Raw genomic sequence first — 281,964 nt, 5'->3', positions numbered from 1 at the left:
ACTATATAGCAAGACCCTATCTCAAAACACCAAAACAAAGTCAGGCTTGGTGGCATATTCCTGTAATCCCAGCACTCAGGAGGCTGAGGCAGGAGGATCACATGAATTCAAGGCCAGGATGGACCACATAGTGAGTTCAGGACTAGCCTGAAACAATTGTAGTCAAACGCTGGAAGGTTTCAGGATTTGTTTCTATCTGTTTGTATTATTTCTCTTAATAATAAAGTTCCCCTTGGTAAAAAATAGAAATAGTGTTTTATATTTTATCTTATTTGATAATTTTTACTTTGTAAAGTAAAACATTTGGATAGGAGATGCCTATCTATTGTTTGATTTCATAGTTCTCATCCCCTAAACAAACTTCTAGCAAAGCTAATGCTGTGTGTGTGTGTGTGTGTGTGTGTGTGTGTGTGTGTGTGTGTGTAAGTTTTCAACTAAGGTAGACTTGTATTTTGAGCAACCTGTGACATCACTTGAAATTACCCTGGGACATCATGAGCACAGGGTGGGCATCTCTACAACCTCTGGCTTCAGTTACGACCAAGCAAGAGCATCTTAGGGGCAGGGGATGTAGCTCAATGGCATAAGGTCCTGAGTTTGAGCCTGGTACCAGGTTTAAAAAAGAAAAAGCCTCTTAGCTGCTGACTTGAACCCTGGCCGATGGCCTGGTGTTTTCCCTGCCCTTTAGCTGAAACATTAAACAACTGAATATGTAATTTTTGTAGACTCCACCCCAAAAGAGCCATCCGTGAGAAGGCACATGCTGTCCACAGCCTGTGAGCTTTCTTGACTATGTATGGATGTGGGATTTTTCACTCCTGAATTAGACCAAAGCAGATCTGGTTGGAAATTGTGATTGAAGGGAACTGGTCCTTGCGTCTCTGAAAACTGATGCTAACAGCCCAGGGGCTCCCGAGCCCTCCTGGTGGGGATCCCTGCTCCCCAAGTCTTTCCCACTAACTTGATTTTAGTTTGGCTTAGAGCCTACTTCAGTCTTTCAGCATTCTCGAGATTAAATGAAGGTCAAATAGCAAACACTTTGTACTCGGCTAATAGGCACAAAAAGAAAACCCACAAGCCACTTTTCTCTTCGTGGCACTGGGGACTGAATGCAGGGCCTTCACACTGAGCTACATCCCCAGCCCTTTTTATATTTTACTCTGAGACAAGCTCTTGCTAAGTGGCTAAACTGCCCCCAGGTTGGGCTCAAACTTGAGACCCTCCTGCCTCAGCCCCCTGAGTAGCTGGGATCACAGGCATACACCCCTGAGTGCAGCCACACAGCTCCCAGGCTGCCTAGAGTTTTGTACCTGAGCACCTATTGCTTGGTGCTGTGCCACAAAAACAAACAGAGGGGACCCTGGGCTCCCAGCCCTGGGAATGCGGGTGTAAGTAAAGAATGAGAAGAAAAGCCGGGGTCTCCAAAGGTGAAGACAGAGAACAAATGCTTCCTTTTTAAGAGGCTGGGCATCCGGGAGGCTGGTAGGTAAGGGAGAATAGGGGAAATAGAGGATAGGTTGGGAGAGGCTCTGGGGCAGGGCAGCCACCAAGGCAGAGCCCGGCCAGGTCTAACTGGTTTCTGAGCTGGAGTCAGGCCTGACAGTCTTTATCCAGGAAAAGCTGCCTCTCTAAGTCCCCCCGGGGGCCGGGCAGGGCCAGAAGAACCTGACTTGGAGACAAATAGGCCCTGCCCTGGCCCAAATCCCTGTGGCCTTGGTGCTGTCAGCCTCCGGAGCTGGGTTTATAGGTCCCCCCCTCCATGAGACTGAGTCCGAAGTGGCCCCAAGAGCCCCATCCAAGACATTTTCTGTCCCAAGACCCAGAACCCCTTTAAATCTCACATATCCATGCTGATACCCAGCCTCTGCCCAATCTCAATTTCCACCTCCTTTTCTCTCTCCGGTTCATATTTTACTCATTTATTCATTCAACAAACATGTACAGCCCTTCTCCCTCCCCCATTCAGTACCAAGAGTCGAACTCAGGACCTTGCACTTGCCAGGCAGGTGCAGCACCACTGAGCTACATCCCCGGCCCTCAGCACTTCTTATATATACTGGTCACCAGGACCCATCCCCGAAGCTGGGTGTGGTGGCACATGCCTGTAATCCCAGCACTTGGGAGGCTGAGACAGAGGATCTCCAGCCTGGGCTATGCAATGAGTCCAAAGCCAGCCTGAACTACACAGTGGGACCTTGTTCCCCCATAAAAAAAAAAAATCCCTGACCCGCCCCTCTCAGGGCCAAGTTTCCAAGTGGAACAGGAAAGAGAAGACAGGAATGTCCAGAGCCTGGGCCACGCAGCATGTCAGGAGGCCCAGGATCTGAGGTTCAGCTCCCAAAGCTTTAGCACACCCGCAGGGGTGGGGGGACCCGGACTCTGCATTCTCTCCAGACTTCCCAGTGTGAAGATTTAGCAGCCACAGTCGGAGCAGCCGCCACACCCGTGACTCAGCATTTCTAAAGGAAACTGTGGCCCTCTCACTACCCCTGGGGGACCAGAGTCCCTTCCGGTGCACGGTGCACGCTCCCTGGGGTAGGGGAGGGAGAGGCCCCGGGCGGGTTGGACAGAGGCCCCTGGCGACCTGACAGCAGTTGAGTCATCTGGGCTTCTGGGCTCAGGTTCCCCTCAGGCAGCTGGCATTTCTCAGCACCTCAGTGACCTTCTGTCCCCTCACTGCTACCAAGTGTTTGCTCTGAAGGGAGTGGGCTGCGAGGAGCGGAGGAAGCCCATGGCGGGGACCCAGTGCCAGCTCGCCCTGGCCAGCAGGCTGTCACCCTTCCCTGCCTCCCTGGGCTTGGCCAGGCCACTTCTCACCTGCTTTCTCCCCGGATCCAGGAGTGTCCCTGTGTGTCTTGGGGGGTGGGGGGTGACGGCTGGGAGAGGGAACAACAACAGGAGCTGCCCTAAGGTGCTGCAACCTCTGGGGGAAAGAAGAGGAAAACATACATCCTGGGCTGGTGCTGGAGAACAGCTAAAAGGCAGAAATGAGTCGGCCAGAGAGGCGGGCAGTGGCTGGAGAGGAGGACATGGATTTACAGTATTGGGGGACAGAAACTCCTCCTACTCTTCCTCCTCTGCAGAGCTGGGTTGGGGGTCTTGCCTGAGGACCTCGCTCTCTCTCTCCACACCTCCCACCCATGCACCCCAACCACCCCACTTCTTTCTCCCTTCCCCCTCTCTCTTCTGCCTCAGTGGCTGCATTGCCCAGCTTCCAGGATCTGATTGTGATTTGGTCCACCTGTGAGTCTTCCTCCTGTTGGGAAGGCAGACATTAGAGGGCCTGAGGGGCAAACAGGGAGAGGGCATCCAAGCAAGCCCAGCATAGTGGTGCATGCCTGTAGTCCCAACACTCAGGAGGCTGAGGCAGGAGGATCGCTATGAGCTCAAGGCCAACCAGAACTACATAGCAAGACCCTGCCTCAAAAAGCAACAACAAAAAAGTAACAGCCATTGCTAATTAATTAAAGACTTCAATGTATCATATGATTAAAGTCTCTGAGGACTCACTGACCACATTTTGCAATTCCTAAGTAACTTCTAAGTAAAATGTTAATGAGCATCATAATGATCTGAGTTCTCTGAACCCCAGGAATAGTTCTTAGGTGCACAAAATGCTTCCAAACTCACCCTCAAGGAGATGCCACTGTGGCCCTGCCCTCTTTCTTACTGTCTCCCTCTTGTCTCTACTTTTCAGTGAATTCTCCCTAGGTTTCTGCTTGGCTGCCTGTGCATTTGGATGGAATTCTTTCATCCAGTGCACAAAGAGCCGAGGACCAAGAAAGTGAAGGGCCAGTTCCTCCCTGTGACAGGACCCAGCTTTGCAGTGACTCCCCTGTCCCCTGCCCCCAGAATTTCACAAATAAATCATCAGGACCAGAGCGGTCCTCACAACCAACAGCATGGGCTTCGGCCCAGCTCTGCAGCCCCTGACAGCTTCTGGGCAGAGCCCTGCCTGTCCCACACTGGCCATGAGAGGCCCTCCCCATGTCCTCCTTCCCAGGGCTTAGCAGGTCCTCGTGCAGGGCTCCCCCCAGGGACCAGCTCCTCAGCTCAGCCTCCCGGATTTCCCTGTCTGACTGAGATCAGAGGTTCACGCTGCTTAATTCACAGGGAAACTGCATGGCAGAGAGACTGGTTTGGCCGGGGATTTAGCTCAGTGGTTTCACGGCCTGCTGCGTAAGCACAGGGACCTGAGTTCGATCCCCAGTACCAAAAATAAAGAAAGAGAGACTGGTTGGATTTGAAGCCACCCCCATACCCCTTTTTGGCTTCCTGAGAGAAACACAGGCTGGAGGACAGGAACCTGAGCAGGTACCTGTGTGCACACATGTGTGAGGGCCTGGTGCATGCTCACAGGCACCACACCCCCGGTACGGGATGCTGTGTGCACCACCATGTCCCCTGCAATATCACGCTCGGGGAAGAGTTAGTGCCCTGTGAATGTCATGGCGGCAGCACACCCGGCAGCGCTTGCCTGTGTCCTCGTCTGTGCCCAACAACAGCGCTGTCCCACAAGTGACTCATGCAACCCTCAAGGGCAACGTGCAAGTAAACACAGGCGGGAGAAGAAAGAATGGAGGGCAGAGGATCAGGAAGAGCCAGCGAGAACACCTAGTGCTGGGGTGAGGGACAAGTGTCTGCCAGCAGAGGGCACACACGAGGCCAGGGGCAGAGTCAGGGCTGCCATCCCTCCTCCTGGCTAGATGAGAGCCAAGGAGGCAGAAAGAAGGTTCAGAGAGGAGTTGGGGGGGAGGGCAAGACTGGATTAGCATAAGCGTCCTGTATGTCACATGTCCCCTCCTTCACATGATTCCTCTCCTTCACTTCCACATCATCTTAGAGCCTTAAAACAGTGGTTTACTTTCTCTTTGCTGATTAAGAGAAACAGCCAGGTGTGGTGGGACACGCCTGGAATCCCAGCACTCAGGAGGCTGAGGCAAGAGGGTCCCCACAGGTCCAAGGCCAGCCTGAACTATATAGCAAGACTCCGTCTCAAAATTTATAACAAAGAAACCGTATATGCTTGTCCCCATTTATGCTCGTGACTTTGAGACATCGTCCCCGCCCATGCTGTCTCCACACTGGCCCCTAGGCTGGAAAGCATTACTTAGGGTGACCGTATAATTTATCATCTAGCCTGGCTCGCTTTGGGGAGTGAAAGGGGTTATTATCAATAATTGTACCCCTTCGATCCCTGGTACCAAAAAAAAAAAATTGTACCTGGGCAATAAGCAAAAACCAGGACTATTCTGGGCAAACAGGTGCAAACCATGGCTTTAACTAAAGATCCTGGTTGCCAGGAAGGGTTTTATAGAGGCCCAGGGTGTAGCCAGATTCACAGTACTGCAATCAAGTTGCTGTCTCTCAATAATGAGGTCAGATTAAGGGCCCAGCTCTCTAAATCTGTTTTCTGCAGGCATTTGAGCAGCGACAAGGGCTGAATAAAGCGCACCTCAAGGAGGTGTCTGAGGTGGCCTGCAAGTCACCCTCAGCCACGAAAATCCATCCCAATATCCTGTGTTTTTGTTGAAACCCAATAAACGTGCTCAAGATAAACACTCCCAAGCAACCTCCGCTCATCCACCCATCCAGAAAGGGAAGCCGAGGCCCAAGAAAACATTCCACTGGAATCGGAGCCCTCCTGCCAATCAGCCTCCCGCAAGTCCTGGCCCTCCCTCCTTCCAGGGCTCCCATCGCTGTGAGAATGGGCGGGCGTGAGCACCAGGTGGCTGCCTTAGTGCCACTGGCTGAGCTCGTACCTGGCTGAGCTCATACCTTTCCGGAGCAGCCTGGAAATGCAAAGGAAATAGAGCAACCACACACTTTTGAGAAAGAACACCGTTACAGGACGTAATATAATCTAACTTCAAGATTTATGTTAAAGCTACAATAATCAAGACAGTGTGGTATTTCACAACAAAGACAATAGATCACTGGAACAATATAGAGTACAGAAATAGATCCCAAATATATAGTGGATCAATTTTCACTGACTGGGCACAAACAATTCAGTGGAGAAAGGACCATCTAGTCAACAGATTGTGCTAGAAAAAGGGATAAAGAATGAAGGAAAAGAGGACTTTATTTATGCTTCACATTACAGGCAAGAAATAAACTAAAATAGATCTTAGACCTCAATATAAAACCTAAATTTGTAAAATTTCTAAAAGAAACATAATAGAAAAACTTTATGTTCTAGGATTAGGCAAAAATTTCTTAGATACAACACCAAAAACACAGTACTGTACGTTAATAGCAATTAATAATTGTACTTCAAAATTGAGAACTTCTCTTTGAAAGACACTATTTTGTTTTTGTTTCATTTTGCTTTTATTTTTTTTTTTTTTTTTGAGACAGGTTCTCACTATGTAGCCCAGGGTGGCCTCAAATTTATGACAATCCTCCTACCTCAGACTCCTGAATGCTGGGATTATAGGTATGCAACACAATACTCTGCAAAAGGCACTGTTTTAACACTAAAAAGCTTTGGAGGAAAAATAATTTGGAAAAAATATTTCCAGTTCACAAATCTGACAAGGGAATCGTGTCCAGATTATATAAAAAACAAGCTAATTTCTTTTGTACGGTTATAACAAAATACCTGACTCTGGATAACGTAAAAAGAAAAGAGGTTTGTTTGGCTCATGATTCTAGTGGCTGGAAGGTCCAAAGACCGTGGTGCCTCACTCTGGCTACACTACCACAGTGGAGAAGTGGGACCCTCCCACACAACCCTGGCAGAAGGTGCAAGAGAACGGAGAGGGCCAGGGCCGGGGATTTAGCTCAGTGGTTCTGCCGCCTGCCTTGCAAGCACAAGGTCCCAAGTTTAATCCCAGGTACAAACAAACAAACAAACAAAAAAAAAAACACCACAGAAGGGCTGCTCTCCTGGCACAGCCCGTGCTTCGGGGAGCAAACTGGTCCTCTGAGGAGGATAGTAATCCCTTCTGCAGGTGCAGCCCCATGGACCAGTGGGCCCCCATCTCTGGCCCCAACACTGCTACCCTGGGGTCATGCTTCCAGCACATGAGCCTTTGGGAACAAATCACATTCAACCATAGCACAAACCAGTTACCAAACCGGCAAAAGATGCCCATGGAAATCTTATCTCACTCAAGAAGAATGCAAAGACAAATAAACAAAAAAAAGATGCTTCTTACCACTGATCACTGGGGAAATGCAAATGCAAATCACCACCCTAGGTTGACCTCCCATAGTCCCAGGAGAATGTCTAAAACTAAAACATGAGCCCAGCTGCATGCTGTGAAGATGGGATGGAACCAGAACCTCAAACACCACTGGTAGAATGTAAAAAGGTGCCAACTATTTTGAAAAACAGTTTCTTTAAAAGTTAAACACATGCCTGACCTAAGAGGTGTGATCGAAAAACACAGTGTGTGCTCAAATAAAAAACAACTTATGACGATAAATGACACATTGCCATGAATCCCTCTCAAAATACTACCTCTTGTTTTAAACACGCTTATCTCATCATTCTTGCCACTTGCTGAAGCAGCTCTGGAAGTCCTCTTTTGTGAGGCTGCCTTGATATCTTAAATTGATTCAAAACTTTGATCTTTCATGGTGATTTTGGCTTTGGGGAAGAGCCAGAAGTCACACAGTGCCAGATCTGGTGAATAAGGAGGAGGAGGACACGCTGTCATGTTTTACCAGCCTGCCTTTCTGTTAGATGGCACTCAGCAGCAGCATTCCCTGCAGTTTTGATTACACCTAGTAAAGACACTCAGAAAAGAGGACTTCCAGAACTGCTTCAGAAAGTAGCAAGAAAGATGGGATAAGTGTGTTTGAACTGAGGAGGGTATTTTGCAGGAGATTCATGGCAGTGTCCTTGGCTGTAATAATTTTAATTTAGACTCTCGCTGTTTCAGTTGCACAACGTAGCCTCCTGGAAATCTCCCATCATGCTCCCAGAGTAAAGAAGGCGGCTGAATCCCAAGGGTAGGAAACCAGATCAGGATAGGAAGAAGTGAGGCCGCTGTCCCAAAACTCCACAGGATCCCCTACCTTGCGGTGTGGGTCCTTAGGAATCTAAGGGAGGAAAGCAATGTCTCCCAGTAGACAAATATACTTCCTAAAACTTGTGATGGGAGGAGGCTGGGAAGAAGGGGGAAATGGGTGGATCTGATAGAGGAGATCTGAGCTTGCCAATACATTCTTTTTGAAAGCAAAATTGCATTTCTGACCTTGTTGGCTGTGGGGCTGGGCACTGGCTAGCTCTAACTTGGAGCGCATCTTTGAATGTTCCTTTCCCCTGCTTTCCCAATCTTACCCATCTTGGACCAAAAGCCTGGGCCCCTTTCTCTGAGCAAGCTGGCAAGGCTCCTAAGAACTTGGGAGAGAAAAAAGGTGCAACAGCAGACCAAGAAAGTATCCTTGACATTTTTTCATGCTTCGGGATCTCAACTTCTTCTCCAAAGAGAATAATCGTGTAACTCCTCCATCCAGTGTGTTCTGAGACATGAGTTAAAACTTGCCCCTATTCGAAGTTTATCAGACAGATCTACAGGCTTTTCCGGGAGGATGTTTACAAAGGACTTCTAGTCTTGCCAAGAAAAGAGGGAGTGAAGCAGATAGGGCTGCTGAGGGGCGGCTTCAGAGGCGGTGAGAGACTGAACATAAAAGGACCTTTCTTTACCTTCTCACAGGTTCCCTGCGGGCCAGTGATGGCAGAAGGAACAGCCACAGGGGCCGACAGCTTCCTGGGGGACAGGTTCCCCCCAATCTCCGGGCAGTCGCAGGCTACGGTAATCTCCCTCTTGTTCATTGCAGAGTTGGAATCAGTCCAGAAACGAAAGCCTGTAGTCCTATTTCTCCTGACCATTCTGCTTCCTTTAGTGTCACTTCATTTCTTTCAAAGGGTGGGGGACACCTCTTAGCGATAGTGTCCCAGCTACATGACAGCTTAGCAGTGACCATGTGAGAATTAATTATCTTTTGGAAAAAGACTTCGATCACCACCCTATCTACCCAATCATGTGGTGCAGGCCTAGGACGTTTTGAGCACAGGTTCGTTTCAGTGATAGGGTGATTTTTGCACTGTGTACCTGTTAAGGTATTGACGACTCTGAGAGTCCTGACTGTAAACATCTAAATGCATTTGGTTTATTAAGTTTGGATTCACCAGTGAGACATTGCCCCACATACTCAAACATATACCAATACACCATTAGCTCTGAAGAGCGACTTCAATTAGTGAATCACTTTAGGATTTAAAAATAATTTTTTTTGGTTTCGTTTTTCATTCTAGAGAAGCAGTACTTCTGCAGCCAGCCCTCAGAAGCAATTTTTCTCTCTGATAAGCGTGACATCATTTTATCCCAGTACCAGATAAGCTTTCATCATCATAATTAAGGGGGAGAGAAATGATTTCCCAGTAAGATACATGACAAGTTGTATAGTTGTAGTTAATTTTAATTAACAAGCTCCATTTTTGAATTGTTAATCTCTATTCCTTTCCTTTTTGTCAAGACTAACATGAAATGGATTTCAACGAGTTAGTTCCCCCCTCCTCCTTCCAAGAGCTATTATATTTCAGGTGTCTTAGAGGGAAGAAAATGAATTTATCCCTTTTTTATTTTTTTTTAAGCTGAAGTCTTGAACTATAGGAAGAAAAAGACCTTGTTATTCATGGGAGCCTCTTTAGGGGTTGAAAAAGAAACCCTAAAATTTCTGCCTTCTGGGGTGCATCCATGCCCAAAGAGGGGGGTGCTGCACATTTTGGGGGGTCAGTATTCAGCAGGGCATTGCTGCAGGGGCCCCCAGTATATAGGGAAACCACTTTAGGCTCTCAGTTCTAGTCCTCAAGTCATGGGACATATTATCATGAAAGAAATTGGGAACCAAATATTAAGTTTTGTGGCTCTGTTTTCAGCAAACACACACGGATCATTTTTAAAGACTATTTCAAGAGCAGTTTAAGATATTCAGTATATTTTTTAAAAAAAGAAAAGCCACATGTTTCAATATATTCCCCAGAAAGAGCTTCCAGAACAAAGAGTAGCAATAAGATGACTTAAACCAAATCCTAGCTGGGCTTCCTGGTCCCAAGTTACTTCCACCCACACCTGGGGGCTGGTGTGATGGAAAAGGCCCATTCCCAGGTGAACTGTCCCCAAACCTCCCCATTCTTGCCAGATCCCCAGTATCACCATCCGGGGAGTGTGCGTGTGCGTGCGCACACGCGCGCGCTCACGCGTGTGTGTGTGTGTGTGTGTGTGTGTGTGTGACTTCTGAATCAATACAGTGCTGTCCTGATTGAATGACAGAGGGTATTGTTCTGGTCTTTCAGTCAACGGGTTTCAATCTCGGGAACACAGAGGTGGCTTTGAAGGAGGTCATTACAGTGCATGTGGCCTGCACTATACCCTGGGCTTGAGTTGTATGACAGCAGTAGATATGCAGAATCTCCCCCAAAGAATGAAATCAACATTTCCCAATTAAATTTCAAGCCCCCCCAAAAAAAAGTATGGACTGGGGATTTAGTTCAGTGGTTCCACCGCCTGCCTCGAAAGCACAAGGTCCCAAGTTTGATCCCTGGTACCAAAAACAAAACAAAAAAAACAAACAATTTTAAGCCTCCACTGATGTCCACTCCACGGCCACTGAAAACCCAAACTGTCATGGTCACCTGGGATGAAGGGACCCAGTCCTTCATCATCACCAACCCTTCTAAGCTTTGAGTTTAAGACTTCTGTTCACCACAGGCTACTTTTCTTAAGTGATAATGCACATCCTCATTGTCCGTGAGTCCAGACCATTACAATAGTAGCTGCCTTTTCCCGAGAGCTTCCTATGGGCCAGCTTCAACGACACGCTGAGGTGGACGGCACTGTCGTTATTCTACAGATGGGAACACTGAGGCTCACAGGGCTCAGAGAGAGCCACCAAAGTCCCTTGAGTAGGAAGCAGACAAGCACAGGCTGTGGAAGGCAAGTGGGTGGAGGTTCCGGTCCCCGTGCAGCTGTTCCTGGTGGACCCACACGGTCCGTCATGGGCAGCTCAGGGGTCCTGGAGCCTCTGTGAAACATTGGCAATGTCATTAACACCTCCAGGTATCTCCAAAAGCTGTGACCAGCTCAGAGACAGGAAACTGCCTGCTAAGCCCCAAGCCAAGGATGGATAGAACAGCACACGCAGCCCCCTCCACTGGCAGGACACTGGGAAGGGAGAAACTGGAGCTGGCTCAGGCACCTCACTCACAGCTCCTTAGTTTCCTCACCTTCCCCAGAGCCTACTCCTACTGCTTCAGCCTTCACCAACAAATACCAGAGAAGTCTGTTTTTTTTTTTAATTCCCTCAGTTGTGTGATGTTGCTAGCACATGACCCGACTGCTTCTTGTCTCTTTGCAACAGCAGCTTGGGATCTGAAACCAAGGAATACAAAGAGAGAGGGGGGTCATCAATCTTCAGCAGCTGTCCTCAACTGCACAGTCTCACGCTTCCGGTGGGGGTGGGGCTGCGGAAGAACCTTGAAACAAATCTTACCCGAGCTACACAAAGGAGTTGCTGCCCAAAAATCTCAGAGGAAAGTAGATGTTGAAAAATAGGTGTTCTGTCTGATTTGGGGTTTGGGGGTGTTTTGTTTTGTTTTGTTTTTTGAGACCAAGTTATACTAAATCACTATGAAAATTACTATTTGAGGACCACCGTGAGCTGCTCCTCTCCCAGGTGAAAGGCCTAGGAGCGTCCATTTCTGCAGAGAGCCATCAGGGCTGGCCTGGGTCTATTTGTCCCTGTGTCCTCAGAGTGCCCGATATACCCTGAGACACGCTGGCACCAAGGACACTTCCAGGTGTGGTCTGGAGCCAGCCTAAAAGAGGCAAGAGCGTTAAAAAATAATAAAACAAAAGTAACGTCCACACAGGGATAGGTACCACCAGGGAGGAAGCTGAGGGTCTGGTGAAGTTTTAGAACCGCCGGCTGCATGTTAGGGCTCGGGGTCCCCTCTGGCCTGCCCCCCAGCCTCCATGTGGCCCCGAACATGTCCCCACGTACCCTACAGCACTGCCTGAGTCCTGTCCACAGCCTACGCGCTCCCCCAGGCGACTCACGTTACAGATAAGCCTGTGCTCTTGGCTTGAAATATTTCTCTTCTATTAAAACAAGGAATAACGTGCATGCCCCTTCAAAATACCTATGTTATGCACACATTGGGAACCAGCACCATGGAGTGCGTGCCTCGGTTTAGGGCAGGCCTAGAACAGAGTCCGCACCACCTGGGTTCTGAGCCTGACCCTCCGAGGACATTCGGGCCGCGTGGCAAAGCAAAGAGCAGAAGTTCATCCAGCGCCAGGGCTGAGGACCCAGCAACTGTCACCCACAGTCTACAGCTGCGAAGCTTCATCAGACAAAACAATCTCCTGGTGAGCTTACAATGCGTGTTAAAAACGTGCGCACACAAAATGAAAGTGTGCTGGCAGAATGCCACTTTTATCCATTGTATGTACTGGGTTTCATATGAAGACTATATATCATGCTGCTGCTGCTGCCACCTCTTCTTCTCCTTCTCCTCCTCCTTTTCCTTCTCCTTCTTCTTTTGTTTTGTGAGACTCAGTCTCACTATGTAGTCCAGGCTGGCCTCAAACTGCAGCAATCTGCCTGCTTCAGCCTCCCAAGCACTGGGATTACAGATGTGCACCACTACACCTGCTTAAGTTTTTAAAAAGACTTTTTGTCTCCAGAAGTTGCAAAGCCCCTTCCTAGCTCATTAGAGAGAGCCCAAGAGAGCCAGTCAGCGTGGTGGCTCATACCTTCAGTCCCAGCCACTTAGGAGGCTGAGGCAGGAGGAGAGTTGAGCCCAGGAGTTGGAGATGAGCAGGAGTAACATAGAGTGACCCTGTCTTAAAATAAATTTTAAAATAGAAAATAAGTCCTTTCACCTCTTCCCTGGGACCCAGCCACCCACCTACCCATAAGCAGGTGCTGACTCTCAAAAGATAGGTATGAAACCAGGTCGCTGTGCAGCATAGACAGGGGGCTCTTGTAGTAGGAGGACAGAGAGGCTCCTGGAGCTCACACCACACTCACTCCATCCTTTTCTTTGAGGCCAAAGGATGTGGAGTGGGGTCTCATCAACTGGGGTGAGCCAGCCATCACAACGCAGGTAGGAATGGCTTCCCTAGAATCATCCCTGTGTCTGCAGAGGGTGTAGAACGGCACCAGGCCTGCCTCAGTCCCTTCATGCCTCCACAGCAAGGTGCCACACCCTGGTGACTTCTTAACAGGAATTTCTTCCTCACTGTTCTGGGGCCTGGGAAGTCTAGGAGTAAGGAAGGTTCCGGCGGACCTGGTGACTGGTGAGGGCCCACTTTCTGGTTTATCTGGTTTCTTTTCCCTGTGTCCTCATATGGTGTGAGGAGAGAGCTCTGGCCCCTCAGCCCCTTCAAAGGTCACTAATCCTATTCATGAGGTCTCCACCATCGTGACCCGTGCTGTGGCTTGAATGTTTACATCCCCTCAAAATCCATGTTGAAACTTAATCCCCAACTCGATATGAAGAGGTGGGGCCTTTAGGCAGTGATTAGACCCGACGAGTTCTGTTTTCTAATCCCATGAGGGATTAATGCCTTCTAAGAAGGCTGGAGGGAACTAGTTAAGCCTTTTTGCTCTTCCAAGTTCTGCTATGTGAAGACACAGCAACGGCTGCCATCTTGGAAGAAGAATGCAGCCCTCACCAGACGCCAAAACATCCAGAATCTTCACTTTGAACTTCCAAGCCTCCAGAACTGAAGAAAAGGATGTAATTTTGTTGATTGCTGACTCTTGGGTATTTAGTTATAGCAGCAGGAATAGTCTAACACACCGCGTTACCCCACTACAGCCACTGCCCGGGACCATCAAATTTAGGGTTAAGCTCAACACGTGAGTTTTGTGGTGCATAAGCAAGCAGTCCAGAGCAAGGCCACAGGGCCCCTCTCAGCGACCCAGACCCTTTACAGATGAGGACCCCAAGGCCCAGAGAGGGAAGTGACCCACCCAAGGTCCACCTCTATGGCCCTTTGACTCTGTAGCCCCAGTTCTGCACAGTGATCCCATCTTGTCCCTTGGGATGGTGAAAAGCTCTGAGGTGAGGGCTGCCCTTCCTCCTGAAAGATGGTGCGACATACACGGACGATGATTTGTATTTCAAATGTGGCTAATGGCCCAGATGAAATGATAACGAGGAAGCCACACATGCTCTCAAAGTGACTGCTCACCAGAGTGAACATTAGGCTCGATTTGAGCACCCCTATTAGCTGTTTCAGGGGGACATTATGGGGATGTTTCCTGGGCTTGCTGTGATGGATGTGGCAGGGTCAGCTGCTGAGGATAAAGAAACATCCCGGAACGTCCAGCAAGATGAAATTTTATCAGTTACTCATATGTGAGACTTTGAAAGGTACCTGTAAATCAAATTACTTCTACAACGAAGCAGCTAATTATAAAAATTATTTTTTATAATGCAAGCAGTTTTACCTTTATCGCTCTGCCTTATAAATCAAAAGGCATTTGGAGAAGGTGGGTTTTATTTATTAATTGTTCGGGCGCTGGGTTTTACTAAGGTGAGTGATGCCTGTATGAAGAGCTGCAGGTCTGAAAGGTTCCTCAGAGACCCCCAGACCCAGCCCTTCACTTTCACGAGGCAGCTGTGACCCAGAGAGGGGAGGTGACCGTCCTGAGGTCACACAGCAAAAGCACTGGAGCCAAGACTCTGAAAACTCTCCTAGACCTGTGTCAAGGCTTTGTTAGACCAACAACCTGCAGAGGTCCCTGGCTAAGAGTTTCAGGAATGGTAGTGAAAATACAACTGTATGAATCCTTCCTGGGGTTTTTTGTATTTAAAAATAAAATATTTTTACTGAATTATTTTAGTTCAATTCCAAAACAAAAATTTTAATAGCTTTCAATAAGGCATTTGCAATCAAACCTGAGGGAAGGAAGAGTGCGTGTATCATGCATGCACATGTGCACGTGTGTGTGGTCTGTGTCCATGTGAGACAGGGTAGCACAAGAACACATGATTCGGGTGAAATCAAACCTCATACACCTATGATCACTGAAGAAGCCATGCATCATGGCTCACACCTGTAATCCCAGCTCGAGGGAGGCTGAGGTAGGAGGATCACTGGGAATTCAAGGCCAGCCTGGGCTACATAGTGAGCTCAAGGCCAGTTTGAAGGACATAGTGAGACCCTGTCTCAAAAGACCAAAACCAAAATCAAAAAAGGAAATGCTTCAAGGGCTTCATGTTTGAAGTTTGTGCATCACCAATGGGTGCCCTAAGAGGTGAATACAAACTCCGAAGCACCTAGGGCCTGTGGGCATTCCTGGGATTTAAGAGAAACCTCAAAGTGCACTCGAGGGCCCCCTCTGCAGTGCCCAGCCCTGGACCTGTGGCTCAGAGTCACAATAGTAAGAGGAAGAACTCGGCACCTTGACTGCATCTATGTCTGCAAAGCAGAGTACCCCACCTACATCATGGACTGGGTAACTGGGAACAGAGGGAGCCCAGCTGGGGTGTGGGCCCCACGTTTCAGTGTGTGATGCCTGTGGTTAGAAAAAGTGTCTCCAACTTGTAAACACAGCAAATCTGATCTGGAAGTCCTCGAGAAAACATAAACACGCAGCCTCACACAGCAGTGTTTATGCTGTGCTGCCTGGTAAGATGCGCTTAGAAGGAAAGGGCTTGCTCAGAGGTGCTTTTCTTTTTAAAATAAAACTCCAAGAAGGGCTTGGGACAATGAGGACCCAAATGCAACAGAGAAACTACAAGTGCTTGAGAAGCGGCTCGAAGCAGGTACTGGCCATAATGTCACATTTATCCGGCTGCCTTCTGCACCCCCAGAAATGCTGCTTTTTCCAAAAAGTCAGTTGCTTTGAAGTGGAAATGAACAGGGCTGGAACAGGCCCTAAAACAACATTCTTCCCCCAGAATATGGTCTCCGTACTCTTTGAGTTCCCAAACCCATTCTGAATTTGTAGGAATGTGGACCAGGAATTTGGAGCCTGTCACTTTGTTTAACCAATAAATAAATGAGAGGCACAGATGGGGGAAGAGACTTTCTTAAGGTCACAGGCTTGTTGGTGACAGAGGCAAAAATAGGACAGTGATTTCCTGATTTCTGCTGGGTGTTTCAGGGTTCATTCTTTCCAAGGGATGTTCTTTATCTACCACGGTGGCCCAAGGGTGATAGCTCAAAACTGTGATGTGTCAGCCAGTACCAGCTGCATGCCACAAGGCTAGCTTGAAAGAAATGCCACGTGATTTTTCCTCTTGTTTTTTCTTGTTTTTTGAGACAGGGTCTCACTATGTAGCCCAGGCTGGCCTCAAACTCCAGGTGATCCTCCTGCCTCAGCCTCCCGAGTTCTGGATTGACAAGTGTGCGCCACCACACATTTTCTAAAAACAAACTGATTCTGCTCTGGAGACCCAGCTCACTGGGTTGGTGGAGGAACTCACCATTCCCGTCCCCAGTGAAAGGCTTGTCCAGAGGCCCTGGAAAGGTCCACGTGCAGAGGTGACAGCCACTCCAATGGTTGGTTTCCAGACCTCACAGACCAGGTTCCTGAGGGCCTGCAGCCCTTCCACGTGGCCCATGCAAAGCTGGGACTCCCCGTTCCGTAGGCTCTGCTCCACCCTGGGGTTTCGCAAGGGCATGAAGCCCAAGGCCTCATTTTCCCTGGGACAGACTCAGTCCTGTGCTCTCCTCTCCTGCAGCCTTCGTTCAGGGCTGCTGTTGCTGCACCGGATTGCTTGACCTTCTCTCAGAGAGGCCAGAAACCAGGAATGAGGATCTTCAAGGCCCTGCATCCAGTCCTGAGGCACGGAGTCCCGAGACAAGCAAGCCCGGGGGCCTGGCCATCCTCCCGGAAGGACACGGGAAACACAGTCGGATCACATCTCCATATCCTGCCGCTCAGATAGGCGCTTTTGCCCCGCGGAGCTCACACCCTTCTGGAATGAAAGCCTAACCGGGCGCCAGCACGGCCTAGCTGGGGTTGCAGGCCCCGTGTCCAGCGCCCTCTGACCCTGGCCAGGCCACCATAGAGCAGCGCCCCTGAGTCCCCTGCAGGTCGTCCCTGCTCCCCGCTGGTCTCACATCCGGTGAGCCTGGGTGAACACGACCTGGGGAGCCTGCACCGCCCTCTAGGACTGAGCCTGTTGTTTTTGCTCACTCAGCTGCAGGGTCTGAAAAAAGAAGACCAAAGATCATAAACAATCACCCTACTTTTGTTCTGCCTCAACATTTGAAAGCGTTCTTTTGGGGTTTTTGGAGGGGGTCCAGTGAATGATGGAAAGAATTATTTGAATTCCTGAGGGCTGTGTCATTCGGGTCTTTGTTCTGGTGCCAAGACTACCCCCCCACACACACACACTGGGCCGCTAATCTCTGTTTGTCTCCTCACCTGGTGCCTGGCTCCATTCACACCTCTAACTGCACTGTGCATCCAACTTCCTCCTCTGTGTGTGTGGGGGGGGGGGGGGGGAACAGGCCACAAACCTACAAGCCCGTGACGGTCATTCAATCCCTCAGCAAACGTTGACTGAGCAGCTACAACGTGCCAGGCGCGGTCCTTGGTGTGTGGGGCTCCAGGTGTAAACAGAGTCCCTCCCCACGGAGCCCCTGCTGTGGAGACAGAGGGGTGAGCACGGTGATGCTGAACAGACACGATCTGCGTCTGAGAGGACGACCCTAGGTACGGACAAGACGCTCCAAGCAGGAGGACAGCCTAGACCCCTCAGGACCCCAGCGCCTCTCCTGCCAAGGGTCCGTCCACAAAGCGCCGTGACACTGAGGCGCGCACCCGGGTGGCTGCTCTGAGGCGATGGCGCATCTCCGCCCACGGCTTCATCTGCCCTCGTGCTCCGTGTGCCCTCTGCACATTGCGGTGTCTCGCTGGACGGAGGTCGCCCGGGAGCCGCTGCATGGGAAGAGAGGCTGTCTCTCACCCACCGCTTTCCCTCCCACTGTCTCCTCTCCCACTTTCATCCCAGAGCCTCCATTTTTCTCTTGTAAAACCCAAACATTAACCCAAAGAGCTGGGAGCCCGGGTTGGAGAGGGATGGTGCAGTCCTTCGTCAGCAGGAAGTGAAATTGGCCACTGAAGCCAGGCGCTCCAACTTCCTCTGGGGGAGGAACATAAAAACGTCGCCAGGGGCACTTAAAGAACAATAGAGACGCTTGCTGCACAGGACAGCTTACTGTGAGGCTAGACCGAGCAGCGCTGCACCCTAAGGGACACCCTCGTACCCCTGCAGGAGCATAGAATCGAAACCAGGTTTTCCAGGATGTCGGTGACACCCGGAAACAGCTACTGACCCGCCCCTCTCAGCAGACCCTGCCGACCTGGCCACCCGTCCCTGCCTCAGGCACCCTGTCCCTCACCTTGCAGCTACTAATGGGTGACGCCTGGAGCCACAGGGGACCCCAAACACACGCCAAGACTCTGTTTCCAGCCCACTGGCAAGTGCGACCTCTCGTCCCAGTTCTCCAACCCTACTTGTGATGGTCTCTCTCCCCCTAGGAATGCAATTTGGCAGTTTCTGTCAAAATAAAAGTGAGCCTGCCCTTCAGCCCAGTAGTCCCGATTCCAGTTATCTTTCTACAAGTTTATAGATACGAAACAAAACAAATATAAAGGTGTTCTATCACAGCATTATTGATAATAATGAACAAACAACAGAAATAATTTTTTTTCTCTTCCTGGAGACAGGCTTTTGCTATGTAGTCCGGGCTGGCCTTGAACTCACTATGCAGCCCAGGCTGGCCTTGAACTCATAGTGACCCTCCTGCCTCAGCCTCCCCAGTGCTGGCATTCCAGGCACGTGCCACCCCGAACCGTGTCTGGAACTCAGTTTTCACTTCTGTAAATGGGGGCCGTAGAGATTGGGGAGCTCAGACCATGTGTGCTTCCGGACAGCACCCCAACAATCTGCTCTGCCAGCTCCCCACAGGCAGGGGCCACCCCAGTCTGCCACATCACAACCCCAGACTGTCACCCACCTTGGAAAGCCACCCCTCTACTCCATGACCTGCAAAGTCCTCTCCAGCCCAGAGACAGCCAGGAACAATCACTTTAAAAGCTCGCCGTAAATGACATCCAAGTCATTTGAGGGCGCGGCTTCCTTTGAAACAACAACCAGAGGATCTGAGAACTCTTTCCAAAACTGACCCTCAGGATGGGAAATACAATCCACATTGATAAACCGAGCTGAAAAAAAAAGTTTTTTCCCTTTCATTTCCCTTCCACTGCAACTCCCTAAATATCTCCAGGAAGGGTTAGCGGGTGGGGCAGGGAGGGAAGTCTCTCTCCCCAGAGGCAGAGGAAGGTGATTTATCACGGAGGTCACTGCGTCCCTGTCAGGGCCTGTTACAGCTCGCTAAGCGCCAGCAAGCCTGGGGATTAAGGGATCTTTCCTTGGGAAGGCTGTGCTAAGGGAGGGGGAGGAGAGGGAAGGGGAGGGAAAGCGGGGGAAGGCAGTGCAACCTGGCTCTTTTCTTTTTATCCCTGGAGCTTCCTAGGGCCCAGTCTAAATCCTGGGACCTGATTCTGTTTGTCTTCCTTTTCTATTCTCATTGCGGATGTTCCATCCTCCTCTGCCCAAACTCAGTGTTTATTTATGGCAGCGAAGTAGAAAATTGTAACGTCTGTAATTGTCACTGGTTTGCTGGTTGTGTGACCACCTGGTTTGCAGGATCGGGACAAAGGCAGTAAATCCCCCTTCAAGGCTGCAGCTGTGTACTTTGGGAGGAGGAAGAGGAGCAGGGGAAGTCTAGGTGGCTTTTGTTTGTCTCTGTGTGTTGTTCCGTAAGAATCATTTCGAGTTGAAATTATTTTAATTGGAACAATGAAGCCCCATGCATTCTCTCTCTGTAGTACAAGTCCGCACTGGAAGAAGCCTTTTTTTTTTTTTTTTTGCAATGAAATGGCCTGAAACTGAGGAATTCCCCAATAAACAACTTCATACTTGATTGGCCGTGTATGTAGTTGGATGTGCTGCTTCCAGATGTTTTCCAAAAAGCCCAGGCTCTGTGGCACACGGACGGCTCAAGACTTCCCCTGGTTGGCTGAGACCCCACAGTTGCCTGAGCAGAAAATTATTTTCTTTTAATTTTACAAAATGCCACGCTCAACATGCACCTTTCATCCAGAGAGCCCTAAGATGTTCAAAGGATCCAGACTTGCTGACCCACCCCCTATCCTCCGAAGTCACACGCAGAAAATATTTAACATCTGTACCGCGATACCACCCAAAAGCGCTAAATTGAAGGAAGATGTGTTTCTTGCACTAAATTACCAAAGGAATTTTCAGAGGAGAGCTCAGTTACCTAGGTTGGACAGCAGCACTGGAAAACAGTTTTGAGAGCACCAGGGGACTGAGGGATCGTTCAGGCAGCCTGAGAGATGGGCTCATACACTGTGCCTGTCTCGAGCACCCCACTGGCTTCAGTGTAGTTAAAAATAATATCTGAGCCAGACATGGATATACACCCATAATCCCAGCACTCAAGAGGCTGAGGCAGGAGGATGGTGGTGAGTTCGAGGCCAGCCTGAGCTACGTTGTGAGTTCAAGGGTCATATGTGGCCCCTTGGAGCTGAGAGAGGTCCCTGGCTGGCCGCTGACAAGGGAGGGGGACTGCCCGGCATGGCCAGAAAGAGCACTGTCAGCAGCTGATAAACTTAGATCCGGGCTTCTCAGCCCTGTGAACACCTGGACTGCAGTCTCGGGGACCCCGAGCAGAGAGCCTGACCATGTGGCACCTGGACTGTGACCAACCTCTGGCATCTGTGCCTGTGCAGCTCAGGGTGATGTAAGCTGAGCTCTGTGGTGGCTGTGACACTGCATTAGAAATGAAGCCCAGCTGCAGACAAACTGGGACAGCTGGTTTGATGGCGGGGGGCGGGGGGGGGCCCTGCTGGACAGCAGATCCTGCTAGGAGGTCTGGCTGCCTTCCTGGAGGAAGTGTCCTGCCTTGAAGGAGAGAGGGTTTAGAAGGGGTGGAGGGCTGAAAGATACTTGAGAAGGAGGACACAAGCAAAAACAGAGATGGGAAAAAGTAAGCTTTGGCAAGGAGACACCATCAGGGACCCACTGAGACTTAAGTGCCTTGGCACCAGCGTTTTGTAACTTCTGCTTTCAGAAAGGGTCCGTTTGTTGATCATGAAAATGGAGAGGAGATCAGGGCCTGTGGCTGCATTTTTGTTGGTTTGGTTTGGCTTTTTTGAGACAGGGTCTCACTATGTACCCCAGGCTAGACTTGAACTCCCAGCAATCCTCCTGCCTCAGCTTCCTGAGTGCTGAGGTTACAGGTGGGCACCTCCACACCCAGCTCACATGGCTGCATGTCTTGTGTGGCACCTGGCACTGGTGGGGTTCACCCTTCTCCTGGACACTGAAGTTCCTAGGGGCAGAGGCAGGGCACACTCACATGTGCAGCCCACTGTGAGTACATGCTCAGGAAGGACCCTCCACCCACACGAGCCTCCCTTCAGACCTGGCCCTCCCACAGTATCCAGAGGTCCCTTAACCTCCTGCTTGGGACCTGGGGCTCCCATGAGTGTCAGCCAGTCTCAGAGCTGTTTCATGACAACTGGATGACCTGGGGCCCAGGGTTTACCTTTCTGTGCCTCAGTTTCCTCATGTTTAAGAAAGGTATAATAGAATCTAGGTATGGTGGTGCGCATCTGTAATCCCAGCTCTCTCGGAGGCTGAGGCAGGAGGATTGCAAATTTGAGCCCAGCCTGGACAATTTAGTGCCTTAGTGAGACCCTGTCTTAAAATAAAAAATAAGGAGCTTGGGATGTAATTCAGTGTGAAGGCCCTGGGTCCAATCCCAGTACAGAAAAAGAGAGGGGGTCCCAGTGGCGAGAGTGCCCCATGGAGGTGGGTGGGGGACAGGTGGGCAGGGCAGGGGCTTCCCAGGGAAAGCTGAGATCTAGATGCCCTCATAGGTTCCTGTGCCCTGCATCTGGGCCACACAGCGTCTCTCTGGCCCCCACTTGCTGTTAGTTGTAGAAGCTCTGTGACTGAGTGTGATGGGGAGCCAGACCACGACTCTGAGCTGGCGAGAGACAGCCTCCTGCCAGGCCAGGGGCAGCTGCAACCGCCATCATCCTAAAGTTCTCATGGGCAGAGGTCAGGCATCAAACTCAGCAAAAATAAACCTTCCAGGAAATTTCTGGCCCGCCCAGTTTCCAAACCCATCATCTCAGGAATGTTACCCAAGCAGCAGCCTCTTTCCCTATATCCAACTTCATTTCTCAGTCTGGGGCAGTTCTTATTCTGGCGTGAAGCTAAGGACACACACACACACACACACACACACACACACACACGATTGAGAGAGAGAGAGAGAGAGACAGAGACAGACAAAGAGAAAGTGAGGCTCCATTTACTGTGGGGATCTCAATAGGGAAAGTCCATAAACTCATTTTGATGCAATTAGTGTTCAGCGTCTTCATTTTCTTTTTTTTTTTTGGTACCAGGATCAAACTTGGGACCTTGCACTTGACAGGCTGGTGGCAGAACCACTGAGCTAAATCCCCACCCCTTCAGCTTCTTATTGAAATATTATTATAAAAGATTCTACATCAGAAGGGCTGATGACTGGGGCAGGAGAAGGTTCACTTCTGTTAACTGAAAGAAGTGCAAGAAGTAGGATCCTGTCGGCCCATCAGGTAGGCCATGATGCAGTGTTTGTTTTCCTAGTCATCAAATGAGCAGGACACCAAAAGCTCCCTAATGGCCAATGTAGCTCCTCATGAGGGAGCCCTTGTGTGACAATAGGGTTCCATCATTATAGGAGGCTGTACTGGAATGGACCTTGGTCTGCCTCTGCATCTGCACTGCTCCAGATGTTCCTATGACTTATCAGCAAACCACTCTGATCACAGCAGCATGCAATAGCCATTGTTTGAATACCTGATATGGAACCTGTGGGACCAGATTCAGGAAGGGCTCAGCTGGGCGATTCTGGCTCTGCCCTCTCATCACTGCATCTGTAGAGAGGCTTTGAAAGCCATGGCTACATAGTGAGTTCAAAGCCAGCCTACACTACATAGAGAAACCCTGTCTCAAAAATAAAATAAATAATAAATAAACAAACAGAGGAAAAGACTCCTTTATCTGGGTCCCTATATACTCATCTACATATCTTCAGTTTCAGACCAGTACAAAGATTAACCCTGTTTGCATGTACCTACCTCTAGGTAGGCCACTTACTCTGTGAATCTCATCATCATCTTCTCTTTTGTTTATTTTCCCTTCTCATTATATCTGCTTGGCCAAGCAAGGCACACACTTGTCCATCAGCTTTCCAGACCCTTGACTCGGGTGTCCAGAGCATGTTCTGCCCCTGGCTCCATGCAGGGCCAACCCCCCAGGGCCAGGACTCCAGCACCCAGCAGATCTTGGAGGCTGCACTGATGACACCCTTCCCAGGTGGAGGAGCCGAGGTCTGACTCCAAGGCGTGAGATGTCACACTGAGTGCCACCAAAACTCTAACTTCCTTCAACAACAGTCCCTGTCTCAATGATCCTATTCATGAAATTCATTTTTAAAATTCTTTGTTTGGCATTTTGAGACAGGGTCTCACTAAGTAGCCCAGGCTGGCCTCCAACTTGTTGCAATCCTCCTGCCTCAGCCTCCTGAGTGCTGGGGTTGCAGGCAGCCGAACATTATGTATCCATTTTGAGGACATTCTCAGATCAGTAGATTCCAGGATAAAGATTTTAATCTACAAGTGTTCCCAGAGAGCAGGATACTTAGTCCTCAAAGACAAAACATCTGGACGGACGACTGAGTTTGCCACTTAAGAAATGATACGGACATTACTGTAGTTCAAAGGGCCTGAGAAGCATCCAACCACCAAACCCCAGGTGGCCTGGACCTGGGGCCGGGTGGGTTCTGCTGCCTGTGAAGCTGCTTGTGATGTTAAAGATGTCCCCAGAGCTCTGAGTGGGGCAGGATGGCCCCATCCGGTCTGACGCCAGAAAGCCCACAGAAACTGAAAATAGGGAGTGGCATGGAGACATGCTGCCCTCTCAGACTCAACTTTGTCCACCAGCCTCAGAGGACACAAGGAAGGGCCAGGAAGAAAACTTTCAGACAGGTCACTTCTCCTTTCCTATCCTCTGTGTCTCCCTCCTCCTGGCCATCTTGGTGGGCAGCTGTTATGCATCGATCCTTGTGGGTTAGGACAGCACAGAGCCAGGGAGACTCGGTCCCTACCAGGGTGGCTCAGGGTCTGGTCAGGGAAAGGACGAGATACACAGGGCAGGCAAACTGGCTCCTGCAAGAAGCCAAGAGGGCAGGGCTGGGCTCCCCAGAGAGCGCAGAGTCAGCCCCAAGAGGGACCCTGCAACCTGCACCCTCAGGGGACACAGAGAGGAGGCCACGCCACCCAGAGCTGGCCCCATGATGCCAGGGTTCTCTCCCTTCCCTCGCTGCTGACTCCTACATCATTTTTGGAAGTAGAAGTAGAAGTCCACAGATAAACTTCTAAAAGAAATTCATTTTTTCCAACTAAAAACTGCAAAGTGTACTGCCCCAGTGCCTGTTAAGAAACATGGGTGTTCTGAGACCAGGCCACTCAAGTCCCTTCTGGCTCACTGTGTCTGAGTCTTCAAAGTTGCCCCTTATCCTTACCATTCTTAACATTATTTCCCTTATGGTCCTTTCTAAAAAATGTGTCCTAACTCTGTATTTCTTTTTCTACATTTTGTACATCACTCCGGGATTTTTGTTTCATGTTTTTAAATTTTTCAAGACAGGGTCTTGCTATGTAGCCTGGGCTGGCCTTGAACACTTGGCATCCTCCAGGAGGCAAACAGAGGCTGGTTGGGGACCAGTGAGGCGAAGGCTGAGAAGCAGCTACCACCACCTCCCAGGTAGAACAGGTAGCAACTCCCAGAAGCCTCTGCTCAAAATGGCGCAGAGCTGCTGGAGAAACTGACACCGACAGCAGAGAGGGTGACAACCTGGACCCAGCTGGGCAGGGGCTTACCTCAGACACTGCTGCAGCTGCCAGTGTCTGGAGGGCAGGTGCTCTCTGTCCAGCTTCCCAGGTCGGTTCCTGCTCTGGGCAGGCAGCCCCGCCCTCACCTGTGGTGTCTGCTGCCCACTCAGCCCCTTTCTCCTGCCCCAGGCCCCACACACAGCTCTGCCCACGCGCCCCATGATCTGCTGTGCCTACCCCACCCTTCCGGCCTCCTGGAACCCATGCACGCAGGACACTTCAGGACACCTCTGGTTCCCCCTGTATCTCACTAACTCGCATTTCTGTCCCAACCCCACCCCTCTCTCTGTTTCCAGTGTGCCCTAGCAGCAATGCTCAGGGTGCTGAATTGCATCGAAGCAGAGTCTCCAGCACTCACCTCCATGCCTCAGTTTCTCCTTCTGTGAGATGCGTGTAACAGGACCCTCCTCACAGGGACTTGGCGACAGCTCCACCAAGCCCTAGCCTGTGGTCTGGATGCAGTGTTAGTGCTGAGCAGCACCTGGGACCATGGGCCACCATCTCCTCCTGCTTTCCCAGAGTGCTCTGAAGCCCCGTGCTGCCTTTTTGCCGGGTTCCTGGATCCTCCTGAAAGCAAGGATTTGCTGGTCGGGGTAGCACATGCCCTGGAGAGTTTGAGCCCAGCCTGGGCTACATAGCTGGACCCAGTCTCCAAAAGTAAAAGAAGGGCCAAGGATGTAGCTCAGTGCAAAGGCCCTGGATTCAATCCCCAGTGCTAAGAGAGAGAGAGAGAGAGAGGAGAGAGAGAGAGAGAGAGAGGGAGGGAGAAGCTGGTGCTACAGGGTGAAAGAGACTTTCCAGAGAGGCCACATTCAGTAAATGCAGAGGCCAGTGAGTGCACATGTGCTGTGAACCCGCTTGCATCTACCTTACTCTGAAATAAAGACAGTCCCACCGCATCGGCTGTGAATCCCAAAGAGATCATCTCACTGGCAAAACAAACATTCTTTCTTTTTTTCTTCCCCAATGATTCGATGGCTATTTTTCTGAACTTTATTTCTGTTGGAAGCCAGATGTGGTGGCACACACCTGTAATCCCACCACGTGGGAGGCTGAGGCAAGAAGATCGAAGGTTGGAAGCCAGCCTGGGATACAAAGAGTTCAAGGCCAGCTTGGACTAACTACATGTTGAAACCTTGTCTCGAAAAAATAAAACGCATTCCAGTGTTTTTCTCTTGGAAAGCAAACACCTTCAGAAAGCCCAGGGCTGGGGATTTAGCTCAGTGGTTTCACTGCCTGCTGTGGAAGTGCAAGGACCAGAGTTCGATCCCGGTAGCATAAAAAAAAAAGAAAAGAAAAGAAAGTCCATATGGGTCCCAGAGGTAAAACTCAAAAGCAGTCCAGCTCAGGAGACCTTGGCTGGCTGGACGAGAGCCCCTCCAGTGTCTGAGCGAGCCGGGATCTGGGTCTCTCCACTCCAGGGAGGGATAGGAGCACACTACACCCAGGACAAATGGCCCAGCCCTCGCTCCGAGGACAATGGGAGGAGAACACACCTGGAGTCTCCACCACAAGAGCGCAGGTGGAGGGGGAAATGGGGTGACTTCACCAGGAGATAATTTGGCCAAACACAGAAAGGCCAGAAAAATCCACATTTTATCTGCAGTGTAGACAGGTAAACAGGCAGAGCGGAAGGAGATAGATTGTGTGAGACAAACTTGGACCCAGAAACACACATACACACACTTCATGTTAAATTAGACTTCATTTCCACCCCTCGAGGCAGAAATTATAATCTTACTGAAATTACAGGGGTGAAGCCAAGGACAGTTACACAACACTGCACCCACCCTCGCCATGTGTTCGTGCTGGGCAATCAGCTATGGTAGCAGCTTTGGCGGGTCCAGAATTCAGGATCCTGGCACCTTTTCTCTTAAGAGGCCAGGGGGCCTGTTGAGATCAGGAATGTGGCTGTTTGTTTTCCTGGGGAATCAGAGCCTGGGTGGGGACAGAAGTGAGAGTCTTGAGACCCGTTGTCCAGCCAGTCTGCAGTCCTGGCCCCTCAAATCCATACATTCTCTGTAACTGCTTTAAATTTGGTGACTGGAAAGAGAATCAGGCTGGGTCATCATGAGCTTGACCCCTTTCTAGACCCCAGGGAAGGGGTTTGGGGAGGGTTGGGGACTAAGCAAACCCCCCAGTTCTTAAAATTTTTTATTTCTTTGATCCTGAAACTTCCTACCACTTTGGTTTGGAATATTTGTAAGGCCAGGGGACTGACCTGTGGCTCCTTGAGTTCTTTAGTGGGGAAACAGTGATTTTGGGAAGGGGTGGAGTCAATCAAGATAATCAAAGACTGCTTTTCAGGACCTGGGCCTTCACGCCATTTAAACTTGTGTTGTGGAGAATGCACTGTAGCTTGGATCATCAGTGATCCCAAAGGTCTGTGTGATAAAGGCTTGGTCTTCAGTGTGGAGCCACTGGAAGATGGTGGAGCCTTTAAGAGGCCAGGCCTGGGGGGAAGCTTTTAGGTCATTGGGGGGCGTGCCCTGTGCCCTAAGACCCAACCCTAGTCACTTCGTCTTCCTCATCCTCTCTTGTGCTTCCCAGCCATGAGGTGCACAGTGTCATGTTCCCTCTCTGTGCAGGCCAATCAATCATTACCTGGAACCTCTGAAACTGGGGGCCAAAATAAACTTCTTCTCTTTATAAATTGATGTCCTCAGGTATTTGTTATAGAGACAGAAAGTTGACTGACACAAGATGCTAGCTTTGGGTCCAGCTTTACTGAGATCATGACCAGGACATATCCCGGTAGGGCTTCAGGTGCTTGTGGGTGGAATGATGTGATGGGTAGACCCCAAGGGTTTCCCGTGGTCCATGCATCTTGGTATCCATGCCCCTCTGGAATGCTCTCCCCTCAGGTGTGGGCAGGACAGTGACTTGTTTCTAGGGACACACAGAGGATGTCACCCCCATAGTCACACTGCATAAGGTGTGATGCCCATCTCACTGGTCTGACACCCATCTCTCTGTTGACTGCCCCCATGCAGGCTTTGGTGGGGTCGGATGCCATACAGAGAGATCTCTATGGCAGAAGCTGACAGTAGCCTCTGGGTGACGGCCCACCAGGTGACAAAACCTCAGCCCAACCTACAAAGAATCCCCAGTGCTGTCCACAGCCACATAGGCCGAAAGTGGATCCTTCCTGGGCCAAGCTCCAGATAAGGCCCCAGCCTCGGCCCACACTGGGATCAAAGCCTTCTCAGAGACCCAAAAATGAGCATGGATGTAGACTAGTGAGACTGCGAGATGACAGATCTGGGTTGCTCCAAGCCACTAAGCGTGTGGTCACTCATTTTGTGACCAGAGATAATGAAGGCAGTGGTGGAAAGAACCTTCTAGACTCTACATCTGTGAGCATGAGCATGACATTCCTGCATCACACACGTTCACGTGACACAGACAAGCACTTGTCAGGAGCTGTCCCCATGCTGCATGGAGAATCATGTATCTTTCTGGAACTCCTAGGTGCTTGATGTGTGTTTAGAGTCTCACTTCATTTCCAGGCTTTTTGCTGCCAATGGCAATCACCAGATTCACACACAGAGATCTTTGCTCACACACACAGGTCCTGTGGTGAACTGAAGTTAAATAGGGAACAACCTGGAAGGAAATGCATCCAGCAGGGAAGAGAGCTCCCGAAGATCTCCTTGGTGAGAAGCAGGAGACTTCAGTGTGATTGTCAGGGTTGTTGGTTCTGAGAGAAATAGTCAAATAGAATGATCTGCAAGGACGTACACAGCCATAGGAGGAATTAGTCTGGCAAGAGACTTGGAATGTAAAGTAGTACAAACCCTGGGAATCACTATGGAGATTCCTCAAAAACTAAAACTAGAAATGCCATTGGACCCATCTAGTCCTCTTCTAGGTATCTTCACAAAAGAGTTAAAGATGACCTATCACAGTGATCCACACACACCCATGTTTATAACAGCACCACTCATGATAGCTAAATCTTGGAAGTAGCCTGTATGTCCATCAGCAGATGAATGGATACAGAATGTGTGGCATTTACACACAATGGAGCACTACTCTGCCATGAAGAAAGATGAATCTGAGTCACATATAGGAAGATGGATGCACTTTGAGACCATAATATTCAGTGAAATACATCAAATGCACAAGCTTAAATACCCCATGGTTTCTTTTATGTGAAAAAACCCAAAAGATAAAGAGCAAAATAAAAGATAGATAATAGGAAATAGGGCGGTAAGTGTTTTACGAAAGGGAAGAGGACCCAGAGGTAGAGGAAGGGAGGGGGATACAAAGAGAACAAGGTGTGCTCTGCGCAGGAGCCAACTCCGAAAAGGAACACGATCATCACAAGCCACAAACATGTACTGACAAAAAAATAGAAGTTGAAAAAAAAGAGGCTCCTAGTTCTGCACTAAAAAGTATGTCCCTTTATAAGCAGGAGTTTAATAGCTGGTAAATACTGCGCTTCGTTTTATTACAGATTTGCACCAACGGAGCATGAAGGGGCTTAGTAAGTGGATGTTAGTACATCTTGTTCCTTTCCAAGTTTGCTTTGCTGGAGCCCCAACATCCCCTAGGAATAAAATCCACACTGTAGACGGCCCCACTTTGGACAGGAAAGGAAGGGGATGGAAGTTCAGCCAGTGTCTGAGGTGGTGGCTGCCGGATGTCCCGGAGTGGTGTGAGAAATCCGATGCCAGCGTGTGCCTCCAGAGGTGAGGGCCAAGTGCCTGGCTGGGAGAAAGTCCTCACTGTCCTGGGAGACTCGGAGGGTGCTGAGGGGCGGTGGGAGCCAAGGAAGTCAGAGCATTCTGGAAAGATCAGTGCTGGGCAGGGCGAGGGGAGGCTTAGTGAATAAACGAATGAATGAGTGAATGAATGAAGCCCTAATTCCTGCCTGAGAGGCCTAGCAGCATCATTACCAGGGGTTCTTCTCTCTGACTCTGACCCTTCTGGTCATCCTTGAAGGAGGAGTAAGACCCAGTACTGCCCTGAAGAAAGTTTCAGGGACAGGCAGACAAGTCTCAGGAAGGACAGAATAGAATCCCAGGAATAAAGGCAACAGGGTGTCCTCCATTCAAAGTGGCTGGAGCACTTTTTCTTGAGCGGGTACTTGGCATTGAACCCAGGCCTTTTTCGAGAGAAGGTCTCACTAAGTTGTCCAGGCTGGGCTCCAACTTTCGATCCTCCTGTCTCAGCCTCCCAAAGTGCTGCATCACTCCTACCTGAGCAAGGGGGAGTTGAGGCCTTTCACAAATGGGGGATCCCCAGGGAACCCTGCAATACCCCAGCCAAAGCCTAAATGCAGCAAGGGGTGAACTGACATCTGGTGATGTGTTCACTTTAGCTTTCAGAGTCTCCTGTGCTGTGGCCCCTGCAGAAGGCCCTGGGCATCGCAGGCTGAAGAGGAGAACAGTGTCGGAATGCTTGGGGTCCGACCTCGACCTTGGTGACACGGGGCCCCATGTGCCTTCTGCAGAGCCCACTCCTGCTGCGGTGCCCTACCTGGCCCTTTGTCACCAGCTGCCAGAGAACTCAGAAAATCAAATTTATTTCCTGACCGCTGTCGCAGCACCCTTTGTGCCAAGGTCTCTCAGTGCTGAGATTCAGGCGGAAGGTGAAGGCCTCGGGGTATACAGCAACAGCCACCTCTTCCTGCCACGCCCTCCAGGCCAGTGGCCTCGGGGACCTTCCCAGTTCCCCTGAGTCCTTGCTCACCTGCGAGGGGCCGGCCTGAGGGGTTATTTCCTGTCTTTCATTTCTTCTTTCTCCCCTTCCTTCCTTCCCTCCCACCCTCCCTCATTTCTTCCCTTTCTTCTTCCTCCTCCTCTGCTCTCCCTCCCCTTTTTCTCCTTCTTCTTCCTCTTCTTTCTATGATTTTGTAGGGAAATAAATGTCTCTCTTTTTTTTTTTTTTTTGTACCGGGGATTGAACTCAGGTCCTTGTGCTTGCGCAGCAGTCGGCGAAACCACTGAGCTAAATCCCCGGCTAAATGTCTCTTATTTTTAAGGAAAACTGGTAAAAGAGTGATCCAGAGGGGCGCCCACTCACAGCAAACTTTATTCTTTATACCAGCTCTAAAGCTTTTGCAAACTCTTCTCAATATATCAACACTGGCACAGCACTCTGTTTTCCTCCACCTCTTTTTAAAATCATGAGGAGTTGGAGGTGTCACTCGGTCCTTCTGGGATCAGAGAAAGTAGGTATAAGGTAACGACCCCTTTGCTCAAAGCCATCCTCCCTTTGTGCACACCCGTGTGCCTCCACACATGCACACACACAAGTGCACGCTTACACACCTGTGCGTGACCAGGCCTCGAATGTTTACACCTAGTGGGAGTGGATCGAGCTGCTTTCCAGGCCTGGCGGGACAGAAATGCATCTGCCAGCGCTTTCCTCTTCTGACCTCTGAGAGCTGGGGTCCGAGAGACTCGGGGGGGGTGTGTGTGCGATCACTTGGGAAGTCTAGGGACAGGGGCGCCATGTGGGGCTCAGAGGAATCTGCACCGTGTTTTTTCACGCCGGTTCAGGAGCCTACAGATTATATCTATGACTGTACCAGCCCCGCACTGAGCAAAGACGTGTGGTTTAGATGAATGTCGGTCACATGCAGGGGCCTGACATGATCTCCATATCTCTCTCTCTCTCTCTCTCTGTACTGGGCATCGAGCCCAGAGCCTTCCCCAGCCCATTTTATTTTTTTAAGACAGGATTTCACTAAGTCACTAAGTTGCCCAGGCTGAGCTCAAACTTTCGATCTTCCTGCCTCAGCCCCCCAAGTAGCCGGATTACGGATGTGTGCCACTGTGCCTGGCTCTTCATTATAAAAACAAAGTTTAACATTTAACCTAATGGTCCTTCAGATGAAGGCTCAAAGCCGGCCTCCTCCTTCGGAATCCCTTTGTGCTAGAAGTCCTCCAGAAGAAGCAATTGGGTGAATCCTGCAGACCGGCCTTGGACAACTGGAGTGTGTCCAGGGGAGGGGAGTGACAGGGAAGCAGGGTTCGGAAATCACGGTGGGAACCCAGGGATCAGAGGAGCTGGGAAGAGGGGAGCTGTGAGCAGAGGAAACGCCAAGGAGACTGAGCTTTCCGAGTCCCTGGAGACTGCACTCATGGAGGGCCTGCAAAGTGCCCAGAGGACTGATGCGCAGCCCCAGCCCCTCCCAGAGTGGTTTTACCCCCAAAGCTCCCTGTGCCTCTTTCCAGCCTGCCCCCCAAAATCGCTGTGCGGATCTCTGTTACCGTGGAGTAATTTGTGGGTTTGGAACTGAAATGAAATCATGAAGGTGTATTCTTGTGTGTCTGGCTTCTGCCTCCTGAGGTTCATCCATGTAACTTGCCCAGTTCTCTTGTGGAGTAGTATAGCTAGGGTTCCCTGGTAAGGGTCTCAGACAATTTGTTTACCTTTGTTGATGGGTCATAGTGCAAGGTATATACCAAATACCATTTTATTTATCTATCTATTTATTTCTTCTTGGTTTTTTGAGACAGGCTGTCTCTGTAGTTCAGACTGGCCTTGAACTCACCAGCTGTGGCTAGCCCAGAATTCACAGTGATCCTCTTGCCTCAGCCTCTAGAGCACTGGGATCACAGGTGAGACCATTTTAAACATGACTGCAAAGCTGGGAAGGCCACAGGTTGTGGAAATCGTGGTCTTAGTCCACACAGGGAAGAGTTCCTGGGACCTGGCAGTTTCTAGGCATTGTCCCCACTGTTCTTAGCAAGCACAAGTTACCATGGATGGGCAGGAGGCAGATGCAGCTGACCCAGACTGCCTGGCGTCTCTCAGGGCATCACTGCAGCTTACTCAGAGCTCCTCTACTGAGGGCCTACCACGTACCAGGCCCTGCAGGAGATGCAGTCTTGCAAGGCTAGAAGGAGAAATAAAGTATAAAACCATCTTCAACAACCACTTCTAGAGGCTGGGGATTTACCTCAGTGGTTCTGCCACATGCACTGCAAGCGCAACAACCCTAGTTCGAACCCCGGAACCAAAAAAATAAAATAAAATAAAACCACTTCTGGGTCACCTGCTGGGCTGGGTGGGGCTGGTAGGCAGGGGACGCAGCCCAGAGAAGGAATAGCCAGGCCCTCTGAGCACTGGGAAGAGAGCCTCCCGTACTGTGCACTTGGACTGGGGACAGGGATTTGAGAGCCTGCATCAGCGGTGCCACCCTGTGACAAGAAACTCTCTATGCCAGGTGCATCTCTTGCCCTGCTTCTGGTGGCCTGTGGGTGACATGGGTATGAAGGCTTTGAACCCAACAAAATGCTGGGAGGGCTTTTAGGGTCCATGGTCCACACCATCCCAAGCACAGATGGGGAAACTCAGGCCAAGCCAAGAGAACTTCCTGTTCCGGGGTCACAGGGCAGTGACTCCATCAGCCTGCAGTTGGGCACAGAGTCTGCATCATGTGCTGCAGGCCGTGCCTGTGCTGGGCTTCCCTCGGCCTGCAGGCTAACCCGACACTGCTGGCGCAGCTGGTGCCTTCGGAGAGAGGCGGGTTGCAGCAAGAGGCTCCCCGAGCTGTGTGATAGCAGTCGACAGTGTCATGGTGAGCCCTGTGTAGTGATGGCTCATCTGTTTTTTCGCAAGTTGTTTATTTTTCTAATTGTTAGGTTTTTGTCATTTTCTATACACTGGTTTGACAGCCTCCTCCTTCTCCTCCTCTCCTCCCTCTCCTCCTCTCCGCCTTCTCCTCTCCTTTCTTGGTCCTCCTCCTTCTCTTCCCCCTCCTTTTTCTTCCTCCTCTTCTTTTCTCTCTCTATACAGTTAAACTAACTTAAGTCAGCCAAGCCACTCCAACTCTCAAAAACATCAAACTACACGATATTCTTACAAGGGGTTCAATGTATCAAACCATTTCCCTCCAAACAGTTATTAATGGATTTGTTTAGACGGGTGAGAAAGATTAACTTTGATTTATGCAAATTTGGCAGGAATTCATTCAAAATGAACTTGCAAGGCAGAGGAAACAAAAGCAACCACGCACCTGATTCCTGCTGTGTAATATATTATTGTAATAAAATAATAGCTACTTTAAACATCACAACACGTGGGACTCCCAGACCCCTGTGTGTTCTTCTAAGGAAGCCCCGATGGGCCGCAGTGTGGCGCAGAGGCCTGGGGGGAGGGTCCTGTCCCGGGTCCTGTCCCTGTTGGTCACCCAAGCCCCCACACGGCCCTCTGTCGCGGGGTGCCATGTGAGGCGCACCGACACTGACAGAGCCCTTTCTGTATTCATTGTGACATCTATGATCGCAGATTTTTTTAAGCATGTGATAGCCATCTCTAGAGTTCTGCCAAAGACGGGGCTGGCTGCAGAATTTTGCAAGATCTGGTGCAGATACAAGTGCTGGGCCCTTCCTCAGAGACAGGAAAGAGCACCATTAAAGCCCCCAGATATAAAGTTTTTCCTTTCCTCCATGGCCTCTTTCTCAACTTGTCACGGTAGATTGTTCTCTGCTATTTTAATGTCACTCCAAGTAAAGATAAATTGAAATTTTGAATTATTAGCATGAGTTTTACTGTTTATTTTTAAATTCTACAGCACTCCACCTTTAAATACAAATATAAGAACATTTAACTCCTAGATGGAATCATCAAAATTGCCAAACTTTTCTTTCTTTTCTTTCTTTCTTCCTTTTTTTTTTTGGTACTGGGGATCAAACTTGGGTCCTTGTGCTTGCAAGGCAGGTGGCGGAACCACTGAGCTACATCCCTGGCCCTCTTTTTTTTTTTTTTTTTTTAACAAGATCTCACTATGTAGTTCAGGCTGGCCTTGAACTCACTATGGAGCCCAGGCTGGCCCTCAAACAAGCAGCAATCCTCCTGCCTCAGCCTCCCAAGTGCTGGGATTACAGGTATGCACCATCATGCCGGGCTAGAATTTTTTATTTCAGAGCCTCTACATGCATAGGTTTTTTGTTCTTACAGAGACACAGGGAAGTGCCTCACAACGTTAAGCCAGCTGCATTTCCTTCTCCTGGTAAAGCACCCCTCCCTGGGGCCAGCCCTGCCCACTGACCAGGCTAATAGGAAGGACACGGAGCTGTGTGTGGCCCCAGCACGCTCCCCTCAGTCATGATGTACAGCGTGAATGGCTGATTCATCTAGGGAAGGAGATGAGTAGGAAAGGACTCAGTGGCTCTTGGGTTATCAATGTTTCTTGGAATCCATGGTTTTTTGATCTGGATTCTTCCATCTGGCTTGAATTTAGTTAAGCCTGGCCTCAGAAAGCCACCGACGCTCCTCTAACTCATCTGTGGCCAAGACACACTTCCTGCCTCAAGGCCAAGGGATGCCTGTGCACCTTGGGCCCTCGGATTCTGTCCTCCTGTCGGAGAACACGCTGTGCAAATGGGGTAGTGCAGAACTGCAACTGCATGTGCCTCTCTTGTCCACCATGGGTCGCACTGAAGTTCACTCACAACATGGGATGAAGGTGACAGCAGAGTGTGAACCCAGCCTTGGTCCCTTCTGATCAGGGACCATATGCAGGAAGATGCCGTGGTCAATGCTTTGGTCCGCTTGGTTACAGGGAGCAGACAGGTCCCCCGGGGAACAGCTGAGCTTCTCCCTGAGCTCAGTGGAGCCCTTTCTCTGCCCCGCTGTGAGTTGGCAAAGTGCAGCTATGCTTGCAGCCCTGGTGGCACCAGGTGAACCAGGTAGAGGTGGAAGCCAACAGTTGACATAGCCAGCTGCTGGTCACCACTGCTGCCCACTGTCACCATCTGATGCTGGCTTGTGCTGGACACCATCAGCTGACCCTGCTGAGCACTGATCTTCGATGGCTGCTGGCCTCTGGAGCTCTTTGGTGTTAATGGTTCTGAGTGGTTTTCTTTTCTTTTGTTTTTCTTTCTTTCTTTTTTTTTTTTGGCTTTCTTTGGAAATGACCATTCTGTCCACACACACTCTAGATTTACAGGACTGTTGAAGCCCACAGTACCTGAGAAATAAATCAGGAGCAGGTTTATGGAACCCCAGAGTAAGTCTTTGATTTAACAGGGCCTGTGCTACAGCTTGGGGTCAGTACACAGAAGGGAGCCCTCGTAGACTAAAACCTGCCAAGTGCCTGGGAGTGCTGCTTATATAGCAGCTGCAGGCCTGTGTCAGCGAGGGGCAGGGCTGAAAGCTTGCTGTGCATGTTGGGTATGCAAATAAGCGGCCCAGATCCCACCCTTCCTGATTTTAGCCACCCCTGGGCGCCCCTTCCCTTCTTCAAAAAGGCAGCACTGTCCTCTGAAGTGAGAGGAGGGGGCAGGGTGCCACCCTGCCCAGCTGGCTGCACTCACGTTGGAGTGGAGAGTGGCAGTTTGATGGCCACAGGGAACACAAGCAAACCATCCCAGTCTATTCCGGGTGAGGGAGAGGGGCATGCCGGCGTCTGCCAAGCCACATCCCCTCCTGCGGCCAGCGCGGAACAGAGTCAGACACTTCCGGCTCACACTGATGAGTCCACAGCTGAGTGAGATGTGAAGAAGAGGGCCTGCTTGGGGAAAGTGGGGTGTGAGCCGTGACCTTGGGGCTACAGTGGCCCCTGGCCCCTTCCTCTGCTCTCTTCTTCCTGCTTCCCTGAAGTGAGGGCCTTGTCCACCACACTCTTCCGCCATGATGTTCTGCCTCCCCTCAGACTCAAATCAATGGAGCCAGTTCACCATGGGATGAAACCTTGGAAACCATTGGCCAAATAAACCACTTAGGTTGGGACCTGAGGCATTTTGTCCCAGCAACTTGAGGGCAGACCAGCACACCCCAAACCCGATGAGGCCCAGCAGAAGATGGCGATCCAGGGCCTGCCCCACCCTGAGCCTCGGCCTGACTGGGGGTGTGGGGGTGGGACGAGCAGAATGGGTCCAGGCAGCTGCCCACAGCTGAGCCAGCAGAAGGAGAAGCCTTATCAAGGACACTCGAGATGACCAGATATTAGAGGGAAACTGCAGAGTGTCGTTAGCCCGTGAGGTCCCTCTTCCTCTGAGAAATAGAAGACACATCACTGAAGATATCTTTTCACACACACCCGCTTGATCTAGAACCCTGGGAACCACAGTTGTAATAGAAAGAGATGGTCACACCCTTGGTTCCTCCTGGCTGTGTGACTCTGGGCCCATCGCCATCTCTGAGCCTCCGTGACAGCCCTGCAAAGTGGGAGTCAGGGTCGCGCCCTGAGAAGCGGGGTGTCTGAGGCTGAGGGTGGGGCTGTAACTCTCACGCCTGCCTAGCCTGGCCCGGGAGCAGGAGCGGGACGCGCGTTCCCCATCACGCGCAGACGCCGTCAGGAAACTTCAATCTGGGCAGAGTGATTTACAAAGCCCACTCCAAAGTGGAGTCAATTAAGGTCAGCTTTCTGTGTTGCTAAACAACAGGGGATTCTGGGTTCAGGACGGTTGAAAGGCAGGCCCAACACACCCCTTGAAACCGGGCTTTTGAGAGGGTTCAAAGGACCGCGAAACAAAAGCCGCCCTTTGTGGTGTGTTCACTCCTGCCGCATTGTCGCCTTTGGCCCTCTGAGGGCCTTCCTGTAAAGAAAGGGGCTGCTAATGTGCTGAGTGGGAGCTGAAACTTTCTGGGGGCCTCATTACAGAGCGGCTGAAATGCAGCAGAAGTGTTTCCCACTCATCAGCATAAATAGCAGAAAAACTCTTTCCCAAACAAAGCAGGTTCCATCTGCCCCCCCCCCCCGTGTCCTCACCTTGACTTCAAATGGCCAGTCCCTCCCCCGGCACAATACCGGCTCGCCCGACACCCCACTCCAGAGGCTGGGGAATACCAACACCCAGCCCATGTTTATTTATCCCTGGCCCCTCCTTTTAATGGAGTTGCCTCCGCATTGTGGCCAAGTGATTCTTTCACAGGACCAAAAAGGACAGCAGGGGGACGCCTGCTCCGGACCAAGCCGTGGGACTCCTGGCTGCCCCACACCTCGTGAGTGGGTCGCCTCGGCTAATTAGGTTTGTTCTGCCTTTTTTGTCCCAGTGCATTTTGTCAGGTATTGGGCCGTGGGATTAAAGAGTCATTAATCACCCAGGCCCGAAGCTGACAGCTGACAAGGTGGCTTCCACAATGCAGTCCACGTCCCTGGGGCTGGCGGAGCCTGGGCCCGGTCTGTCTGCTTCTTCCTGGCCCACTGCCGAGGGCGGGAACAAGCACAGCGCCACAGGCCCACAAGGAGACCACACTGGCAGCAAGGCAGCGCCGGCAGCTCACAGGTGGCTGGGAGAGGTGCTGGGTTCCACCAGGGCACCTCGCAGAGCAAGGCTGTGCAGCACGACAGCTGCAGTGGCACGGGAGACCTTGGTCACCAGCCACCTGGCCCCAAGATTCCCTGAAGCAAGGGCTGAGGCTCCGAAAGGGGCTGAGCCCTGCCTAAGGACACAGAGGAAGTCACTGCGGGAGCCCTTGGCATGGAGCTGCATCCTGGGCCCTTTATTTCATGTTCCCTTTTGAGCCTGGGTCTGACTAAGTTGCTAAGTTAGTTGTTGAATGCAAGACTGGGCTTGACCTTGAGATTCTCCTGCCTCAGCCTCTCAGAGTGCTGGGATTACAGCCCTAGTGCCATCAAACCCCAAAACACTATCTGGGCACTGAGTCCAAAGGGAAGCTTTTTATTCAGTTTAGTTTTTCAGATGCCGGAAGGGAACCAGGGGCTTCACACCTGCATGTAGTCCAGCACAGAGCTGCCCACCAAAGCCCCAGCTCTAGGCATTTTGTACCTATTGACAAAGCAACCCACGGGGTTGCATTTGGGACACTGAGTGCTCTGAAATCCTAGAGGAGAAGGAAGGAGAGTCCTTCTCATTTACTGAGTGCTGCAAAGGCTCAGCACTCTGCTAGGTGGTTTGCATCCGTGATTTAACTGAACTTCAATCCCATTTTCCTCAACAGTGCAGGAAAGCACTCAACAACCAGCACAGCTCAGCCAACACACCATTCCTAAGTGGGTGTCGCCAACCCTAACTATGATAGAGAAAACCCAAGCACCACACTCCCAGTGTGGACTCCTCTCTGAGCCTGCTCACTTTTACACAGGATGAAGAACCTTCCCCAGCCTTGGCCAATCTCTCAACTTTCAAGACTGCTTATGTAAATCATAAATTAAAAGCTTACCTCAAGCCGGGCGCACACCTGTCATCCCAGCACTCGGGAGGCTGAGGCAGGAGGATTGCTGGAAGTTCACGGCCACCCTGGACTCCATAATGAGTTCAAGTGACCCTGTCTCTAAATAAATAAATGCTTAGGTCAAACACCAGATTATCTCAATTTATTACATTGTTTCCTCTTTATCTCTTAATTTTCTGATGTTTCTCTCCGCTGCTGTTTTCCCACCTTCTTGTCTTCGTTTATTCTTTCATTAACATAACAAGCATTTATTGAGCACCTGTCAGGCCAAGCACTGAGGATGCTGTAGGGAAAAAGATTTCTGGATGCCCTCTTTCTCGTGAAGTCCCAGGAAGCTAACTCGTCACTGATGAGCATGGACCCAGAAAGACAGGGAGGGACAGTGGCAGCGGCCCCAGGACTGCAGGGCCCTGGGCACACTTGGCACCCGGCACAGAGGGGCACCCTCCGCCCTGCAGCAGGGAAGAGCCCGGGCCAGGCTCCCACCCCAGACACCTCTGCCGCAGGAGTGGGTCAGCTAAACACCGCAGAAGGGTCTTGGGGCTGCCTCGGGGCCCATGCTTTATTGCTTCATCCAACCGAAACAAACAAACAGACGCAAAATCAGTCACTCGGTCCAGGAAGAGCAATCACCGTGTCCCGCAGGGCTCTGTTACCAATATCACTTGTGTTTTCATAATGTAAACGGGAAGTGCTGTGTAAACGACATCAGCATCACAGCTTTTGGGAGCAGATGTGGACCGGAAACGAGCGTGGATCAGAAGGGGAGGCTGAGGGGCAGGCGGAGGGAGCAGCACTCACCTGTCCTGGTGGAATTAAAGAGTCAATGCTTCATGTGAGAAATCCAAACAGAAACACAGAGTGAGGGACAACAATCCTTGCGGAGTGATTTGGCCGTCCAAGTTATGTGCCGGTGCAACTTCGATGTAAAGGCTAAAATTAAAAATTCATCCATTCATTCTCTTTCTTTGCTCATGGGTGTTTTGCAGTGCTTGGGACTGCACCCAGGGCTGTGGCATTGAGCCACCTTCCTGACCCTTCTCATTTTATTTCATTTTTTAAAATTAGTGAGACAAGGTCTCCCTAAGTTGTCCAGGCTGGACTCAAACCTGTGATCCTCCTGCCTCAGCCTCCCAGAGTGCTAGGAGCACAAGTGTGCGCTATTATGACCTGCTAATTTAATGTTTAAAGTACGACACTGCATTTGCAGTCAGGGGCTCACCATATTTATGGGAAGTGTCAGCAGAGAACTGTTTGGCATCTACAGGGACAGCTAGTCCTTTGGCAGCTTGTCACAGGTAGGAAAGAAGTCACAGGTCCGGCAGAGCCAGGGGAGGAAGGGCCAGGAGGAATCAGATCTGTGAACAGTGACACTTTGGAAGCAAGAGGCGGTGGCAGGGTGTTGGAGCGACCCCCTGGGTCCTATCTGCTGAGATGACCAGACTGGAAAGACAGCCTGAGCCGGACCCGGTTCACAACCAACTTCTGCCCTTACAGAGCACAGAGCAGCATATTCGACCTTCAGAGCCTCACTTGCACATTGATAAAAGAGAAAATAACGTCTCTCCCCCAGGATTGCTTTTAGGGTGGCTCAGCCACAGCCATGAAACACCCAACAAGCCCTGAATAAAAGCCAGTCCTCAAATATACATCAGTGGTGTTTCCTGTTTCTCCAAAGTGTAGAGACAATCTAGTCAAATGTGCAGAATAGCTCACTATTTTTATTGGGGTTTTTTTGGTACTGGGGATCAAACTCAGGACCTTGCACTTGTGAGGCAGGGGATGGAACCACTGAGCTAAATCCCCAGCCCTGTTGTTTTTGTTTTTAAAACAGGTTCTCACTATGTTGCCCAAGCTGGCCTTGAACTCCTGGACTCAAGTGATCTTCCTACCTCAGCCTCCTGAGTAACTGAGACTATGTGCAGCGTCACCACACCCAGTTAAGAAAATGAACAATTTGCATCATCGAAACCTAAAGCCAGGCTCAGGAAATTTTCCCGGGATTTAACACAAAGCAGGGTTGATAGAACCTTGGTGCACGCCTGTACTCCCAGCACTCTGGGAGGCTGAGGCAGGAGGATCACCAAGTTGGAGCCCAGGTATCTCTGCCTCTCTGTCTCTCTCCTTTTTTTTAAAGCCCTGACACGAGTCCCTTCCTCCCTTGCTCCTGACGCTGCACCACCCTGGCTCAGCACAGCAGAGCCCCTGCCATCCACCTCTCTGATCTCAGTGTGTGCAGTCACTTTCCTGTCTGTCAGAGACTTGAGACTTTAAAAAATTAATGTTTCCACAACAAGAAAGAATCTGACTTCGGGTTAGGAAAGATCTCATCAGAGGCTGGCAGCCTAGACTTTCAGGGTGTGGAAATGAGTTCCCCAGTGGAGAGTTTTAAAAAATCAATATAAATGCTGTTTACTTATAGTATTTTGGAGAGGAAGCCAGGGGGTGGGAAGGAGGAGAGGGAAGGGGAAATTTTGTCTGAACAAGAGAGGTATCATTCAGCAGCTGCCACATAGGAAGGAGACATGCCCAGGGAGGCCTGATCACTCTTTACCACTTTGAAAAGCAAGTGGAGGGCCAGGGATTTAGCTCAGTGGTTCCACTGCCTGCCTCACAAGCTAACGACCCGAGTTCGATCCCCGGTACCAAAAAAAAATAAAAAGAAAGAAAGAAAAGCAAGTGGATGCAGACAAGTCAGGCCCAGACCTGCACCTGTGCCCAGAGGAATCTGCAACCACGCCTGGGTCCCAGCACTCAGTGGCATCGAAGAGCTCCCTCTGCAAAACCTTTGGATGTAATCACCAAGGCAGGGGAGAACAGTTCACAGTGCACACATAAATACAGACGCAGATATATATATATATATATATATGTATAGTGCAGTGCTGGGGATTGAGCCCAGGGCCTCGTGCCTGCTGGGCAAGCACTCAACCGTTGAGCTACACCCCAGCCCAGTAATTAATTTTATAACCACAGCTAAAGTCATACATTAGTGAAATTGTAGCTAATATGTATTGAGTTCTTGGACATCGTGCTAAGTTACTTTGCATGCAATCCTTATTTAATTCTCCCAACCATTCCACAGAGGAACCTCAACTACGATGTTCTCTGATTCACAAATAAGAAAAACGAGGCTTCAAGAAGCAGCGAGTTGCTGGAGTCAAATCAGGACTCAGACGCAGGCACGCAGCAACCCTGATTGTGGAGCCCACTTTCACGGCAGCATTGCTTTTTAAAAAGTATTGATCGGTGTGCTTTTCCTCTTGAATTTTCATAAGCCCTCGGGGCAGGTAGACCGACCGCGCTGCCTCGGGCTTCCCATAGGGCAGTGAGCAGCACACAGCCTGCAAACCAGGTCTCTGCCTGTGCTTTGTAGACGCCTCAGTTGCAGGGTTGAGGCTGGAGTAGCTCAGGGGAGAGCGGTGAGAGCCTCTCTGTCCGAGAGGGGTCTGGAGCCTGAGGCACAGTCTCTGCCAGGTGCAGCAGCGGAAGTGGGGGCTCCCATGGAGATGAGCGTTGCATGTTCTTTCCCGGAAGATGGGCAAGGAACTAAAGAAAGTGGCGTTCGAGTCGCAAATGCATCTGCGTCCTGAGATTTGCACCTACTGCGAAATCTCCTCATCCAGCTCAGCACTGTTTGCCGGTTGATGGTGGAGTTTGGCCGGTGTGATGGTTGATTGATTGTGTCGACTTGAGTAAGAAATGCCCAGCTAAACTGGCTCAGCGTAACTCTGGGTGTGGAAGACCCACGCTAGGGAGGATCGGGGCCAGAATGCTATGGAGGGAGAGAAGAGGGAAGGCTGCTTCTATTTCTGCAGAGGAGCGCCAGTCTTCGCCCTCACCTTGGAAGTCCTCTCCTGGCTTCTGGCACAGACCCTTCGGTCTCCTGCTGGGGATGCACAGTGACACTACACGGGGCTCCAGGCCTTCGACTGGACCCTTCGGATCCCCACCGCACAGAGACATTTTGCACTCTTCCGCGCCTGACTGGGCAGCCACTGGAAGCTGGTCTGTATGTGTTTCTGTATTTGTGTATCTTGCATTAAATCCGTTTCTCTAGTGAGCACTGACTGATACAGCCAGGATCGCGGATGAGCGAAGCTGAGACACCCAGCCTCACGCTGGTCTCTGCAGGGAGGAAACTGGTTCCTCTCGCTGTGAGAACCTTCTCCCCACTCAGCCCCAGCTAGGAGTCACTGTGCGCCGGGAGCAGTGGGACCCGCCTCCACGCAGAGAACACAGCCCCCAAGGCCACCTCATCTCCCAAAGCTTAAATTCTTTCTATTTATTTATTTATTTATTTATTTATTTATTTATTTATTGAGACAGGGTCTCACTTTGCACTCCAGGTTGGCCTTAATCTCACTATGTAGCCCAGGCTGGCCTCGAACTCACAGCAATCCTCCTGCCTCAGCCTCCCTGATGCTGAGATTACAGGCCTGCACCACCCTGCCCGGCCGAATCCCCTTTCTCTTAGAAAGGGAATTAATGCCGGAAAACCGTGCTCAGGGCTCCCTCACACTTCGCTGTCCTCCCTGGTGGTGACCCAGGGACTGGAGAACCAGGCTTGAAAAAGGAGTATTGTATTAGTCAGCTTTCTCACGGCAGGGACTCAACACCGGACATAAAGAAGCTTAACTGGGCTCACGGTTTGGGGAGAGGCCAGCTCATGGCAGAAGGGCATGGCAGAGAGAGCTGCTCGTGTCATAGCACTGGGTAGCAGAGCAAGGGGAGAGGACCGGGAGGGGAACGAACCCCTCAGGTCCCCAGTGACCACCTCATCTAGCCGGTGCTGCCTCCTCACAAGGCATAGCTGGGACTCCTGGAGTGAGCCGGTCCCTGCAGACACCCAGCTCTGAATACACGAGACTCAAGGTCTAGCCCTAACCCTCGCATCCCCTCCAGGGACCCCCTGTCAGGCGGGCTTCTGAGATTTCTTCACAGTCAAGATATAGTGTTAGGGGGCTGGGGATTTAGCTCAGTGGTTCCACCACCTGCCTTGAAAGCACAAGGACCTGAGTTCGATCCCCGGTACCAAAAAAAAAAAAAATATATATATATATATAGTGTTAGGTATGTGCGCCAGTGGCCCTCCAGGAAGCCAGCCATCGTGTACAGTGAACATGGACCAAGAAAAAAAGGGGGAGGGAGAGAAGCACAGGGCTGGGTCTGGTTTAGATTCAGAATTCGAAAGCCAGGAATGGATTCTAATCCTTTGAATAAAATGGGAAATTGAGGGGGGAAAAAAAGAGGAAGAAGTAATCACAGAGCTGGGCATGGTTGTGCACATCTATAATCCCAGCACTCTGGGAGGCTGAGACAAGAGGATCGTAAATTCAAGCCCAGCTTGGGCGATTTAGCAATTTAGTGAGACCTTGTCTCAAAAACAAACAAACAAACAAATAATAAACAATGGGATGGGGATGTAGCTTAGTGCAAAGGCTTTCCATTCAATCCCCACCTCAACTTGTCCCAGTAAAATGTCAACATGCCATAGTGGAGACAAAAACCCCTAGGAGGACAGCTGGATTTGAATCCCAACCCTCCCACGGACCAATTCGGCGACTTCTGACATTTACTTAAGCTCCCTGAGCCTCAGTTTCCTCATTTGACAAATAGGGATCATGAGACTCGCCCTCGCCATGTTCAGCGTGATCGAGTGGGAAGACGCCTTCCAGACACACGCCGGGACTGGGGAGCCCTTGCATCTGCTCCTCTCCGGGACAGGCCCTTCACTGGGTAATCCCATCTTCCGGGCCTTCAGTGGCGCTTACGGCCGGTGGCCATCTGAAAGAGCTCAGTGCCAGTCCCTTTGGCTCACCTGGTCACCCTGAGTCAGCAGCCAGGGGAGCCTCACCCCTTCCACAGGCAAACAATATCCAGCAGGCCCCAGGGTGCTTGATTACTCATCTGCCTCACTGCAGATGAGGACAGTCAGGTCCAGAGGGGAAGCGATGTGCTAGAGGTCTCAGAGGGAAGTTTCGGAACCAATCCTTTATTTTCTTTTCCTTTTGCATTGCTGGTGATTAAATTCAGCGCCTCACATGTGCTACCTCCCTACCTTCCAGGACCGATATCAGTGCCAATCTCTAGCTAGATCTGCAGCATTCCTGCTACGCCGTGGCATCTCGACAGAAGCGATTTTATCTTAAGAACATTCACCACCAGCAACCAATCTACCGACTTCTTGTCCAAAAGGACAGCTTGCCTCTGATCTGGTCTTGGATGTGCTTGAGGGCAATGGGCCCTGGGTGAAGGGGCCCCAGTCACCCACGGCTGCCACAGGGCAAATAAGGACCGAGATCCTCGATCTTTGGAGGAGGGCCAGCTAGAAGGAATGGAAAGCAGAAATCCACTCCCTAAAAGCCAGTGCATTAACCACTCCAGACATGAGCAGATGCCAGAGATCTTATTCCTTTCACACAACCAGGACCAAGGAATTGAGAGGTCAGGTCTGCACCTCAGCTCCAAGGTGCCCAGCGAATTTTCCTTACTGAATCGCGAAGTTTGCTCTAGAGCCCCTGGCGTGTTCAGTGGGGACGATCCAGGTGATTCCCAGGCCACCCCTCCCCTCCTTCACACCTGGGGACCCTGCTGTAACCTATGTGTGGAAAGCTGTGTCTGTGAGACACGGAGCTGGGCAGAACTGTGCTTTCCAACAGTTGCTGTCTCCAGGCCTGGGCTGGGCCCTCCACACACCCAGGGTTCCTGTACCTCCACCCCACCTGCAGCACCCCAACTCCTCATGCTGGCTACACCCGCTCTTCTAACCGCAAGCTCCACCTTCTCCACCTCCATCACCTGCTCCCCGGCCAACACCACAGGCGGCTTCACCACCATCTCACAAGATGGGCCTGCCACCAAAATGCCTGTCTAGGACCTAGCGATTTCAGAGCGACTCGGGAGATCAGTATTTTGTGCTATGACCAGGGTCACAGATTCATCACATACCCGAAATAGGATTTATTAACTCCCTCTGTTCCTGCACTTTTTGTTCATTTGGGGTTTTTTGGTTTGTTTGTTTTTGAGACTTGGTCTCTATGCAGCCCAGGCTGGCCTTGAATTCATAGTGATCCTCCTGCCTCAGCCTCCTGAGTGTTGGGATTATAGTTCCACCACACCCAACATATTTCTGCTCTTCTCTCTCTCTTTCTCTCTCTCTCTCCCTCTCTCTCCCACAAGCCCACAGGTACTCTGAACCAAGCAAACAATGGTGGCCTTGTTACCGCAGCCTGATATTAATAGACGATTTCTTTTGATTTCAGCCTGGAAACTTTGGCAGCAAACCAACATCAGGGGGGAGGGATTGTGTAGTAAAAGTCCAAGAGACCAAGAAAAGCCTCCAGCACAGCAGCTTTGCTCGGAGGGGGTCTGAAGACGAAGTGTGGTCACTGCACAGGTCTCCAGGTGGATGTTAATGTCATTCTATAGCAAAGAAACTGGGTTAACAAAAAAAGAAAGAAAGAAGGAAGGAAACGAAGAAGGGCTGCACTGGGCCATGGCTCTGAGGGGATCAAAGCTGCTCGCCACACGGAGGAAAAAGAAGGATTATTCACTTTCTATTTTCTCTCGCCTGAAGCACACATGGGGATCTAATTGCTTGGGATGGGAAATCCAGACACCAGCCTGGGGCTCGAGGCAGAGCCGAGGGGCACCCTGCACCCCAGCTGCGAACCATTAGGGCAGGCTCACCCCTAGCCCCCTGCTTTAATTGCTCTTCTGTGTGCTTCTCAGCTCGGGGCTACTCCCTGCTCACAGGGCTCTGATCTCAGAGGTGAGGAGCTGGATGGCTTTCAGACAGCCTGGGCGGGAGCCTCAGGGAGGCCTGGGGCCGTGCAGAAAGCCTGGTCCAGCCCCCTCCGCTTGTCCTTGGGGTCTTTAGTTTAGAGCCAAGGGCTAAGTGTGGCTTCAGCTCTAACCCGTAACAGCAGGGGAGATATAAAACAGGCCACAGCCAGGCTGGTGGTGCATGCCTCTCATTACAGCACTTGGGAGGCTGAGGCAGGAGGATTGCCGAAAGTTTGAGGCCAGCCTGAGGCTACATAGTGAGTTCAAGGCCAGCCTGAAGGACACAGGGAGACCCTGTCTCAAAAAAAAAAAAAAAAGCCTAGTATGTATGAGGCCCTCAGTTTTATTCCCAGCACCACTAAAATAATTGACATTATTTTAAAAAGCCACTCGGTCTATGATATTTTGTTGTAGTGGCCCAAAAGGACCAAGACAGGCCTGGTTTCTAGTCAGAGGTAACAAACTTAAACTTAAGGAGGCCAAAGAGAACTTCTGATTTTCTCCAAAATTTCACTCCACACCCCAATACTCTAGCACATATTGTGCAGCTTGATCAGTGGCACCATTATATATCCAGCTGTTGAACCCAAATCTGGGAATATTCGATTCATCTATTAATCTTGCATCTCACATTCAATCCTCTAACACGTTCTACAAACTGCTTTCAAAACATATCACACTATGACTGTCACCTCTACAGCCACCCCCCTAGTTCAAGCCACCATCATCCATTATGTCAACCTTATCACTGGTCTCCCTAACCCACACACACACACACACACACACACACACACACACGTGCCTTTTGCATTTCACCACCACGATCTTTCTGATATCACTCTGATGCTTTCCCTTGTGACTTAAACTGAAATCCAGACTCCTAGTCCTTTGCATTTTTTTTTTTTTTTGTGTACTGGGGATTGAACTCAGGTCCTTGCATTTGCACAGCAGGCAGCGAAACCACTGAGCTAAATCCCTGGCCCCAGACTCCTGGTCCTGACCTACACACCTCACCCAATCCGGCCCTGCCTTCACCTCCTATTGCTCCCTCCTTGCATATCTCCTTCCTGACACACTGGGCTTTTGCTGCCCGTAAAATGTGTGCCCCTAGCAAGCTCTTCCCCACGTAGGAGTCACACTCCTAGGGCAATGTCACCACCTCAGCGAGCCCCTTGCCAACCTCAGAGCGATGGTTAATTTCGTGGGTCAGCTTTGCTGGGCCTCGGGGTGCCCAGATATCTTGGAGCATTGAACTGGGTATAGCTGGGAACAAGTTTTTGCAGATTAGAATTTGAATCAGACCTGGGAGTGAAGCAGGATTCTCCTAGTCAAAGGCCTGCAGAGAACAAGACGGGCCAAGTGTCCCTCCAGAAAGAAGCTGGAAGGTCCGTCTTTGCAGCCTGTGGACCCCACCTGAAGCCTTGGCTCTTCTGGGGTCTCCTGGGCTGCAGCTCACTGCATAGACCCTCTGGGCATCGGGTCTCTGGCCCAGGCTGGAAGTTACACCCTCAGCCTCTGGCTTACTGCCCCCCCCCCCGCCCCGCCCGGGGCTCTGTAGACTCCACAATCACACAGCCAATTTCCCCCTCTCTCTCCAGCCGTGTTCCTTCACCCCACAGTGTGAAATTCTCCTTTGTGGCTGTCTCCCCTCAGCCGGAATGCAGACTTTTCCTTCATGGCCAGATCCATCCCCATAATCAGCACTTGTGAGCACAGTGGGGATCGGTAAGCACCGGCCACCAAGTTCCACCTCACCAGTGACATGATCTTGCCTTCATCATTTCACCCTGAGCAGATTCCTTCCCCACGAGTTGAGTGACTCCTCTTCTCCTGTCCCCAGAGCTCTGTGGGGCTCCCCAGCCCGGCTGAGGCCCACAGCTGGAGCGAGCTCTGTACAAGCGCATTCCCTGGCAGCCGGGCCTGGACAGCATCTCCCAGTGTCCCTTCCCCTCCTCTCTCTCCCTTGCCCTGAAAAGTCCTTCCTGCCAAGGAGATGCAGAAGTCGTTTATTTCCAGCCACGAGAGCATTCATTCTCCGCTGTCCCAATTTCCTGGCTTTCACAGCAGTTCCAGCAACACCAAGCCCTCTGTCGCCGGCCGCCCCTCTTACTGCCCGAGCTGTGGGAGCTCGCTCGCCGGCCGTCTCGGTGCCTTTGGAATATCTGTTCAGAAAAAGGTGAGTGGCATCGCTGGTAAAGGCGCGGGGAGAGTGAACCTCTGTGATTGGCCAGATCAGGAGGACCCTGAGCTTGACAGTGTACACTGACACGGGCTCTCATACTCACTAGGTAAGAGGCGTGGAACTGGCAGCACGACTCAAGAAACCAATTTGGTAACACAATTCCACAGGCATCAGAACTTTCTTCGTCTTTTTCTCCTCTTCTGGTAGTGCATGTGATATATAAATACACTCACTGTGGAGAGTCGGTGCCTATACATATCGCATCTTGATCTCTTTAATGCCCCCTTCCCTCCTCTTCCTCCCTTCTCCCCAACACCCAGATCTTCTTCCTATCTCCACAAACTCTACCTGCCTGTTTCTTATCATCTTCCTTTTATTTTGCTCTTTAAATTATTTATACTTTGGATTTCTCATATAAGACAAACCATGAGCTATTTAGTCTTCTGACAGACATCGAAATTTTCACATCGTTTCACTTGGCAAATTCTCAGAGACAGTCTGAGGTGTTTCCCTGGAACTCACACAACTTTTAAAAGAAAGCAAAGGGGTAGCTCTTTGTGACCATAATCTACACAACAGATTTTCAGATATGATGTGGAGCCATAAGCAACAAAAGAAAACAGTAGGTAAATTGGGCCTCCCCAAAATTCAAAGCCTTTGTGTATCAAAGGGTACTATTAAGAAAGTCAGAAGACTGCCCCCAAAATGGGGCCATTTTCTCCATATGTCTGGATTTTTATCCAAGAATATTTTAAAAACCTCTTGGAACTTAACACAGAGGGGGAAAAAACCCCACAAGCTTAAAGTGGGCAAAGAATTTAGACAGATTTTTCTCCAGAGAAGATGAACATCTAATGATCAATAAACACATGGAAAGACAGTAACCATCACTAGTTGCTAGGAAAATGAAAATCAAAACCAGAGTGAGATACTGCTCCACACCCACTGCGACAATCACTTTAAAAAGAAAGGAAAAGAACAGGGGTGGGAAGGTGGAAGGTACAGCCTCATCTATGGCTGTTGGGGCAGTGAACTGGCATGGCTCTTTGGCAAATAGTTGGACAATCATCCAGACCGTTAAACATAGAGTTTCCGTATGAACCTGCAACTCCACACCTAGGAAGAGCCTCAAGACTATGGGAAATCCATGTTCTTCCAAAACAGTGCATGGATGTTCATGCAACTCTATTCACATTAGCCAAAAAGTGGAAGAACAGGAGCCCATCAATTGGTGAATGGCTAAACAAAATGCAGAACAACTGTATAATGAAATGTTATTTGGCTATAAAAAGAATAAAGTACAGTTGGTCATCTGTATCCATCAGTTCCCCACCCACGGATTCAACCAGCGGTGGACAGAATATGTGTATGTGTGAAATGACATCTGCATGAAGAGGGACAGGTTTGTTTCCTTGATGTTCCCTAAACAATACAGCCCAACAACTGTTCACATAGGATTTCCATTGCTTAGGTATTTTAGGTAATCTAGAGATGATTTAAAGAACACGACAGGGGCCAGGGATTTGGCTCAGTGGTTCCAGCGCCTGCCTCAAAAGTGTAAGGTCCTGAGTTCAATCCCCGCTACCAAAAACAAAAAACAAAAAAAGAACACGACAGGATGTGCACAAGTTACATTGCAAATACCACATCACTGTATGTAAGGGAGCCGGGACTCTGACGTTTATTACTGGGAGGGGTCCTGCAGTCACTGCCCCTGGATGCAGGATGAGTGCATGGACATGGGGGACCATGGGGGTGAACCTTGAAAGTGTTCTGCTACGTGAAAGAGGCCAGACGCCAGACATGGAAAGCCTCATATTGTACAATGTGATGTGTATGAAACGTCCAGAGGAGGCAAATCTGCAGAAACTGAAAATACTTTTGTAGTTGGAGGAGAGGGATATGAGAACAGATTTTTTAATAGGATGATAAAAATGTTCTGGCGATAGTTTCACAACTGTAAAATAAATGCTAAAACCTATGGCTCTGTAGACTTTAAAAAGTGAATTTTATGATGTATGAATCATATCTCAATAAAGCAGTTATTTACAAAGTACTCATTGTAATATGATATTTACACTCAGTGAAGTACTACTCTGCCATAAAGAAAGATACACTTGAGTTATTTGTAGGGAAATGAATGTACCTTGAGACCATCATGTTAAGTGAAATAAATCGGACACACAAGATTAAATATCACATGGTTTCTCTTTTATGAGAAGCCCAAAATATAAATAAAAAGCAAAATAAAAGATAGGTAATAGGAAATAGGGAAATAGAGCTTCATTCAAAGGGATGAAGAAAGGGTGAGAGAGGGAAGGGAAAGAGAGGTAAAAAATATTAAGATGTTGTGTACTTGTACCAACTCCACACAAGGTTTGTGAACATTATGTACTGCAAACATGTACCAATAAAAAATTTTAAATAGGGAAAATTCAAAACTTGCTTTCGTAAGAGAATAATTAACTAAAAGTGAATCTGTTTGATAGAATAATATAAGCCATTCGATTGTACCTTCAAAATATTGTCATACTGTGTCAAATAATTACGAAAGAATATTACAATATAGTCACGACTATATTTTTTTAAAGTCATATCACTCTGGCTTTTCTCCTTTTCAAGTCTGGAAGAAAACACACCAAACTTTTAATAAAGGTTGGCTGTTGCTGTAGTTAGTCTGTATTTGCTAAGCTTCATTTAAATGGTATGTAGTCATTTTTATTTTATTATTTACATAATTATACAATTATTTTGCAACTCATCGCATGACGTCATGGCCGAGGCGTGTCGGAGCTGTGGCTTCTGGGCGTGTGAGGGTCAGTTCCCCTCCCCGGGGTGGAGGACACGATGTCCCAGGGAGGACAGGCCCCCAGCAGGTCCCCGCGCGCGCATGCGCAGACCCAGAGGGCGGGGCCTCCTGAGGAGCCCCCTCCTTCCTGTCCTGTTTGAAACCCCTGCTGTCAAATCAAAGCGGAGGAGGTGTGGTCCCCCTCTGCCGCTGCCTTTGTCTGTGTATTTGACCCTGTATTTCCTTTCCCATCTCCCTCAGCCAGTGCAAGGAACGACGGGGTGAGACGCGCCCGTGGAAGCCTGAGCAGAATCCCAGTGCATCGAGGTAGGGGGATCTGAGCCCCACTCGGCTGCTAAGAAGAAACGTTCCTCCCTCCGAGAGGTGCTCAGACGCCCAGAGGGCTGCCTTTCTGATGGGACGGTGAATGTCTGCCTTCACTTATGACTCGTGTGTCTCACTTAGCAATAACGATAACACATTATAGGACAGAAAGACTTTCCTCATCTGAATCCACTTCCTTCTTTAACAACCCCTAATAAATAGTATAACTCATTGCTTGCTTTTTCCTTCTTTTTTAGTTTTTTGAGACAGGCTCTTGCTATATAGTTCAGGCTGGCCTTGAACTATGCAATCAAACTCACAGCGATTTTCCTGCCTTGAACTCCTGGCAATCCTCCTGCCTCAGCCTCCTAGTGCTAGAATTTCAGGTGTGTACCACTGTGCCCAGTGACAAAGCCTAACCTCGGAGGGGAAGGACGCTGAGTCTCATGTTGGCATCCATTGTGGAAGGGGAAAGTGCCAGAGCCCAGCTACCTGTGTGTGCAGCAGAAGTGTGAACATGGCCAGGGGCTCTGTCAGTGCGCTCTCACTCTGAGGGATACATATCTGACATCCGCAGCAACAGCCAGGAGCCCTGCCTGGTGTGCAGACCCCAGATATCACAGCCCAGCCCGGCGGCCTGGCTGGCCTTCCCAGTGTGGCTGTTACCCTCTCCTCCGCCAGGGACCACTCCTCTGCAACTGCCACTGCACGCTTTCATCTCCCTTGTGTCAGTGACTCCCGCCAAGTGTATCTCTTGTGCTGCTGCTCGCCAAGCGAAGCCCAGGCACTGTTTCCCAGCCTTCTCTAATCCAACCTGTGCAGCTGCACAGAGCCTGGATGTAGGATTTAAGGTTTGCTTTATTGCTCCTTTGTTGTTGTCTTGAAAATCACAGCTACGTTTTAGCAGAGGGACCCACTTATTCCATTTCCATCCTGCAACTGCCCTGTCCCTGCCTGTGGCGATCACCCTCCACAGCTGCTATGCTTTAAAATGAAAATAGTCCCCAAAGCCTTGAGTGCTTGGAAGGGGATTGGGTGGGCCATGTAGCTCTCTTGCTGTTAGGAGGTCGGGTCCCATAGGAAGAGGCGCAACCTGGAAGGGTCTCTCTCCCCCGCCATCTCCTCCTTCCTCTCTCTGCTTCCTGGGTGCCATGAGGTGAGCAGCTCTCCTCCGCCAGACCCTTCTGCCATGCTGCTTCTGCCTGGAAACAACCAACCACACAAGGACTGAAATTTCTAAAACAACCTGAGCCAGAATAAATCTCTCCTCCTTTATGCTGTTTGTGCCAGGTATTTTGTCCCAGCAACAAGGAGAGTGACTAAGTCCACTCTTCACCCCACACTCCTCCTGCCCACATTTCTGGGGAGCAGAGAAGTTTGGCCTCCAATAGACTCTTGGGGATTGGTTCTTGAAACTTTTACATGATCTATTATAGTTCCCTTTTCCCCATGACGAGTCTTTGACACATGACATCCATGTGAAGTATAAAGATCATTACCTAGTTCTGCAGGTGAGAGAGATTCATGGCTTTGACCAGAGCCCAGGGTTGGTGGGAACAGTTCTAGCCTAGGACCTTTGACAGGATGCATCATTGTCATGTCATGTCGTGCTGTGTTGTTTTGTGTTTTAGGGGCAGGGAGTAGATGGTGGGAGGAAGCAGATATTTTGATGAGACTCTCTTGTCCCATTTTCATTTTGGAACAGGTCCTGCAAACCCCAGAGTGTAACTACTGAATAGGTCACAGGTTGAACCAAACAATACCTAAAGACTGCCTTTTCAGCAAAACAACATTGTAGTTTTCTAGCATCAAAGGGAAGGTAAGCAGCTGTCATCTTCCAGAAGCCTAAGGGTCCAGGCAGAGATGGTTCTCTCCCCTGAATCCAGCTTAGGAAAGTACTGCCTGGTGAGAAAGCATAATTCTTACACCTGCAAGGGGCCCTTGAGGTGCAAAGTCTGGATGTGAGCGCTGCCTTAGCAGGCAACCCCCTAAAAGATACAAGAGGAATTTGCCATTGATGTGCTATTCTGTGATCCCTATTCTATGATCCATCGGAGTGAGAGGGCAGCATTTCACAACGTGCTGATGGAACAACAACCTGGAGAGTCCCAGAGTCAAGGAGTCCCCGAGGCAGGACTCCTCTCTTGGCAAACACAGAGGTGACATCTTGGGCAAGTGATAGAATCTCTTTGGGCCTGGTTCCTCATTTCTTTCTCTCTTTTTCTGTACCAGGGATTGAACTTGGGACCTTGAGCTTGCAAGGCAGGTCCTGGAACCACTGAGCTAAATCCTCAGCCCTGGTTCCTCATTTCTAAGTGGTAATAACATTAGCACCAATCACATGGGGTTGTTGAAAAGGAATAAAGCAATTTTTACACTGAAAGCAATTTTCAAAACAGTGCCTGGCTCATGGCAAACATGCTAGAAGTGATGGTTATTATTATTTTGTGTGTTTCTTTGTGGTGCTGAGCACCAAAACTTGGCCTTGTGTATACTAATCATGCACTGTACCACTGCACTACCTCCTCAGTACAAGGTTATTATTAACAATGCTATGGAGGAAAACCTCCCTAAATAAAGGGTAGAGGTAAAGATCTTGAGTTTTCAAGGTGTTGACTTGACCCATTTCCACTTTGGCTTGGCCCATCAGTTATGTTCCTGGTGTCTCTACTCCCACCCCACAACTTTCTTTTTTTTTTTTTTTTGGTACCGGGGATCGAACTCGGGTCCATGCGCTTGCGCAGCAGGCGGTGAAACCACTGAGCCAAATCCGCGACCCAACCCCACAACTTTTAACAATGGCATTTTAGATCCTGGGAATAGAAAAGACTAGTAACCAAGGGGCTGGGAGAGGAAAAGAACACCATCTATGGCCTGTTCTTCCTATTAAAAAAATAAGTAAATAAAGCAAGCCTAAAGAGGACTTTCAGTTTCCAATCTAGCATATAAAAAGCTTGGAAGTCACCACTCCAGCAAAAAGCAAAAAGCTAAACAAAGTGAAAAAGCAGTAGCTCTTCTCAGATCTGAGAAGGAAGTAAGGTCACAGACAAAGCACTCCTCTTTCCCCTCCATGTTGGAGAGGCAGGCAGATACAGAGGACCACAACCTGCCAGAGCAGAAGCCTCCAGAGGAACCAGCACTGGGGTAGAAAAGCTAAACTCTAATAAACTAATTGTTGGAAACTCAGTGAAGATGAATCTGAGAGTAAAAACTACAGGTGGACCCAGTCATAGGCCGATCCTACACTTTTGTGAGTTTTACCTCCAGGGGTTTAACCTACTTTCAAGGTGAATATTAGAGAAAATCCCCCTCATGTTTCAATCACAAAGAGATGAAAAGGGAACCATTTAAAAATATACTGGAGCACTTTGTTTTTCTTCAAGTGAAACCATTTTTCCAGAGCCTAAACTATTAGAGTTTTACACCAGCCTAGCTGACCTGAAGAAAGGAAAATATCCAACTCCAGCCAACTTGGCCATCCCACTCCGTGGAACCAGGAGGAAGAGGATGACCTGAGATGCATGTGTGAAGCTCATAATCCAGAGCACAGGCTCATGAAAAGACTGAGGCCTAATCACAAGACTGTAGAACACTTGCCTCACCCACACCTTTTTACCACTTCCCTAAACACCTATTTGCAGTGCTTCCTTTTACCCAATACTTGATGCCCAGCTATGAAGAAAAAGTTGCAAGGTATACTACAAGGTCAAAAAACAGTTTGAAAATAAAGTGCAAGCACCAGAACCAGATTCAGCCATAGCAGGAATGTTGGAATATAAAACAACTATGTATAAAGTAGACAGCATACAAGAACAGATGGGTAATGTAAGCAGAGAAATGGAAATTCTAATTTATAAAAAAGAAATAATGGAGATCAAAAACACTGTAACAAGATGGGCCGGGGATTTCGCTCAGTGATGCTACCACCTGCCTCGAAAGCACAAGGTCCTGAGTTCGAACCCTGGTACCAAAAAACAAAAACAACAACAAAAAAAATTGTAACAAGAAAGAAAAATGCCTTCGATTAAGTTTTTTTTTTCCAATGGCCAAAGGTGTTTTTATTCGAAAGAATAAAAAGGAAAACCTTGTCTAGGAGGGTTTCCATAAGGCAAACAATGTAGATACTGAAGTCCATTGGCTTTTTACATAGTTTTTGGTAAAGGTGGCTATGACAAGATGCGAGGGTGCTCCTGGTTACTGGTAGGCCTTTGATGTCCCACAAGCAAGCTGTTTTGTTTGCGTTCACTTCCTCCAAGGCTTCTCAAATTTGTTTATGGATCTGTTTTTTGTCCCTTGCATTCCATTACACCCTGATAGTTTATTTAAATTAATTATTTGGGCCCTTTGTCAACATACTTAAGCGCTGACTTTGAGTTTACTCAGTTTAACTATTCAGGACCTGTGTCCTATCTGCCTAACTTCCTCTATCTCCTGACTTCAAACCAACCCACCAAGTGACACACACATCAGCTACCCCTTCCTGCCCCTAAGCCTCACCCCCACAGAGATGAGAGCCTTTGAGCTTTCCTCCTAGAGCCACACCAGACCAACCCTAGGAGATTTTTGTACTCAGCCACCATTTCTTGGGTACAGCTGTCCCACCCAGACCTGAATCCTCTGGAATGCAAGGCCTGAGGTTCATTCACTAGTTCAACTCTTATGGAGGACTGCCTGCCTGCCTGTATGTGTCTGTCTGTGTCTGTCTGTCTCTGTCTGTCTCTGTCTCTCTGTCTGTCTCACACACACACACACACACACACACACACACACACACACACGCAGCTAGAAGTTGGTCCTGGAGATTCCGTTTCTACAGTAAGGTCACCTTCCTTTCGGGACAGGTGCTTCATGGTCGAAGAGTCCAAGGCACACAAGTTCTGGGATGTGTCTGCATGCTCCCGGCCTGCCCAGGGGCAAGTCATATCCATCTCGACCGGAAGTCTTGGCCCTTTGAGTAAGCTGGGGCTCCAGGAAAGGGGAGACGTGCGCTGCAGCCAGCTTCTTCCACCTGCTCCTGTGAAGGTCCTGCAGTCCAGGTGCACTGGCCCAGATCCTGTGCTCTGAACCCCGAGCTATAGACTGACAGCTGAAGTTTTTTAATGGACACAGCTGAAAAATGAGTCTTTCAGCTTAGGATATCCTAACTGAGATTTCCAAAACTGAAAAGTTAATAAAGACTGAAACACAAAACAAAACAAGCAAAAACTTCATAATATTCAAGAATTATAGGACAACTACAAAAGGTACAATATACATGCAATGAGAATATCAGGAGAAGAAAGATAGAAAGAAATATTTGAAAGGAAAATGACAGAGAATTTCCCCAGTTAATGCCAGATACCAAACCACACTCACAGAAGCACAAGAAACACCAAGGAGGGTCAGTGTCAGAAGATAACACCTGTGCATATGATTTTCAAATATCATAAAATCAAAGAAAAATCTTGAAATAAGCCAGAGGGCTATTCAGCTTTAGGATGGCTTCATTTAAGAATAAGTTTTTATAACCTTATTCTTACATATAGTGGAGGAAGGATAAGAATTGCATGATTCTTCTCAAAAACCATGCAAGCAAGAAAGGAATGGAGTGAAATAGTGAAAGCACTGAGAGAATACAACATCAACCTAAAATCTCTGTACCCTGAAAAAGTGTTCTTCAAGGGGAAAGAGAAATAAAGGTTTTCTCAGACAACTAAAAATTTGTTGTCAATAAACCCATCTTGCAAGAACTTCTAAAAGTTCTTCACAGAGAAGGAAAACTGTAGATTAGAAACTCACATCTACATCAAGGAAGAAAGGGCACTGGAGAAGGAACATGTAAAGACAAAATTAAAACTTTTAGTTTTCTTATTCATAATTGAGCTGATGCATAATAGTTCAAAATATGGCTGGGTATGATGGCACACACCTGTAATCCCAGCACTCAGGAGGCTGAGGCAGGAGGATCACCATGAGTTCAAGGCCAGCCTGACCTACATGGTGAGATTGTGTCGCCAAAAAACAAAATAATAATAATAATGCATTTCATTATGGATTATGGGTAAGTGAAGTGAATGACTATGATACATATGATGAGAGAAAAAATATCATGATTAGCTTGTTATTTTAAGGTCCTTGCAGTACTTGGGAAGCAGAAAAGTATTATTTGAAAGTTACTGAATTATTTATAAAGGTATATTGCAAACTCTTGGGCAATCCCTAAAAAAGAAAGTAAAACTGATAAGCTAAAAGAAAAAATGGATTCATACAAAATGTTCAGTTAAAACCACAAAAATCAGAGTAATAAACAAAAATAGGAACAAAGAACAAGGACAACAAATAGAATGCAGTAAGAAATATAGTAGATATTAACCCAGCTACAGTAATAATCATTTCTAACATTAATCTTCTGAATGCACTAATTGAAAGAGATTATCAGAGTGGATCAGAAAAAAAGGTACAACTACATGTTGCCATAAGAAATTCACTTTAAATATAAGTCACATACAAATGTAAATGAAAGAGTAAAAATAGCTATATTAACTTTGGATAGAGTAGATTTTAGAACAAGGGAAGTTATCAGGAATAAGAAGAAGGCATTGTATAGTGCTGTAGGTAACTGGTGGCTCAGTCCTGTAATCCTAGTATTCTTGGAGGCTGAGGCAGGAGGATTACAAGGTCAAGCCCAGTCAGGGCAACTCAGCAAGATCCTGACTCAAAATTTAAAAAAAAAATTAAAAAGATCTGGGGATGTAGCTTGGTCCAAAAGTCTTGGGTTCACCAGAAAGAAAGAAAGAGAGAGAGAGAGAGAGAGAGAGAGAGAGAGAGAGAGAGAGAGAGAGAGAGAGAGAGAGAAGAGAGAGAGAGAAAGAAAGAAAGAAAGAAAGAAAGAAAGAAAGAAAGAAAGAAAGAAAGAAAGAAAGAAAGAAAAAAGGACTCAAGGACACCATCAATCAAAGTGACACAGTGGCCCTCCATAGATGACTTTGTCCAGCACAGCAGAGCACATGTTCTTCTCAAAGTCACAGGGAACATTCGCCAAGACAGACTGCATTCTTGGCCACAGAGCACACCTTAACAGCTAAATAATACAAACAAAATAATACAGCGTCTGCTTTCATACCACAGTGGAGTTAAACTAGAAATCAATAACAAAAAGACTTCTAGAAAATGTACAAATAATTGGAAATAAACAGCACTTTGTTTTTTAAGACAGGATCTCTCTAAATTGATAAGTTGCCCAGGCTGGGCTCAAACTCACAATCCTCCTGCCTCAGCCTCCAAAACATGGGCGTTACAGGTAGGTGCCACCACACCTAACTCCATGAACAGCACAGCTGCAGAGGACATGAGGTCAAGGAAAAAATCTCAGAAGACATTTAAAAAAAAATTTTTTTTCTTACCGGGGATCGAACTCAGGACCTTCTGCTTTCGAGGTAGGCAGCAGAACCCCTGAGCTTAATCTCCATCTAAAGATATTTTTAATATAATACCAATAAAAACCCCATGAAGCTATTTTGTTGATAGATATCAACAGATTGATTCTAAAGTTTCTGTGGAGAGGCAAAAGAGCCAGAATAACCAAGCCAATATGGAAGGAAAGTGACACTACTCAACTGTAAGACTTTCTATAAAGCTATAGGAAGCAAATGGTGTGGTAGTGGCTGGGGTACAGCGCAGTAGCAGAACATTTGTTTAGCATACACAAGACCCTGGAGTTGATCCCTAACAATGGAGGGGGTGGTGACAGTATGAAATTAGCAAAAGAAGAAGAAAATAGATCAGTGAGACAAGGCAGAGAGCCCCAAAATAGACCCACGTAAATATGGTCAACTGATTTTTGACAAAGGAACTGAATGTGTACAATTGAGAAAGAAACCTAGAACAACTGGACATTCACATGAGAAAAAAAAAGAGTCTAGACACAAAATTTACACCATTCACAAAAACTAACTTACAGTGGACCATGGACCTGAATGCAAAACACAAAACTGTGAAATTCCTAGAAGATAATATGGGAGAAAATTGAGATGACTTTTAGTTTCACAGTGACTTTTTAGATATAACACCAAAGACACAATCCCAAAAAGAAAGACTTGATAATTCGGGCTTTGTTGAAATTAAAAGCTTCTGTTCTGTGAAAGACACTGTCCAGGAAAGATAAGCCACAGGCTGGAAGAAAAATATTTGTAGAAGATGTATTTGATAAGATACACTGTCCGCTGTCCAAAATGTACAAAGAACTCTTAAACTCAACAATAAGAAAACAAGCAGCCCAACTGAAAAATGGGCCAACAACCTTAACCTCAGCAAAGAAGTTGTGCAGGTGGTAAGCGATTCATGTAAATAGATGCTCCACATCACATAGCACCCAGGAAACAACTGAAAACAGCACTGAGACACTGAGGTGGGACAGAAAACTGAGGCAGACATTTCAGCCATCAAGGGGTGCCCTCATTGCAAGGTTTGTCACCTAAATTTGCCCCATCTGTCTCATCCCCCATCAAGACTGAGGACATCAGGCTAAGAGCAACTCAGGGTCATTTTCAGGGTTTGCAGGGAGACTCAATCATCAGCTTTCACAATGCTGGTCCCAGCACTGTGACCCTGGAGTGCTGCCGAGAAGTCTTCAAACCTCCAATCGCCTTCAAGTCCAGGAAAAGCAGAGCTCGCAGACCACCCACGATGAGACCAACTCCCCTCCACAGACACACAGAAGTGATCACCCCCTGGCCCCCCAGGCTGTCCACCAGCCCAGCATGTTGTCTCGTGGGAACTGAATGCCCCTCCAGCCATAAGGGTTTCCCTGGAGCTAAAATTCTGGACCCTGGTATGACTGGCCAGACCCCAGCCCACCTCAGTCAGTCCAGAAAAGCTGGCCTTGTTCTTTTGCAAGCAGCCCAGTCTGAGCCCCTTCATCAGAGTGAGCCCCTCCAGTTGCTTAAGCTAGAGTCCTTTCCCTGTCCTCCCGATTTTCTAACTTTGCCCGATACATCTGCCTCTGTCTCTCCCTGACACATCCTGAAATTCCTTTTTACAAAATGAGAATCAAGAACCTACTCAGCAGGTAGCGTTGAGAGGTCCATCTCCTCACCACCCCATCTGGAGAAAACACCATTACACACATATAAGAATTATTAGAATGGCCAAACCCAGAACCTGACAACATCAAGTGCTAACAAAGATATGGACAGCAAGAAGTCTCTCACATTACTGCTGGGAATCCCAGGGGCAGACCCACACTGCAGACCACCAGGACAGTTTCCTACAAAACTAGACACATTCTTGCCATGTGACCCAGCAATTATGTTCCTTCCCATTTACCCAAAGGAGTTGAAAACTTGTGTCTACATGAAGCCTGCACGTGGTGTTCAGCTTTATTCATAATTGCCAAAACTTGGAAACAGCCAAGATATATTTCATAAGTAGACAGATAAGTAAACTCTGGTCTACCCAGATACGGTGGACCCTCGAGTTACAACTGGCTTGACATATGAACAACTTGGGTTATGACTAGACTTTTAGTTTTAACTTCCAACCAAAGTCTTGAGTTACAACCTGGATGCCAGCTGCTTGTGCTTCCAGATGGTGTCAGATACAGATTTAACCCTTACAGAGTTCTGGAAGGAGCATTTCAGCATCCTTTCCTGTGTGGGCTTAAGTGAGAAATCCTGGGCCAGTGTCTCGCTCAGGACGCTGAGATCCATCTGGAAGAAAGTGTGGCCTAAAATGATACAGGAGAGAGACTTTGAAGGCAACTGATCAACTTGAGCTACAACCAGCCCTCGGGAACAAACTTCACGGTAATGGAATATTATTTGGTACTAAACAGAAATGAGCTGTCAAGCCATGAAAAGACATTCAGGAGCCTTAAGGGCATATTACTAATCTGATCTGGAAAAGGGTACGTACTATATGACATTCAGGGAAAGGCAGCAGCTGCCAGGAGATGGGAGGAGGAGGGATGCCCAGACAGACAGAGGGCAGAGGTGTCTGTTTTCTTTTTTTTTCTTTGAGATGGGTCTCACTGTGTGGCCCAAGCTGGCCTGGAACTTCCAGGCTCAAATGATCCTCCTGTTCCAGCCTCCTGTGTACTACAGGTATGCACCTGTGCAAGCAGCTACAGGGGTTTTCAGGGTAAGGAAACTGCTCTGTGTGACAGACACACCCTAGCACAATGCATGTAAAGACAAGCATAGATAGGGGTCATTATCCATGTGACCGAAACCCTAAAATAAATGCCACCAAGCATGGCCCCAAGATCAACGGATCTCAGGGTGATGGCAGTGGAGGAGGCAATGAGTTACCCCTTTCCTTCCTCTCTCAATTTTGCTATGAACCTAAAATCATGCTAACATGACTCTAGTTTTTTAAAAAACCTGAATCTTGGCAATGTTCTAGATATAAACACTGCTTCATATTTCTAAATACCATTAGAAAATCTAGGGGACAGAAGAATCATGACTATAAATGATCGCTGGATCATGTGGTGAGCGTATATTTACCCATAGAATCAACAAAATCTATATTGTGGTTAACTCTACAGAGCAAGTGATTCAGTTTCTTCAAAACAATAAAAAAAAACAAGGAGAAATGCATAGATTGAAAGTCCTAAAGACCTAACAGTCAATTACAACGTACTATTTTTGGATCCTAATTCAAATAAGAAAACTTTTTTTAAATGTCGAAGATAACCTGGGGATATGGACACTGAATAGTCAAAGGCATTAAAGCATTGTTGAATTGCTGTTTTAAAAACTTCAGGGCCAGTTATGGTGGCACCTGCCTGTAATCCCAGCACTCGAGGGGCTGAGGCAGGAGGACCACCACAAGTTCAAGGCCAGCTTGGGCTGCATAATGAGACCCTGTCTCAAAAAAAAAAAAATTAGGAACCTAAAAGTTTGTGTTTTTTTTAAATCCTTTTTAAAAAAATTAAATGCTTTTTTTTTTTCCTAAAAGTTTTATGGGTAGTGTTTTTTGGGAATTTCCATCTTACAGAAATATAAAAGTAAACACAGGTACACAAGAGGTCTAGGATATGCTTTAGAATAATGGGGGAGATGAAAATTGGCCAGAATTTAGTAGTTAATAATTGGTAATCATTTGGTAATAGGAACTTATGGGAAATTGTTGTAAGCTACATTTTATTCATATACAGTAAGTCCCTGGGCTTCCACACAAGTCCCATTCTGGGAGAACATTCCCAAGTCGGATTCATTCATAAATCGGACAAAGGGAGTCTTAGACACCTTTGACACCAATACTGCATGCTGAAATGTCTAGAGTAGAAAGGACTAAAGAAAAGAAAACTCCGTTTGAGTCTGATGTGGGTGACAAGAAGGGGCGCCACCACGCCAGGCATGTCCACCTCTTCTGATGGGGTCCCTTTCCTGACAGCAAGTCAGTGACAGCACCCGATCCAACCTCCTTTCAAAGCCCCACCTAAGAGTGCTGGCGGTGGGGGCACTCTGGATCCGTGCCACACCCCAAGGCTGCCGACTCGAGGCTCCAGGACTCCATGTTCCCGGCCCAGGCTTCTCTGACCCGTTGGCTCCTTCCCAGGAACAGGCCTGGGAGAGAATCGGGGCTCTCCGGATGCAAGTTACTGACAGTGACCAAAGCCACAGTGCACGCACTGCTCCCGCGGTGGGAGCACAGCGGAGACCGCCCACCTCCAAAGTCGCTCATTCCTAGCACGCGGCCAAGTAGGTGTTTGTTTTTGTTTAAACGGCACAGTGTAGAAAACAGTCCCGAAAGGCGCCCGCGCCCTCACGGGCACCAACCCCGCCCCCGGAGGTAGCCACCGTTTACAGACTTGCGTATCCTTCCGGGTGTTCGTCTGCAGTTAATCAGCACTTGTATACACACACCCACGCCTGTGTGTGCATTGCACACACCGAGCTTGTTTGTTTCTATGAAAATAGGGTCGTACCTTATTAAGCAACCAGCCTTTCTTCACGCACTCATCTATCTTTCCCATGCCATACACATAAATACGTGGGAGACAAGAAGGAAATCTGGTATAAGCAAAAGGATTATGATGTCTGCAAGACGAACGAGTGCTGTTTAGAGCGCTTCCTTCCGACCTTGGAGCGGATTCCACAGCTCTGTGAGAGCCTGGGGACAGATCACACGCAGCGACTCCTAGGGTGAGCTCGGTCCCCCTCCCGTGCTGCGCAAGCCAGCGCGCTGTGGCCCCAAAACTCTGTCTGTCCTGTGGATGCGCCTTGGAAACAGGCGTGACACCTCCCCACCTCCAAGTCACCCGCTTGCGCCTGCGCTGTGAACCTGCCAGGTCCTGCCTAGGCGCTGCGGGCGGTGAAGTCACGCAGCCCCGGTCAGCCTGGCAGAAAAGGGAGCCACAGTGAGGTGGGCCAGGCGCCACAGACCGAGGGCGTCAACCCGGGAAATCGATTCCCTCGCAGCTTGGAGCTGGAAGAGCAGATCCGGGGATGGGCAGGGATGGGCCCTGTCTCACAGTTTTCTTGCCCCGTCAAGCTTCCGGTGTCTGTGGCCACGGTGGCTCACGGGGTCACCCTCCAGTCCCCTGCGAGGTGTCCTCACCTGGGCATCTCTTGGAGCCCGTGCCTCTCTGAGTGTCCAAATTTCCCCTTTGATGAGGACCCCAGTGGCACTGAATTAGGCCCATCTAATGGCCTCATCTTAACTTGGCCACATCCACAACCCTGTTTCCAAATAAGGTCACACTCTTAGGTGGTGGGGGAGTCCACCCACCCACAGCAGGTGCCACTGGAGCTCGAGCGCTCCCAAAGCCTGTCCCACGCCCGCTGGCCTTGCCAGGGCTCTGTGGTCTGACACCCTGGGAAAACGCTCGGGGCCACATCACTGCTCACACACTCACTAGCATGGTGGCTGACATCCTGAAAAGAGCTGCCGCAAAGACCCCTGCAGACCTGAAGTTGGCATTTTCCAAAGCTATTTGGGTGGTGGTGGTATTTATAGCGTTCTGTGGAACACACTTGGGGAACTCAACATGAACAGAGCATAACCCTAAACCAGGAAGGCCCACATTTGTGCTTTGTTTTTAGTTTTGGTGTTGGTTTTTTGAGAGAGACAGGATTTCTCTATGTAGTTCAGGCTGGCCTTGAACTCACTATTAGCCCAGGCTCAAACTCGTGGCAATCCTCCTGCCTCAGCTTCCCAAGAGCTGGGATCACAGGCATGTGCCGGGATCACAGGCATGTGCCACCAAGCCCAGCTTAGACTTGGCATTTTGACCCAGCCATTTACTGAAGGTGTGACACTGAATGACTGATTTTCCTCTCTGAATTTCAGTTTCCTGATCGTACAAAGGGAGTGAAAATTCCTAACAAATGACTTTTAGTATGTTCACTGCTATAACAAATGCCAAAGAGTACAATGGAAGTACAAGTCCTTGGAAACCACAGGACTGAAGTTCATTTCTTGCCAGCTCTCAGGTAGTCCTCCCTCCAGGCATCCAGACAGCCAGGCCGACGGTGCTCTGCCACCTCGGTGGGGCTTTCAAGGTGCAGTGGCGTCGTCCCTGCTCCATCCAGGCAGAAGGGGACAGGGCTTAGAGAAGGCGTTCCAGGTGGCTCCTACGGGCCATGCTGGTAGGCCAGCCCTGGCTTCTGCTCTTGTTCCACGAGTCAGAACGGAGTCCTAGGGCTAGCAAGGTGCAGAAACAGCTGTCTCCCAGCAGCAGACAGCTGAGGAGATGGAAGTGGCCCTGGCAGTGGCCTCTGGTGCCACACAGTCCTTCCGGTGGCCCTGGGGGGTCACATGAAGCTCCTGACCTATCCAGAGCCTTTATGATCACACACAGCTAAACAAACAGCAACACCAGAAACTTGAGGTGGGCCCTGTACCTCTGGCTCCCCAGGCATCCTGGTGGCCACGAGGAAAAGGGAGAGAAGTCCTCAGGTGTCTGGAGATGTGAGGGAAGGGAAGAGCCCTGTGCCCATGGCTCCCCACAAAGGCCAGACACTGGGCAAGGCCAGGCCCTCGTCCCCTCTGACTTCCCCAGCTTTCTGGCCACAACGCACAGGTGAGAACCAACCCAAGACCTCTCAGGAGGCTCTGGGCTCCCTGATCCCAACTCACTGGCCTGCAAGGGTCCTAAAGGGACCATAGGATGAGTCCACTGCTTTCAAAGAATGCATGCAAAGCTAGATGTAGTGGTGCACACCTGTAATCCCAGCATGCAGGAGGCTGAGGCAGGAGGAGCCTCGTGAGTTCAAGGTCGGCCTGGGCTACATAGTTCTACATAGCAAGACTCTGTCTCAAGAAAACAAAAACTAGTAATAATAATGAATAAGAATAATAATAATAAAAGTTTTTTTAAAAAACAAAGAATCCATGCATTCTTTCCACATCCACATCAGTCACTAAAACAACTGTATCTCTAATCACAGCCCCACCTCCTCCACATGAGCTCCTTCCAACAAATGCCAGCAGCTCTGCCCATCGCCCATCTCTGTCTGCATGGAAATGAGCTCTATGAGCTGCCACCCGTGGATCCTTACAACCCCAGTCCCGAACTCTCTCTCTCTCGCTCCATTTGCCTCTGAGCCGTGTTTTCCCAGCGTTGAGTGTGTCAGGACTGCACAACACCCGGGAGACTTACGCTGCTCTAGAACCCTTGCTCCCAGAATGTCTGGGTAAAACTCGGAAACCGGAGGGCCTTGCTGATCTGCGCGTCTCTGGTCACAAGTCCCCGGCCTGGCAGAGAGGAAGTGCAGCTCCGTGTCTGTGCGCAGGCGCGTGGGTTTCTCAGGCGCTGGGCCCCGCGGTTGGGGGCAACAATGGTGGTTTCTTCCCGGGTCGGCAAGACCTGCGGGCGTCACTGTTGGCCGCAGCTTCTAGTACAGCCCAGATTATTTATTGCTTTTGATTCCTGTGCAGCTCCCCGCATAAATTGAAATGTGACATTATTACACCCGCCAACAGCCCGTTGGCGACCTTTGACACGCTCCCCCCGCGGCAGCCGCTTTTCGGCATAATTGGATGGTTTGAGGCTCAGGGAGCGTAGGAAGGGAAGGGTGGGGGCCGGGATAGGCAGAGTCCAAATTAGAAACAGATTTAAGGAGCATCTGCAGGGAATTAGGCAGCGGGCCAGGAGCGCTCGCTGGCAGCGTGCACGGGCCCTCCTGGGGGACGTCAGCTCCTCCTCCGTCTCCACAGCGGATGTTTCCCGGCCAGAGCGCAGCTGGGTCTGCGTAGTCAAAGCCGAAGCCAAGACATCTGACAAGGGGTGGACGGCCCGGCACACGCGTGCGCCCACGCCCAGGCCACATGTCACACGCTGGGGCTCCGGACACGCCCAGCTCGGCTCCCCACGCACAGGCCGCAAGGCCACCTCCACACTGAGCACGGAGACACAGGTGTGCCCGAGTGAACCGGGACCCACATGCTCGCACGTGCACACTCAGGCTCTGGCTTGTATCCACCAACACTTGCCAAGAGAATTCCACAGCAGGTTTCTCTCCCTCTCTCCTCTTTCGACCTGGCTGGCCTCAAACTTGTGGCCGTCCTGCTTCAGCCTCCCGAGTGCTGGGATTACAGGTGTGCACCACCATGCCGGGATTCCAGAGCAGGTTTCTCCATCATCTTCCCCACGCCGCCCCGGGACAGGCAAGTGACCTTGGATTAGCCCTTCACCCTCTCCCAGCCTCTGCTCTTAAGCATAAATCATGCCTAACGTGAGTTCATAGAGGTGAATGCCAGGAAACGGTGTGGCTTTATTTATGTGAGAAATGGCAAGCGGGATGGTGGCAGTGATGGGGAAGCCGATAAGATGGTTCACATCCTCTGGAGGGGACATGAAGTACCTGGAGGGCTTGATTCGTACCTTGATAAGGAGAGTGAGAGGTGCCAGTGGCCGAGAAGGACGCTGGCTTCCTGTCCCCTCCTTCCTGTGGCGGGAGGACACCTGCAGGCGCCCCCAGTGCGCACAGCCCGGCTCTGCTGGAGGAGCCCCAGGCTGGTCCAGCAGGGCCCCCCTCCTGCACCCCAGTCCCCTCTGCTCCCGAGGTGCTGCGGCCTCCTCCGTCACCCCACCCCTGCTCCCCTCCCCCGGCCCCTCACGGTGCCCTCCAGCACCCTAACCCAGGCCCCACCCTCCTGCAAGGCACCAGCCTGCCGTCAGCCCAGCAGAGCCCGCTGCCCTCTCCCGGGACTCATGTGGGCTCTGGGTTGCGGTGCTGTGGGGCTAGGGAGGTGGCCGAGATGAATCGGATTTGGTCCCTACCCGGGGTCCGGGACAGGTTTCACACAGAGCACCCTGGGAACCCATTTGGGACAGGACAGGCCAGAGAAGCCAGCAGACCCTGGAGGTCAAAGAACTGGGACCAATCAGCAAGGTCCCAGGCAGCCTGGCGTGGGGAGGACTGGAAGAGACGCCTGCGCATCCAGAGGGACCAGCGCCAGGATCCAGGCGGCCTGAGGGAAGGGCAGGCGCTGTTGAGGGGCAGAGGAGTGTGGGAAGGGGTGAGGCACATTTGGTCAACAGAGATTTAAAGAGCTCCTATTGTGTGCTAAGTGCTGGGATCGCAGTGATTCCTAAGCGACAGGCCTCACTTCTGGAATTCATGAGGAGAATCCATGTGCAGATGGCAAGGCCATCAGCCCTGTGCTCACCAGGACGTGGGCTGGGCGCAGGGTCAGGGAGCAGCTGGCTGATTCAGACAGGAGCAGTGAGGAGCTTCTGGAAGAGGCGACAGGACCCAGGACGCAGGGGGTTTGGTGCAGGCTTCAGATGATGGACAGGGAGAGGCTGGGGAAAGGGTACCCACTCTCAGAACCCTCAGCTCAACCATTGGCATAAGCAGCCCTGCGGCGGGTCCTGAGGCAGAGCGGCAGAGCGGGCTGTGTGCACAGAGCTGGGGTGGTCTCCATAGGCTGGGGCTTGCTTTGCTTTGCTGGTCTGCAGGCTGATGGGACAGTGGTGGGGTGGGAGCCGATGGCCCTCTGGACTGGACATGGGGAGCAGCTTCAGGAAGAGATGGGGTGGCTGCAGCCTGGAAGAGCAGGGCATGGGACAGAGACCCAGATGGAGATGGGAAGAGAAGTACTAATGGCAAAACTGCAGACTCGGGGATTGAGGTAGAGTGCCAGCCCCTCCCACCAGGGGACCCATGGGCCTGGGATCACTGCAGCCCCCCCGCTGAAGAATGGAGCTGGGGAAGGAGCCCCCAGCAGCCCACAGTGTGGTCTGTCGGGCTTTGGTCTGTCCCCCTCCCGGATCCCCCCTGCACAAACACAGAGCTGACCACACAGGGAGTGCTCAAAGGATTTGGGACACCCCAGTGTGAACCTCCTTAGGTTCTCAGGATTGAGTGGGAGCTGCTGGCCCCCACTGACCCCCTAGGTAGAGTCTGGTGGACAGCAATCCTCTCTTATCTTGTTTTCCACAGACTGTTACCCACACTCAGCCATGGCCCAGATACAAAGTGGAAAATTCCAGAACTAAACAATGCATAAGTTTTAAATTTCATGTCATTCAATGAAATGTTGTGCTCTGGGCCCAAACGAGAATTACGCCTTGTCCAGCCCATCCACACTGTGTCCCCACCCACCCATCAGTCCCTTAGTAACCTTCCTGGTTACCACACTGACTGCTGCAGCAGCCAGGACTTCTGGTTGAGTCACCCATATTTCACTTAGTGGTGGCCTAAGGCACCAGATGGTAATTCAGCCAGGCCCAAGGAACACTGGGAAATGCTTTAAGTAGCCTCTCACATAGTCACAAAAAAGAAGAGCAACTATACTAAGATATTTTGAGAGAAAAAGAGACCAAAGTCATGTAACTTTAGTACAGTACACTGTTATAATTGTTCTATTTTATTCTCACTTATTGCTGTTAATCTCTGACTGTGCCTAGGTTGGAGATGAAACATTATTGAAGGTTTGGTCAAACTATATATGGTGAATGTTTACAGTCTTTAAAAAATTACTACAGTAAAAGACACACTGCCATTAGCCCCCCTCAAAATCCTCCCCCTTGCTTCAAACACACTCACTCATCCCGTTGTCCTTGCCACTTTCTGAAGCAGCTCTGGAAGTGCTGTTTCCTGAGTGTCTTTAGGAGGTGTGATCAAAGCTACAGCTCTGAGTGCTGCTGCCGAGCGCCGTCCAGCAGAAAGACAGGCTGCTGAAAACATCAGTGTGTCCTCCTCCACCTTCCTCACTGAATCTGGCACTGTATGATTTCCAGCTCTTCCCCAAAGTCAAAATGACCAAAGTCAATACAGCCAGAACAGGACAACTGAAGACACTCAAGAAAGAGGACTTCCAGAACTGCTTCAGAAAGTGGCAAAGACATTGGGATAAATGTGTTCAAAGCAAGGGAGATTATTCTGATGGGAATTCATGAGAATGTGCCTTTTGTAATACATTTAAAAATTTTTTAAACTGTTTTTTTCAATCACACCTTGTATATACGTCAAGGAAAAATAAATATAGATTTGGTAATATCCTCAGTGTCAGCACAACTGGGGATCCTGGAATAAGGGGAGCCTGCTGCTAAGGTGGTCACTGTACTTACTTCTCCCAAGAAGACGTCTTCCTGTGCCAACCTTAACTCTTCTGGATCTTAGGTCTGAGACTTAAGCTGTCACACTGAAACCCCAGACCCTCTCTCCACAACCGGATTCCTTAACACACTGCCACTGTGATAAAGTCCAGGCTGACTGCTTAAAATAAGTATGCAGGCAGCACACACCGGGCTGAAACTTAGGGCCTGGAATAAACAGAACAGCCAGCCTGAGATGGGAAGAGAGCATTCTCAACCCCAAAGCCCATCTCCTCTCCCACTGAGAAGGGGCCTCATCCAAATACAAACACAAAGCTTTTGGGGGGTTATACCCAGCCTAGGGCAACTTAGTGCCTTAGTGAGGCTCCCTCCAAATAAAAGATAAAAAATGGACTAAGGATATAGCTCATTGTGAAGGCCCCAGGTTCAATCCTGAATACTTAACAACAAACAAAGTAAACTTAGTATTTTTTATTTTTAAACAATGGGGAAATTCTAAAAAGAATAAATCACAAAAATCTCTCCCTACCTCTTTACTGGGCTCAGGACAGCTCCACCGGAACCCGAGTTTGTCACAGTGATACAAACAAAGCACCAGGGACACAAGCAAGTCGGAACCAGACTCTGGCTGCTCTCAGCTGTGAGTCCCCGGAGCAGGGCCTGAAGACAGAGGCAGCGCAGGACAGGGGTGGCCGGAGAGGTCCTGGCTGATGAGCAGGCCCAGGAAAGGTGGTGACAGGCAGGGTGGGGGTAGAGGAGGCCTGTGTCCTGCTCCGGCTGGACTCGGCATCTGGCCATGCCAGGTGCTGGGCATGGGCTGCCCCCGCACCCCGAAGCCAGGGGCCGCGGGACCAGGGTGGCCTGAGGGACAGCCGGAAGGGGACACGGTGCCCTAGCAGAGTCCTCCACCTTTCATCCTGTCCCCACCCCTGCTGCCTGCCAGTATTGTTGGGTAGGACAAAGCCCCGGCTTCTCCTCCCTTGAGAACATTATATTTAGAATGGTCGTGGCCAGCTGGTGTTTTGTGACCGCTGAGTACCCACGCAGTCTTCCTGTTTTAGAAGAATCCCGTAATAGGGGACCACAGCCACCCCCACCCCGCAGCCCCGTGGGGAGAGACATCGGCCCTGCACCCCTTGAGGTGCCCCAGTCACCTGCTCTGGCCTCAGTGCCTAGACCCACAGGGAGCCTTGGAGGAGGGAGGCCCAGCCAAGAGGCAGCCAGTGTCCCGGGCTGGCGCCAGCACGTGTGAGAACAACTCCTGTGGTCGGCCTTCAAGGCCCCAGCTGAGGGAGAGCACAAGGCCTAGGCAGTGTGCACGCTGACCACCACACGCCAGAGGAGGCTCCCTGAGCAAAAGGTGGCACAGGGTGCACACCACCTATGAGGCACTGCACTCCAATTTTTTTTTTTTTTTTTTGGACTGGGAATCAAACTCGCAATCTTGGGCTTGCCCAGCAGGCACCAGAACCACTGAGCTAAATCCCCGACCCCTCACTCCAGTTTTAATACGGCCTTTCTTTTTTGTTTTTACTATTTATTAGTTTGGTTTTTTGAGACGGGGTCTCACTATGTAGCCCAGCCTGGTCTCGAACTTGCAGAGATCCTCCTGCCTCAGCCTCCCAAGTGCTAGGATCACAGGCATGTGCCACCACACCCTTGGCAAGCTTTAATATATTCTTTCTGATGATGAATAAGAAACACAGCTGACAGCAAGACAATAAGAGGTCCAGAATATCAGAGAAACACGTCACTACTGTCTCGCTCTGGTTGGGCCTTAAGTGTCCCCAAAGGAAGGCATCCTAAAGGCTGAGCCCCAGGAGAGGGGTGCTACCAGGAGGTGGAGAACCTTTGAGCACTCTCTGGGATTTGGGGGTGCATCTCCAAAAGGATGGCGAATTCAGGCCCCCTCCTCTGCCTGTCTCTCCTCCCAACCCTAACAGGGGTGGCTTTACAAGCTGATTACCTCAGAGTTTGCACAGGGACAGGAAGCTCACACACAGTAACCCCAGGCCTGCTGTGGGGTCCAAACTCCACCCCTTCTAAGATGGAGACCAACCAACAGGAAAAGGCTCTTCAGCTCCTGCTGTTGCCAAGAGCAACTGTTTCCATGGCAACCTCAAAACTCAGCGCTGAGGCCCCTGGGTGTGGATGTGGCCAGGACAGCCTGGGGGTCCTCCCACTCCAATCTTGTAGCAGAGAACCCTGTGGGAGGCACTCGGGTCCCCACAGGGACAGCAGGACACTGAGTGACTGGTTTTCTGTTTTGTTTTATTTCTGCAGTGCTGGGGATTGAACCCAGGACCTTGTATGTGCTAAGCATGTGGTCTACCATGGTGCTACATCCCAGCCCCTGGGTGGCCGTTAAGGTTCTTCATGTTTCTGATTCTCTGAGGCTCTGAATTCTGTAGAAGCTGTGATTTCCTTGGGATCCTCCCTACTTAGTTTCCTTCTTCTCTGACTTCTGCATTAGAACTTTACAAGTTTATCAATGTGGTAAGTCTTTACCATGGAATAGTATGCTGCCTTCAAAAGGAATGACATGCAGATATACACAACAGCACACTAAGTTACATTCCAGCCCTTTTCATATTTTATAAACTTTTCATATTTTACTTTGAGGCAGGGTCTCCTTGAATCACTAAGTTGCCCAGGCTGGGCTGGAACCTGTGATCCTCCTGCTTCAGCCTCCCAGAGTGCTGGGATTACAGGTGTGCACCTCCTCACCAGGCTCCCAGAGGCCACAGGGTGCATCCTTTGCCTTCCTCCTCTTCATCCCTCCCTCCCTCCTGCGGCCTGGAACACAGGGACGGTGCGGCCTTGGACCTGGAAGTGAAGGGCAGACACACAGCATGGACCCTGTCTGCTCCCCGCCGCCATGTGCTGTAACCATGGCCTCGCTGGTGTGAAGCAATGCTTGCTGGCCGACTCCATGACTGAATGCATGAGTATGGGGGGGTTCTGATATCGGGAAGCAATGTTAGCCCGGCACCTTCACTTAGACCTTTCTAGGATTGAGAAACCATTTCGACCTTGTTTGAACCCACAGCTAATCATAATCAGCACAGTATTGAAAAGCCCTGTCCCTGTTTTATGCCACGGAAAGTTTGCTTAGAATATTAAGCTGCCCCTCAGTAAATCTAACCACATGTAAGTGCGTTTGATACTCATTTTTTAACGCTGTGGATTATTTTACAATGCCAGAATCCATTCATCTGTATGTTCAGCAAGTTGAGGTTTCAATATTTTAGGTTTCTAAAGCCAACCACACTCTTCCAGTACTTTCTTAGGAAGAATTCAAGCCCTGGAGAAAGTCAACCCAGCAAGGTTTCTCCTTCACAGCCTGGACAGGAGGCAGCAAACATCCCAAGTAGCATTTTATAAAATAGAGACGATCTAATTTCCCTTCCTAAGAAAGAGGAATTTTCCCATTCCATTCTCCACCCGCTACACATCACTGCTTCAAAATGGGACAGGAATTATGCAACGGAGAAGTTGTACAATGGCAGATTTTAAGCAAAAACAAATGCCTTTTTCTTATTTTTAAGAAAAACATTTCTTTGTATTGAGCTCAGATTTTGGTGAGCTCTGCGAAGAATTATACCCTTATACATTGCTCCCTGAAGAAAAGGAGAAGTGGCACACGCTTTTGATCCCAGCCCCTGGGAGGCTGAGGCAGGAGGATCGCCATGAGTTCAAGGCCAGCCCAGACTACATAGCAAGCTCCTGTCTCCAAAAAAACAAAGAAAAGACTCATCTCAGCAGAAAAGAAGGCCAGAGCTTGATTAATCAGCTTCAGTATGGAAGAGGCAGGGACAACCCTGAGCACTGCAGAGGGACACATCCTGGTGTCAGGGACACGAAGTGGGCAGGAGGCGAGACTGTCCTGGGCCTAGAATCACCAGCCCTTGGTATCTGCCCTTAGTTGACAGGCACGATTGTCACCAGGAACACCAAGAGGAGCCCACTGGGACCCCATCCTCTGGCCCCTGCAGCCGGAGCCATCTTCCTTCCAGACTCCCTGGGCTGAGCACTTTGAAACCATCAGAGGCCAACAATCAGCTGGGGGCCACGCTGGTATAAGCGGGATTCTGAAAAGCGATCTAACCGAGTGCTTTCCTACTCAGCATGTCCCCATCCTGCTAGCCTGCCCTGGAGGACTTCTAAAGCAGCAGTCAACAAACTACAACCAGGGCCAGTTCTGGGCCCGGCTGTTGTTGTAAATAAAGTTTTATCAGAACACAGCTGTGTCCATTTGTTTACATGTTGTCTATGGCTATTTTTGCACCACCGTGGCAAAGTTGAGCAAGTGCCCCATAAAGCCTAAGATATTTGCTATGCACCCCTTGCTAGGAAAACGCTACCAACCCCTGGTCTGGTGTCAAAACCAGAGACCAAGGCTATAATAAAATCTGAGTTATTTGAAAGCACAAATAAAGAGCATTGAGGACGCTGAGGAGAAAACAGAGCCAGCAAGGGCTCCCGGAGAGGGGCTCCGACAAACTCCCAGGAGGCCGTCCCAGGAGGGTACAGGTAGAGTCCTCTTCCTAGTCACTGTGGTGGCCTGGGCGCTGCCACCGCTGGGTGACCTTGGGCCCATCTGCTGACCTCAGCCATCTCTTGCAGGGCCCTCAGACTGAGGGATGCAAATGTGAAGGAAGAAATATATCTGAATGGCCCCAGGAAAGTTTACTGACTCTGCAATCCCAGGTTTGTCCGTGGGTATTGAATGGGTGCACAGACTGCTTTAAAGGTAATCATGCATTAGCCAGGTGTGGTGGAGCAGCACTCTGGGAGGCTGAAGCAGGAGGATCATGAGTTCGAGCCCAGCCTGAGAAACTTAGTGAGTTAGCAAGACCCTGTCTAAAAATTTAAAAATAATAGTAATGATAAAAGGGGACGGGGAATGTAGCTCAGTGCAAAGGCCCTGGGTTCAGTCTCCAGTACTGCAAAAGGAAAGATAATCACGCATACAATTCAAGGACAAGAATTATCAACACTGCATGCAAAAGCACCTTCGTCCCTGGCTGAGCACAAGTTTTTGTGGTGAGGTGTGGGACAGCGCTCCCTTGGGAGGAGCCACCCTTCCAGCGGGACAGTGGACAGCCCCCCACGGGACCGCTGTGTGTGGGTTTCGTGGTCTGCAGCCCCAGCAAGGCATTCCAGGCACAGCCTCCGCCAGCTACCCACCCTCCCTACAGGAAGCAGCTCCCTTCGGCCAGGCCTGTGATGCTCTTCTGCTCACACCCTGGAACCCCCACCCCAGCCCTCGGGGAGCCTGGGCACCTGGCCTCCCTCTGCCCCGGGCCAAACCCTCAGACACAGGAGAAGCTGGAGCCCTCAGCTGGCCCAGGTTGCTTCCTGTCCAAGTGTTTGAGGCTGGGCTCCCTGCTGTGGAAGGACAGCCTGCAGTGCGGCCACATCCCCACTGTGGCTCCCAGGCCCAGGCATCAGCTTGCAGCCACTGCGCTCCCTGTAGTTGTCTGCGGATGTGACTTTCGCAGAGATGCGGGGGTTGGGCCGCCAGAGCTAGAAAGGGGATCCCTTTGGGAAGAGAGGAGGCTGTGAATCAGACAGAAGTGGGAGCTCAGGCTTGTCCCGGGCAGGCAGCCAGGGCACACCTCACCTGCACCGCAGACCTCCAAGCCCACCTCCCTCACTGCCTGCAAACCTCACCCCATCTCCTCATCAGTCCCCGTTGGCCAGGGGCAGTGGGAAGCCAGCCCAGGCCCCCGCCGCTGAGAGCCCACGCTGGCTCCCATCTCTCAATCTTCAGAAATGTGGCTTCCTGGGAAACCAGCACCCTTTCCCAAGCTCAGACTGCAGAGACCATCGCTGGCCGACTGTGTTATCTCCCACGTTTCCAGGGCCTTGACACAGGAAACTGGGTGGTACTTACTCTAGAGAGCCCCAGGGAATGAGAACCGGAAGGACAGGAAGAGAGACAGCCTAAATAAGGGACAATGGGCTGTCCTAAGGGTCGGTCGTGAGCCTCCCGTTGTTAGTTATTCAGCAGAGATGATGCCTGGACCATCAGCACCTGGAGTGCTGGACGGCAGACTCCGGGGACCACCAGGCAGCACGGTCCCTGGCAAGGTAAGTGCTGAACATCCTGGGGGAAGGGAGGAAGACCAGCAGAGGAGGAGGAGGGTAAAGAGGGGAGGAGAACGTCACAGGCCCTTTAGGGAGAGCCCTTCCAGTCGACAGTGCCCAGAACGGTGCAGAGCCTGCTGCTCTGTCCTTCCCTCTGCCCCCGGCACTTTGGCCCTTGCTGACTGGCATGAGGGTCTCACCAAAACCCTGGTGTGTGGTGAGCACCAGGGGTCCCCCATCTGAGGTGTTTACAGGACTCCTTGGCTCCTACAAAACCAACCTTCCCTCCCCAGCAGAAGGAGGGCATGACCACCCCAGCATGACTGACAGAGGGCTGGGGGTATCTTGAGGGGACTGTGCCTTCTCCTCCCAGGGACACAGTACCCAGCCTCACAACATGAAGGAGGAGAGGCTTAGTTTGTTCACGACTTCAGTCCATGGTCAGCTAGCTCCGAGGCAAGAACAACATGGCAGAAGGGCCTGGCAGGGCAAAGGTGCTTGGCTCATGGGGACCAGGAAACAGAGCCAGGGAGCAGTGCCAGGGAGGAGGGACCAGACATGGACGCCAGGCCACGCCTCCACGACCCACCAGACCAAGCAGAAGTGGGCTCCACACAGCCCCTCTGCTGTCTTCTAACCCAAGGCTTCTCCCCCAGTAACCTGCATGTACTGGGGGCCGTCTCCATGGCCAGCAGGCTGTCAGGAGAAGCGGAGCAGAAGCCAGTATCTCTACCTCTCTCTTCCTTTATGCCAGAGAACCTCTCCAGGTCCCAGGTCTCACTGGGTTCTGGAAAGAAACAGCAGCTCAATACCTGGGCCTGGTGGAGGTCAGTGACCTCAGCAGTCTGGGAGGCCAAGGCAGGAGGATGGCAAGTTCCAGCTCAGCCTTGGGAACTCACTCAGAACAAAAATGGGCAGGAAATATGGCTCAATCCTCAGGGAAGGACTGAAAGTAGGAAAGGAGGGAGGGAGGGCAGGCAGGCTGCCTCCCACAGGCTCTTCCTTTCCTTCCAGCACCTGCACAACCAGGCTTCTGAGTGGCTTCTGAGTGGGGCCCATTTTCTGCCCCCAGGTCAGTGTGGATTTGTTGAGCCGGGCCCCGAGGGGTCAAACTGACAGCAGAAGGGACAGTCCTCTCCTGGCCAGCTTCACAAGGTCCAAAGAGCAAGGCAGACAGGGCAGGGTGGGGAAGACCAGGTCTGTGTCTGCCTGTGTGAGGAGGCCATCCCCAACAGGCCCCTTCTCCTCTCCAAGCTGCACGGGGCCCCGCTAGCCCTGGCACCCTTCAAGGCTATGACACAAAGTCAGCGCCGCTTGAGGACGTGAGCCAGCACGTGTGACTCAGCCTCTTAGGCCCTGAGTAGGCCGGCATCTCCGTCACCAAGGCCAGAGGAGAGGGCTCCTCGAGTCAGCACAGGAAGCAGGTGTCCTCCCGCCCCACTGCAGGCCTGCGGGACGCAGCGGGAGGGACCAGGCCCAGCCCCACTACCCCACCAGCCAGGCAGCTCAATCCAGGGCCAAGGCGTCCACCTGGGGCTCCCATACTGGAAGAGAGACAGGCAGAAAACGCCTGCGGGCTCCATTCTGCATATCTATCGGGGCAATCAAAATAACTGGTGAATGCTTACTTTCTAAAAAGTATTACAGTAAAAGACACACTGCCATGAATCCCCACCCCACCCCACCCCCGCCCCGCCAAGTACTACCCTTGTTTCCCACGGGTTTAGTCCATCATTCTTGCCACTTTCTGAAGCAGTTCTGCAAGTCCCTTTCATGAATGTGTTCAAAGATGTGATTAAAAATATAGTGACTGGGGCTGTGAGTGCCATCCAACAAAGGCAACTCATAAAAACACGACGCTGAGTCCCATCCCCTTGCCCACCGGATCTGGCACCATGTGACTTCTGGCTCTTCCCCAGAGTCAAAATCACCACAAAAGGCCAATGTCTGATTGATTCAGGATATTGAGGCAGCCATGATAGCGCAGTTAAAGACACTCAGGAAAGAGGACTCCAGAGCTGCTGCAGAAAGTGGCAAGAACATGGGATGAGTGCATTAAGTGAAGGGGAGGATTTTGAAGGGGACTCATGGCACTGTCTTTTACTGCAACAAGCTTTTTACTTAAAACACCATTTCTTGTGATCAAACTGCATGTATCGGGTACTCGGCAGGATCTGGGTCTTATGCAGAGATGAGCAAACGGGGTCCCTGCTTTCTGGGAAGTGTAGGAACCTGGGGTATGGAATGAGCCAGCCCCACCTGGGTTTGAATCCAGACTTCAACCACAAGTATTTATATGACCTTGGGCAAGTGACTCTCACCTCCTGGGTCTCGGTTTTCTCATCTACGAAACAGGCTTAAACATTATCTAGCTAAATTTTTGAACAATTTTCCCAGCACATAACACTCTTCAATGTGCACTGACTTGTTTTCGAGACAGGCTCTTGCTATGTAATCCAGGCTGCCCTTGAACTCCAAGCTGTCTTCCTGCCTCACCCTAGTGCTGGGATTACAGGGCTGCGCCTGTATTTTTAAAAAATAAGTCCAGAATTCCTGCGCGCCTTGTGGAAGCTTCTGGAGGCGGAAAAGCACTTTCAAAGCTGCACACCGCTTGCTAACCCTCGGAGCTGTCACACAGGCTCGACCCGGGCGCAGGACACACCCGCCTCGGGGCGTCCCGGGTCTCCCAGCCCCCGCCGGATGCGCGCCCGTCCGGGTTTGGCGAGTTTCCGGACCCGGTCACCCAGCTAGCAGCGTCTGGCGGCCCCACCCTTCCCGGCAGCCAGGCCGCCTCCCGGCCTAGAGAGCCGCCAGCGCCGGGGGCGGGGCCCGGCCACGCGGGGTCGCGAGGTCCCGGGGCGAGGACAGGGGCCGGGATGGGGACAGTGCGTTCCGCCCGCCGCAGCCCGGACCGGCTCGGAAGCGCCGGCGCGCCCCCTGGTGGGCGCCCGGGGAGACGCCACAGCCGTGTGGGCCCGCTGCAGGTCCTAGCGGGAACGGCTCGTGGGTCCAGTTTCGGAGACTTCTTGGTGGTTGCTCCGTGGGGGTGTTTATAGCACCCACTTTGCAGGTGAGAGCATTGAGTCTGTCTCTGTCCATGAGGCCGTGGCAGAGTGGGATTGGAAAGTAGAAACCAGGTCTTTTCCTTTTGTTTGCTTTTTGGGTTTTGAGAGCATCAGGCTCAGATCTGCTGGCAGACACTCGACCCCTCCTGGCCCATCGCCCACCCGCCCCACGCCCTCCCTGCACGGAGCTCGCGCCATCTTGAGCACAGACTACTGTCCTCTTCACCCCCACCCTTGCTGGCACGACCCGAGGCTGTGACTGTGCCCCTCACTCTGCCTTCCCAACACACCTGCAGGCCAGCCTTCCTCCAGCCGCCAGCCTGAGCCCGCCATCCTGCAGGGGAGCGAGGGGCCCGGCACTGTGGGTGCCGGAACCCCCCTCCCCAGCTACCCACCCACAAAGCCACACAGCTCAGTGGCTCGGGACAGTGCGGGGGGGGGGGCTACAGCCCTGCCCACAGAACCGCAGAAGCCGGCAGGCCCGGCTGGCACCCCCGCCCTGGCAGGGACGCTTGGAGAGAGGCCACTTGGGAGCTCCTCGCCTCCGGGAGGGGGAGGTGGCCCCTGCCCTCCTGCTCCCCAAAAACAAAGTCCTTCCTTTGAGCTCTCAGACACAGCAGCCAAACACAGCCACATGCAGCCCCAGGGGACCTGGGTCCTGGGGACAGGCCCCCGGGGACCCGGCCTGAGGACTGGATTGGAAGCCTTCCCATGCCTCGCAGGAGGAGGAGGAAGCCTGCCGCCCGCCACCCACAGCCCGGATCCTGTCATGGGACGGAGCTGGCTGCACTCAAGGGCAGAACAGGCAGACAGTGAGCTGTTTCCTGGGAAAGCCGCCAGCCCTTGTGCCCTCAGGCTTCCAGGCACAGAGAAGGGTGGCCAGCAGAGCGGCCTCCACGGCCCTCGGTCCCCTCCAGAGCCAGGCTGGGTGGGCACACCCTGCTCTGGTCCCTGTGCCAGGGAACAGCAGCAGGAGGACCACAGATGTTCCTTTCCTCGCCCGCTGCCTCCTGCAGGGAGGAAGCTGAGACCCAGGGGCCTCAGCACTGCAACAGCTGGACACGAGAGCCAGCGCTGCCAATCCCGCTGCCTGGGGTCACCGGGCCTAAAACTCTGGGCTTTAATTCCTGGGTCGTGTTGCCCTCTACCTGTGAGATTGTGGGATGTCACACACAGCCTCAGTTTCCCTCTGTCCCTGCTTGCCTTGAAGTCTCAGCATGCAAGATGAGTGTGCCACGCGAAGGGCACAATCCTCACATGAGGGCTGCTGCTTTGGATGAAAGGATTAGGAGGAAGTGGGGAGGGGGAGCCGCTGGACACAAACGTGGGCGGTCCCGGGCCCTGAGGAGGCACAGCCCGGCCCCATGGCTGCGGGGGCAACACATGGTCGAGGCCAGGATGGAGCCCCAGGATGTATCTGAGGGGGCCTGGAGCGCATCTCCGTCTCTTCACTGGGTAGGACAAGCTACCTCTTAGAGGACACCAGGAACGCCCATTCCCTCTGTCCAGGCCTCATACCTACGGAGCCATATTTCCAAGAAAGTCAAAGCTTGGACAGGGTGGTGACAGGGTCACAGCCAGGTCCAGGCTGCCACTGTTGAGGGGACTCAGGTGCCCTGTGAGAGGGACCCTGGAGGGCATGGTGAGGGACATTTACAGAAGGCATCTCCTACACATTACCCCAGGTAGGTGTCAACCAGGACTGGAAGTGCAATGGGCTACGATGGCTCCATTCCCACATTGCCTTCTGTTACACCCAAAAAGTGCATCTTTCTCCCATCGCTAGGCAAATGGAGCCCTCGGAGACTCTGGACACTTACTGCCACGAAGCATGTGGCCTTTGAAATGCCAGGATAAACAAGCGCGTGCATGGAGAGAATGCAGCCTGCGATGTGGCGGGTCTGACAGGGCTGGGTGGTCCCCGGTCGCCTCACAGGAGTTTGGTGTGAGTCATTCACCCGCCAAAATCCACACTGCAGGCACCCTTGTCGGGAGGGAAAGGAAGGCGTGGGGTGGCTGCTGGTGACTCTCGAGGCAGGGACCTGTGGCTTCCGTGCAGTCTCCTGTCCATCAGTCGAAGCCTGGCCAGCAGGCAGCCAGCTGCAGAGCAGCTGTTGGTGTGAGGAAAACCAGCAACCAAGAGTAGTGACAGTGGAAAGGCTGTCTTCATCTTAAAAGGGGGCCCTGCCCAGACCCCCAGGAAAGTGCAGCTCTGCGCAGGAGGGCACTGGATTCCTTCAGGCAAATGAAGAACGACAGGCTGGCTTAGGGTTTATCTTGTTTTCATCTGTCCTGCCATAGACAGGCGTGGGAATGGCCAGCTGTGCTGGGCTGAGGGTGGTCAGACGTCACCCGGGAGTGAAGCAGAGGACAGAGGGGGACAGAGCGGAAGGCGTCCCGCCCGGGGCCTGTCCTCCTACAGGCTCTGCCCGCAACAGTCTCCTCCCACTACGCCCTGCTCCACAGCAACTTCGGGCTCCCAGGACAGGGAGGGACAGGCTGTGTGTGCCGCCCCCACCCAGCCTGCTCTTCCTGTCTTTTGCAGCTGGTTCCTGGGGCACCCGGGCCCCTGCCCCCATAGACCCCCTGGGACGCCAGCCCTGCCTGTGAGCACTGCATCCTGCCCCAACATTACATCGTTTTTATTAGTACATGTTTGCAGTACCTAATGATTACATTTCTTGTGGGGAGTTGGTCTTTGGACAGGACGCATCTGAATTTCCCTCATCCTCCTGTCTCCTGATCCCCTTCCCATCTGAGAAAGCTCTGTCTCCACATTTCCTATTACCTACCTTTTATTCTGCTCTTTATTTATAATTTGGGTTTCTCATATAGGAGAAACCACCCAATAGTTAAGCTTGTGTGACTGATTTATTTCACTTAACATTATGGTCTCAGGGTGCATTCATTTTCCTACACGTGACTCAGGTTTCTTTCTTTATGGCAGAGTAGTGCTCCACTGTGTGTAAATACCACACTTTCTTTATTTTCTTCATTCATCTGCTGATGGACACATAGGCCACTTCCAAGAGTTGGCTGTTATGAATTTTGCTGCTGTACAGAGGTGTGCTTGGACGTAATACGATGTCCTTAACTCTTTCGGGAAGATCCCTCGAAGGGGGACAGCGGGGTGGGATGGAATTTCCCACTTGGGTTTTCTGAGGACCCTCCACACTGGTTTCCATAGTGGTCGCACGAGTTTACATTCTCCTAACTGATGCTTTCTTGTTTTTTTACATACATGTTTCATTTGGCTCCTCCCCTCGAGTTTAAGTACCCGGAAAACGGGCTCCAGTGGGGACACAGCCAGGGTGACGGTGACCGAGCAAGAATCACACTTTCTGTTGGGAACAGCCCGGTTGGTGGGGAGGGTGACCATTCGCGGGGATGTTGCTGAACCTGACCTTTGGCAGAACACAGGGCTCCCGGGGTGCGACTCGAATGGCCCCTGCCGCCTAGGCCACCCTGGTGCTTTAGGCTCCCAGGGCCTCACCGGAAAAGGAGGGCACCGCACTTCCGGTCCCTGGCCGGGCACAGGGTTTCCCAGGGCACCCTGCTTCTCTCCCGCTCTCCTCTCCCCTCCCCCCTTTCCTTCTCTCTGTCCCCAGTTTCTGTCATCCTCTGCTTGGGGCAAACTGCTTTTCACCTCTCCAAACCGGAACAATCCTAAGGAGCAGCCTGGAAATTTCTTGCAAGCAGGGGCTGTTTAAAGAGAGCAAATGCTGTAGTTGATTTACCCCAAGCGGCCTCCCTGAATTCCGGTTTATTACCCACTGGTAGCTTGTGCGGGACAGTTAGGGAGTCGGGGTCTCCCGGGCGGCAGGAAAGAGGTCATTTGGACTCATCAGGTGTTGTCTTACGCGGTCACTAAATGCTCGGCCCTGGGAGCCGCATGGCCACAGCAGAACCACACGGAGAAGGGTCCGAAGGCTGACCGTTTCGACCCCGCTTCGCATCTGGGGAAAGGAGAAGCCGAAGGGAGAGGAAGGTGCCAGGCACCGATGGGCAGGCAGGGAGGCTCGGTTTAGGGGCGAGAAGTGTGGGCCAGGACAAGTGGGGGTGGCAGGGCACCAGCCCACAGTGCCTCTCCCCCTGCACAGGCTCCCCCTCCGCCCACCACCCGCCTTGTCCTTGACCCGAATCCCAGCCCCTCGACGTCAACTGGTGCAATGAGACCGCGCCAGAAAGGTCCCCCTTGATGGACCTCAGGAAGCCGTGGACTGGACCTCGGGCACAGGGAACCACAGCTGATTGTGCCAGACTTTTGGTATTTTCCTTGGAGAAAATGTACCCGCTGCTGCTCAATCAGCTGATCGTCACACCTTTGGTCCCTTGGTATGTGAGCAGGCCTGGCCTCGCCTGACTGGGTGACAGGAACTACGGCCGGCGGCACAGGGCTGGAGCCAGCCCCGGCTGCCCTCTCAGACAGTGCTCTCGCCTCTCTGGGCCTCAGTTTCCCCATTGTGCAGTACAGGCATCGGTAGCTGCTGTCTCTGACCTTCCCTCTCCAGGACACTCAGCCCCACCTGTCCCCACAGTGGGCCTTTCCTGCAGCCACTTACCCCTTTACACTGCAGGGAGGGCAGTGAAGGTCGATCCCACCACCTGCCACTCCCCACCAAGCTACAAGGCCCAAGCGAGGCTCTGGCAGCTGCCAGGATCAGTCGATGTCAGCCACCGGGCAGAGCTTGGACCCATTCCACCCTGCCCTCCTCTCCTCCCCGGGACTTCCTGACTCACCAGCAAACCCACTGCCCGGGTCCCCCACCCCGACCCCGCTGCACCCGGGGCTCCTCTGCCACTGGGGAGCACAGCGTGGCCTGGATGGGCTGCTGCAGAGGGGACTGAGGGCCGGGGAGGTAGGACAGCTGGGGACCTGGCTAAAGGACAGCTGAGAAAGGCAGGAAATAGTGACAGGAGAGAAGACACCTGGTCGGAGAAATAAGGGCTGGGGCCGAGAATAATGGGCCGGCTCTGCAGGAGGCAGCGGGGGCGAGAGGCACCCCTCCAGGTCCTGCTCCTCCCCGCCACCCAGGCTCCTTCTGTCCCCACCCCAGCCCTGGTACTGTCACCATCCTGGGACTGTCTGTGTTAGGCCTCAGAATCAGGCACCCAGCAGGGGTTTGCTCCTGTCCCCTTCTCCTCCATCCCTTGGAGCAGGAGAGGGGACATGGCCAGGCCTCAGCACAGACAGGGACAGGAAGAGCAGAGGCCTTGTACCAACCAGGAGACGTGGGCCTGCAGGGTGCAGGGCACTGGCCCAGGAAGGCCCTGGCCCTGGGCCTGGGGGCTTGGCAGCAGCTCCTCCTGGCACCGCCAACTCCCTTGGAAGCAAACCTCTGCTACTCACTTCTTTCCCTCAGTTGGCGGACGACGACTCGGTGCTTTGGGGTCCAATCCTTTTTTTTTTTTTTTAACCTTTTCTCTCCATTTTATTTCCTTACTGCTAAAAAAAAAAAAATAAAGCTTTTGCAAGCAAGGCTGCAGGTCTCTTAATTTCTCACCGCTTCTTTAGGAAAATAAGGGTGCTCACAGTACACTGCGATGGCCCCTGTGTCTAACAGGCCCTCAAGTCTACACCGCCCTTCACAGTGTGGGTAAGGCTCTGCCCAGCATCGGGCTGCAGACAGGGCAAATGGAATAGCACAGAAGGTCAGGTAGGAACCCAGGTCCCCAGCTTCTATCAAAGAAGCCCTGGGAGCAGGTTTCTTGGGGCCCTTCCTTCACCCCAACTTCCCCTTGGCCCTGGGTAGCTCCCAGAAGCCTCGTGGGGCACATGGAGGGGAATTTCCTGTGCCTCTGGTGGCTACTGGGGTCATATGTCAGAGTTAGGGTTTCTGAGCTCTGTCCGTCCTCCTGTGCCGTGGAAGTCACTTGAGACATCAACTGGAGTTGAGACAACAGCTGTAGTCCCAGGACCCAAGGTCCCAGAGCCCAAGGAGCCTCAGCCAACGTCACTCAGGGAGCAAGGCAGGGTCCTCTCAGGGGCAGGCAGCTGAGGAAGCGCCTCAGGGGCAATGAGACCACCCTTGACCCCAAAGCAAAGCTGCAAAGCCAGGAGCTGGCTGCTCTTGCTAGCAGCCCCCACCTCACCCGGGGACACTTGCTATGTGGAAATAAGCGGGTGCAGGAGTAAATAGATGTCAGCAGAGATGTCATCCCTAGGCGCTGCCTGAGCCCCACTCCCCTCCTGCCTAGACTGGGTTTCACAGACTCAGGCTCAGCCTTCCTTCATCTCTGCTTCCAGGGAAAGGGAACAAGGAGGTCCCACTCAGGGGGATCCAGCAGGTTCTGAGAGACCCCATCTGCAGCAAATACTCACAAGCCCCAGGGCTGGAAAGGACTCCCCAGACCATCTAAGACCTCTCATCCCACAGCAGGGACTGCTGAGGCCCAGGACACGGCCAGGGGCCTGTCTGTCACCAGAGAAGAGTGACGGACATTGTGAGGCAGGTCTGGAGCGGTTCTCTCTTGGTGCAGGGAGCCTAGTGGGGAGCCCTGGAAGTGGCTCCATCAGTGGAGCAGGAGGATGCAGCCAGAGGCTCAGCCCCCCAGCACCTCCCTCAGTGTCCCCGAGTCTGGGCTGTGCCCTCCCCTGTGTGATCAAATTTTTGGTGATCCTTCAGCCACAGCCTCCAGTGCCTGGATTACAGGCATATGCTACCAATCAAGCATTTCCTAAAAGCTCTAAATGATGAACAAGGGGAGAACAGCAGAGGTGTGGTTTTCAATTTTACAGGTATCAGCATTCCCTGGAAAGGTCATAAAATGCAGATTCCTGGCCCCTTCTTGGACTCTGGAGGACCAGGTAAAGGTGTGGCCACCTGCAATTCGACAAGCCCCGTCATGACTCCAAGGAGGACCAGGCCTGGATACCACACAGAGAACCCACCCGGCTACAGCACAGGGACTCAGGCCCCTGAGCCTCAGCGACACTGCAGCCTGCAAACTAGGACAGCATCCGGGGCCCTGCCAGCCAGCTTTGCAGGCTGAGGGCCCAGAATGGCCTGAAGTGGAGGCCCAGGAGCTGTAACACTCCAGGCCCCAGGGTGCAGCTGGGTTTCAAGTGGGCGCCAGGCCCTGGGGGCAGGGGCAGAGCCAAGGGGTCAGAGAGCTGGGGCTCTCACCTTCCCAGCCACAGCCTGGGGAACCAGGGGACCCTCAAGTAAGGCAGACACCAGGTAGCTGCACTCACGAGGGAGACATGGAAATAGCTCTGTTTCATGAACATCAGGTCCCTTTCTTTCCAGAAACTTTGCTTAAATCAGAGTGAAACAAACACACGCAAACTGCATTTCCTTCACATGGCCATTTCTGGGTGGTAAGTGCTGTGTGGAATTCAAAAGTCATACGCGTGGGTGGATGCTCCTGCAGCAGCCAAGACAAGCTGGGCAGAGGGGCAGATGGGCGCTGTCTCCCTCTCCAGCAGTCCCTACATGGCCCTCCATCCCTTCCAGCCCTGTGTCAACATGGATTCCTGCCGTGTCTACACTGCCAGGAACACAGGCCTGAGCTCACCGGCAGCCAGAGGTTTGTCAAGTCCAATTCTTCTTGCTTATTTAGAGGGATGGGAGGGAGAGGTTTGGTGTAGCAGAAAGAACACTAGACAAGAAGTCACAATGTATGAGTTAATTTCAAGAACTGACTTGAAGGTTGGGGATTTAGCTCAGTGGTCCCGCCGCCTGCCTCACAAGTCCAAGGACCTGAGTTCAATCCCCGGTACTAAAAAAAAAACTGACTTGAAATTTTCAAGAAGTGACTTGTCCTTTGTGAAGTTGGGTAAGTGACCTCCCAGACAGGGCCTCAGAGCTTCCAGCTACGCAGTTGGAGAGTGTATCATCTTCTGCCACATAACAAATTAATTCCCAAATGTAGCTGCTCAAACCAGCAACCATTTGTTATCCCATAGCTTCCTTGGTCAGGAATTGGGCAAGGTTTAGCTCAGTGGCTCTGGCAGAAGGTGACCTCCCTGGCTACCATCAGCCCAAGACTAAGCTAGGGAAAGAACCACTCCCAGGATCATGCACATGGCTGTCAGTAGGCTGGGAAGCTCCCTCGTGGGGTTGCTGGTGGCCTCAGTTTCTCAGGGCAAGGGCCTCTCCATCTGCTGCCTCCCAACATGGCTGCTGGCTTTCCCAGAGCAAGCAATTTGCAAGAGAGTGGGAGAGAAGAAGGCAGAGAGAGACGGAAAACTCCAGACGCAAGCTACTGTCTTCCTCTAACCCAGGGTTGAATGTGACACCCTACCATTTCTACCATATTCTAGTCTCTGGTGGCAGTCACCAATCCCAGTCCACACCAGGAAAAGGGTAACTAAGGGGACAAGTCAGCTCTCTCTGTGGAGAGAGTAGAATCAAAGACTGTGCGGACAGAGCTTTAGACTCAACCCTGGAAGTTAAATCCAAGAATCCCTAAAGGTCCTCTTCTGTGACCACGTCTCTCCTGCACCTCAGAACACTGGGCACAGTGGACATAAAAGGGTCAGAGGTAGGATTTCTCCAAGTTGGCAGTGTTCTCACCTCAGCAGAGAGGGCCTGGAAAATGAGGGATGGTGTTGGGGAAGTCAAAGTCAGGAGAAGCTGAGGACAGGATCTGTACATCCGGGGGTTGGCTCCTGACTGGGCATGGTGTGATATCCAGCCACCTTCATGGTTCTGGGCCTGGTGGCCAGATGTGGAACCTTTTCCAGCAGGGACCAAATGCTAGGGACCCCTCCCCAAAGAAATGGAGAGGACATGCCAGGAAGAAACCAGAAAGGACCACAAACAGAAGGGGATAGAAGGTCACTTAGGTGGAGGGAGGTCCCCAGCCTAAACTTGGTGTCAGGCAGCCCTGGGTTCAAATGCTAGCTGTTGTTGCCAGCTCTGTCCCTGACTCCTCCCAACTCATTTCCTTGTCTGCAAATTGGGCACAATGAGGGAGTTTGTATGATAGAGCTGTGAAAATTCAGTGAGATAATCTATTTAAGACTCTTAATGTGACTAGTGCATAATTCGTGGTCATAAATAATATTATCATTAGGATCAGAAGAGACATTAGCGTGCCTCCAGTTCAACTACACACCCAGCCCGGAAATCCCTTCCAATTTATGGTCACAGATGACAGAAAAGGTCCTCAAGTTACTACCTTAGTTACTTTGAGGGCCTGGGAGCTCATTGCCTACCCTGGCAGTTTAGGAAGACAGCGCCAACCCATAGATGGACAGCTCTGTTCCCTTTGTGTCCCAACAGCAAACGACAGTGCTGAACTTCAGATGGCCCCTGATGTGAGCAAGGAAAAACAGAAGTGTACTCTCCTGTTTGGTCAGAAGTAAAGGCTCCTTGGCAACCCCCAAAACATTTCACTCCTCCCACTTGCATCTTATTTCTCATCAGAGCCAAACTACAACGGAAGCATTTGGCCTAAAAGCCCATGGGTTAAGAAGTGAGGCAGGAAGGTGCTTGCCCGGAAGTCTCAGATAATCCAGGCTCAGGGTGAGGGGGTGTGGGGTGCGGGGGGGCGTGTTCTGAGGATTTCTTTCCTGAGGATTTGAGGTTTTTTTCCCTAAGCCCCGGGAGACCTGGTCCAACAGAATACAGAGCATAAACTCTAGAAACAAACTCACAGGTGGCACCTCCTCGCCCCGTGGTGTGAGGCCCGCCAGAACCCCAAGGGCAGATACCTGGGCTCCAAGCCCCACAGGAGGACGAGGTGAGCTTCTCCTCCACCCCAAACTTCCAGTCTTAAGTCTGCCTTATGAGCAAACATCTGCCACTCTCCCGCTCTCCCGTCCTGAATGAAAGGTGAAGATCAGAACCCAGAATCTTTGTGTTTTCATTAGGTATTTTAGCAAACGCCGCCGTGAGGACATTCAGATTCGATTTCCCTGTTTTGTACACACACATAAGCCTGCACTAAGAGGATTACTTCTCCCGGGGCCCGCTCCCTCGGAAAGACTCTGGTCAAAAGGAACCCGTGTTCAACAGCGTTTTCTCTAATTCCTCTGGCTTTTCTCCCTCAAGTCAGGGTGCAGACATCTAACCTGCTCAGAAATCCACCCGCCCGGCAGAGCTGGGATAAAGATGGCCCCGCTCACTAATGACACCGAGCATGAACATTAGTGCTTGGTTCAGCAGCAGCCCAAAGGGAAAGGGAAAGGCCGACCCTCCGTGCCCCACAGAAAAATGTAGCCTTTTCGCCTCTGCGCCCGTGAATGGCTTTTCGAGGGTTTTCATTAGGCCCTGGGCCCGCTGGTGCAGAAAGCCCGCAGATGTTGACGTTTTTTCATCCCTGGGTTAAGATGTCTTCCATAAGCTTTCATTCCTCATTTGTTACTTCTTTATTATCCCCGGGGTTTGGCCGCCTCCCTCCTCTGGGTCTTCTGAAGAGAGCAGCGGTAGCTGGGCCTGTCATTATCTCGGCCCTTTTCTCTGGCCTCCGGAGGCAGCCCGGGCCTCGGGCCCATTGTGGGGAACAGCAGGTAGCTGAGGCAGGCCGGGTCATGCTGCAGACCCTTTTGTGTAGCTCTCCCCTCCTCCCCATGGCTGGGCTCTGGGCGTGTAAAAGGTCAGGGACAGCCAAGCTCCATACCTGAGCTTTTGTTTGGGGCTGGGGTCCACTGGCTGCAGTAGCAATCTCCTCTCCAGCCTTTGCACAGCTGTCCTCCTCCCCCACCCCTTGGGCTCTGGGACAGCAACACACAGGACATCAGTTCCCATGGTCTGTGCCCAGAGGCTGGCTGAGGTGAATTCAAATGCAACTCTGGAGACTCCGAGAAGTTGAGGAGAAGTGTTTTGCAATAAATACCCAGAAGCTTCCCTGGATTTTAGAATCCTCTGCCCCATCACAGCCTCCGTCACCCATCACATGGTGCTGACACACCCGCACCTGCCCATGTCAGGTTTTTTTGTTATTCCAAGGATTCAAAGAGGTGACAGAGAAACCATTTTGCAAACCACCAGATCTAAGTTTTCCCCACTACTAGCTATATAGAACTTAACTTGAAGAAAAGTATGATGCAGATTCAATTTTTTGAGAAGTATACAGTGGAAATACACGCAGATTTAAGGACCTTGCAATTCCAAGCCCTGTACAAGCTCGATGCCCTGTGGCTGAGGGAAATATCAAAGCAAGACAGGTTCTGAGGGTGGCAAATTCCCTGAAACTTGATGTTAGATCCCTTAGAAAGGGCAGCTCTTGGAAGCCAGCTGGGAAAGCTGATATGTGCACTTGGGAAAAATCAAAAGGGCCCAGGGTGCTTACCGATCACCCACTTCACTGAGTCGGTCACAATATGGAGGCCAGAAGAACCAACAGGAACCCAAGCTGCCTCACAGAAAAGAAGGGGCTAAAAGAAGAAATGGGCTCACTCTGTGTGGCCCTGCAAGTCAGACCTAAAACTGAAGAGTAAAAGCTAAAATGAAAATATTTGGAGTATATTACAGGAAAATATTCCAAAGCCCAGAATTGTCTAAAATGGTATTATCAGTAACTACTTTGAGAAACTGTGCTGCAATAAAATGGAAAATTCAAAAGAAATAGATAAATTCCTAAATACTTATGAACTACCAAAGCTGAACCAAAAAGATTAAAAAAATTAAATAAGCCAATATCAGTCAATGAAATTGAAAAAGTAATTAAAAAAAAAACTATGAAGAAAAGCCCGGGTCCTGATGGATTCATCACCAAATTCTGTAAGAACTTTAGAGAAGACCTAACACCGATACTCCTCAAAATCTTTAATGAAGTAGAAAGGGACACAGTACTCCCAGTCATTTCTAGAAGCAAGTATTACCCTGGTTCCAAAACCAGAAAAGACCCAGCTGAAAAAGAGAACTACAGACCATGATATGGTCTCTCTTATATGAAAAATTTAATAGGAATGAGAAGAGAGAGAACAGAGACAGGAAAAAAAGTAATTATATTCTAAGTATGCTTTTGTTGTCTTTCTCCGGTTTCATTCAAATATGGTGTGAGAGGTCACATTGCAGGATATATTAAGGTCTTTATTGTTGTTGTGAACATGGTCTATTTTGAAAGAGGAAAAAAAGTAAATTCTCAGAACAGGAAAATCTGTGAAAACGGGGAGTAGCTCAGGGTTGCCTAGGTTTCAGGGGGAGTGATGGGGAGTTGACAACTAGAAGGTAGACTGTTTTGCTCCACAATGGCAAAACTGACCCATGTTTGATTGTGGTTGTGGTTGCAGTTGTACAACTCTGACAATGTGCTGAGATCTACTGAATCTTACATTTTCAGTTTGTAAACTGTGTGATGTGCAGATGTTTGGTTTAATAAAGTTGTTTCATATAAAAAATAAAATGGGATGGGCTGCTTTAAGAAGCAGTGAGCGCTCCATCACTGAGGGCAAGCAAACAGAATGGGATGCTGGGGGGGGGGGGCGGTCAGTCCCTGAGCGTTCACTTAGGGCTTACTCTGTGTCAGGACCAAAAAGTCATTTCTAATACTAAAATTACTCTATTCTTTGATTTGCTTTAAGAAATAACTTTTATTTTCTAGTCATTAAGTTAAACAAACTCAACTTCCCTTATGACAGTGAGCAATATCACACTCAGTTAACAAAAGCAGGTAGAATATAATGGAGAGTTGGTGCTCTGGAGAATGAGTTCCTGTGTTTGCAGCTTTGAGCTGAGGCCAGATGCAGTTGGCAGAGCACGCTGACTAGGAAGTGGGAAGGAACCAATGGGGAAAAATTATTTTCAGACCTGGGAACCAATGAAACCATGGAAAAAAGGTTTCAAGGGAAAGAGTGAGATATAGAGAGAAGGTCCACAAATCCCATCTGTCCACAGCTCTGTCCCAGTCCTGAGCCATAAATGAAAAAAGCAGGCTCAAAGCAGCTGAGCTATTGGAGAAAGACCTGATATTAGCATTTCTGCCTAAGAGAGTTTTCAGTTTGGACCCAACCAAGATAACTGCCTGGTAAAAGAAATAACACTCATGAGAGAAAAAGAGCAAAATCCAAAATCTATAAAATTTTACATGTATAATGTTCAGAATACACCCCAAAATTATTTAACATACAGAGAACCAGAAAAATAGAATGCATTCTCAAATCAAAAGAACATCAGCTGAGCCGGGCATGGTGGAGCACGCCTGTAATCCCACCACTCAGGAAGGTGAGGCAGGAGGATCACTGCGAGTTTGAGGGTAGTCTGGGTTACATAGTGAGTTCAGGGCCAGCCTGAACTACAAAGGGAGACCCTGCCTCAAAACAAACAAACAAACAAAAAAAGAAGAACATAAGCTCAGACAACAAAAGATGATCCAGATGTTGTAATTAGCAGGCAAAGAATTTCTAGCATACATTATATTACATGAAGAAGAAAATACGCTCATGGTGAATGAAGAGATAGGAAATCTATCAGCAAAGAAATAATAAAAGCAGAAATTCTAGAAATGAAAAATACAGTATCAGAAAAAAATTTGAAAGATCATTATGTGGATTTAACAACAGAATGGAGATGACAGAAAGAAAGAGAACTTATACCTAAATAAATTGCCGATGTAAAGAATAAGGTGAAAATGTAACTTAGCAGGTTTTGGGGTTTTTTTTGGTGCCAGGGATCGAATTCAGGTCTTTGTGCTTGCGCAACAGACAGAAAAACCACTGAGCTAAATCCCTGGCCCAGCAGGGTTTTGATAAATATAAATATCTCAACGAAAGGGAAGGTAGACAATGGAGTAGAAAAAAAACTTTAAAAAGTAGCTGGGTGTGGTGGTACATACCTGTAATCTGAGCACTTGGGAGGCTGAGACAGGAGGATTCCCATGAGTTCAAGGCCAGCCTGGGCTACACAGTGAGTTCAAGACCAGTCTGAACTACACAGTGAGACCCTGTCTGAAAAAAAAAAAAAAGAAAAGAAAAAGAAAAAGTACTAGCCAAATTTTCTCAAATATAATGAAGGATATGAATTTACAGATTCAAGACATTTAATAAACAACAAACCAGAGTGTCATAAGTCAGAAAATTAACTGAGCAAATTTGTCTCCAATAGACTTGCATTACAGAATATGCTGTGGAAGTTTTCCAAACTGAAGCTAGATGTTACCCTTGGGAACTTCAATCCTCAGAAAGAGTATTAGAAATACAAATATTTAGATCTATCCAAAACTATTTTTTCCTCTTAATTTCTTTATAATATATATGACTACCTAAAACAAAAGCTTTGTCATGCCTTGTGTGGTTTATAATGCATATCAATGTAATACCAATAATATGTAAGACATGAGGAATGGAAGAGTGAATGAAATGATAGTTGAAACTTTTGTCATTTTGTATCATATAGTAACTATGAGCAGATTATGAAGATTTAAGGATATGTATAATATATAATCATTCAGAGATATAGCTAAAAGTCAATATGTAAAATAAAATTGAATTCCAGAAATTGTCCAACAAAAATGCAGAAAAAGCCTTTTTGCTCGTGGACACCGCCGAGGAAACATCTTTGGTCTCTCTTCCGACTACTGTCATGTCTAAGTCAGAGTCTTCTAAGGAGCCTGAATAGCTGCGGAAGCTCTTCATCAGAGGGCTGAGCTTTCAAACAACAGATGAGAGTCTGAGAAGCCATTCTGAGCAATGGGGAATGCTCACGGACTGTGTGGTAATGAGAGATCCAAACACCAAGCGCTCCAGGGGCTTTGGGTTTGTCACTTATGCCACTGTGGAAGAGGTGGATGCAGGCAGCCATGAACGCAAGGCCACACAAGTGATGGATGGAGGAGTTGTGGAACCAAAGAGAACTGTCTCAAGAGAAGATTCTCAAAGACCGGGTGCCCACTTAACTGTGAAGAAGATCTTTGTCGGTGGCATTAAAGAAGATACTGAAGAACATCACCTACAAGATTATTTCAAACAGTATGGAAAAATTGAAGTGATTGAAATCATGACTGACCGAGGCAGTAGGAAGAAGAGGGGTTTTGCTTTTGTAACCTTTGATGACCATGATTCTGTGGATAAGATTGTCATTCAGTAATACCATACTGTGAACGGCCACAACTGTGAACTGAGGAAAGCCCTGTCGAAACAGGAGATGGCTAGTGCTTCATCTAGCCAAAAAGGTCAAAGTATTTCTGGAAATTTTGGAGTTGACCATGGAGTTGGTTTTGGTGGCAAGGACAATTTCAGTTGGGGAGGAAACTTCAGTGGTCAAGGTGGCTTTAGTGACAGCTGTGGTGGAGGTGGATATGGTGGCAGTGGGGATGGCTACAATGGATTTGGTAATGATACAGCAGTTTTGGAGGTGGTGGAGGCTGCAATGATTTTGGCAATTACAACAATCAATCTTCAAATTTTGGACCCATGAAGGGAGGAAACTTTGGAGGCAGAAGCTCTGGGCCCTATGGTGGTGAAGGCCAATACTTTGCCAAACCATGAAATCACAGAGGCTATGGCAGATCCAGCAGCAGCAGTAGCTATGGCGGTGGCAGAAGGTTTTAATACTGCCAGGAAACAAAGCTTAGCAGGGGAAGAGAGCCAGAGAAGTGACAGGGAAGCTACAGATTACAGCAGATTTGTGAACTCAGCCAAGCACAGTGGTGGCAGGGCCTAGCTGCTACAAAGAAGACATGTTTTAGACAATACTCATGTGTATGGGCAAAAGAACTCGAGACTCATGATTAATTGTATAACAGGTTATTTCAGTTTCTGTTCTGTGGAAAGTGTAAAGCCTTCCAACAAAGGGTTTGAATGTAGACCTTTTTTTGCACCCATGCTGTTGATTGCTAAATGTAATAGTCTGATCATGACGCTGAATAAATGTGTCTTTTTTTAAATGTGCTGTGTAAACTTAGTCTACTGTGAAGCCAACTTGGTAAACATCCCCAACAGTGTGAAGTTAGAATTCCTTCAGGGTGATACCAGGTTCCATTTAAAAGTTTCTTCACAATTGCTTGGGTAATGAAGCCATTGTCTTCAGAAACCTCGGTGTAGTTGAACTGACAGCTACTGTTCTGACCTCTGAATTTGACCATTAAAAAGATCACCCAAGCAAGCAGAGTCAGTTATTTGGTTATAAAAATGATTGTTGGCACATCCTATACAATGTCTAAATTGAATAATGGTACCAGATAAGATGATAGATGGGATTGAAGCTATGTATCATCCATTATCTTGTGTAATCAATAAATGATTTCTCTTGAATGGAAAAAAAATGCAGAAAAAGAAGAATTGGAAAAATAAATAGTAGGGACAAATAGCAAATTATAAAATAGTAGGCCCAACTCAACCATATTAATAATGACATTAACATTTAAGGGACTAAATACACAGAACTGAACAGATGAATGAAAATAAAAGCCAGGACCAATTATTGTTGTTGCTGTTGTTGGTGGTGTTATATATAGTGAGATAAAGTATAAGTGGATTGTAAAAAATATTTGCCATGTAAACAATAATATTAAGAAACTTTGAGAAACTATACTAATATATATTTTATCAGATAAAAATAGACATAAAATCAAAAGCTGAAGAAAAAAAAACATTTCATAATGCAAGAATCAATTCAATAGAATTACATAACAATCATAAATATAGATGTACCTAACAACAGACCCTAAAAATATGTGTGGTAAAAATTAACAGTTAAAAGGAGAAACAAATAAATCCATGACCATAGTCAGAGATTTTAATGTCTCATTCTCAGCAAGATAGAACAATTAAATAAATATTATCAGCAGAGACTCAATTTGAACAACTTTAACCACTTTGACCTAATTAATATTTGTAAGATAATATTTACAATGATGGCAAGAATACATATTCTTTTCAAGTGTACATCATCTGTTCAGGAATCATGACAGGCTAAAACCTACATAACTCTTATAAGATAGAAAAAGAAGAGAATTGAACCCAAGTAAAATTTAAGGAAAAAATAATAAACCACAGAAATCAATAAAACACAGAATGAAAAAATTACACAGAAAAATCAATGAAGGGCCCAGGGATTTAGCTCACTGGTTCTGGTGCAGGGCTCGCAAGTGCAAGGTCCTGAGTTTGATCCCTGGTACAAAAAAAAAAAAAAAAAATCAATGAAACAAAAATGGGGTTCCTAAAAAGATCAATAAACTACAGCCATGCTGATCAAGAAAGTACAAGAGAAGACACAAATTTAACAATTATCAGAAATAAAAGAACATTAATATAGCTCCTCCAAAGGCTAATAGGGCTTGTTATTAATAACTTCATAGCAATGTACTTAACAACTTAGGTTAAGAGAGTAAATCCATTGTTAAGACATAAGTACCAAAAATGACTCAAAAAGAAATTTTAAAATTCGAATTGCCTCATGTCAATTAAAGAAGCTAAACTGATAAACAAATGTTTCAATTAGAAAATTTCAGGCCTAGATGGCCTTGTTGGTATATTCTACCAATTGTTTAAAGAAGAAATATTATTGTACATAAAATTTTTTATAAAATAGAGGAAGAGAGAACACCTCTTAACTTATTTTAAGAGACTAGTATTACCTGATACCAAAACCAGAGATCAGAAGAAAACTGAAGACAATATTCTTCATGAACATAGACACAAAGATCAGGATTTTCAAAAATAAGATCTAACTGTGGTTCTGCCACCTGCCTTGCAAGTGCAAGGACCTGAGTTTGATCCCTGATACCAAAAAAAAAAAAAAAAAATCTAACTATATATTAAAAGGATAATATATCATGACCATGTGTATTGAACCAAGAAATGCAAAATTATAATTCACTATATCAATAAAGATGAAAACATAATCATATCAACAGATGCAGATAAAGAATTAGGCAATTCAACACCCATTTATGATTTTTTTAAAAACTCCCCCAAATACAGAGTAGAGGTGAGCCTCTTCAACTTGAAAAATTACACATAGGGAGCCAGGGATTTAGCTCAGTCATTCTGCCACCTGCCTCACAAGCGCAAGGTCCCAAGTTTGATGCCCGGTACCAAAAAAATTTTTAAATTAAAAAAATTTAAAATTTCAAAAGCTGTAGAACTAATAAAGTGAGTTCAACAAGGGCTTAGAATATAAAATAAATGACAAAAATCAATCATGTTTATATATACTAGCAACAAATACATGGGTACCAAAATTTTAACATAGTACCATTTATATTCACTCAACAAATTAAATACTGAGGTGTAAATCTAACAAAATATGTACAAGACAAAATTTCAAAATGCTAATGAAAGAAATCAATGAAAAATCTAAGCATGTGGTTGATATATAATTTCATGGATAGGAAGCCTCACAAAATAATGATGTCAGTTTTCCCCAGATTGATATACAGATATAACACAATTCTTACCAAAATCATAGCAAGATTTTTTATGTAGATGTAGACAAGCTTTTTCTAAATTTAAAAGGAAAAGCAAAATAAATGGGATAATTAAAATAATTTTGTTTTACTTTATTTTTTTTGGTACCAGGGATAGAACTTGGGACCTTGTGCTTGTGAGGCAGGTGGCGGAATCACTGAGCTAAATCCCCAGCCCTTAAAATAATTTTGTAATAAATTACTTTAAATAAAATAATTTTAAGATAAAACAATTTATGTGATTTTAAGGCTTCCTACATAGCTTTAGTAATTGAGTAAGCAAAAGGGATAGATAAATAGATCAATAGAACAGAATACAGACCCAGAAATAGCCCTCACCCAAGTGTGCCAGCTCTGGTTTTGCAAAGATACCAAAGCAATTCAATGGAGAAAGATCATCCTTTAAACCAGTGCTGCTGAAGCAATACCCTGGGCAGGAGAGGAAAACTTTAACCTAACCATTATATTTTACCAAAACTAATTCCAAATAGATCATAGATATAAATGTAAAATACAGGCTTATAAAACTTTCAGAATATAAGAGAAGGGCTTGGTGAAGAAGAGTTCTTAGTACAAAAGAAAAAGACAACAAAAATGAAAAAAAACTAATAAATTTTATTTCATCAAAATAAAAAATCTTTCCTGGGGCTGGAGATTTAGCTCAGTGGTTCTGCCCCCTGCCTCACAAGTGCAAGGTCCCGAGTTCAATCACCAGTACAAAAAAAAACCAACAAACTTTCTCAACAAAATATTCTCTTAAAAGAATTTTTAAAAAGTCATAGACTGGGCCTGGGATTTAGCTCAGTGGTGCTGCCGCCTGCTTCGCGAGTGCAGGGTCCCAAGTTTGATCCCCTGTACAAAAAAAAAAAGTTATAGGCTGGGAGAAAATATTTGCAAACTCTGTCTGGAATATATACTTTCAAAATTCAACAGTAAAAGAACCAAACAATTCATTTAAGAAATGGGCAAAAAACATGAAGGAATATTTTGCTGAAGAGGATATAAAAATGGCAAGTAAGCATATGAAAAGTTACTAAACATCAGTAGTCACTAGAGAAATGCAAAGACCACAATGAGATATCACTCCACATCTATTAAAAGAACTAACATCAAAAAACACCCACACTACAAAATCACGACCAGGATTCAGAGAAACTATCTCAAAACACTGCTAGTGTTTCTGACAGTTTCTTTAAAAACTTATTAGGCACTATAATGCCTCCTAGCAATTACACTCTTCAGTATTTATATCAGAGAAATGAAAACTATGTCAACACAAAACCTGTACATAATTGTTCTTAACCACTTTATTTCTAAGATGCCAGAACTGGAAATAACCAATATGTCCTTCAATGGGTAAATGATTAAACAAACAGTGGAACATTCATACTACAAATTTCTGTATTACTCTGCTCAGCAATAGATAGATACAACTTGAATTTCATCTCAAAAGCATTATGCTGAGTGAAAAAATATTTGAAGCTCAAAAGGTCACATAGTATGTGATTCCATTTATAGAACATTCTTGAAATGACAAAATTATAGTGTTGGAAAACAGGCTACTCGGAGGTTAGGGGTGGCTGGGAGAAGGCAATGGGTGTGACCTTAAAGAGGTAGCACAAAGGAGATCTTTGGGTGATGGAATAGTTGTGATACTGACTGTGGTGGTTATTACATAAATACATATGATAAATGACACAGAACTATACACATACTGCATCAATGTCAAATTCCTAGTTAATACTACACAATAATCATTTAAAAGGTAGCCACTGGGAGAGCCTGGGTGAAGTGTATATAGATTTTTTTTTAATTTTGTGAGACAGGGTCTCACTATGTACTACAGTGTGGCCTTGAACTCACTATGCAGCCCAAGCTGGCCTCAAACTCATAGCAATCCTCCTGCCTCTGCCTCCTGAGTGCTGGGATTACAGGTGTGTGCCACCACGGCCAGCATAGATCTTTATGTTTACAACTACCTCTGATTTTATAAATATTTCAAAATAAAAGCTTAATTAAAATCAATTATACTTTTATATACAAGTAATGAACAATTAGGAAATAAAGATTTTCAAAACTCCAACTATAAAAAAATTTAAAATATGAAAGAATTTAAAGAAAAGCATGCCAGACCTATAGAAAATATTAAGGGAAATTAAAGAAAACCTAGATAAATAGACAGGTATACCATGTTCATGGATTTGAAGACTCAATATTATTTCAAAAATTCATTTCTCCAAATTGATCATTAGTAATACAATCCTGATTTTTAAAAAATGCTATTTTAAAGAAATTGGTAACTTAAAATATATGGAAAAGCAAAGAATCAAAAGTAGCCAAACTAGGGTGGAGGATTTAGCTCAGTGGTTTCGCTACCTGCTGCACAAGCGCAAGAACCTGAGTTCAATCCCCAGTACCAAAAAAAAACAAATAGCCAAAATAATATTTAAGTGTAGACAGGTGTGAGGGACTCATATTACCTGATTTCAGGATTTATTATGAAACCATATTAATCAAGGCTGTACGCCACTGACAAAATTATAGACATAAAGATCAATAGAAGGGAACAGGGTTGGGAATCTAGCTCAGAGGTACAGTGCTTGCTTAGCACAGGCAAGGCCCTGGGTTTGATCTCTACACAGGGGGAGAAAAGTATCCTTACCAAGTCTTATCTCATTTATATCTATGCAGCCACACACCCACTTGTAGTCTCAGCTACTCAGGAAGCTGGTCAGAGACCAACCTGGGCAACACAGTGAGATCCCATCTTTAAAACTATATTAAAAATAGAAGAACAGAGTAGAGCATCCTAAAATAATTTGCACTTATTAATCAGCTGGCTTTTTTTTTCTTTTTTTTTTTTTACAAAACTGCCAATATCATCTCAATAAATGGCACTGGATATCTTTATGGGGTAGAAATATTGAATCTTAAAAGTTACCTTACTTCATTTACAAAATGATCAAAATGGATCATGCACCTAAACATAAGAGCTAAAGTGATAACATTTCTAAAAAGAAACATAGCAAGGCTGGAGATTTAGCTCATGGCACCACGCCTGCCTCACAAGCATAAGGTCCTGAGTTCGATCCCCAGTACCAAAAAATAAAATAAAACAAAATAAAAAATAAAAAAATAGCAGAAAATCTCTGTAATATTGTCTTAGCAAAGATTATGTAACCATGACGCAAAGAGCATATACATGTATATGTCATAAACATATATGTCATATAATTGTCAGAAACATTTATATATCAAGATATAAATGAGTTTAATCAAAATTTAAAACTTTTGTTCATCTACAGATACATCTAAGAAAATGAAAAGATAATCCACAGACTAGGAGAAAATATTCTCAAAATACATATCTGGGAAAAGGCTTGATCCTTTTCAATGAGAATACTAGGAAAGAAAACAATGCAATAAAAAACTGGATAAAGGTAATGTCTTGGTTACTTTTCTTATTGCTGAGACACAATACCTGACACCTACAAGTTAAAGGAGGAAAGGTTTATTTTGGCTCACAGTTTGTGGCAGTTTCAGTCCATAGTTGGCTGGCTCCAGGGCAGGGGGACATGACAGGGGGGCTTGGAGGGGAGGCTTGCTTATTGCATGGCAGACAGGAAGCAGAGAGAGGTCAAAGGAGGAAGCCAGAAGAGACAGACCCAGGCCACAACCCCAGTGACCCACTTCCTCCAACCAGGCTCCTCCTCCCAACATCACATTTAGCTATAAACTCACCAGTGGACCAATCTGCTGATGAATATCACACCCCCATAATCCAATCACCTCCCAAAGCCCCACCTGTGAGAGTATGAGGCTTTGGCAGAACATCTAGATTTAAACCATAACAAGTAGATATCCCCCAATATATAAATAGCTATAGATATATAAGTAGCTAATATGGACATGACTAGTTACAAGAGAAATAAATTAACCTGCAGTGGGACGTCACTATGTACCCACTAGAATGGGTAATTTTTAAAAAGTGGTCAGCATCAGGTATTAGTAAGGATGTAGGACAAATGGACTCACACCACTGACAGGACTATATGACAATGGGGCCACTTGAGAAATGTGTTTGGCTGTATTTCCTAAAGCTAAATTCCTATTGCCCAACCTAGGAATTCCACTCAAGAGAATAAAACACAGGGCCGGGGATTTAGCTCAGTGGTTTCGCCACCTGCTGTGCAAGGACCCAAGTTTGATCCCTGGTACCAAAAAAAGAGAGAGAGAGAGAGACAGAGAGACTAAAACACAGCCCACGCAAAGCTTCTACGTGCCTATGTTCATGGCTACGTCATTCACAGCCACATATACATTCGGCCCCAAATCCAGAAACAACAGTGTCCACTGACTGGTGAATGGGTAGGTTGAGTTATCTTCTGAAATACCACTCAGTAATAAAGGAAAACACCTATAAATGCAAAGACGTGAATGAATCTCATAAACATCACAGTAAGTGAAAGAAGTCAAATTCCAAATACAACTTTTATATAAAATTCCAGACAATGAGAACTCCAATGGCAAGATTGGCACTTATCCGGAGCCAGGTCTGGGAAGAACACTGATGGTGAGGTAACGTTAATAAAAGGGCTTTGAGAATGATAGAAATGCTCTACATCATGATTGTGGTGATAGTTACATGATGACTACATATGCTTGCAAAAAAAAAAGTCACTAAATCATTCCTGTAAAATGTATACAGTGTTGCCTTGGTTCACAAACTTAGTTCTTTCCATGATTCTGGTTGCAAACGGAGTTGGATGAGAACCGAATCAAATTCAGTGGTTAGGTCCAATGTTGGCCTTATGGAGAAACTTGATTTGGTTCTCATTCCATTGGTTTGCTCTTGGGAAGCTCCCAGCGCGAGCAGGGACAGAGTGGGACGAGCGAGCAGGCAGAGGGGGGCCCACAGCATCTGTGCAGGTTGTGGTTATTTGGGGGGTGGGGCTTAGGGACAGATACATGGTCATGAAAGAACAAAGAGCACTCGGCCCCCATTTTAGCTGTTTGCTGCCTGGTTACTTCTGTGCTGGGCATCAGTGTCCCAGCCATGCCCAAGCCCCCGCCACCCCAGACAGTGGCAGGCTCGCTATACCGGGGCCCCAGAGCCAGGAGCCCTAAGTGAGTAACTCAGCTTTGAGCTGCATTACCCGTGCAGTGGCAAAAGAGGTCCCGCATGGGCTGCATGTGACTAAGCCTGCACCTTGCACTTCACAAAGTGCTTCCTTTCCTACTAACCAGTCCCCTCTGCCTCCGAGCCCATGAGCCAAGGAGGTAGAGATCTTGTGCCCCACTTTATAGCTGAGGGAGAAGGCTAGAGCTGCCCTCTAGGTTGCAAGCCGGATGTCCCCTGTCACCAATTAGCAGATGAACATAAATATGGCCTGGCGGGCAGGGCCGGGGGAGCCATGGTGCACTGACCAGGCCTCTTAGGCTATGAGCCTTGCATCCGGATGCCAAAAAGTCCAGCTCTTGTGGCCTTTAGGAAGGCCAATTGCTGGCCTGGGATTTAGCTCAGTGGTTCTGCCGCTTGCCTCGGAAGGAAGGCTGATTGTGACCAGCTTGGCGAGCCTCAGTGTGCTCCAGATTACACCCCCTGGCCTGTCCTGCCATGGTTATGAAATCTATGTCCAACAGTCCCTTCTTTCTCTTCTTTCCTTTGTTTCTCTCCAGGACCCAGCATCACAGAGCTTTGATGCTGGAAGGCCTTTAGGGGCACTAGTAACTCGGGGTTTGGGGGTTTTTTTGTTTGTTTGTTTGGTAACTCGGTTTTAAGGCTTTCCGTTGACCAGTCAGGCTCTGTCATTTCTCCATCTTGCAAGTGACACAACTAAGACACAAAGCAGCTAAGCCACTTCAAGCCACACAGCCAGGTCTACAAGACACAGCCTACCCACACCCATGCTCCACCAACGACATCAAACTCCCTCTCCTTCCATCCCACAGAAGAGGTGGATAGCCCGACACCCCCGAACTTCACGGGGGATCAAGGCATAGCTCGGAGAGGCGCAGCTGCCTGGTCCAGATGGCAGGCTGGGGACTTCCTCACCTCTAACCCTCCCTCCCGAGAGAGATGAGGGTGGTTACCAGCCTGCTCTGTCTTCACTTAAATGTGCCCGGGCCACTACTGACAGGAGGGGTCAGTGTCTACCTCGCCACACATGGGCAGCTGGCCGGACCGAGCTGCCCTGGCTGGCCGGGCCTCTGGTCACTCTCCCGAGCTGCATAACAGTGTGCCCACCCCCAGGCCGGCCTGCATGGACAAGCTGCCTGAAGTGGCTCCCAGCAGGAGCTGGACGAGGCCAGCAAGGTTACAGGTGCTTTTCATCCAGCCTCGCAGGAGACCACCAACTTCCTGCTGCTAGAAATTTGTCTGCAAATTTTTGTCTTCATTCAAATAGATGCATGGAGACCGGGTGCTATGATAACTTGATTACGCCCCAGGACAAATGACAGGGTAGCTCAAAGGCCCCCTGAGCTCTCCTCCTTAACCTCTCCGAGGGAGACCGCAGGCTTCGCTCGTAATTGGCCCTTTGTCCCTTCCTGCACAAGCCCCTAATCGCCCTGTCCCTGGTCTCCTCCCTGTGGCACACTTCAGATACTTTTTCACCTGGACCCGCTGGTCCGGCGAACTAAAAAATACCTGTGCAACTTATTGGAGTCTTGTTTGGGGAAGCTGACCAAAACCCTTCCCAGAAGCGATTATTTAGTAAGATCGTCTTTCACCCTCCGGCCCAGTTGTAAGTTACAACGCATTCAGAGCCTAAAGAGCAAGACCAGAGGGTTCAAGATGGGTTCAAACTTTTCAAATATTTCTGTTCCTTTGGGGAAATATCTCTTGGCCTTTCATGCTTATCCATCCTGGTGTCTCCTATTGGATGGCTCAGGACTGAGAGTATTTTTGATCAGCAGCTTCCAGATTCTCTGGCAAACAGACACCCAAGTGTCTAACTCTGCATGTGTCCCTGCTTCTGGAGCCGGGGCTGGTGTGGGGCCATGTGGGGGAGAACAGGATAGAACAGAATGATCTTCTCAATAATGGTCATTTTTTCAACTTTGTTTTAAAGTCTTCCGTCAACCTTTGTTCAGTAACAGACAAAGAATTTTAGTGCTAAGAGAGTTCAAATCCACCCCGTCAACCCATTTCCTTTCCACTTAAGCACTTCTGGGTCCTTGCTGGGGACATAAAGACACAGCTGCTGGTGGCAAGCTGGAGTTTAAGTGAGATAGGCTATTAGAAGTTGAAAGAATGCTATTTTAAAGTTTTGCGCATTCTGATTTATTGCCTGTACCTCCCCATAAGAAAGAGTGCTGAGGTATGCCCACGTCTGGGCTCTGTCGGTCACGGGAATGGAATGTCCTTTGAACTGCTAAAGTAGATCATTCCATTCCTGGAAGAAAAACCCAGGCAGGAGGGAGAGGGCAGGATGGAAGGCAAAAAAGATCCTCCTCTTTCCCGATCCCTGCAAACCCCAGAATGTGCCTTCAGGAAGTCGGCCCGAGTCCCTCCTTCCTTCCATGCCAAGTGGGGACAGCCAGGCAGCTTGGGCCACCTGCTAGGGACCCGCGCAGCCCCAGCGTCGCTCCGCCGCAGGGGCGGGGTTTTTCTCCTTAGTCTCTGTTGGGTTACTGTTAGGCCCAGAGCCTGAAAACTGGGGCCGCGCGGTTGAAAGGGAGCGCTACGCCCCGCCGGCCACTGTCCCCCTAGCTCTCCCTGCACCCCGCATGCGTGCTGGGACTGGCTTTTTAAATGGTTTCTGGCGAACAAAGGGGCCGGGACTCCCGGCCACAGCAGCGGGCCTGCGGCTCGTCCTCACAGAGCTCGTCCGTGGCTCTGGGCTGCCCTCTGCCGGCGCCCCCTCCTGCCTCAGCCTTGCCCTGTACCCCAAGCCCGCGCCAGCTCTGCACGCCACGCCTCTCCCCTCACTCAGATGCAGACAGCCTGGCTCCACCCTGCTCCACCCTGCTCCAGGCCTCTCCTGCCGGGGAGCTGACCCCACGCCCGCCCACGTAGGGAGAGGCCTCAAGGGCAGGATTCCCATCTAAGCCTCCTTCCAAAGGGGCCACATTTTTTACAAGGGCTGATCAAAATATTAAAGTGTGTTTAAATGTTTTTTTGAAATCTTTACACTAAAAGACACATTGCCGTGAATCCCCCTCAAAATCCTCCCCCCTTGCTTTGAATACACTCATCCCATCATCCTTGCCACTTTCTGAAGCAGCTCTGGAAGAGCTCTTTCTTGAGGGTCTTTGCAAGGCGTGATCAAAAACATGGTGAATGCTGCTTCCAACTCCCATCCAACTGGCACTTGGGAAAGGCAGGGTGGTAAAAACGTCACAGTGTAGGGCCAGGGATTTAGCTCAGTGGTTCCACCACCTGCCTCACAAGCCCAAGGTTCCAAGTTCAATCTCTGGCACCAAACAAAAAACACATCACAGTGTGTCATCATCCACCTTATTCACCAGATCTGGTACATGCAACTTCTGGATTTTCCTTCCCCAAAGTCAAAATGACCATAAAAAGGAAACATTTTGAATCAATTCAGGGCATGGAGGCAGCCACAACAGTGCAACTAAAGACACCCTCAAAAGAGGACTTGCAGAGCTGCTTCAGAAAATGGCAAGAATGATGGGATGAGTGTGCTTGAAGCAAGCAGGAGGATGAGGGGGATTCATGACAATGCATCTTTTACTGTGATAATTTTTTTTTTTTTTAACTTTAAACATTTACTGTACTTTGTGGTCACACCTCATGGAAGAGCCAGCTGGGCGCACACTGCCTCCTGCCTGCTGGCTGTGTGACCCTCATGGCCAGGAGCAGGCCCTCCCAGGTCAGGACTGATTTTAGATGCACATGTATGGCCTTGGACCCACTCCAGGCCTCCTGCTGGGCAGGTGGAGCTGGGCAGGTAACGGTGAACAGTCACGTATTCGTCACGTAACTCCTAATTGCAGTGTCTCTACATCACTGCAGTGGGCACCGAAGGGCAGCAGCAGTGGGGTGTGCTGCCAACAGAGCTGTGAGGGCAGTGGGCAGACAGCAAGCCCAAAAGCCGTAATGGACGCTGTTCCCTGAGAGGTAGCCCCATCTACTGAGCCCCTCGGCCTGCACTGTGCTGCTGTTTAGAGCCTGCAGCACCCTCTAGGCAGGGCTCCCGAGGTGACTCCCCATGCCTGAGCCACAAAGACAAACCACACTGCCCACTTCATGTGACGCCAGGGGAGATCAGGACAGATAGATGGTCCTGGGCGCTGGTAGGGCAGTTGCTCTGCTCCTCCTGGAGGAGCCGGCCCATGCACACGGCACGGGGAGAGGAAAAGCCCAGTAAGAGCACAGCCTCCCAAGGGCGATCCGCAGGCACCCAGATAGCTGCACTGTGTCTCCTCTTTTTCCCTTCCTTATCTATTGCTGGCAAAGTTGCCTAACTGGCCTGAATGTGCTGCTTTCTTTGATGTGTACGTATTTTAACCTTTTATTTGTATGTCCACCTTATTTTTCCTCTAGTGATCATGAAGTAATTGTGAAAGTGTTCTTAATTACTGAAAAATAAGCAAGCCTCCTTGGACAGTCTGCGAACTGAGGTGTTCCAGAGAAGATAGTGAAATAGACTTAACTTCAGCCAGGAGATGTTGGGATGTCCAGGCACTGGTATGCAAACACGTGTGGAGCACAGATGGGGCCTGAGGAGCACGCTGCTCACCTCAAAGGTAAGAGGATTTCATTTCCAAGAGTGAAGCTCCCTTCTCCAGAGCCTGCTGAACCTGAGGGCCGACACCCACCCTGTCCCACACAAAGGGACGCTGTCACCGAAGCCCAGGGAGGCTTCCCACATGAGTCTGTCCATCAGGCAGTGACCTGAATACAGCTCAGCTGCTGGCAGCCCTGAACACAGTTTAGGTGAGATGGCACTGGGCTAGGCGGCTGAGGCCAGGGTCAGAGGATGGCACTCTGGGCCGGGGATTTAGCTCAGTGGTTCCGCCGCCTGCCTTGCAAGCGCAAGGACCCGAGTTCAATCCCCGGTACCAAAAAAAAAAATGCAGGTCAGAGGATGCCACTCTGGCCTCTCTCGGAGCGGGGCGCTTCCCTGCCTCACACCCAAGATGGCCTAATGAAATTCCCAGTCCTCTGGAACAGCTAAGGACACCACACCCTCCTGCCAGAACCCCGGCTGTGCGGGAGCAGGAGGTCGGGGCTGCACCTGGATGGGGAGCCTGTCTACTCTGGAGCAAGGGGGTCTGCACACACATGTGTGCATGCGTGGACACAGAGTGAGGGGCAAGCATGTGTACATATTTGCTGCCAGTGGTTTTAAAAGTCTATGGAAGGGCCAGGGATTTAGCTCAGTGGTTCTGCAGCCTGCCTTACAAGCGCAAGGTCCTGAGTTCGATCCCCAGTACCAAAAAAAAGAGTCTATGAAAGAATCTGCTAAATGAAAGATTTCCCATTTATTTACTTCTCAAATGGATGGAATAGAATGAAACAGTAAATTCATATTTTTTTTTTGAGTACCAGGAATCAAACTCAGGACCTTGTGGTTGCCAGAAAAGAGACAGTAGATTTGAAGTCCATAGTTTTGCTTTCTTAAAACTCTGAAAGTTTCAAAATCAGTTTTGCTCAACTCCTATCCTAGCTTGGCAGTTAAAATATTAAGTGAACTGCTTTTGAACTCTGATGTATAACTAGTTAGAAATCTAATTTCAGCAGACTTATTTCTGGAGCCTGTCGGGTTTCTGTTAGGGGGGGCAGGACCCACTCACCAACGGTGGCTGAATCAGCACCTGGAGTGCACGGGTCTACCCGGCGCCGCTGCAGCATTTATAAGAGCTGGAATTGAAGTCAATCAGTGCCATCTCTGTCCCTGGAGTCACCTTGAGTAAGACACAAAGGCAGGCAAGTGGAGATGGAAACTGGTGAGATGTGCTACAGAAGCGAGCCAGGAGCCCAGAGGAAGCATGTGGGAAACCCTCCCAGGCAGGGAGGAGAAAGTTGGGAGGACTCCCCAGAGGAGGTGGTGCTGGGGTGCCTCACCCCGGCTCTCGTCACCCTTCCCTGGGTTTCAAATGGGTTTTGTCTCCCAGTTGGAAAGCAAGGGGCAGGTAAAGGTGCTGACGGTGGCCAGGCATGAAGTGCTGCAGCAGGAGAGGGGACAGGTGACAGTGCCCTCCAGCAATGAAGAAGTCCATCTGCCACTAACTAGTGATGCCATGGAGCAGAGGCTGCCCGGTGAGTGCATGTGGGGACCCTGCCTCTGCCCTTGATGGGTGACCTGGAGAGGGACATGGTCCAGGCCTTTGTGCCTGCTCTGCCCTCTGCCCAGAGTGCCTCCCACCTTGTTATGGACACAGAGACGCCTGGTCCTCCTGAGAACCCTGCTCAGGGCACTGCTCTACCTCATTCATTCATTCAACAGAGCTCTCTGCGCACTTACCAGGAGGCAGATGCTCAGTCCCAGGGCTGAGTAAAGTAGGGAAAGCCACCCACCCCCGGGGGCTTCTGCCCCTGTGCAGGGACAGGGACAATTAACAGAAGGGACATCCAGTGCCCGGGAACAGTGGAGAGCTGTGGCCCTCATGAGGAGCAGTCGGGCTTTTAGCACACTGAACAATTATCTTTAAGTTCTCTAGAAAACCCATCTCCTGATTATCTGAACCCAGGGCTGGTTCCCCAACCAGAATGGCTGAGTGGGCATGCGTCTGGATGAAAGGGTAATACACAAAACAGGAACAGGGAAGGGAGAGGTGATAGGGAATGTGGGTAAAATGAGCTTCAATTTTCACCAAGGTGACATGTGCTTGGGGGAAAGAGGTCGGAGCAGAAGAAACAGGAAGTGCAAAGGCCCTGAGGCAGCAGAGAGTGAGTGAAAGGTGACAAATGGGAGGGTAGGCTAACAGAATGGGATGGAGGGACACGTGGCCTGGCCACCACACCCAGCTTCCCCCTGGAGACTGGAGGAGAAGAGACGAGGTGGGGAGGGACGAGAGGCAGGGACAAGAGGCGGGCAGGGCCAGTGAGGAGTCTTCTAACTATGCTGCCAGGTGTGGTGGCTTGGGCCAGATGACAGCGATGAAGCTGATGAGTGGTGCTAAAGTGGAGAGGGGACTCCAATGTGAGTGGCAGACTCGGAGAAGAATCGAAGGGGGCACCTGGCCTGGGCCGGGCACCATGGACACAGGAAGGGGCAGAGTCAGCTCGGGAACCTGGGCCATCACTGCTGAGCCCAGGGCTCCTCAGGGCCCAAGTCAGAGTCCGCACAGAAGCCTCACAGGAAGACGGCGCAAGTGACAGGCAGCAGAGAGAGGAGAGCACCAAGGCCGGCCTGACGGCCTGTGTCGGGGTGTGGGAGGAGACGAGTGACAAGCAGATGGACAGGAAGCTGGCCCAGGCCACGGAGAGCCAGGCACATGTGAGCCGGCCACCGTGGAGCAGGGACTGGCCTTGCCAAGTGCCGCAAGATGACAGGGCAGGCGCACTGTCAGAGACTTAGCAAGACCCTGTGCGGCAGTGAGAGACAGGGAAGGCCTGGGGCTGGAGCGAGGAGCAAGGCCCTGGGTCCAGGTCCCAGTAAAGAAAGAGGAGAGCGAGGAGGAGGGGCGGGGAGAAGCGGGAGGGAGAGGAGGGAAGGAGAGAGATGAGGACGGGAGGCGGGGAGCACAGCGCTGGGAAATGACCCTCGGTTTAGCGTGATTGGGACAGTGGCCACGGGGAGTGGCCAGGATGGGGGGGGGGCGTCCACAGGGACCCGGCAGAGGCAGACGAGCCACGGTGGGGTGGAGTGATGAGGGGCAGAGCCAGGACCGGCCCTCTGATGGCTTTGTCCTAGGGGAAGCCGGCACCCCTGTGGCAGGGTGCGGCAGTGAGGTGGAAACTCAGGGCTGGCGCAGCGGGCCACCGGAGTCCCGAGCTCACTCGCTGACTGAGGACCAGTGGCACAACGGGACGGGCACTTGCGGGAGCTGAGCCCTTAGTCTCGTGCTCAGAAGTCAGTGCCGTTCCCAGTCACACTTCTGTTTACAGCAGGCAGATCTCACAGCTGCCTTGAAGGCCCTGCCCCGCCTTCTGGCTGAGCTTAGGAGGGGCACAGCTTAACCCGGGGCGGTGGCTATGCCTACAATCCCAGCACTTGGGAGGCTGAGGCAGGAGGATTGCCATGAGTTTGAGGCCAGCCCGGACTACATATCGAGAACTTGTCTCAAAAACCAAACAAGACTAACTAAGTGGCCTGCCTCCCCCCTCTGCTCAGAGAGCAGCAGCACAGGGTCCTCGAAGACCATCAATTCCCAGGATGGAGGCCCCCGCCAGGCTGATCAAATCTGCAATTCCGCCTCCCGGAGACACAGAACACATAGCAATCAGCCAGATCGGCCACCGCCACGGTTGGTGGCAAACCCAGGTGGCTCTGGGGCCTGCAGTGAGGCCAGCTGCCTGCCACCTGCTTCCTGCCTCAGTAGCCACAGCGGAAATATCACCCCCAGAGGAGGAGCCTGTCACCCAGATAAGCTCGAGATAAGCACTGCCACTTGGGCAGGAGCACACACTTTCTAAGAAGTCATCCCCTGGCCTCTGGTGTTCGCCTGGCAGGCAGATCAGCAGGCACAGCTGCAGGGGGCCATGAGCGATGGGCAAGGGAGCCGCTCCTGACTGGTAACACCCACTCCTCAGGAAGCCAGGGCGCTTCCCGACCAGCAGAGAGAACCCTGTATCCACCACTGTGTGCAAATATTCGGGCAACTTAGGACAAATCTTTCCCCTGTTGAGAGCAATAAAAAAAGATTCCTGCCATAAAAAAACTCATTTAAAAAAATTAAGGCAGATGTGCATGCTTGCTTGACCGTCAGCAAAGCAGCTCACAGTTCCTCATGTTCGGGGTCTCCTGGCTCAAGTCCCCTTCCACAGCGGAAGTCTTTGGACTAGAACAACTAGGAGGGAGATTCCCAGCGCCAACCCCAGTTGCTCCAGTGTTGCTACACAATTTTGAAAGCTAACAAAAATCATCAAAATAAGGAGACTGGTGCAGTCTGTTGCAGAATTCGGTTCTAGATCTCAGATAGATAAGGTTGGTGGGGGGAGAGGTTAGAATCATCCCGGGGGCTTTTTCAAACTACACGGACCCCCTGCCCTGTCCCAGATCTTCTGGCCCTCTCCTCAGAGGAGCAGCCCCCGCTCAAGCATCTCTTCTGCAGTTTCAGCTCCAAATCCCAGCCCACATCAGAAGACCTGAGGGCTTCTGAGCAGAGCTCCGAGACCGAATCTCGAATGCGCACTCCTGGCGCGTTCCCAGGTGATGCCCTCAGGCCTCCACTTAGGCCTGCAGCTGGCTGTGTTTATTGGGGCACAAACAAGGCTGGGGACACTGGATGCTCCAGGATGTGAAGAGAAGGGGCGTGTGTGCCAGTCCTACAGCCAGTCAGTGGCCTCTCAGGGGTCAAGGACAGGCCACCTGGCAAGAAGAGAACAAGTGACATCACAGACGCCCTTCCCTGCTGAAATCAGCCAGTCCCGAGCTCGGCTCGCCCAGCTTTGACAGAGGCAGAGGTCATTTCCCTCATCTTGCTGGCTTGCAGCACCCTGGCTCTGAGCCTGAGTACTTATTTGGAGTAATTAAGCCTTTTGCCCCTGTGAATTCCGAAACTGTGCTGTGGTTCTTCCACCAAGTTCATGATCTTTAGTTCATGCAAAGGTTCTGTCTTTTGCAGAGGCGCCGACTGTGTTGGGCGTGTGTAGGGACATGGGGGTCGAGGTCGAGGGACAGGGTTTCTCTTCACACCTGTGCACACACATACATTCACACTTAGGTATTAGCTGATTCAGTGACGTCTTGGCTACTTCCCTCATTGCTGGGATAAAATACCCCACCGACACCCACAGCTCAAGGAAGGAGAGGTTGATTTCGGCTCGAGGGTCTGTCCATAGTTGGCCGGCTGCTCACAGCAGGGTGGGAGCAAGCAGAGAGAGCACAGAGAGGAGCTGGGGGCAGACAGACGCTTCTGGGCCACACCCACCTCCTAACAGCAAGTCAGCTGTGCCACCTCAACAACCTGGTCACCTTTCTAAAGCCCCTCCTTTGAGCACACGAGGCTTTAGGGGACACCAGCTAGGAACCCTAACGAAGGGCATGAGACACTTTCCCCTGGAGACGTGTTCTGTCCTGTCCATTCACATAGTCCTTAGTGTGCCTGACTTCTCTTTTGCCCCACATCCAACTCAGGGAGCCTTCAAGTGGGGGTGCACCAGGTACAGGCCAGGTGATGTGGCCAGTCCTCTCGGGGTGTCCTACGTTCTGTTCTACCCACCCCCAGACTAGTCACTGTGGTTCAGAAAACCACTATGGTTCATCACCAAAATATCCACGCACAAACTACCTTTGTGCTTTGCATAAACCCTGGCCAACGCACTGGCCTAGCCTATTCCTCACAGAAGCCCCTCAGAAGTTTTTTGTAGCCTCAAAAACAAAAATAAGCTTTCTCTCTCCCAAGGAACCAATATATTATTCTCCCCACCCACTCTTCTTTTTCTTAGCAACTAGGACCTCAAAGTTAAATATAATCATTTTAAGTGTTGTATATTTACTTCCCTCTTCCTGTAATTCTGAAAGCAGGAGGATTGTTTGAATAATCCTGGTCAGTATATTTTTTTGTTATTGTTGTTGTTGTAAACCATGCATTTTCTTTTTCATTATTTTTTTTAAAACATAAGGTATTGATAAACATAAGATATAACAGGAATAAGTACAGGATACTATGCTCAAAGAAGAAACCAACTAAAGAAAGTTTGATGATTTCCTATACACAAAAATTTCTGGAAAAGATGAAAATATCACAGCTGGACCCAGAAACTAGGACTTTGGGTATGCTCTGTACTGGAACCTTTTTCCTTCTCCAGAATGCTATTTCTTTTCACTCTTCCATAACACTTGATTTTTTGTTTGTTTTTTGAGTCAGGTTCTCACCCTGTGGCCCAGGCTGGTCTTAAAATCATAGTGATCCTCCTGCCCTGGCTTCCCAAGGATGGCAGGCACGTGCCAGCATACCCGGCTCACACCTGATGTTTTAAGGGCTGGGATATCTGTAGCTCTGTGGCTTGGGGGTATAGCACTTGGCTAGCATGCATGAGGTCCTGGGTTTGATCTCTGCACTCAAAAGCAAAAACATTAAACCTAGATGTTTTAGCCTTACCAGCCCTAGAAGGGATCTTAGAAGGAGCTGCAGGGAAAGTTGTGTGGTGCTCATAGCCTTTTGCAAGAGGGAGCCTGCTGGCAAACACCACCCACTGTTCTCAGAATCCTGCTGGAGGAGCGGTAGAGACAGGCAAAGGGCCCCAGGCTGGGCTCTTTCCTGCAACCGTTCTCTCCCACTCACGGTCACCAGGGTCAATAAAGCTTCCGGAAGCAGGTCAGAGTCCACTTCCTATTGGCCCGACTGGCCAGATGCTGGGCTGGGCACCTCTCCTCCAGGGCTTTTGGAAAACTCTCCCCCACTGGACTGGCTGGCATCCGATCCAAATCTCAGACCTCGTGCTCTGTAAAGCCTGATGGCACCACGGCCAGGCCACTGGGGCCCTAGGGGGTCAGGCCGCCTGCCGGCTCCTCCTGACTGGTTCTAATTCCCCTCTAATCCCCCACAGCCTCCTCTGCGTGGCTGTGTTGGGTGTTCTGGCACCACAGGCCACGTGAGTCCTCTTGGCCCCTTTCCCTGACTTTCTTTAAATATAAATTTTCAAATGTGATGTGAAGATGAAAGCAAGAACGCCGAAAGTAGGCAGTGCTTTCTTGGGTTCAATCACAGCCCTGGGGAGCGCCCCACACAAGGAACTGCTCAGAGCTGCGGCCAAGACCAAATCTGCTTTTCCAATAAGCACTTTAAACGGTGCGGGGTGTTTGGGCTCCATCCAGCAAGTGGGATGCCAGCAGTTAACAGGGCTGGGCCACGGGGCAGGGCTGCCTGCCACCGATTGGGGTGGCTTCCACTGCAATTGCGGTTACAGGCACTTGTCTGGCTCCCCCAGACGGCAAGCGACACCAGCCCACCTCGGGGGCCTCCCAGGGCAGAGCTTCCAAGATTAAAGGCTTCGAGGTCCCAGTTAATTACTCCCCATGCGGTTTTCGTTCATTATTTTCCCAGGTCAGGTTGCTTTACCGTCAGTCCTAGGCATGTTCCAAATTACTTCACGGGACTGGAATTCCGTGGGTCTGAATCTAGAGCATGTCAGACACCCAGATGATCGGCAGATGCCTGGACGGATGGACGGACAGATGCACCGACTGGCTGGGGTAGAGACGGTGCTGTGCTAAGTGGCGGAAGTTCAGCAGCTCCATTTTCCAAACTTGGAAGCAGAAACTCCTCAAAGCAAGTGATGGGCCCAGGCCTGTCGCAGGGGCTGATCTGGAAGCCAAGTCTAGTAAGCCACGCCTCCCCATGATGCCAAAGCGTTGCTTCGATAACCTGTTTGCACTGGACTGGACATCACCTCCTGCCCCAAGCCGACACAGAGCTTTCCAGTCTGTCATAGCCACAGGAGCGCTTTGTAAGCTTGACTTGCTATGTTCTATCCAGTTACCACATCACAGGGATCACCATCAGGACTCGATTCCAGTGACTCTGAATTCATTTTTTTTATTTTTATTTTTTGGTACTGGAGATCAAACTCAGGACCTTGCACTTGCAATGCAGGCAGTGGAACCACTGAGCTAAATCCCCGGCCCTTACTTTTTATTTTTGAGACAGGATCTCGCTGAGTTGCCCAGGCTGGGGTGGAACTTGTGATCCTCCTGCCTCAGCCTGCTAGGAAGCAGGCGTGCAGAGGGTACAAGCTGCAACTCTACTGAGATTCAAGCAAATTCTTCCTCACCTGGGAAGGGAAAGTCTTTTGCATGGAGAAGAGCCTCTGGCGATTTCCAAACATGGGCGTGTATAAGTGACCTGGGAAAACCTGTCCCGGGCCCACCCTCCAGGCTCTGAAAGAGCAACTGCAGTGGACTCAGGAAGCACAGTTCTCATAGCCAAATGCGCTCCTCCGAGTCTTGGCTCACTTGTCACCTCCTGAGGAAGCTCCTATCTGAGGGCTGTCTTCACAGTCGCACCCCATACACTTCCTGCTCACTTCCCTTATGTTGTGTTCCTTTCCCCATAAGCTCTGTCACCTTCTACTACCCGTGTAATCCACTTACATTTACGCTTGTTCTTGGTCCCCCCCCAGCCTCACAGGAAGTCCACAGGGGCAGGGCCTGCCTTGTTCATTGCTGACTCCCATGAGCCTACAACAGTGCCTGGGTCAGCAACCACCTGTTTAAAACAACCATGCAGAGCCAGGCATGGTGGTACATGTCTGTAGCCCTAGCACTCTGGGAGGCTGAGGCAGGAGGAGCCCATCTCAGCAAATTAGTGGGTCTCAAATAAAAAAAATAGGACTGGGAATGTAGTTCTGTGCAAAGGCCCTGGGTTCAATACCACTAATAAATAAATAAAATTAAAATCACAACAGCCCAGAGGCAATTCCAGTGGCTGACGGTAAAGTGCCCAGGTCAGAAACCCTGGCCCAGGGAAAACACGAAATTTGGCCCTGGCTGAATGGGAGTTTGGGTCCCAGCTCTGCACCCGCATTCTGTGACCTTAGTCAATATTAGCATCCCGAGCGTGGGTTCTCTCACCTGTGAAGGAGGCCACAGATCCATGGGCCCAGAGCAGGATGCACAGTGCTGCTTCTCTCCTCCTGCCTGGCTTCGGGTGGAAGTCTGCACACAATGGCCTCCTGCCAGAAAGTGACTTTGAGGCCTCTGGGTGGGAGCGAGCTTGGTCCCTGTCTCCTGAGGTGGTGTTACTGCTGCTCACCTGTCAGGGCAGTCGTAAGGCATCTCTGGGGCCACCCCCACCGTTCCCCTTCCCCTCCCTCCATCCTTCCTGCCAGCAGAAAAGAACAAGTCATTTCTGAGCAACAGATGATGAACCACTGGCTGCCACCAGCACCCTCACTGTCCCCAGCAGCAGCATTCAAGATGTCAGGCCGAGCCGGGCATGATGCCTGGAATCCCAGCACTCGGGAGGCTGAGGCAGAAGCATCACCATGAGTTTGAGGCCACCCTGGTCTACACAGTGAGCTCGAGGCCAGCCTGAACTACACAAGGAGACTCTGTCTCACAAAAACAAAGTAGAACAAAAAAGGCCTCAGGCAGAGGCTTGAGGACTGCAGTTTGGATCTGAGGCAGCTCTGTCAGACATGCACACCCAGAGGTGAGCTTTCCTCCTCACACACCCAGCCTGGAGCCCAGGGAGCAAATTCCAGAGTCGTCAGCCCTGCCTGAAGCAACATCAGCTGGAATGTTCCGAACAGCGGCATCCGGGCGTCTGTCCACAGGAAAAGGACAACCGCAGGGACACACGGCCCTTGTGCAGAGCGTGTGTCCAGGCTCCAGTTGTGCCGCTCACTCCCCGTGCCCTGAGTCAGCCCCTCCCTGCGTCCACTCTGACTTACCCACGAGAGCTGACATCTCCTGAGAGTGCAGTTACCTGTGGGACTCCTGCCTCCCATCACGTGTGGTCACCTCAGTCTCCTTGGCCAGAGCCCAGCCCCATGCAAGGCCCTCTCAAGGCCTGGGCCTTGATATCAGAGCCCACCTTGGGAGGAGCGGGGTCCACTCTGACAGGCCACGCCTCTGTCCCCTCTGGGACCCGGGCCAGTCTATCCAGGTCTGCTGGGCACCACATGGACATCTGCAGGTCAGGAGGGCTGCTCTTGGGTTGCAGGAGAGACTGGGCTCTTCAGGCTGAACCCTCTCTCTGTTCCCTGCCCACTGGAGCCACACACAGAGGCATCACGCCGGCCCTAGCAGGAGCTTCCACTTCCAGGTGTGTGACCTGGGGCGAGTCCCTGCCCCTTCCTAGGTGGCCTGGCTCCCTGCCATCTGTCCAGTGTGACTGTCTGCCCCCATCTGATCAGCCCCTTCCAGGCTGCAAAGAATGCCCACCTGCCCACGGACCAGGCTGGGGGACCAGGGTGACAGGGGGAAACCAGCAGGGCTGAACTGGGGAGAGAGGTGGGCACCAGGCAGGAAGCAGTCTCTTCTCCCCGAATTGCTGCATTTCCACCTCTCACTCTCCGAATTAGGAGCTGTGGCTGCCAGCCAGGCCGCTTCAACCCACATGGCCTCTCTCCAAGCGCAGCCTCAGTCCAGAGGCCCAGAACCAAGCAGACGGGGAGGGTGGAAGTGTGACGCGGTGCATCTGTGATGGAGGGAGCCCCGGCGCCCTGCCGAGAAGAGGGGTGTCTTCAGGGGCCTGGGGAAGTGACCCAGAGTTCCATCAATACCCAGCAAATGCACTGCACTGTCACGGTAAACTGAGGCACGCCCTGACACCCTCTCTCCCACCTTTGTACTTGAAGACACCTGAGAAGAAAATACCAGCTAAGGGAGGAAAGGGACGAGCAGGAAGTGGGGAAGGAAGTGAGGGGAGGACAGCTGGAAAGAGGCGAGGAGAGAAACGCAGAAAGACAGAGGAAGGGGGTGCCTTCCTGCAGCTGCAGAGGCCCTGCCCTGGGGGATCTCTTGGGACCCTCAGGGAATATCCAGAAGGGAACTGGGGCTTTGTGGGTACAGAGTGAGCCAGGGTGACCCTGGAGGCCTGCCTGGAGGAGGACAGGAGCAGGCCTGCTAGCGAACTGGGCTGACCTCCAGGGCAGTTCTAATCAGCTGCGGGGCTGGGCTGGCAGGGGCGGGGCCAGCGCGTGTCAAGGCGGGGCCTGTGGGCGGGGCCAGATCCTCTTCCCCTCACATCTTTCATCTGGACGGTGGCTCAGAAGGCTACTCCAGACACCCACCGTTAGGTCCCACATCCTTCTTCCAAGCCGTGTGCGGCCTGGCCTAGCACGACCCATCCCATCTCCTCCACTGCTCCTCAGGGTCCACATTATCCCGTCCGGTTCTCTGGCGTGACAGGTGGAGAAACCGAGGCCCGGAGTTGGAAGGAACTTCCCCCACGGTCCTGGACACTTTGGATCTGCGTTATTCGCCCAATCCCCTCTGCACCCCTGGTAGGTGGCTCCACGCCTTCCGGTCTCCATGCACCAGTCAGGCAGCCACGGCTCGGGGTGCGGGGAGCTCTGTCCTGCCTGCCTGGGAAAGAAGGGGTGGCAGGAAGACCTGAGGGAAAACTGCCACCACGGAGAAGACAGCAGGAGGCCGCCAGTGTCCCCAGTTGGGTATAAGCAGCAACCCACGCGTTTGGAGGCGTCTTCTGATTGGTCCCTTGAAGCACCAGATTCAAATACAGGGTTGAAAATAGTAGGTTTCTGATTGGTTCTGTGTACAGTGAGGATGGTGTCACTGTGTTGGGAGCGTCCCTCGCCCTGTGGCCCCGTCTTAATCTTCTGCACACAGAGACCAGTACTAGACCTGTTGTGGCCAGAGTGCAGAGGCCAGGCAGACACAAACACGCCAATCACCAGGATGAAATCGATATCACAACTCCACAGAGATGGCAGTGTCCATGCAGCAGAGTCAGGAAAATCCAAGCTGGCTTCCTGGAAGTGCTGCGGCTTCCACACCCAAGGTGTGGTGGAGCAGGACTGCAACCCAGCCTGGCCCGATCTGGACCGCCCCAGGTACCGGGAGGGGCGCCCTCTTCCGGCGGAGGCCTCTTCCGGTGACCCGGGCTGGGGCAGACAGCGGAAGCGGATGTAGGGAGTGACGCTGTAGGGAGTGACGCTGGAGGAACCTGGAAGCATGGGGCTGGGGCATCTGGCCCTGTGAGAAAAACAGTGCCACTCTTTATCCACTCTGGTGGTCTTGCCGGGCCGTGGTACAACATTCCGAGTTCCTTTCTGTTTACTCCCAAAGAATAATTGATCTGGGAAAGTGATCCATTTTTAATTGTGAATTAAAACGTGGCAGGGGTTTGTTTTCTTCCCAGCTGCCCACGCAGCCCACCCAGTTATCCACGCAGCCCACCCTGCAGGAGGAAGAATCCGTAGACTCTGCAGCTCAAGCTAAGGGATGTGTGAGATAAGCAGCAGAGGAAGTGCATGCTGGGGAATGGCAGGCCTGGTGACAGCTGTGGGTGCCATCAGGATGGCCACTGAGGCAGTGGCTAGCAGGAAGCCCCTGCAGGAGGCTGCAGGCTCATCCAGGGCGGCCCGAGGGAGGGGGGTCCAGAGGCGCAGTCTGTGGACTCTCGAGGTGGGGTGCGAGAGACCCTGACGATGATGCTGTCTGACTCAGTGTGATCCCCGGATCAGCCCGGAGCCCAGCAGGCAGCAGGGCCCGCGCTGGTGCTGCAGACTGAGGGACTCCGTGCAGGGGGTGCTTTCAGGGGTGCTGTGAGGCCTGAGAAGCCCAGGTGTTTGGTTTGTTTTGCTTTCTGCAGTACTGGGGCTTGAACCCAGGCCCTTCGCACTCAGCTATGTCCCCTGCTCTGTTTTATCTTCTATTTGAGACAGGAGTCTCGCTAAGTCACTAAGTTGCCCAGGCTGGGCTGGAACCTGTGATCCTCCTGCGTCAGCCTCCCAGAGTGCTGGGATTACAGGTGTGCACCTCCTCACCAGGCTCCCAGAGGCCACAGGGTGCATCCCTTGCCTTCCTCCTCTTCATCCCTCCCTCCCTCCTGCGGCCTGGAACACAGGGACGGTGCGGCCTTGGACCTGGAAGTGAAGGGCACACACACAGCATGGACCCTGTCTGCTCCCCGCCGCCATGTGCTGTAACCATGGCCTCGCTGGTGTGAAGCAATGCTTGCTGGCCGACTCCATGACTGAATGCATGAGTATGGGGGGGTTCTGATATCGGGAAGCAATGTCAGCCTGGCACCTTCACTTAGACTTTTACAGGACCAAGAAACCATTTCGACCTTGTTTAAACTCTGTCTTAGACACTTCCTTGTCACTGAGCCACAGTACCCAACCCCCTCAAGTTAAAGGAAGAAGGGCTTATTTTGACTCACAGTTTGTGGGCTTCAGTCCCTAGTCAGCTGGCTCCGAGGCAGGACAGCAGGGCACAGGGGCCTGAGGGAGGGGAAGCTGCTCATGCCATGGTGGACAGGAAGTAGAGAGATCAAAGGAGGAGCTGGGGCCTGAGATAACCCTTCCTGGCCACACCCAGAGTGACCCCTCCTAGGACTAACCCGGTCTCCCAACAGCTGTAAATCCCTGCATATAACCGCATGAGGCTTAGGGGGACATCTGAATATAAACTAATCGTAATCAATGCAATATTGAAAAGTCTTAGGGTCCGGGATGTAGCTTAGTGACACCGTGCCTGCCTGGCAAGCGCAAGATCCTGAGTTCGATTCCCGGTACACGAAAAAAAAAGTCCTAGTCCTGGTTTATGCCACAGAAAGTTTGCTTAAAGTGTTAAGCTGCAGCTCAGTAAATCTGCCCACATTTTAAACCCATTTGATATTCATTTTTAAGGCTGAGATTACAGTGCCAAAATCCATTCATCTGTATGGTTAGTAGCTTGGGGCTTCCTGCTCAGAGTCAGTACACACTGAGGTCCCCCAGGGGCGCCCTGCAGTTCCCAGCACAGTTTAGCCAGTGACACTGGGTCTCCACACCCTCCTTGGGAGCAGACCAGGCAGGCACAGAGGGGCCTTCGTCACTGGGAGGGGAAGCGGCTGAACAAGGACACCCCTGGCTACTGTCCCCAGGGCTGCTGGGGATACAGGCAGAGTCCTGCTGTGTGCATGAGGGGCTGGGTCACCCGGACACCCCACTCTCTTAGCACCCAGTACCCATCTGGCCCCCTGACCCATGGTGTTGGGCCAGCATAGGAAACGGAAGCTCAGGCACATTACATAAGAGCGCGCGCGCACACACACACACATACACACCCACCATGAAACAGACAAGCCACAAAGCCAAACAGAAGACTTCAATGTACATCCCCAAGCCAGTTTTCAGCCTCCTTATTATACCTCTGAGGCTGTCCCTGTCTCTGAGGCTGACATCCCTCAAGCCGAGGGACAAGCAGGCAGAGGGCCACAGGCTGTGCTGCAGCAGGTCAGTGTCCCCGGGGTGGCTGATGCCCCAGCGGGGCCATCAGCGACAGCAGGCCACCTCAGCAGGGCAGGGCACTCGCCTCCCACCTCTCCCGCCTCGACAGCCTGCGTTCCAGCTTCCGCCCCACCCAGCACAGCCTGACTTTCTTGGCCCGGCGTCCCTCCCGGGCACGGACAGGTCCCATGGTAACCCCCTGCTCTGTGATGTCCCCACATCCTCCCCATGTACTCTACGGGGCCCTGTCCTGGGTCAGGACTCCACTCTGCCATCTGATAGACAATTCGGCCGTGTGAGGGAATTTCCATCACTCGTCTCTAGGTAACAAGGAAGGGGTGGCAAAATGACCGCTAAGCCCTGCGCTCCATCAGCCCTCACACCGAGGCCACAGCCTGCCGAAGGGAGGGAGGGGGACAGAGGGTCTCCCAGAACCAATGCCCCTCCCTCAGACACTGGAAGCAAAGGCCCAAAAGGCAGACACTCCCTTAAGGTCAAGGACAGATGGAGGACCAGGGTATAGGCAGCAGTGTCCTTGGGGGTGTTTTGAGGGGAACTGGTGGCAATGTGTCTTTTATCATAATACTTTTTTTTTCTTTTGGCTTTTTGAGACAGGATCTATGTAGTCCAGGCTGGCCCCAAACTCGAGGGGCCTCAGCCTCCCGAGTGCTGGGATGACAGGTGTGCGCCACCACGGCAGCTGAACAACTCCGGACAGAATTCCAAGGGGCACAAAGCAGCCACTTCTAGCCCGGAACCCCTGGTGTACGCACAGGGCTTTGCACGTCCGGATAGACAAACTCCAGGAGTGACTCCAGGAGCGATGTCATGCACTCCTCTGCCGTCTGGTGGTGCTCTCGGGAGCCGCCGGAAGCACAGGGCCTGCCAGTATCGTGCAGGACATGCAACACCCCTGGGACCATCTGGAACGCCCCACATTTCCAACCCCTCGAGGTGGCGTCCCGCCCGCGGGGGAGTTGCCCAAAGCCCACCTTTCTGCTGACCACCCAGGCGACCCTGCCCTTCCTCAGTCCCAGCAGACACCAGCCACCGCCTGGAGTGTCCCCGGACCACTGCAACAGCCGTTCTTCCAACGGGTCACCAGGGGGCGTCCTGAGACCAGGTTCTGCACAGCCGCGGGCTTGAAATTAACTGCGAATGAGGAGAGGACCCCGCAGTGGGCAGAACCATGCTCTGGGGAAGCCATCAGCCAGTGTTTGTCCAGCTTCTTCCCCACCCAGTGTTGCTTAATGCAGGGGTCAGAGCGTCATCAGGCCAGGTGACCTTTGGTACAGGCCAGTCACTCCATGTGGCCTCGTGGTGCCAGTGAGGGTTGTAAACAACAGGTGTGGGAGGCCGCTGTGGGCTAACAGCACACTGCTTTACAGCGAGCTTTCTGAAAACAACAGCATACTCAGCCAGGTATGAGGATCCTGGAAGGCTGAGGCAGGAGGATCACAAGTTCAACCCCAACTTAATTTAGCAAAACCCTGTCCTGAAATAAAATTAGATAACAGTTTGAGGAATTTATTCTGTACCTCCATCCTGGGTACTTTCCATGAAAGTTTTTTTTTTTCTTGTTTTGTTTTGTTTTGTTTTGTTTTGTTGAGATAAGGTCTTGCTATGTAGCCCAGACTGGCCTCAGACTTAGAGAGATCCTCCTGCCTCAGCCTCCCACGTGCTGGGATTGCAGGTATGCACCACCACACCCAGCCACGAACTCACTACTTTCATCTTCACCAGTAACAGTATGAGGCAGGCACCATTAGGTGATGAGCCATTTGGCCGGGAAACTGAGGCACAGAAAGCTCTGTAACCTGCCTGGAGGTGCAGGGCTGACAAGCAGCAGAGAACTGCTGAACGGTGTCCTGGAAGGGAGTCCTGCTGGCAGGCAGGATTTAGCCACCCTGTACTGCAAGAAAACAAGCAGCAAAAATGCCAGCCCTCCAGAGACCCCTAAGGGATGATGCTGAAAACATCCACAAGAAAGGAGCAGAGCCTGCCAGACGCATTTCTCTGCAGGACCTGAGCCCGGGTGCGTTCTTGGGGTCAAAGAGCATGCAGCGGTTGGGGGGACAGAGCTGATATGTGAGCCCTGTGTCCCCGGGTCCAGCTGCAAATGACCACGGGAGACCTCCACAGGACAGCACCCGAGAGCACACCGGGCCCTGGGCTGTGGACCCGGGCTGTGTGTGCAAATCACTAGAGGAGCTTGATAGTTGGGTTTCAGCACCGTGGATACCTGGGGCTAGGGAGGCCGCTCAGTGGTCTGGCGTTGGTGTAGCACTCGAGAGGCCCTGGGCTCAATCCCCACCACTGCAAAAAAAAAGGCTGGTGTCAGGCCCCCCTCTACCTCACAGGTCGTTTAAACAGCTTCTTACCAGATAGAGCCCCAGGACCCGGGTTTGGTTTTTGCTGAGATTTTTTAGTTTGTTTCATTTTGTTTTGTTTAAAATGGGGTCTCCCTATGTTGCCCAGGGTGGCCTGCAACTCCTGGGCTCAGGTGATCCTCCTGCCTCAGCCTCCTGAATAGCCAGGATGTCACTGGATGGGCTCTAAGGGGTCTGGGCAGAGTTCTTACACATATGGAAGAAACACACCTCTAAATTACTGTGGGCCCTGGAGGGAGGTGCACTGCGGCTGCGGTTGGGGACCCCAGTGTGGTCTGGGGGGTGTCCCTGCAGACCAGTGATCCATAGCACTTTCCCTGGAAGAAGAAAAAGAGGAAAAAAGGGTGGAGACAGGAAAGGGAGTGAAGCTGACCATGCCTGAGCCTGCAGGCTCCTCCTCGGCTCACAGTCTCTCCACTTCTGTCCTGCAGGTGCTGTCCTCCAGGCTGGCTGTTGCCCAGGGCTCCTTCCCCTTGGGAGAAATTATATTTTAATTTAACCCAGAATTATGTGTGTGGGAAAAAAGTGTAACAGAGAGTGTCTGGGCATGGTGGTGCACGCCTGGGAGCCCAGCACTGGGGAGCAAGACCAGCCTGAGCTACTTAATGAGACCATTTTAAAAAATGAAACAAACAGGGCTGGGGATTTAGCTCAGTGGTTCCGCCGCCTGCCTCACAAGTGCAAGGTCCCCAGTTCGATCCCTGGTTCCAAAGATAAATAAATAAAAATAAAACAAACAAGCAAAAGTGTCATTGAGAACCATCTGCCACATCACCCTGCCCCTTTGTCCCTATCAGTGGATACGGGACTGCGTGGGCCACATCTGACCCCAGACAGCCACTGCAGGGACTGAAACTCCCAGAGCTCCAGTGCCAGGGAGGTGGGGTCCCTTCCCCGGTGGGGGCCTCTTCAGCCTCTCCAGGTCACGTCCCTTGCCCCAGGAAATGTGGTCACGATTACTGTCACACCAGGTGACTCTGGGAACAGAACTGAGTGCACTTGGGAATCTGCTGCTCTGGCCAACCTGCTGACGACTTCCCCTCACTTTATTATTATTATTTTTTAATTTGTTGTTTGGTTGTTGTTTTTCGAGACAGGGTCTTGCTATGCAGCCCAGGTTGGCCTTGAATTCACAATGTAGCCCAGGTTGGCCTGGAACTCACAGAGATCCTCTTGCCTCAGCCTCCTGAGTGCTAAGATCACAGGTGTGAGCCACCACCCCTCTTCCCATCCCCTTACACTGGGATCAGACTGGGCCTCCAGAAGCCCATTGGTAAAATGCCCCCAGGGAGATGAAGGAGAACTTCCCTTCCTGTCAGCTTCAGGCCCTCGCCCCTCCGTTCCCCTCAAGCTGCCCTTGGTCACTGCTTCATTATGCCCTTCACCCACGGGGGGAGAATTGAGGCTCCCCAGGGGCCCCCTTCCTGCCCCTCAACCCCACCCACACAGCTCCCTCGCCAGCCTCCTGGGCTCGGAGCTGTGGGACTGTTCTCAGAGGGCGACACTGGAGCCCTGGCCAGGCCCCACTCGACGTCCCCAGCCTCCGAGTTTCCCTGGGACCAACAGATGCAGGTGATGCCTCCGCTACTTTCATTTCTCAGCTTTATTTTTGCAGTGCAGTGACCACATGCCTTGTGAAGAGTTGGTGCAGGCGTGTAACACATCGAAGTTCCTTCTCATCCCCTTCCCTCCCTTCATCTCTCGATCCCCTTCCCTTTTGCGAAAGATCTATCTCTGTCTCCTATTGCCTGCTTTTTATTTTGTTCATTCACTTATTTATACTTTGGGTTTCTTATATAAAATAAACCATATTTAAACTTGTGTGTCTGATTCATTTCACTTAACCTAGGGTCTCAAGATGCAGCCATTTTCCTACAAATGACACAAGTTTATCCTTCTTTTTGGTACTGGGGATTGAACTCAGGACCTTGAGCTTGCAAGGCAGGCTCGGTGCCACTCAGCTAAATCCCCCACCCTGTTTATCCTTCTTCGTGGAAGAGTAGTACTCCATTGGGTGTAAATATGACGTTTTCTTTAGCCACTCATCTGCTAATGGATATACGGGCTATTTGCAAGATTTAGCTGTTATGAATTGTGCTGCTATAAAAATGGGTGTGCATGGATCACTGTAATAGGATGCCTTTAACTCTTTCCGGAAGACACCTAGAAGGGGAATAGCTGGGTGGAATGGAATTTCTCATGTTGGTTCTTTGAGGAATCTCCACCCCAATTTCTACAGTGCTTGCACCAATCTGTGTTTCTGCTGCAATTCTGTGGTTCCTGGTCAGGGCTCTGCACCCACCTGTGTGTGTGGCTAGGCTTTCTCCTTAGTGTCCCACCCTCTTGGCTGAAGAGGTCCTGCCTGTCTTTTGCCCCGACAGACCCTGCAGAACAACTGCACCAGCGGGGATGCCCGCCTTGCACACACGGCTGAGCGCCCTTCCTGAACCCCAGAGTTGGCGCCCAGGCCCCAGCCCTGTCCCCGCCCCCCAGCCCGGGCAGCCTGGCCCTGCCCTGCCTGTGTAGATCTCCAGCCCTCCTGCCCAGGTTGCCTGTGCCCTCCCGGCTGAGCCCAGCCCTGGCCTCTGGCCGGGACAGACTGCCGGTTCCCTAGGACTCCTGTCACAGGAGGCCAGGCTCCCTGAGACCCCTGCTTTGTGTCTTCTCTCTGTGTCTCCCCACACTCTGAGCTGCAGCCGGCCGCTGTACCTCGGGCCGTCTCTCCCTCCACCCAGGAAGCCTGCGCCTTGGTGTGGTCCAGGGCACCAAGTAGGGCTGAAGAAGGCGCCATGGAAGCTGGAGCCAGCCTTCCGGATGAGGGGAGGGCGGCCAGGAAAGTGCTCAGCCAGGGCCCGCGGAGGAGTGGGGACAGAGCTTGGCTCAGACGCTGGCGTCAGAGCCCCACATGGAGACGGGGTGCGGGTGTCCAGGGACATCGGGCAAGCCAAGGACCACAGCAGGCCACCCCTGCTGCTGCTTCCGTGTCTCCGGGGCTCTTCTCCCTCCTCAGGGAGCCGCCATCTCAGTGCCCACCTGGCGCAGCCACTACCGTCCTTGGGGCTTTCGGGTCACCAAGGCCCGGACTGGGCTGGCCCTCCCACGGTACCAGCTTGCCTTGGTTTCTCCTGGATGCAGCGGAGGAGGTGGATGGTGGACAGGATTCCCCACAGGAATCCAGGCCACACCCCAGCTCCGAGCCCCCTCTGCCCCTATTGTCCTCATTTATCCTCCGCATCCAATTAGAACAAAGAAATCTGAACAGACCCTGGCTTTTGAACTGGGTGTCAGAAGCATGGAGACTCCGGGGTGTTTGGGATTGTGGGGACCATCCTGCTGGGCTGGGTGCCGGTGGGGGACCGTGGACCGGGACCTGGAGAGGGGGATGGATGGCGGGGGTATTGTGGCCTCAGAGCAGCTCTCAAGGGTGTTCAGACTCTGAGAGGGGGCCGGTGAGGGAAGAAGGGAGGGGACCAGACTCCACCTCCCACCCTGGAGATGCGGCCGCGTCCCTCAGAGCTTCAAGGACTCCGCTCCTCTGCCCCCACCTGCCCAGGCTCCCGGCTCTGTGCCCCTAGGGCCCCACTGCCTGAGCCCTGAGGGACACGGTGACCCTCACAGAGCCACAGCTGGACTTCAGGTCCCACCCCTGGCTGGCATTGAACATCATCGCCAGGAAGCCCTCACCCTGCCGGGGGGACAGCTGGACATTCAGCCAGCGGCACTGGCCCTCGTCACAGGCCAGCACCACTGTGCCCTCTGTGTTGCTGTAGGTACACCGGCTCCGGGCCGCCCTGTCAGCCACCACTGCGTCCCAGCCTACCCCGGCCAGTCTGTGGTCCGGCCCTGGGTGCCCGGACACGGGGCACACCAGCTGCTCCTCCCTCAAGGTGGGCACCACCTGGCCTCGCAGGTGGGCAGGCCTAGCACAGTAGGTGCGGGTGTGGAGCAACTGGTCGCTCCAGAGGCGCAGCCACCCTGAGAGCCAGGCCAGGTGGCAGTCGCAGTGCCATGGGTTGCCGTGCAGGGCGAGGTTGAAGAGGTTGTAGTTGGTGTTGAAGAGGCCAGCAGGCAGCGTGCTCAGCTGGTTCCGGGAGAGGTTGAGCAGCTCAAGGCTGGACAGGTTGTGGAAGAGCCCAGAGGGCAGGGCTGTCAGGTTGTTGCTGCCCAGGTGCAGCTGGAGCAGCGCCTGCAGATCCCGGAAGAGCCCGGCTGGGAGCTGTGCAATGGCATTGTGTGAGGCCGCAAGGAACTCTAGGCTGGACAGGTTGGCAAAGGCACCATCCGCAAACATCACCAGCTGGTTGTGGGACAGGGACAGGCTGCGCAGGTGCGGGGTGCAGGTGAACAGGCCAGCGGGAAGTGTCTGCAGCGCGTTGCCCTGCAGGCTCAGGGCTGTTAGGTTGCGCAGGTCAGAGAAAATGGTGGCGGGCAGGTGGTGGATGGCGTTGTGCTGCAGCCATAGCCTCTCCAGGTGGAAGAGCCCCGAGAACAGCCTCGGGGGCAGCTCTCGGATGGCGTTGCCATCCAGGAAGAGCTCCTGCAGGCTGCCCAGGTGGGCGAAGATGCCCGGACGGAGGCCCTGGGACAGCCGGTTGTCACTGAGCCTCAGGGACTGCAGGCTGGAGAGGGGGTAGAGCAGCCCCTCTGGGAGCCAGGCGAGGTGGTTCTGGCCCAGGTCGAGGGACTTCAGATGCTGCAGGGGCCGGAAGATCCGCCAGGGCAGGGTCTGGAGCTGGTTGCCCTGCAGCTGGAGGGACTCCAGGGCGTCCAAGCCGAGGAACAGGTCCTCAGGCAGGGCGTCCAGCGCATCAAAGCTCAGGGTGAGCTGGCCCAGAGAGGTCAGATTGGCGAAGGTGTGGTCGCTGAGGGTGAAGGTGCTCCCGGTGACCTCCAGGTCCCGCAGCCCGGGCAGCCCCCTGAGGGCGTCAGGCTCGAAGCGCCACAGCTGGGTGTTGAGGAAGACCAGCTTGGTGAGGTTAGGGCTGCTGCTGAAGGCCCAGGGCCCCACCTCGAGGAACGAGGTCTCCACGAAGACCAGGTCTGTGGTACCCGGGGGGACGTCTGGCGGGATGGCGGCCAGGTTCTCATCGGAGCAGAAAACCTTGTGCACGAAACAGTCACAGCCCGAGGGGCAGGGCTGGGTGGGCCTGACCAGGAGCAGAAGGGAGGCCCAGCACAGCCAGGCACCATTGGGCATCATCTGGGTCAGAGGAGAGAAAACAGAGAAGAAGCCTGTACCTCAGCAGTGCGGCCCAGTGGGCAGAGCAAAGGCCAGGATCCTGAAGACAAAGGCGGGGTCAGCGTGAGTGGGGGTCAGCCTGGGCGGGGAGGCCTTGCACATGCGCTCCATCACTGAGCCGTTTTGTTTCTGTGACACTGGGGTTTGAACCCAGGTCTTTTTCACTGAGCTCCACCCCCAGCCCTTTTATTCATTCATTCATTCATTCATTCATTTCTTCAGAGATAGGATCTCACTAAGTTGCCAAGACTGGGCTCGGACTTGCAACCCTCCTGCCTCAGCCTCCTAGAGGGCTGGGATTACCAGCCTGCGCCACAGCGCCCAAGTTCCCAGGTTATATTTTTAGCAGCTGTTTTCATGTCACCTTACAGGAGCCTTACACAATAGCTGGGGATGGACACCGTGCAAATTAGTAGCTGTGGCAGGACCCAGAGCTAGGTCTTTTGGGCCTTCTATGTTCTTCCCAGGGTGGAGCAACAAATGGAAAGGAGGCAAAAAGACAGGGAAGGCAGGTACAAAGGAGACCATGGCACGTGTGGGAACTGTCCCGATAATATGTAAACTACGGGCAGATTACCCTTGAGTGGAAAATGTTTAGCCGTGACTCTTCCTGAGTCTCCAAATCATGACACTCAGGGCCTGTTACAAGGGGCCCTGCCCCCTGCGCTCTGTGCCGTCTGCCGAGGTCACACAGCACAGGGCCAGGGCTTGGCACTGTCCCCTTGCCTCCTCCTTCCCCTCCATGGTGGAGCTGGGAGGCTTCTCAGAGTTCAGGCAGAACTGTCCCAGACTTGGGGATGTCCAGGAGGCCAGGGAGACCAAGATTCTTGTGCACTAAATATTCATTTTTTCAAAACTGCTAGTGTTTATCCACAGGCCACAAATGGATGATAAAGTTGACAAGTGTATTTTGTTTACCCCTTGGTGGTCTTTTTATTTGGTGTGGGGGGAGTACTGGGGGCTGAACCCAGAGCATTTTCACTGAGCTGCATTCCCAACCCTTTTTAATTTTATTTTGAGGCAGAGTCTCCCTAAGTTGCTAAGTTGCCCAGGCTGGGCTTGAATTTGTGATCCTCCTGCCTCAGCCTCCCAGAGTGTTATGGGTGTGCTCCACCATGCCTGCTCAGTGGCCTTTTTATATGTATCAGCAGTAACCTGCACATAAAGATTGGAAATGTCACTGAAGGGCCAGATTTCAGGAAACTCTGGGAGCAGTGGGCTCCCATTCCAAGGCTCCTTTCACATTCCAATCATGCTCGCCTGACTCATCTACATGGTTCCAAGAGTTCAAATCCCCGGTCTGCCACTTTCCAGCCACGAGACCTCTGGCATGTTATTTAGCCTACCAGCACCGTAACTTCCTCATCTGTGACATGGGGACAATACCAGCACCTACCACACTAGGGCAACGGTGAGGATAAAAAGAGCAGACTCGAGTGACACTCAGAGCAACGTCTGACAGAGCGCGAGCCATTTGTAAACTATATTAACTTCAACATTAAAAGCTGCAGCCACCACTGTTAGAGAAAAGGCTATTTGAACAATACATAGGAAAACATTGTATCTTCAAGGTAGAATACATTTGGCTTTGTCAAAAATGAAAAGGGGAGAAAGGCTGCTTGCTGCATAATCCGTTTTTCTCAGATTAGCTCCCTCACCAAGATTAGAGCACAGCCGCTGGTCGTCCCTCTGCTGCCCCCTGCCGGCGGCCTCCTCCATCTCGAGACCCTTCTAGGACGTCTCCGTTTCACCAAGGTCGCCATAAAACCTAGGACCCCGAGCACCCGCCCACTCAGACACCCAGATCCTTTCAGCTTTTCCAGGAGTGTTCCGTGTAAATCAGTAAAGAAGGGGCAACTTCTCTTGGGAGAACGCACACCTCCCTCGGGCGCCTGCGTACCTCCACGCCAGGAGGGGGAGCCAGGACTTTCACACTCCCACCCTCTGGGGGCCTGAAGGTGGCCCTGTTACAGCTCCTTCCATCAAAACCCCGGAGTCCGAAAGAAGCCCCTGGCCCAGGAAGGGCGACGGGAGCCTTGTTCCCCATTGGGACCGAGCACGAGATCAGAGGCCGGGGTGGGGAGGCTCCTAGCCTGGGCGCCTCCTGGAAACAGCGTGGCCACTCGGTGTCCAGCAGGACTGGAGCCACAGCCCAGTGCTCCCTGCATCTCCTGCTGGGAGACCAGGCCACAGCAGAGGGGCCATGACCCAGAGCCAGGGGCCCTGGGCCCCACGTCATTTCTCCCACTGGCCTGGGCCTGGTTAACCCACTGTCATTTGGAAATAATGCACTTTTTTCTTTCTTTGAGGCAGGGTCTTGCTATGCAGCTCAAACTGGCCTTGAACTCACTACGTAGCCCAGGGTGGCTTCGAACTCACAGTGATCCAGTCTCCCCAGTGCTGGGATGACAGGCGCCCACCATCACACCCAGCACAAATGATCTACTCCCAGCCCGAGACTCTGTGTTACATCACTCCAGAGTGACTAAGAGTTGGCACTTTGAAGTCAGACAGCCTGGCTCACATCCTGCCTCCATCCCTCATTTGCTGTGTGGCCTTGACGGAACTGCTTAACCTCTCTGTGCTTCATTTTCCCCATCTTCAAAGCACTGCCTTCCCTGGGGGCTTGTAAGGATCAAGTGAGGGCCTTCTTGGCAGACCCCAAGCCTGGCACACGGTGAGACCCTGCCCTACCGGTGACCCTGATTCTCTCAAGCTCAGCCTGCCCTAGGTCTGTTCTGATGTAGTCGCAGGGGTTGCTGTGGAAAACCGAATGAGATCATCTCCCCCACTGCTCCGTGGGGGCCAGGACACGTGGTCAACCGCGCCTTTCCTGCCCCTGTGCTCACGGCGATGCCCCGGAGCTCTGGAAGGGGGCTCCCCTACCCAGGGAGGCCAGCAGCCCGAGACCACAGCCCCAAGCTGCTGGTTCACGCCTGGGAACAGGACCAGCAAACGCCCACAAAAATGTTCCACACTCAGCAGGCCGGGGAAGTCTGTCCTTTCTGCGTTTTTAGAATTTTGTCTATTTCTCTTGGTTGTTTGGGTGCAAAAGGACTCCTCTCTCTTCTCAAATCGCTCCTGGATGGTGCAGTCTGGGAGTGCCCCAGCTGTCTGTCACCCACGGCAAAGCCAAACCCCACTCCTTCCCCGGGCCTGAGCGGCTGTGCTCAGCCCACTGCGTTGGCATCAGCCCCGCCTGCACGGCCAGGTTCTGCAACCTGGGCCTGGCTGGGTCACCTTTCCTCTCCTCCCAGCAAATCCATCAGGGGTTCCAGCCCCGCCCACCATGCTGCCCACGAGTCCCCAGAGTGGACAGCCCTGCGCCCCTGTTCTGCGAACCCAGAGTGGTCGTGATGACCAGGGTCCTAAGGCCCACTCCACAGCGTCAGGCATCATCGGCACAATCGACCCACACAGCCCAGGGAGCGGTGGGTTAGGCGAATTAAACACACGGATGAAGCGGAAATCTGTGATGCCTTTAAAAATTATATGGGCCAGGTGTGGTAGTGCACGCTTGTAATCCCAGCACTCGGGCTCCCGAGGCAGGAGGATCAATGGGAGTTTGAGACCAGCCTGGGCTACATAGTGAGTTCAAGGCCAGCCGGAACTACATAGTGGGACCCTTTCTCAAAAAGCATACATACATATATATTATGAAGTGTGATCAAAACGTGGTGAATGTTTAAACTTAAAAATTCATTACAGTAAAAGACACATTGCCACAGGTCCTTCTCAAAATCCTCCCCTTTGCTTTCAACACGTTCACGGAATCATTCTTGCCACTTTCTGAAGCAGTTCTCGAGTCCTCTTTTTTGAGTTTCTTCTTGAGATGTGATCAAAACACGGTGAATGTCGTTGGCTAGTGCTATCCAGCAGAAAGGCAGCTCATAAAAACACGACACTGTGTCCTCATGCACCTCATCCACTGGATCTGGCACCCTGGGACTTCTGGCTCTGCCCCAAAGTCAAGATGACCAGGAAAGGTCAATGTTTTGGATCAATTCAGGACATCAAGGCAGCCAGGACAGCACAGCTAAAGACCTTCAGGAAAGAGGACTCCAGAGCTGCTGCAGAAAGTACAAGGATGGTGGGATCAGTGCACTCAAAAGGGAGGGTGGAGAGGGGATAAATAACAACATGTCTTACTGTAATAAATGTCTTAAAAATTTATAAATATTCCACCATATTTTTCCTTTTTTCCACCATATTTTTCTATCACACATCATAGCTGTGTATCTAGTGCCCAGATGTTTGCAATATCTTCTTTTTTTTTGGTACCAGAGATCGAACTCGGGTCCTTGTGCTTTCCAGGCAGGCAGTGGAACCACTGAACTAAATCCCCAGCTCCAATATCTTTTAAAAAATCTTAAAGACCTATAATGCCTCATTTCCATTTTTAAGGTATATATGTGCATAGAAACCTTAATAGATTATATACAGAATATCTGCAGTAACTATCTGTTGGGAGCAATGCTACATAATTCCAGGGAAAAATCATTTGAGTAGGCCTAGTTCTCCTGCCTACAGGCCAGCTATGACATTCCAGACATAATTCCATTTTGGCCTCAGGTCACAACTGAGACCTCAGTGATCCTCGGATGCTGTAATGCTCCAGGACAAGACCACACCAGCAAGCGATGCCAGAGAGGAACCAAATCTTCATCTGCATAGTTCCTCATTGTTCTTAGATTTCCACTGTCCCCCAGTCTTTTTACACCTTGTTTATCCCAATGTGAAGTACTTGAACTCTGCATTCCACTTGTTACATCTGTTTCCCCATGTACTGAATAAAAGGTGCTAGAAGCTAGGGGAGTCTTTGTCTTTGCTGCCCAGAGCAGCACTGATCAGACCCAAAGCTCAGCTTCTTCTCAGTCTCATTTTTCTACCTTTCCTGTAATTCACCGTGTGCTGCCGTGGCTCACAGGAGACTAGGACTTACTGCAGAGGTTCTGGTAACGTCCCCTTCCCCTGTTCCCTACAACTATCTTTGAAAAAGAGATTTATGGGTGATTTTAATTTGGTGGGAGTTTTTGCTCAAAATGTACACTCCACATTTTCAAAAGGTGAGAAACATTATCACTTTTGTGATAAGGGGGAAAGCTCTTTTATTACCAAAATGGAGACGGTGGTCTTGTGAGTCACGAGGCACAGAGCCCAGCACCACCTGGAAGAGTGAGGCGTGGCTCTTGGCTCTGGTGGCCCCCACTGGCTCGACATACACCTGCACCAGCCCCAGCGGTGGGGGCAGCACCTGCGGTGCTGGTGCCCTGGAGAGAACAGCTGCTGCATTGGAGTAGCAGAGCTGGGGCGCTGTCCTCTCCCACCGCAGCCCCTCCAAGCCCTGGCTGACACCGCAGGGTGCCCTGGCTGACTCTCCCTGCGGCCATCTAGCCCTTTCTCATCCCGCCCCACCAGCACAAGTCTCGCCTCCCCAGAGCCCTCCTGGCCTGCTCGCCCTGAGGCTCCACAGTCCTGCTCCCTGTGTTGGATGCTTGGGCCCTTCTGCCCTGGGTCCAGCTGCAGCGCTTGGGTCCCCAGCTCTGTACCCCGCACCTGGCTCAGGTGAGCCGAATTGAGTGGGTGTGTTGGCAGCTACCTGTGACCCCAACTTTAGGCCTCCCTCTTTGTCCTACTCGGCGAGGGCCTGGTCACTGCGTCACCTGCCTGGCTCTCAGGGAACTGGTTTCCTATCCAGCCCCCCAGCCTTCCTCTGGCCCCCCCAGACCCAAGAGGACTGAGCCCATCCAGTGCTTTGCCCCCGGGGAAGGGGACCTGGGTACTGCAGCTCTGCACCTGGGGACGCCCTGAAACAGCAATGGCCACAGCCCCTTCTCCCGCCCCCAGCCTGTACACCCCCAGACCCAGAAGAGACCCAGGAGTCCTACCGTGAGGGGCCCAGTGGTGGGGATGGCGACCCAGCTCTTCCTGAGAGCAGAAGGGCGTCCTGTGTAGCCTGTAGCCAGCGGAAGCCACCCCCAGCGCCGATCAAAGTTCTAGGCAGTGGTTCCACCCCTGACGTGGCCTGAGCTTTCCCAGAATGTCACCAAGGCCACTGCACAAGGTTACAAAATGACCCTGAGCCGGTCCCGTGGTGGACAGACGCCTGAGGGGTCCGAATCCCACAAAGGGTCACACACGTGGCACCATCGGGGCCTGGAGGGAGGCTAGAATGCCCCCCACTGTGCTGGGAGAGTCCCCGCTCACCCTACTTGTGAACAGAGTGGGCCTAGGGGCCCCCCTCAGCCACCAGCAGCCCCAGGCATCTGCCCAGCCCCGGACCAACCCAGGAAGAAACCCTAAGGGGGTGTGGCTCTGTACTCTGCCTGCTGATTGGTTCATTTCACAATTTCACTAAAGCCTTTCTGAATTCCCGTGGCGGGGGCGGTTACAGTAAATTAATTTGTCCCAATATAAAGTGGGACACTTTCACTAACGACTACCCAGGAACAAGCAGTAGTTTTGAGAGGTAGGGATGCGCCTGTCTCCGGAGGTATCCAATCAGCAGGGATGAGTGTGTGATGAGTGTGTGTGTGTGTATGCAAATGTTGTAAGGTGTGCAACATGCAGGGGTGACCAAGACTAAACACTGAGGTCGCTGCCAATGACAGGAATCTATATCATTCCATTTTTAAAATTATTTATTTATTTATGGGGGGAGACGGAGCCTCTCTGTGTAGCCCAGGCTGGCCTTGAACTCGTGGCGATCCTCCCGCCTCAGCCTCCCGAGTGCTGGGATCACAGTGTGTGCAGCACGCCCCCGCTCGGTCTGCCGGCTTCTAATCAGTGCACTGTATTAGTATTTATCTCACTGTTTACCACTGTGAAGGAGCGCTGTGCAAGTGGGCAGGCCGCATCCGCCGGCAGAGGGCTGGCGGACTACAGCACGGCACTGTGGCTCAGCGCGAGGCAGGTTCCGGGTGCACACCGGGCGGAGGACAGCAGAGCTGTGCGGAGCGGAGAGTGCCCGACCCCTCCCTGGTGACACCCAGGGCAGGCTGTCGCTCTCTGAGCGGCTCTCACAGTGACCTCACCCCCAGGACCTCAGCGTGTCGCAGAGCACAAGAGAAACTCACGTTCGGCCAGTGTTCGAATCCTGGCTCTTCGGGAACTGGCGGTCCTTGCACAAGGGCTTTTCGTCCGCAAGTCCCTGCTGTGCCTTCTGTGGGACGGGTGCCGCAGGGTGCCTGGGGAGGGGTGCACGTGCGCGTGCGCCTGTGCGTGCGCGTGCACGTGTGTGAAATCAAACCACGGGTGCGTGGGACTGGAAGGACCCCAGGAGTGTTGCCCATGTGCAGAGAGATGGGCATGAGGAACCCCAGGGCTTTTAAAACAGAAGTGATAAAAACACCCCCTCCCCCATCACCCATGCTCCCAGATGCCCATGCCGTGGTTGGGGGGGGCAAACAAGGCCCCACCTCATCGTTGGAGGGGCACAGCCCTGGAATAGGGAGAACATTACTGACCCCTGTCCTGACCCAACCTCCTGGGCCAGATGTCCAACTGGCAGGAGCATAAAAAGTCTTGGAACCCAAGCAGGGTGGCCCAGGCTTGCAATCCTGGTGCTCAAGAAGGCTGAGGCAGGAAGATCTCATGAGAGTTGGAGCCCAACCTGGGCAACTGAGCAACTTAACAAGATCTTGTGTCAAATATAAAAAGTAAAAATAGAAAAGGGCCAGGGATGTAGCTCAGTGCAGAGCCCCTGGGTTCAATCCCCAGTACTGAAGAGAGAGAGAGAGAGACACAGAGATAGACAGACAGACATATAGACTGTGAGAACGGCAGGACAGTGGGGTTCAGGAGTGGAAGACACCTCCCGACCTCAGTGGCAGCCCTGAGACAAGGAGGCCTGAAGGAGGGGACCCCCATGCCAGGCTCCAGGGATCACCTTGGTCCTCACAGGGTCTTGGAGCCTGGAGCCTGGAGCCAAGCACCAGTGAGAACCCAGAGGGTGCCGACGGCTTGGCCCCAGGTCACAAGTGCAGCATGGGTGTGCACGGGTGTGCATGTGCACAGGTGTGCGTGAGCTGTGCCTTCTTCGTGCAAAGACAGATCCAGCCTGGGACTTCGGAAGCCAGGGCCGCATACCAGCTCGGCTGCTAATTCATGAGGTAACAGGAAGTTCATGTCCCATTTCAAGCCCACTTTCTTCATCTTTAAAATGGGTTGAATCTACTTTCTTTCTATATTTCTTTCTGTCTTTCTTTTTCTTTCTTTGTTTTTTGAGACAGGGTTTCTCTCACTCTGTAGTTCAGGTTGGCCTTGAGCTCACTGTGATTCTCCTGCCTCAGTCTCCTGAGTTGGGAATCGTGTGGCCGACCATGAAGAGTTCTAAGAACTCAGTTGTGCCTCTACATCCTCAGAGGAGAAACTGCAGACACACACCCAGGGAGTCCAGGAGAGGGCCGGTTTCCCTTTCTGGATGGAGGAGCAAGATCCTTCCCTGGGTTCACAAAGCTTATGGCCCCTGAGGACAAGCAAGGCCCCAGCAACTGAGGCTGTGGGGTCCCCAGCAACTGAGGCTGTGGGGGCCCCAGAAGGTAGCACCCGCTTCCGAAGGCCCCAGACGGCCCAGAGGTCTTGTGCAAAGGTTGGAGGGAGACATGAACTCACTGCAGAGTTTTAAATGAGCAAAACAGCAAGCTAGCTGTCACAGGCCTTACCCCAAGGGCGGTCGGTAATGGTTCTCACATCCGGGTGTCCAGAGAGTCCAAAGCAGAGACCAGCAAGAGCTCTGATGGCACTTTTAAATCAGTGATCCCTGGGCTGGGGATTTAGCTCAGTGGCGCCGGGCCTGCCTCGAAAGCACAAGGTCCTGAGTTGGATCCCTGATACCAAAAAAAAAAAAAAAAATGAGGGATCCCAGCCAGGTGGAGTGGCCCAACCTTCAGGAGGCAGGAGGATCATGGCAAGCTCCAGGCCGGCCTGGACTACATAGCAAGACTCTGTCTCAAGAAGCAAAACAAAACCAAGAAGCTGGTCGTCCTGCCTGTCTTTCAGCCCCTTTCCTCCAACCTTGATCCCAGCTCCACACCACACGAAGCTGCTGGTGATCAGCAAGGGGGCCTGGCAGCCCCCTTGGGCCCTGGGCAAAGGGCCCCCCATGCTGTCCCCTACTCCTCTCTCTGGGGACCATGCAGCAGCTCATTCCAACCCCAAGAGCACAACACACGCATCACCCCTTAGGGAAGGGGCTCCTGGCTTGTCCCCAATGCCCTGGCCAGACCACACATCCGAGGAGGGCTGCCCAGTGACATGTCTGGCCGCTCACTGGCAGGAAGGACAGGTGAGCTCCGAAGGCTCCCAGAAAAGTCCCTGCCCACACCTGGCTGGGGCGAGATAGCTGTCCCCAGGCCAGCCTCCAGGCCAGCAAGGAAGGCACTGCAGCGTCATGCCAGGCACAGACACTCGGACTTTCTGTCGAGACCGGCAGGGATCCCAGGGTCCCCACCTCCTCGGTCCCTGCACTGCTCATGCCTGGGTTCAGTGAGATGTGGGCCCAGGTCACAGGAAGCGCCTGGCCATGCTGGTCCTGAGGGACAAGGCCCAGGACCACACCGCAGTGTCCACCCTGAGCTCCGGGCTCACTTCCTTTGGGCCCTGGCAGCTGTGGCACATGACCTCCAGTTGCTACAGCTGTTTGGGAAACACCCTGCAGGCCCAGATGTGCCTTGGGGCCATGATATCTTTTGATGGACACCAGAGTCCCAGAAAGGGATAAACGGCCAAGAGCACTGGTCCTTATAAACAGACATTCCTACCTGGACCTTCAGGGTCAGAGTGCAAGACAGGAGGCCAGGTCATCCTGCAGCAGGGGGAGTTCTTCCTTGTCTTGTAGAACAGAGGGACCTAATACTAATAAAAGCCCACTAGAGAGCCAGGTGTAGTGGAGCGTGCCTGTAATCCCAGCACTCTGGGAGGCTGAGGTGGGAGGAACCCAAATCCAAGCCCAGCTTGGGCAGTTTAGCAACTTAGAAGACCCTGTCTCAGAATTAAGGGCTGGATGTAGCTCAGTTCAAAGGTCCTGGGTTCAAGACCCCATACCAAAGGAAAATAAAAAGCCTACCAGGACAGGGGGATGGGTTTCCAAATCCCTGTGGTAGCTGAAGTGTTCGTGGGTGGCAGAAACCTGCAATTCTCTGACACCACTGCTTTTACTCCTGAACTACAGAGAAAGACACATACTGCTTTGAGTGTAATTTTGTTTTCCAGAACTAGAGACTGAATCCAAGGACTCACACCCACTACGAAAGCACACTACCACGGAGCCACTTCCCCGGGCAGGGCCTCATTAAGTGGCCCAGGCTGCCCTCAAATTTGGGATCCTCCTGCCTCAATCTCCTGGGACTACAGGCATGAGCCACAGTGCCCAGGCAGCACAACATGTCTTTAACATGTATGAACACGTTTGTAGCAGACAGGGCAGTATCCATGTGACTCTAACTCAAGGAGGAAGCCCTGGACCCCACGGCACATCCCAGACCTGGGGCCGGGGGGCAGCTCCCATGGCCCTGCCCGAGTGCACTCCTGTCTGCTGTCTGTGGAAACATTGAGGTTTCGCTGCCGGCTGACTCATGCCCGTGGAGACCTCGCCATGGCTTTAGCAGGGCTCATGCTTCCCATTAGATATGGACATTCAGGGAGAAGATCTCATCTGTGAGCTATTTCACTTCCCCCAAATGGAGGTGAAAATTGCAAACAGATACGGGCGCATTGTGCCCATAAAAGGCAGGCCAGAGCCCTCCAATCAGTGGTGGCTCATTGGCAGGAGGGGGTGTGGGCTTCTGTGCTCAGGGCTGCTGAGCGTGCTGGCCTGGGCGGATACGATCTTGGGGGTCTTGGGGGTTAACATGCTCACCTGTCTGGGCCAGAGCCTCGGTCCTGTCTGTACCCACAGCTTCTCCTGCATCCCGGGCTGCTGGACTCTCGGAGGGGCTGGCTTGGGGGTCAGTGACGAAGCCCAGTCCCTGCTAAGAGGACAGCACTGCACTGAGAGGACAGCGCTCTGGTAAAATCTGCGGACATGGGGTCCTAGCGATGTTCTGTAGTATCTTACTCTGTGTGTGTGTGTGTGTGTGTGTGTGTGTGTGTGTGTGTGCATGTTTTGTTTTGAGAGTTTCACTATGTAGTTCTGGCTGTCCTCAAACTCACGGCGATTCCCCTGCCTCAGCCTCCTGAGTGCCAGGATTCCAGGCGTGCACCACCACTCCCAGCGACATTGTTTCTTGGTCTGATGTGTATTACACAGATCTGCTGTGCTTGTGGAACCCATCCAGCTGCACACAATTACATCCCACTTCCTGCTATGAATACTAACTCCAGCACAGAATCAAAAAGGAAAACCCTCAGGGTGGATGGGGTCACCCGGCGCGCTAGGTTCCCCTCTCCATCCAGGACCAGTCAGCTGCTTTAATGTTTTTAGAAGTCAGAAACTCTAAATCATTTTATTCCGTAAAGGCTAACATTTTCCAAGTTTGGAAATTCTCTACAAGGCCGAGTGTGTTGAATCGGTGGCTTCGCTCCTGCTCCAGGTAACAATCACCAGATAGAAGCAGAGGCCAGCGCCGTGCCAGGAGGCAGGTGGCCGGGCTTCCTGCTGCTGTTGTGCCCAGCAGCCTTCGAGCCAGAGCACTGCCCAGCTCGGAAGAAACCGGCAGCCTGGTTCTGGGCCCTCCTGGGGAGAGAGCCCACTCTGCCTTGAGAGGCAGAAAATCAAGGGCAGAATTTTCATCTGAGGGGACAGCATCACGCCAGCAGGCAGGAGAGAAGAGCAGGGAGGTGGACTTCCGGAACCTGAGGAGGGGCTGTTCCCAGGACCGACCCAAAGCCAGCCAGCGGGCTCTGCCGGCACCGCGTGGGGCCCGGGCGGAGACAGCTGTTCTTGGAGAGAAGGTGGGGACCGAGCATGTGCCCTGGGGATCCCCCAGACTCCCCCATGGCCCAGTGGGTCTCGCTGGGGGACAAAGTCCTGCCAGACTGCTTCTCCCAGGAAGCCGGGCTACTGCATGGCCCAGGGCCGCGGGCAGAACGGTCACAGTCCCAGGCCCTGCCCACGAAGCCCGCTCCTGCCCAGCCCCCCTAACACTCGTTGGGGGCCTTCATCTGCATCATGACTGCCTGACTCCTCTTCTTACAGCAGCAGCAGCAGATGCAGGCAGCGAGGGAGCAGGCCAGGGCCACGATGCCAATGACGATGGCGGCGATGGCCAGCCCGCTCGTGCTGTCCGTATCCCGGGCGCCGGTGCCCCCGGTGGTGGTCAGGTCGGTGGAGTCGTCCACAGCGCTGGTGATCTCCGTGGTGGTGGAGACGGACGTGATGTCATGATAGCCGGGTGTGTCCGGGTACCGTGGCGTTTCCGGGTAGATGGGCACCTCGGGGACGGGCGGGGCCTGGGCGCTGGGGATGGCGACATTGACGTTGATGATGATGAGGGACTGGCCTCGGACGTTGGCCGGGCTGGAGCACACCGGGAGGGTGTCGGTGCCCAGCCGGGCCCTGTTGATCAGGAGCCAGTTGCGGAGCGGCAGGATGTCTGCGTCGCACCTCCAGGGGTTGTCGTAGAGCCGCAGCTCACACAGGTTGCCCAGGTGGTCGAAGATGCCCAGCGGCAGGTTCTCCAGCTGGTTGTTCTGCAGTTGGATGGTCATGAGCCCATTGATGTGGGCGAAGAGGTTGCCCGGGAGCTGGCGGAGGCGGTTGTTCTGCAGGGAGACGTTCTGCAGATTGGCCAGCGCGCGGAACACACTCCCGTCCAGGTCCTGCAGCGCGTTGGTGTGCAGCGACAGCTCGCGGAGCTCCGTGAGCCCATTGAAGGCGCCGGGGGAGACGAAGGTGATCTGGTTGCGGCTGAGGATCAGCACTTGCAGCTGGTCCAGGTTGCTGAAGACATTGTCGGGCAGGGTGGTGATGTGGTTGTCGTAGAGCCAGAGCTCGCGCAGGTTGTGCATGGGCCCGAAGATGCCCGGCAACAGCTCCTTGAGGGTGTTGCCGAACAGCGTGAGCCGGTTGAGCTGGGGCAGCTGCATGAAGATGCCAGGCGGCAGCTGGGAGATGTGGTTGTTCGACAGGTAGAGCCGCTGCAGGTTGCGGTTGTTGTGGAAGAGCCCAGGCGACAGAGCCCCGATCTGGTTCTGCTGCAGGGCCAGCTCCTGCAGGCTGCCCAGCCCATCGAAGGTGCCCACAGGGATGTCGGCCAGCCTGTTCTCATACAGCCGCAGCACCTGCAGGTTGCCCAGGTGCTGGAAGACACGCGGTGACAGGTGGGTGAGGCTGTTCTTGCCCAGGTTGAGCTTGGTGAGCCCCACCAGGTGGTCAAAGACGCCATCGGGGATGTACTCCAGGTGGTTCCCATGCAGCTGCAGCTCCTTGAGGTTGCTGAACGGCGAGAAGTGGGCCGGCTGGATCTGCACCAGCTGGTTGCTGGACAGCAGCAGTGACTCGAGGTTGTCCAGGCCCTGGAAGAGACCGACGGGCAGGACCTGAAGCTTGTTGTTGGCCAGGCTGAGGTAGCGCAGTGAGCCCAGGTTGCGGAAGGTCCCAGGCAGGATGCTGGACAGCTCGTTCTTCTCGATCCGCATGGCGACCAGGGCCGAGGTGTTGAGGAACGGGGCCTCGCTGAGCTCGGTGATGTGCGTGTTGAGGATCTGCAGGCTCATGGCGTTCCAGGGCAGGGGTGTGGGCACCACCACGATGCGCGCGCCCGTGCACTCCACCTGTGAGGTGCGGGAGCAGGTGCACTCGCTGGGGCAGCCATAGGAGGCTGAGGTGGCTGCCCAGGCCTGGCAGCCCACCAGCAGGAGGAGGTAGTGTTTCAGCGGCATGGCCTGGGGAGGACGAGAGCTCAGCTTAGTCAGGGTTCCCAACCAATGGCACTGCAGTTACCGGGTTTTGTCTGGTCTTTGTTTTCCTTTGAGACAGGGCCTCAATATGTAGTCAAGGCCGTTCCTGAACTCACTTCATAGCCCACAAATGCATGGCGATCCTCGTGCCTCAGCCTCCTGAGTGCTGGGAACACAGGCATGTGCCATCAAGCCCAGCTTCCCAAGGCTACTTTTAAACCTACACCAACCTTCAGTTTCAACAGGGGCTGGGCTGGAAGCCCTGTCCCCTGCACCCCACCCTGCGCTCCCGCCCATTTACTGCCCAGGCAGGCACCCCACACAGAGGGCTCCTGGGGCTCCTCCAGGCCCTCCCAGCTCCTAGCTGGTACCAATGTGATGGCCTCTTGTCAGCTAGGCGCGTGCAGCCACACCCAGTGAAGCCCATGAAGAAGGGTAGGCAAAGAGATGGGACTGTCTGCACCCCGGCCTTGAACTCACTATGTAGCCCAGGCTGGCCTCAAACGCGAGGAGAGCGTCCTGCCTCAGCCTCCAGAGTGCTGAGATTCCAGGCGTCCGCCACAAAGCCCAGCTAGTGCTACAGTCTGACCTTGAGTTTGACCTTAAAGCCGAAGGCCTCTGAGCTTCAGCTTCCTCCTCTGTGAGGGGAGAATGCTGACCTCCGCCCACCCCCAGGCTGCTGTGGGCAGCAAAGGAGAGAAGAGAGGGGAGCCCCGGCACAGGGTGGTCCCACGCACGGGTGCCTCCTGCCAGGCTCCTCCTGGGCTCAGCTGCGGCTCCCAAAGGGCTCAGGGTGCTGCCGCCCCAACTGGCTGATGGAAAGACTGGCATTCCCGCCTGCAGGTTCCAGGGCCTGAGTTCAAAGGGCCCGGGCCTCCTGCAGCCCAAGGCTTGGCTGCTCCTCATCGTTTTACTGGGCTGCAGGACTAGGGAAACTGAGGCTCAGGTCTCACAGCCGGCTCAGGGACTCCGGGAGAGCTCTGGGGCAGCAAGGCACAGTCTCTCTGATGCTCAGAACCCTGAGTCAGAGGGTGGAGGCCCGAGCTGGAGCCCCAGCCTCAGCCCAGGCACCACTGGAAGCCCAGCTTTTCACTCCTTCACAGCCCCCCAAGCCCTCCATCCTTCATCAAGGACTTGGCAAAGGACTGAGGCAGTGGGGAAGAAATAAGAGAAAAGAGCCAGGCGTGGTGGCGCACACCTGTGATCCCAGCACTCAGGAGGCTGGGGCAGGAGGATCGCCCAGTTTGCAGGCCAGCCTGGGCTACCTAGGGAGACCATTTCAAAGAAGGAAAGAGAGAGAAAGAGAGACACAGACTGACTCAGTGTCCTTGGGGCTGTTTTTGTCCTGTTTCACAGTAATAAAGAAGGAGCCCGCCCACAGACACTCCCGGGAGCTGGGACAGAAGTACCAAGAGTAGGAAATGTGGTCTCCAGCTACACAGAGTGATCCGGCCACACCTGCATGTTCAGCGCCACTCTGAACTTCACACAAGGTCAATGGCAAACTGAGAATTTGTTTTTTGGTACTGGAGATCAACCCCAGGGCCTCTGCAGCACTAAGCTATCACTCCAGCCCTTTTTCATTTTTTAAAACAGGATCTTGCCATGTTGCTAAATTGTCCAACTTTTGATCCTTCTGCCTCAGCCTCCCAGAAGGCACACTGGACTTCTGAAGAACTTGTAGAGGATGACGAGGGGCCCAGACCCCAGAACATCTGAGCACCCATTAGGGAGCTGCGGAGGAGTAGCCACAGGAGAGAGGACACGCAGAGTCCACTCTCTTCCTGAGTACCGTGGGCTAAAGAAACAACCTAACCGTGCGCCTCCAGGTCGGGCCAGAATGCTGCCGTCATTTCACCAGCAGCACGAGTCACCGCAGCATCATGGACGACCTCGGGGAGGTGGGGAGCTCCCTGGGCGGGGAGCATCCACGCAGGGCCGAGCACCCGCTTGACAAGGAAGCCGTCAAGAAGATTCCCACAGCTGCTGAGGCTCAGACCGGAACCGCCACCGGCCTCTGCATCCCTGATTCCAGGACTCAAGTGCCGATTTTTTTTTTTCCCCGCTTTGTGTTTTTGAGACAGGTTCTCTCTATGTAGTTCAGGTGGGCCTTGAACTCATACATAGCCCAGGCTGGCCTGGAACTCACAGCGATCCTCCTGCCTCAGCCTCCCGGGTGCACCTAGCTCTAGCGGGTTTATTTTTCATGTACACTCTTCTGCCCGGCGTGCCCTGAAAATGTGTCACAGCCCAGCACCCGGGAGTGCCACTCTGTAAGGCAAAGGAGAGGGCAGGCGGAGGGTTCCCCAAGGAACCCATAGAGAGGAGGCCTGGAGCCAGCCCTGGAAGGACCACGCCAAGGGAATGGAGCCATATTCCGCCCCCGGCGGGGAGGGAGCGGGCACACACAGAGACTCAGGGACCACACTCGGTGACAAACACGACCAGCATCTCCAGCTGTCTTCTCAGAAACCTCACCCTGCGCAGCCCACCCAGCGCTCCGTGCAGCCGCTTCCTGCTTCCCAGCACTGGTGAGGCCACAGCTGGCACTGCCCAGCCAGACGCCCTCCATGGAGCCCCCATCCGGTGCAGACCTTCCGGGGACAAAGGGGGCCCTGGGCAGGCCTGGCGGCCCTGGCACACAGCCGCCTAATAGCCCACGCCGCCTGACAGCTGTGAGGTCGGCAGTTACAGGGCAAAGCGGCCGTAATTACACCCTGCGCCCGAAGTGAGCGTCCTCAATCTTGGCAGGGACTCGGCCAGCCCTGTGCAGCCCGGGGCAGGGGGTGCCCCTGGCATCCATCGCTGGCCCATGAGGTCAGCGAGCCGGGCAGACAGACGGGGGACAGACAGCCAGCTCACCTGGACACATGCACCCCGCCCCAGGGACAGGAGCTGCTGAAGCAGGGCAGGAGCCGCGGGCCTCAGCAGAAACATCCTGTGACTCTGATCAGCGAACACATCATTAGCCCGCAAGCCCGGGCTGGCCTTTCTCAGCTGATATTTAACATCCTCCACAGTGCCTGAACACCCAGTCCCCCGGCAGGCTCTGTCTTTCTTTGTTTTTTGCTTAGTTCTTTGTTTTGAGACAGAGTCTCACTACGTAGTTCAGGCTGGCCTTGAACCCACTACGTAGCCCAGGCTGGCCTCACACTCCAAGATTCTCCTGACTCAGTCTCCCGAGTGCTGGGATGACGTGCATGCACCACCACATCCAGCTATATACCCCTCTCTCCAGGCTCACTTTGCCTCAAGTTCCCCAGCAGAGCGATCCCGCCAGAGCCATTTCACCCCATCTTCACCCAGCCAACAGCTGTTCCAGGGGACCCAGGACCTGAGAGGGTCCTGCCCCACCCAGTGCACATGGGGAGATTCAGGCCTGGGAAGGGGACCACTCTTCCTGGCCTCTGCCCTCTCCCTGCACAGGGCCTCCTGAGCGTGGCCTCATGGGGCATAAGCTGGACCCTGGCCAGGCTGCAGGCACCCCCTCCCAGCCAGGGAGCCCGCAGTCAGGCTGCTCCTCGGTGCTCGTGCAAAGGGTCTGAGGTCACCATCTGAGAAGCCCTGCCTGGAGCTCAGCCTGCAGGGTGTCCGGCCCTCTGTCCCGCTCACCCTGCCCGACTGTCCAGAGCAGCAAACAGGAATGGCCAAGGAAGCATCCTCACTAGTCTAGACCTCACCGCTGTGCCACTGGGAGCATTAAATGAGTCCATACACGAGCCGGGCATGGTAGAGCTCACCTCTCACCCCAGCACTAGGAAGGCTGAGGCAGGAGGATCTCTGGGAGTTGGAGGCCAAGACCCTGTCTCCAAACAAAAAACAAAAAAGAACCCAGGGCCCTCTGAGAGCTGGTCAAACCATCCTGCCATTTCGTAGATGGGAAATGGTGGAGGAGACCGCCCGAGGTCACACGGTCAGGTCAACATTCCTGGCACCTGATCAGGGGCCCTAACTGTGGAGCATAGTGAACCCTTGAACCTCACCACAAGGCTTCAGGACTTGTCCCCTCCCCTCTGCCCGTGCTGCAGGAAAACAGGGGGCTCTGTTCCCTCCATCTTTGTTTGTTTGTTGTTCTGTAGTTCAGGCTGCCCTTGAACTCACTATGTAGCCCAGGCTGGCCTGGAACTCATGGCAACCCTCCTGCCTCAGCCTCCCAGGTGCTGGGATTACAGCTGAACACCACCACGCCCCTTGTTCCCTCCATTTTAAACTGCCAGGACTCCTATACAACCCAGCCTCCACTTGTCCAGCGCTATTCTCCCATGCCATGTTCCTCTCCACTTCTGGGGCTGTGTGGCTTGGGGGACTTCTCCCCTAAAGCTCCTCTGGTGTGTGTCATGGTCCCATTTCACCCTAGTGGCCTGGAGGAGGAGGTGGGAAGGGACAGGAGTCACCTGAAGGGGTCAACTTCCCCAGGACAAAACTGGCCCACCCTTACCCTCTGCCTGGCTCCATATTTGACTCCCACCTCTCACAGGCCTGCAAAGCCAAAATGCTGTTCACTGTTCTAAAAAAGAAAATGAGTGAGAAAAAGCAAATCCTCCCCAGCCCCTCTGTGGGGAATCCTCCCTCCCGGGGATGGGGGAGGTGGAACGCAGCTTCCTGTGGAGGCCAGAGCAGGGCTGTAATTAGCTTGGGAAGAGTGGCAGCCCAGCAGGGAGGACTTCCTAGGGCTTTTATGTTTGGGGAGCTCTGAGACAGGTCTCACTGTGTAGCCCAAGCTGGCCTTGAACTCAAATCAATCCTCCTGCCTCAGCCTCCCGAGTGCTGGGATGAAGCAGTGCACCACACACCTGGCTCCCAGCACTTTCAAACACCGCCCCTTCTCAGCAGCACCCAGGAGCCCAGCACTGCTGGAAATGGACCAGCCCCCGATCAAAGTGTGCTGGAAACAGTTTCCCAATTCCACATCCCAAAACCAAGTGAGCCCCTGAAGCCTGTGGTCAGGATCTGGGATGCAAATTGTAGTCACGGCTCCCAGCGCTTCCTGGCAGCTTCTCGGCCCTCTCTTTCTTATTTCTGCACATCTGGATGACTTCCGCCTCCACCTCGACATCCTCCCACCCTCGTTTACAGAGCAGGACAAGCAGGGTCCCCAGCCTGGGGAGCAGCTCCCGGGGCCTTCTGCAGGGTCCGCACGGAGCCCTGGGCCCCAGCCCCGCTCCCACCCGCTGCGTCACTGTCCCCACCGAGCCATCCGGGCTGACTCAAGACCACAGGCAAATTGGGCTGTCTGGCCCCGAATCTGCCCCAGATGTGCGGTGGACCCAGGATGCAGGTCGTGCCTGCCACTAAGGAACAAAAGTCTAAGTTCCCGGCCACTGCACCACGCATCAGAGAGTGCTGGAGACAAGGTGGAGCCACCCCAGATAACCTGGAGCAGGAGTGGAGCCGTGACTGGGTCATCGCGGGGAGCAGTCCGTCTTGGGGACCAGGCAGCACCCAGGAGAGAGGCCCTGTCCATCGGGCGCTTCCCATCCCCTCGCCACAAGGGCTCCAACGCCGGCACCCAGGCCTGGGAGCCGCCAGACCGGGCTGCCTCAGCCACTCGGAGCTGGAACCCGGCTCTCTGGGTGAAGCCCACCGGGGACCGGAGCTGCGGCCTGCCGAGGTCACTTTGAGGACTGAGTCAGACCCAGAGCACCCCTGGGGACCCGGGGGGAACCAAGGTTTCATGGGTCGGAACAAACCAGAGGCGGGGCAGGACCTGGGGCCACCACGGTCCACGCAGGGAGAGGGGACTCGGCTTCAAATGGGCTGAGCCTAACCAGAGAGACACCCAGCGCAGGGCGCAGTCCAGAGGGGTGACGCTGGGTGGGGGTACTGGGGGTGACGCTGGGGAGCTGGGATGGCCGCAGGCAGCTTCAACCCAGCAGTGCACCCCGAGCTTCCCAGCCCGGGGCCCAATCACCCACGGTAAGGATGGGGCCTGCAGGGGGACGGGGCTCCTCCCGCTGCCTCCTCCTGGCCCCCACCCCAGGGGACTTGGCCCTTCCCGCCTTCCCTCCGAGCCACTCACCAGAGCTCGGCGCCCACGCCCGCGGTCGCGATCACCAGGGAGCCGAGTGGGGCTCATGGCTGCAGCATGAGTGCAGCGGCCCGGGCGCCCCGCTTTTAAGCCGCGGAGTCGGGGCGGGGCTGGTCGGGCGCGGCGCCCCCTGGGGGAGGAGGGGAGGGGCGGCCCCACCTCCAAGCGGTGTCCCGGGCTGCCACGTGGCTCTGGGAGGGGCTCCCCGCACTTGTCCCTGCCGGGGACCCCAGGCCCAGGCGGTCCAGCCCAGACCCCGGCACCGCCTGGCCCGCAAAACTGTCCTGGTTGTCCTGGTTCTCCTTTCTTTTGGTACCGGGGATCAAACTCAGGACCTTGGGCTTGCAAGGCAGGCAGCAGAACCACTGAGCTAAATCAATCAGTCTCTCTCTCTCTCTCTCAATCTCGCTCGCTCTATTTTAACTTTTTTTTTTTTTAAGGACATAGCTTCAGATTTACAGAAACTTTGTAAAAGTCATGCAAGGGACACTCAGGCTCAGCCCAGTTCACCTGTGGGTAACGTTTTGGAAAAGAGCATTTCTCTTCATTTCCAAGGGAAAGATAAAGATGATCTCTATGGTGCCCCTGGAGACTGTAACGCTAAGGGAAATAAATCAGACACACCAGCTTAAATGCCACCTGGGATTAAATGCCACCTCTTACCTGGGAAACCCACAGCGGAACTAAGAGCAAAGTAAAATGGATAGCAGGCAGGAGGGAGATAGAGGCCCTCAGGTGGCAAGGGGGCCAAGAGACAGAGGGCAAGGGGAAGGGGAAGCGAAAGGAATTAAGGTGTGTTCTGTGCATCACCAGCTCCACGCGGAGAAGAAAGTCATTCTGCACTGCAAACATGGACTGATAAACATTTTTTAAAAATAAATAGTGCAGGGCTGGGGATTTAGCTCAGTGGTTCCGGCACCTGCCTCACAAGCACAAGGTCCCGAGTTCGATCCCTGGTACCAAAATAATAAATAAATAAATAAATAAATAAATAAATAAATAAATAAATAAATAGTGCAACGTTAAAAACAAAGGAATTACCCCTATAGGGTCCCTCCAAAACGGCGTTTCCATTTCTTTCTGGTGTCTAGTCTCCTCCTGGGCTCATTTTGCCCCCTCCTGGGTGAGGGAACACACAGGTCTCGTTCGCAGCGGGGGATAGCAGCTGAGGGGCGTACCTATGATTAAGGGGTTCCCCTGTGCCCTGCTCTGTAGCCGCCCCTGTCTGCCACTATCCCATATCCCCAGAAGGGGGACCAAGATACCTCTGCTGAGCCAGATGTGGTTGCACACATCTGAAATCTCAGCACTCGGGAGGCTGAGGCAGGAGGATCCCCAAGAGTTTGAGGCCAGCCTGGGCTATATAGGCAGACCTTGTCTCAAAAAAAATGATACCACTTCTGTTCATGGTGTTGCCAAGAGGGGTCTGGGGTGGGAGACAAGTCACAGTTGGGGGGTGGGAGCCTATCAAAGCCCCCCACCCCCAGGCTCCCTCCGATCCTGGCTCAGTTTGCCCTCCAAGCCAAGTGTGGAGAATGCTATTTACACAGAGCACCTCCCCAAGCTCCAGGACTGAGAGCCTTAATTACTGTTTGCCCTGGGCTTTGAGACCCGATGAAAGGCGACATAAAAGTGCCCAGTGTCATTAGGGACATAGTCATTTTATTTGGGCGGGCGGCACATCCAGCCCTGCAGCCTGAATCATGCGCATTCCTCCCTCCTCCTGCCCGGGCCTGATTCACAGGCACACACGGCCCTGAGCGGGGGGAAGCAGGGCGGCCAGGTGTAGGACGGAGTCCCTGCCACCCGGCCTCAGCCTCACCCAGTCCCGGGGTCCCCTCCACGTGCTGTTCCCTTGTGTCCCCCAAGCCTGCACATCCCACGCAGGGCGGCAACTGCCAGTCCTTCCGGCCTGTGTGACCCAGACCGCCCCACCTTTCCTTCCTCCCCCGGGTCCAGACCCTCCGCCGCTCGGGGCCGGGCCCTGGGCTGTGAGCTGTGGACAACACAGGATGGGTCACAGACAAGGAGGGACACGGACCCCAGGGGACCTCATTCGTCTTGACACCGGATCTTCCTGCCTCAGCCTCCCAGGTGCTGGGATGACAGGTGTACACCACCAGGCCCGGCTGCTTCTTAGTTTTGAGGAGCTTGACTGCATCCCTGGCTTCTACCTCTAGATGCCAGTTGCATCGCCCACACCACGTCATTGCCAGATGTCCCTCTGGGGTCACACGCACACACACAGTTAAGAGCCACTGATCCACAAACAAGGAAACTGAGGCCAGGCCAGCTACCTGACTTCCCCGAGGCCCTACACCAAGTGGCAGAGCCGGGCACTGAGCCCCCGTCTACAAACTGTGCACCCTTTCCACCCCCACACTTGAGTGTGGGACACGCAGCTGCTACGACACAAGTGTGGCCACATCGGGGCCACGCAGAGCGGGGATTTGCAATGAAGATGGGGTGAAGTCCTCGCCCACAGCCAGGAATGCGGGTGCATTTCAGGGGCTGGCACCGCAGTCCCGTATAGAAGATGGACCTAAAATTTGGACAGGAAGGCGGTTATGGCAGTGCGTGCCTGTAATACCGGCACCTGGAGGCCGAGGCAGGAGGATTGCCACTAGTTCAAGGCCAGCTTGGGCTACATAGTGAGACCCTGTCTCAAAAAAAGAAAGAAGAGGAAGAAGAGAAAGAAGAGGAGGAAGAAGAAGAAGAAGGAGATGGAGGAGGAGAAAAGAGAAGAAAAAAATGCTGGCAGGACTTGGAAGCACGGGGCAGTGTGTTTGAATGGGAACAAGGAAGCACTGTACCAGATGCCCAGCTTGGCTGCAGCCAGGTTTGCAGTGCCGGCTTAGGAGGGCGGGGTGGCTCCCTGGGAGGAAGGGACCTTCTTCGGCAATAGCCATGGCAGGTGCTGGAGGGAAGGAGAAGCACAATGAGGGCCTTGCAGCAGGAAGAGTGTTGTGTCGGGGTTTCCAGGTTTCCTGGAGGACCCTGAAAGCACCCAGCTGCCCCTCCAGTCCACTTGACAGGACACAGGCTTGGTACAGGGACCGGGCCATGCAGGAGGGATCAGTTATCCAGACTGGGGTCTCACAGGCATCCCACCACAAGACTCTGAATCTCAGCACTGGGGAGGCTGAGGCAGGAGGATCTCTGTGAGTTCAAAGCCAGCCTGTGATACTTAGTGAGATCCTGTCTCCAAAAAAAAGGAGACAATGGTATATATATATATAAATGCACACAGAAAAATGTTAGAAGAATAGAAGAATATATACAGAACTGCTACAATATTAGTGAGATGGCTTCTTTTTTATAACTGCTATGTATTTTTTGATACATGGAAATAAACTTGCATTCTTGACTTGCATCTAGTAGGTAATTAGGACAACTATTTTAAAATATAAAAATAAAGCACTAGTCAGGTACAGCAGCACAAGCCTGTCATCCCAGCTCTCTGGGAGGCTGAGGGAGGAGGATTGAAAGTTCAAGCCCAGCCTGGGCAACTTAGAAACTTGGCTACACTTTGTTTGAAAAGATAAAATTAAAAAAGGCTCAGAGCCAAGGTCCTGGGTTCAGTTCTCAGTGGGAAAGAAAGAAAGGAAGTTTTGTTTCTTTCTCTTTTCTTGCAGTACTGGGGATCGAACTCAGGACCTTGCACATTCGAGGGCCACTGATCCCTCCAAAGGCTCCTCACCCCATTCTTCGAAACTTAGAAGAGGTTTAATTTTGTGCATGGTGTTCAGCTCCAGGCTGCATTTCCCTTGCAGGAAGGAGCAAACACATGACTAAGTTCTGGGCTCTGGATGGGAGCGGGAATGATGCATGGGCTTCCACATCATGCCCTAGAGCGAAAGAGTGAGCTTCCTCTTAGGCTGGAATACAGATGTGAGGGCAGGAGGCAGCGCAGCCATTTTGGACATTAGAGGGCAACTGTGGGATGACAGAGCAATAGACAGACAAACAGGGCCTCATTCCCAGTAGAGCCGAACTGTGATTCCACCTCCAGGCAGGATATGAGCCACCACGTCCTTTAACTCTTGCTGTGTTTGGCTTACCTGGTTATGGCGGCCTAACCTGTATCCCAGCGGCCCCACCTGGCACCATGCCTCCCCATCACCATGTCTCCCGTGAGCGAGGATTCCCTTTGTCCCCACAGGTCTGGCTCCGCTGAACCCTGCATCACCTCCCACCGGAGCCATCACTTTTATCTGCTGTCCCTGCTTCCACCTCCCCTGCCCTTTCCTGTGCCCAAACCATCCATCCCCGGCCCAGTGTCCTCGACCTTGGGGTCACTGCTGCCCCGGTCCATTGGCACTGTCCTAGTATGGGCCATGAGTCCCAGTGGAAGGTAGGGTGGCTGGGCTGAGCCACTGCTCCACCCTGGTGCCCTTGTCCCCTGAGGAGCCCAATGGCCGGGGCCTGGACACAGATGGCTGAACAGGGGTGACGGTGGCAGCCTTGTCTGGGACGCCCAGTGCATCTGAACCCCAGACCTCGGCTGCACTGGTGATGGAAGAGGTCGAGACCCAGCAGTGGCGCTGACGCTGGCCCCCACCCAGCCTGGGGCTTCAGGCCCACCATAGGGCGGCAGGCTCGGCCTGTGCTGGAAGGCGTGTGTGTGTGTGCGCGTGTGTGTGTGTGTGTGTGTGTGGACTTGCGCCTCCCGGGGAGGCTGCTTCTATGGTCTGTGTAGAGCTAGGTGAGGAGAAGGTTAGGAAGCCTGGTGAGGTGGTTCACAACAGTGATCTCAGCACCTGGAGGCTGAGGCAGGAGGATCTCCATGAGTTTAAGGCCAGCCTGGGCTACATAGAAAAACCCTGTGTCAAAACAAAAAGAGGCAGCCCAAGGTCCCCAGTGCCACTGAAGAGGAGCCCAGAAATGGAGGAGCCCGGCGGGGAGGCATCCGTGGGGAGGGCAGGGAGGAAGCCAGCGGGCAGGGACACACTTTCTGTCCTTGTCCTTTCTTACAGGTTCCACTGTGCCGAGCGGGAGCTCAGAGCCCCCATTCCCCCCTGTGGTGCTGCCCCATCACCAGGGCCGCCCCCCTCGGGTGATGGAGTCGTGGCCTGGAGCCCTCCTTCCTGTCCGGCTCCACCTGTGTGGCTGGGACCGGAGTCGGTGAGGCCTGGCCCTGCCACCGTCCTCCCTGGCAGCAGGACCCAGCGACCACTTCCACTGACCATCCAGCCGCAGCGAGGATGGGCTGCCGAGACCTGGGCTGGCTCCGGGGTCCCCAGTGTGGTGTTCTGAGCGTCAGGAAGGGGACTCGTGGCACTGTGTCTCGTAAACTCTCTTCAGATGTAAGCATTCGCCCTGGTTGCTGATCACACCGCGTCCCGAACATTTTCCCAGCACATGGGGCAGAACAGACCCTGCCCACACTCAGAGTGGGGCACCATCGGGCGGAGGGGGGCATTGGGGTCCCAGCAGCTGGGAGCCACAGAAGGGGCTGAGTCAGGCGGCCTCCGGACGGCCCCCTCTGGCTCGGTCCTATCCTGAGCCCAATGACAGCCCCTCACCCCATCTGTGCAGGGATCCGAGGAAAACAGGGGGGGGGACACAACCTGAGGGTCCCAGGGGGAGGGATCTGCACTGTCAGCAAGGGACAGACGCAGCCTTTTTGAGAATGACTCCATCAGGTCCCTACTTGTCCCAGAGGGACGGAGCCTGATCCATGCAAAGGACGGTTGTGCCTTCCCATAATGTGCAGCCGGTGGCTTCATCATGACAACGTGGTGGAGGCGAGTGACACAAACCCTGGAGGCCACCCTGGAGGTCACTGGAGACAGGACCTCGGGGACCCACCGCCACGTGGGCCAAGCGTGACTGAAACATCGCTGTGACACATGACAGAGCAGCACCTTGCTCACTCGGGGAGAAGGGAACCAGGGACGCTGGAGCTCTAGAGAGTAATGACGAGACAAACAAGTGGACAGTCACCTCCCGAGAATCCCGGTGACACCTCCCGGACTCGTGGCTTCCGCACCCAGTCATTAGTGTGTTTCTCCAAGACGCTCTCCTGAGCTCGCCCCGGCCCCGCCGGCACCTGCCTGGTGACAGTGACGAGTCACCTGCCAGGGTGGGTGGAGGAGAGAGTGCCGCCCGGGTGAGAAGCTGCCCGCTGAGTGAGAAGCGGCTGGCTGCCAGGGCACAGGGCTCCAAACAAACACCGAGGCGGAAGGACAGACGAATGGCCACGAGGCACCGGCAATGCCAGCAGCACTGTCACCGGGGAAAGGCACCAAACCCATCGTGAGACAGCACCGCAGGCCCATCAGGTAGCAGGGCTGCTGTCAAAAAAGAAGACCAGGGCCGGGGATTTAGCTCAGTGGTTCCGCCACCTACCTCACAAGCGCAAGGTCCCGAGTTCGATTCCTGGTACCAAAAAAACCCAAAAACAGTCCCCAGACAGAGGCCCAAGCCTGCAGTCCCAGCTCAGTTGGAGGCCGAAGCAGGAGGATCCAGGGTTTGTGGCCAAGCCTGAGCAGTTTAGTGAGACTCATCTCCAGGTAAAACTAAGAGAAAACTAAACAGAAAACGGTATGTGGGCGTGGAGACACGGCCCTGCTGCACTGCTGGCAGAGGCGTAAAGGGTACAGTATGGTGGGAAGCAGGATGGAGTCCTCACAAAACCAGACACAGCGCGGCCACGCCATGGGGCCGGGCCACACTGCACTGCATCAGCAAGAGACATGAGCACAGCTGCTTCACGCAGCACTATTCACAGGGACAAGGGTGCGGGCACCCCGGGGCCACCTACAGGCACATGGAAGAACTAAATGTGCTGCTACATACGAGGGGTTGTTAATCGACTATTGTTTTCTTTTTCTGAGACAGGGTCTCACTATGTAGCCCAGGCTGGCCTCAAATGCAAGGCGATCCACCTGCCTCAGCCTCCTGAGTGTTGGGATTACCATGCCCAGCTCAATTTAAAAAAAAAAAAAAAGGAAATTCCTGAAGGCGTTACGCTAAGTGAAATGAGCCAGTCCTGGGGGATTTCACGTGTGTGAAGTTCGTGGAGATAGACAGTTGGATAGTGGCTGCCAGGGCTGGAGAAGGGGGTGCGGATTGTTCCCACTGGGTACAGAGCTTCTGTTTGGGAAGATGAAAGTGTTCTATAAATGGGACGATCGTGGGGTGATCGTTGCAAAAATATCGCAGGAGGCTGAGGCAGGAGGATCGCTGTGAATTTGAGGTCAGCCTGGCTATATAGTGAGTTCAAGATAGCCTGAAGTACTCATTGAGACCCTGCCTCAAAAAAAAAAAACCACGAGGTGGTGGACATATGGCCGCTTGGAAATGCTCAGGAGCCCACCATGGCCCCCCAGCCCTCTGGCTCCCCTGCCCAGGGGTGCAGTTGGGCCTGAGAGGGAGGCCAGCCTGCCTCAAGGGGAAGGAACGTGAGCCAACACTCCTGCCCCTATAATTTTGTCTTTTATATTTTTTCACATTTTTCTGTCACTGACGGGTGGTTTTTATGGCAGAGGAAACATTCCTTGAATTCTCCATGCTTTAAAGACCCTGTCATCCACGCGTCCCCCGCAGGGGACCTGGCATTAGCCCCCCACACCAGGTGACAGTGATGCGTCCCTTCCCAGCTTCATCACCACCAGGCTCCTGAGGCTGGGCCGGACCCAGAACTTGGCGGCCTTCAGCAGGGCCCAGGGCTGAGGCTGGGATGTGGCCCAGCAAGCTGAGAGCTGAGCGTCAGCTCCCGCCCCGGGGGACAGAGACGCACAAACAAGGAACACAAAGCACCCCAAAGCCAAACCTCCCGGGACCAGTGCGCTCTGAGTCCCAATCCAAGGAGGAGGGAAAGATTTATCCAGCCAGGTCATATCAAAGAAGGCAGGTCGGAGGGAGGGGAGGTGGAGGAAAGCTTTGGAGGAGGCTGGGATTCTGAAAGCCATGGGTTGGGGTAGGAGCTCTAGAAAGGGGCAGAGGCCAGGCAGGGCAGGGTGCTGCAGTGGGGCTGATCTGGCAGGGCCTGCACGATGAGGCCTGGTGTGCAGGGCGAGCTGTGGTACTTGACCTTTTCCCATAGGTGCCTAGGAATCAGCCCGGGTGCGGAGAGCTCTTACTGCTTTCACTGTTCGGGGACCTCAGCCCCCCTGACCCAAAGACCTGGGGATCCTCCGAGTGCAGCCAAAGGCACCCTAAGACATGGATTTTCAAAGCACCCCCCACTGCTTCCCCTCAGAGGGGCTCAGACAGTTGGCAGGTGGGGGCGGAGGGGGACTGGCTGCAGGGAGAAGAGGGGAAAAGTTGTTCTTGGCCTGGAGCCATTTATTCAAGTAACATTTAATTGCAGGCTTTGTGAGGAGACTTCCAAATTTTACGCCGCAGTAAAATGCAGCTGCCTTTGAAATGATTGAGCGAACATCACAGTCCTGCCGAACGCAGCTGCCAGCGTCACCGCAGCTAATTAAAGCTTCCAGCCCTGGGCTCGGGGCTGCGTGTGCTCCTGAGTCAGCGAGGGGAGGTCCGGTCTGTTCCCCAGAAACACGGGGCATGGGGCTCAGCCGGGACCCTCATCTTCCGGCCCCCGCACTGGATCCTCACTGCCCTCCAATTCCTGTGTGACACCAAAAGAAACAGGAAAAGGCTGTCACCAAGCCAGCAGGCGAATGCACAGGTTTGGGGAAGATTCAAGGGCTTCGCAATCTCTTCCCTCCTGGGGTCTCAGTCTTCCCATCCATAACGTGGGGACACCGCACAAGGCAACCGAATATGACAGCCAGTTCTGCTATGTGAGTCTTCTTCCCTTTTCAGCTGGCCTTAAACTCACTCTGGAGTGCAACCAGGCCATCCTCCTGCCTCAGCCTCCCGAGTGCTGGGATGACAGGCGTGCACCACACCCGACTCTCCTTCCCACCTGCCTCGACCAACTTCAGACCCTCTTGCTCCTCGGCTCTGCCCGCCACATTTGTGCCAGTCTAGCCCCAGCTCTGCCAGCCCAGGTGGTGTCTAATGCATGGGAAATGCCAGCCACGAGTCCAGTTCTGCCACCAAACACCATCGCCTGAGTCTTAGAGCCACGCAGGGGGCCTCCCCGGCATGGGCTGGTTCCTTCCTAGCAAGCAAACAGGCGGGCTCTGCCCGTCCTTTCCTTGGGGACTCTGCAGACAGGAAGGCCAGGGTGACACCCGGCCCTGCCAGGAGCCCGGTGGGCAGGCGGCTTGCAGGTTGGCGGGAGCCGGAGAGAAGGGGCCAGGGCCTGAGTAAAGAAATCCCGTTCCCCACGAGGAAGGTCAAAGAACTCCACCGGCGCCATCTCTATTCTCATCCTGCAAATCAACTGAAAAAAAACTGAGCTAAAGGGCCCGGGATTTAGCTCAGTGGTTCTGGCGCCTGCCTTATCAGCGCAAGGTCCCAAGTTCGATCACCGGTACAAAAAACAAAAAACTGAACTGAGAGCAGGCCGTGGTGGCCCACACCTGTTATCCCAGCACTTGGGAGGCTGAGGCAGGAGGGTCTCCATGAGTTCAAGTCCAGCCTAGGCTACATAATGAGTTCAAGGCTGGCCTGAACTACATAGCAAAACCTTGTTTCAAAAAAGAAACAACAAAAGAAAAAAAAAGAAAGAATTTCAGCAGAGGATGCGGTTGAACTGGAACATGAGGGGAACAGAAACAGAAAAACTAAGCTATTTCTTTTCTCTCCTGACATCACTGGAAACCTAAGTTCCTAGGGGGCTGGGGCTGGGCAGGCCTCAGCGGTGGGGTCCTCGGGAGGTCAGGGGAGAACCATGGAGGGAGCTGGGGCTGGGGACAGCTCTCCCCTACATGCCTGCCCTCCTGGAGTCCTGTCGATGTCCTCATCCCTGGGGGCCCTCGTGCTCCGCAGCACGGTCCTGGTTATCCCCTGGGCTGTGGAGGGGTAGCACAGACACAGCTTAGGCCTAAAATGTCCCCCAGGCCGGGGCTTTTGGAAGGGGACTGGATCACAGCACGGTACTCAGCAGCGGGCTCATCTGTGGCTGAAGGTGTTGGAGGCAGTGGGCCTCAGGGTGGCTCTGGAGGGTGGGTCCCCCCTCTCTCTCTGCCTTTTCCTGCTCTCTGCTTCTGACTGCCAGCAGGTGAGCAGCTGTCCTCCTAGCTGGCCCCTTCTGCCGGGCCATTTCTACCTTGCAGCCAGGCAACCATGGACTGAACCCTCTCAAACCACGGACCAAATAAACCTCTCCTCCTTTTAAGCTGTAGGTGTCAGGTGTCTGTCCCAGTGACAAGAAAGTGACCAAGATGTCACCCTGCCCTCCTAGCAAGCCAGTGACCAGGGCACCCCACACTTCAAAGCACCTTTCCACCCTTCACCTTCTCTGGTTCCGGGCACCCTGGAGAGGATGTGGAAGCTGAGTCAAAGGCAGAGCTGAGACAACGCTGCCCTTTCCACCACAGGGGGCTCTGGGTGGATCCTGCTGGCCCAGGGCTGACTTGCGGCCTCTTCAGTGTGACTGTCACTTAGACCTTACCTCCTTTCTCTCACTTCCCTCCCTCCCTCCTAGCTACCTCTCTTCCCATCCATTTTTCTTCCATAGTCCTCTCTTTTTGTTTTTATCTTGTTTCTTGGTGTGTGTGTATGTGTGTTTGTTTGTTTGTTTGTTTGTTTGAGATAGGGTCTTGCTGTGCAGCCCAGGCAGGCCTCCAACTCACAGCGATCCTCCTGCCTCAGGCCCCCAAGCGCTAGAATCACAGTCATGCTCCTCTACACTGCTTTCCTGTCTCTTTAGTTCCTCTTCTTTCTCCTTCCCATCAGCCATGGCCCTCACAAATAACTTCAGCTCGGGGGAGACCCCTCTATCTTGAAGGACTAGCACCCCAGATCAGGATGCCCCCTGACCAGCAGGTCCTAGCTGGGCAGCTGACCCATCCCCACCAGCAGGAGCCAGGAGACTGTTATGTGACAGCTCTGCCAGCCCTAGCTGTAGCCGGAGTCCCCAAGTCTGGGCCCCAGCGTTCTCAGCTCTAACGTGGGATAACCATGCCTGGATCCCCAGGTGCCTGGAAGGGCTGGGAAAGTTGCACTCACAGCCAGGGAGTGCATGCGATGTTTAACAAACACCCACTGAAGGCAGCAGCTCTGGCACCCAGAACTGTCCCATGAGGTAGCTTTGGAAATCCCAAGGCTGACGCTGAATAATAAACCCAGCAAGCAAGGAGAAGTGCTGTGAGTGGGAGGTGCACAGGCAGCCCTGGCAGGGCTGCTCTTTGTTTTCCTCCCCGGGCACCGGGCCTTCTGCACTCGGACCCAGGCCCCGGACTGTCGTGTCTGTCTTTATGGTGTTGACAGATCGTCCTGTGACACTCCACTGCCTAATGAGGGGGTGCAGGCTGCTGGGAGGAGCCCTGGCTCACCCGCCGTGGGCACACCCGGGAGGGGTGGGGATATTAGGGTGACCTCCCAGACACACCTGGCAGCTCCAACGTCGCAGAGCCCAACCTGTGGGTGCTAGGAGGACGAGTCAAGCATCACACAAGGGAGGCCAGGAGGGAGGGGACAAAGGCCAGCAGGAAGGCCGGAGAGGACGGGCTAATTGCGCCTCAGAGATGTCAAGGAGGCACCTAGAGCTGGAGACTTGAAGAAGAAAAGTGGGCAAACTTTCAAATATCGACCCATCGCTGCTGCTCCCAGGGGCCCACTTCGGACATACAGGAGTTGAGCATCACAGACAGGGGATGGGTCGCCCCCAGATGGAAGGCTCCGCAGGTTCATGGCACAGAAGAGGAAGGGGCAGCCAGGGGCCAGGAGGAAGCCACCATCTAATTGTCGGGGCCCCTGGTCCAGGCAGGTGGGGAGAGGTGTGGGGACAGGAGCCAGGGCATTACTGGGAAGCTGTTATCTCACAGGTGCCTCTGCCTCCACCCCGGGAAAACACACAAACAGAAGAGTTATGCAAGGGGCCCCCAAGCCCTGAGAAGCAGCCTTCCACAAACTTCTGCTCATAGGGGCTTCCGTGATGACTGTCAGCTCATTACCCCAACACCCCAGGATGAAGCTTCCAGTCGGTAACCCCCAAAGCTCCCAAAGTCAATTATTTGTGTTGCTTCACTTTTAAAATATGAACTACCCAGGTGTGGTGGTGCACACCTGTAATCCCAGGGCTCAGGAGGCTGAGGCAGGAGGACTGCCATGAATTCGAGGCCAGCCTGGGCTAATAGTGAGTTCAAGGCCAGCCTAAACTATATTTCGAGACCCTGTCTCAAATGCCAAAAAGAACCCCCAAAATTAAATTAAACTAAAATATGAACTGACTCTTATTTAAGAGAAATAAGCAACAAATAACAACAAAGAAATCCCAGAGGGAAAAGATATAGATCAGAGTAAAAGGGAACTCATGAAAGCTCAAAAACGCTGAACTCTAGTATCCTAAGAAAATTTCAAAAAGAAATAGCATTCATAAAATAAAAGTCTATTTTTCATTCTGCAGTTAAAAATATGATTTCAGAATCTAAAATTTTAAATAAGTATTGGAAGATAGAGTTGAATAGTCTCTCAAAAAGCAGAAAAGAGAGATTAAAAAGATGAGAGAAGCCAGGTGTGGTGGCACACACCTGTAATCTCAGCACCCGGGAGGCTGAGGTAGGAGGACTGTCTCAAGTTCAAGGTGAGCCTAGGGTACATACCAAGACACTGTCTCAAACACCCACCCGCACCCCACTACACACACAAAACAATAAAAGGAAAACAAACAAAAAAGAAGCAAGAAAAGAACAAAAAGATGAAAAGAGAAGACAAAAAAATGATATGAGAATTTCACAAACTCTAGGAACACGAGTCTCCAGCAGAGCCTGGAACTGCGTCAGTGTGAATGGAATAAAGAGAACGCAGAGGACATGCAGAAACCTGCAGACTCCCACCAAGAAGCCAGAGATCTCCATCAGTAATGACCGCACGTTCTGCCCAGCGGCCTGCGCAGCCAGGTGATGCAATCAAAATTCTATCCCCAGCTAAACTAGCAGCCGGGTGGGGGGTCCTGTGCAGCACCTGTGCCAAGGAGCTGTAAGTCAGGAACACGCAGAAGTCAGAAATGGGGGGCAGCCAGAGAGGCAGCAATGAGCAGCTCAGGACACAGAGGCCCAGGAATTGCTAGAAATGAAGGAAGTGCTAGTGAGAACACGGAGTTGTGTGAACACAGGATGCCACAGCAAGCAACACTTACAGAGAAGCAATGGCACTGGCTCCTCTAGGCTTGTTTCAACTTCTTCAAAAGTCCCCAAACTTGCCGGCCATGGTGGTGCAATCCTGTAATCCCAGCACCCAGGAGGCTAAGGCAGGAGTCACGGGGAGTTCAAGTCCAGCCTTGGCTACATAGTGGGTTCAAGTCCAGCCTGAACTACATAGCGAGACCCTGCCTCAAAAAAAGGGGCCAGGCCAGGGATTTAGCTCAGTGGTTTTGCTGCCTGCTGCTCAAGCACAAGGACCCAAGTTTGATCCCCGGTACCAAATAAAAAGGGAAAATTCGGTGTGGTTTTTTTCATTGTTTGTTTAGCTTTAAGGTGCCCTGAACGTAGAATAGCGATTACTGGGGACCAGAAGTATTCTGGTGGGGAGGGGAGGGAGAGAGGCAGAGGGAGTTTGGACTCAGTGCTGGGTCTAGGAATGGATGAAAGTAGCACACTGAATCCCATTAAGATGGAAACCAAGGTCACTAAAAATCAGAACAAAAACAATGAATACCTTTCCCGTGGGGCACACTGGCCCCTGTGACACCGAGCTGTGGTAATGTGGCCACCTCACAGGCCGGGTCACCTTCTACCCGCCTCAGGACACCCACATCACACGCTGCTCGCACCTCCAGAGCTGGAGCTGAACTTCTTTCCTCTTCCATCACAGTGACACTCAGACTAGAGAGGACACGGGCCTGTGGCCTCTTGCCAGCAGCCGCCCGGGCCACCAAGCCTGCAGGTGGGAGGGTGTGGGAGCAGACCCTCCAGGCCAGTGAACAGCACAGTGACCTGAGCTGGAACCACCCCTCGGTGCTGCTTCCCGAGTACTGACTGTCAGAAACGGGGTGACAAGTTGTGTTGTTAAGACCCTAAGATTTGGACAAGATTATGCTGAAGAAGTAACTGATACACAAGGGGTGGTCAAAATAGGCAGCTAATGTTTTACATTTTTAAAAATTTCATTACAGTAAAAGACACATGACTATTAACCCCCCTCGGAATTCTCCCCCTTGTTTCCAACACACTCGTCCCGTCGTCCTTGCCACTTTCTGAAGCAGCTCTGGAAGTGCTGTTTCCTGAGTGTCTTTAGGAGGTGTGATCAAAGCTACAGCTCTGAGTGCTGCCGCCGAGCATCGTCCAGCAGAAAGGCAGGCTGGGGAAAACACGGGCGTATCCCATCCACCTTCACCAGACCTAGTACCGTGTGACTCCGGCTCTTTCCCAAAGTCACAATGACCAGGAAAGGTCAGCGTTTTGAATCGATTTGGGACATCGAGGCAGCCAGGGCAGCGCAACTAACAAAACAGGCCAAGAAGGGTTTCCAGCGGCGTTCTGTTTATTCAAGGGAAAGATGATCCTGCTTTTTATACGCCATTCCCGGAAGAACACCCTCACTCATGAGGTTTTGATTGATACCAAATTATTATTTTTTTAACACACAAGTAAATGTTACTAGTGAATGGATCGTAAAAGTTTGTTTTTGTACTGGGGATCGAACTCGGAAACTTGCGTTTATGAGGCAGGCGGCAGAACCACTGAGCTAAATCCCCAGCCCGCTTAAAAGTTTTAAACAAAACATGTGCAAAGCGAATCCAACAGTATATTTCTAAGAGGTTTAGTTTACTTCAGGGACACAATCATTAGTTTATTTTTCAAAATCTACAATTTTATTTACCTTTTTAACACCCTGAAGGAGAGAAAAAATAAGCATCTTAATAGATAAGACAAAAATCAATAAAAGTTAACATTTATTCATGGTTTTAATAAACACTTATCAAACTAGGGCTGGAAGTGCCACATGCATTGATAAAACATTCAATTTACAGTCAAGATTTTAAGGATACACTGGGGATTTAGCTCAGTGGTTTTGCTGTCTGCTGCACAAGCACAAGAACCTGACTTCGATCCCCGGTACCAAAAAAAAAAAAGATTTTTAAGGATGCTCTTCACCATTTCTCATCAAAATGATAGTAAAGGACATAGCCAGTGCCAATAAAAATTTTTAAAATAGAAAAATAAATAAAACAGATGTAAGGTTTTAATAAAAAGCAGCCAATTGTTAAAATTATTGCAAGGTGTAAGTATGTAAAAATAAATTTCATTCCTATATGCTCGTAAAAACATCACAAAATGTTATTTTTTTAAAAAAATATCTGCAGTAGTGACAAAAAGTCAAAAAGAGAGAGAATAGCTAGGAATAAACCTCACAAAAACCTGTACAAGATTTTTATGAAAAACTTCTGAAAGATTAAAAAAGACCTCAATGAATGAAAGACAAGCTGTGTTTAATGGCAAGGACACTATTGTTTTTTTAAAAATGCAAATTCTGGGGCCAGGGATTTAGCTCAGTGGTTCTGCCAGCTCGCAGGTGCAAGGTCCCAAGTTCGATTCCCATAGCAAAAAAAAAAGCAAATTCTTTCATGAATTGGTTTATAAACTCAGCGTAATTCCTGGCAAATGTGGAGGACTTGAGTGGAGTGGAGCGGGACTTGTTGACTCTAAAATGTGCATAAAGGGGTAAGACGGGAAGAATCTGTGGAAGGGGAACTCCATAGCAAAAACTATGAAAGGGCCGGGGATTTAGCTCAGTGGTTTCCCCGCCTGCTGTGCAAGGACCCAAGTTCGATCCCCGGTACAAAAAAAACAAAAAACAATTACAAAAGCTCCAGAAGGAAGGCTCTGAGTATGACAGAGCTGGACACAGACCGTGTTCTGGCCGCAGATGCCAGAAACAGCACCGGCTTTCAGGGAAACATGATAAATTTCCAGGTGGCATTAAGAAATCAACAGGAGGAAATGAACTGCATGATTAGTGTTCTGGAACAGCAGGGTAATACATTCCGAAAGACTCCACTTGGTTCCCGACACCACACCCCCTATGAAAACCAATTCCGTGTGGGCTAAGGATCTCAATATTAAAAATAAAACTTTTAGAAGAAAACGTAGGAGAGTACCTTTATGATCTGAAAGGAGGAAGAAATTTTCTCTTTTTTTTTGGTAGGAAGAAATGTCATAAACAGGATTTTTAAAGAGCATGAACCATAATGTTATATTGCTTAATACAATTAGATTAAAAGGGAAACTTTAGGAGTGGTGCTTGCCTACCATGTGTGAGGTCCTGAGTCTGATATGCAGACCAGAAAAAGAAGAAAACTATTCAAAAAAGACAATAATAGAGAAACAAGAAGGCATAATTAGAAAATAACTCAAAGTATATAAATTATAAGTGTCTGTATATATAAAAAATCCTACAATTCAATAAAAAATACCCCCTTGTAAACTGGCCAATTATACGCACAGGTAATACTCAGAAAAATAAATGTGAATGTTCAACAGACATTTTAAAACAATCTCAACCCTAGTATTTATCAGGGAAATATAAGGTAAAACACATAAGTGAGATACCATTTCATACCTATCAGACTGACCAAAATTAAAAAGTCAGACATTAACAAGAGTGGAGGAAGGGAATAAAAAGGCAAGAAAAACCACAGAAATAAATGTCCAGCAACAAAGGAATAATTTGTGATGTATTCTCATAAAGGATATTACATAGCTATTAAAATAAATGAACTAGAGCCTAGCACTTCATATAATTACATCTGAAAAGTATTTTAGCTCAAAAAAAAGTGAAAGAATGCTATAGCAATAGTAGCATCATTTATGCTTCTCTGATGTGCATTATCTCATTTCTCTCATTTCGTCCTTGCAACAAAGGAGGAACCATTATTATCCTCACTGGGCAGGGCAGGAAGCTTGCCTGAGTGTAACAGCGGTTAGAACCAAGTCTCTATTCCATCAGAAACAGCTGGATTTTAATCTGCAGGTAGTTGCAAAATTTGGAAACAGGGCTGGGGGTTTAGTTCAGTGGTACCTCATCTGCCTCGCAAGTACAAGGTCCTGACTTCCATCCCTAGTACCAGAAAAAAAAAAAGGAAACAAACTAGGCAAGGTGAGTCTACTGGCCATGTGAAGGTTTAAGCAAGGAGGAGACATTGGAACTTGGCCCAACCCATGAACTGGAGCCTAAGGCATCTAGGAGAAGTACACACATAAATGCCAGGATCCGGCTTTTTCTGCTCTCCAGCCAATGGATGTTGTGGGAGAATCCATTGCTCTGGCCTGAGCATGCCTGCACTGGGCTGACACCACCCCAGGTGACACCAGACTGAGCTGAATGGAACCTCCAGTTTGAGAAAGTTTGCTCTTACTTTCATACACAGACGAAAACACCAACTCAAAGCTGTCTTTAGAAATCCTGATGCCAATAACAATGGCTTTGGTAATCTCCACCATCCCTCATTGGCCATTTGCTGTATTCAGGGCACTGGGTTAAGCCTTTATATGCTTGGTGGCAGCGGATGCTCACTGCGACTCATGGGGCAGCAACATTTTCAGGGATGAGGAAAGCCAGGCATGGAGAATGTGTGTAGGCGTCCTGTCCAGAGCCAGTGCAGTTAATAAGTGGTAGAGCCAGGACGGAACCCGTAGCTGTCATCTCCCCAGCCTGTGACATCCAATTAAAGCAACAAGGGTTTAACTGCTTTCAATTGGAAGAATAAACGAAGACATGATACAAGCACAATAAACCAGACACCAACCTTATCATTACTCTCATGAACACCTGTCACACGCTCGCTGCTACAAAAACGCTTGTAAAATGAGGTGGCACTTAGTTCCAGGAAATAAAGTGGACACTCACAGGCGGCCTCCGGGACAGCCACACCTGACAATACCCTGGTCACGTTTTCATTGACAACAAGGTTTCCCACAAAGCGCCCTCTCCCTGATTAATTTCCGAAAGAGCCCAGAGATCTTGATCATAATAAACATAATGACCCCGGTTACGATGGCCTGGACAACCAGAAGTAGGATATACAGAGCCCAGTAGAGGCTGTGAGCTCCACTCTCCTCGCCCGCAGCCACCGGCTGGGCTTGCGCCCAGGGCTCGGAGCTGCCAGGCAAGGCGGCAGTGCCCGGGAGTCCTCCGCGGGCGCTCAGGGCTGGGGCGCGGACAGGTGCGCCCCGCGGGCTCGGGCACCAGGGGTCGCCCTCCAGCAGCGCCCAGAGCTCCAGGCCGGCGCGCGGCTCGGGGCCCCAGCACCGCGGGGGCTCGGCCCGGCCCACAACGCCCGGGTGCTGCCGCAGCCACTCGAGGAACGGCCACAGGCCGCAGTCGCAGAGCCAGGGATTGTGGCCCAGCAGGACCTCGGCGAGCCGGGACAGGGCCGCGAACACGTCGCCCGGCAGCGCCTCCAGCTGGTTGCGGTCTAGCCGCACGCGCTCCAGGGAGCTGAGGTTGCGCAGCAACGCGCGGGGCAGGGTGCGCAGCCGGGTGCCGTTGAGGCTCAGCGCGCGCAGGCCGGGCGCGGGCCCGAAGAGCACCCCGGGGAGCTCGGCCAGCGGGTTCTCGAAGAGCGTGAGCAGCGTCAGGCGGGGTGCGTGCAGGAAGAGGCCGGGCGGCAGGAGCTCCAGGCGGTTTCTCGCCAGCGTCAGCGAGCTCAGGTTTCCCAGGCGGTCGAAGGCGCCGGGGGCGATGGAGCGGATGCGGTTCCGGTCGAGCTCCAGCCGCACCAGGGAGCCCAGGCTGTCCAGCGGCCCCGCGTCCAGCGAGGTGAGCTGGTTCGAGTGCAGCAGGAGCACCTGGAGCTTGGCCTGGGCACTGAGCAGTCCCTCGGGCAGGTGCGTCAGGTTGTTTCCGGATAGATCCAGCACCTTCAGCCTCCCCAGGTTCGCGAAGAGGTTTGCAGGGAGGGAGGCGAGTTGGTTGTGGCTCAGAACGAGCTCCTGCAGGTTGGCCAGGTTCCGAAACAGGCCAGAGTCGATGGTCCGCAGTGCGTTGCCGTCCAGGAACAGCTGCTCCAGGGGCAGCGTCCTGTCCAGGAGGGCGCCGGGCAGGTGGGGGATGCCGTTGCGGGACAGCCTCAGGGTTTTCAGCTTGATCAGGTCGTCGAAGGTGCCGGGGGCGACGGTGGAGATGGGGCTGTCGGAGAGGATCAGGCGTTGCAGGACGGTCATGCCGCGGAAGCTGTCGTTGTGCAGGGCGCCGGGGCCCATGCGGAAGAGCAGCAGGTGCGTGAGGTTGGCGGGCAGGCCGAGCGCGGGGACGCGAGCCACCGGGCCGCCCGAGCACTGCGCCGCGTCGCGGAACGGGCACCTGCAGGCCTGCGGGCAGGGCCAGGGCTGCGCGCGCGGGAGCCGCAGCAGCGCGCACAGCAGCGCGCCCCGCAGCAGCGCCGCAGCGCCGCACGCCGACCCGGGGACCCTGCGCATGCTGCCGGGGCGCGGTCGTTTCCCCCGGAGGCTCAGGCTCGCTGTCCGCATACGGCTGAGACTCCTCTTCTCTCAGGGGTGCAGATCTCCCTGAGGGGGCAAAGGCATCGTTCTGCACAGCCAAGTCTCTCTGGTACTGATTTTTACTCTCAGTTTAAAGCATTGAAATCAAAGCGTTTTCAAACTAAGAAAAGCTGACACAACCAATACCCACCGCTTTATGCCAGGCGTGGCTCTTGGCATTTTACACCTATGTTCACCAAATCTTTTCGGTAGCTATGATCTGGGCACGGTTATCATCCTGAACTCAAGGACGATGACACGGAGGCCCAGAAAGGTTACGTAATTGGGGCCACAGACTGACAGCCATAAATAAGGAGCTACTAAGATGCTTAACACAAATTCACACTTGGGGTAGAATTATCTGCAAAATACACACGGTAATACTGGTCTACAAAACATTCTTTACCAAGTTAAATCCAGTGTTTCTTGTACCAAATTGTACTTCCTAAGCACGCACACAGCCTTCTGACTGTCCATACTAATTTAAAAAATATTTGCCTTACCTGAAATGGTTGTCCACCCCAAAGGGACTGAGAGGTTTGCGGCTGCGCATGTGGTTCTGCACTTTGCAGAGGAAAAGGCCATATCCCTGCGTCCTGAGGATAAGGACCTCCCCACCACAGGGCCAGCGAAGCCCTATCTCACAGGCAGGCACTCAGCGTTTAGTGGCAGTTATCTGAAAACCGAGACCACACATAACTTGGGTCTCACGGGGGAAGCCCCGGGAGCAGGAGGGAGAGGTTTTCCATAAATGGCCTGGTCTGGCTTCTCTCGTGCCGGGGCGCTTCATCATCCCAGCAGCCACACCCTGGATGGGCCGCACTGCCTTTTCACGCCACGTCGTGCCAGTTCGTCCCTTGCCTTTTGGAGGTAAGGCTAAAAACGGCTTCAAATCTCTGCCCACTGTTTACAGAAAAAGAAATGCCGAGCCAGCCGTGGTGGCACACACCTGTAATCCCAGCACTCAGGAGGCTGAGGCGGAGGATCTCGGGTTCGAGGCTAGTCTGGGCTATAGCGCGAGGCCGTTTTAACAAAATTTGTCTATTTAAAGGAGATTTACTCTGGCTGTTTCCGAGGCTGCCGTCCATCTCCACTGGGTTGTTGCTTCTGGTCCTGTCACGGTGGAGGTGGGGAGACAGACCTTAGGACATGCTTCCTCCAGTTAGGCCCACTTCCCAGTTGCCGTCACCTACAGCGCCACCAGCTGGCAACAAGCCTTCAACACAGGCCTCTGGGGACACCAACGAGAATTACACAGCAGCAGGGCATTACTTTTGTTTCCTTCTTTAAGGATGAACTTGAACACCTTTCTATAGAATTAAGGGCCACTTGTGCTTCATCTGCTGAAATATTTTGTCTCCTTTTGCTCATTTTTCTGAATACAACTGCACTGTAGGCACTCTATATTCTGGCTATTAATCGTTTTGGAGCGGAGTCATGATCTTCAGCTAGTTTTGGGCTTGTCTTCTCACCTTCTCTAAGGTGTCTTTTGATGGCCCTGAGTCCTAACAGAGGCAATGTTACTACTCTTTCCCTTCACAAACTGTGCCTCCTACAGCTAAGTCTCCCTCCCGAGTCAGAAAAATATTCTCTTATATCCCCTCAACTTTGTTTTGTCCCTCGTGTTCAGGTCTGATTCACCTGGGGCCGATTTCTGTGTATCTGGCATGTTAGATGTCAGGTGTCTGACCCCTCCATTAGGATCCGCAGCTGGCCTAACCTCCTGTATCCTCTGCATCCTGGGCTCCAGGGACGCTTTCACTCAGCCAACCCAGCCTGCCACCTGGAGAACCAGGGACGCCCGAAATACCTGCCCTCCCCAGGCACGAAGGCTGGACACAAACTTGCCTTCTCTGATTCCTACCACCATCACTCAGCCCAAGTTCTCTGTCTTTCTCAAGTGCTTTCTGCAGCCATGGTTCCTCCAGAATAACCAGATCTTACAGTCTGGGCAGACCGTAAGCCCCTGCTCTTCCTCACCCTCCTGAGGCTAACAGCGGCTCTGCAATGCAGCTGATGATGGATGGGCATCCCCAGGGTGGCCACAGGTCCATGGCACACTGTTCTTACCGTCTTCAAAAGTCCAAAGTTTAAAAAAAGGCAACGATTAGGAATTAAGCAGGAAAATAAATTCAGAGGGCAGTATTCACATAAGTATCAAACATATGAAGACAGAAAATGGAAATACTCATTTAGATTTTTATTTTAATAGCTTCAATCAAAAAAGATTTCATAAGGTTATTTACAGTGCTGAACGTACAATTATGAATGTAAGCCTTTTTGACAACAGGGTACCATTCTTGAGCAGCAATACAATTTTAAAAATATAAAGATGCAGAATCATTTCTGATAAAAAGTTACTTAAAAAAATCCAAGGCCTTAGGGAATTCACAAATCATAACAGGAAATAACTATTAATTTCATGTGCACATAATTATCAAATTTTAATACATTAAAAATATGTGTAAATACCCACGACTGTACAAAAATTAACATCCTACTTTGTTAAAATTTCCCTGTCCCCTCCCACCATAAATATACAAAAACTTATTTTCAGATATGTCAAAATTACATGCATGAAATATCAGAATGTCTTGTAATGCTTGGGTTCTGCTCTTCGCTGGATGTGCTGCCATCTCGTGTTCTGGAGCTGACTACATGAACACGGCTGTGTGATCACCATGCCTCGGAAACTATGCAGTGCTTTCAAACCGCAATGGTTTTGTTTAAATGCAAATGTGATTTGCAAAGCTTCTGAATGTAAGGATTATAAAACTACTATAAAAAGCGTTTATTTTGTTGTTGGCGTAGCCATTTTTATTCAAGCATTACTTGCAGCATTGCTTACAGCAGTCGGTGCTAGAAGACAGAAAACATAGCTACCACTATATTTGAGGGAAGGGGAAAACCTTTAAACAACCCTGAGGGAGACACACATTAAAAATCTTGGTATTTATTTAAAAAGTTAAAAAGTTACATAACATTATTTAACAATCACTGTCCTGGACATTTCTGTCCTTTAGGTGCATAAATAAAATTTAAATCAGCAATATTTATCAATCTTAATACATCAAAATAATATATGTACAGATTTTAAAATTTAGTTCTGTATACACTCAAATAATTTAAGGTAAAATTCAAAACCAAAATTACTATTATGCCACAGTGACCCACAGAGAGAACTCAGTCTGTCTATGGCACTGAGAGGGCCGAACCTGGCTTCACGGACGTCCTTCAAATGACATTCTCAACAGGACAAACCCACCCTGCCTACAACCGTGTGTTTACCTAAACTGCATTCCTCTAAAACAACATGGACAGATGAGCTACAAAGCCCTTACTAACTCTGAATGTTAAAAGCCTGCATGTGTCAAAAATAGTTCTTTATGATCATGCTCTTAAAGATGTTAAATACAATCTGATATTTGGATTTGTCAGCTGCTACTTAGCAATCACTTTAATTATATGCTTCAATATTTAAACCAAAGAATAAAATTTACAGTTCTGGAAATCACTGAAGAATAGCACTTGAGCCTATTAAAATTAATATAGAAATTATAAAATAATCAAGAGAATGACTATAGAAAACAGTGCTAATTCACAGCTCAAGAGGTCTAAGATGCATAGCTTCATAGAATCATTCGTGGAAAAACTGTATCATCTCATGTGTATTAATGTCTGAAAACTTGGACTGTATTTTGTAAGACTCGTCAGTGGCAACAGTGGGAAGGCCAACCCTGAGCGCTACACAGGATTCCAGTTGGCCAACATCGTGCAGGTCCACAAGTCTGGGTGATGTCTGGTTAAATGGTAAATGTGTGTTGGGAAAGTGATGACCTGCTGGAGTGAAATGCACAAGCACGAGTAGTTAAGGAAGAGCACAGATTAAAGTTATGCTTTTAATATTTAGGGCCATTTTACAGTGAGAATTGCCCTGTGGGCACTGCCAAAGTGCTGCCTATAAAGGCAATTTAAAGGCTACCTTAAGTGCCTTTAAAGTTTAAACATTAACCAGGTAGAAAAGAAAAGTGGAACTGTACTTCTTTTGCAAATATCTTTTAACTTTATTTCCTCAGGATTTTTTCTTCCTGAAATTCGCCACAGCCCTGTGCTCCTCTGTGACAAAGCAGGTGTGCTCGGGCCTCTGGCGCCACCTGACGGCACAGAACAAACTCGCCCAGCTCACGCTGCTTTGGAAAGGATCAGTCACTCAAGTCCAGTACTCTACAGTGAAAGCCTCACTGCTGACAGGAGACTCATATACCAAACCTTAAAACATCTTTTAAGGTAAAATTCTAAATCAAAATTCACCCTTATCCTATGTCTTTAGGTAATCAAAAATAGGATAAAAAGATATTTAAAATAATACAAATCCTGAAGAAAACAGGACTGAAGATATATTAGAAAGGTAGTTCTACCTGTACTGCCAAAAGAAATCCTCATTTGTTCTTAGTGAGGAAACTGAAGCACACCAGACTCCACCTCCACACACGTGAGAGCCACTGGGCAGTGTGGGGCACCGCAGAGGCAGCAGAGCCCTGCTGATTACAAACACCAAACCCAGGTAGCTGTCCAGAAAACAGAAAACTACAATGGAAGTAACCTGAGATCCCTAAGCAACACCATCGAACTCACGCCTGACTACGGAAGGGAGCTGGTGCACCTTATGCAGAAATCTTTGGAAGAAGTACTGGAATCTAAGCAAACAGCCTTTCCACTTGTCTTTACTGGCTGCTAATGAACACCCATTTCTTACCAATCACACATGTAGGGTCTGGAATAGGAATAGGAACTTTGTCTAATAAGAGTTGTGAAAATAAGACACAGAGCTGGTCTCAAAACCCCGCATACACCAGATTTCTCTTATATCCAACACAGAGCATCACTGAGAGTAACAAAGCCCTGGAAATGTATGTCATACCAAGGCTGGTGACTGAAGATAGAGATGGCTGACAGTTAATTTATCTCTGAGAACATGACTAGTCTGAGAACTGACAGATGTGACGGCTGCTGCTCCCACACGGGCTCAGAAGTCCCGAGCACCCATCAGTACGCCACTGAGACCGGGTCGCTCGGTATAGTGATGACCTGACAGGATCCGCTGCCCTTGGCGAGAGCTTTGGCTTCTGTTGTTGTCTGGGGCTTTGGTGGCCACTCTGGGTCAACCAGCAACTCCTGTGCCAGGTACATGTACTTTGCCTTTGGAGCCTTCTTCCGACAGCACAGGGCCGCCCAGGAAAAGCAGCATTTCCCCCACCGATCCACTGACTCCTAGGAAAATTAGACAAATTTTTAAAAAGCATCCTAAGTTGACTAAGGGGTTGTTCTTAAGAGGTTCATCAATGTATACACTGGAACAGAAAAACAAGAGGAAATGATTTCTGAGCATGACAAATAAATGAAAAAAATTCATGCAAAAAAAGCCAGCTTTCAGTTATTTAGAAACAGATTTTTTGGGGAGGGTTCTATTTTGGAGTTTTATTTTGTTTTTTGGTACCAGGGATCAAACTTGAGACCATGCGATTGCGAGGCAGGCGGCAGTAGAACCACTGAGCTAAATCCCTGGTTCTTTATTTTGTTTTTTGAGACAAGGTCTCACTATGTAGTTCAGGCTGGTCTTAAGCTCATGGAGATCCTCTTGCCTCAGCCTCCCAAGTGTGTGCCACCACATTTGGCCAGGAACAGATCTTTTTTGGGGGGTACTGGGGATCATGGCAGGTGCAGTGCCACTGAGCTAAATCCCCAGCCCAGGAACATATCATTTTTATTATTATTATTATTATTATTTTTGGTACCGGGGATCAAACTCGGGACCTTGTGCTTGTGTGGCAGGCGCCAGAACCACTGCACTAAAGCCCCGGCCCTCATTTTTATAGATTTTTTTGGTCATCTGTGTACAGGTATCCTGTAATTTACTTCACTTTATTTAGTTTTACGTACTTATTTTCCGGTGTACTGATAAAAATTTGTAAGTTGCACATTTGGTAGAATCTAGATGTACAACAAATACGTTAAGAATAACTTTATTTAGAAAGTCATTTTAATGTTTAATTTGGAAATTCTCATATTCCATCCCAAATTATCTTTTGCTACTATTTGCCCCTAGGAACTCAGCCACTTGACCACTTGTAGAAGAAAGCAATGGGAAATAACAGTTACTGTCAATATCACCTTTCCAAGCATGAAGAAAATAGGTCAAAATGAGAACTAAGATCATGTTTGATGCCTAAACCCACACTCTCCCTACAGAAAACAGTACTTTCACTCTGGGACAACGGTTTCCTTTGGTGCTCCACACCGGAAGCTGATCCACAGACAGGGGTAAATCAGGTACTGTTTCTTGGTATTATTTTTAAGAGCTCTCTTACCACTGAAGTCCTCATCCATCTGAAGTTACTAACGAGTGTCACCTAGAGTCCTTGGTTAAGGTCTAGAAACATAACTTCAGCAGAGGCCAGGAGGTGCCTTCAGTTTCTCATAGCTGAAATGGGACACAAATGCAGTGAGCCCGGCGACCATAGCAGCAGTCACTGCTGGAGCCAGTCGGTGCACTGTCCCGCTGCTGCTTCTCCTGAGATAAACTCAAGCCTGGCTTGCACCATCCAGCCTACAACTAGCTCTCATCTCAGTCCCCCAGCCTGGAAGACACCATCATAACTGGAACATACTCAGATGTGAACGCCTAAATGCCATGGCCGAGGGAGGCAAGTCTGCATATGTACACTGGAAACATGTTGCTGAATGGCCCGACAGAGAACAGCAAAAATACCTTCAGAGGGGTGCAGTGACTGAACCCAAGGCCTCTGCACTGATCTACTTCCCCAGCCTTCTAACATTTTGAGACAGGGTCTCACTAAATTGCCCAGGCTGGGTTCAAATTTGCAATCATCCTGCCTCACCTTCTAGAGTTCCTGGGATTAGTGTGTGCTACCACACCTGACTCAAAAACACTTTTAAATGAAGCTCTTAAAAACTTTTCCGATACTCACTTGAGAGATCTTTCTCATCTTATGGAGACAGGAACCAGCTACTCTTCAGAAGATGACAGACGACTACAATAGTCTCTGGTCGAGTCAGTCTGTCACCAGAGCACCCTGTGCTCCACACTACCAAGGGCTGACAGGCCTTGCTGTGGTCACAGGCAGCTGCACTGTGTTCCTAGGAAGGACCTCCCCAAAGATGATCCATCTGTCATTGGGCCGGACACAGTCACTGTACTGTATTACCAGCCCCTTCAATGAACCCACAGAAAAACACTCAGGACCAGGAGGGGCGGACGTCCCCGCACCCAGGTATCCTGGGTGACAATACGGCAGACAAGTGACCCCACCACCACCACCACATGTAGCACACTCCAGGCTGGGGATTTAACCTTGAGGGCGGCTCACTACCCTGGGTTTACTTTTTTCCGAAGTGCTTCAATTCTTCAGTCCAATTGTAGAAAATTTCATTGTTCCTAAATCAATATGAAAGCTGTCATTTTTTATTTTACAGCGAGTAGCACTGTTAAAGGATCACAGAAAAAGGCTCACAGTGATTGCTGACTCTCAAAAAGAAAGACAAGCACCAGAACCTAATAGGCTCCATCTGTCCAGTGAGCCTTCTGAGTCCAAGGGCCAGCACGAGAGAGGCTGAGGTGGGAAGCCCAGGCCAAGGCTGTGGGATTTAGGCACACAGCCCTGTTGCATGTTCCTGCCTGTGAGCAGGGAGGCCCAGCAATATTTAATTACAAACAGAAGCAAGATTGAGTGGTGTGCTTTTTACATTCAAGGGTGTATTTTAAAATATTCCTCATCTCCTTATTAAAGACAATATGCATTTGCTATAATTTGTTTTAAAAAATCAAGTCATAAAGGACACCAGGGATTTCCCAACTCCACTTTTAATTTAGAAACATAATTTTTCCTGTATCTTCATCTCTCCCAAGTATCATACACAAAATATTATATACAAGCACAGATTAGTTTACAAATACAAACATGCCACACATGTCCTCAGATACTACATAATGACAGAGAACAGGCATGAGAGGCATGCTGGGAGGAGACATGGCGGACGATCAGGGGAGGTAAGTGCTATGCAACTTGGAGGCAATGTAGCAGAGCAGCAGGAGTTTGGCACGAGCATGGTGCTGCTCCCCAAACTTCCAGGCCCTAAGCCCCCGAAGCAGAATATAGCAGGCATAGCAACCCGACCTCTGTGTTTGCTTCTGAAAGGAATAGTTTTAAGAGACCAAATTTAATCCCCTCAGAGCTGGGCGTGGTAGCGCACACCTATAATCCCAGCACTTCAGAGGCTGAGGCAGGAGGATCACTGCAAGTTTAAGGCCAGCCTGGGCTACAAAGTGAGTTTGAGGCCACCCTGAACTCCACAGCAATACTCTGTCTCAAAAGTAAATGTATAAATAAAAAACTTTAAAATTATCCCCTCAGAGAAGAGGCCGGGGATCAGGGCTGGGGATTTAGCCTTCAAGGACATTATGGCTGTAATTGTCCTGCTTCTTAGACCATTCTAATCTGTTTACCCTGGAACCCAACTGCCAGTTTACTCTCGGCAGGTTCTTTTAGGAGTGACATTTAAAGTATAAAGTTATGTTTGCATGAAAAAAAATGTTGTAACGGTACTGTGGTTTTCATAAGTCTTTTCCCATACCAATCCAATCAGAATTAGCATTCCTTCTAAATAAGCTCAAATAACATTCTGCATGGCAGGAAGACAGTTAACACTTGTATTTATCAACCAGAAAGCAAGCGGCTCCAGCAGTATCAAACTGTAGAACACAGTAGTACAATGATAGCGCTACATCTACTACGAAGTGGCTTCTGTTCCTAGATGCCAAGTACACACAGTTGCTTCTAAGGAGACCAGACACAATCTCCACAGAGGAGCAAGCTTTAGGGAGACCCGGATGGGGTCCCACTGAGGACTCTCCTCCAGGTGAAGAGTGCAGTTGAGGCACTGCTGATGAATGTCCTAAGAGGAATCACTGGTATATCAAGAATATTTGTTAGAGAAGAGATACTAATATCTAAGGCTGCTAAAGAACATGATAGGAATATATGGCTCCATAACGGCTTAAGCTGTCATTACTTGCAAATGGCTTCCTTAATTTGATTCAACAGACATTTATCGAGGTTACCACTGTGGGATCGTCTAGCATGCACAAAGCCCTGGGTCTCATCTTCAGCACACACGCACAGAACGAGTCCAAGCAAAATTCCTGCTATAAATCAGGCGAGCTGCAAGAATGTTCGGGGGCCCAGGCAACATGTCATATCTACACTGCCCGATAAAATGGGCTTTAAAGCATGGATGGAGGCATATGCTACAGAAACATGACAACCTGGACTTTAATTCCACATCAAACACTGTCTTCTTGTCTGTAAGAACTGAAGGCAGAGATGAAAGCTACTCCTGTCCATACCACCACAAAGCAGCTGCTAACAGTAGCTACTGCCTGTCCCATCCTGTCCCTGGACCATTCAGTCAGTCTTGTCTCTATTGTCCCCACAAATGAGGCTCGGGAAGCCATATGGCAAAATGGAAAGAGCCCCTCTCTTAAAATGTGAAATCCTGGGTTCAGTTCCAGCTGTGCCATTCAGGGGTGCCTAAGGGTGGCAAGCTGGAAAATCCGGTTGGTTTCTGCATAAAATGGAGTCAGAAATACCCTAAGTCTGGGAGGCCCCTGGAGGTGGGACGAAGCACCTTGCAGAGATTTCCAAGTGAATTTCTTGGCCTCCTGATTCACCATCAACCTGAAGCCTAGTTCAGGGTCCCTAGCTTTGCAACTGTTAACCCAACTCCATGGTCTCCACCCCCGCCCCATCGACACAGTAAGGAAGGAGAAGAAGAAAGGGGCTTTCCTTCCCCAGCACTAACACAGAAGCTGGGAGTCGCAGCCTGCCAGGACCTCATGGGACTGTGTCGTAGGTGTGAAGAGGGCCCAGGGCTAAGGGAAGGCTGAGAGGAGTCACAGCATCAAAGAAGTCTTGAGTAGCGAGTCATGTTCCCTCTGCTTTCCTGTCCACCTTCAGGTCGTCAACCTCGGGCCAGTGACATCCAGGCTACAAAAGTCCTTGCTAGGAGGCGATGTCCCATGTACCACAGGTTCGTTACTCCCCAGCTCTCTGACCTGCAGTGCTCTACTTGCCAACAGCAGCCCCCTTCCTTCACTGTTACCACCAAACACGTCCCCTGACACTGATGAGTGTTCCCTGGGGGACGGTCACCCCAGCTGAGAACACGGCCCCCTATGACTTGCCTGATTGGACATGCAGAAGCGGCAGGTGACGGCAGTGTCGAATTCTGTACTAAGCTACTCTAAGAAGTCTCATTCTAAAGCCAGTAACTGGGGCCAGGGATTTAGCTCAGTGGTTTCGCCGCCTGCTGCACAAGCGCAAGGACCCAAGTTCGATCCCTGGTACCAAAAAACCCCCAAAAAACAAACAACTGAAAACAAACAAACAAACAACTAAAGCCAGTAATTGACAGTGATTTCTTAATCATGAACACCAAACTAGAAGGGTATAATTCTTCCTACTCACTGGTTCTCAGACTGATAGTTAGACACCTCTTTGGAGAAGAGGAAAATTCAATTTAAATTTTTCCCTAGGCCTGCGCCTTACCACTACAAATTCCTTCGCCCGAGAACTGGAGATAAGACCCTAAGTTAACCTCTGAAGTACTAGAGGCGAAGGCCTCAAACGGAGAATTCAGGCCCGAGGAAATGTGGGTAAGGCCTTGAGCACCAGTTCTCTCAAACCCATCACTACTCACCACACATCCTTAGAAAACAGACAGTGGACCCTTATGAAGCTGTCCTGTGGAACTACACCTGGACAAGGAGCCTGCTAAGTCGCCCAAGTAAAGCTCAGGAAGTTGACATTTAAGTAAAAGGTAGCTAAATTGAAGTGAGTGACCCCACTGAGAAACGCCCGGAGTTCCCTTAAACTCTGTGAGTGTCCCGGTGGCTGGGCATGAGTGAAAGACACAGACTCACATCCGAAAGCACCTCACTCCCCTGCAAAGAGCAATGGGTCAGGTAAGGAGGGGCGAGAGCTCATAGTGTCAGGCACTCTCCGGACAGCTGGCTCATGGGTCTGATTCAATGACAGCACTTGCAAAACAAATCTGCACTCATTTATCAACAGCTACACTCCAACATCTGGATGCTAGGAAATGGGCTTTATTCATCATCAGTTTCTTTCTCTTTTTACCCACATAGCTTGTGATACCTTGCAAATAGTAGGTGATTCAAGTGACTCCTAAAGTCCTAGCCATGCTTACTTGAGATGAACATACCATTTTCCAAATTCGAGAGAGACAGACACTGGGGGAAGCCAAAAAGCCACCCAAATTAATGCACAGAAACACTTTCTTAAAATTTCGCCCTTTGGATTCCAATCCAGGAAGAAGAAAATTTCAATTTCAAAATTTTATTTACATGAGTATCGCTTACCTCTAATGAGACTCATGAAAACCAAAAACACAAAACAAAGCGGACAGGGGTGGAAGAACACACTCTCACCTTTGCAGACCACTCTTCCACACACAGCATTAGAGTTGGGATGGAGAGACATAAACGGCTGGAGTCCTGAGAAGGTCTAGCAATACTTGCCATGAGTTTTCTAGGACTCCACAGAAATGAAATGAGGGGCACAGGGGAAAGGCTGAGGCAGCACACAGACACCCTAGCGTGCAGGGTGCACAATTGGAAGCGGGGCCTCGCAGGATGAAGGCAGGCGCTTACTCCTGACCTGTGGCGGCGGTGTGGTGCTGAAGCGACACTCTCCTTGTCTGTCTCGATTGAACACAACTTTCCAAAGGACCATGTCAAGGAAGAAGCTCTGAGAGACAGTCCAGTGAGGAAGAATTAAAATGACCAGGCTGTTCTTTTTTAACATGCACATTTACAGTCACTCACACACTGGGTCATCATTAGACAAAAACATGGTTTGAGTTTCATATAGAGAACTTCAGTTCATACTACAAAAGGATAAAGACTCAACACCAGGAATTCTGTAACAAATATAAATCACTAAGTTTTGATAAAGGGGGACTGCTAAATCCTTCAGAAAATATGGCTCTTCTAGGATTCCTCAGTACACCCCCACATTCAAACAATGCTTATTAACTTGAAGCCTTTTTGTTAACAATGAATTATTTTCCCTGAATATCTAACATTAATTCTGTCAACACAAATGATTTTTTAATGAGCAAGAACAGTAACATTTGAGTGAAAAGATAAGCTTATATTGGAGAAGAAGGAATAGTTTTAGAATGATTTCTTAAGATACGCTTTCTAGCATCTGTCACAGAAAAAATATATTCCACTGATAAATTTCAAAGTCTACTCTAAAAAACCATGCTGCCGGTCATCTCTCAAATCTATATACCAAGTCATCTTTTTAACAGGACAACTTAAATTAAGCAGAATTCATACAGAATTATCTCTATAGAGAATTATTATTATCACTAAAATATCCATACTTCCCCACAAATTACCTTAATTTTAACTCAAAAGCTATGACTATGAAACTCGTAACTTAAAAGCCAGGGTTTATTAATAAGCAGTAAGTGAGGGCTTGCTAGCTCCTTTTAGAGAAGCTGGCCCAAATACCGGAAATCCTAACAGGAGAGTGATACGTGATGGACAAAGACTCCCAGAGTACTGAAGACTCCTCCTGCAGGTCACTCAAAATGAAACACCAAGCTCTGGTGACCAATGCTGAAATTAGTTAAGTCCATAATGCTCAGCATTTTACGCTTTTATTAAACCCCTGCTGGCAGTCAGTGGTGGCGAATCTATGGCACACATGCTGCAGCAGGCATATGAGCTAAGTCACCCCACCAGCCAAGCATCAGATATTCAGGTTTAATTGCAGTGTTGGCACTTTGCGATAAATAAGTGGATTCTGAGTTGCAATTTGGGCACTTGGGTCTAAAAGGTTCGCCATCACTGCTGTGTCTCCTGTACTTCCTAGAGAAAGCCTCCCCCTCTGCTTCCATCCTCAAATGGGACATTGTACCCTACATCACAGCAGATGACGGCACAGCCCACTCTGACTTCCCGGTCATTGGGAACTGGGGGGCTCCCTGCCCTTGCTCCCGTGTGTTCCCTTGCTGTCTCTCTTCCCAGGATGGAAAAGGCCAGAGAGAGGCTCAGTGCCTCGGCAGGAGAGGACTCTGAAACTCTGGGCTCTGTCCCATCACCTATCCTCCTCCCCCACTTTCCATCTCACCACCAGGGTGGGACCTCAGAGCAACCAGGGAGCCGTTCAGCGGCCTGCAGTGCTTACCTCCACCATGACAGACACCAAGGCATTGAGGAGGACAATGACCAGCATGGTTATTCGCCACTCATATGGGATACACACCAGCTGCAAGACAAGGAAGGTTAAAGTTGTGTATGCAGCTATCCCACAATTTCTAAATTACTGAGTCCCTATTATTTACCAAATCTCTAAATGGATTATCATTTAGCCCTCAACAATGCCACAAGGTATAGATTATATTCAAGTTTAAATGATGCTGAGTTTAAAGAACAATTAAGTGGCTGATCTTAGTGCCAAATCTCATCCCCAGACCCAACAGCCCATGTTGTACTAGATCAAAGTCTAACGAGGACTTACAGTAAAAATAAAAACCTGTCTTTCAACCACAAGGCAAATACTAGTCTAATAACGAAGTACTGCTTAACCTCCTACTACCGAAAAGGCATTCACAAGAAATGTTCAATTTAAGAACTATAATTTAAAATTCACTTTAAAATCTGATTAATTTCTAAGGCCTAAAAAATAAAGGAGAAAGATCCCACAAATGCAGCCATCCTTTCAGTCAGCATGTCTGTCACCAGATACCTAGGCTGCCGTGCTGGATGCCAGGGATGGGCTCTGGAGACTGCAACCATCATCCAGGCAAAGGCCATGGGAGCACGAACTAGACCCTGGTGAGTGAGGGAATGAAAGAACCTAACAGCTGACTGGCTATGAAGGAAGGAAAAGGACAAGGATGGGTGGACAGCGTCTCTCTCATCTGACCCAGATGCATGGTGACAGACTCTGTCTGTGGCTATGTGGGGCTAAAACTCCCAAGTGAGAGCTCAGCGCTGGGTATAAACATGGGGGGTCTTCAGCACACAGATGGCAACTAGGGGTGGAGTCAGGACTGTAGGTGAGATCGGCTGAGGCACAGAGCGAAGAGGGAGAAGGCAGGAAAGGTGGGGAACACCATCATTCAAGGAGCAAGCAGAGAGAACAGAACCACAAAGAAGACCGAGAATGAAGAGTCCACAGTCAGGAAAGGATGGATGAGAACAGAGCATCAGAGAATTCAAGAGAAGAACACATCTCAGTAATGGTGTCGTTAAGTGGTCCAACACTGCAGGGAAGTCAAGCAACATTAGGGAAAAAAAATTTAAGGACACAAACCCATTGGACTTTTGGTCTAATGCAGTGCAAATGAACACGAAGACTCTATACATCCTCTGCTGTGGTCTGGACTTGGCCGGTTCCCATGGAAACAGGTGCAGAAACCTGATCCCCAATATGATGGGGATGAGGGCTACAGGCTGGGGAGGCAACACCTTCAGTGGGGACTGGCACTGGGGACTGAACGGAAGTCAGGCATTCAAGGCCAGGCTGGTGAGGAGGAATCCAGAGCACCCTTACTATTCGAGCCGCCCACACACGCCAGCCTGCCCATCAACTTTTCCACTCTCCATGACAAACCCTGTTCTTTATACAGTACTGAGGTATCTTGTTATAGCAACAAACAGCCTAACACACTTTTTGACCAGGCAATTCCACTTCCCTGTTTACCTAACATATAATAAAATTTGTATTGAACTGTGCAAAAATTTGCAATGCAGCATTATTTACAACAGTAAACAATGGAAACAACCTAAACAGCTATCAAAATTGGATTACTCATACAACCTGTGGGAAAGTCCGCGCCACAGAATACTCATTCTAAAAGCTCGTGTGACTTTTTTTTTAATATGGGGTTTCACTATGATGCTCAGGCTGGCCTTAAACCTCTAAGTCTAAGCTTAAGCAATTCTGCCTCAGGCTGCTGAGAAAGTGGGACTAGAGCAGCACGGCTTCATACCCATCTCCTATAACTTTAGTACCCAAACCAACTGGTAACAGACAAGAAAGGAAATCTAAATCTGATCTTACTCACACAATAGGGGCAAAAATCTAAAACCAAACCACAGCATCTCAAATCCAGAGGGCTCACAACAGCGCATCATGATCAAACTGGATTTATCCTAGGAATGCAAAGCTAACAACTGAATTCAGTCAAATGTCATTCACCACACTGTGCTGGGAGAAAAGCTGTGGCTGTTATGGTTAAATAGAAATGTCTGCCAGACTTGAGGGCTGGATCCCCAATTCAGCAGTGGGGAGCCCAGAGGAGTGACTGTCATAAGGACCTAATGTCATCAGGGGTGTTAACCAACTGATGCGATCACAGCGAACAGGCTGCGGGAGGTGAGGCAGGACTGGACGAAGGAGGTCACTGTGCCTCTCTGGGCAACAGGATACCTTGTCCCCAGACCCTTCCTCCCTGGCTCTTTCCCTCTGCTTCCTGGCTACCAGAAGTGAGCAGCTGTCCTCCCCAGGCCCTTCTACCACATTGTTCCTGCCTGGGAACTGGCTGACTATGGACTGAAACCTCTGAAACCATGGCCAAAATAAATCTTTCCTCCTTTGTTTCATCACAGCGAGGGAAAGCTCACACAGTGATCATTTAGATAGCTGCAGTGCACTGTGGTGCACTGTCCTCCCAGCTACGTGGGGACACAGATGGGAGGACTGAGAATTCAAGGTCAGCCTGGACAACAGTGAGACCTGACGTCCACATAAAAAAAAGCAAAAGACCAAGTTTTGAAAAGTGTCTATGTTAACAACACTACAGAAGGACGCCTACTTAACCTTGGAAATACACAGCAAAAAAAAATATATATATATATTTAATATAGAACAAGACAAGATATCACTATCTGTACAATTCTTTGAAAGGATTGTGAAATGTCAAGAACGAGCAGTTTAAAATTTATATAAACAGCAAATCCTGGAGAATCTAAAATGTGTCAGAGTAAAGTCTGACAAAACTTCCAAATACAGGAAGAATATCCAAAATAATTGCACTGAATGCACCAGCAGCAAAGAATTAGAAAATGTAATTTTAAGTAGCATAGATTAGGGGAACTAAAACTGTAATACTCTAGGAATAAATTTGACTGAAAAAGTACAAAAATCTTTTAAAAGAAAATTATCAGATTTATTAAAAGATACGCAAGATCTGAAGAAACAGACATTTGTTCATGGAAAGATACACTCATCAAATCCCCTACAGACTTACTGATAAACTCAGTGCAATTCTAATTAATTCCAGAGTTCTTTTCCTGGTATCCGACAAGCTAAACTTACATTTAAGAGAAAAAGGTCGCAAGAGACACAAGTCCACGCTGAGTGGCAATGTGAGCTGGGGAGAGCGGTTCTGCACTGCCTTGTATCAAGATCGTTGCTTAGAAAGTCACAGTAATCTGGACGATGAGGTATAAAGACAAAGAACTACAGAACAAAACAGAGCCCTCAACAGGCTAATGGCTGAGCAGCATGCAGGGAAAACTGACTGAGGACAGAGGAATTGCTGAGCAGGTCATACTGTAGCAAATGGGCATTCAATGGGAAAAAGAAGAAATTTTACCCCTATCTCAAATACTACAAATCAAATTAAAATGAATATAATTAGCAAATTAAAATCATGATAAAACATTTTATACCCCCTTCACAAGACCAAGTATTGGCAATGATGTCGAACAATCTCACACATCAACAGAAACCGAAACTGATGCAATCACTGTGGAAAATAACTTGGCACGTGCAGAAAGTGGAAAGAGTGTGCTGAAATCAAATCGGGGTTAAGCCACCAGAGGCTACCTTTGTTCCTAGTGCTATCGTGGAAGCAGGGTGGGCAGTAATGGGAAAGGGACATAACCACTGACACTGTCTGGAATTACCAGCACACGTGGTGGTATTTAAAAGCAGATGGATTTTTTGTGAGCTTGGTTTTGGTCTTGTTCTTTTTTTTTTGTACTGGGGATTGAACCCAGGGCCTTTGCACTGAGCCCCAGCCCCAGCCCGACCAACAGAACTACCTACCTACTTTCTATCTGAGACAGGGTCTCATTAAATCACTAATTTTTCAGGCTGAGCTTGAACCTGTGATCCTCCTGGCTCAGCCTCCCAGTGTGCTGAGATCACAGATGTGCACTACCACTCCCAGCTTGTTGTTTGTTCCTGGGGTGAACTGCTCCTATCTCTACTCTGGTACCTTATGGCTTATCCCACATACACCAAGAGATACATAAAACAATGTTCATATCAGAATTGTTAGTACAGGAAAAACACTAAAACAACCCAAGAATAGTATTTGCCAACAAGGTCCTGAGTTCGATCCCTGGTACCAGAAAAAAAAAAGCTACTATTTGCCATCAGAGAAATTAATAGTATACTTCTATACTAGCCAGCTGTGAATATGAAACACATGTGTCCACACAGATAATCTTAGAAACAATGTCGATGGCCAAAGTAAAAAAGAATGGCAAGGTATCATTTTTGTAGTTAAAAGCAAGTAAGACTATCTTTTATGTCTCATACATGAATGCTAAGTATATAAGGAAAAATACCATGGAGTGTTTGGAGAAAGGTACACAGATGATTAATAATGCTACCTATTCACAGACTGCAGGATGGACTCGTGGTGTTACTTCATTGCTGTTACTACTGCAACTTACATATATGTGCGTTTCCTTTTGTACAGAGAAGTATTTCACCCCATTAAGTTTTTGGTGGCAAGAATAAAGAACTAAATGATCAGAGAAGAAAGCGCATGTGTAGACCACCCAAGAAGTAGGATAAAGGGCAGGAAAGCCACGAGGCACACAGACCAAGAGGCCAAGGGGCACTCAGTTCCTCTGCTCAGGGAATGGCAGCAGAAGCACAGGCTACACGGGTGTAAACATGATTTCATTTGTTTTAGAGTAGCCTTCTTCACTCCAACTGCACCTCAGAAAAAAGGGAAAGAAAAGAGGAATGGAGGCAGCTTCACCTCTCCCCAGTGACAAAGAAGGGCACAGGAGGGGCGCAGAGAGTGATCTGTGGAATTAAAGGCCCAGGGTCTCATGATGCTGCGTAAAATTCACGTACTACCAGTGTCCCCTTCTGTCACTGTCACACTGCTGTCATACTGATAGTCACACCAGTGACTCTCAACCTGGAGACAAGAAGTAGTAAATGATGTGCGTCAGCCTTACCTCAAGAACCTCGTCAACAAAGGCAATTGGATGCAACATGATGAATAATACGAAAAAGTACAAAATAATCACAGATACAACAAAAAAATCTGGAAAAGAAAATAAAACAAGTAAATTAGAAGTTCTTGTAAAGAAATGGGATCCAGTAACAAGCGGTATACTATCATTTCTGAACTGAGTTTTGAACACTTCTGCTAACACCTAAGACACGTTCAGTTATTTCCTGTAGTGTAAGCCCTTGTGCCAGGCTCCCCGGATTCATGTACATAGTATGAGGCTACAGATATCGGAATCCCATTTACTTTAACCTTCAAAGGATTTCAGAAAATAATTAGCACTTCACAAATAAAATCTAGATCTTTCATAGATATTTACTTCTATGGATCATTGAGCCACTACGTAATTTACAAATAAGAAACTATAGACGCGTACAGCTAAATGAGTTCACCATTTACATGTATTCAATTAAAATTACTGATTGTTAAAAAATGCTGAAAAACATTTATTTTTAGTATTAGGTATGTGAAAATCCTAAGTAAAGGCACTGTTAAGTTGAATTTATGTGTTTCTAGAAAGTGAATCCTATTTTTTCATTAACCTACCCACAAAAACATTTTCCAAAAAAATAGCACAGGAAAGCTGGGGATTTAGCTCAGTGGTTTCACCACCTGCCTTGCAAGCAGAAGGTCCCGAGTTTGAGCCCCAGTACCAAAAAAAAAAAAGAAAAAAAAGAAAAGAAAATAGCACAGGAGTTGATTTGTTTTTAAATGTAGGCTATCCTGTGGCTTGCTAGGGAAGGTGGGGATAGAAAATACATCCATTAGTAACCTGATTCAAAAATAAAACTATTCTCAGGCCATTTTGCTAAGCATACACGTATCAATACATGAGAAGGCACACACATATGCATATCTCTGTACAACAAATTAGAAGAAAGCTTAGAAATTTCCTGATTATACTGATAGCCCCACATACTTCCTCTTTTTTGATTCAATCTGATATTACCAGTTGCTACTTGAATCAGCTTCAAATGGAAATTTACTAAGATCATAAATAACCAAAACCTTACCATGAAGCCTTTAAATAGGGTGAAGAAGTTAATGCCCTTCTTACTGACTATAAGTGACGTCTCACTGCTATATGATAAAGAGTCTCAATGCTCTTTTAAATGTGAAAGTCATTTGTAAATATAAAGTGTTACTGTGTCAGTTCAAAAGTACAGGCAGTATTTTTTGTTCAGAGAAACTACTCTCGCTATACACATATACAGTTCTAGCACTGCACACTATACTACCACTCATGTCAAAAGTGGGGAAAACTATTTTGCTGTGAGCCACTGACCAACAAGATGAAAAAACAGGGGACCTATTTTGGGTAAAAAGCATTTTTTTCCTAGATTAAAAAAAATTCTACACAACTGCCAACAAAAAATATAATATCCTATTCCATAAATGCAAAAGTAACATATCAGTTAGTCACTTAAAAGTTATTGTCACTTAAAGAAAAAAAGTGTTTAGGAAGCACTGTTTGCAAGTACACAGAGGAAAAAAAAAAATCAAGAAAGGACTAGAAGAAATGTTAAGAAAACAAATGCCAAAGAGACATGGAGAAGAAAAAGAGTTTCATTTAACAAAATAAAAAAATACTGAATATTTTCCAAATCCTACTGTATTTTTATAATTGTAGCAAAACCAGATTTGTAATGTGGTTCCTGATAAATGTATGTTATCAGAAGATAATTCAGGCTCCAAAACTTCTTACACCTACTTAAAGAGATCATCTCTCAAATGTCCCTATCTCTCTCCCTGAGCCAGGAAATAAATAACTGAATCTCTGCTTAGCCTGGAAAGAGACTATTCAAAAAGGCACTACATGACAGGAAAGATAGATAGCTAACAGATTTATATAGCCACACAAAAATTTAAAAATCAGTAAAGACTTCAGCCAAGAATGAAAATACCAGGCATCTCCGTTTAGAGGAGTGTCCAGTAGACTGCTCTCAGCACCTGACTTCCAGCACTGCTGCCAATCAAGCCCTGACCCTACCAACAAGTCGTCTCCAAAGACCATTATCAAATCAAACTGTGTACTGGTAGAGAGAAACATGGGCCAGGGGAGGGAGGGTGGCCCTTGTTATAAAGACTTAAGATTGCATTTTAGATGGACATATACAAAGCTAAATGAACAAAACAAGTCATTCCAAGTCTAACTATTTTGCCTATTAAATGGGGATATGATGAGGATTCTATAGCCAAGAGATGTCTAAATATTCAAAAAAGCAAAGCAATATGGAAATTCCAAGTTATTACCTACCCTCCACCTCATGGCAATGTGAACTTGTTACAGATGCCAGATACTTTTAATGAAATGTGGCATCAAAATAAGGTACCATGAAGGAATTCCTTCATATTCCCCTTGGTGATTCAGATATATAGCCTTATGTAAAGTAATACACATATGCTGCTGATCCCTGACCTGTTGTTCCTTCCTATTCCTCCTGGGGCCAGGGAACTTCTGACTATGACCACAGATGTCAAGTCCTTCCTTACTCAGTTCCTGGTCTCTGAAAGGCCAGCTTATTCTTCAGGGCATCTAGGGCTCTGAACTACTCCCATCCTAGGCCCTGAACAGGAGACACACAGGCAGTGCAGTGATAACGCCTCCACGGAGAGAGAAAGACGTTGGACTTAACTAACAAGTACCAAACTGTAGGGCTCAAGCAAGACACTGTAGCAAAAATTGAAGCTGAATTCTACAAAATCAATGAGCACGTAAGAATTTACTAAGTGTGTATCATCATGATCCTTAACAGAAAGCATGAGCAAATGTAGAAAATATAACTACGGTAAAGTTGAAAATGGGTAGGTAACCACAGACTGCAGTTAAGTCTTACTCAACATGAAACTGAACCAGAAGGGGAGGGTGGCCCTCTGAAAAGAGTGACTTAAACATTCTTAAAACTGAGACTACAGTAAGTCCCCAACATACGAATATTCAAGTTGTGATCTTTCACAGATACAAATGGACCTTGAATTACAAACATTCGAGGATGTGAACAAATCTCAAAAGTAGCTCACGTCGCAAGCGCAAGGACCCGAGTTCGATCCCTGGTACCAAAACAAAAGAAGTAGCTCATGCGTCTGCAGGACACTGTCACAGCTGTGCTGCTGTGTGCTTACTGTACAGTGCAAGGGTACAGTAATACAGTGCTCAGTCAGAGCCCAGGACATCCGGAAGCGACAGGGAAAGCGGTGGTGATGTGGAGGGGGCTGCCAAGAAGCACAAAGCAATGTACACTGTGTATTTGTGTTAAAGGTGTGTAAGATTCACTTTGTCAAACTTAGAAACAAATCCAACTTAACAAATGTTCTCCTGGAACAGAACTCATTAATAAGTCAGGGACTTAATGTACTGTTTTAAAAACTCATAATCACAATATAATTTAATCTGTCATATTGCTTAAGTACATAAAAGAACTGTACTGGGTCCTAGCGAGTAACTGTTCCAACGAACTCCAAAGACAATGCACTTCAACAACAGACCAAGACACAAGGAGTGAAAATTTGCAAAATGCGTATGATCGACCACACTGCTCCATTCCTAGTCTCCAGGAGGCAGGTTTTTTAACAGGACACACTTCTGCTCATCCACTATCAGAAACGCACATGCTGCTAATAGTAAGGACAACTGTCTTGTGATTACAAGTCTGCCACAATGTAACTTTAAAAAAATTAGTGCATAGAGCCAGGGAGTCAACTCAGTGGTGCCACTGCCTGCCTCACAAGCGCAAGGTCCTGAGTTCAATCCCCAATACCAGAAAAAAAATTAGTCTGTGGTCAATAATAAAGTCTATCATTTATTCAAGTCAAGTAGAAATTAATGGCAGTATGACATTTCTTCAGGATTTATTTTTTTTCAAGTTTTCCAAATCACATAAAGATGTACTTTAAAAACTAACATTCTCTTTCTCTCTTTTTTATTAAGGATAGGATAGATTTGCTTGCTTAGATTTCTATAGTTAGCTTTTCTGACGGGGCTGTCATCTTGCTTACAAAGCTGTGTACCAGTTTTCTCATTTAAAAAAAAAAAGCATTGTTCTTTCATAGATGTATTTTAGTTCTTGGACATTTTTAGTATTTCTTTGAAATTTAAAAATATTGGACTAATAATATATATCAACTTTAGTATTAAGATCAGCTTATACAAAGTTATCTTTAGTTAAGAAATCCTCTTATAAGTACAGAGATAAAGTTTCTAAGGAAGGCTTTTTGTACCACAACATGGTTCTAATAGGGTTCTCAGTAACGGTTATGATGCCAGTTAGATATAACCAACACATATAGAAAGTAACAGTTAAGGACAGGGGATTTAGCTCAGTGGTTCCACTGCCTGCCTCGAAAGCACAAGGTACGGAGTTTGATCCCCAGTACCAAAAAAAAAAATAGCAACAGTTATTTGTTAGATAAGAAGTATGAGTTCCAGGGCTGGGGATTTAGCTCAGTGGTTTCGCCAGCTTCCTCGGAAGCAGAAGGACTCGAGTTCGATCCCCAGTACCAAAAAAAAAAAAAAGGCTTGGGTTGGGGATTTAGCTCAGACCTTCTGCCACCTGCCTCACAAGCACAAGGATCCAATTGATCCCCAGTACCAAAAAAAAAAAAGCTAAAAAAGAAGTATGAGTTCCAAAAGAAAAAAAAAGGAGAAAACTACTGGTAAAACAAATCTCAATCCTACCTCTCCAAAATACAGTAATACATGCCCTGAAAGCTACACAGGGTGGAAGTAAAAAAGATAATGCATGTGGCAATGCCTCATCAACTCCAACATGAGAGACAGTCTCTTACTTCCCCTGTGCCATTCAAAAAAACTGTCCTGGAATCTTGCCAGCCAGAACACTGAGCTCTTTTCACAACTACAGCAAAAGAATATCTGCTACTCCCTTCCAAGATATACAAGTCTAAAAGGTGCTCCGTATAGTAATCAGTATGCTCCTGATTTCTAAAAACTGGCTCTTTATATATACTGATAACTTTTTTTTTTTTGTATATCCTTTTATTGGTACATTTTAGGTATACAATATAATGACATTCATCATTGGAAATTTGCACCTTTACATACTCTCTTGGTTCTTATTTTTCCCCCTTCCCCTGCTCTCCCTTCAACCCCTCCAACCCTCCCTATTTATAAAGACTTTGTTTCCATTTTTTCATTTTCTCATATTTATTCCACTCCCTTCTTTCCTTTTCCCTACCCCTCTCATTTCCCCCTCCCCTTTGCCCCTTGATAACTCTTAACTGTGGTCATTTAAAATGCTATAGCCTGTTCTCACAGGCAGACAAGTCCACGTTGGCACAAGCCTCCAGGTGGACACTGGCCATACCCGTGTTAGAAATGAAAAAGGGGAGGGGGAGGGAGGAGAGAGGGAGGGGAGCTGGTGTTGCACAGACCACCCAGAAGAAAAGACAATGCCCATGTCTCCTTCCCAGGGCTGTCTTCCTGCGTCCAGTCTTAACGCCCTCTGCAATTCACTACAGATGCTGCAGCCAAAAGTAACAGACTGTGAAGACCAGAAATGCTTAACACGAGAGGCTTTAACTTTAAATCGAGGGGTGCAATTCTCATGAGAGTAAAACAAGATGAACATCTAAATTACTGGTTCATTCTAGCTGTGATGACCTATTTTACTTTGGGAAGACAGTTAAAAACTCTTCTCCATCATTTTTAAAGGGGAAAGGCAGGGTGTAAATCACAGTAAATGTCAAACTTACAATTCTTGTAGCAAGGTTGCCTGAAGGGTTTTCCTTTTGAAAAGACAATTGCCACTGTGAGGTACTGGAAGCTGGAGATAAAAAACACTGTGGTATTTTCATAATTTCTTATCTTATCAGGGTCAGTTTCATTGCATGAGTGTGAAGAATTCCAATATAGGCTTCCTGTGGTATTACAAGCACTAGGGCACACAAAAAATTTTTGCATTAGTAAACACAATTTCCACTTCCCAAATGAAATCAAGAGCAAAAGGTCCAACAATATCAATATTGGATATACAAAAAAGATCCAAGAATAATAAGGGTTTTCTGTTAGCCAGACATTACAATCAGATAAAAAACTAGAAGAAATATTTAATAAATCTCCCTCCTTGTTAAAATGTTGGGAGTACTCAGACCAGGGTTTGACATCGGCTCTACCACATTTTAGTAGCAACTTGGGAAGTACGACCTCATCTCTTTCAGCCTGTCTCCTCCCTCGTGGGACCAACCCGGTCCGCCACAGGCTTGTGGGGACTGAGTAAGAAGCCTTGTACTGGACACATGCCCAGCAGGGCACGGCACTGGGATGGCCCTCGACAGTCTCCAGCCAGGCCTGGCCCTCCTTTCCATTTCCAGGTGGGCAGTGCTGCCCAGCACACACACAAGCAAATATGTGAAGCCCACACCACCCTTAATCAAACAGCCACTGCAGCAAGCAAGGGTAAGCAGTGACAAAATGATAAACTGCTACTCCTGCACTCTGAGAGTCTTAAGATAATCCCACCTGCCCCCCAACCCTGCAGTGCTGCAGACAGAACCCAGGCCCCCCCACATGCCAAGAGAGCACACTAACCACTGAGTACACCTTCAGCCCTACCCGTTCCTGACCATGGGTTAGAAAATAACATTAAACTTTTTAAAAACAATCTCCCTCAATCAAGCAAACTAAAAATACATCTGAATATTTAATTCAATAAAATTACTCACATTTTTCATTAAAATAATATTAGCACAATTTGTAAATCATAGAATACCAGTAAACAAATAGATGCACTTAATATCACATTTTTTTTGGTAGCGGGGATCGAACTCAGATCTTTGCGCTTGTGAGGCAGGCACTGGAACCACTGAGCTAAATCCCCGGCCCTAATATCACATTTTAAAAATGTTCTAAAATGCCATTTCCTGAACTGAGGAAGACAACTTAGAAGTGCAAAGACTCTTGAGTTTAGAAGACTGCAACTTTCTTATTTCACAGGTAAGAAATGTTAAGTCTGTCCCCTCCAAAATTCATGCTGAAACTGCACCCCGACTGTGAGATGTGAAGAGAAAGGGCCAGGCGGGAAGGGCTCTGCCCTCATGGATGAATTCATCTATTCAAGCAGTTCATCAGTTCACAGGTTATCCGTGAGGCAGCTATTACAGAAGCCAATCTGGCCAGGTCTCTTTCGTTCCGTCTCTTCCCATGGATGTTGGGCACTGCCTTAGGGACCCTGCCAGCAAGGAGACCATCCCAGATGTAGCCCCAGGACCGGGGAGCAGAACAGTGAGTCAAATCAGCCTCTTTATACCTCAGCCTGTGGTTTGTAATTAGCAATGGAGAACAAACACCCTTCCTACAGATAGGAAGTAACCTAAAGGGAAATGTAAGCCAAGTTATGCAAGTATTTAAATCAGCTGCATGCAACTTTTATACACATTTCTACACCCATTTTATAAGCATATTTACACACCTTCACACAGATGTTTTGCACAGGTTGACCTACTTACTCTAAGTGTGGAGGACACTCTTTATACCAAGGCTGCTGCTTGACCCAAAAAAAACCCAGAGCCTGAAATCCGATGGAGATGATGATCTGAGACAAAACAGAGCAGAGCAGGGCCCCAGATATGAGACCAGAAGGCGGTCGCTGTGCCACAAGTTCCTTCCAGGCAGGGTTTAAACTCACTGTCTCGAAAAGAAAGAGGAAAGGTTTGTGTCTAAGTCACTGTAAAAGACAGAGTGAAGTGCATTTGGAAACTTTAAAATGTTTCTAACAATTCTTTAACATGGAAAGTTCCCCCAAATCAAGACAGAGACAGACATATTTAAGTAATCTGTAAAAATAAACAACTTAGGCTTTTTCAAAAAAGCCTCAAGAGTAATATTTACAATCCTATTGAGATTCAACAGAAACACTAATAAAAATAAAAATACTAAATATAAGTACAAAAACTATAAAAATAATCACCACTCTTAAAGCCCATTATTTTCTGAATACTTAACTGCAAAAGCAGGTAAAACAATATATACTTTGCCTCTAAAGAAGACACTAATAATGGTCTGAAGGAATGTAAACATACTAGTAACATCAAAAAATTGATCACCCGGACCAGGGATTGAGCTCAGTGGTTCTGCTGCCTGCCTCATAAGTGCAAGGACCCAAGTTTGATACCTAGTACCAAAAAAACCCAAACTGATCACCTATTAAGGTGGTATCCCCTGAGCTTTGCTTCTACTGAACAGTTTCTGGGTTTTTACACTTGATCTTAGCCAAAAGGCAGAGAAGTGATTTTTTTTTTTGGTACCAGAGATCGAACTCAGGTCCTTGAGCTTGCGAGGCAGGAGGCAGAACCACTGAGCTAAATAGTTTCTGGGTTTTTTTTTTTTATTTTTAATTTTAATATTTATTTAGTTTATTTAAAAAGGACAAATTTTCAACATCAACTGATTTTTTGGTTTACAAAGTCTAAAAAAGAAGAACAGAAACAAATTCCTATAAGTACAATGAAAATACCAATAGAACTCTACACTAAAGACAATCTTCCACAGGTGTCGCCTTCACTGACAGCACACGTGTTCTGCTTTCCTGGCTTTTTTGTAGGACTTTTTTTTTTTTTTCTAAATGGTACCGGGGATCAAACTCAGGTCCTTGCGCTTGAGCAGCAGGAAGCGAAACCACTGAATCCCTGGCCCAGTAGGACATATTTGACATCTCGCTGGTCTTGATGTTTTGTCAGGAGGTTCTTATTATACTATACAAAGTGTAGTTAATAGGAATATAAAATATCAATAAAATAAACTGTTAAATTCTCAATATGTATTTTGTTTTTCTTTTTATAGTAACTTTTGAAGAGTAACATCGGGACTGTCAAAGCCTGCTCCTCTCTCAGTCACTGTGTTCACCATCTACTAAAGACTGGCTTACTCACGCTTTGCAATCAGGGATTTCTGCATCCCCATGGCACCATCTGGAGACGCTTCCAGCTGTCACCCTTGGAGGATGCTGCTGGAGTATGGTGGAGAAGAGCCTGGGTGCTGCTGACACCCTACAGTGCCTGGGACAGCACCCCAGAGAATTATCTGCCTAATACGTCAGTGGGACCAAGGTCTCTTGTGGTCTCAGTCCAATAATCCTGTTAGCATTTTATGGCACAAATACTTACTTCTCTAGGGACAGACTAGCAATCTTTGATGCAACAGGCCATACCCTACCAGCATCATTTATTTTGACTCAGTATCACTAATGCTGGAGGAAATCTACACTGTGTGCCTTCTTTTATGACCCATCTACAGGACACAGTGTCACTTTCATGCTATCCCTCCAAAGCTTCATCACCTGAGTCCAAGGAGACTAAATCAGACCAACCATACTCATAAACAATGAGGTTTTCAATGTTGAGATGCCCCAAAAGGCTGGGGGCCTGTTCTAGATGAAAGAGGCTGAAGAAACACAGTAACGAAATGAAGCTAGAGGGTCCTGCATCACATGCTCATTCTAATCCAGGGGACGAGGAAGAATACAAGCACAAAGGACATTATTGGGGTTAAGTGACAAAATTTGAATAGAAGAGTTTGGATTGGATAATATATGAATGGTCAGTTTCCTGAACTTTGTAACTGCACTTACTTTTAGGTAATGTACACTAAAATACTCAGTGGCAAAGGGGCATGGTGATGCCAGACTCACTCTCAAATATTTCAGGAAAAAAACCCCAATGAGGCCAAGTATAAATGAGAGGTAATAAAAGAGCACATTTACAGGAAATCTGCAGAGACATAAGCCATGTTACAACTTCGAGGTAAATTCACCAAAGTTTAGTACATCAGATCAGAATTTCACATATCAAATCAGAAACAAAGCAAAATACTCACTTGTAAATACTAGTACCAAAATGATTGCCATGTCAATGAAGAGAAACTGGAAGTCTCCTAGGTTACTTAAGATCTACAGAAATAATTTTAAAACACAGTTAGTTTCAGAAAGGATTTTTATTGTACTATTCCCAGGTTATAATTTATTTTTTCCTCCATAATGACAACTTCAAAAGAACACATGAAACTGCTTAAAAATGGAAAGGCCTGTGCCTTTAATCAAATATATGTTCCTAAACATTTGATTTAATATATTAGTACAAAGAATATCTCCTTAAAATTCATCCAAGAAAAACCTCTTAAAAGCCAGGCATGGTAGCACGTGCCTATAATCCCAGCACTCAGAAGGCTGAGGCAGGAAGACTGCCAAGAGTTTGAGGCTGGCCTACACAGTGAGTTCACAGCTGGCCTGAACTACACAACAAAATCCTGTCTTACCCCACCACCCAAAAAGAAAAAAAAAAAAACTAATAAACTTTTACTCTAAGTATTCAACATTTTTCCAAGTTACTATCTTTAAGCTTCCTTAATATCTGATACCACCCCACCGGTTACTTTTTACAAATGGTAAAAGGGGATAGTTTATAAAGATTCCTTGGGATGTCACCAGTGTTTATTAAGAGAAAAATCTATAGTGAACTCGCTTCAATTATAAAATTCTACAGAGTAGTGTATGGTCATCACTGTTTATGCTTCTTCTTCAAATGAATAAAACCCTACAAATAACTTTCCTCATTCTGGACTTTTATTGCAACTGTGAAATATGCCACAGGCAGACATTTTAAACAGGGAAAGATAGGCAGACGTCCATCTGGGTATGAGGGTACATGCCTACGAACTGCAGTCTGGGAGCCTGGGGCAGGAGAACTGTGAAATTGAGCCCAGCCTGGACAACTTAGCAAAGACTCTAACTCAAAATAAAAAATTAAAAAGCTGAGGATGAAGCTCTGGGATCAATACCCAATATTAAAGGGAAAAAGAGATGTCCAACCTGCACTAAAGCTAAAATGAATGGTTGTCCTTTTCTCACCAGGCTTCAGTCACAGTTGCTGTCCTTAAGGAAAATGCTTTCCACATTAATGACATTTTCAATCTACTACTCAACACAAACTCAAGGTAAATCTAGATACTACTTTCATAAAGGTCACTATTAAGTATCCATTCAAAATCAAACATGTGGGGCTGGGGATTTAGCTCAGTGGTTCCACCTCCTGCCTCGCAAGTGCAAGGTTCTGAGTTCAATTCCCGGTACCAAAAAAAAAAAATCCCTGTCAAAATCAAACGTGTATTAGCCAGGCATGGTGGCACTTGCCAGTCATCCCAGCACTTGGTCATCTCGGCACTCGGGAGGCTGAGACAGGAGGATCCTGCAAGTTCAAGGCCAGCATAGGCAACATATTGAGTTCAAGGCCAGCCTGAACTACACAATGAGACCCGGTCTTAGAAGACCAAAACAACAAAACAAAACAAAAGCAACAACAATAAAAAAACAAACATGTATGTGTCTTAGCATGAGACCCCACCCCTGCACACAAGGCTGTACTCACGGAATATAGGAGAGTAACACTGGCGTACTGAATGATACTGTACAGTGCCATAAACTTGAACACACAGAAGGAAGTCATCAAAGCAGCACGACCTTCCCTAGGGAAAGAAAGGCTAGGTATGAAGGAAGGCATTTCAAACTGTTTTTGTCCAAAACACAATTATATCTTTTTTTTTTTTTTTTAAACACAATTATATCTTGACAGGTACTCGGAAACATTCAACAGCTACCAAAGTGCATGCCTACTGGAAGAGCTAAGGAAAACAGTAATCTGCTAATAATGTTACCGGTCAAATGGGCTACTAACCATTTAAATTTGCCCTTATACAAAGAAATAATGCAATAATGCAAAGAAATCATAAAAACAATTTCAGCTTGTGGTACCTAATGAGGTTTGGCACACAGGAAATACTGGGAGTTTTAGAGGTGAAAGGTGACGCCACAGAAGCCTCAAGTTCTGACAAGGAAATGCCTCCATGCGCCCTCTTCAAAGCCTGAAGGTTACAAGAAAGCGGAATAAGTTTTGCGAATGGCATTCAGGCTACAGTAAGAATTACAGAGTAAATGGCAGGACTATACTTACACCACAATCATTCGCTCCATCACCACACATGCCAACGAAGTAACTAAGGACCAAAATAATTAGAAAGCATTAATTTCTTGAATGGCACAGCACCCAAGTTAATAAGACTTCTTCAGTACACATTATGAAGACCTGAGTGATCATGAGGCCCTGGCTTGAACCTATGGATTTTTCCATTACAAGAGCCACAGCCATGGTACTCTGCTGACAGCACTGGCCAGAAAGGGAACGGGTCCATGTCACGGTCCCATGTATGTCACAGCAGGGGAAATTCATCTTGGAATCTCCATTTTCTAACTTTAGAGCCAAGGGCTTATGCTCAGATATTCTTTAGTACACTTACTTTTAATCCACTGGTGAGGACTCCTCCCTTAAAAACATCAAACACAACCATGTACTGAAACTATGAAGTCACTTCTCTCAGGATAGAGACCTGACTATACTCTACCCCAAGGTGTCACCTGGAGAAGAAATCATGGATGTTGTCCTTGAGCTATAAACCAGCACATGGGCCTATTTTTAAAGAGGCACTTCGAGTTCTCACTTTCTCAGAGATGACTATCTTCATGCACGTGCATGTGTGTACACATGTGTGTGCTGAGCTGTGAAATGCTTGAGAAAAGAAGTATTTCAGACTTCCACATTTTTTGGATTCTGGAATATCTGGACTTCAACAGCTGAGCATTCCTCACTCAAAAACCCCAAATCTGAACTCTAAATTCTGTTGCAATACTCCTAGAGTTTCAGATTTTGGAGCATTTCAGATTGTGGATATCTGGATTAAGAATGTTTGACATATATATAAGAAATATTAGTTACTACTCAGTTTGAAGATGAAACTATAACTCAGAAAATATCCCAAAACACAAAATCCACAATACCTACTCTACATTTTGTAGAGCTTCTACCAATTGCGTCTTCTGATCAGGTGCCATACGAGCGAACACCGTTCCATGCAACATCAACTGGAAAAAAACATTAACTTCTTAAAAATACTCTCCACAATACACTCATGTGAACACATTCATGAACTCATGAATGAACTCACCTTAGGAACCAGATCTTGAAAATGCTCTAGAATCACGGAAAATGATTTTCCATTCATAGCAAAATGGTAACGCACCAACTGCAGGTCCTCTAAGCTATCGTGAGCCAACTTCTTTGGAATCACCTGTGGACAAAGACACCGGAACTGTAGTTAGGCAGCCACACCACATCACATGATCTATGTTATGTATTCTTGTTTCCAAAACTGAACTGTTTTATTTGATATTTCATTCAAGGCATTGAAAATTTAACATCTATTCAAAAGGAAAATTTTTTGTTTTGAGACAGGATCTCACAGTGTCATTCAAGATGGCCTTGAACTCATGCAATCCTCCCTCCTCAGCCTCCTGAGTGCTGAGGAAAAATTTTTTTTTGTTGGTACTGGGGATTGAACTCGGGTCCTTGCGCTTGTGCAGCAGGTGGCAAAACCACTGAGCTAAATCTCCAGCCCAAGGAAAAACTTTTTTTTTTTTTTGGTACCGGAGATCGAACTCGGGACCTTGTGCTTGCGAGGCAGGCGGCGGAACCACTAGGCTAAATTCCTGGCACAGGAAAATCTATTTTTAAAAGCACCTATAGGGCCAGGGATTTAGCTCAGTGGTTCCGCCACCTGCCTCGCAAGCACAAGGTCCCAAGTTCGAGCCCTGGTACCAAAAACAAAGCACGTATAATGTTCATTTTTTTAAAATTCCTATTTTTTTTTTAAAACTTAAGATTAAATATCATCTTTAATTTGAAGATGTAAAGATTAAACACAGTGGTACCTCAGTTAATGAACGCAATTCTCTCCACAATTCTGGTTGTAAACTGAACTGGATGCGAATTGAACCAAATTTCCCCATATGGTCAACATTGAACCTAACCACTGAATTTGATTCAGTTTTCCTTCAACTCAGGTTGCGACCAGAGCTGTGGAAAGAATCAAGTTCGTGAACTAAGATACCACTGTTTCTGGAAGCTTGTGAAGCACCTGCATCATTTATTACTAATTACTTAAAAATGGGATATTTATTGTTTTTTTGGCACTGAGGATCAAACTCAGGACCTTGTGCTTACTTGCCAGGCAGGCGCTGTGCCACAGCTACATCTTCAGCCCTCTTTATTTTAATTTTTTCAGAGTAAATTCAAACAAGCAAGCTTCAAAACAGAACATTAATCTTGGCCTTACCTCTGAGCTGATTGCTGATGAATTACTGCACTGAGTCAGGGAGTCCGCATAATGCCAATTTATCTTGGCAACTTTTCCATCCTTTGGAGGCAATGCTTCAGCAATAATAATTTTATCCTGAGGTAGAATCATTCCACAGTCTCGGGCCACAGAGACGGCAGTCAACATATTGTCACCTAATTTTCAAAATATTTTAAATGTATTAAAATTTCAATCAAAATGTAACTGTATCAAACAAGTATTCACTGAGTACCTATTGTGGTCCCTGTGACCAAGCTGGGCAGAGTACAGATGCCAGATGGTCTTGATCTTGGCCAGTTGTAAACTAAGCACATCAGGCAGGGAGCACTGACTAAAGAAAGACACCGTTAGAGCAAGTGCACATGTGCCGGATAACCAGAACGTTCCTACGGTGCTAGCAGTGGAACACGGGGCCTTGAGCTCGAGAGGGAGGCACCACACTCCAGCTCTGGCCCACAGTTCTTCGATACAAATATGATCTTTTCAGTCATGTTCTACTGGGCCCACAACCAATGGCACAGTGTGACACAGAGAGCAGAGACTGAATCAACATTTGCTGAAATAACCTAGGAGGGAGGGATGATCTGTGTAGGAGATCTCTGGTCACTGGAGCAGTAACCAGAGAAGGGTAAGTTACAAAGCATCGCACAAAACAAAATGAGAGAGGTGATCAGAGTGGATATAATGAGCAGTAAGAGAGAGAACCTTTCAGTTATGAGAAGAACCAACTGAAGAAACGCAAGGACAGGAGAAGTGAGCAAAGAGTCAGGGATCTCATCTCTACCATAACTGAAGGGTGATGCCCATACTACTTCCACAGGTGCCTCCCTTCAGCCCCTGTGACAGAGGAGGAGACATAGATGGAAAGTGCCCCAAAGGAGATGACATTGCTGGGATGCTACTAGATTGAGTGACCTTGTATAATAAGAAGTATATTAAATGAATTTCTGACTCTAAGACATAAAATACATGCAGGCTTTTTTTCACGTAAGTCTTACTGAACACAAAAAAGTCATGAAGTAACTTAAATCCAATTATTTGCTTACGGAGAAAGAGCTGCCATAATTTCACACAGCTGAGGAATTATCTAACATTACCAACCCTAAGAACATCAGGAGAATCACTGAATGTGGCAGCCAAACAACAACACAGCCCCCAAATAGGCTATTTTCACCACTGCTTACATATGAATATCTAACTGTAACAAATACCTATTAAACACTTTCCATGTACCTGGCAGCTTGTAAAAGACTCCATGCTCCTAATCCTCACCTGACTTTACATTCCAGTATAAAAGAAAAACTACAAATAAGTAACACAAGGCAAGGTAAGTCAGTGCTTTGAGATTAGAGACAGATAACAAAGAAGAGAAGAATTTAAATTTTTCTAGTGTTCCATTCACTATTTTTCTATACTTCCTATGAACAGAATTTGCTAGATCTCAAAAAGAATATTACATGGTCATCTTGGACCCTGGGAAAATATTCAGAGCTGAAAAAACACAGTGTGAGATGGCACCACTATGTAAAAGCTTTTAAAACTGACATCATTCCTCAGCATTATACAATTTGAACTCCAGTCACACTCATTCTTTCCTGTGTTCTTTCACAAAGTCTAACCTGTGACCATGACAGTGCGAATGTTGGCTTTATGCAAATCTTCAAGTACTGCAGGGGTTTCTTGCTTTAATTTGTTCTGCATTATAATTAATCCCATAAAATCCATGTTGTTTTCAATGGCATCTCTGCAGAAAAAGAAGTTTTAACACATAATGGTTTAGTCAAGAGAACAGGTGTTGCTCTCTTTATGTTGACAATTTAAAACATCTACATATTATGAAGTAAAACATTTTATATGCTGAATAAACCGTGTGTGTGTTTACAAGTTGAATATCTCAAAAATTTTCAATCTGAAAAAACAATTCCCCAAAACTACTTCTGATATACTAAAATAAAATTTTATTCCTTTGAAACATGAAATACAAGGATCAATTGAAAATGTAAAATACTAAATATCCTACTCGGAAATCCAAAAGCATATCCTGTCCCTCATAAGACATACCGTAATTTAAATGTTAAGTAAAAGGCGGAAAAATTTGAACCACAAGCACAGCTGGAAGTTACAGTAGACGCATTATCAAGTCTCCACCAACTCTATAAACAATTCTTTTTGTTTTGTTTTTGCTTTTGCTTGAGACAGGGTCTCACCAGGTAGTCCAGACTGGCCTCAAACTTGTTCTGATCCTCCTGCCTCAGCCTCCCAAGTGTTGGGAGGCATGTGCCACCAATGCCCAGTTCATAAACAATTCTTGATCCCAGATACATGATACCAGAACTATTACTATAGTAGTCCACACAGTGAGAACTATTCAGGACCCCGGAAGAATCTTCTAGAACACTGATAATACTGTTATCAAGGTAGTATTCTTCAAACAGTTGAGTCTACTATGTATTAGCACCATGCTAATTACTGGAAAGTCAAAGGTGAAAAGGCATGACTCTCTACCTTCAAGACACTTCTGTGGGGAAGTAGGATGCAACTAATGAGATACTAAACATGCAAAAATAACACGTACTTCAACAATGTAATGGAGATGAATTCTGTTGCATACAGTCACATTGGTATGAAATCTCAAGCTACTAAAACTATACTATAGAACCTTCTTTTTGCAATGGGGAAAAGGGACTTGATGTTAGCAACTAGAATTTCTTATTTACAATAAACAAGTGATTTATCCACACAAGAATTAATAATAAAGGTGCTGGAGTATATACCTATGAAACCTAAATATCTTTGGAATATATAATTTATAACAATGGGTAGGTAGTAAAGATATTAAGGGTTAGAGAACTTAAAAATGAATGATGCTGTTGGTGTTAACAGAAGAAAAAAGCCACAACACCTGAAACAATCTTCAAAGCCCCACGCTGTATGCCAATGATAAACTACTGGGGCAAAAGCACTAGGTCATTGTCCTATGAGATACTAGCTCCTAGATTCAGCTGGTCTTCTGAATCTCTCACAAGTAATACAGGTCATGGAAATCTCACCCTTCAACTAAGAAAGAGAACAATATTCAAGATATAAAGGCTTAAGCTGTGAGAGAAATGTTAAAACCTATACCCTACAAAGCAGAACAGCAACATGGAAGTCTTGGTGGCTAAAGAATGAGGAAACCTGGAAGTAGAAAGAAAAGGTAGACTAGGAGGGACAGGAGGTTCTGGGCAGAACAAAGAGCCTAACCAAGAGCACGGAAGGACGACTGACAGGCTCAAGACCCACAGGCAATCCAACCCTCTTTAAGGGGCAAATGGCAAAAGGTGAAGCTATGAAGAGAGAATGTGCCCTTTGGGGAAATTACAATATATTATAGGTCTACAGCTCCCACCTGGGCCTATGCCACAGATCACTGGGAAAGGTTTTATGTTTGGTTTTTCTGCAACACTCAAGCATAGACTGTCTCCCCACAACAGGCAGAGTTAGCAGGAAACCACAGGATACTCCTTTCTGCTTAAAAAAATGCAAGTACACTTTCAAAGGTACACATGGATCAGTTACAACAAAACAAACAATCCTTGAAATGTGAAATCTACATTTATGGAAGGAAATGTGATGTCCACAATGCCATCTGAACAGAGATCGAGAGAAATGGGGTGGAAGGAAGAGTACTGAGTAGTGACCATGACACTGACCAAATATTACCTGGATCCAACCACTGGGCAAAAGCAAGATCATTTGAGGAAAATAAACTTCTGTAGAACTATTCTATTCCTCCAACATTCATGACACACGTACACATTTGAGAAATATTTAACAAACAAATTGAAAGTAGTTCCAAAAGTTGTAAGGAAAAACAGAATTTTACAATAAGCAAACATATACAAAAAGTCAATATAAAATGAAAAGAAACTGGATAATGAGGAAAATATACATAATTTTAGCTTAATCACTTAACATAGTATTGTGTCACATACACGGATAGGTTCAATAAATATTTACATTCTTTTTTTTTTTTTTTTTTTTTTTTGCGGTACCAGAGATCAAACTCAGGACCATGCGCTTGCAAGGCAGGCAACAGCACCACTGAGCTAAATCCCCGGCCAATAAATACTTAATAAATAGCAAACTACAGGCAAATTATTGTGCATGACTTATATAAACACAAACAGTGCACTACTGGAAAAGCTGTAGGAGAGCTGGACGACCTTACCTGCTAATGTTCTGTACTTTATGCCATGTCAGTTTGGATTCCAATTTTCTGTGTGCAAGAGCAATCACACGGAAACCCTGTTTAGTATACTCTTCCAAAACTTTCTCAAAATCAACAGGAACTAAAAGAGAAAAAGGCAATTTCACTGTTAGAACTGCTAACAGCAGCAAGTGCAAAGCCTCCCTTTCCACCTGGGCATTCCCTCACCTGTCTCAGGTCTGCAGAGGCTGGCGATGGCCTCGGGGGCCCCTTTCATGTAGGCGTCCATCTTCTTCTCCCCTAGCACCTTGGCGACCACACTCATGCGTTGTAAAGCGGAAGAAAATGGGAACTGGCGAACAATTCCTATCTCATAAATAGCCTACACAATTTCAAAAGACGTACAAAGCACGTATTATTCTTTAAGAATACAAACAAATATACCTACGTAACAAGAAAACATTCTTCACTTACTGGAAGTTCAAACAGCTCCTATAAACAAAAGAAAGTACATATTAAGTCCATTAATATACTCAAGTTAGAAATAACTTAAGCATCCACAAACCTTTACTTGGAGAATAGCAAGGAACTTCATTATTTCCATTAGGATTCAAGATTACTTGTCTACCACTCTCATGAAATAAAGTACAGGGATCATATTTTCAAAATTCATCAAAAAACAAAGCCTTTCTTATTAAAGGCTTCTTTTATTATTTTTATGCAATTTTAGGAATACAAATGCAACTTAAAAGACCGGACCATCACATGTTTAAGTCAGCAGGCGCTAAAGCTGCTTAGTAAAGGGAAAAGTATAAATCTCAACCTTTTACAAAATTACCTGTTCAATAACAGAGGTATGATTTTAGATAAACATGGACGGCTACAATTTCCCCTTTTGCATAAGATTAAATAAAAGACATCTGACTCTTTCTGGCAACATTTCCAAATGAGAGCTAAATGTAGGGAAGCATCATCAGCATCACCCAGCATTCCCTGGTGCATACCATTTCTTCATTTCGTGCTGGTATGGATTCAGGAAGTAGCTGCTTAGGAGGACGAACCACAGTGGGCATAATCCGATTATGAAGTGCTGTTTCTTCTTCAGTTGCTTCTTCCAGAATCTGAAAGGAAAACATTCAACATCCTGCTTCATAAAATTGAATCACTGGTTTCAGTGACTGTAATGGCCATTTTCAATAAATTTGTTAAAAAGTGCTGTCCAATAAACAAATGAACAATACAAGATGATTAAGATAAACAGAGCTAGCTAAGATACCTACCAATCCATGGGAAGGGTGAAACAGTGTTAAGAAATAGAGTAAAGATATAGAAACAAACATCTTTCACTGTGCTTTCACAACTTCTTAGGTTTAGAGACTGGCTTTGTGAAAAATAAATGCTTCTTGCAACCACAAGAATTTTGTCTATCATATGGGGATGGCTTTCTACCAATGGAAGATTCTTCCCTAGTACAACCACTAGGTCAAGAACGGGCTGAGGGGGCCGGGGATTTAGCTCCGTGGTGATGCACCTGCCTGGGAAGCGCAAGGTCCTTAGTTCAATTTCCAGTACCAAAAAAAAAAATGATCGGGCTGTGGGTCAGGCTTGGTGGAGCACATCCATAATTTCAGCAGTCTGGAAGGCTGAAGCAGGAGGGCTACAAGTTCAAGTTCCACATGGACAACCCAGTGAGGCCCTGTCTCAAAAATTAAAAAACCAAACTAAACGAAAAATATAATCAACAAGGGTTAGGGAAATAGCTCAGTGTGAAGGCCCTGAGATGAATCCCTAGTACAGCACCAGAAAAAAAAGGAATAGGCTGAGGTACAAACACTTATTTCAGCTTAATCACTTCTAGTTAAATTACTACTACACCTGAACCCCTTGGAATTTACTTGAATAACACTGGGGAGGGGGGTCCAACAGGCAGGGGTATAGCTCAGTGGGTAAGAGTGCATAACTAGTATGTATGAGGCCCTGGGTTCAATCTCCAGCAAAAATTTTCTAAAAATACTTTTTAAACAAACCCTTCTATTAAATACACATATAACAGGAACAATAAACTAATCTGACTCTATAACTGGAGGGTTCAAACAATGAAAACTGTGTGAGGGAAACTGTGCCCAACTAGCCAGTTTTATAAATTCTACACCCACACACAAACATTTCAAATCTCTGGACCTGGATGCACCTTCATTCTACAACGACAATCATGTAAGCAGCTGTGGTGCCTAGCTGGCTCTGTTCTGTTGACAGGACAAACCCGGTCATGTCACTCACCAAAGCACCTCACAGCCATGAAACATGCTGCTACACAAACTTCCGTATGAAACCCATTTTTTTTAAAAGCTCAAACACTGCACACTGTTATCTATTATCTGTTTCATTGAAGAAAGTTTAGGAGCTTCAGAGAAATCAGCCCTATTTTGCTTTTCTTTCTATAAAAGAAATGGGGCTTCCTTTCAGGAACTAAACTTCAGTGCCATGAACTGTGAACCTTCACAAGATGGCAAAGAGAGTATTCAGCTAGTCATCCACTCCCTCCTTTACAAAAGCCTAACAAAATACCAAAAAGAATTTAAAAAGTAAACAGAAAGCCAAGGAGGGACAGGGGCAGGTTTCAAACATGGACACACAGGGTGAACTGCACAGTGCTGACTGACAGCGGCGAAGGTAAGAGTGGCCCAAACACACACTGAGGGGCCACCACAGCTGACTGAACCGTGCTGAGAACAGAGCACAGCAGAAGTCAGGCAGCTTCTCCGGACAGACAAGGCGAGGGCTGCCAGAGCAAAGCTCTTGGTGAATAAGCACAGTGACAGTGTGACCGCAGCATGCTTGGTGAGGGGACCTCACAACACAGAAAGCCCCGGGCAACCTCACCACCGTGACCCACAATTACAACCCAGCCACGTTGTACTTGAGTGGAAAAGTACTGACAAGATACGCAATGAAAACCAACAGCAAGAAGGAGAGAGCCCAAGAAATAAAAAAAAACAAAACAAAAAAACCCGTTGCCAGGGAAAATAAAAGCAATTATCACATCTATAAAAGAAATGAACCGCACATCATCACACATGCCTGTAATTCCAGAATTCTGGAGGTTGAGGCAGGAGGATCACAAATTTGAGGCCAGCCTAGACTATATAATGAGACCGAAGAATGAATGAATGCCATAAAATGGTAACAACCAAAGAACCACACACTTACAAATTAAAATTACCAGTGGCAAAAGTAGAAGGAAAGTGTAAATCAGTATGCACGTGCACACGCAAGCAAGTGGAAGATGGGAACAGAAGAACACTGAGGACGGAAGGCTGCTGGATACTTTTATTCTGTGCCAACAGATTCTGCCACATAAGGCAGTGACACTTCTAGTTCACTGCACATTTCTACATCTCTGCATAATTCACTCTTTTAACAGTCACAGAACTGAGGGTTAATCTTTCTGTGAGGTCATTTAATTTTCACTGCACTTTCCTGAAGATCACTTGTCCCGTGAGATGCAGAGCTTACCCATCCAATGGCTTCGAACATCTTCAAGTCCAGGGGGTCACCAGAAAGCACTCCTTCAATCTTTGTAAGGGAGTGACAAGTACCCATGCACGCGACAAAGTGAGATTTCACCAACATCTCGTTGCAAACATTTTCTTCTGGCAAAAGAAATCTAAACAGAAATACACTCAGTTAGGTTCATAATAAATCCCTAGCAGGGCTTTTTAGGCTTTGTGAAAAAAAAAAGGTGTCAATTCAAAAGTGAGCTCATAAGAAAGGGAAATTTCCATGTACCAAAAATAGAGGGAAACAAACCCAGAAGGTTGTGAGCAGAGCCCATGCTGCAGCTGTTGAGGAGGAGGAAGGGTGGAGTCCACCATGGCACCTGGTGGACTGGGGTTTTAGCCACACAACAGGAAACAAAGTCCTGAGCACATGTGAAACGGGGTGCTCACACTGACAGAACCCCTCTCACCCAAGAATGCTAGTGCTCCTGAAGAGCTATGCATTGCAGGAGAGGAGCCCACTAGTTTACCCATCAAACCAAAAGCACAACTAAGTGTAAGCTTATCTCTTCCACCACCCAAAGTTCAAAAGCTAGTATTATTCGATAAAGTGATACACACTGTAATCTCAGCACCTTGGAAGACTGAGCCAAGAGGATTTGGAGGCTGAGGCAGGAGTTTCAAGCCCAGCCTGGGCAACTTGGCAAGACCACGTCTTAAAGTGGCTAGAGATACTTCTCAGTGCCAAGGCCCTGGGTTCAAGTCCCAGTACCGCAGAGGGCTGGGGCGCTAACATCCATGTTGTATGTCCTACCTACCAGGCACTGTTCTAAGAGCTTCACATACAGAGACTCACTTCCTTCTCACAGCACAGGAAGGGTTTGATTATCCCCACCACAGACCAGGGGACTGAAGCAGAGTGGTGCAGTAACTTGTCCAGGGTTGCACTGCCTGTCAGCAGCTGAGCAGGGACTAAAAGACAAGCCCAACTCTGAGCCACTACACTCTACAGCACACAGCAGGGTTAAACACACAGTGCTGCCTGGCTTCAAGATCCCCAAACTAAGAGAGCAACAGTGATGCTGGCCTGGTACCACACACATCACGGGGTCCTTGGCCAAGCAAGGAGGAAACTGTTCTAGAGGGGAACCCCACGATTAGCCATGCGAGTGGCTCACAGAAAGGCCAGCTCAGGATCAGCCTATCATTCTAAGGCACTCGAGGAAAACCTCATTGGATTGTCAACAGAAATAATGATGAATCTGAATGCCATAAATCTGAGATCATAAAATGGCAACCAAAAGAATGCCATAAAACACAAGACTGCAAGGAAAGCCGGGGCAGACTAATGAAGAACCAAGTGAAGCTACTCATCCAGAATATGGTTAGGATGCTCAGACAGAAAAGGAAACAAAGAAAGGGGAAAAGCCACAGTGAAAGGGTAGAGGCTGAAAACTCTCCACAATTTATGAAACACATGAATCCTTGGGATTTAGAAGCAAAATGAGTCCCATAAAACAATACATGAGCAGGCCAGGTATTTAGCTCAGTGATTTCACTGCCTGCTGTGCAAGCACAAGCACCAGAGTTCAATCCCCGGTACCAAAAAACACACCAAGAGCATGGTGTAATTGCAGAAATCAAGGATTAAGAACAAGAGATAAAGTGGACTACTAGAGACTAGGACTTCCCTAGCAGTAACAAAAGTTGTCAGGAGAAAAGAGTGAACACCTTCCAAGTACAGAGAAAACACAACTGTCGACCTAAAAATCTGAACAGTTATGCCATCTCTTTTTTTGGTACCAGGGATGGAACTCAGGTCCTTGTGTTTGCAAGGCAGGCAGCAGAACCAGAGCTAAATTCCCGGCCCCAGCTATGCCAGCTTTGAAGAGTGACAATGAGAGTGGGCACAATGGTGCACGCCTGTAATCCCAGCACTCTGGGAAGGTGAGGCAGGAAGATCCCGAGTTCAAGCCCAGCCTGAACAACTTAGTGACTCAGCAAGATCTGGTCTCAAAATAAAATAAAATAATTAAAATCAAAAAGGCATGAAGTTAAAGCTCAGTGTAAACTCCCTGGGTTCAGTCCTCAGTACCACACACAAAAAAAAGTGAAACCAACTTAATGAATGTAGTAGTTACAGAAGATAATTTAAATTTGAATTTTTTTTTTTTTTTTTGGTACTGGGGATCGAACTTGGGTCCTTGCGCTTGCGCGCAGCAGGCAGCAAAACCACTGAGCTAAATCCCCTGCCCAACAGAAGATAATTTAATGGGATACAAGAAACTATGATTAAGGTGCTTACAAACCTATGTAAGTCCAAGCACAAAGAATATATAAAACCAAAATGATAATCATAAAACATTACACAACAAATATGCATAAGGGAGAGGAACAGGCAGGGTAAAATTCACCTACAGCATAGGTTTTTGGGGGATTGAGAAGACAGTACAGACATCTAAAACTTAAGGCCCTAATTATGAATATTCATTTAAGAACAGGTAATAAAAGATTAGGATGCATAAATTCTGAGAAAATAAGGGAAAGAATTTAAATTAAGCAGAATTTAAGGCAACGTGTGTTACTGGAATAAATAAGGTTGCAACATGACTAGAAGACAGAACTCCTGAAACTGCACAACCAAATAACAGTCTCTCAACTACCTAAACCAAAATCTAGCAGCTATTTGAAGAGAAAAGTACGACATGAACACAACTACAGAAGTAAAACTTCTGAGCTTCAAAGACAATAAAAATAAAGTAAGAAGATGAGCCTGAGATTGGCAGAATAAATCTGCAATACACAGTACCAAAAGAAGTTACAACCCAGAAAATACACAGGACTTCTAGCAAATGAAGACAGCAGATAAAGGAACCACATAAAAGAAGGAAGATATAAACAGACAGTATAGAGAATGCTAAATGGGCATGAAGCACACGCCTGTAGTCCCAGCAGTCGGGAGGCACTGGGAGGATTGCCACGAGTTTGAGGTCAGCCTGGGCTACACCATGAGTTCAGGGCCAGCCTGAACTACATTGCAAGAGCCTGTCTCAAAAAACAAAGAGTGCTAAGTGATCCTGCTCTGAAAATGTAAAAAGATGCTCAACTTTGTAAGTAATGAAGAGAATACAAATAAAGATGCAATGAAACAGCCATTTCATACCCATCCATTTGGCAAAAAATTACATGCCTGACAATACCTAGCTTGGCAAGGATGTGGAGCAAGAGTATCTTTGCCCTGGAAGAAGAGCACAAACAGGCTCTGCCACCTCGCAGTTAGGCCAGGCCTGGAGGCAAAGCAGAAGCTGAGCCCAGTGGACACTGCATCCACACTTGGAGGCAGCTGGGCCCACGCCCAGCCACACACTCTCACTTGTCTGTAAGGTTTCAGTCACAGCACTACTTCTGAAAGCACAGGGAAGAAAGAGAAAACATGAAACTGGCCCTAGTAGAAAAGATACTATGGTTTCATCGTAATGGAATATAGAGCAATTAAAATTAATCCATTAGATCCATACTCATCAACATGAATCTTTAAAGTAATTTAAAAGGGGAAAAATAACAAAAATCACTAATACCATTCAAAACATATACCATGTATATGTTCTGAAAATAAAAATAAAAAAATGTATGTTTTGAAAATAAAAAATATATGCAAAAATAAAAACTTCAGAATGGTGGTAGGAATAGGAAAAGGGATAGAAAGGGACTCTAATTATTTCTGAATGTTTCAATCTTTTAAAAGAAATCTGAAGTAAATATGGTAAAACATCAACTGCTTAGTCTTGGTGGCAGGACACAGTTGTGTGTTATATTACTTGTTATGTTTGAAGGCTGCATGTGCTAAAATAGTAAAAATCAACTAACAATGCATCGCATCTAGCTAATATTTACCGCATATTCTCCACTCGTTGAATCCCCCACAGATCTAAGCCATCTTCAGTAAGAGTTCCAGTCTAAAATAAAAAAGTACACAAGCACCAAGTAAGAACAATGTGTCAAAAAGTAAAAAAGAGACTAGAAAGAAAGAAAGAAAAAGAACAATGAATGTGTCAAAGAAGAAAAACTCCAAATGCACATGTCAGTGAAAACTGCTACATATACACAGGGGAGTTCTACAGAGTTTCAAAGAAAACAAAGAAAAGGAAAGACAAGATCTCCATACACTGAGGGAGAAGGACTTCCAGGATGTACGAAGTGTGATTGAAAAATACACTGAAAGTTTAAATTTTACAAATTTATTACAGTAAATGACAGTGCCATGAAAGCGTATTAAACTGCTATCTTTTCTCAAATTTTGCGTCTATTTAAATGTTTTAATAAAGGAAGATTCCAGGTATCCAGGCACAGTGATGGCTATCTGTAATCCAAGCATTCAGGGAGACTTAGGCAGGAGGATCACAAGTTCCAGCTCAGCCTGGGAAACTTAGACCTTGTCTCAAAACAAAAGGTACAAAAACAGCTGGGGATGTAGCTAAGTGGTGGGGTGCTCCTGAGTTCAACCTCCCATTATTACAAAACAAAAAAAAGATTTTAGGTGCTGCAGCTCAGTGGCAGAATACATGCTTACCATACATGTAAGGCCCTGGGTCAATTCCCAGTACTCAAAAAAGAAAAACAAGTTTCCAAAAAGGATAAACATAAATACATTTTCTAAGCAGACGAAACAGCGATGCCAGCCAGGGCCAGGGATGTAGCTCAGCGGCACAGCACCTGCCTGGCAAGTGCGAAGCCCGGAGTTCAATTCCCAGTACCCGCAAAAAAACAAAACCAAAAACAGTGATGCAAGTATTTTGGTTTTTTTTCAAATCACGCATTTCTCATGTTTTCTTTACTAATGAAATCCTCAAAATCAAATTCTTCCAACAGTCACCTAAAATAGTTTAATGGAAAGATTTTTGGTTAAGATTTCTCAAAATCAAGCTTTTAGAAAAACTTAATTTCACTCCAGCAAAGAAATCTTTGTTCTTAAGAGGCAAGAAGGTATACTTCACATAGGTATACAATTCTTTTCATATAAAACCATAAAATCACTGACATTCATACTTTTGAAACATACTGTTTAGTCAAAATCATGGTGCAAACACTAAAAGCACACGCATGCATGCACGCGTGCACACACACACACACAATCCCCCCCACCACTTTTCTTTTTTGGTACTGGGAATCGAACCCAGGGAATTGCACTTGCCAGGCAGGCGTTGCACTGCTAAGCTACATCCCTGGCCCCAAATGCACATATTTTTGAGCAAAAAAAAAAAAATCACACTAGGAGCCGGGGATGTGGCTCAGTGGTACCGTCGCCTGCCTCATAAGCATAGGGTCCTGAGTTCGATTCTCAGTAACAAAAAAAAAAAAATCACACTAAATATATACATATGGAGCCAATTCTGTTAAACTAGGATTATCTAAAAACAGAAAAAAACTATATAATTTTTACTATCATTACTATAAGAAGATATAATTCTGGATGCAAGCAATTAGTCAACTGCAGACATATGCCAAGTAAGCAATACCCAAAAACTTAAAAAACTGAGGAACAAGGAATACTTTTTAAATGATAGATAAGCTAAATAAGCTGAGGAAGAGGAAAATTAGAGGAACATTAAAGAACAATATCAAGTCAGTTATGGAAAACAATACTTAAAAGCTACACAGCAAGTAACCTTTGAGAATGATTATGAAACCAAACCAACCTTGTCAAAACAAACCAGATTGAGCTGTCCACATATATTTATCCTTTGCGGACTGATACAGAAAATACCAACTGTTTTCAATCTCCTCTGAGCATACACAATACCAGCAGTCATTGCGGCAGGAAGTGCAGGGGGCACAGTAATTGTAATGATGTCAAGAGACTCAATGATTATTGTCCCAACTTCTACCTGCAAGACACAAAAATAAGCTCAAGCTCCTATTATTAAACATTTACTAATTTAAAGCCAGGCGTGGTGGCGCACACCTGTGATCCCAGCATTGGAAGGCCGAGGCAGGAGGATCAGTGTTGGGTTCTAGGCCAGCCTGGGCTACACAGTGAGTTCAAGGCCAGCCTGAACCATACAACACCCTGTCTCACAAAGCCAAAACTAAGTGAATAAATAAAAATTTACTAATAAATTAGTATTAAATTAGCATAGGTATTTCTCTAGTGAAAATTTATAAACATTTAAAATTTCACATATAACCATGTATGTGTATATTATATCTATACATATACATACAAAAAAGCATATATATATATATATATATATATGTAAGCACACACATATATACACACACACATCTATTAATGGTTTATATTTTTTTTTCCTTCAGAGATTCTACAAAATAGCTGAATAAATTGTTAAATGGATTACAGAACGAGGAAACTTCTGCTGAGAAGGCAAACTCCTCTCGTTCTTCACACGTCCCACACTTCAAACCACATGCAACATACTTTTTCAGATACTGACTCATCCTACAAGTACCATACTGCACCAGCCTCCACAGGGAACAGGAAAGAGAAATTTGTTAGGTACAGTGGTGCATGTTTATAATCCCAGCTACTCCGGAGGCTGAGGCAGAAAGACCTCAAGTTCAAGGTTAGCCTGGCAGCTTTGTGAGACTGTCTCAAAATAAAATGAAAAAGACCTGGTGACACAGTTCACGGTAGAGCACTTGCCTGGTATGCACAAGACCCTGGGCTCAATCCCCAGTACCACAAAAAGAGGAAGGGAGGAAAGGAGGAAAGGACCTGACAACATACCTTAGTGGCTCCTTGTGAAGTGTTCAAAAATAACTTATTGCTATGTAATCTATCCCAAAAGTAAAAAAAGAAAAAATATATAAAGTTTTTGGTGTGTGTGCATTTTTTTTCTCTTTTCCTTTAAGTCACAAAAAGGTAAGCAGAAGACCATCTAAATCAGAGCCTTCCAAAACACCGTATGCTAAGATGGAGCTGTTTATATCTGTTTTCTAATTTAATAGCTACTAGCTTCACATGGTATTTTTCAGAGCAAATCAGAATTAGCCTAAAAATGGAGTTCCGCAGTTTCACTAGCCACATTTCAAAATCCTCAATAGCCACAGGTGATAATTAAGACATGAACCCTACTGAGGTCCCACATACATACCTCATTTAAAATATTATTGATAATTGTGTAGATGAACCCAATGCCGGCCACGCCCACAAGACACAGCAGAAACAAGTAAGCATCTCTGTAGAGTTTAAAGTCAGTTGGTTTGGGATACAGTATGGAACGGACAAGCTGTCCTTTGGAAGTACTAAATCCTTTCAAAAAATTAAAGAGAAAAATTACTTATGTTTTTACAAGGAAATGAGAATTATCTCCCAAAACAGTTACTGTTGTAAACATTCACTGGGTATCAAATAGGCTTTTTAAAAAATGCAAGAGATTAAGTATTTACATAGAGACCATAATGCTAAGTGAAATAACTCAAGACACAGGAGGTTAAATATAGTATGATTTCTCCTTTTTTTTTTTTTTTTTTTTGGTATCAGGGATCGAACTCAGGTCCTTGTGCTTGCGCAGCAGGTGGTGAAACCACTGAGCTAAATCCCTGGCCCATGATTTCTCTTACACAAGAAACCCAAAGTATAAATAATGTAAAAGGATAGGAAGCAGGGAGATAGACTATGCGGAGACAGGAGCGGACCTGGAGTGGGGGACAAGGGGGAGGGAGCGCAGGGATAGGACAATGGATTGAGGTGTGATGTGTGGATCAGTTCCCCATCGGAACATCGTGCAGTATTCTCTACCTGTCCTGACCACGATGGCTTTCACAAGCTCTCCAGTGTAGAAGCGAGTCTGGATAACAGTTGTCCCACAGAACAGAGTATGCCGCTTATGTGTCTCTGGACTGTATATTTCCTCTCCTGTGCCTTTCGCATCCACTGAAGGATTTGGCAAATTAGTCTTTGTCACTGGAACACTTTCTCCTATTTAAAAAAAAAAAAAATCATAGAATCATTATAGGGAAGCACAGAAATAAGTATCAGACAAAAAACTGTGGAACATCTAAATGTTACAGTACTATTTACCATAGTTATTGAGAGTTCCACATGCAGACAACATAGCTTAACCAATTAGCTTTTTTATCTACCAACTGGTCAAATTTTGCCCCCACAATAATTACAGGAAGTGATCTGTTACTCAAAGATAGCACTTGTCACTAGGCATCATGGCGCACACCTGAATCCCTACTACTCAAAGTCTAAAGGAGGAGGCATGCAAGTTTGAGGCCAGCCTGGGCAACTTAGTGAGACTCTGTCTCAAAACTGAGGAGAAAAAGGAAAAGAAGGGGAGAGGGAGAGAAGGGGGGTGGGGAGGAAGAAAAGGCCTCAGGGTATAGCTCTGTGCTCCCTGGGTTCAATCGGCAAGCCTCTCCCTGGCCTCAAAAAAACTCCTGATTGTGAATTTGCAAAGGGAAGTCATTTGAAAGCCTACTTCTCCCCAGTTTAATGAAAATATAAAATCTTTATTTCCACTCTTTACACAACAAGTAAGGAAGCAAATATTCTGCATTCTCTGTGACAAAGAACTTTTCTCTTCTTCCCTTACTATAATGCCATTTCCTTACACCAAGAGGAGCCAAGGCAGATGGGGACAGGTGGCCAAAACCAACCACACAGGACGGAGCACCACAGTGGAGTAAAGGGCAACCTTCTCTAGGGTAAAACAAATCTCTAGCCCCCAGTAAAGGATATCAAGGAAAGACTGATTTTGACAAAGTTTCATCAGTACCTTAACACTATGACCATTATGAACAACAAGTGGCAGCTTCACTTACCTGTTAACATGCTCTCATTCACAATGCAAGTGCCACTAATCAGAACTGCATCACAAGGCATGACTGTTCCATTCAGGGGAATTACCATGACATCTCCTGGCACAAGGTCAGTAGAAAAGATTTCTTCTATTTCTGAATATAAAGAAAGAAAATATGAGAATGATATTCACTATGTTAGGAACAAATCATCTATCCAAAGGACTCCTTATCTCTGGAGGTTACTAGCAGAACAGGGTTAATACAGAACCCCCAAGACGGAGAATTCTGACGACCAGGATTAGGTGACAAGGCTCAGTACAAGGCTACTTTCTGAAGGGATCACCAATGGTGCCACGTCCCTTTGCACTTCAACACTCATGACAACTGTCCATCGAGCTCGGCTGTCGGCCGGCTCAGAAAATGAACACCACGGGCCCGTCTGCTCACACAGGTGAAATAAACTCAGATTTCTGAAATGCCATGGAAACAGAAGGAAACTTTGAAAAATTTTAGCATATTTTCAACAGCATATTTGAGGTATTATTTTCCTAAGTGCCATTATTTATAACCCTAACATCTCACTGCTTCCTCAATATTCCTTAGGAGTTTTTTAGGGGTATTATTTTCAGTATAACTACATTGATTAAATAGGACTGAGTCTGAAGCTCAGTAGTAGAGCACTTTCCTAGCATGTGTGAGGCCCTGGGTTCCATCCTCAGCACCACAAAAGCAATACATGTATTAAATTAAACACTGTAATATTTCCCTGGAAATTCAACTAAAATTTTAAAAACACCTCAGGGATAAAAGGTTTTTCAATCCGGTCACCTTATATTTAGCCATTCTCTCTCTTCCTCACACTCTTCTTCCCCCTCAGGTTTGATGCTGCTCTCAAAAGAGTTACGCTATTTTGTAAATACACGAGTGAGGAAGAAACTATTATTTCGTGCTTTTGGTCTGAAAGACAAATACTTTCCTTTCTAAGAAAAAAAAAGTTTACTAAATATTTTTGTACTAAATATTAATGAAATAACTTCTAATGAACAATATTTAATATATAGGTGTACTAATCTTCTTAAAATAAACAAAACCTTTATTTTAAAATACACTGATTGGGGCCAGAAGTGGTGGCACACGCCTGTAATCCCAGGACTCCGGAGGCTGAGGCAGGAGGATCATAGTGAGTTGCAGCCCAGCCTGGATTACATAGTGAGTGCAAGCCCAGCCTGAACTACAAAGTGAGACCTTGTCTCAAAAAACAAACGGAAAATAAAATAAAATACGCAGATTGACTTTTCTTAAAGCTTTAGCAGTACATGAAATTCCAGGCCTTTTCAGTAGCAGACCAGAAAGAGAAGTATGAATGAGACTGAAGACTACACGCAGAGGGTGGAGGAGGAAGCAGAAGAGCACAGCCTTCCTGCCACCCCAGCATCTTCAGCACCTCAGAGCCAGGAAGAGGAGGCATACAACCGCAAGCCTGCAGTGGGGGGTGCTAATGCCCCCAGCCTGAGGGGCAGGAGGAAGCACAGGCTCGAACCGTGGAGAGACAATACGGCTCCTGCTTCCATGGCTCCAGATGCCATGTTGCCTCCCCTTGTGTCTCTTGCATACCCACCCGACTTGACGTCCAGAACATCACCCTTCCTGGAATCCTGCTTGTCCTCCACTGCTCTCTATGTAACTAAGCAGCACCAACATAAAGCCCCAGCCGCCACCTCTCCGAGACCTCACCCTCAGTGATCACCAGGCGCTGTCCATGCCCGTAGCTATGCCTCTCTCATGCCTATCTCATCCTCTTGTCTCCTCAGTGCTGTCCTGACTCAGCTCAGCCCTTCAGTATCACCCCACAAACCCAGTGGAAACACAAGCCATGATTCTCTGGCAAAGGAGAAGTACGATCGCAGCATGCCTGCTTCACACCCTCCAGCGGCTTCCACTGCTTCTTCGATCGAGACTACATTCCTTACCAAGCCTTGTCCATCATCCATGCAGATGCTCTCTGCGCCATGCTCAATTTCTTTCCATTTTTATACTGACTGCACCACCTCTAATTTCAGGTCTCTGGATACAGAACTCTCTTCTCTCATCCTAACTGTACCAACTTCTCATCTACCTCTCATCTGGCTAATTCAAACAGTAACCAAGTAAAATCCTTCATCAAAACAGCCACCTCTGGCCTCTTTTTGGAGGGCCCGCAGTCCATTTTCTTTGAATGCATACTTTAAATTCTGCCTAATATATCCTTTTATACCTCTTTTTAAAAAAAAAAATCCACCCCTGCCAACACAGTAAATACACTTTCTCTAGCACGTAAGTTCTCATCATATTTATCACACTTTATTGGTACTGTTTATCGTCTGTCCTTCTAGCCAGAGTGGATAGATACCCACAGTGCCTAGCACACTGGAAGAAAAGAAGCTGGGTATGGCAGCACACACCTGTAATCACAGCACTCTGTGAGCCTGAGACAGGAGGACCCCAAGTCCATACCCAGCCTGAGCAGTGAAGTGAGACCCTGTCTCAAAGTCAAAAATGGCTGGGGATAGAGCTTGGTAGAAAGACCCTTGTTTCAATCCCCAGTGTTGCAAAAAATAAATAAAAACAGGGGCCAGGCATTTAGCTCAGTGGTTCCTCCTGGACACCTTGAAAGCACAAGGTCCTGAGTTCGATCCTCAGTACCAAAAAAAAAAAAAGTAACATTCTCCAGTAGCATTCCCCCAAAAAAATAAAGACAGAAAGACAGACAAAGAAAGGAAGCCAGAAAGAAAAATACAATTTTATATAAATGAATGATTTTGATCAAAACCTGGGAATGCAAACATGCACTTTCAGTTCTTAAATGAGTGTATGCGAGTGTGTCTATGTGTGTATGTGTATAAACAAATACACTGGGCTCACTTCACACATCAGCACTTAATGGTCTGGGGGTTTTGGTTTACACTTTGAATACTCACCGACGTACTTACCTTCATTTACTCTGCAAACTGAAACTCTCACGGTACTGTGAGTTGCCACCATGTCATGCAACATAACATATTGCTGAAAAAGGAAAAAACAAGCCACATGAACCCACTCAGACCCTGAAATGCCAGGTGCTAGAAAATATAGTAAGTGCCCATCGCTTTGCCTTTATACATTATCAAGAGTCAAAAGGATTATTCACTGTTCTAGCTCAAAACAGAGTGAGAAGCAACTTAAGAGAAAGCCCTGGAAACAGTCAACCAGCGTCTCTGTGCTGTAGTCTGTGCCAGCTTCTAAGCAGGCAGTGAGCTGACTCTCAACAGCATTGTCTCCAACAACAGTAGCAGGAAGAGACGGAAGTCTACACACAGGCAGGTAAAACACGACTGGTCCTGAGTGTTCACTCTGTGCCAATCACTACTCTACACACCTCACATGATATTACAGAACATGAACACAGTGTGACACCCGTAATAGATTGACTTACCTTTCTAATGGAACACAGTGAGGTTACAATGGACACCAGGGACATAATCACAATGGCTAAAGCATAGTAATAGTATTCATCAGTGCTCCACAATATAACACTAAACAGCTGGAAAATGTAAAATGGGTTCAGAACCTAAAAAATATACAAGATTTGAAGTCAAATTAAATGAGATATTTACAACTATGCAGATTCTTCACATTTCCACTTGAAAAGTAACCAACCAGCTACACATAGGATAAGCTCTAAAGGAACCTAGGACAACATGCACTGCTCTCTGAAGAGCAGGACAGTGTGTTAGTATTCTCATCTATCAGTGAACTACTAGAATTTGGCTAACTCAGATTTAAAGTATCTATATCCATGTAGATTCACACCAAACTTAAGCACAGATTCAGCTAGAACAAGCTGAAGTGTGTAAATTTAGCTGTTCTGCCTTAGGAATAAAGTGTATTCATTTCTGATAATTACTATGCTCTGGGTTAATAAAAGATACCAAACAGGACAAATGCTTACTTATGAACTCAAAACAGAAATGTGCCTGTATGTCAAAAGTTCACTGAAAAAAAAAAAAAAGTTCACTGAGTTGCAAAGGAAAAACAACTGTGAGAAAATGGACCAAACTGCTTGCTTTCTCAATGAAAAGTATTAAGGACTAAATCTTGAACGAAAGTAAGATAAGGGAGCCCTGGGTCGGGGATTTAGCTCAGAGGTGCCGCCACCTGCCTCGAAAGCACAAGGTCCCGAGTTCAATCCCAGGGACCAAAAAAAAAAAAAAGATAAAGGAGCCCTGACAAAAAAACTTAACCCAAGTTTCATTTTACTTCATCAACTTTATTAAGAAACTCCCAATGTCTTTTTTAAAAGTTTATTTGGAGAGAGGAGAGGCAGAAACTGAGACTAAACCCAGGGCCTCACACATGCTAATTACATCTCTGGTATCGTCCCCCTGAAGTCTTAAAACTGATGCTTTTATACTTTTTCAAAGCATTTTGATAACAGTACCATTTTACCTCAAAACTAATGAAATATTTACAAAAAAAACTTTTCTAATTTTATAAATAAAAGAGCAACAGAGAAAGGTGCTTGGGTAGGGGGTACTGGGGATTGAATCCAGGGCCTTCACACTGACCTGTGTCCCCAGCCTTTTACTTTTTGAGGCAGAGTCTCACTAAGTCGCTAAGTTGTCTGGGCTGCCCTTGAACTTGTGAGCTCTCACCCAGAATGCTGGAATTACAGGCATGGGCACCAAACCCAGCCACAGAAGGTTTCTGAAGATCAAAGCTGGCTACTAGGATGGCAGTGTCTGTGCGTGTACATGTGCATGTGTGTGTGCATGTGTTTGGGATTGCACACTCTTGCATGTTCAAGGCCATGGGTTCAATCCCCAGCTCTGGGGAAAAAAAAAGAAAAAAGACCAAAGTGAAACTGATGGGACCATACTACAAATCAGGCTTTCCCAGTTCCTCATCATCCACTCTGATCCAGCTGTAAGCAATATTAGATGGCCACACTAAAGAAACCGATCTTATTTCTACTAGAAGTATTCACCCATTACAATTACACTTAATCTGACTGATAGCCAAAAACCAGAACAAAGACTGGCCAGCTTTTGTCGCTAGGCAAAGTCACTTGCTCTCTTCCTTTTGTGTTTAGAAACCTTCATCACTTCTCTGGCACTGAACTAGTACCGCGCTGTTCCCTCAAGTCAGTCATCACGCCAGGCTCCGTACTCTAACCTTCGTGTTCTGCCGCTCACTGTCCAATAAAGCACCAAAACACACCATGGGAAAACATACATTTTTAAGGGGTGGGGTGGGGGGGGTGTCAATAAAAATAAAATTAGATGAAATAAAATTCATACCCAAAATTTTCTCAGAGTAAAGTTTTTCTCTACTCTTACCCTCAAAGTAAAATAGCAAGCAAAGAGAAGTTAGGAAACAGAAAACCAAGACTATCTCATTAACCATGACTTCCCAAACTGACAAATCTATTGCTACCAAATGCTGAACTATATACAACTCTTACCTCTTTAATTAGAAGCTTAAAAACAGAAGGCACTTTCACAGTAATTTCATTTATTCCATAAAGCAATTTTCTATAACAGGAAAATACAATAATAATAATGTTACAATATATAATTTAACAGTAGCATAACTTAGGAAAGGCATTTAGTTAAGTTCATACCATGGGACACTTTTAAATTCATGCTTCTAAAAACTTCTGTTCTACACTTAAAACTTGTCTCTATCTATACAATTTAAATTGAAGAAATCAACAATGGATAACCATACTGTTTATTTTATTTCATTCTGTCTCATACCTTTAGCGGGTGACACGTATCTTTCCCACCAGTCAATAATAACCACATAAGCAGAAGGCTGTCTGCTCCATTTGTGAACAAAATAGGCCTTAACAAAGTTTGAAAACTTTGAAAGAGAAGTAAATGTGAGGAATTCATGTACTACTTTTCTAAGAATACTGTACTAAGAGTATTTATTTCAGAACATTGTACATTTGACTTTAAGGGAAAATATGCTTTTAAAACATTCCTTAGCTGAGTGTGGTAGTGCTGCTGCCTGGCACAGGAGGATCTCAAGGTCAAGCCTAGCCTGGGCAATTTAAAAAATAAAAAATGTGCTGGGGATCTAGTGCGAACACCCTAGGTTCAATCCCCAGTACTGCTAAAAAGGAAAAGAAAGTTAATTCCTCATCACTGTACCTATTATGATATAATAATTTCTGCTTTTTATAGAACGTAAGTCTAAATGGATTCTTTTGTTGTACCCTTCAAGAACAAGCTACAGAAATACTACAAGAAAAATTCTAATTTAATCCAAAACTGGCATTTATCTTTAAAATATCTAATACACCGGCAGACTTTTATGCTTTAACAAAGAATAACAACAAAAATATGTGACTCCTAATTTACAAATTTTCATTGTGGTAAATCTAAGTTCATCCCTACAGTCCCAATATATCTCAAAAAAATCAAAGATGTTTTTAGTTTATAAGACATACCACTATTTTATGTATGATCAAAAAGATTTTTTGTCAAACAAATAATGATACTCCACTAACTATATACAACATCCCAATTTCAGAGATATTAAACTATGGGAGACTGAACATTCAAAGTGATGAAACAGTGTGGAATTTCAGAAATATCCACTTCAATATTAGCTTTAACATTTTTATGATTATTAAACTGGAGACATTTTAGGGGCCGGGGATTTAGCTCAGTGGTTCCGCCGCCTGCCTTGCAAGCGCAAGGACCCGAGTTTGATCTCCTGTACCAAAAAAAATAAACTGGAGACATTTTTATTTGAGTAAAATATCAGTAGTTCTCAACTCATCATCTGTAATATTTAAAACCTGTTAATAGGTACTACACAGTAATGGGATGACTACACATACATCTGGGTTTAGGAACTTTGAGAACAGATCTAACTTTAGTTGGATAAAAGTTACCTGTAGGCATGCATCCCCTTTGTCAGTCCTGCACTATGCTTTTCATAAATTGACGTACAAGAAACACCTTCATCCAGTCCCCTAAATAAATCCAAAGTTTTTACTTTAAACAAAGTTTTAAAAATCCAAATATCTTAATGCCTCATTTCTCTATATGCCTGATTTTAGAAATGTAACTTCCTTACAAACTTCTTAGAAACTCATAATAAAAATTTAGAAAGAATGAATGAGAATTTTAAAATCTCAGATTCTTAAGATAAACAGTAATGAATGGTCTAAGTCTCAAACATGACAACTAAGTTTCCAATGCATTCATGGTAAGATGGTTCTACATACTCAAGTGTAGGTAGTATCAATCTCCTATAAGGCTATGCCAGAGTTGTAAGAGTCAATAATTAAACTAACATTTTATGGTAAAACACAATTAACTCGACAACTCCAAACTAAAGACAAAAAAATTTTACTTCTTATCTACATAGTTTCTCCTTTACACTTTTAGCTTCACAAGAAAAAACTCTATTCATTTGCACCCGTCTCCACAAGGCAGCAGTCCTAATCCTTCCCTGAGCCATGGCAGACCGAGGTGAGAAGCACCGAATTCGTGAGTCACAGACAATGCCAGGCACCTCTAACCACCCTAACTGGGACCCAACTAACGTATCTGCCTTTCCGCCAAATGTCTTAAGCATTCTTATTTTAACTGATACTGGTTATAGAACTGTAAAACAGAATCTATACGTATTTCATTCCAATACTTTCTTACATTTTTCAGCTAGAAAAGCTAAGCTCTATGATTCATTACTACAAGTTTCTACGGCTTACAGAGACCACAACAAATATGTTTGATATTTTTTCCCACTGAAGTTGATGACTTGTTCAGAAGGGAGCAAGGACCAGGAACAAATTTTTCAACAAAATGACAGCCCATTAGCAATTTTCTTTAAAACAATGGTTCCCACTTAATCAGGAATTTAGAACTAGACATCTGAAAATGCCCAGGCCCATTCCAGAATATTCCAATTCTTCAGTGTGTCTGAAGAAAAATGAAGGCACTGCTATCTTAACAATTCATGACTCTTTTAACTGCTAGAATTAAGAACTCCATTGGCACTCTAAAGCTGACATATGAGTGATTATAACAATCACTTTAACAGCAGCAATAAAAATGGAATTCTTGAGAGGCAAAGCAGAAAGATCGCATGAGCCCAACAGTTAAGGGCTGGCCTGGGTAATATACTAAGACCCCATTTCTTGAAAAAAAAAAAAAAATTAATCCTAATTTGGTAATACTGCTTGAACTCTCTGCAAAAAGTTATAAAAGATTACTCCAATGTTCCTACCCAAAGGCTTTAGACATTCAATAATGTCTCATTCTTTATCCACACAGTAAATTAAATTATTTCTTGATTCTTCATACACCAGTACAATTAGATGGGACTGTCAAGAAATTAGGAAGCAGTAATTCAGATACTGAAAGTTAAAACACAGGGCCTGGGGGTGCAGTTCAGTGGTAGAGTACCTGCTTAGCATGCTAGAGGCCCTAGATTTGATCTCCAACACCACACACACAAAACCTATCTAAGTTAAAACAGACTATGTTTTCATGTCCAGGTAAAAAAGAACTCAGAATCAGGATTTTTGCATCATACAGCTTGTAACTTTTAAGTAAATTTTGCCAGGGTACAATTTGTAGATAGTATTTATTTTTAGATGGTCATATTAGTCTTCACATAATGGTGGTTTTTAATGAACAAATGAATAAAAATTGTACAATAAAACCTCTTCAATTTTATGTAACACTAGAATGGATTCTTTTCTACCTACATTTTCAGAATATAGTCCAAGAAAAAGAAAGATACTTACTTTAAGAAATCAAAATTGTGAATGGTATCATCCCAGAAATACTTTACACTATGGTGGGTGAAATAACGCATCTGTAGAACATACAAAAATGTTACATCAAAGCGCTTATCACCACTTGGTTTAGCATGTAATCTACTTACTCTAACAAGTAAACTTGTGTTTAGTAATAGTACTACACACATAAATTTACCTCAAGCAATAACTGCAACAAAATTATAAAACTTAGGATGGCAGAAAATGTTAACAATTCTGTTTTTTAGACACTTTGACACTAGAGTAAATACCTGCTGTGAATGAGTCTGTGAGTGTTTACTCAGCTCATGCTGATTCTCTCCAGCTGTATTCTCAGTTAAATGAACTGCATGGCCATTGCAAACCTTATTAACTATGGACTTTGGATTCGAAAATGAGTGACTCTCCAAAGAAAGCAAGCGAATTTTTGCACAAAACCACATTCTGAATTCATCCTTAAAAGACAGAGAGAGAAGAGTCAATTAAGTATATAACTAGCTATATTTTTAATTTCCATTCTTTACATACTCATCTCTAATGGAGAAAGCATCATTCCCTACTCACTAAATGTTAAACAAGAACAAACTCAAGAAGTACTTCCCATTTAACCAATACAAACAATATAATCCATAAAAGATCATGAGGCTTGGCGTGTTGGTGCACACCTGTAATCCCAGCACTCGGAAGGCCGAGCAGGAGGATCACCATGAGTTCAAAGCCAGCCTGAACTACTACATGGTGAAAGCCTGTCTCAAACAAAACAAAACAAAACAAAACAAAAAATCATGAATAATTCCTTCATTTGCTATCTATATGCTAAGAGCAGATACAAAAATCTCATAAAATGTTTGCAATTAGGACTTCAAAAAAAGTCTTAGAAGGATAAAGATGTGATGTGTATATACCAATGAATTTTATTATATATTGCAAGTATATTTTATTAATACTAATAAAAATTTGTTTAAGATGCTAAGAAAAAAAATAGTCTTAGATATGGCAGCACCACATAGTAGACACACAGGTGGCCTGGCCAGTGACAGGTCTGAACTTAAGGGATTGGGAGCCATACAAGGAAGGCCCACCCATCTCCAAGATCCCTGTGATTTCCACCACTATAGTAACTATCAAGTCAAACACAGACACCTGGAGACACTAGAATCAACACTCATTACATCCGGGCAGTGCGTGCTGTTCACTTAGTGTTCACTTAGTATTCTGAACAAAGTGTACACAAAAGCATTTCACTCGGGGAATAATCCAGCTCCAAGAACACACAGACGTACAGTTGTCCTCAGCAGCACCACTTCGCAGTCCTTGACCGCAGCTCTGACACAGGTCGCTTTCACACGCCACTCTGGCATCCAGTAGAGGAGGAGGAGCAGGAACCCGCCAGTGCAGATCACACCCACAGACACAATGGCGAGCTTCCAGCGACATAAGTTATAGCCATAAACCTCCTGCCAAGACACGGTCACCACAGGGTTAGTCAGTGCAGCACACACAGATAAACTCAGAACATGTTTCCAAGATGGGTTGCAGAAGCTGTAAATGTCTTCTCAATCTATAATTAACCTTTACATTTTGTTTCGGACAAGACTGTGGTCAAAACTATATTTTTAAGTAGTTATATTTGTTGGTATTTATATTTATGATTTTATACTGGATATTTTTACTAAGTATCTTTCCTGACACAGTATGCTCACATTTATTTTTTTCCCACTGACACGATATTTTCAGTTTATCTTCTTATAATATTTCTAATTTCATTCTTATATACTGTACCTTTTAAATTCTTCCAGAATTTACACTGTCATGAGGCAGGTTTCAGTAAACTATTTTAGAATAAATTCAAATTTATAGAAAAGCTACAGAAATATTAGAGTTCCTGGACACCCTGCGTTCAGTTTCCTCTATTGGGAGCCTCTTGGTACATCTGTTAAAACCAAAAGGTCAACATTGCTGCATTGCTATTAGTTAAACTCGGCGTTAGGATTTCACCAGTTTTTTCACTAACATCTTATTTCTGTTGCAAGACACAATCCAGAATTTAACACTGCATTTACATAGGATAGGTTTTTAATTTATTTTTGTCCAAGTGATTTACTAATTGTCCCAATACCACTAAAATTGACCGCTTTGCCCACACAAGCCAAATGAAAAGTTCCCATCACCTCACCAGATATACAAGACAAATGCCTCATTAAATTTACATTTCAAATAAGCAATGAATAACTTGTCTGCACAGGATGAGGGAAACTACTCCCCCCAAAAAACTATAATGAAAGTTTTTCACACTCCCTGGCTAAATTATGCAAGCTGGTTACCATTTCATCTTCTTGACCTTGGTTGATAGTCTTCTTTTCTTCTTTGTCCATATCTGCAGTGGTTTGGAAGGTCTTGTCCTTCACAACAGCTGAAGATAACTGAAGAAAGAAAGAAATGGGTAACAGTGAATCATTTTAAATCCTGTCAACTGACTATTACACAAAGTGTTCTAAAGTATTCTGATTAAATCTGATTTCCTCTGAAGCAACGAACACCTGCTGATGGCACAGCTTTTATGGTATATGTATCAAAGTTCAAGTGGTATTTCTTGTTTTGTTTGTTTTCTTGTTTGATACCAGAGATCGAACTCAGGACCTTGTGCTTCCAAGTCAGGCACTGTGCCACTGAGCTAAATCCCCAGCCCTTCAACTGGTATTTTAAATAGTAATCAAAGTGCTAGCTGGTTCTTTTTCTTTCTTTTTTTTTTTTTTTGGTACCGGGGATTGAACTGGGGACCTTGCGGTTTCGAGACAGGCACCAAGTGCTAGCTGGTTCTAAGGACAGTTTCAATGGCATGACAATTCCTGAACCTGCATTACTACCATGAAACTCAGATTACATTAACTTCTACCAGCAGCGGCCTTGAACAACTTAAATTATCAGAGGGGCTAGTATAAAAGCATGTGTTTTTATTCCCCAGATTCAGAGAAGAGCCTAGTTCAACCACCTTGAGCTATAATATATCATACAACTCTTCCTGTGTACTGGAAGTGAAATCAGCCCAAAAGCCTCTCAGAGATTATTAAATTCATTATCCAACAAAGACTTACTGAGCATTGTTCAACACCGGCAATCCATGGCCACAACTCAAGTCGCTAGAGCACGTATGCTCCCACTGGAGAGCACAAAACTGACCCCAGCTACCTCCAAGTCCACAAGGCACCTTTCCAACTGTTTCAGACTACATACGAAGCTTGTCAAGGGAGAAAACTCACTGAGCCCACTGACATAGTTTTCCTTTTTTGGGGGCAGGGGGGGACAGGGTTTTGCTCTGTAGTTCAGGCTGGACTTGAACTCGAACTAGTGGCAATCCTGCTGCCTCAGCCTCCTGAGTGCTGAGATTATAGGCATGAGCCACTACACCCAGCTCCCTTTTATTCTGTATGTCAAATACTAGACGTCTGGCTATACAATAAATAGATTTGCAAAATGACACTTTTACTAATTATTTTTTTATAAAATAGGTATTTTCTTTCAGATGATGCTACTCCTGGGAATGAAGCTACGAGATGGTCAAAAAAGATGATTCATGACAGTGCAGTGTCACTTTCACCTCTGATGTTAACAGCACCTACCAAAAACGTGATGTAAGATAGAACTAAAATACTGAAATGATAAACAGAAAAGAAGTGGTGAAAAATGTATAAATTTATATCCTTTCTTTTTAAAAAAAACTTTTTTGAGCCAGGGTCTTGCCATGTTGCCCAGGCAATCCTCGAACTCCTGGGTTCAGGTGATGTTCTTGCCTCAGCCTCTGGGCCACTGCACCTGGCCTTGTATCTTATTTTCTTCAAGAAATATTTCCAGATTCTTTTGTGTAATTCTCTCATTCAGTCATTAAAGCTACTGCTTTACTGTACTGCACTTCTACTTTAAAATATTTCACTATATTGGGCTGGGGATTTAGCTCAATGCTTCAGCCTCCTGCTTCTCAAGCACAAGGTCCCGAGTTCGAACCCTGGTACCAAAAAGAAAATTTGTTTTCACTATATTCCCGAATAACTAATTGGTCATATTTAAAACGTTTGCATAAACTCTGTACCTCCTCTAAAAACTATTACGCTCAGTTCCCAAATGAACTTTGTGTGCTGTCAAATGCCTAGATAAGAGATTGATGATACTGTATAAAGTACTTTTTAAAATGGTAAACTGGAAAAAAAAAAATAGGTATTTTCAGGGAAATGTTCCTCAACATGTAGTAAGTTTATTAGTTTGTCTGACTGATTTAATAATCTCTTGTTTTCAAAGAAAGGAAGGTGAAGCGCTTAGGACTTGCACTGCAATGACACTTCAGAGTAGATTGCACTGCCAGGCCAGCTGGGGAAATCCAGTTTGCAAAGCATGGAGGCTGCTAGGGCAGCTGTGGGGCTCAGTCTCTTCTAGAATCAGAAGTGGCTGAAAGCAAATAAAGCTCAATTTCTCCAAGTTTTTCACAATACCAAGAAACCTTGATTCAATCAATACATATTTCCATTTAACCCACCAGCAATCCTCTACCCAGCGTTGAACAAGATGCTACTGTTTTTGTAATCAATGATTGGTAGATAAGCTACACTAATTACAGCCAGTGTTCTGTGTCCACTAGTTCAATCAACCATGAGCCAAAAGAAAGTTAACATTTGTAATGAATATGTACAGACTTTTATTTTGATCATTATTCCCTTAAAATATAGTATAAAAAAGAAAAAACATGGAAACAAAGTCTTTGTAAATAGGGAAGGGTGGAGGGGGTGAAGGGAGAGCAAGGGAATGGGGAAAAAATGGGAACCAAGATACATCACGTAAAGGTACAAGATCCCAATGATGAATGTAACTGTACTGTATATCTAAAACGTACCAATAAACTAAATGGAAAAAAAAATACAGTGTAACAACTATTTACATAGCATTTGTGTTGTAAGTAATCCAGAAGTCATTTAAAGTATATGGGAAGATATACACTAGGTTAAATGCAAATACTACACCATTTTAAAAAAGGGACTTAAATATCCTCCAATTCTGGTTATCTGACACGAGTCCTAGAAGCTATCTCCCAGATATCAAAGAACAACCATGCCTAAAATATCAATACTAACCAATAATACGGCACCAGTATATATAAAATCCACACAAGCAAATGCTCTTTAGCATCCACAGAAATTTTAAAGAGCATTAAAGATCTAGATCCCAAAAGCTTTAGAGTCACTGCATTGGCTGATGTTACGGTTTGCATCTAAGCAAGCTACCCCCCAAAGCCTCATGTGCTTACAGGTGGGGCTTTTGGGAGTGACTGGATCATGGGTGTGTGATACTGGATTAGTCTACTGATTGGCTTAGCCTAGTTCTGAGTGTGGATGGTGGATTTAGTGAAGACAGACCCACCCTGGGTGTAGGTGACACCAACTAATAGGATTGTAGCCTAGATGGAATAAAAAGGGAAAGGAAGGAGGCTCAGTTTCCTGCCTACCACACCATGAACTGTTTCTCCTCTGCCATGCTGCTCTGCCCTGGAATGAAACCTCTACAAACTGTGAGCCAAAATAAACTTTTCCTCCTTTAACTTTGGGTGTCAGGTATTTTGTCCCAGCAATGAAGTAAGACAGGCAGACCTCCACAGAACATAGCTACCTTCTTCATTTCAGATCCTGTACTCCTGCTCATTTATCCAGTGTACAGTGGTGTGACTTGATAGGCACTCAAAAAACTTGCTCAATACATTAACTAATATACACACTGTTGCTAAGACAGCAGTAGCTATTTTTATGTAATAAGTGCAAAGCCAAAGAGCCAAATGCAGGATTTTAAACTAATCTCATACACAAGACTACTGAAATCTCTTGATGTTTTACCATCAACCATATAACCACTAAAAATAATGGACTCAGTGTCACTATGGAACAGCAGAAATTTTTTTTTTTTTTTTTTTTGGTACCAGGGATCAAACTCGGGTCCTTGCGCTTACACAGCAGGCAGCGAAACCACTGAGCTAAATCCCCAGCCCAGAACAGCAGAAATTTTAAGGTTAGCCCGTCCAACTTCTCCAAAACAAGCCACATTACCATGCAATGTAGTATCAATTTTTTCTCAGTCTAGGGCAGTGTTTGGGCCCTAAAGCACACTCCAAGAGTTGTTCCACTGTAGTAATAATGACCCAGAAAATCAATATAAATTGAAGTGGCAGTTAGTCAAGAATTACACCTGCTGCCACTGCAGTAAACCATGGAAAAATGCATGAAGCTCCACCTCTTCCCATGTGAAAAAGATCAGCAGGTGCTGCCTGAGTATGTAGAGTGCACAATCCAACTGTGCCCATGCTCACCTAAAAGGTAAGGCAGTGGCCCTGCGCCCCACACCAACCCCAGAAAGAAGTGCATGAGGCGAAGGCCCATAACCTTTATTGATTCTTCCTTGGGCTCTGAAACGAACCCCAGGATTATGACTCTGGGCTCACTGAAGTCATCCAATTGTTATCTTCCTTTCCACCATCTATATGCTTCCTGGGGATAGAGATTACTTCAAATTTTTATATGAAGAGATTTGTACTCCCAACCAACATGGAGTAAAGAGGGATCAGATCTGCCACCTTCCTCAAACCACCTCAAACAGGCAAAATACATTGTGGTTTTCAAGGAACTGGATAGTGAGTAGTGAAGGAAAGTGCCAACAGAGTTATGAAGCAAACTAGACAAGTTCACAGTTTTTCCAGTTCAGTGCCTAAAAGGCGTTTGCCTGCAAGGGGTAAGGGGAGGGGCTCCAGGGGAAGCCAGCTCTCCCCCCAAGCGGAGACAAAGCTGGGAGTGCAGGGAGGCATCGAAGCAAGGTGTCTGAGGCCAGTGCACCAAGAGATGTGTACAGATCCACAATTGCACGGCGGCCCCCTCGGGTATTCAGCTAAATCCTGACCAGCAGCAGCAAGAAATGATCACGGGCCAGGAAACACCACCCAAAATGATTAAAGGGGACACACGCAAGGTTCACAGAGGGCTGGGGTAGTGCCAATCCCACCAACCAGAGCCCCGTTTGTCACAAGGAATCGAGAATACTTAGAAGGCTTCAGTAGGGGAATAAAACCAGCCCCAAACAAAAACTACTCTGATCCTGTCAAATAAAGCCAAAAGGGAGACCTGAAACCAAATTTTTAAAAAGAAAACACTGAAAGTCATTTTCAACTCACAGAACAAAGTCTGAAACATTTACTATAATACAAAGTACCTAATACCCAATAACTGAGGGTGTCTAGCATCTAATTAAAACATAACAGGCATGCAAAAAGCAAGAAAATACAACCCAGAATGAGAAACTGAAATAGAAAATGAGACTGACACAGATAATAGAACTGGTAAAGAAGCATGTTAGAACAGCTACTCTAACTGTATTACACATGCTCAAAAAGCAAGATTGCATGTTAAATGGAAACCTAAAAGATATCAAATTTAAAATAAAAAGTTCAATTTTCAGAAATGGAAAATACCTCAGATGAGATTAACACAAGAAGATACTGCAGAATAAAATTAATGACCTTGAAGACACAGTTGTAAAAACTATGCAAAAAGAAAGTGAGCTAGGGATGGAGCTCAGTGGTAGAGCACTCTTGGGTTCAATCTTCAGTACCCCCAAAATAATGATGTTAAAATCCTGAAAAAGGGGCCAGGGATTTAGCTCAGTGGTTCCACTGCCTGCTGCGCAAGCGCAAGGACCCAAGTTCAATCCCCTGTACCAAAAAAAAAAAAAAATCTGAAAACAGGGCCAGGGATTTAGCTCAGTGGCACGATGCCTACCTTGCAACCACAAGGTCCTCAGTTCAATCCCAAGTGCCAAAAAAACAAACTTGAAAACAGCTGGGCAGGGTGGCAACCTCCTGTAATCCTAGCACTTAGAAGGCAGAGACAGGAGGATGGAGCCAAGTTAGGTCAATGTGGGCCACATAGTGAGTTCAAGGCCAGCCTGGACTATAAACCATGCCCCTGTCTCCACCAAATGCATGAGGCCCTGAGTCTGATCTCCAGTATGGCAGAAAAGGGAAGGAAATAAAATGTCAGCAAGGAATGTCATCAAACTTATCCTAAGAAGTCATTAAAAAAATCCTAAATTCAACTAGAAATTAAAACAGACATCCTAACAAAATAAGAGACTAAGAGTGACAGAGTTCTTGCCAAAAGAATGCAAAAGAAAAGATGTAGTAGCAACATCTTTGAAGACCCAAGAGAAAGAAACTACTGAGAGAACTCTACACCCTGCAAAACTGCCTCCTAATACTGAATAAAGATTTTTCAAGCACAAAAGCTGGGGGATGGGCAGTTAGCAGCAGCAGACCTACTGTAAGCTACAAGAAAAAAAGTTAAAGGAAATCCTTCATAGAAGGAAAAAAATAATACCAAATGAAAATATGGAGTCCACAAAGGAATGAAGAACACCAGAAATAGGAGTAAATATAAATGAAAACAATAGCACGCATACACAAAACAGGGAGCCAGGTGTGGTGGTGCACACCTGTAGTCCCAACACTCAGGAAGCTGAGGCAGGAGAACTGTATTGAGTGAGGCCACCCTGGACTACATAGCAAGATCCAGTCTCAAAAAACAGGGAGGAACAAGCATACTGTTGCAAAACTCTTACAGAACAATTGAACGGGATTAATATCACTTAAAAGTAGATTAGTAAATTAAAAGATGTACACTTTAAACTGGGCATTAAAATCAGACCTATAGCTACAAAACTAATACAGGTGATCAAATGGAACCATAAAGAAATCCCCAATTAGCCTAGTATGGGGGGAGGGGAGAGAAGAGAGTAGGGGGGAGAGGGAGAGAGAGACTGATTTAACTGACCAAAAGAAAAAAGAAAGAGGTGAGACAAAGAAGTAAAAAGTAACAAGCTGACTGGCTGACTGGCTGAAACCTAACAGCATCGCTAGCACCTCAGATATAAATGATCTACACACAGCAGTGAAGCTGGGTGTGGTGGTGCACACTTGTGACACTAGCACTCAGGAGATGGAGGACAGAGGGTGGTTCAAGACCAGCCGGGATGACAGGGGTCTTGTCTAAAAACAAAGCAAAACAAAAAACCTTCAAAGGCAGAGACTATGACTGCATTTTCAAAATATACAACCTGACTGCATGCTGCCTGCCAGGGACCAATTTTCCTCAATTCCTTGGGGATGAGGGGGTTGCTGAGGATTGAATCCAGGGCCTTTATACTGAGCTATGACCCCACCAGTTTTTGTTTAATTTTAAGGCAGGGCATTGTTAAGTCTCTAAACTGCCCTGGCTGGGCTTGAACTTAGGATCCTCCTGCCTCTGCCACCCAGAGTGCTGGGATAATAGGCATGGGGCATCATAGAGGCTCCAGAAATTCATTTTAAATATCAAGGGACAACAAGGCTAAAAGTCAGAAGAAGGAAAAGGTGTCGTGAAAACACTTTTCAAGGGCCAGGGATGTAGTTCAGTGGCGCTGAACCTGCCTGGCACGCACAAGGTCCTGAGCTCTATTCCCAGTGCTGAAAAAATAAAAATAAAAACACTATTCAAAATAAAACTGGAGAAAGTATAAAGTCATTTCAAAATGACAAGAGGGTCACTTCATGAAGATAAAATAACAACCCCAAACATGTATGCACTTAAGACCTTCAACATATGAAGCAAAAAACAAAACAAAACAAAAACATCACATGAAAATGAAAGGAGACAGAAATTCACAATTATCAGAGACTTCTGTTTACTAATCCTCTCAAAAATTAACAGACAAGTAGATTACAAAAGCAGAAGACCTGAAGAACACTAAATCAAGTGGACCTGGTGCATACAGAACACTCCACACAACCTCAGGACAGACGTTCTCTCAACGTGCATAAAAAGCAGTCACCAAAACCTGGCATGTAATTCCACCACTCAGAAAGCTGAGGCAGGAAGATAGCAAATCCCAGGCCAGCCTGGGCTATACAGTGAGCTCAAGGCCAGCCTGGACTACATAGTGAGAGCCTGTCTCAAAAAAACAAAAAAAAAAAACCCCAACAGCAACCAAACAAACCCTACAAAACTATGAAGTCATAAAAACAAAGTTCTTAACATGATGGAATTAAATTAGATACAGTTAACAGAAATACAAGGAGAAAATCCCTAAATATTTGGAAATAAGATATACTTCTAAAATCTATGGATTAAAGAAATTAAAGTAGGAAACTGAACTAAAATGAAGATGCAACACACAAAAACTGCATGGGAAGCCGCCAAGAGGTCACTCAGAGAAAGCCCACAGCAGCCATCCAGCTCTGCAGAGAAAGAGCAGCACACTCTCAGCTTCCAGAGCAAACACCAGGGAAACAGAACTATTAAAGGGAAAGAGGATCCAGAGCCGGGGATTTAGCTCAGTGGTTCCACCGCCTGCCTCACAAGCACAAGGTCCTGAGTTCGATCCCCGGCACCAAAAAAAAAAAAAAGAAAAAGAAAAGAAATAAAGGGAAAGAGGATCCAAGAAGAAACTGATGAAACAAAAAGAAGAAAAAAGCCAACAAAACCATAAACTGGTTCTCCAAGAGTGAAAAATCGCTAGCCAGACACATCACGAAGAGCTCAGGGGGGAAAGATGTAAATTAGTAACAGGAGAGTGAGAAGGGAGACTTCACATAGATCCTACAGGGTCAGGAGGGTAACAAAGGAAATTAATAACACCCCACACACCAGCTTTTCTGCAGGTCTGAAGTTCTCCCACATAAAAACTTTTTAATTGAAAAAAAAACCCCGCATCGTCACTTCTGGGGGGTGGGGGGCAGCCATAAGCTGCTAACTGCTGACAGAGTTAAAGCTGAGTGAGGAGGCACACAACTCATTACACCAACCTTTCTGCATTTTAACACACGGCAACTGTCCACATGGAGAGCAGTTCTGTAACTGAGAGCCACCATCTGAAGCTTTCAGAGAGGACATTTTCAGAAGACACTCATTCCTGGCACAAAAGGCCATAAATCTTGAGGACCCATTGCTCTTATGCCACCCCCCACCCCCCAGTACTGGGTACTGGACCCAGGGCTTCCCAGTGAACTACCTCCCAAGGCCTTCTTTTGTTTTTGATTTTTTGTTGGTACCAGGGATCAAACTCAGATCCTTGCACTTGTGAGGCAGGTGGCGGAACCACTGAGCTAAATCCCCGGCCCATCCAAGCCCTTCTTTTAAAGGCAGGGTCTCATTAAGTCGCTAAATTGTCCAGGTTGGGCTTGAACGTGCCATCTCCTGCCTCAGCCTTCCAGAGTGCTGGGATTATAGACGTGCATCACCCACCCGGCTCCCAGAGACTCAGTTCACTAACTTTTGTTGCTGGCTCTTGAGTCTGGTTCTTTGCCATCTCTTACCCATTGCCTACAAGTATAAATGCACTCCCCATCTCTGTAAATCGTAACTGCTCAATGCAGAATTATTAACAGATAACCAAGCATGCGTTTTAAAGTTTTAGAAAAGGAGTTGCTACTAAAATTCAATATTTTCATTTAGGCCATGTACTTAATAATTAAAAATTTTCTTTAAAATTTCTTGAACAAGTTCTCCTTAGCTCCACATAACTACAATCCCATCCCATGTACTACACTTAAAATACTTAGCAAGTAAGACTCCAGTTACTTTTTTTTTTTTTTAGTACCATGGATCGAACCTGGGTCCTTGCGCTTGCAGGGCAGGCGGCGGAACCACTGAGCTAAGTCCCCGGCCCAGACTCCAGTTACTTTTAAATGAGCTATCAGATAGATAGTCTACTGTCTATAAATTATTTTTGTTCTTTTCTAAATTACTGATCATGTTATGTTAGCCTTTTTACAACTGTTTATTCTCAATTTAGTTGTTTTTAAATGTCTTAATTGTTAAATCTTACCAAATTTTAAGAAAAAAATGCTACAAAAAGTTTCTCTAAAAACCAATTATTATTCACTTTAAACACATTATACTTCTAATAGGATATTACCTAGAATTCACCCTTCACATAAACTTTTAGAAAACTCCAACAAGACAAATGCAAATAGTGCTTACATTTAAAACATGAATAATGTAAAGGTAATATTTAAATTTTTAAAACACACATAAAAGAAAGCCTTTAGCATTATTTCAATAATTCCATAAGGATAAAGAACTATATAAAAATATCTTAGATGCACTGCCTAGGCCTAGCAAGATTCTTGTTAAATACCTACCATATATAACATTAAAACAATTGAGGCATTAACAGCAAACTTCTAAAACTTGACAGAAGAATATAGTAACTCTGGTGGTTTGCTGGAGTACATATTTTTAAATCAATTTCTATATCACAGAAAATAAAGAAAATTTCTTACCCACAGCACTTAATATTCTTCCTCTCAACTGCTAATCTTAACCGGTTTTTGAAAGTTGGCTCTTAATAAGAATAAAAATAAAAGTAAGCACAAAAATCCATTCCGAGATGACAATTTTATGCCAAACAGTTCTGACTGGTTCTGTTTTAACTGTATTCAAATGATTAAGACACAAAATTAGTATTTTAGGATGCACCAATTTTCAGGAGGTGCAGAGGACATCCATGCTCTGCCGCCCCACTGCTGCTCCCCAGAGCCCGAGTGTGAATGACTGGCCTCTCGCTAGCTCACTGAATTCCAATTCCACAGTGCAGGCCAAGCCTTGATGTTATCTAGGAAGCAAGGAGCTCAAGGGCCATTGTGCTTAGCCAAACCCTTCCTTAAAATTACAATGAACCAGAATCACTGCCCCTGAATAAAAAAGCAGTGCTGGACAATATGAAGCTATCGGGAGCAGATGCCACTCCAACACATGCAATGCTTGTGTTTGGAAATTTACTTCTTCCTTCCAGGTCAGGCACTAAGAACAATTTTAAGTGCAGTTTTCAGCCTTGGCTAAAGATCTGTCAGATCCCATTCCCTAAGTGAGCTGGCACAGCAGTCCCCAAACCACGCATCTGTCTCCCTCCTGAGCTTCTTGTGCACTTCTCTAACAGTTAACTGCAGAGTTCAGGTTTTATAAAAAAGAAAAAAATCTATGTGTTGCCTAGAGTTCCTAAGTAGTTAACTTCGCAAGGCAATTTAGAAAAATGATCTGCAGCTCACATAAAACTTCAAGCAAAGCAATTTTGAATGATACATTATTTAATGCTTTACTTCAGTCTATTTGCCATCTCTAGCCAGATTGAAATAAAAAAGGAAAAATTACAAGTTCACAAAACTAAGTACTAAAGAAATTAGAGCAATTACATTTTCCAATGGATCTTTTACACTTGTAACACACACACTTCAGGAATTTTTAAATTTAAAACTACCTAGACTTTTGGGATAACTTTGTATTGTTCAATGACAGAAGGAATCATCCCAGTTTGTTTTATAGTTCTAGATAGCATTTTGTCATGAATTAGCCATACCTACCACTGTTAAATAAAAATTTGATGAACTCATTTTTAGAGGCCATACAAAGAAGTGGGGTTGGTGCACATCTATAATCTTAGCACTCTGGGAGGCTGAGGGAGGAGGATCACAAGTTCAAACTCAGCCTGGGAAATTTAGGGAGACCGACCTCAAAATTAAAAATTAAAAAAAAAAAATAGGGCTGGGGATTTAGCTCAGTGGTTCTGGTGCCTGCCTCACAAGCACAAGTTCCCGAGTTCGATCCCCAGTACCAAAAAAAAAAAAAAAAAAAATTGAAAAAAAAAAAGCTGGGGATATTGCTCAGCGCAAAGACCCTAGGTTCAATTACCAGCACCAAAAAAAAAAAAAAAAGGACCATACAAAGGATATTCAAAGATTCTGAATTATCAATACCAGTTAACAAGCTCAACATTTTATTATTTTCATCCAAGATACATCATGCAAAGGTACAAGATCCCAATGATGACTGTAACTGTATTCTATACCTAAAATGTACCAATAAACTTAATGGGAAAAAAAACATTTTTAAATTTTCAAATCTGTAGCATCCACAGCAACTAAGATCATGACCTTCTATAACTCACATTTACAACTGAAATAATGTATGCACTAATACATATAAAACTACTCAATCAACAACCTCAACCAGTAGCTATTCAAATATTTACATCCAAAGAGTGGAAAGAAAACTTGCATCTTCCAACTATCCTAAACACTGTGACAAGTCTATGAGGGCACGGCTTAAAACTACAAGTCAGCACCTAACAATAAGAATGACATAATATGATTTAATGAATACATGGAAATTTTACAAGGATACCAGCGAAATTTTAACAAAGCTCCACTCGATACCCATTTTATCACTTCCCATCTTGGACTTTCTCTTATAATGCATGCTTTTGTCTTTGTATTTAGGCTTAAGGAAGACCATTGTATCCAATACACACCAAACCAAAACTATTTACATTTGTGAAGTGAAGTCTTTGTATAGTTACACTTTTTTGTATGTTACAAAACAATATGATAGTTAAAACAAGTTAGAATTTGGAAAGATAACGTAATTATGCATGTTGAGATCAATATAAAGTTTAGCCTGCACTACCATTCTTGCATACCTGTTTATCACTTCCATTTAAAAAGGAAAGTAACCTTTTCGCATACAGACACCCCATTTACCACCCTACACAGTAAACCTGTCATCATAAGACAAAACAGTTTGGGTTTGGTTTTTTGTTTTGTTTTGGTATGGGACCTTGCACTTGCAAGGCAGGCGCCAGAACCACTGAGCTACATCCCTGGCCCCAAACTAGTAGATTTTTGGTTAGCAAAAAGGGGAAAATTATCTGTGGACTGACCAATGATATCTACATTTTACTTTTTTTTTTTTTTTTTGGTACCGGGGATTGAACTCAGGACCTTGCGCTTGCGAGGCAGGCACCGGAACCACTGAGCTAAATCCCCAGCCCATTTTACTCTTTTTTTAAAAAAGTATAAAAATCATTGATACATATCCTAGTAAAAGTTTGTACCTTTGAAATGCAAACTTACATTTTTAACTTTCTGAGCTATTTTGGTCCTAAAATGTTCATACCTTCCTTAAATCGTTATGACTTTTTGAAATTGCACCTTCCAGGTTAAGGGTTACGAAAGTGTTATAATGGCGAGGCAGATTTCGAACCTCATCATCTGCTATGAAAAGTGTGGCAGCAGGCGATGAAACAGACCCGTCCTACAGACCCAACAGTTAGAACTAGCAGAACCAAAGTGGCCTACCAAGAAAACTGCCACCAACTGCTAATGTCACAGAAAGCCAAATCCATCAGTAAGGTGGTGCCAATGGCTACCTCCGAGCTGGGGCAGGAGGCAGGGAGACGCTAAGTGCTTGGTGAATGCACCACCAAGGAAGGCTCGGTACCAGTTGGCTGTGCCAAGTACCTGAACACCCATCCACAGCACGGGGCACCCTCTCTGTGCCCGATCTCACACTCATCAGTTTATGTCAGGGAGAAGAAGACAGTCCTACTGGAGCCACCCCTTGGCGAGCACATTTCTATTAAGCTACTGCTGAGTAGATTCACATATCTCCTCTGCACTTTAGCCCAGCTGAGGAAGTGTTGGCCCACATTACAGAGTAAGTAGCAGCAAACCTTCTTATCAAGCTAATTCACCTCTAAGGATGAGGTGAACACGTATGCCAGTTTCATTACTATATTAAAAATAGGACATACAGGGCCGGGGATTTAGCTCAGTGGTTCCCGCGCCTGCTGCGCAAGAGCAAGGTCCCGAGTTTGATCCCTGGTACCCAAAAAACAAACAAACAAACAAACAAACAAAAATAGGACATACAATCTCCCCCTCACTCTAAAACAAAAACAGCACAAACTCATGCATCAGCTTTAATTTGTTCAAAACTTTTACAAGGAGTCCGGCACAAACTATTTATTATGCAAGTTGCTTCACCTGTCTGGGTTTCAACTTCACTACCCTGAGGCAAGCGGAATAACGCCCACCAGAGATTCCAACTGTGCAAGCTTTGGCCCACACAGTATGGGCTTGGGCCAGGGCCTACTGTCGCACTTTCGCCTTTTCTCCCCTAGGGGGCGATCCAGCACTGGTAAGGAAAAAGACTGACAGTTAACATCTTCTCTATTAAACTGTTATATGCTCAAAATCCAATCCTTCTCTAGTAGGTCCTCCCTACTCTCCCTCTTCCCCTACTCCAAAAATTCTACCATTATTCTTCTCTTTAACTTATTTATCATTTGGTTTTAATGCAGCAACTGCAGTTAAAGTGATCAAGTGATTAAAGATGAGAAATTATACATTATGATTTCTTCGTAATACTGAAGATCTGATATGAAAAGAAGCTGTCTTTTTAAAAGAGCCTGGCCCATACATGGTGGCGCATGCCTGTAATCCCAGCACTCAAGAGACTGAGGCAGGAGGATCACTTCGAGTTTGAGGCCAGCCTGGGGTACATAGTGAGTTCAAGGGCAGTCTAAACCACATAGCCAGACCCTGTCTCAAAAAAACAAAAAATAGGGCCAGGGATTTAGCTCAGTGGTTCCGCTGCCTGCCTCACATGCGCAAGGTCCCAAGTTCAATCCCCGGTAACAAAAACAAAAATAAAAATAAAAATAAATTTTAAAATAAAAGAGCCTCTGTATTCATGTGCCTCAGCAGAAAAATAAGCAATAAATACAGCACAAATGATAATGGGGGAAGGGGAGGAACATTACTACTCTCTTTATAAAGATTAATCCCAAATTTACAACTGTCTGAAACTGCAATTCAGGGATCTTACAATATTATGGAGCAGCGGAAGGGAAAACAGTAGCAAAGAGCACATGAATTTGCTAGAGGACAAGAGGGTGTATTTACAGTGTAAAATTACCTGGTAAAACCATACTTCCCATTGAACTGGCCAAAACGAGACAATGAATGAGCATTCTTATATATCCCTGTTAAACAGTGACTCTATCAGCAATCAGGAGGCTGAGGCAGGAGGACTGCCAGCCCGGGCTACACAGTGAATTCAAGGCTGCCTGAACTAGTCTGCCTTGTCTCAAAAAAAGGGAAAAAAAAAAAGTAAATCTATACTACCTTTTGGAAAAACCAAGTAACAGTATATTTACATTTAAAATCTATATATACTTTGATCTAATAATTCTAATTTTAAAAGTCCAGGATATATGTACCTTACCTACTCATAATTCCAAATGCACAGAACATGTATCCTGCCTTAGTGTTTGTAGTAATGGGAAAAAAAGTAAAAACTACTCTTGTTCAGAAGCAAAGTATTTTTGTTGAGTAACATGTAAATATTTCTTCCATTTCAATGCAAATTAGTGACTATTTAAAACTGTAATGTTATTAATTAAAAACCCTAATAACTTGCTTGACATTTCACTGGACAATTCAGTCTTTGAAACCTAAACATTCATTAATTCTCAGACTCAGATTTTTCACCTTTTCCTGTAGGTAAAATTCAGATGCCACTCCAAGGACCCCTTCCTGTTTGATGCTAGGGTCACTGCATGCACACTCTTTGCTCAGAGCTGGTCTCACTGCTCAATCACGGGCACCTAAGTTGCCATGCACTGCGGGAATACAATACGGAGTCTAAACTGTCAAATATACTAACAGATTACATTCCAGCTGTACCCTGGACCAGAAGGGGCAGCATGCAGAAGAGCGCCACACCAAGCAGTGGAGTGAGAGGAGGGGTAGGGCAGGACAGGACCAGGAGCTAAACACAGGGAAGAGAAGGAAACACAGGAGAACACGTGCCGGGGCATTATAAAGCACTTCCAAGTCTCCAAAGTGCTGAGAAGACAGGTACAAACCCCAGAAAGGCTCATTTCCCTTGCTAACAGAAAATCTAAATTGTTTTCTTTTACTCAGCCAGACACCTCACTTCAGGATTATTACATCACTTACATCCAAGCAGATCTGGCTCTATGCATGATCTGTACTATGTGTTGCTGGTATCTCACTCTTCCTTCAGACATAATTTGAAGATGCAACCACAAAGAAGCACAAAACCACCAGGAAACGATTCTGTCAAACGTACAATCCTCCAAACTGATAAGTATAACTCCGGGTCATGTGGCTTTCCCTGCTGTGCTCCTTTTCCTAATCTGAAACCTGCCCATATTGGCTCAGCACAGGAGCAGAGCAAAGCTCTGAACAGTCACATCCAACAGCACCTCTGAGACACAGCAGCATCAACTGCTTTGAAGAGGATAAGCCTTCCCACGGTCATCCAGGATTTTTTTAAAAAGTATTTGGGCACTACAAGCCTACAATAACAAACTGACGGGTGCACAGGGTCATTTAGCTACTTTTACAGGGACTTTATCAGTGGTTTTTGAACAATATCATCTTTTTTAGAAACGAAAAAAAATCACTTCCACTGAACCAAGATTAGCATTTTTCATTTCTCTAGATCAGTGATGGCATACCTTGTGGAGATCGAGTGCCCAAACAGCAACCCAAAACCCACTTATTTTACTTCGAAGTGCCAACACTGCAATTAAACCTCAATAGCCCATGCTTGGCCACCGTGCCAATAGAGAGAGAGGGCTTTGAATGCCCACTGTGGTATGCCTGCCATAGGTCCACCACCACTGCTCTAGAAAATCAGGCAGGGATAACTACATTAAAATGCCTAGGGCCAGGGATTTAGCTCAGTGGTTTCGCTGCCTGCTGCGCAAGCGCAAGGACCCGGAGTTCAATCCCCGGTACCAAAAGAAAAAAAATGCCTTACCAACAAATTAAGGAACGACAAACAGGCCACATCCTCTTTCAAGGGGTTATTTTCTGGGGTTTTTTTTTGGGGGGGGGGGGGCGTTTACCAGGGACTGATCTCAGGACCTTGCGCTTTCCAGGCAGGCAAGCATGGCACAACTAAGCTACATCCCCGGCCCTCAAGGGGTTATTTTCTAAAAATTCATTTGAAAGCCAGTTGCACCAAATCTAGCTGAAGTACATTTTCATATGAAAAATAGTAATCAGATCTGTGTTAGTTACTTTTCTCTCATTGCTGAGATAAAATACCCAATAAAAGTTGGAAGGGAAGGAAGGGGTTTATTTGGCTTACAGTTCATAAGAGGTTTCAGTCCAAATCAGCTGGCTCCAAGGCAGGGACAGCAAACAGGCATCGCAGAGGAGAAACAATATGGCATGCACAAGGCAGCAATGGCAATGAGAGAGGTTGAGTGTCTCTCTGCCCCTTTTATCTTATTCAGACTACTTAGGGTGGGGCAGCATTCACACCCTTAATCCTAGTGCCCTTGAGGCTAGCATTGCACCATAAATCCATTCCAGCTTCACACTCTCTAGATCAGTCCTATGACCACATGAGGCTCTGGGGGGACATCTAAACCCAAACCATAACATTCTGCCCCTGGCCCCCCACAAAGACTTATGCACATCCTGCTATGCAAAAGGCATTTAGTCCATCTCTAAGAGTTGCCAAAATTCTAACAGTTTCAGCACTGCTGAAAAGTCCAAGTCCAAAGTCTCCTCTGAGATTTAAGGCAAACTCTTAGCAGCAAATCCCTATACAACTGAAAAGGTTAACACTTCCAACACTCAATGGCACAAGATAGACATTACCATTCCAAAAGGTACAAACAGGAGGATACAAAGGAATGAGACCAAAGTCCAAAATCCAGCAGGCCAAACATCAAATCCCACAGTTCCACTTCCACAATTCGAGGCAATCTGTGGCAAACTGTGAGCTCCAAAGGGCTTGGGTGGCTCCGCCCCTATGGTATTTCTAGTGGTTGTAGCTCCCATGGCTTTTCTCTTGGCCAGCTCTGCTCCCTCTTTGCAGTTTTCCTCAGATGATCCACGCTCCTGGCTTCAATCTTCTGTGGCCCCCACTGCACCTTTGGCTTCACACTCACAGCTTCACACACTGCCCTCCCAGGGGCACCCTGCCTGGCCTCCCAGGTCTTCTTCTGAAATTTGGGTGGAAGTCTTCCTGACCCCACAACTCTTGCATACTGCATGCGCCTAAAACCAGCACCTCCAGGATGATGCCAAGGTCTGCTGCCAGCTGGAGCAGTCGCCAGGCTTCCTTCTCTCTTGGCTGTAGGGGTCCAGCGCCTGGATCACTGAGTGCTGTGAACTCAATCCCAAGGAACAAAGTCTCTAGGCCGCCATTTTGGAACAACTTCCCTAGGCCTTTTACCTTATCTAGACTACTTTGGGCAGGTAGCACTCACACCCTTAATCCTAGTGCCCTTGAGCCTAACATTGCACCGTGAATCAATTTCAGCTTCACACTCTAGATCAATCCTATGACCACATGACCACATGAGGCTTTGGGGGGACTTCTAGACCCCAACCATAACAAGGTCCCAAAGATGCACCACAAATCCCCTGTTGGTACACCTCCCACGCTCTCCTGAACAGCAGGTCACACCAGGCCTCCCTGGGTCATGGGACAAGGATCCAGGTTATTAACCACTGGCTCCTCTGACTACTTCAGGCTCCTCTTCCTCACAATCTCACAGGGAAAAGGACAGCACTCAAGTATCTATGGTGGCAACCATCATCTTTAGTGATGACCTCTCACAAGCTCCAGATCCACAGATTCAACTAACAACGATACATGTTTGCCAGAAGCTTAGAGTTCCGTATGTTTAGCCAGACGTGGCGGTGCAGGCCTGTGCCGTCTTCACTCTGGAGTCTGAGGCAAGAGACTACAAGTTCAAGTCCAGCCTGCAACTTAGCAAAACTTAAGGAGACTTTGTCTTCATGTCAAAAAAATAAAGGGTTGGAATGTAGCTTCATGTGGAGGCCCTCGGTTCAATCCCCAGTACAAGAAAACAATGACACAAATATAAATTGTTTTAATTCAATAGCTTCCTGCTGCTGGTAAGAATACCTTCAAAATAAATTTTCAAAGAACAGCCTTTGGTTGCATAAATAGAAGATATACTAAGAGAACAAAGTTAAGAAGCCTTTCTCCAGCAACATTTGGAAGTCTCACATTGTCCAAGACCATGTCTTTCCTTACCACTGGGGTGGAAGGGAGGCCAGTCGGGCTCCAAAGACAGTCAAAGCAAGTGGTGTACCATGGACCATCCCCGCAATCTCCACTCACAACAGGCACCGTCACCTCTTCCAACCTCCCATCCCACCCCGAGGACGAAGACCGCAGTTCCTCACACAGCACGCTCTCCTGACTCCACACCTTCACATACCATATTCCTCTGCCAAGAACACCCTCCCTCCCTAACTTCAGTCTGCCCGGCGAGCTCACACTTGTCCTTTCAGAGCAAGACCAAGCCACTAAGATCCCTCTGACTGTCCCTTTCACATCTTCACATGGCAGAGCCCTCATCCGTGACACTGAACACAGACAGAGGGCCCTAAGGCTGGAAACCCCGCAGCACAGCTGAATGAGGACACAGGCCAGACCAGGTTAGGAGCAGTAGAACCCTCCCTTCTCTGGGTGACACTTCAAACCAGGTAGGTTCCGTCCTGGGCACACTCCACGGCTGTCAACCCTCACCTCTCCCACCCTCTACCTAGACTCCTGGTGACTCCTGAAATATTTACACAGGCCCCACCCCAGCTTCTTCCACTGGGTGACAGTCAATCTGCTCAGGAGTGAAGGCACACATGAGGCGCAGCTGCTCAAAGCCAGGCGGTAGCCCTCGGCTGCAATTCCAACAGCTGAGGGAGGAGGCTCACTGCTGAGTTCAAAGCCAGTTGAACTACACAGACAAGGCTCAACAAACAAAAACAAACAAGCTGACAGACCTGAGCAGACCAGCGGGCACTGCAGCCCTCCTACCTCCACCCTGCTCTGCAGCTGGCACAGAGAGGGCACTACAAGCCTGCAGAGTACCTGTTCCCAGGCCACACAGCATGTTTTACTTAAAAACCAGAGGGCTACCTCTGCATGCAGACAGAGCCTCACCAACATGCTCAGCAATGAACGTGAAACAGTGCCTTTACTGTAGCCAAGCAGCCCTTGACATCCAAGCTCAAAATGCTGCTTAATTAGACAAAGGCAAATTAGATGAACAAACGAAGATGTTGGTCAAGTATGTTAATATTTTTAAATAAATCTACAAATACTGAATTAGCATTCAAGTAAAATATGACTAGTTTATTACTACTTCTGATTTCATAAAGATTTTATTCCTTAGCAGGTGTCAATTACTGGGCTAAAATCTAGTGATTACAATTTCTTTTCTTTTCCTTTTTGTCTTTTGTTTTTTTTGAGACAAGGACTTGCTATGTAGTTCAGGCTGATCTTGGGCTATGTAGCCCAGGTTGGCCTTCAACTCTCGGTGATGCTCCTGCCTCAGCCTCTGGAGTGCTGGGATTACATTACGTGCCACCAGGCCTGGCCCCAAAAATGTAATCTTTTTTTTCTGGTACCGGGGATCGAACCCAGGACCTTTTGCTTGCGAAGCAGGAGGCAGAACCACTGAGCTTAATCCCCAGCCCACAAAAATGTAATTTCTAATCTCAAAGAGCTAAGTCTGGGCCGGGAATTTAGCTCAGTGGTTCTGCCACCTGCTTCGAAAGCAAAAGGTCCTGAGTTTGATCCCCAGTACCAAAAAGCAACAACAAAAAAAGAACTAAGTCTAGTAGGGTAGACAGGTAAGTAGACACACACCAAACAAAATGGCGAGTCATGGGGCAACAATGTGAACAAAGAAAACTCTCACACCCAATGGTGGGAATGGAAATTAGGATTCCATTACAAACAACAGCACATAGGTTTCTTAAATAAAAATAGAACTACCCTAAAAATCAGCAATCCCACTACTGGCATGCACCCAGAGGAAATGAAATCAGTATGGCAGGGTCATCTGCATGCTGTGCTGCAGGATTACTCACAATAGCCAAGAAATGGAAATGACCTATGCATCCACCAGCTGACAGAGAAAAAAACCATAACATGAATTCGTAACAGAATACTATTCTGCCATTTAAAAAACCAAATCGTGTCACCTGTGACAACAGAGATGTAACTGCAGATCATTATATCCATGAATAAGATAGGGACAGAAAGACAAATACTGTGTGAACCCACTCCTATGTGAAACCGAAAGTCAATCTCAGCTGGGCGTGGTGGCACACACCTGTAATCCCAGAACTCTGGGAGGCTGAGGCAGGAGGATTCCAAGTCTGAGCCCCTTCCAGGGCAACTTAGCAAGTTAGTGAGATCTGGTCAAAAAATTTTAAAAAGAGTTCCTGGGGATGTAGCTCAGTGCAAAAGGCACTGGGTTCAATCTCTGCTACCACCAAAAAAACAAGGTGGTCAATCTCACAGAGGTTGAGAATAGTGTTTTCCAGGGGATGTGGACAGCAGGGGGTACGGCAGCTCAGGGGTCAGATGAACAAGAGACACAAGCTCTGGTGTCTACTGCACAGTAGGGCAGTCAGAGACCATGACAGTACACACCAAAAAAGCTACAAGACACTGATAATGTTTTCACATAGAAATAATAAACGTCTGAGAAAATGTTCACTCTGATATTGAGGGAATACGTACACAAATAAAGTATCACATGGTACCCTGTAAACACAGACAAATTCCATTTGTCAAATAAATTTATTAAGAATCCAAATAGAGCAGCTCAAGCGGAGACCTTGCCCTGGAGTTACAGTTTGGCGACAGGGGTTTTGTGCTGGAGCTTATTTTAAAGCAAAGAGGTGACTGTAGGAACCAAAAGGAAGTATCAACTTAAATTTTCCTCTGCTTTTTGGATGTGTGGATCTGGGTTTCTGACCTCCTCCTCTATAGAAAACGTTTTGGGAAAATGAGCGTTGATTTCATGAAGAATTTTATATAATCCCTACTTGGCTCCTGTTTTAAAGTTTGCCCTTCCCCAAATTTGGATTTTTATTACAGATCTAAAGCTCTTTCAATTATATACTGATTAAATCAGTCCTAAAAAATTTTTATATAAAAGCATGTCCAGTTTTAAATCTTGGAACGTGGCACAGAATTAGGGTATCTCAGAATTGAAGTACTGAAAATGTGCTGTAATCTACATCAGTGCCTCTCAAAATCTCTGTGGTAAAGGATCTGTTTTTGGTTATTGCTGTTTTGTTTTGTGGTTTTTGTTTCCAAGTCATCCTAGATGAGTACTTGTGGAAAACACAAAAAAAGAATTTTACTGGAAAAATAGAAAGCAAAATGCATACAAATTACAAAACTCAAATTTTTATTAAATTCAACACATACAGTCATACTCTGTCGAACTGATGTTTCTAATCCTTAGGCTTAGTTTCTATATTTAGCGTAGACTGTTAACCAGCTGTAGTTAAGACTAAAACTGCACATTTATACATCAAAATCTACTGAACATACTTTAATTTACTTCATGACTTCTTTCAAAGTTTTAATTATTTATTGAACAGCAATGATCCCTAAACTACTGAGATAATCTATATTGTTTATCCTAAAGATTTGGACTAATTGACACTAACTTGTTTAGTAAACCTTTATTTTATACCATAGAATCAGATTTAAAGAACAAATCTGATGATTTTAACATTTAATTTCTAAGTGTTTTATGATTAGGATGGAACTCACCTTCCTTATCCCACATACAACTGTTTTAAAGAGACTACAATTTACTGGAATTTTCTAGAAGTCTGAGAGTAAAATTAACCCTAATCCTAGCCGGTCATGGTGGCACGTGCCTGTAATTCAAACACTCTGGAAATCCGAGACAGGAGGATCACAAATTTGAACCCAGTTTGGACAATTTAGTGACTGAGCAAAACCCTGTTTCAAAATAAAAAAACAGCTGAGGGTGTAGTTCAGTGTGAAGGTCCTAGCTTCAATCCTCAATAATGAAAAGAAAAAAAAAAGCCAATCTAGAGAGTCTAACTAAACACTCTTTTTAAAATGTCCTAGAGTTCAAAGGTGACATGCAAAAGGAATAAGAGAGTAGAGAGAGTTGGTAGCTGTCGCAAAGAAAATTCATTTCTACATAGAAGGGAGAAGATCCTAGACACTAGAGGTACTTGTCACCATAACCCTGGGATGATAGCCAGTGTAGAATAGACTGTGAATTAAGGGCGGGCCAGAAGACTTCAGAGCAAGACAAATAGGCTCTCCGCCATGGTGACCTCTATCCAAGGTGAGCAAGGAGATTTTGGCCTCTTTTTCCTTTTATTCATCTGAAGTTGCTGCCCTCAAGGTGCTTTGACCTCTGAAAGATGGGCTGAACTGTTAGGAGTTCTGGAAAGACAAGGAAATTAAAACTGTTTTCAACAACAACAACAAAAAAGAATCCAAATAGAGGGCCGGGGAAGAGGGCCGGGGATTTAGCTCAGTGGTTCCAGCGCCTGCCTCAAAAGCACAAGATCTCGAGTTTGATCCCAGGTACCAAAACAAATAGAATCCAAATAGACACTAAGGTAAAATCTATAATTGAAAAATCTTTTCATGTAGGAAAAACTAGTGACCCATATTTGAAAAACTCAATCCTAAAGCATAAAGTATATAAAGTCTTTTTTTTTTTTTAACGCAGAAACACATTGGGAGCCATTCTGTGGCCTCCATGGTCCCAGGAATTTGTGATGCTCTGAGCCAAGAGCATGTCAGCTGAGACCCTCAGGAATTCAGGACTACCCCACCCTCTGAGTCACCCAATACCCTATGAACCAAGCCAGTAAACAGTGGCAGGGTCGGAGTGTCTGGGTCTTACACGCCCTCCTCCCCCACCGCTGAGGCAGTGACCTCCAGGCCCCAGGACACTTAAAATCACGAAAGTCTTTGCTGTCTTTTTTCTTTAGCCCTCGCCATCCCCCTTTCTCGGCAGTCAAAAGATTAATCGCCTTGATAGAAACAAAAGTAAATAACGAAATAAAATAACATTTTTAAAAAATATAGAAACATTTCAGTAATTGTTATGTTTTGCACCATGTTGGGCGTGAAACCCAGAGCCATGTGCCTGGGCTCTACCACAGAGTGCATCCCAAGCACTCTGGAATCAGTACTTTACACAAATATAAGGCAAATATAATCCTTAAAAGCCACTGTGGTGATGCACGCCTATAATCCCAGCATGCCTGTAATCCCAGCACAATGAGTTCAAGGACAGCCTGAACTACATAGCCAGACTGGGGCGGGGCGAATAACAACAAAAAAGAAAGGACCACAGAGTCGAAGATAGAGAGTGAAGACAGGGAACACGTCTAGTCTAAGGAGTATTTAGGGCTCACAGCAGGGCAGGAGGGGGCTCATCTTTACAGAGGCCAGAGGGTTGGGACAGGGTGACAGCTCTGGAGTCCACCCTGAGCACCCCCACCTTTCTCTTGGATCTTTTTGTTCTTTGGAGGTGGTGCTGGGCTCAAACCCAGACTTCACTCAAGCCTGGCCAGCTCTCCACAACCAAGCCCCTCCCCGGCTGCTCCCTGAGGCACCGGAACCGTGGATCTTCACCCAAGAAATCCACGGACCTCGCTACCTCGGTCTCCTCCTGCCCCACCAGATCCTGTCAAAGTTCCAGGCGACTCCAGGCTGAGTCTCAAATCCACATCCACAGCGGTGGGCCGGGCTTGGAATTCTGGACCCAGAGTGCGGCTATGTCATTCATGAGCCTGCGCTATCAGCAGAGCTCCACAGCCCTGTGGCCCAGGGAGACCTGCAGGCCACAGTCACCTAGCAGAAAGGGGTCAGGGACAGCTGCTGTCCATGGTCCCTGCCCTAAGGACCCAGGCATATGGCCCTACAAGGGTCAGCACCCTGGGGAGGCCCAGGAACAAGCAAGAGGTCAGGGAATGAGATGTGGGACACAGGCTCCCTGTGTTCCTCTCGTCTGTGTGGCCTGGAGCAGCCACCGGGCCTCTGAGAACCCAGAGGTGCAGACAGGGATGCCTACTCAGAGAGCTGGTGATAAAACAGGGGTCTGTAATCCCAGCTACTGAGGAGACTGAGGCAGGAGGATGGCAAGTTCAAGGCCACTTGGGCAACTTAGCAAGACCCAGTCTTTCTTTTTTGGTACCAGGGATCGAATGCCGGACCTTGTGCTTGCCAGGCAGGCGGTGGAACCACTGAGCTAAATCCCCGGCCCTGCAAGACCCTGTCTTAAAACAAGAAAATAAAATTAAGGGCTAGAGATGTAGTTATGTAAGTGGCAGAGGGCTGTTGTCCAGCATGCCAAGTCCCCACGTTCCATCCCCAGTAGTGTGAAAACACTGGTTCTCAGTAGAAAAGCACTGAGTTTTGAGAGGCATCATTACTAAAATACAAAATAAAGGCAAAGGTGACAAGAACACCCAAACAAAAAGATGCGGATTCTGACCCCAGACTCTTCACTAACATGCTGCTATGACTACTCTCAATCTGTTACCTTTCAGCACTATTCTTTTTTCCATTCTCACATCTCTTTATTTCAATGCCCAACTCCCTTGGGAAATAAAATAAGAACTAAATAAAATAAAAGGGTCAATTAATCTAGCTTGCTGTTACCAAGGCGGATTGTCTTTCACCTTACCACCCAACAATACATTTATGTAAAATTTCTGAAAAAAGGTTCTCTAGACATCAGCAAATCCCTTTCTACCTAATCAGGAAGTCCTACTTTACAGTTAACTCACTTTGCTGGAAAGAGTTAACTCACTTGACTCCCACTTTCGCAGAAATTCAACTTCATTCCTATCCAAACTCTGAGTGCCACTTGATCATTTTAAAGCAAGATCCAGAGTCAGCACAACAAAGAGTCAACGAGAGAGACAATTTTGACTGAAGGAGGAATGCTGCAGTCTCCCATCCACTGGGCTAATGTTTTACCATCTGGGATCCTAGGCCCGGAGCTAACTCTAAGATGCTACCAGGCCCAGGGCTAGGGCAACCTCTCTGCAGAACTTCAGTCTACAGCTGATTGTTTGGACAGCTCTTTCTTCCATTCCATTTTTCTCTCGCTTTTTATATATTACCATAAAAAATCATTTTTTAAACATCCCAAGAGATCACATTTTTCTACTTACCAATTATTTATTCATGACATTTTATATAACCTCTAAATTGTCTTGTTTTGTTTTTGTGAGACAGGTCTTGCTATATTGCCCAGGCTGGCCTCAAACTCCTGGCTCTAGCAATCATCTTGCCTCAGCCTCCTGATTGGTGGACACCTCAAGTGCCTAGCTACATTACCTCCATTGTCAATCTTACCAATGCAAGTGTTTCAAACTCATATATATTTTACAGTTATTTTACAAGCTATTGTTAACTTTACAGGTTTTATCTTTATAAATGCCTACTTTTCTCAATAAGCCCAGAATCCTTAAGTTTTAAAAATCTAAATCTTAACTAAAATCTGCACCAATTTCTCTTTATTTATCTCTCAAAATATGAAGACCAAATAAGAATCTAAGAATTATTTCCTTGCTTCTTGCATGTTATCTGGTAGGTGGGTTATTCTGCAATATGGTTTTGAACATTACAGAGTTCCCCTCTCCACACATAAGCCAGTAAGCTTCAATTTAAAGTTCCAAAACCAAAAGCTAAGTCCTATCAGTTGCCCTGGGTCCAAATTTAGCCAGACAAGATACAGCATAGACCAATCCCTTCACCATGGAGGATACAGACCGAGGTCCCAAAGGAGTACCCCAAACTGTGGATAATACCATTATTATTGGTCATACCATTACCCTATTATACACTTTTTCCTATACCTACATACCTGTAATAAAGTTCAGTTTATACATTAGGCAAAATACAGTAACAACAATAAAAACAGAGCAAGTTAACAATATACTGTATTGAAAGTTCTGTGATCTTACAGTACTTTCAAAGGGAGCACCTGCAGATTTCTGTTGTCACATCATTACTGGTGCGCTTCTGGGCCATCGAGAAGTAAAAGAAGGGTTATCCAAATTCGAGTACAGAAACATGACAACACAGCTACTAAGGGGCAAGCAGCACACGCTGAGCAGATAGGTGGGACATAGTGACCATTCGCATCCCAGGCCAGAGAGGGGAACACAGCGTGCGATTTTACACTGTTACTCAGAAGAGCACCAAACTTAACACGAATTATTTCTAGAATTTTCCATTTAATAATTTTGAACCACAGCGGCAATGAAACTGCAGATAGTGAAGCATGGATGGGGTAGACTACAGTACTCAGAACATAGCCTGTCACTTGAATTCTTCGGGTGACAACCAGGTACCTCACCTTCACCAATGTCAACACCAGATGACCTTCTTTTAGCACACCTGGGGACTGCTGGTAGAGTTTAAAGACTGTGTTCTTTCCTAAGCGCTAAGCTGCTGACTCTTGTCTAGTCTACGATCTGTCCACACACAAGGTCTCATGATTAGTCTAGGTCACCAAGTACACTAGCAAACAAAATCCACTTCAGATCAAACATACTATCAAGGCCATCTTTGAAATTTTAGCTCTGTCATCCAAGATTTTAGAAATTTACAACCACTCTGCTGTAGTTTCCAAGAATAAAGTTCTGATTTCGCCATCACCTGGAGTACTGAAACACAGACGACACTGTCACAGAAGGCCTGAGGATCTGGTCATGGAGTAGGTCCTGCAGCTACAGCAATGCCATTCTGGGCAGGTCTCCAAACATTACTAGTTATTTTAGGAATAAAGTTTATTCTTATTTTTAAAACCTCATGAGCCGGGATTTGGCTCAGTGGCTGCCTGCCTCGAAAGCACAAGGTCCCAGAGTTGGATCCCCGGTACAAAAAAAAAAAAAAAAAACACCTCATGTTCACAGTGGTCACAAAACTATCAGGCACAACTAAATTCAGTACCCAGAACGGAAAACAGTACACACAGGACAAGCATTCCTTTCTGGGGAGGTGCTCGGGACCAGACCCAGGCCCTTGCCCACACTAGGGAGGCAAGCTCTGGCCCCTGAGCCACACCCCAGCCCTAGCAGTGTTCCTTCCTTCACCTGTGCCTCAGATAATCCTCAAGTCCCTCGAAGTGTTAGCATTCTTTATTAATCTGCCAAGAAAAGAATTCAGGGCACTTTGGCAACTTACAGATAAGACTCTAAAGACAGCCGGGGAATCCAAGCTCCATATTACTATCTATAACATACAAATTACTATCTCTAGGTTTATGGAATCTCAGTTCCCCATCTGGAAAGTGAACTTTAAGGGAGATAATTCCTGTCAAGAATGTAATTCAGAGCGTAGTATGCAATAACCTCATTCAACGACTATTAGCACTGGAAAAGTTAGTTCCGAGTGGACAGGTGCAGTGTAAGCGCACCTGTATGCCAGCTCTCTGGGAGGCTGAGGCTGGTGGACCAAAAGTTTGAGCCCAATCTGGGCAGCTTAGCAGGGGTCTGTCTCAAGAATCTAAAAAGAGCTGGGAATGTAGCTCAGTACAAAGGCCTTGGGTTCAATTCTCAGCATCTCAAAAAAACACAAAGGTTAATAAAATCAAAAATTAAAAAAAAAAGAAAATCAGATTTTGAAGTCAGGTCTGACTCCCAAGTCCAGCTCTTTCCATACAATCTTCTACAGCTGTCAACACATGTCCCACAACACATTAAGAATACCTGAAACATGACGTGGATGGGAAAGTCATGTTGCCTGAATCAGACAACTAAGGGCTGACTAAACAGCTGAAGTATTTTAGCTGCCGCATCTGAGAAGCAGAGCAAACAGCTCTCCAGCAGATACTGTCAGGCACACAGACATTTGTTCTCATCACTACGACACTACTTTCCTACTTGTGTCCTTCCTATCCTATTTCTTTCAAGCCAGGTGTAAACTAAAACTTTCATTACAAGCAGCCTGAACAACGCTTACTGGTTGACCTGGATGAAGAAAACTGCTCCTCCCATATACAACACAATACAGCATCAATTTAAAGTTTATCAACTTTCTTCTCAAAATAAACTGCTGCTTAATACTTTTATTCATTTATAACTTGAGTCACACGGTGTGCTTTTCCTACACAGTCCCCTGACTAAAAACAGACACTGCCATTCTATCAATGTTTAAAATCTTAACTGGTCCACCCTCAGCCTGATCTAATGGTGGATAATTTTCTCCTAAAAAGGACAGTAGCAAAGGTTATCTTCTATGACAATCATTATTAACAGGCTCACTATTTCAAACAACTTCCAGGAAGTGAAGGACTTTAAAAAGGGGTTGTTCAACCAAGATGGAATGCCCACATACATCTATTTTGGCAACAGTCGCCTATTCTGGGAAGACAACAATCCTTTCTAGAGAAAAGAATGCGGCATATGATCCGGTCCAGTAAAACCGAATCAGTCCAGTAAAATGAAATCAGTGCATGCACTTTGACAAAAAGGCTGAGTTCTAACCAAAGATAGAGTCTTTCAATTACATACTGACTGGTCCCTCAAATGAACAGCTTCACTTTAGCAACAAACCCTTTAGAAGACATTGTTCATCTTGAAAGACCCTGCATTTCTGAGATTTTTTGAATGCTAACTTTCTGCCTCATAGATCAAAAATAGCCATTCCATACTCAAGTATGTTCTACCCACTTAGTTCAGAATCATGAACTAAATGCCAGTTTCTGCTTCTAGGTTTACAACTCCATCCACATCCACTCATAATGCACTAATATAACCACTAAATATAGCTCCAGGACAGTGGTGATAAGTAGTTAATTATGTGAGTGATCCATACCTCCTATGTCCAGACACCAAGATCCTTGGATGTTTCTGTCAGATCTAGGGAAAGAGAAAACAATGAACACCTGTCACAAAAGCTTTCCAAATCCTCAAACTGAGAAGCCTCAAACTGAGTTACTGACAATTCTCAGTCCTATTCCCTCCCTCTCAATTCTATCTCCATCCCTACCAAATTTTGTAAAACCCAGTTGTCACATTTCCACCACAGTCTCACTCTGTAAAGAGAATGAGAAGAAAAGGGCCAGACAGGCACAGTGGCACATGCTTGCAATCCCAGCACGGGGGAGACTGAGGCAGCAGGAACGCTGTGAGCTGGAGACCAGCCTGGGCTACATAGTTCAAAGCCAGCCTGAACTACATAGCAACTATCTCAAAAAAAACAAAAAAAACAAAACAACCACCCACAAAAGCAAAGTGGCCAGAAAAATAAGTAAGTTAAGAGTTTAGGGCTCTCGGTTCGTCTAATCCTCACTACCAAAGTCCTTAACTGAGTCAGCCTTTCCTCCCCGGGCCTTAGTTTCTCCGTAAAATGAGGCGATCTGCAAAGCGCCCTACAGCTCGGCGGTGCTGGATGAACTCGATTATTTACAGTCAGCACCGCACAAACCCATCGCGGGCCGTAGCGACACCCCACTTGCGATCACCCCACAAACCTATCGTGGGCCCAGGCGACGCCACCTGCGATCACCTACCTCGGGGACTTCCAGAGCGTAGCTGAATCAGCGCTCGCGCCCCGGTGTCCGCACCCGCGCCCTCCCGGGCCTCCACGCCCCCCACGTGGACCCTGCCCCCGCCCCGCCGTCCGGACTCTCGGGGCTCCCCGACCTGCCCTGCCGCGGGCTCCCGGGTCCCCACGGCCCGATCCACCCTCCGGCCTCCCGCGTACCTCTCTCGCCGGCCGAGAGTCTCCTCGGCGGTCCCGACGGGGCAGCCGCGGGCTGCGGGGGCCCGATAGCCGCTGTCCTTGCCTCAGCCCAGCCCCATACCGGGCGGGCGGGCGGCCGCGGGTCGCTCGGGTTCGAGGCTCCGCTGCCAACGCCGCGCGCCGCGGCCGGGCTGAGGAGAGGGAGGCGGCGGGTCGGGCCGTGGCGGGCCAGGGGCGTCCGCGCCGCGCGGGGCGAGGGCCGGGGCGGGCGGCGGGGCAGCGGGGAGGGGGGCGGGCTTCGCTCTACAACGGCCTCCGCTGCCGGCGACCGGGCGAACCCCCCTCCCCTCGGCCGCGGCGCCCGTCACGCTGCGGGGAGAACGGGCAGGCCGGTAGACAGCGCGCGGCCAGCTCGGGACTCCCGCGCCGGAAGTGAGGTCACGTGACGGCCGCAGCCCGGCGCCGAGGCCGGAGGGCGCGGAGCGACGTCGCGGGGGCGTGGTGGAAGGCGGTGAAGAGGGCGGGGCTACGGTCCTATCCCGCCCACCCTAACCCTGAGCTGCCCGCTCGCTAGGCAAAGGAGCTCCCAGAGTGGGTGTCTGGCGAGGTTACTGAGAGCGGCTCCTTTTGGCGGGAGGAGGTGCAATTTACGGTTCTTGCTGTGCAAAAGGAAAAAATCGTCCAGATCTCCGTTTCGCTGGGCGTGGTGGCACATGCCTGTAATCCAGCACTCGGGAGGCTGAGGCAGGCAGGAGGATCACTTTGAGGCCAGCCTGGGCTACATAGTGAGTTCAAGGCCAGTCTGAACTACATAGCGAGACCCTGTCTCAAAAAACAAAGTATAAGTACTTAAACCAGGTCCCACCCCACAGCAGGAGGGCCTCTAAAGAACACTTCCTTTCCTAATGGGCTGCAGGGCGAGGTGGCCGGAACATGTGTGCCTTGTTCTGGAGTTGGCCGGGGTGGGGGGCAACGCCGTGTGGCCTGAAGATGTCATCGTGCTCTGCAGCGTGGCCTGCACACTGGTACTGAAGACTTTCCCGAAGCTGAGATGAGGAACTTAACCCACCCTAAGCAAAGAACATTTACAGGTCCACTGATTCATGATGCAGAAAAAGAATTTTCAGCACGGGTCAGTATGAGGACCAAAAAGGTTCACAGGTGGAAATGCAAAGGGGCACTCTCAAAGAAACCACCCCGGGAGAGAGAGGGGCACCTTGTGAGCCGGAGCTGGGTGCATTTATGGGGTCTCAGAGCGTCTTCCAGACAGCTGGCAAGAGTGTGGCTCTGTCTGTCAGGTCACCCAGCCAGCAGCTTGTCAGAATGCAAGCCCTTTCCAGGTATTCTGCTGCTTCCCTGAGGGTGGAGGAAGCACAATTCCCAGGTGAAAGGACAGGTTTCCAGCCCGGTTTCCAGGCTTCCTGTGTCTCTTAACAACCATTCCTTGAGTGTGTTTGCTGGACAGGGAAAGCCTTGAGCAACTTCTGTGTCCTGAGCCGCAGTTCCTTTTAAAGTCGTAATTTCCGCCAGGCACGGTGGTGCACCTACCTAAAAGTGCAATTTCCAGCACTCAGGAGGTTAAGACATGAAGATCGTCAAGCATTTGAGGTCAGCCTGGGCTACACAGTGAGTTCAAGGCCAACCTGGACTATGTAGTGAGACTGTGTCTCAAAAAATAAAATAGCCCAATTTTCTTGTCTCCTTTTTGCCTATTTTTAATTTATATTTTTATAATTTCTGCTATCCTACCTCAGGATGGCTTTGGTTGCTTTGTTTGGGTTTGGTTTTGTTTGGCTTGGTTTTTTTGAGATAGGGTCTCGCTTTGTATTTCAGCTTTGAACTCATTCTGTGGCCCAAGCTGACCTCAAATTCACAGCGATCCTCCTGCCCCAGCCTCCCAGTACTGGGATTACAGGCGTGCACCACTACCCCAGCAGCTTTGGGTTTGAGACCTAAGGAATGATTCTAAGTGTATTATATGTGGATGTTTTTGTGTCCCTACTCCACTGGCAAGACGTGCTGTTCTGAACACACACACACACCACCCTGCTAACATCTAACCACTGCCCAACAAGCTCATGGGTGAGGTTGCAAACTCACCACCCCTGGCAACCCAAGCTGCGTGGGCTGGGACAGTTGCATGGTATTGCCTCATATGGCCTGTTGTGCACTGCCGGCTGCATCCCAACTGCCAATCCCAGGCCCTGAGCTCACCCTTCTGTTTAAACCTCACCATTTGTCCCCAATCCCACAGTGCTGGAAGGATTAAGTGAGATAAGGGCTGTGGATATATAGGGCAAACTAAGAAAGCAATCTGGTTGGTTCTGGGCCCCCAAATCTCCTCCCCTAGCCTGTGGTGATGGTGCACACCTATGATCCCCGCACTCTGGGAGGCTGAAGCAGGAGGATCACCTCGACTTCAAGGCCATCGTGGGCTACATAGTGAGTTTAAGGCCAGCCTGAACTACATTAGCAAGATTCTGTCTCAAAAAACAAACAAAAAACCCAAAAAACGTTTCTTTTTAAAATTTTGAGACAGGGTCTCACTATGTCCTTCAGGTTGGCCTTGAACTCACCGTGTACCCAGGCTGACCTCAAACTAAGCCGCTCTCTGCCAGTGCTCCCCAACTGCAAACCTCTTAGGCTGCACTCTCTTCCTGCTCGCTGCTCCTGCTTTCTCAGCACTTGGCGACCGAAGACTCCTCGCCACTCCTCCTCCATCGCAGGCTCCTCACTCCACCCTCTGGGCAAGAGTGACCATGACCTCCCTCTCCTTCACCCTGCAAGCACCCTGGGGCCTTATCTCTCGGATTTCTCGGGCTCCCTGGGACACCTGGAGCTCACACCTTCTGGAATCTCTACTCCCTAGGCTCCCTCCCACAGGCACTCACTCGCCCAACTGTCCTGGCCCAGAGGGGCGTGGTGACACACTCCTGTGATCCCAGCACTGGAGAAGTCTGAGGCAAAAGGCTTGCAAGTTTGAGCCCAGCCTGGGCAACTTAGCAAGACCCTGTCTCAAAATCAAAAATTTTAAGGGCTGGGGGTTTAGCCCAGTGGTTCCGCCACCTGCCTCACAAGTGCAAGGACCTGAGCTCCATCTCCGTTACAAAAAAAAGGAACTTCTTTGGCCTACGCTGGCTCCCTCTCACCCCAGACTCTCCCCACCTTGCCGGGTTCCAGCCCCAGGCCGTTTCCTTTCGGTTCCTCAAGTGCACAGTGTTCCTTCCCGTCCCAGAATCTGCACAGCCTGCTCGTTCTGCCCTTCCTTTTTTGCCTCTCAGAGCTGACTGTTAGCAGCCCAGCTCCTAGCTCTCACACACACACACACACACACGCACGCACGCACGCACGCAGGCATGTGCAGCGGTTCTTGAGACAACCTGGCCCTGGCCATTCTTTCTGTTCTTATGACTTCCCTTCTCCTTTCTCCTTCCTCTTCTTCCTCTTCCTCCTCATTCTCCTCTCCTTCTCCTCCTTTGCGGTCCTGGGGATTGAACCTAGGACACTTTACCACTGAGCTGCAACCCCAACCCCTCTTTCTGGTTTTTCATTTTTTTGATAGGGTCTTGCTAAATTGCTCTGGCAGGACCAGGACTTGAGACCCTCCTGCCTCAGCTTTCCAAGTAGTGGGATTACAGGCTGTGCCACCATGCCGGCCAATTTTGGGGAGTGAGGTGGTGAGACAGGGTGTCACTGTGTAGTCCATGCTGGCCTTGAACTTGCTAAGTAGCATGGATTGGTCCCGAACTTGAGACCCTCCTCCCTCGGCCTCCCAGTGCTAAGGTGACAGGTATGGCCACCGCATCCAGTCAGAATATACTTATTCTAAACTTGTCTCTCCAGACTGGTCACCCTGGAGATACAGGGCCAGTGCAACTCCAGCGTTCTTCAGAAAGGGCTTGTGTTAGTTACTTTTCTTTTGTTGCTGAGACAAAATACCCGACACCCAAGGTTGGAGGGGAAGCGGTTTGTTTGGCTTACAGTTCATGAGGTTTCAGTCCATAGTCGGCTGGCTCTGAGGCAGGGATGGGAAACAGGCATCGCAAGGAAAAACAACATGACACGCATAAGGCAGCAAAGGTAACAAGGGAGCCTTAACAGCATCTCCCTGCCACTTTTATCTTATTCACACTACTTGGGGTGGGGACATCTAGACTCAAACCATATCGGGGCTCAAACACGGCAGTCATTTGGAAGGGAAAATGGGATTTGTTTTAAGGCTGTGTTTGCCCTTCATGTAGGACGGAAAAGTAACGGCTGTTTGTTTCATTGGAAGACTTCCGGGATGATGAGGAGGGGCACAGAAAGCAGCCCCTCCCCACGTCCCTCGTCTCCTGGTGCCGCTGCTGGCGGAGGCTGAGTCAGGCAGCGTGGTGAGACCTTGCTGGTCCCCGGCACTGCATCAGGCAGCCTTGTTCCCTGACAGGTAGAGGAGAGAACTCGTGATCTCCGGCCTCCTCTCGGCCCATGTCCCAGGCCCCATGCTGAGTTAGGGACCCCTCCTCCTCCTCTTCTTCTTCTTTTTGAGACCTGGTCTCACTATGCAGTTCAGACTGGCCTTGAACTATGTGTCCCAGGCTGGCCTCAAACTTGTGGTGACTCCTCTGCCTCAGCTATACCATGCCTAACAAGAGGAATCCCACTTCTGAGGATATGAAGTGTGTTGGAAAAATACCATGACTGCTTATATTTTTAAATTTTTATTACAGTAAAAGACACGACTCCCCCTCAAAATCTTCCCCATTGCTACAGACACACTCATCCCATTGTCTTGCCGCTTTCTGAAGCAACTCTGGAGTCCTCTTTCCTGAGGGTCTTTAGTTGTACTGTCCTGGCTGCCTCAGGGTCCTGAGTCGATTCAAAACGTTTCCCTTTCATGGTGATTTTGACTTTGGGGCACAGCCAGAAGTCACACGGTGCCAGATCTGGTGAGCAGGGTGGATGAGGACACAGCTCGTGTTTTTACAAGCTGCCTTGCTACTGGGTGGCTCTCAGCAGCAGCAGTCACCATATTTTTGATAACACCTTATAAAGACACTCAGGAAATAGGGTTTCCAGAGCTGCTTCGGAAAGTAGCCAGAATGAGGGGATGAGTGTGCTCAAAGTGAGGGGGGGGACTTTACAGGGGGACTAATGACAGTGTGTCTTATACTGTATTTGTTTATTTAAACATCCACTGTATATCACAGCCACACCTTGTATCTCTCCCACTGCATTTACAAGCTTGAGTAAGTACAGTCAGGGTTTGCATCTTCCACTAGACATGTTTTGTTTTGTTTGCAGTAGTGGGGACTTTGCCCAGGGAGTGCTGGGCTACACCTCCAGGCCTTTTCATTTTTTATTTTGAGACAGGGTCTCACTAAGTTGCCCAGGCTGGTCTCAAATTTGGGATCCTCCTGCCTCACCTTCCCAAGTAGCTGGGACTGCAGGCATGCCCCACAACACCTGGCTTTTTCATGTTTGTTTCTAAGGTTCTAGATACTTTCATATATTACCGCATTTAATCTGTACAGCAGTCCTAGCGAGGAGATACTGTTACCTCTGTTATGGGATGAAACTGAAAACAGCATAGAGTCCCATCTTACAGAGTAGGGAGAGACGTTACCTAGGTCACCCAGGGTCACAGAGCTAGCAAACAGCAGGACCCGATTTCAGCCCAAGCCACCTGGCTCTAGAGCCAAACCCTCAGCCACTGTGGCCAAATGAAGTCACACCCGTCGTCCTCTGGCACCCAGACCCCTCTTCCTCATGGAGGAGGACCTCTCTCACTCCCGCCCGGGTCCTCAGGCCCTCCGGAGGACGAAGCTCATGTCTGAGTACCTTGCTGAGTAAGTGGGTAACGGAGTGAATAACAGATCACAGCACTGCAGCAGACTGATGACGGATGAATCCCACTCTATGGAAAAGACATTGGTTTTTATTTCATTAGTCCATGTCTGAGTGATGAACGGCCACGCTTCTTGCCAGGAGCTGGTGCATGCGCATAACCTCTCAATTCTGTCTTCTTCCGCCCTTCACTCCCTTCCCTCTATCTCTTGGTCCCCTTCCCGACTGCGAAAGCGCTTTCTCCCTGATTCCTAAGAGCTACCACTTCTTTTGCCTTTGAATTTATTTACGCTTTGGGTTTCTCAGATAAGAGAGGCCAATGGCTATTGAAGCTCGTGTGTCCGGTTTGTTTCACTTCACCTTTCGGTGTAGAGACAGGAAGCTCAGGCTCACACGGGAAGTGATTTGTCAAAGAGCCCTCCGGAGTCCGGCCCTCTTTCCTATTCCTTCTGTTGCATCCACGGAAAGTTAGAAGTTGTGAGTGTGTGTGCGTGCGCGCGTGCGTGTGGGACAATGTCTTGATAAGTTGCCCAGGCTGGCTTCAAACTCCTGATCCTCCGGCCCCAGCCTCCCAGGTGCTGGGATTACAGGCGCTCGTCTTCATGCTCCACAAGACTTGCGTGTGATTAAGAAGACTAAGAAGATGTCACCCTAAGAAACAGAACAACAAACACAGAGCACTCACGCCCTTCCCTTACACCCTGCTGGCTGGGTGGTGCTGGCACTCTCCTGCCATGCCCTGGGCGGTGTGGGCTCTTAGATTAGGATGTTTGTCCTCCAGGCTGCTTCCCTGTCGCTCTTTTGGTGCCTCTGGAAGCATCTGTCCCTATTTAGCTTGAGCTCCACAGGCCCAGGCCAGCCCGTGTGTGTGCATATTCAGGTGTGTGCGTGTGCATGTGTGGATGTGTGCACCGGCACGGGAACCAGCCCAGGGAGCAGACGGAAGTCAGAGGTCTGGAAACCGCAGCCCAGGGCCACCATGGACACCTCTGCTGTAAACACAGCTGCAATCTCTCTGTCCCTGCTGTGAGGCCAGCCCTGGGCCTGGCCTTCCCCAGGTCATGGTGCCCTGGGACACCACACTGAGTGCTGTTTACGAGCTCTCCAAGCAGGAGTTGGGCCCCAGGGCGGGGGGCGGGGAGCACTGCTGGCACACAGCCTGGTGTCCTGGAAAACTGGCCCTGCTGTGTGGCACCTGTCGGTCTCATGACGTAACCACTCCTGCCACCGCCAGTCTCAAGCTCCCAGCAGTTTAACAAGTGATTCACAAAATTCGGGAACACTTATGAGCTGGGGATCGGTGTGCACAGCTGTGATCCCAGCATTCTGGGAGGCTGAGGCAGGAGGATCACAAGTCCCAGCTCAGCTGGACCCCTTAGCGAAAACTTTTTTAAAAAGTGAAAAGGGGTTGAGGTTGTAGCTCAGTGTAAAGGCTCTGGGTTCAGCTCTCAGTATAAAAAAGAAAACTTGTAGCTGTTTTGTAACATTTGCACTCTAACAATGGGCCACTGAGCGCGCTGAGGCGTAAAGTGTAGCCTTTAAAACACACAAAGCAATAAAATAGGAAGAAAAGGTCCAAAGGGGTAGGGGTAGTGGGAGGGGCAGGGGAAAGGAAAGAAGGGAAAGGAAAAAATGATGAGAAATGGAAAAAATGGAAATAAAGTCTTTGTAAATAGGGAAGGGTGGAGGGGGTGAAGGGAGGGCTAGGAATGGGGAAAAAATAAGAACCAAGATGCATTATATAAAGGTACAATTCCCAATGAGAAATGTAATTGTGTTGCATACCTACAATGTACCAATAAAAGAATTTAATACAAAACACACACACACACACACACACACACACACACAAAGCTCCCCCAAAAAAGAACACACATGCAGAATAATCTGTATTCACACAGCATGTCTGACCTCACAGAACCTGGCCATTTCCCGGTGGGGTTAGTTCAGACACTGTTCGGCCCAGCCTGGACTCTGCTGTTGGGCACATGGCTTTGAGTTTCTAAAGTTAATGCTGTCACCTGCTGGCCTGTCATCCCAGCACTCTGCAGGCTGAAGCAGGAGGATCGCAAGTTCAACCCAGCCTGGACAGCTTAGCAAGGTCTCATGTCGAAATAAAAATTTTCACTTCTCCTTATTGCTAATCAAAACTCTCCTAACGTAAAAATAAACATTTTTAAAAGGGGGATGTAGCTCAGTGCTAAAGGTCCTGGGTTCAAGGCCCAGTACCACCGAGAAGTTGATGCTGTAAATTCTCCCAGACCTCCCTCCCGTCCCGCAGGGTGCTGGGGTCCATACAGCTGGGCCCTGTGGGGAAGGCACTGCACCGCACCGGCGGCTCTGTCTCGGGGCCAAGGCACTGGGCTCGCACCCCGCACCAGTCCTAGCATCTCCAGCCACGTCCCCAGGCACCTGTTTCAAATCCCGCACAGTGAAGCAACTCAGTGCCTGCCATTCAGCCTGCTGTGGATCGTTAGAAACTTCCCCTGACCTTTGCAGCAACTTCCTGCCAGCTCACCGTCACTTGTGACCTATTTTCAGAGGCAGCTAGGCTTCTGGAGGGAGCTGGGGACAAACCCAGCCAATGGGTGGTCATGGATTTCCCTCCCCTCCCCTCCTCTTCTCTTTTGGAGACAGGGTCTCATTATGCACACCGGCCAACCTGGAACTCAGGGCGATCCTCCTGGCTCAGCCTCCGAGGGCTGGGATTACAGGCGTCAGCTGGGTCCCCACTGGGCTCCTGGCGCAGGGACAGGTCAGACTGGCCAGCGATTGCTACACTCAGGTAGGGGTTGTCTCCGAGTCACTGTCTCAGGATCGCCCGAGGCTGTTATCTTTCTGCTGAAGACTGTTGTTTCCTTGAGGGGGAAAAAACAATACCCTTCCTGTTTTTCCTTTTTCTCAAAGCACAGATGCCCACCAGACTCAGCAAATGAAGGCAGCACTGGCTGCCAGCTGCAGCATGGGAGTCCCCTGCCAAAGAACCTGCGGTCAGCACAGTCACTAGGAAGTCGAACCCGCCCCTGGGTGAGGTAGCTGGGCGTAGTAGTGCACCTCTAGAATCCCAGCCCTCTGGGAGGCTGATGCATGAGGATTTCAAGTTAGAGCCCAGCCTAGGTAATTTACCAAGACCCTGTCTCAAAATTTAAAATGTAGGGCCAAGGATTTAGCTCAGTGGTTCTGGCGCCTGCCTTGCAAGTGCAAGGTCCCGAGTTTGATCCTCAGTACCAAAAAAAATAAAAAATGTTTTAAAGGGCTGGGATGGAGTTCAGCACGAAGGTCCTGGGTTCAACCCCAGTGCGGCAGAAAACAAAATAGTGGCGGGGGAGGAGTCTGACGTGCACTTCTCAAAAAGCTCGGGAAACGCGGGGCACTGTCTGTCGGTCTGTCTGTCTGTTCGCAGGGCTTCCTCTAGATCAGCTTCTCAGCTCTGCCTTTTCTACTCAAACTGGAACTACTGGTTCTATCTCAAGGAAGACGTCTTCCTCCTACCCTGAGCCTACACTTCCAGACTCAAAGATACTGCTCCAGAGCCAGGTGTGGTGGAGCACACCTGCCAGCCCAGCCCTTAAGAGGCTGAGGCAGGAGGATTGCCTCGAGTTCGAGACCATCCTGGAGAACATAGTGAGACCCTGTAAATAAATAAATACCCCAATTTAAAAATAAATAAAACACCACTGCTCCCTTGAGAACAGAAATCTTCCATTCTCTGCTAAAGGAGAGAAGCAGTCTCCCTTTTCTCAGAGACCGGCCTGACCTGCTCCAGAGCAGATCCTCAGAGCAGCGGAACCTAAGGGACCATTCCTTGGTGCCGGGAAGGTAGAGATCGAGGGCCGCCCTCTGTAGAGCACTCCTCCCACGCTGCCCATCGAGGAAGACAGGAGGGCTGCAGCTCTCACACACACACCTGTGAATGGGGTGGGGAAACGCGAATGCATTCTTTATTTTTTAGTGTTCTGAGACAAGGTCTCGCTGTGGACTTCAGGCTGGCCTTGAACTCACTGTGATCCTCCTGCCAGTGACTGCTGTCCTGGCCAAAGAGGAAACCGAAACGTGTCTCCCAGTCCTGTCTCTTGCCCTCCTACTGACCCCACGCTGGTTCCTCAGGATCCCACCTGCTCCTCTCTTGCCCGGACCCTGTGGCCCAAGAGTCCGCGTGCTGCTTGCCCCAGGGCCCTTGCACCTCCCCTGGCCCAGCAGGGGGCCCAGCACCCGCTGCTCAGGGTCCTCCGTGCCTTCCTGTCCACACACTGTCCCTCCTTCCAGGCTGTCATGACTCCCTCCAGGAAGCCCCCAGTGCCCTCTGCCCGTCACCCTCGCCTGCTGCTCTTCTAGGTTTCACCTTGTTCTCTGAATGCCCTTGGAGACTGAAGTACAGTGCAGCAGTTTCCCCTGCAGAGGGGCCCATAGGCTCCCCCAGGGGAGTTACACTAGGGAAAGATAAGCTGGGTGTGGTGGTGCCTGCCTGGGAGGCTGAGACAGGAGGATCGCCTCGAGTTCAGAGCCAACCTGAACTCCGTGGAGTCTGTTCCCCTCCGAGGGGAAGCCAAGTGTCCCTCACTGGTCTGCATGGGAAACTTTCAAAACGCAGTGCTTCTCCAAGGAGGCCTGGGTGCTCCCACAGGGTCCTGAGCACAGCAGCAGCCCCGCCCACCTGGGCACATGATGCCCATGTGACCCCCCCACGCACCTCCTTGTAAACATGGCCTCTGTTGCCACAGGCCACCACCCAGGGCTGGGGTTTCACTGTGGCTGTGAACTTTTCAAAACAACCCTGCTTTCTTCTCAAATCTAGCAGAAGAACAAAGCCGGAGTCAGGGCCTGGTTGGGGAAGAGGGTGTGGTAAAGTGGAAGAACATCGTGCCTGACTTTCTCTCTGCAGGGGCTCCATGCAGGGCCTCAGTGCCTCATCTCTGTGAGTCTGAAGAGAAAGGGGCTTCTCTCTGTACCACTGCTTCCTCCCTCACGTATGCCTGGACCCCAGAAAGGGTCCTAAGAAGCCAGGCACAGTGCCACACACCTATAGTCTCAGCTATTCTAGAGGCTGACTTCTCCACTTCCCCACTGTGAGGGCAGAGGTTTTGCCCTGGCATGCTGTGTGCCCCAGGCCAGTGGGTGTAGCTGGAAGTCTCCAGAACTATTCAAGTTCAAGGACAGCCTGGAATACATAACAACACCATGTCTCAAAACAACAAAAAATCATAACTCAAAATATATTAAGTCAAGACTGTCAGTAGATACAAGTTTTAAAAAGACTTGAGACCCTAAGAATCTCAAATATCTCTTCAAGGGGTACCTAGTTTTGGGGGTTTCTAAAATACTTGATTTATTTCTTTGTTAGGAATTATGTGCTCCTACAAATATGTCACGTCTAGTGCTGCCCTCCTCCCTAGCAACTTAAATATTCAGACTGATTACACTCAGCAAGAGAGAAGGTAGAATCAGAGTCACCTTCTTACCCCACTAGAGAAAGACTGTGAAGAGAGTAATCCCAGCCATTTGAGAGGCTGAGGCAGGAGGATGCCAAGCAAATTTGAGGCTACCCTCAAACTTAGGGCAACTTAGTGAGATCTTGTTTCAAAATATAAAAATAAAAAGGGTGGAGGGCCAGGGATTTAGCTCAGTTGTTCCTCCACCTGCCTCATAAGCTCAAGGACCCGAGTTTGATGCCAGTATTGGGGGGGGGGGATATAGGTCAGCACTCCCTAAATTCATTCTTCAATGCCATAACAACAACAACAACAAAAAGTGAAGACATCCTAGGGAATGAGAGAACATATTTGCAAATCATATACTGTAAGATAAGAGGCTTAGATCCAGAAAATAAAACAACCTCTTACAGCTCAACAATAAATAGGAAATCCTCTAAAAACAGATATAGGGCCAGGTGTAGTGGGACCAGCTGTGATCCCAGCACTCAGAAGGCTGAGGCAGGAGGATCGCCCATGAGTTCAAGGCCAGCCTTGGCCACATACTGAGTTCAACACTAGCCTGAACTACATCCTGAGACCCTGGCCCAAAGAACCAAAACAAAACAAACAAAAGACCCAACAGTAGCTTGATGGTGAAGTCCAAACCATATTTACTGTACAGCTCCTCTGGGAAACACCACGTTACCAGGTCACCCCTCCGCTCAAAACCACTGCATGGCTCCTGGCTACCTATGGGGAGTTCAGGGTCCTGGTTGGCACTGAAGCCTCTGAGGAGCGCCTCTGCTGGCTGAAAATTGATGGAGCTCACAGTGTCTCCACTTCCAGAGACCAATCCTCAGGCGTCTTCACTTCAGGAGACGGATCCTCAGGCGGTTTGGGGCAGGACACAGAGGATCACGGAGGCTGCCAGGCAGGGCAGAGCCCGGGGCCTGTTCCCAGCGCAGTGACCCTTGGCCGCTGCCAGCTGTTGGGGTCACCTTTGTCCACCACTCCTCAAGACTTCCTTCTTGGGGGCTGGGGATTTAGCTCAGTGGTTCTGCCGCCGCCTGCCTCGCAAGTGCAAGGACCTGATTCTGATTCCCGGTACTAAAAAAAAAAAAGACTTCCTTCTTGGCCTCCTCTCCTTGGTGGTGCCGCAATAAACAGTGCTTGTCGCCCAGCTGCGAGGTTCCCTTCCTGGAAACTCCATGTACTCCCCATGCCACCCCACTGGGCTGAACTCCCAGGATTCACAACCATCCCTCGTTCCTCTTTGCATCACCATTTCTTCGTCTTTTATTGAAACAGGGCCTCGCTATGGCCTTGAACTCACTACAGAGCCAGGCTAGCCTTGAATGTGCAGTGATCCTCCTGCCTCAGCCTCCTGAATGCTGGGATGGCAGGGGTGAGCCACCCCCATGCTTGACTGGCCACTATTTCTTTAATCACTCTTTAAACACTTCTCCAATCATAACAGTAACTACAAAGGGCGTCAGGACCATGGCCCTGTGTCTGTAAATCTTCATATAGGCCTTGGAAGGGGCTCCTGCCAGCTGTTGGGTGTCACTTATAGGGACCTAGGAAACACGGGGGTGACACAGGCTGGACCCCCAACTTCAGGGCACATACAGCTTCTCCACACATGGTGATAATCCAAGGCAGGCAATGGCAGGGCGTAGAGGAGGTGCACAGGATGTGAGGTAGCTGGGCAAGTTACAGATGTGTCACCGGGTGTGGCTGGGACACACAGGCACTCATAGCTGTCAGCAGTTTGGAAGCCAAAGCCACTGATCTGCTGGGAGTAATCATCCCTGATGGCCATGTCATCAGAAGCTGAGACAGCAGTGCTCAAGAGATGGGGACTGCAGGGTGGTCCTGTCTGGGTTGGCTTTTTGGATTCTGCAGCTGTAGACCACAGGCACTGTGTCCTGGCTGTACCACAGTTTCTTTCTTTCTTTTTTTATTTTTTTTTTGAAACAGAGTCTTGCTATCTAGCCCAGACCGGCCTCCAACTCAGCAATCCTCCTGCCTCAGTCTCCCAAATGCTGGAATTACAGGCAGGTGCCACCACACCCACCTCCCTCTGTATTTCCAGGTGCCCCACTGCTGGCCTGCAGTCAGACCAGCTGAGCATTAGATTCTCACAGGAGAATGACCCCTACTGTGAACTGCACTTGTGAGGGATCCAGGGTGCTGCTCCTTATGAGAACATAAGGCCTGACAATCCAAGGTAGAGCTGAGGCAGTGAGGCTAACATTGGGGAACAGCAGCAAACAGATTCATATCAGCAGAAAGCTTTGACTGCACAGAGACCACAGTCAGTTGCTTTAGCAGCAAACAGATTCACATCAGCAGAAAGCTTTGACTGCACAGAGACCACAGTCAGTTGCTTCTAGGCTCACATCAAAACCTTCTCAGTGAGTGGAAAGTAACAATCTGCACCTGGTGGTAGCTTTATGTCAGAACCTGACACTTAACTTTAGGCAGCATGTGGTCCGCCCATGATTTTATTGACCACTTCTGTCCATGCCTCCTTCTCCCACTGTACACTGTCTGAGCTACATCTTGGGAAGCCCACACCATAACCCAGCCAAAATGAGCAAAGAGCAAATGGCACTGGAGAGCTTCTTTTAAAAGGAAGAAAAACCTGATGATGAAGCAGCAGAAGACTCTAAGATCGCAACAAAAAGATATCTGCTGCTAGGGGTGGTGGCACACACCTGTAATCCTAATGCTCAGAAGGTTGAGGCAGGAGGATCAACATCCATGAATTCAAGGCTAACCTGCACTACCTACTGAGTCCAAAGCCAACCTGAACTACATAGCAAGACTCTTGTCTCAAAAAATAAAACAAAACAAAACAAACAAACGAAAAACAAAGAAAGCTGCTGCCGGGAGTCCTGCTTAAATCCCAGTTTTCACTGCGCTAGGCATTTCCCATTCTCCAAGTCTGCTGTGTAAAATGTGTGGCAACCATTATTCAACAAAGCCACAAAACCTTCAAAGCTGCTCTGCCACAGGGAGACCAAGTACCCTGCAACGAAAGACAAGGTTTTCAAAAGGAAAAAAGTGAACATGAAGAAAAGAGGTGATTATTGAAGGCCACCCTTCATCCAATGTGTCTGCACTGAGAGCTCATTCTTAGTGGCTGACTATACTGCTAAAGCTAAGAAGCCCTTTACTATTAAAGAGCAGATCCTGCCTACTACTAAGGACATTTATCATCAACTTTTAGAGGCTGCTGCTCAGAAGGTAGCGTGTTTTGCTCCTTAGGACAGCGCCATAACTGGACAAGTTAAACAGCAGAGGACCCTGAGGTGTAACTGTTAGCACCAGTGAGTCACAATGGTCACGCCCACCTCGATGAGTCTGCTGATGTTGATCAGGATCCAGAAGCATATGCTCTCGCTGGACTCTGATAAAAGAGAAGATCTACTACGTCTGTAGAAGAGGTGAAAAATGCTGAGAAGCACCAGGTGTTCTCTAAGAGCTCTTGAAAGACCACACAACCAGGGGTGTGGTGGCAGATGCCTGTAATCCCCACACTCAGGAGACTGAGACAGGAGGATTGCCTCAAGTTTGAGGCCAGCCTGAGCTACCTAGTGAGTTCAAGGCCAGCCTAGACTACATAGCAGGACTCTGTCTGAAAACAAAACAAGCAAACAAACAAACCGCAAATGGTACTCACAGCTTATTTTCAGCAAATAAGGGTAATAAAATGGTCCTTTATCAAAAGAAAAAGAAGAAATAAAACACTGCTTTCAGTCATTTCAATATATCTTATGAGGCTGGGGATTTAGATCAGTGGTTTCGCTGCCTACCTCACAAGCACAAGGTCCCAAGTTCAATCCTTGGTACCAAAAAAAAAAAAAAAAAAAAAAAAAAATATATATATATATATATAATGATTGTCCCAGGAATGCGTTAATTAGGTACATCTTGTAGGGAGAGAAAGTCCAGCAGAGGGGAAATGCACATAAAATGTAGTAGTGGCACCAACCGAGACACTTTGCTGACACACCACACTGAGACTCAGTTTGCGGAACTTGTGTAAAAGATTTCCAGGGAGGCCGGGGATTTAGCTCAGTGGTGCTGCCGCCTGCCTTGAAAGTGCAAGGTCCTGAGTTCGAGCCCCAGTACCAAAAGGAAAAAGAAGAAAAAGGTTTCCAGGGCCTGGAAAGCACAGCACTCGGCCAGTGGGCGCAAAGCCCTGGCCTTAGTCCCTGATGACAAAACAGCTGCAATCAAGAGATCACCAAGGCTCTCGGGCAAGAAAAGTGAATTACCAAGGAAGAAAAGTAAATCCCTGGTCCGGGCAAGGAGGAGAGTGGCCTTCCTCCCTGATGGCTTCAATACCAGGCACACTCGCCTGCCCTCTGTGGCTCGTTTCTTTTCATCATAGACAAGCTTCTTCAGAACTTTGCTGTTGTTTAATTTTTACTTTGGATAGAGTCTCACTGAGTCACTAAGTTGCACAAACTGGGCTTGAACTTGCAGTCCTCCTGCCTCAGCCTCCCAGAGTGCTGAGATTATAGCCATGTGTCACCATGGCTCGCTCATTTCTTTTTTATGAATTGGCTTTGTAATCCCAGGGAGGGTGGAGCTCCTACAAGAGCCCTCTAGCCCTGACAGGGACTGACCTCCTGCACCCTCTCTGGCCGCAGCTGTCTCTGCCTCACCTGGCACCCTCAGGGCCTGTGAACTCCTTTGACCCTGCAGCTGGCACAGCTCCTCCCTCTCCAGGCAACTCGGAGCCTCCAGATCTTGAGCCAAGATCAGTTCTGAGGGAAGAGTCCGCCGACTCCATTAGAAAGGACAGGTTAGGGGGTCTAGGCCCACCAATGGGCTCTGTGTGTGCACGCGCGTGGGCCTGTGTGTGTGTTCAGCAGGAGGAAATCGTTCCTCAGCTCTCCCAGCAGCCCCTCCCCTGTCCCCTCAGGTGCCGACCCTGGTGTCACTCCCAGGACACGGTGCTGTGCTGTCACTGTGCCCGAGCATCGCGCCTGGTGGGCCCTGCTCTGCCAGGGGAATGCCGGGGGAACCAAGCCCTCCTCGCCTGCCCTGCTTGGCCAGAGGCGCCCAGAGAGTGGGGACCACGGAGACAGATTCTGCCCAGAGGGTCATGTGACCATGAATGAACCTGTGTATATGCAGTGTATATGTGAATGTATAGATTCTATAGTTACATATAAATTTATTATATAGTTATAAACATTAAGTATATTTATATGTAAATTCATAATATAGTTATATAAATGTGGACACTAAAATATTTACATATTAAAATATATATAAATTAAAATACATAAAATATATACAAACTGAGCTGGGCACGTTTGTGATCCCAGCACTCAGAAGGCTGAGGCAGGAAGAGCACTAGGAGTTCAAGGTCAGCCTGGGCTGCATAGGGAGACCTTGCCTCAAAAAAATGAATAAATATATATATATACACATAGAATATTTACATATATTTATATAGAGTATGTTTTATACATTACATATTATAATATTTATAATATATAAATTCATTGTCTATTTTTATATAATGTGTATTTCTATCCTATACATAACATTATAGGTAGCTATTGCACCTGTACATACATATGTGCAAGGTACTACTACCTAACTCATGAGTGCTCAATGCCGTCTAACTCTTCTTTTTTTGAGACAGGGTTTCACTGTGTAGTTCAGGCTGGCCTTGATCTTACTGTGTAGCCCAGGCTGCCCTAGAACTCACGGGGATCCTCCTGCCTCAGCCTCCCCAGTGCTGGGATTACAGGCGTGCACCACCATGCTGGACTTTAACTCTTCTTCTTATCACCAACACCACCTTCCCCGTCATCGCCATCAGCATCTAGGACTCCCACACCTCGCATCTCCTCGTTCTCTGTAGCGTGCCCGCTGTCCCCACTGCAGTCTGGCCCTGGCTGACTGAAGGCTTTTGGAGCACAACTCGCATCCAGGCCCAGAGCTGCAGAGCTCCTGAGGGTGGGGGACATCAGCTGGACCAAGGCCTGGGGCGAGGGACGAGCAAATCCACTTAGGACAAAGCCCTCAGCCCACCCAGGGCCCTGCTGACCCGCGGCGATGTCCGGCCTCACTGCGTGGGGCGACTGGTTCTTCAGTCACTTGTTAGCTAAGTGTGCACAAACCCTAAGGAACCACACAGCATCCCCGTGAAGCTGTTAGGATTCAGTAGAAAGACCCAAGGATACAAAGATACAGGACAGGAAAGGGCTGACCACTCCATTATTTGTAAAAAATAACCCTTTGGAAATGACCCGGATGTTCACTGAAGGAGCCAGAGCATGTCGGGCAGACAGACAAGGGGCCGCTCAAAAGAAAGGACAGCGAGGCCGGCTTCTGGCCCCAGGCATGTGGACTGAACAGCAGAGAGCTCGTCTTGTGCAGTTCAACCAACGGTGCAAATGCACTCGCCCCATTTCTTGGTCAGTCTTCCAGAGATTGCATTCATTTATTTAGCAGTCCTGGAGATTAAACCCAGGACCTTTGCACTGAGCTATATCTCAGGCCCTTTTCATTTTTTATTTTGAGACAGTTGCTGAGTTGCTCAGGCTGGCTCAAATTTATGATCTTCCTGCCTCAGCTTCCCAGAGTGCTAGGATGATAGGTGTGTACCACAACATCCAGCTTTTTAAGGTCTGATTTTTCTTTTTTTTGGTAACAGGGATAGAACTCCGGACCTCGAGCTTTCAAGGCAGGTGGCAGAAACACTGAGCTAAATCCCCAGCCCCTATGGCCTGATTTTTAATTTAATTTAATTAATGTATTTATTTGTTTATTTTTTGAAACAGGGTCTCACTATGTAGTCCAGGCTGGTCTTGAATTTACTATGTAGCCTAAGCCGGCCTTGTACTCACAGCAATCCTCCTGCCTCAGCCTCCCAAGTGCTAGTATTCCAGGCATGGGCCACCACACCTGGTTAAGGTCTAGTTTAAATGCAATAAAATTAATCAATATTAAGTGCACAATGAGATGAATTTTAATAAATGTATACTATTACATAACCACCACCACAATTGTGGTATTGATAGAACACTTCCTTTTGTTTTTCTGGACAGAACATGTCTATCACTCAAAATTATCTTGAACCTTTTTTCAGGTATTCTATACCTCTGTCCTGTGGTTCTGGTAACTCTGATCTGACTTTTAAGGTTTTTGACTTGTTAAAAAGAATTTCATATAAATAGAATCCAATAATACGTACAGTCTTCAGCCTGACTCCTTTCCTTTGCCAAACTTTTGGGATGCAGTCATATTTTTGCCTACCAGTGGTTCATTCCTCTTCATTGCTGAATACTAGTCCATTCTGATGTTGCACCACACTTATTTATTCACTTACCAGTGGATGGGCATTTGGATTATTTCCAGTTTCTGATTATGAATACATTCACTAAGAACATTTATTTATTTATTTATTTTTTGGTACCAGGGATCGAACTCAGGTTCTTGCACTTGCAAGGCAGGTGGCGGAACCACTGAGCTAAATCCCCGGCCCTTCACTAAGAACATTTATATGCAGTTTTATTTAATTACATTTTGAAAAATTCAAATTAAAATTTTATAGATGCATGTGCAATTCTGTGCCCTTTCCCCTAATGCTAACATCTTACAAAAGTGTAGTATAATGTTGTGATGGCGTAGATCCAGAGTCCTCCAAATGTCTCGGGTTCAGAGGAGGGGGTTTAGGGAAGGCAGCTGGCGCATAAGGTGCCACACTCATCAGTGGACTGGTCCCTTGAGTTCATGGCTCAAAGTGCTATAAGGAGGTGGGGCCTGGTTGGAGTTGGTCACTGGATATGTTCCTGTCCCAGTTCTCTCTGACTCTCTGTCTCCCTCTCTCCCTCTGTGTCTGTCTATCTGTCTCTCCTTCCTTCCTGGTCTCCATGAGGTGAGCAGCTGTCCTCCACCAGGCCCTTCTACCGTGCTGTTTGTGTTTCTGATTAGGAGCAGCCAGCCATGGACTGAACCCACTGAAAGTGTGAGTCCAAACCTCCTTTCTTCCTTTCTGTTATAAGTATTGGGTATTTTGTATCAGCAGTGGGAAAGCTAATATGGAAAATTGGTACCAGGAGTGGGGTGGTTACTGTGACTGTACATGATTGTGCGATTTGGATGCCCTAGGAAGTAGTTTGCAGGAGGAATTTTGAAAGGTTTGAAGATTCTGGCTACAGAAGTCTTAGAATGCAGAGACTATGAGAGATTCTGTTCAGAGCTCAGAAGGCCAGCAGACCAGGAATCCCAGCATGCAGGAGGCTGAGTTTGAGGCCAGCCTGGGCTACATAGTGAGACTCTGCCTCAGAATCAACTAAACAAACAAACAAACAAACAAAAAACCCCTAGTTATTTGTCAATAATGATTTACAAAGATTTTTTTCCACTCTGTAGATTGTCTTTTTATCCTTTTAATAGGTTTTGTGTAGAATACTTTTTCTTTTTTATAGTACTGAGGATCGAACTCCAGCCCTTGCCCATGCTGGGCAAGCACTCTGCCACTCTGACCTACATCCTCAGCCTCTTTCAATTTTAATTTTGAGACAAAGTCTTCCTAAATTGCCCAGCCTGGGCTCAAATTTGCCTTCTTCCCAAGTGGCTGGGATGATAGGCCTGCACCACCATGCTCAGACAATTTTCTTTTTGAGGAGCTATTTGTCAAATTTTTCTTTCTTTTTTAAAATGAATTTTATTTTATCCCATTCCTCCCCCCTCCCTTAGGCCCCCTCCCCTCCCTATATACAAAAGCTTTATTTCCATTTTTCCTTCTATTTTCACTTTTTTTCTTGTCCCTTCCTTCCTTTCTCTCTCCCTCCTCCCTTGTTCCCCTTCTCATTTGCACATTTTCTTTCCATTTCCCAATATTTATTATACATTTTAGTACTTATTTCCATTTTTGGTTTTTCACACCAGAGAAACAATGCAATATTTAAACATTTGTGTGATTTATTTCACTTAAGAGTATGGTCTCAAGGTCCATCCATTTAGCTATAAATTTTAAAGCTGAGCCTTTTTTACAACCAAGTAGTACTCCGTTGCATAGAAAAACCACATCTTCTTTATCCATTCATTGGATGATGGGCATTTTGGCTGTTTGCAAGATATAGCTATTACAAACCGTGTCACTATAAACATTAGTGTACATATATCACTCTGTATGATGTTTTTAATTCTTTGGGGAAGATCCCCAGCAGAGGAATAGCTGGGTCAAATGGGACTTCCAGTCCTAGTTCTTTGAGGTATCTCCATACTGATTTCCACAGTGGTTGCACCAGTCTGCACTCTCACCAGCAGTGGAGCAGGGTTCCTCTTTCCCCACAGTCCCGCCAGCATTTGTTATTGGTTGATTTCTTGATAGCAGCCATTCTTCCTGGAGTGAGGTGGAAGCTCAGTGTTGTTTTCATTTGCATTTCAGGAATGACCAGTGATGCTGAACATTTTTTCATATATTTATTTGCCATTTCTAACTCTTCATCTGAGAAGGCAGTCGCTGTGCCTGCAATGACAATAGGGCCCTGGGCCACCACCAGAAATCTTGATGATTCCCACAGCCTGGCATCCTCATTCGGACGGCCACAATTACGGCCTCCATGTCTCCAGGCTTACAGGTTGCCACGGAGCAGGCCCATGGGGCATCGAATGCCATGCAAGGCTGGTTCAGTACAAATGTGTCCCTTTCTACGTGAGGGCAGCCAGGCCAGAGAGGACAGCTCCAGAGGAGAAGATGGAGGCCAAGCAGGGCAGGTGCTAGTGCCTGACACCTGGCCTGCTCTCCACACCTGACCCAAGGCAAGGAGGGGACCTGCCACATCCAGCACGGTACACGGTGCTCATGTGTGTGCATGCGCCCGTGCAGTGTGCAACTCCTAACTTCCTGTGTGCTGTACACATTCCTGATATTTAATTCTATGTCATTTTATCCAAAAAATGCTGACCTCCCTCTGTTAATTTTTTTTTTTTTTTTTTTTTTTTTGCTACCGGAATCAAACTCAGGACCTTGTGCTTTCGAGGCAGGTGGTGGCAGTACTGAGCTAAATCCCCGCCCCTTACACTGTTAATTTTTGTGAGCTACTACTGGGTTGAGACTCAGTTTGAAAACAACACACTATGCAAGTAAATCTTCCTGTATTTGTGTGTGTGTGTGTTTGTGTGTGTGTGTGTGTTTGTGTGTGTGTGTGGTACTGAGGACTGAACCTAGGCTCTTTCCTGGGCCACCTCCCCAGCCCTTTTTCAACTTGAGACTGGGTCTTGCTAAGTCACCAAGTTGCCCAGGCTGGGATCAAATTTATGATCCTCCTGCTCTAGCCTCCCAAGCGCTGGGATGACAGGCATGCACCACCACACCAGCCTCTTTTCCCCTTTTCAGTAGTACTAAAGAGCTTGACTGATGCCCAAACACATTTGTTTACAGACCTTTTAGTGTTAGAGTGAAATTATCCATTGACAATAATTCTGTAATGAGCTCCTCATGCAAAGGAATGAAAAAAAATAGCTGAAGTCTGGTTTGTTGGCCTTCATGTCTTGTATATATTAATGTTTCTTTGTTTGTTTGTTTTTCGAGACACAATCTCACTTTGTAGTTCAGACTGGCCCTGAACTCACTAAGTGGTTCAGGCTGGCCTTGAACTTGTGGTGATCCTCCTGCCTCAGGCTCCTGGGTGCTAGGACGACAGCTCTGTCACGCCATTCCCTCCCTTACCCTCCAGGGCTGGTCCCTCCATGCTAGGCTGGCTCCTTCCCTCTGGCTGCACTGCTATCTTCCATCCCTGCAGACTCCCAGCTCTGCCTCTGCTGTGGCCAGCCCAGGTGTGCTACCTCGGTCTCACATCTGTGGGAGCCCCAGCCAGGGCCATCACAATGGCCCAGGCCCGGAGACAGGTCTGTGGCTCCCTCCCCGCCCCATCCTGTGGTTGCTTTTCCTATAGTCACTGAAGGTTCACAGCAAGCAGCTGACAGACACCCTGTTTGCTGATGCAGCTTAGAGCAGGATGGGGAGAGAGGACCCCAAAGGTCTCCTGGCCTCCCTCCTTTACATTCCCTCAGGGAGGCAGGAACCAGCTGGCTCACAGTCTCCAAGGGAAGTGGACCCATAGGGCTGGGGAGAATATTAAAGATCGTCTAGAACCAGGTGTGGTGGTGCACTCCTAGAAAGGCAGCACTGGGAAGGCTGAGGCAGGAGCATCTCTGGGAGTTTGAGGCCAGCCTGGGCTGCCTAGTGAGACCCTGTTTCAAACAAAACAAAACAAACCTGAAAAAATAACTAAATGAATAAAGAGTCCCTGACCCTTTTCAGTTCTCCAACACCACACCTGGCTCTGGCCC

The 281,964-nt window shown here is 48.3% G+C and overlaps 4 protein-coding genes, 2 long non-coding RNA genes and 1 pseudogene across 18 annotated transcripts; 2 read left to right on the top strand and 5 right to left on the bottom strand.

Moving 5' to 3' along the window:
• Nucleotides 1–5,927: 5,927 nt before the first annotated feature.
• LOC101697645 (uncharacterized) lies at nt 5,928–26,012 on the bottom strand. Of its 5 annotated transcripts, XR_015441013.1 has the most exons (5): nt 25,382–26,004; nt 19,008–20,090; nt 18,390–18,524; nt 17,505–17,925; nt 11,402–17,191 (listed from the first exon to the last, which is right to left on the bottom strand). It is a non-coding gene; the product is annotated as an uncharacterized LOC101697645 (long non-coding RNA). The 5 variants fall into 5 exon arrangements; XR_015441015.1 differs by lacking the exons at nt 18,390–18,524; nt 19,008–20,090 and adding an exon at nt 5,928–11,387 and having other exon boundaries at nt 16,463–17,191; nt 25,382–25,987; XR_001182733.3 differs by lacking the exons at nt 18,390–18,524; nt 19,008–20,090 and having other exon boundaries at nt 25,382–25,590; nt 25,892–26,012.
• A 22,846-nt stretch (nt 26,013–48,858) lies between these two features.
• Nucleotides 48,859–52,437, top strand: LOC147825385 (uncharacterized). Its single transcript, XR_015441012.1, has 2 exons — nt 48,859–49,087; nt 52,143–52,437. It is a non-coding gene; the product is annotated as an uncharacterized LOC147825385 (long non-coding RNA).
• A 41,890-nt stretch (nt 52,438–94,327) lies between these two features.
• On the top strand, nt 94,328–95,451 carry LOC101697278 (heterogeneous nuclear ribonucleoprotein A1-like; annotated as a pseudogene).
• A 30,660-nt stretch (nt 95,452–126,111) lies between these two features.
• On the bottom strand, nt 126,112–136,045 carry Cpn2 (carboxypeptidase N subunit 2). 2 transcript variants are annotated; one of them, XM_004834758.3, is made up of 2 exons: nt 135,654–136,045; nt 126,112–129,726 (listed from the first exon to the last, which is right to left on the bottom strand). In XM_004834758.3, exon 2 carries the CDS (start codon nt 129,724–129,726, stop codon nt 128,098–128,100), a length of 1,629 nt encoding a protein of 542 aa, XP_004834815.1. In that variant the 5' UTR covers nt 135,654–136,045; the 3' UTR covers nt 126,112–128,097. The 2 variants fall into 2 exon arrangements, 1 of the variants encoding a protein (XP_004834815.1); XR_015441011.1 differs by lacking the exon at nt 126,112–129,726 and adding an exon at nt 133,224–133,835.
• Nucleotides 136,046–141,173: 5,128 nt separating this feature from the next.
• Nucleotides 141,174–149,729, bottom strand: Lrrc15 (leucine rich repeat containing 15). The gene is made up of 2 exons (XM_004834757.4): nt 149,624–149,729; nt 141,174–143,589 (listed from the first exon to the last, which is right to left on the bottom strand). The coding sequence occupies exons 1-2, from the start codon at nt 149,678–149,680 to the stop codon at nt 141,844–141,846; spliced, it is 1,803 nt and encodes a 600-aa protein (XP_004834814.2). The 5' UTR covers nt 149,681–149,729; the 3' UTR covers nt 141,174–141,843.
• A 14,012-nt stretch (nt 149,730–163,741) lies between these two features.
• On the bottom strand, nt 163,742–171,205 carry Gp5 (glycoprotein V platelet). The gene has a single exon (XM_087186677.1). The coding sequence runs from the start codon at nt 169,126–169,128 to the stop codon at nt 167,554–167,556; it is 1,575 nt and encodes a 524-aa protein (XP_087042803.1). The 5' UTR covers nt 169,129–171,205; the 3' UTR covers nt 163,742–167,553.
• Nucleotides 171,206–171,325: 120 nt separating this feature from the next.
• Nucleotides 171,326–259,843, bottom strand: Atp13a3 (ATPase 13A3). 8 transcript variants are annotated; one of them, XM_021255424.2, is made up of 35 exons: nt 259,412–259,827; nt 258,521–258,564; nt 239,308–239,368; nt 229,292–229,390; nt 228,251–228,424; nt 227,240–227,422; nt 226,956–227,026; nt 225,093–225,173; nt 223,650–223,719; nt 221,622–221,756; nt 221,128–221,212; nt 218,192–218,323; nt 217,161–217,340; nt 216,514–216,671; nt 215,098–215,286; nt 213,296–213,357; nt 209,418–209,568; nt 206,906–207,022; nt 206,376–206,393; nt 206,130–206,283; nt 205,923–206,043; nt 203,332–203,456; nt 201,692–201,867; nt 200,525–200,647; nt 200,362–200,441; nt 199,477–199,519; nt 199,278–199,387; nt 198,895–198,991; nt 197,348–197,420; nt 194,983–195,160; nt 193,231–193,412; nt 187,466–187,554; nt 182,439–182,519; nt 180,897–180,986; nt 171,326–174,411 (listed from the first exon to the last, which is right to left on the bottom strand). In XM_021255424.2, exons 4-35 carry the CDS (start codon nt 229,340–229,342, stop codon nt 174,187–174,189), a joined length of 3,804 nt encoding a protein of 1,267 aa, XP_021111083.1. In that variant the 5' UTR covers nt 229,343–229,390; nt 239,308–239,368; nt 258,521–258,564; nt 259,412–259,827; the 3' UTR covers nt 171,326–174,186. The 8 variants fall into 8 exon arrangements, with proteins under 8 accessions (XP_021111083.1, XP_021111077.1, XP_004834812.1 ...); XM_021255418.2 differs by lacking the exon at nt 239,308–239,368 and having other exon boundaries at nt 259,412–259,843; XM_004834755.4 differs by lacking the exon at nt 239,308–239,368 and having other exon boundaries at nt 221,140–221,212; nt 259,412–259,843.
• Nucleotides 259,844–281,964: the final 22,121 nt, after the last annotated feature.

Source organism: Heterocephalus glaber, unplaced genomic scaffold (assembly GCF_053883595.1).
Source record: "Heterocephalus glaber isolate CG9 unplaced genomic scaffold, H.glaber_assembly_v1.0 deba00001504, whole genome shotgun sequence".
Lineage (NCBI taxonomy): Eukaryota > Metazoa > Chordata > Mammalia > Rodentia > Bathyergidae > Heterocephalus > Heterocephalus glaber.
This window is presented reverse-complemented; position numbering and strand designations above follow the sequence as displayed.

Bases quoted from the DNA above. Each gene is read 5' to 3' on its own strand.
- Cpn2 (XM_004834758.3), bottom strand. From the start codon at position 129,726: ATGATGCCCAATGGTGCCTGGCTGTGCTGGGCCTCCCTTCTGCTCCTG.
- Lrrc15 (XM_004834757.4), bottom strand. From the start codon at position 149,680: ATGAGCCCCACTCGGCTCCCTGGTGATCGCGACCGCGGGCGTGGGCGC. The intron at 143,590-149,623 runs GTGAGTGGCTCG...CGTCCTCCCCAG, and splicing joins GGCGTGGGCGCCGAGCTCTG to GCCATGCCGCTGAAACACTA.
- Gp5 (XM_087186677.1), bottom strand. From the start codon at position 169,128: ATGCGGACAGCGAGCCTGAGCCTCCGGGGGAAACGACCGCGCCCCGGC.
- Atp13a3 (XM_021255418.2), bottom strand. From the start codon at position 229,342: ATGGACAAAGAAGAAAAGAAGACTATCAACCAAGGTCAAGAAGATGAA. The intron at 223,720-225,092 runs GTAACTTTTATC...TTCCTGTTATAG, and splicing joins AAGGGGATGCATGCCTACAG to AAAATTGCTTTATGGAATAA. The intron at 195,161-197,347 runs GTGAGTATTTTG...TTTTCGAGACAG, and splicing joins TTTGGTACTAGTATTTACAA to TGAGTTTAAACCCTGCCTGG.